Raw genomic sequence first — 279,807 nt, forward strand, 5'->3', positions numbered from 1 at the left:
TCATAGGCCAAAATGCACGGCTAGAGTGACATAGTTCTGCCAAAGCCTACATCTCTGAAGCTGAAATCAAATCCAAGGAACCAACAAGTCAAATGATGCGATTTCATACCACTCAACGAAATCCATCAACATTGGGTTTTGGACCATTCAACAAACTCGCGGAGTATAAGGGATTCTGAACCTCTCAACGGAATCCGAGTTGATACGATTCCAGACCATCACTCAACGAAATCGCAGAGTAGAAGGGATTCCGGAACATCACTCAACAAAATCAAAGTGGATACGATTTCGGACCATCACTCAACGGAATCACGGAGTAGAAGGGATTCCGGACCATCACTCAACAGAATCCAGGTGGATACGATTCTGGACCATTACTCAACAGAATCGCGGAGTATAAGGGATTCTGGACCATCACTCAACGGAATCCAAGTGGATACGATTCCAAACTATCACTCAACGGAATCGCAAAGTAAAAAGGATTCTGGACCTCTCAACGAAATCCGAGTGGATACGATTTCGGACCATGACTCAACAAAAACCGTGCAGTATAATGCATAACAAACCACTCAATGAAACCCAAGCTGAATACGATTTCGGACCATCACTTAACGGAATCGCGAATCACAAGGGATTCTGAACCACTCAACGAAAACCAGATGGAGCAGGGAACCAAACCACTCAACGGAACCCAGACGAAGCAGGGAACCAGACCACTCAACGGAACCCGAGCAGAACCCAGTTCCGGACCACTTAACGGAACTGAGCGGAAGTCCAAGAAATATAACAACGGCTCAAAGAAACAAGACATGAATCAAAGTACTCAATTTATAATGGCTCAACGAAACAAGAAATGAAACAATCAAGCAATATGTTAAACAAGTCTCGAAGCAACAAACCCTATAACAATGGGTTCGTTGTTCACTACTAGCCCTCACATTTCATCACATCATACCAATCGTGTAAATCAAATCACATTCCAAATATGCACATCAAATTACTTTCCATCAAACAATTCAACAAGCACTTCAAATCACATTTCAATGATATCATCAATACATGAATCAAAACACAATTAATAAACATAGATCAATGACTAATCACATTTCAATATATTCACATTATAAAATCAAATAATATCCACAAATGATACTAAATACGAAATTTGGGTAACAACCATATTCCATATCTTAAGTCACTCTTTATCCAATATAGGTCCACTTGACTTCATTGAGTCTCTAGTAGTACTAATTTTAGTATTTCAAACGTTTCGAGACATGTCAACCAAAAGTCAACTCTCAGTCAACGGTAGGGTCCACAACCCTACATAATTCAATCCAGAAAATCCACACATCGGATTTCGGATCTGTAACTTCTTAAAGTCCTCATTATGCTCATATAATGACATATTAAAATCTCATCGCGATCCGACGGTCGGATCTCCGCTAATTGCTAGAATTAGGTGGCGGTCAGCAATTAGTTTTACAAACTTAAAAATCCAATTTGGGAAGATCCGTATGTCGGATTCCTGATTCATAAGTTTCTAAAGTCCTTAAATATTACGTACCATCACATAGTAAAGTTTGGTAACAATCCAACTGTCAGATCGTCAATTCATCTAATGACGAAGTAGCGGTCTCTATCAAAACTATAGTCATATGACGAAATTTCTTCAATCAGGCATCACATATGGAACTAGGGCATCCAAATTAGTCTAGGAAGGGTAAGTGCGATCTCGGGAATGCGTCGCCGCCCCGACTCACCAGAAAATCCAACTAATTCAAAAAATTACCAAATTTTGTAGGAATGTAGAGCACAACAAGAGGAAGAACTTTAATACTTGGGCCGAAGTCCAATTTGGCCAGGAAGTGCCTAATTTTCCCACGAACTGCCGGAACCCTAGTTTTGGGTGTGCTTCGATTCGACCTCCATATGCGCTCCAACGCCTCCATCATTGCTTGGGCTTTGTTCTTGTCATTCAGATGAGTGTTTTTGTGGTGGTGATCGTAGGTAAGCGTTTCAGAAAAGGGTGGATTGCCACCGGTGTCCGTCGCATTCATCGGTACGGTTCTTCTGGAAACTAGGCTCAATCCCAATCGAGTTTGGATGAAATTGGTAGCAAGGATGGCGCTGAGATATTTGGTGGTGGTGGTTTGCTGATTTTCACCGAAGAGATCGATGAAAATCTCGTTGAAAACCATGAAACCTGTCAGGTTGCAGTCGGGTCACAAGGAGAAACGGGCGAGGATGGAGAATTTGGTGTTTCACACCTTTTCTCTTCCCCTTCTTTCCTTCTCTTCCCATTGAGCAACTTTTTTCCTCTCTTCTCTTCCTTCCTTTCTTTCTCTTCCCCCTATTGGTCACTCCTTCTTTCTTTTCTTCCCTTTTTCCTCTCCCTTCTCCGGTTGGTCTTTTTTTTTTATATATATTTTATTTTACTTTATTTTAATTCTTCTTTTTCCCAGCCACTCACATGGCTTCCTTTCACCAAGACAAAGCTCCCACAAACCTCCCTGATTCATAGAAAAATGATTATTTTGCCCTTACCTTCTTTCGTTTATAACTTTTTCGTTGTAACTCCAAATTCCATTCAATTTGCGCTTATGTGCTCATATCGATGAATACTATCCAAATATGTAAAGAAATCTAGAAAATTATGAAAGGATCAAATATGTGCTCGAAAATCCGCTTAATTCATTAAGGGTGTTTTCATCCTTTTACTTACTGAAAAATTTGTACGTTGCAATTATATAAGCGTTGAAATTACGAATACGAAATACAAGATACATAAATTTAAATAGTGAAATCCAGGGACGGGATTGCACATCCTTCTCCCTTATAAAAAATTTCGTCCTTGAAATTTCAGTATCAATTCCATAACCGCCAATGCCACCTAGCAAACAGATAATGATGCACAAATGGCATTCACACTTTAATTATACTCAAATTTAGCTAAAATCAATCTCGACAACATCGAACCATAACTCACAAATACAATTATCATCATCTCAACACGACCTCAATACCCATCTTTATACAAGCACAAGGAATGTCAATACGAACAAGAATTCATCAATACTTACCTGATTCAAATCACAATCCTCAATAACCAAGATTTGAGTGAAGAAAAACCATTAAATATATTTTTCAATTCCATGACACAATTTCCAGCATCTAAAGGTAAAGGTACTTGGACCTAATACCTAAGCTCAGATACCACAAAAAGTTGTCACGCCTCGATCCCAACATACGTCAAGGATCGACAAGTGACATCACCAAGTATCCGTATCTCTAACATACCCCGCCTCCGAAGTATGTACAAAGCATAATTCAAGAATCGAATCGCATATAAATTTTTCGTATACTTTATGGCTGCATCATTAGACTGCCTACGTACCCTAAATAGGGATCAAGCCATTCGTAGTTCGTCATTCATCAAACTCTAATCTTTTCGTAAAATACTTCTAACAAAATTCATAGAGTACCACACTACACATCAACCTTACGCCAAACAACGATTATCATCTTCTCATGCCCGCGAGTATGCCATTCTCACATATATGTTTTCCAATGCATCCATCATATAAATCACTATGTTTCACATAATATCACAATTCATAGTATGCAACATCTCAAAGAACAGTCGACGAAGCACAATGTTATTCTCTAGCCACATTGGTCAACAAGTCTAATCATAATGACAACAATCACAACCAACATCATTCTACAATCACATCAATCAATAACACATATCATAGGCCGAAATGCAGGGCTAAAGCCACATAGTTCAGTCGAAGCCTACATCTCTAAAGCTGAAATCAAATCCAAGGAACCAACAAGTCAAATGATGCGATTTTGGACCACTCTACGAAATCCATTAACATCGGGTTCCAGACCATTCAACGAACTCACGAAGTAAAAGGGATTTTGAATCGCTCAACGGAATCCGAGTAGATACGATTCTAGACCATTACTCAACGGAATCCAAGTGGATGTGATTTCGAACCATCACTTAACAGAATCCGAGTAGATACAATTCCAGACCATTACTCAGCAGAATTGTAGAGTATAATGCATAACGAACCACTTAATGAAACCCAAGATAGATACGATTTCGGACCATCACTCAACAGAATAGCGGATCACAATGGATTCTGGACCACTCAACGGAATCCAGATGAAATAGGGAACCGGGCCATTCAACGAAACCCAAACAGAGCAGGAAACCAGACCACTCAATGGAACCCTAGCAGAACCCAATTCTGGACCACTCCACGGAATTGAGTGGAAGTCCAAGAAACATAACAATGGCTCAAAGAAACAAGACATGAATCAAAGTACTCAATTAATAATGGCTTAGCGAAACGAGAAATGAAACAATCAAGCGATATGTGAAACAAGTCTCGAAGCAACAAACCCCATGACAATAGGTTCATGGTTTACTACTAGCCCTCACATTTCATCACATCATACCAATCATGTAAATCAAATCACATTCAAATATGCACTTTAAATTACTTTCCATCAAACAATTCAACAAGCACTTCAAATCACATTTCAATGATATTATCAATCCACGAGTCAAATCACAATTAATAAACATAGATCAATGACTAATCACATTTCAATAGATTCACATTATAAAATCAAATAATATCCACAAATGATACTAAATACAAAATTAGGGTAATCACCATATCCCATATCTTAAGTCACTCTTTATCCAATATAGGTCCACTTGACTTCACTGAGTCTCTAGTAGTACTAATTTTAGTATTTCAAACGTTTTGAGGCATGTCGACCAAAAGTCAACTTGTAGTCAACGATAGGGTCCACAACCCTATGTAATTCGATCCGGAAGATCCGCTCATCGGATTTTAGATCCGTAACTTCCTAAATTCTCATTATGCTCATATAATGACATACTAAAATCTCATCACGATCCAACGATCGGATCTCTGCCAATTGCTAGAATTAGATGGTGATCAACAATTAGTATTACAAACTTATCTAATTTGGGAAGATCTGTACATCGGATTCCTAATCCGTATGTTCCTAATGTCCTCAAATATTACGTACCATTATGTATTAAAGTTTGGTAACAATCCAATGATCAGATCATCAATTCATATAATGACCAAGTGGCGGTCTCCATCAAAACTATAGTCATACAACAAAATTTCATCAATCGGGCATCACATATGGGACCAAGGTATCCAAATTAGTCTAGGAATGGCAAATAGGGTCTCGACCCACCGCCGTCCTAGCTCGCTGGAAAATCCAACTAATTCAAAAAATTACCAAATTTTGCAGGAATGTAGAGCACAATAAAGGGAAGAACTTTAATACCTGGGCTGAAGTCCAATTCGTTCGGGAAGTGCCTGAATTTTCCCTTGAACTGCCAAAACCCTAGTTTTTGGTGTGCTTCGATTCGACCTCCATACTCGCTCCAACGTTTTCACCATTCCTTAGGCTTTGTTCCTATCCTCCATATGAGTGTTTTTGTGGTGGTGATCGAAGGTAGGCATTTCAGAAAATGATGGATTGCCGCCGGTGTCCGTCGCACTCATCGGTGCAGTTCTTCTCGAAACTAGGGTTAATCCCAATCGATTTTGGATGAAACTGGTAGCAAGGATGGCGCTGAGATATTTGGTGGTGGTGGCTTGTCGATTTTCACCGTAGAAATCGACGAAAATGTTGTCGGAAACCATGCAACCCGTCGGGTTGTAAGGAGAAACGAGCGAGGATAGAGAATTTGGTGCTTCTCACCCTCTCCCTTCCCCTTCTTTCCTTTTCTTCCCATTGGGCAGCCTTCTTCCTTCCTTTCCTTCTCTTGCCCTTATTGGTCACTCCCTCCTTTTTTTCTTCCTTTTTTTCTTTCCCTACTCTGATTAGTCTCTCCCCTCTTTCTTATTTTATTTTATTTTAATTCTTCTTCTTCGCAGCCACTCACATGGCTTCCTTTCACCAAGACAAAGCTCCCACAAATTTGGAGCCTCCCAATTCATAGAAAAATGACTATTTTGCCCTTACCTTCGTTCGTTTATAACTTTTTCGTTATAACTCCAAATTCCATTCTGTTTGTGCTTACACGCTCGTATCGATGAGTACTGTCCAAATATGTAAAGAATTATAGAAAATTATGAAAGGATCAAATACATGCTCGAAAATCCGGTTAGTTCATTAAGGACATTTTCGTCCCTTTACTTATCGAAAAATTTGTACGCCGCAATTATATAGTCGTTGAAATTACAAATATGAATATGAAATACGAGATACATTATTTTAAATAGTAAAATTCAGGGACGGGATTTCACATGCGGTGCGTGTTGAACATAATCCCACATTGGGAATTAAGAAAATAAAATACAATATATAAATGTGTTGTTCCACTCCTAATAACACTAAGGGCTTTTGTGATAAAACTCAATACTGAGTAAGAGGTGATTAAGTTGAGATGGTATGAATGTGGTTAGGAGTAGACCAGTGGTCCATCTCTCTGAATTTCTGACAGAAAGACGCTAAGAGGGGAGGATGAAGGCATAAAGAACAGCCAATAGGGGCAGGAGAAACAGAATCACAGAGAGAAGATAATGTTGAGGGAAGATGGGAAAGGAAGGAAGGAAGAGCTAGAAGAAAGAAAAGATGGGATGGTTGCTGTAGATCTAGTGTTCTTGGGCAATGAGGAAGGCAGTGGAAGGACAGCCATGAGAATTTAGGGGCCCTAGTCAAGCCTTCGAAGTGGGACCCTAAAGTTATCTGATCCTTGGTTCTTTGTACATTAATATGTAAAAAAAAAAAAATGTTCTAAATACATAAAAATTCTTCTTCCACTTCAAATATCATTAAAAATTAATATCAAAAGAAGATAAATATACAAACATTACTTAAACATTAGACGTCTCACGTTTTTAGATGCAAATGTACAAAATGTTTGCAATCAAGAGTCTAAGATTGAAAGTGAAGAACAATAAAACTTGATGATCAAGACAGTAAAGAACAATAAAACTTGATTGACGAGTATAATACACTAAGCAACGCCAAATGTTTCTCTTGTGTTTTTTTCTTTCTTTCTAAAATCAACATTATACTAATTGAATATTAAAATAATCCATTGAATAAAAAATCATTGAAAAGCAAAATATAAATTTAAAGTTTTGATTATCTTAACGTACAATCTTTAAGACCATGTGATAGTTGATTTAAACATTCGATAAAAATGGAGAGATTGGGAAGTTGAAAGAGAAAAAAAGATTGCAAAGGGACTTGAGTTTTATAACTTTATATGCTTTCGACAGATGGATTGGGAGTAAATTTGGAAGAAAGAAAAAATTAATGACTAAAAAGGCAACTCCATGTTTTGAACTCACACCCCAAAGAAAAAAGAAGCTGAACATTTTCACTACACCAACTTGGGCTACCCTCAGGATATTAACAAAAAAATTGGGGGCCCCTCAGGGCCGGCCCTCAAGCAATGCGTGGAAGGAGGGAGGCTATGTGTTAACACTATAAACTTAATTAATTGGCCAATAGCAGAGATTGTAGCTACAATATAGTAGAGCTTACCTCTACATGTACATAAGTCCCTTTCTCCAAGTATTAGGAAAGTTGGTAGTAACCCATTTACCCAAATTGGTCTCCACTTGATAAACAAGAGTGTGATTCCCTAATCTCCAACATGGTTTAAATAATTAGAAGAAGAAATCTCAATTAGCCGATCACCAAGCCAATAATTAGCAAATGGATAATACGCCACTTAACCAATCATATATACGAGTATATATATATACTTGAAAGTTGTTCTCATTTAAAGTAATGAACAAGTAATTTATATCTTAAAATAAGAGGAAAAAATGAATTAAAATGAAAGGATTTTATATATGGAAGTCATAACCTCAATTGTTTGATAAATCATAACTTCCGAGAAAGTGGGCAAAACCCACCTTCGATCGACTTGGAGTGATAAATATTTGACTCATTGATTCGTAGTTCAACTTCCAATGCGTTCATACCTTGTTTAATTCACACGCCAAACAAAGAATTAACAAATCTTTTAGTCAAACAGTTCGATTCTTGAATTGGCCATTCATCAACGAAATAGATAGTATTATTTGAGTTAAATATAAAATAAAATTCTGTGGCTGCTGCTGCTGCAGGAGGTAATGGGGCTTTGGGATGTGATATCCACACATCCCATTTTATTTCTCACACATCTTTTTAATTTTCAGTTGTCAGATCGGATGAATTGAATAAGATCTAACGGACATAAATTATCAAGGGGTGTGTGAGAAGTAAAATAGAGTGTGTGGATAGCACACCCCGGAGGTAATATATGAAAATAAATGCCGGCCTCGCAGCTTATGATTAGCCTGCACCACCTGCAGGCCTTGTATAATATAATCAAATAATAGAGGATATATAACAAAAATAATACTTGAAAAAAATTAATTAGCTTAACTCGGAAACTGCATGGCGACTTAATAATATCGATCGGTTTGGGAAGTTGCTGCAGATGGAACCTTGACAAGTATAATTAAGTACAATATATACGGTTTGAATTTTAGCAGCCGCAGTCATGTTCAAGATCGATCGTAAGTCATAGTCAAGTGGTACGTACTAATGATTGAGAAGATGAAGCACATGCATGTTTGATTAACCTGCATGTAATTATTTATAATTGTATAATATTATTATTATTATTTTCGAGTTAAGCCAAGGTATTCTGATGTGGGATTCAGAATTTTGATTAATATTATGGAATATGAGTGAACAAAATATTTTTAGAAACAATCACTTGATCATCGCATGCAAGCTGACATGCAGATATAGTGCAATTTTTGTATACTTAAATCACAGTTGTTTAATTATAATTAAAAGATGGCATCTCTATGATCCATAAAGGCTAAGGCTTTTCAATCTCTCAACAGAAGAACAAAAATCATTTGAATTTGCTAATAATGTCGATAATTTTGTTTTGTATATAGCTATATGGGAAGTGGTTGTGGCACATGGTACTAATTAAGGGAATTGGTTTTCCATATGCAGAGTGGAAAAGCCTTACTAACTATGCATGGCGGCATTAATCTATTGGATCCAGATTTTAGGGAATGAATATACGATCACATGTAGAACTGCTTAGGGTTGTGGCTCAAATATATAGTAATTAGAGTATTATTTATGCATCTGATATCTTGTATTTCATATTCTCTTCCCTTGAATAAAAAAAAAATAACGCGAGTATAGTAACAAAATTGAAAGAGAAATTAAAAATATTCCATTATCATAGGAAACAATACACATAATTTAGTATAAATAGTAGCTCTATGTAATAAAGAGTTCAAAGGTTTAGAAGGATTGAAGCACAACAAATCAAATACCATGGTAGGAACTTACCTGAACGAAAAGACTAAAACTATGAATTTTCCCAACGCTATAATTTTCAGTGTAAATTGAAAATAACCTCTAAGTTTTGTTTTGAGATATGAAAGCATGAGTTGAAACAAATAGGAGTTGGAAATAAAAAGACTTAGCTTCTAAACATGAGGTATCATTTTCTACAGCTTAGGGTTCCTTCTAACGAGGTACGTACTAGCTTTAAAAATAAAAAAAAATAAAAAAAAGGGACAATTGGTGGTAAAGTACGGTTATGCATCACCTTTGAGGGCCGAGAAGAGTCATAGAGGCATTCCAGCCTCCTTCTGACCACAAGTCTAGCTTCCACACAGGTACGTGTTAGCTTAAATATAAGCATATTTGTTGTGGTTAACTTCTGATATTGCAATTTGATCTTAATAGTCTTGCAAATTGTGCAAAATCCCCACTAATATTGCAAATAACTCTTAATACTTTTACTAAATATACAAATTAAAATTTTATTTAGACTCAGTTTTTTCTTGACTGTTCTCTCTCCTTCCGGTGGCTCCTCCATGTATTTGTCGGTGTCTATTTCCTACCCGACTATGTTTTTTTCCCTGATATTTTCAATGAGCTATGAACTAACTAAACCACCAAATAAACGTAGGTACCGGGGTGCTACATATAGAATCAAACCACCATCATATCTCTCTGTTCAATCTCCATCATTTCCAATTTGTAGTAAACATTAGGGTTGGGCAAACGGGTCCTGGACCCGCGGGTCGGAGCGGGTAATTGCAAATTGAGGCAGGTACATATATTGTAAATTCAAAACGGGGCAGGACGGGGCGGGTCCATTTAATTAGTGGGGCGGGGCGGGTACAAATTTCAGATAAAATGGGCCCTCGGCCCGAACCGTTTCCACTGGGAGATTAAATCTCCACCGTTCATTTCTTTAGGTTATGTAGAATTATCAAGACACTCTCAGAAGTCAGAACTCTCGACTTCTCCCTCACGATCTATCTCCTGAACTTAACATTTCGTCCCGTCTCCGTCGATCGAGGTCCATCCTACCCACCACTTGACCACCATCTCCGGCGTCAATCGAGGTCCTTCCCACCCGCCATCAGGACGAGTTCGTCGACGTTAAGCATTTGAAGTACAGTAATTGGGTATTGCTTGTTTCTCTCTCTTCTCTCTCTCATCTCTCTCCTCTCTGTCCTCTCTCTGGAATGGAAGAGAATATAATATAATAGAATAGAATGTTGTAATGATTGATAGGATTCCTCTTGCTTCTTTTCTCTTGTCCTGTGTTGGGTGGGTTAAAGAGGAAGAAGAGGGACTGCGGGTGTTATTGGTCTACAGGCATTTACAAAGGAAAATGAGGAGACACAGGAGATGAGAAACCCTTTGGGGTTGTTTGGTTTTTTGGGGGAATTTTCCGATATGGGTTTTTGTTTTGTTTTTTTTTTTTTTTTTTTTTTAATCAATCAGTAAGATATGGGTTTTGGTTTGGGGGTATTTATGATATGGGATTTGTTTGATTTTGACTTGATGTGGGATTTGCTTGATTTTCTGATAGGATTTATGTGATTGTACAGATCCCCCGCTTTCTTTCTCTGTTCTCGTTCTGGTCTTCCTCCCACCCATCAACTGCGTCAAAATCACAGCAGCGACCAGGCTCACCAAATGAGTCACGACTCGCGAAATCACCTCACCATTGGAGAAGACAAAGATTACAAAGTGGCAGATCGGAGAAGACGAAGGGCTCAACTCGATTGCTGCAGATCGGAGAAGACGAAGACTGCGAGGCTCCAGATTGGAGAAGAAAAAGATTGGACCCGTGGACCCGGCCTGAATCGGTCCGTTTCAAACGGACCGGGTTAGGTTCGGTTCCAAAATTTGAAATTCCATTACTCGCCCCGACACAGCCTGTTGCATTTTCATGCAGGTCCGGTCCGGTCCCTCCAAATTTGGGCCCGGCCCGGCCCGTGCACATCCCTAGTAAAAATGTTTAGTTTGATGTGTCATGAATCATGATATGGTTGGAAAAACAAAATTATGGATTAGGGCATTGCATATTGGGCCTAAAAGTTGGTTCGAGACCAGTTAAAATAGTCCAACATTTCTGTTATCCTGTTATTTTGCATGAAAAGTACATTGCTTTGTGGCCTTTTCCAACTTTTGCAGAGGTTTTTTGGGTGTCATTTCTTGTGTCTGCACAAGGTTGAGACAGACAGTTTTTTTTTCGTGCATTCACTCAATGGGTGGAGGTAAATATATCGTCTTAGTTCTTAAGAAAAACAGAGTATTGTCAATACATAATTTGGGGTAGTAACTCTTTGTATATCTTTTAATTTCTGCAAATAAATCCACTTACTGTAATCCACCTCCATAATTCTCAGAAAGTAATGAGTTCATAGAATGTTTTCAACAATTTTTACTTCTCAATACAAATCCAAACCTTGTGTCTCTAATTTCACAATAACTAGTTGAGATATATATAGCTTCAGTTTTTCCAACAAAAAAAAAAAGAACAGAACAAAAAAAAATGTTGAAATAATGAACAATGTAAAAGTTCTACTAAGCAACAGCTCCAACAGGCACTCGCTTGAGCCGGGATGATCCATACAAAGTTTCTTCAAAGCGGATAATCTCATTCTTTGATCCATAAGCAACTTGAGTTCGATCGTCAAGGTTAACGACTATTTTATCGAGTACAGACCGATGTCCGTCACTGCTGAACCCTCCAGCATTCTCAACCAACAACCCTAATGGAGCAACCTCAAACAACAGTCTTAGCTTAGCCTTGGTAGTTGGGGATATCACATTAGTGAAGATACCCTTCTCCTTTACAATAATCTGCAGACCAAAATTATGTTTTACATTTTAGATCGATGCAATAGTAGCTTAATAAGTATAAATTAATAGTAGATGCGTCCAACTCGGAAAAAAATAGATGTGTCACATTGGAGTGACTGTGCTCTCCTATGCACCCAAGTCCAAATCCTCCTCCTCAATTTAGATTGTAAAATAGAATAACGCATGTATGAAGAGAAAATTTTAACTAAACTCAAACATGGCAGTTGATGTAAGTAAAGACCTGGTTAACATCTGGAACCATTCCTCCAGTGTATCTCAACGTGTACTTTTCTTTCAAATAGTAGTCAATCAACTGGTAGATGAAAATTCAAGAAATTGCCCCATCAGTAAAACATTTTTAACAGTCCTCTGAAACAACTGTAAAATAAAATAAAAGAAATAGGAAATGACCTTGCCGTAGTCAGGGTTGTCAAATGTGGCTCTCAAGTTTCCAGGAGAGAAGAGCTTTCCTTCACCAATTTCTGTGGTCTCCTTAACATGTTGCCATTTTCCTGACCATTGCATTTATAGAGAAATGAGAAAAATTTAAGGCCCATTTGATAACTATTTCGTTTTAGTTTTTCATCTTTTGTATTATAGGTAGAGGAAAAGTATGTGGGAATCCATGCATTAAGTTCAAAGTTTATAACAGAAGTGAGCTATCAAATTATTGTTCGAGAACAACTTTACATGGAATTTAATTCTATAATCTGAAAACTAACCTTCATCAAGAAGAAGGAATTCGTGGGTGCCGGGGAAGCCTTTAATAGCAAGAACATATGTCGTTCGAGGCCCATAAATTCCCATGGCTGCAGCAACCTGATCTCTTCCAGTTATCCCAGTCAACTTATCTCCTGGCCACACCCCGAAAATTGTCCCGACTGTGAAGTTCGTGTCGACGATGCTGGATCCATCCAATGGATCAAAAGCAACGCTGAATCCACCTGTTGATGTTATGTTTAACTTGTAAGTAACCTTCTCAGACTCCCAATCATCCCTTTCAAAATCTACAATGTTCAAATATTGTGTGCTCAATATGAATATATAAGTCGAAATAAGAGTAGCAGACCTTCAACTGGGCCTCCCATGTCTTGGAGCTCAGGAACTTCTTCAGAACAAGCATATTTGCAGACATGTGAGTAAGTTAAGGCCTACATGTTCAAACACATAAATCAATTTTCACAATAGAAGAGAAGCGACTTCTTTTCTGCGAATTTCAAATCATCCTATATATTTGTCATTCTGATACCATGTCAAGATTTCAAAGAGAATTGCCTCGATGCAATTATAAGCTCGTAACATCATTCAATATAAGTTGTATTGAATTTCGTCATGCAACTTTCTAATGTGTGACTTGGCTTTATATTCTTCAACATTACAATATATACAAAGATTGATTCTGACCTCAAAAAGAAGCTTATCAGCAAGCATATCCACAGCAAGCTGCTCATCTCCAAAAGAATTCACACATGCTGTTCCTCCACAAGATGCTGTCCTCACTTTATATCCAATGGTCCTCAATGCTTCCCCCATTGATATCAACAATGTGATCAATTTCTTGTCTGGGGTTGCCTTGGTTAAGAATTCCTCCTACAACCACAAATAAGTTAATTAACAAATAATTCCTCTTAAAGCTCCAATTAAAAAACACCTTTTTGCCTAAACTGGTTGTTAAGCTCTTTTCTCTAAAGCCACTTTTAACTTTTAGGAAATAACAATAACAACTCACAAAGTTCTTTTTTTTTTTTAACTTTTAGGAAATAACAATAACAAATCACAAAGTTCTTTTTTGTCTTACCAAGCTATCACCAATTGCACATTTGGGAACAATTGAAGTGTTCTTTGTCTTCAAAACTTTTAGGGATGACTTTGGCACCATTTGCAATGATTCCCCAAATAGAGAGCTTGTTCTCAACACCTGCCATGCATACACAAAACAAACCCTTTAGTTAACTTCACTCACTATTTTCATTTGAGCGCCATTTGGGCACATGTCAAAAAACCAAATCTATTAAATAGAAGTCATATGCATCTATTTTTTTACAAGACAATATTCTAAAGAGGGATTCAAACTTGGGTGAAAGGCGACAGGTACACTATCCTAACCAACTGGCTTAACCCACGTCTGGATAGAAGTTACTTGCATTCACATGCCAAAATATGTGCATGCAGTTATGTACGTCTATTATATTAATGGCTGAAAACACCAAACAATTAATACCTTGGAATTGAAGGATGGAGAGATGGAAGCAGGAGAGAAAAGAGAGCTTGAATGCTGAGATGAGACATTATTCCGCACTGGAAAAGCTCCCCTGGCATAGCATGCAACACTGGTTTCCATGTTTGAATATTGAGCTTCGAATCAAGCAAGTCGACCACTGCCAGTATGCTTTCTTTGCTCAAGGGTTCTTCCCCGGGGCTTGGAAACTTGGAATAATGAGTTGGGATTGTGGATATATAACCAGCTAATAGTGTTTTGCCACGTGGCACGTGCTAAATTTGGTAAGCTGAGAAAGTGGCTATGCTATGCTATGGTCCCCATGAAGGGATATGGTTTTAGACTTGAGACCCCACTTACAAGAAATGTGTCAACTTTATGGGAGCTCCACTCTTCATTTTGTTTGTGTGCTTTACTAGTTGATGGGCATAAGTAAATTTGGAGTTCAACGACTCAATTAGTTGAGGGCATTCATTTTTGTACTCGAGGTCTCGAGTTAACACTATCGCTTGTATCAAAGAAAAAGTAGTTTAGACGTCTTCATTGAATCATTGGCGTTAGACAGTGAATGAAGGAATCATTGGAGCATTAATGAACACCAACATTAGTTAAGACCTAGAATTTAGGATAACAAGTTGGTCTAAATTCACATTAGTCTAAATATTCCAATAACATTTCAACCTTCTATATCATTTTTTCAGCAAGAGTAAATGATAAATAGTGAGATGGATAAATTTTGTTAACAAAAAAGCCGAAATATTAATTAGAATGAGAAGAATATTACACATGATTCCAAAATGGAAAGAACATATGGTGAACAATAAGCTCGTACATTTGCCCGAATACAAAATTTTCAAGACCGACAACGTCACTTGACAGTTAACGAAGTTTTCCTTATCTTGGTTTTCGGCTTTTTAGTCTTCTTCTGATGCTTATACTCTTCATATAGCTGTATGGATGATGTAGTACTATCTAGCTTAGCCCTCAAACTCTGATTCTCCTTAATGTCACGAAGAAGCGTAAAATGAGCAGAAAGTTTCTTTCTCACATCATCTTCATCAATTGGACTTGTATCTGCAGACGGTTCTATCCCAGCTAACAATGAAGACCCACTTCCTCTTTTTCTCTTGTTAGTTGATTTTTTTATGTCATTTGGTGGGTTGAAAGACTCCGGCCTCTCCAAGGAATAATCCATGAAAGCTTGTTGAGGAGAAATGGTAGAGAGATAAACCTGGTTATGAGCAGTGTTCATGGTTGATATACTGGAAGCCATATTTGAGATAGCTGGATGATAATGCTGGGCGAGAAGATTGAGTTCCCAAAGAACTGAAGCAAGAGCGCCACTTAAGTTGGGGTCTGAAGCATCTGGGTGATATTTCTGTGCATTGGGAGGGAGAGAGGGAGAGAGAGCAGAAGAGTTAGAACAATCAATATAACGAGATTATTAGCGTAATAATTCCAAATGTACCAAACCAAAAGCACATATAATTAAAAAAAATCATTTATAAATAAAAGGAAACCACGATATAAATCACTTTAATGAAGATTGCTTTTTGAATTAAAAACTTTAATGATAGTTTGTGCCTCTCTACCGTGGATCAGAATTTAGATAAAAGCTATGTTGAATAACAGACAAATCTTGGCTCCAATTTATTAAATATCATGAAGCATGATTAACGGACAAACAAGAGTAGCATGAGAGCTTACTGCGACGGAACCGGACACTGAGCCACCTCCAGCATCATTTTCTAACAGATTCCGGCACTTGACATTCTTCAGAAGAAGATGTTTTAAAGTAACCAAAGCTGCAAAAGATCAGAAGGGAACACGGATAAGCAATCCATGACAAGGCATTGATAGCTTCATTGCTTAACAATAACATACCAGCCATGGACTCAGCAGATCCCGAACATAATGAGAATGTAGCCAAACGCTTTACAAATGCAGCAGCCTTCTGCATGTCATGTTGTCTATCATCACACAGCATCATCTTCAAAGCTTCAGCTAATACTTCGCCCTGATCTCTGTTTCCATAAATACAAACAGTAGAAAAAATGTTTAGCTAAGTCATTACAATGATCATAAAACATAAACTACACAGAAACCCAGAAAAAGATGTGTGCGTGTGCCCGAGAGAGAGAGAGAGAGAGAGAGAGAGAGAGAGAGAGTGTAAATTTGACCTGGAAAGCATGCACTTATACTAGTCTCTAAGGTGAAAAATAAATAAACCATCACGGGAAACAAGCTTATCACAACAAATATTTCAATAGAAAGATGCAAACTAAGTTTCAGAACTCCAGCATACATGGGTCTAGGAATCTGGGGATGTTTATCTACTTCATCTAAAATGTGGTAGAGAAATGTTTTACCATAGCAAATTTTGGGATTTTAAGTTTGGTACATACCTTCCAGGCCTATATTCAAGTATAATATTGTAAAGCTGGACAAAGAAGTCCTGAAGATCAACATTTAAGGCATCAAGATTGCTCCTCATCACTTTAAATGCAACAATGCAGCAGCAGAGGCGTTCAGATACAGTCAAGCATTTTGATGTATTCTCAGAATCACCACCAGCAGAAGCTAGCTTTTTCAGATAGTTTATAAGATCCCCCATGAAATCCAAGTCAATTAGATGCGAGAACTTTCCTAGTCCTTTCAGACAGGGAGCAAGTAAAGGATGGGGCTCAGGTGTACTCGTAGATGAACCAACATTTGCTTCAGATCTGAGTGGATAAAAACAGGAAATTGATCAATTCATTTGAAATCCTAAATATACAACAACAACAACAACAACAAAGCCTTTTCCCACTAAGTGGGGTCGGCTATATGAATCCTAGAACGCCATTGCGCTCATTTGTGTCATGTCCAAAGTTTTCTTAGGGTCTCTTCCAAAGTTTTCCTAGGTCTTCCTCTACTCCTTCGGCCCCGAACCTCTGTCCCGTAGTCACATTTTCGAACCGGAGCGTCAGTAGGCCTTCTTTGCACATGTCCAAACCACCGGAACCGATTTTCTCTTATATTTCCTTCAATTTTGGCTACTCCTACTTTACCTCGGATATCCTAATTCCCAATCTTATCCTTTCTCGTGTGCCCATACATCCCACGAAGCATCCTCATCTCCGCTACACCCATTTTGTGTACGTTGATGCTTCACCGCCCAACATTCTGTGCCATACAACATCGCTGGCCTTATTGCCGTCCTATAAAATTTTCCCTTGAGCTTCAGTGGCCTATGACGGTCACACAACACGCCGGATGCACTCTTACACTTCATCCATCCAGCTTGTATTCTATGGTTGAGATCTCCATCTAATTCTCCGTTCTCTTGCAAGATAGATCCTAGGTAGCGAAAACGGTCGCTTTTTGTGATCTTCGCTAGATTGCTCCGGTCATTAGTGTGGATAAGTATATAAATGGATAGAGATAGGAAAGCAAACACAAGATGTACGTGGTTCACCCAGATTGGCTACGTCCACGGAATAGAGGAGTTCTCATTAATTGTGAAGGGTTTACACAAGTACATAGGTTCAAGCTCTCCTTTAGTGGGTACAAGTGAATGATTTAGTACAAATGACATTAGGAAATATTGTGGGAGAATGATCTCGTAGCCACGAAACTTCTAAGTACCGGAGTGTGGTATCGTCTTGACTTGCCTTATCTGTCTCATAGGTAGATGTGGCATCTTCTCTGGAGGTACTCTTCCTCCATCCAGGGGTGGTATCTGTAACTGGTGGAGATGCACAAGGTAATGTATCAATTTCACTTGAAGCTTACTTGTAGTTTCATGCTTGGTCAAGCGAGATACAAACCATGTAGTAGGAGTCCCCCAAGTCGCCGAGCTGGGGGATCTGCTGAAAGAGGTGACAGACAAGGTAAGCAATCAGAGCTCCGGCTGATTGTTCACATTCTCCCTATCTTGCAGGTAGCATGAAGGATAAAGAGAAGAAAAATGAGGAGAGATGATATGGGATACTTTTGCTTTTGAAGAAGTAACTTTCCACAGGCTTATTCTTGAACTGGGCTGGAGGGTTATCTGGTTTCCTCCAGAGTATAAGGCCGACTGAAGAATTTGAGGGTCAAAACAAGCCCATCAAATCTAGAGTACGTTCGACCCTGCTGATATGGGATACTTTTGCTTTTGATAGAGTAGTGGATGTATCGGCACGTGTGCTGTTACGCTTGTCTCCACATGCTTCCTTGTATCCTTCTCACTTGCCCTATCTGTTCCTCAGGCAGATGCGGTATCTTCCCTGGAAGCATAAGATGTTGAAGATGAGTACTCGAGAGCAATGCCAGGTAAGTAATCAGGTAAGGGGTTCCAGGCAGTCAGTTCCTGGCTGGAAGCTTGATTCCAAGTGCTGACTGATTGCTCTCTTTCTCCTTGTCTTGCAGGTAAGAACAAGGCCAAAGGAAAAGACAGGGAAAAAGCATGATATGGGATATTCTTGCTTTTAACCCTGATGATATGAGATAATCTTGCTCTAGTATAGCTTACAGAGGTATTATCGGGGGGAAAGAAAGCTGAATATTTCGAAAGGCTTTGTTGGGAGTGCCCTCTCAGATAAGAGAAAGGGTTGAGCATTTTTGCAGGTCTGCCTGTCCGTTAGGGATGGAAGTCGACATATATAGGAGTCTCCCTAACATCAAGTAATAATGCTATTCCTTTACCCTGCTTGGTTATAGCACGGTAGTGGGAGCTGCCAGCTTCACATGTTTTAACTCTGTCAGAGCACTTTGAAAAAGTGGTTTGTGGTATCTGGAAAGCTGATGTTGCGTGTGAAGATTACAGACCTGTCGGGGGTCTGGCTCTCGAGATTCGGAGAACGATGCCTCTTCGATTTTTGAGAAAGCAATCCTGCTGGGGGTCTGGCTCTCGAGATTCGGAGAGCGGTGTCTCTTCGATTTTTGAGAAAGTAATCATGTTGGGAGTCTGGCTCTCGAGATTCGGAGGGCCGTGCCTCTTCGATTTTGGAGCAAGCAATCTTGTTGGGAGTGTTTTCTCGAATGTGAGTAAAGGTTGGGCATGTTTGCTAGTCTACCTTGCCACGAAGCACAGAGGTTGACACACAGGGACTTTCCAATTATCCAGCAGTGGTACTGTTCCTTTACCCTCTCTTCGATTTTGAGAAAGTAATCATGTTGGGAGTCTGGCTCTCGAGATTCGGAGGGCGGTGCCTCTTCGATTTTGGAGCAAGCAATCTTGTTGGGAGTGTTTTCTCGAATGTGAGTAAAGGTTGGGCATGTTTGCTAGTCTACCTTGCCACGAAGCACAAAGGTTGACACACAAGGACTTTCCAATTATCCAGCAGTGGTACTGTTCCTTTACCCTCTCTTCGATTTTTGAGAAAGTAATCATGTTGGGAGTCTGGCTCTCGAGATTCAGAGGGCGGTGCCTCTTCGATTTTGGAGCAAGCAATCTTGTTAGGAGTGTTTTCTCGAATGTGAGTAAAGGTTGGGCATGTTTGCTAGTCTACCTTGCCACGAAGCACAGAGGTTGACACACCGGGACTTTCCAATTATCCAGCAGTGGTACTGTTCCTTTACCCTTGTGGGTAATAATATGGTAGCTAGACCTTCAAAATTTATGTGTCTAAACTTTGTTAGTGTTGTTTCTTTGCAATTCTTTTACCCTTCTTGGTCAGAGCGATGTAGTGGGAGCTGCAAGCTTCACGTGTCTCAACTTTGTCAGAGAACTTTGGCAAAGTTATCTGTGGTACCCATGAGCTACTGTTGCGTGTGGGAAGTGGGTGATTGAACAGTACGATTCATGTGCTTTCTACTTCGCCAGAAATCTTCGACAGAATGCACATAATTTCCGCAAAGCTGAGTGTGCGTGTGACAGGTGCTGACAAGGCTGGAAAAGTAGGTGCCTCTTCGATTTCTGAAATCGGCCCTCGTGGTCTCTGAGCAGCCCAGCTTTTGAGAAAGCAAGCCTCTTCGATTTCTGAGATCGGCCTTTGTGGTCTTTGAGCAGCCCAGCTTTTGAGAAAGCAAACACCTCTTCGATTTCTGAGATCGACCCTCGTGGTCTCTGAGCAGCCCAGCTTTTGAGAAAGCAAACGCCTCTTCGATTTCTGAGCAGGCGCCTCTTCGATTTCTGAAGCTTCGTCGAGTGCAGATTTTTATAGGGGCTGACATTAAGTTCCAAAGCACACTTGAATATCCACCAGTAGAAGCTCCATTCTTGCACTTCTAAGATCTTGATTTGTCCGACCTCCTCTCTTCAACACCTTTGAAAATGTCTGGCCCCTCCGACCGTCGTTTTGACTTGAACCTTGTTGAAGAGGCAGCCCCGCCTTCTCCAGACAACATATGGCGCCCATCCTTCGTCTCCCCTACTGGTCCTCTTACCGTTGGGGATTCCGTGATGAAGAATGATATGACCGCTGCGGTAGTGGCCAGGAACCTTCTCACTCCCAAAGATAACAGACTACTTTCCAAACGGTCTGATGAGTTGTCTGTTAAGGATTCTCTGGCTCTCAGTGTTCAGTGTGCAGGTTCTGTGTCTAATATGGCCCAACGCCTATTTGCTCGAACCCGCCAAGTTGAATCATTGGCGGCTGAAGTGATGAGTCTCAAACAGGAGATTAGAGGGCTCAAGCATGAGAATAAACAGTTGCACCGGCTCGCACATGACTATGCTACAAACATGAAGAGGAAGCTTGACCAGATGAAGGAATCTGATGGTCAGGTTTTACTTGATCATCAGAGATTTGTGGGTTTGTTCCAAAGGCATTTATTGCCTTCGTCTTCTGGGGCTGTACCGCGTAATGAAGCTCCAAATGATCAATCTCTGATGCCTCCTCCTTCTAGGGTTTTGTCCAGTACTGAGGCTCCGAATGATCCCCCTCCGGTGCCTTCTCTTTCTGGGGCTCTACCGACTGCTGAGACTTCTCCTAAGCAACCTTTGTGAAGGCTCCCTCTTGTTTGTTTATTTTGACTCAAGTATATGTACATATTTGTAACTTATCGGGGATATCAATAAATAAGCTTTCCTTCATTTCAACGTATTGTGTTAAATACACCAAAGCCTTCTTCGCTAAGTTCTTTGAATTTTCTTTTGTTGAAGCTTGTATGTTGAAGCTTTGTGAGTGGAGCATATAGGTTGAGGTAGTGTTCCCTTAATTTCCCGAGTGAGGAAAACTTCTCGGTTGGAGACTTGGAAAATCCAAGTCACTGAGTGGGATCGGCTATATGAATCTTAGAACGCCATTGTGTTCTGTCCTGTGTCATGTCCTCCGTTAGATCCAAGTACTCTAAGTCTTTTCTTAGGGTCTCTTCCAAAGTTTTCCTAGGTCTTCCTCTGCCCCTTCGGCCCTGAACCTCTGTCCCATAGTCGCATCTTCTAATCGGAGCGTCAGTAGGCCTTCTTTGCACATGTCCAAACCACCGTAACCGATTTTCTCTCATCTTTCCTTCAATTTCGGCTACTCCTACTTTACCCCGAATATCCTCATTCCTAATCTTATCCTTTCTCGTGTGCCCACACATCCAACGAAGCATCCTCATCTCCGCTACACCCATTTTGTGTACGTGTTGATGCTTCACCGCCCAACATTCTGTGCCATACAGCATCGCCGGCCTTATTGCCGTCCTATAAAATTTTCCCTTGAGCTTCAGTGGCATACGGCGGTCACACAACACGCCGGATGCACTCTTCCACTTCATCCATCCAGCTTGTATTCTATGGTTGAGATCTCCATCTAATTCTCCGTTCTTTTGCAAGATAGATCCTAGGTAACGAAAACGGTCGCTCTTTGGTATTTCTTGATCTCCGATCCTCACCCCTAACTCGTTTTGGCCTCCATTTGCACTGAACTTGCACTCCATATATTCTGTCTTTGATCGGCTTATGCGAAGACCTTTAGATTCCAACACTTCTCTCCAAAGGTTAAGCTTTGCATTTACCCCTTCCTGAGTTTCATCTATCAACACTATATCGTCTGCGAAAAGCATACACCAAGGAATATCACCTTGAATATGTCCTGTTAACTCATCCATTACCAACGCAAAAAGGTAAGGACTTAAGGATGAGCCTTGATGTAATCCTACAGTTATGGGAAAGCTTTCGGTTTGTCCTTCATGAGTTCTTACGGCAGTCTTTGCTCCTTCATACATATCCTGTATAGCTTGGATATATGCTACTCGTACTCCTTTCTTCTCTAAAATCCTCCAAAGAATGTCTCTTGGGACCCTATCATACGCTTTTTTCAAATCTATAAAGACCATGTGTAAATCCTTTTTCCCATCTCTATATCTTTCCATCAATCTTCGTAAGAGATAGATTGCCTCCATGGTTGAGCGCCCTGGCATGAACCCGAATTGGTTGTCCGAAACCCGTGTCTCTTGCCTCAATCTATGCTCAATGACTCTCTCCCAGAGCTTCATTGTATGACTCATTAGCTTAATTCCCCTATAGTTCATGCAATTTTGTACATTACCCTTATTCTTGTAGATAGGCACCAAAGTGCTCATTCGCCACTCATTCGGCATCTTCTTCGTTTTCAAAATCCTATTGAAAAGGTCAGTGAGCCATGTTATACCTGTCTCTCCCAAAACTTTCCACACTTCGATTGGTATATCGTCTGGGCCTACTGCTTTTCTATGCTTCATCTTCTTCAAAGCTACACCCACTTCTTCCTTCCGGATTCTACGATAAAAAGAGTAGTTTCTACACTCTTCTGAGTTACTCAACTCCCCTAAAGAAGCACTCATTTCATGTCCTTCATTGAAAAGATTATGAAAATAACCTTTCCATCTGTCTTTAACCGCGTTCTCTGTAGCAAGAACCTTTCCATCCTCATCCTTGATGCACCTCACTTGGTTTAGGTCCTTTGTCTTCTTTTCCCTTGCTCTAGCTAGTTTATAGATATCCAACTCTCCTTCTTTGGTATCTAGTCGCTTATACATATCGTCATAAGCCGCTAACTTAGCTTCTCTCACAGCTTTCTTCACCTCTTGCTTCGCTTTTCTATACCTTTCACCATTTTCATCGGTCCTATCCTTATATAAGGCTTTACAACATTCCTTCTTAGCCTTCACCTTTGCTTGTACCTCCTCATTCCACCACCAAGATTCCTTTTGGTGTGGGGCAAAGCCCTTGGACTCTCCTAATACCTCTTTTGCTACTTTTCGGATACAACTAGCCATGGAATCCCACATTTGGTTAGCTTCCCCCTCTCTATCCCACACACACTGGGTGATTACTTTCTCTTTGAAAATGGCTTGTTTTTCTTCTTTTAGATTCCACCATCTAGTCCTTGGGCACTTCCAAGTCTTGTTCTTTTTTCTCACTCTTTTGATATGTACATCCATCACCAACAAGCGATGTTGATTAGTCACGCTCTCTCCTGGTATAACTTTGCAATCCTTACAAGTTATACGATCACCTTTCCTCATTAGAAGAAAATCTATTTGTGTTTTTGACGACCCACTCTTGTAGGTGATCACATGTTCTTCTCTCTTCTTAAAGAAGGTGTTGGTTAAGAAGAGATCATATGCCATTGCAAAATCCAAGATAGCTTCCCCATCCTCGTTTCTCTCCCCAAAACCATGTCCACCATGAAAACCTCCATAGTTGCCTGTCTCCCTGCCCACGTGTCCATTTAAATCTCCTCCTATAAATAACTTCTCCGTCTGAGCAATTCCTTGCACCAAGTCTCCAAGGTCTTCCCAAAATTTCTCCTTCGAACTCGTATCCAACCCTACTTGAGGTGCGTACGCACTAATCACATTGATAAGTTCTTGTCCTATTACAATCTTGATTGCCATGATTCTATCTCCTACCCTCTTGACATCTACAACATCTTGTGTCAAGGTCTTGTCCACGATGATGCCAACACCGTTTCTCGTTCTATTTGTGCCCGAATACCATAGTTTAAACCCTGAGTTTTCTAGATCCTTTGCCTTACGACCAACCCACTTAGTTTCTTGTAGGCACATAATATTTATCCTTCTCCTCACCATAACTTCTATTACTTCCATAGATTTTCCCGTCAAGGTTCCTATATTCCACGTTCCTAAACGCATTTTGCTCTCTTGAACTCTACCCTTCTGTCCTAGCTTCTTCACCCTTCCCCGTCTAATAGGATCAAAGTACTTCTTTTGTGTGTCCCGTGTAAAGTTGATAGGAGCATATGCTCCCAAACAACTTTGAGTGGAGTCGTTCGAAAAGAAGTTTCTATAGCCCCCTTGCTCATTTAACACTGTATCCGGGTGCCGATGGAGATACAGCGACCCTTGCTCACTTATCACTGTGCTCAGGCCACACAGCGCGCCACTTACGGGTGACGCCCTAGCATGTCATCAACTACCCAAAACCAAATTATAAATGCATGCCACTTTCATATTTATGACAGACTCAAAAACTGAATACATCTCCATTTTCAAATATTACTCTCAAAGCAACCATTACTGCTTGTGAATATCTAGTTCGTCAAAGTAAAGCACATGTATTCAGCATATTCATAAAGAAGCTTGTTCATGCCATCTGCAAATTAACATAGAAGAACATTCGTGTTTACCAGAAGGTAGAAAAATTATGATACACGAATACGATCAACAATAACTAGATTACTTTAACAATAAATAGCTTCAAAATAACAGAATTATTAATGACAAGCAGAGGAGATGGATCTTATGAAAGACAGAATCAGATACCAAGCTCCCTTATGGGCTTGGCTAAGCACTTAAGGCATATACATTTCAAAATCATCCTCATTGGCTGGGACTTTTGCATTGAATGCAACTTATTTCTTGTCAAGGAAATGTTGTCAGTTATGCTAAGATATGTAAGGGGGAGATCCTATAGGATCCTATCCAAATTTTTCTTTTGCTAGGCCCATAGCTAAAAAACCTACTTTCTTACGATTACGAGGTTCATTCGAATATGAAATCCAATCCTGGAAATACAGCATCCCACTTTTTTTTACTACCCAGGGCTTCGATACATTTCGAAATAGAGAAATTTCTACTGGAGCAGGTGCTATCCGAGAACAATTAGCCGATTTGGATTTGCGAATTATTATAGATTATTCGTTGGTAGAATGGGAGCAGCCTCTCCATAAATGGGGGTAAGGCTAGCCGACATTCACCTCTCCCAGACCCTGCGTAAAGCGGGAGCCTTGTGCACTGGGTACGACCTTTTTATTCGTTGGTAGAATGGAAAGAATTAGGGGAGTACATAGGTTCCATACATTATGAGCAATCTGCTCTTTCTTGCTCTAGTTTGTTTTTTAAGCTAAATTAATCTCATATGATATTTCATATCGAAAGTATTAGAAAATCACGATGCATAACAAACCTGGCAGCTGATTGCATTGTATGTTTCAATATACGAAAATATATTTCAAATACAGCAGAAAGTGTCTCTGTCTGCATTCCTCTCCGCTCCATAACATCTGGGGCAAAAGCAACAGCCTTGTAATCGGCAACAACCTATGTATACATTACAAATGTCAACATGTTGAGGAGCAAAAACACTGAAACAAGCACAAAATCAAGAAGTCAATGAAACAAATAAAACACCTCCTCTCTTGTCTTCGCCAATAATTCTTGCCTACTCCGTTTCTTTTCATTTTCCTTCTGTTGACGAGCCTCCTCATAATGCTTCTTTTTCTTACTTTTCTTGCTTTGGGGTTTAAATTTCTCATCTCTTGCAGCCCTCCCAAGGTCCTCATCAAATGACAGAGACAAGAAAACCTGCACAAATGTTCAAAACAATCTTTCATAAGGATTCGACGTAATCATGGAGTGCCGGCTGTCGACTACCTGACGCCCTCCCCCTCCTCCTTTATCCGGGCTTGGGACCGGCAATGTAAGATAAACTTACACATGAAAATTGACAACATGGATCATGTAAAGAAAAATTACCCATGAAAGGCCCTCTACATTTGCTAACATAAAAAAGTAAAGCTCCGTTTAAACAAAATAAATAAATCTGCCATCTAGTTGTCTGAACATGGAGTCCAAGGGTAGATGACAGCCATAGCAATGGAACTAACACCCATATCTTAAATCCGTACAATTACAAATTCATAAACATCTTTATGGCTAAGTTCAAGGTTATTGTTATGAAACTACAGCATTGATCATATTTCTCTTTAGGAAAGGCAAAACAATCCAGAATTGAGTCAATCAGCCAAAAAAATTGGCATAAACAGAAACATAATTAACAATTAGAAAAGTTATCACATGCCTCCAATGAATCAGGGTGCATTTGGCAATTCTGAGCTTTCACATGATTTGCAATTAATCGAACAGCCTCCACAGTAGCTTCGCCATTATGTTTTCCCTCATTTGTAAAAAGTGATTTTACGGTTGAACAACATAGTTTCCTGTTATCAAGTAGTTCACGATTAGATGGATGAAAAAGTGAAAACGAAATTTGGGTATGACTGTTGACACACTTATCATGTGAGTAAATAAGCGACATGCATTAACCCAGACATGAGCAACATGTGTAGACTGGAATCAGCAACGAGGTATTCTCTCAACTTCATTATGAAAACTACAACACATCCATACATCTGAATCTTTTCTATGTCTACATATGTATATTTTTGCATTCAAATGTATCTGTCATTAATATAATTATGAAATAAGAATCATGTCTTTATATATATTGACAAAACTCATTAATACCCTTTACAATTATAAACTCTTATTACTAAGTGAATGAAGGTGTTTCAACACCCATGGTTTTTTCACAAGTCCTTAACCACAAGCTTACAAACCTTTATGGTTTTTTCAAATAAAAGTAAAATTTAAAATTTAAAACAAAGAACTCGTTTCCACTCAAAACCTTTTCTTAATCCTAAAATATAATAAATGCTTCTGATGCTCAATTCTAGAGCTCATAAGTGGATTCCAACTTTAAGACACTCATTTTCCAAATTCTTGTGTCATCCATCAAAGGCACCTTGTAAGTTCAATTACACAAAGGACAAATTAAGGATTAAAGAGTAAAGATAGAGCAAAACCTTACAACATCATCTGGGGAGCCTATGTTTCTGATTACAACACCTAACAAGCTCTCCCGGAAATTGAAGTGGGGTGCTGCCTCAAGCAATGTACAGATACAGCGAAATGCAACATGTTGAAAAGAGGGCTGTTTTTCTAATGCTGCCAACTTCTGCAGGTACGCCTGAGAATGTGCATTAAAGGAGAAGAAAAATAACATGATTCATAAGTATAACTTGTTTAGTTGCTACCATACACTATCACAGAATATTGAACCAGTACACTTAAGCGTACAATCAGGTTTCACTAGCTTAAACAAAGGGGTAGCATATCCACTAGAAAAACAGAATTAAGAAACAGAAATCATAACAACACTCAAATGCTAATTTGCCATCAAGACTCCATAGAAAATATTGCCAACCTTGTACACAGATAGCAGTGTTGATTCATAAAGCCGCATTTTCTTAACATCCTTTGAAACCTTCATTTCCATCTCCTTCTCAGTAGGAAGCCTAATCCGGTATCTGCAATACATGCAAAAATTAAAAAATCAAGTTCAAATCCAAAATTGGAATGCAGATAGAAAAGATGTTGATGATGAATAAGCACAATAGTTTGCAACCCGAGTTTCATGCTTCAACACAAACACGGAGTGTCCAAAAATAACACCCAGACATATAGTACAAGTATGTATTTTTAATTTTAAATATTAGTACATATTTATGTATATTCAATAAAACAATATTCTTCCAATGAAGAAAAATATGAAAAGAAAAGAAAACAATAAAAACCAACATAGTAAACAAAAACATCAACCCTATATAAGTTTCTCAAGAGAAATCAATAAAATAACAGTTGCTTTTCTCTGAAGGCATTTTTCCCCCAAGGACAAGGGAGTGTTAGAAATTGATCGGCAACAACTTTTATGCAAAGCAACATTTCATCATTGAACAGAACAGTGGTCCTACCCAGGAATAATGTCTTTAAACACAGCCAACAAAGATAGGAGTCCAAGTTTGACTATTGCATGATTATTATCTTTACACATTTGTAACACCTCCTTCAAAGATTTTATATTAGACTCTGGATCAGAAAGCAGCGCCATCCCCAGCTCTGCAAGTTTATTCTTCTTACTTTCAAATGCTTCTTCAGCTGTAAGATCTTGTTTAACCTCAGCCTGAACGAAGAAGAAAGGTTACTTTACGTGAAACACATAAAAGAAGCTGAAGAGAATTAAGTTATATCCTCCATACCACATTATCAGATGAACCTTATATTCAAAATAAACAGATATAATTAATAAACAAATAACTTCATTCACTATTACCAACTCTAGTCCTTCGAGGCTGACAATACACAACTCGTAACTTCTTTCTTTCATGCCTTATTATTTATTCAATGAATGAAACTTGAAATTTGAATACATATTTGATGAGCATGTAGAAATCTATATAGAAATTGGTAAATGGACAACCCCGGTAGATGTACATCATTACTTTGTCACACGTGATTATCTTGATTAATGTCACATATTGTAACATAAACTTACAGAGCATCACCATATCTTGAGATATATTGGATTATCTCCCCTTTTCTTTTGAAATATAAGTTCTACTATTTCAAGTTATTCATTGAACAAAGTATTATCAAGACAGTAGATGCTATACGCATATCCTTAAAAACATCAGGAACATAATAGAAGAATAGCTAGTCCAATCAGATGATACCAGCACTGCTTCTTGCAGAGTTTGTTCGACTTCAGGTTCAGCATTCTTCCCTTGTTTTTTCGCCTCTTTCTTACTTTTCTTGAGCTTTGCCCTCCTTTCAGCCTTCGTCAATTTAACTATGCCTTTATCTGCGGTGCCACTGGTTTCCTCTTCATTGGGATCATTCTCGGATAATTTTGGTGTCTTTGCTGCTGCACCACAAATTTAAACAAATCACACTCAGGGGTGGTTTGGGAGTGAGGTGCTTAAAAAAAAAACACCCATGAAAAAAAACTGTGAGGGTTTTAGGTGTTTGGTAAACAGAAACAAAAAAGGGCTTATTTTGGAAGCTGTTGTGAGAATAAGTTGAAATCAAAGGAAAAAGTTGAAGCTACTATTTGCAGTTTTGGAAAACTGACTTTTTTTTAAAGCACACGGAGCTATAGTGCTCCTTTGATGAAAAGACCCACTATCAGACTGTTTTTTTTCCAAAAGCACTTTTACAAAAAAGTTTACCAAAGACTATTGATTTATTTCGCAGCCGCTTATTCTCACAGTAGTTTTTTTTCAAAGCACAGCAATACCAATCCAGCTCAGTGTACATCCAAACACCATTCAAAGACAACTGCCCCACTTCACATTTTTCCAAACTAGAAAAAAGAAAATACTAATAACAAACCTGTTCGATAGTAGAGTTGTCCATCTAAGGTTTTAACAGGAAGGGCATCTACACGATCAACTTGAAGCTCAGTATCCTCCTCTTTTTCTTTCTGCAAGGATTTCCTTTTTAAGCGCTTTTCATAAAAAGCTTCCAAAGCATCCTCCTTCACATCGGCAACCCGGGTAACATGCCTTTGTACAAACACAAAGGTCAATCAGATGTTATAACGAACACAAAACTAGAAATCAAGAGAGAAGAATCAAAAGAATGTAACCACTAAACGCCTTCACTGCCAAGTATGAAAAGATTGACATAACTTGCAAGTTGCAACTGAAAAACAAAGTCCTTTCTCAATCATTCCAGTTTTAAGTTAAAACCCATTTTTGAATTGAAATATGCTACAATTGTAAAGCTCCACTTCGCAGAACCAATAGAAGAAACCCAATTCAACTGATTATTTACTAATTCAAAACTTAGTAACAGAACCAACATTATCACTCAGATAGCCAAATTTACAACGAAAAGAACACCTCTGTTGCTACGAACAAAAATGAAAATAAAAGTTTCAAAGTATAGACCCAGTCAATGAAATTCCATATAATATACCATCATAAATGTATATATAAAGAAAAGTAATCAAAGGAAATTAACCAGTTAATAAGATAAAAGGAACGAACTTGGTAATGGATTGGGTGTCCAAGGTGGAGAGGAAGCCAGCGTATTCTTTGTTCTTGTCGACGAAGTCCTTGTCCTCGTCGGAGATTTCAATTTCGTCCTCTGAGACCTCTGGTGGGAGATCAGGAGGTAGAATAATTTTCTGCTTTTGCCTCCTTTTCGCCCCCATTCTGTACCTAAAACCCTAACTGCCTGCTTCCTGGTCGATGATTTTGGGGATTAGGGTTTTGTGTTTAACAGTAGGGTTTTAGACAGTCTCAGAGATAGAGAAGGTGAAGATGAAATCTCAGCTGGTTACACTGTGGGCCCAATTTTGGTACTTGTCAGCCCATTTCTTATTAGCTTGAGCCCACTAAAAAGGGTCCATTGGAATTTTAGTACATTTGAAGATATGGGCTTTTAGGTTGTAGAGTATGTGATATGGCCAAATTTTTGGTGGTCATGTGTAGGGTGGGTGCGAGTCGAGCTAGGTTCATTTTTGGTAATAGTGGATTCGGACTCAACTTGTTTTTTGTAATCGAGTCCCAGTTGGTCCGACTTTATGTATTTTTATAAATGGAACCAGTTCATTGGATTTGTTTGATACGGTCTTGTTGCTATAGTCGAACAGATCTGTTTTCAATCATACGTGGAAAGAGAAACTCTCTCGATCTTTTCAACCAAGGGCACCGGATGAAGTGATCCGGGTCTTTCAAATTTTATTGAACGGCAAAAAATTATTACAGTTTTTAAAAGGTCAAAATAGATGGGCCGTTGGATGAAATTTAAAAGAGATCATGAGATCTCTTTCCATCATATGTAAGTATAAAAAAAACAACAATATAAAAATGAGACTAGAGAAATTAGCAATAGAATGGATCAGTGATCATGATATTTGATAGCAAAGTAGGAATCTAAATATTTAATGATAATGATACTAACACTACTAAATACAAATATTTTGAAAGGAAAAGGAAAATTGAATTTTGATGGTATCAGTAGCAGGCTACAGATCATGGTATTCCCAAAACCCCCAGTGGAAGCATTGTTATGGGAAAACTTAGTTTTAGTCTTTTGCTAATCTGAACAGTTTTTTTAGTGCTTATCTTTAAAAAGATCTGGGCCCGGTTACCTGCATATAAGAAATATAGACTCGGTTTACACAAGAAACCTTTTAGTTATTCCGTTAAAATTTCACTACCACACATCAATTTAGTTATTCCGTTAAAATTTCATTAATATTTTTCGTTTGTGTGCGGATGTGGTCCCACTAATCTAATCATATGGCTCCACGTGGACAACTATGAGAAACCTTTTTTTTTTTAAGAGTGAACCAACAGACGAGTATTCCGCGTTGACATTTTCTCGCATCCCACACCCCCAATTGGAAAGAAAAAAAATCAATCTAAATTCAATAAAATCAAATCCAAATTCAATTCAAATTTGATAAGATTATAATTTATAACCAACTAGAGAGAATGAAGAGTGAGTTCAGAATGTCAAGTACTTTAGTAGTGTCATGGTGCCTTCCTTTTCTTTTTAAGCATACCCTGATGAAGACGATGATGATTTTTTTTTTCTTTTAGTTTTGGTTTTTTAGTTTTTTATTTAACTTTTAGCTTTAAATCTTAAAAATAAAAATAAAAACTTCTTGTAACTAATCTACGTGGCGCCATATGATTGGATTAGTGGGACGAAAAATATAGACGATACTTTAACGGAAGGATTAAATTAACATGCGGTATTGAAAGTTATGGACCAAATTTATCAATTTTTGAAACTCATGCACCAAAATGAGGAGTTGGATCAATGTCAAGGACCATTTGCGATTAAAATCCTTATTTTGTGTAATCCACGTGTCACTATTTCATTGGATTTGTGGGTCCCACATACAAACTACAGAATTGTCGGAATGACCAAATTGATGTGCGTTACTGAATGTTAGGAACGACATTGATTGATTTTGAAAATGAATGACCAAAATAATGAGTTTGATCAATCTCATTGACCATTTATAATAAAAATCCTTTAAAAAATGAACCAGTTAATAATGAAATTACTACAATCTACTATTTCTAGAGCAGGAATGAATCAGACCCTATCTTTTTCCATTTGGGGATGTCACTATCCAAGTAGTTTTTTATTATTATTTGACTAAAGATATGAGGTTTATTATATATAGACACAACACAAGGAGTGAAGAACTCCAAAGAAGTTTTTGTTTATACTGTTTAACAGATATTATTCATGAGATTTGAATTTAGGACATAATCTCGACAAGTAAACTCCGATGTTGTTTGCAATTTCCGAGTAACACAAGTTTTCATTCCTGCAACTTAGTACTTAACCTTTGAGTTGTCCATTTCGTTGGCGCGCGCACCCACACGTGCATTTTCTCGAACAAAAAGTGTGTTTAAACACCACCACATATTGACATGAGAGAAGAAGGCTTTGGGTTGTGTTGTCTGTTGTGGTCCATTTCTTCATTCATTCAGATTTAATGTTGTGTTTTGACCTTTCAGCTCCTGCCCTCCCTCTTTTATTGATTGTAACCATAAATTCCAAGTCTCATTAATGTGGAAGGTTTTTTGGTTGAACTAACCCAATAATGTTGATGCTGACACACTAAAACTATATTCAAGTCTTCATGAATAGTTCTTTGTTCATGCGACCGGATCTAGTCAGTCAGATTAGAATCGGAGATATTGAACTCGAGTTTGTGAGAAACTCTCGCAGCCACCCTAGCTTTTTAATTTAAGCCCATGTGAATTTGGCAGGTCGTCTCCTTCATTTTTCTAAGATCATAGCGTACCCAGATCTTTTTCTTTGCCTTTTATCCCCATTGATGTTGTTAATTTCTGATGTGAATTCGGCAAGTCATCTCCTTCATTTTTTTTAAGATCATACAGTCTCCAGATCTTTTTCTTTGCCTTTTATCCCCTGAACAGAATATGCAAGGGCCCTTTTTTTGGGAACTTTAACAAAAATCTCTCGGTACTGTTCACTTTAACGAAAAACCACATTTTTATACTAAAAAGTCAATCATGGTACTATTTATTTTACCATTTATTTTGTCCTTATCATTAAAACTTAAAATTTTCAAATCATTTTCATTATTATCTCTTTTCTTTTTTTGGTGGTGGGGGGCTTGTCCGGAAGCCTGTTTGAAGTACACCCTATGCCTAATTCTTTAAAGTTTGATTTGATGATAACTTTGATGAGGGCTTATTAACTTTTTTTATTTGATGATAACTTTGATGAGATTTGATGATAACTTTGATGAGGGCTTATTAACCTTTTGATGCGCGCGCGCGCGTGTGAATACTTGAATTTTCTATGTGGGGAAAAAAAGAAAAAAAAACACTCATCTTTTCCCATTTGCAAGTAATCTATAAAATCAACGATTCATTTGAAAATCAATTCTACAAAAATTGTTCAAATTCGAAATTATTTAATCATCTAAATGTTTTAAATAAGTGGATGGTACTTATACTGTCAATTTGTTCTATACATTTGAATAATTAAATAATTTATCAATTGAAATAATTTTTTGTAGGATGATATTCAAATAAAAATTAATAAATTTGAACTGTTTTGATTATAAAATTTGTTTGGTAAAAATACAAAATGCATTACTCATAAGGGGGAATGAGCTTATCCCTTAACAGGGAATGCAAGTACTATCCACGAACTAATTCAATGTGTTTTTAAGTTGCATTCGATACAAGATTTTATGGATCACCAAATAATTGTTTAAGGGTAATGAGACTAATTTTTTTATAAACTAAATGATGTGGTTGTAGATGATTTGATAGTGTCGATTAAAGTATTTGTTTCTTATTAGTAACACATCATTTGGTTTACAAATTTGATCTCTCTGGCAATTCCTCGTCAAATTGTTTAGTCATTCGTATGCATAAAACAAATAGACGGTTCATCATGAGGATACTACCCACTCGTTTGAATGTGCTTTTAAAATGACTGAAAGTGTTTTTAGAGAAAATGTTTTTGGGTTCCAAAAGCACTTTGAAGTGCTTTCTACAAGAAACACCAGTTACGTGCTTATTAAAAAAAAAACACTTTAAGTGCTTTTCCAATATTTACTGACATTTTGCCTAAGGATTGTTTCCAAAATATATTTACCAAAAGTACTTTTAGTCATTTTAAAAATACATACAAACGAGCTCTACTTGTTACCAAAATTGTTGATTGGTTTGACACGTATGGATAACTAAATGGTTTTTCAATTGAATGATTTTGCATATATGATCTTTACATGATGATAAAGAGAATGAAAAATTGCAATTATAATGTTTATACAATAAAAATACGTTAATTATAAATAAGGGATAATTAGGTTTCCCATAGAGAGAATACAAGCATTATCTTCTTTTTAATTTCTAATAATTTTAGAAACTCTGCATGAGTTTTACGTTGTAGTTCGTATTTATGTAAGTTTTGTGGTCTCCTTCGAAACAATGGGCATTCACGCCATTCTCCAAGCATCCTATGTGAAACTAAAAAACAGAAGCTCAGTTGACCAATAATCAAGTGAGTCCATCAACTCATGAGTTTAATTAGTTTTATTTTTATTTATTAATAAATCCAATAGAAACTCTCCCATATCATATATTTTTCCAACTCTGACGTATATTATACTGCTATTTCACCACTTACCTATCCTATTTTCCTACCACACTGTAAAGAGAACAATGTAGACAAAACTACAAGCCATCGACGAATTAGGCGAGTCAAACTACATTAGTTTAAGAGTTGGATTACTACTATAGTCTTACTTTTCTCACTTATAATCTCAACAAGTTGAATATCAAAATATGCAACGAACTAACTGAATATAAAAAAACTTTATTAAACAAAGAAATATGAAATTGCCAAGAATGCTACATGAACAGTGATCCAAAAAAACCAAACAATAAGTAAACCTAAATAATAATATTTTTCAACACAATATGCATTATCGTGGTTATGTATTTGCACTTCCCCTTCCTCGAGCTAGAAGGGGTTTTTCAATTATCAAATATTACGCATGCCTTGTGATCAGATTTCATATGACGCACGCATTCAAACTTACAATTCTACTCTACAATAGCGTAGATAAACAATCTACGAACAACATTTTTAACAATCTAAAAGAACATCTTTAAAGGAGATCTCAAATTTTAAACATACTTAAACTTAAAATTTATGTGGCAGTTTCATCTTTGTTTTTTAATTTTATTCTCCACCGAATATGTTAAATTTAAATTATTATTTATTACATATTTTGACATACCCCGACTCGGAATGTCTACTAGGACTCCGAATCGAGCTGTGCTGGCAAATCCGAAGTTAAGCAAGTTCGGGTGAGATCATTCCTAGGATGGGTGATCCACTGGGAAGTTCTCGTCTGAGTTCCTAGAAACAAATCTGTGAGGGAATGGTAAGCCCAAGAGGACAATATCGTGCTACAACAGAGTCGAAATTGGGATGTGACGTATTTACTTTTCATAATTGTAATAAGTATTTTTAGAACAAAAAAATAATAAGAAAATGATAAAAATTATTTATTAATCACTACAAATAGATTTGAAGTTGTTGTCAATCCACATCATGCCACATAGGAATTCGCATTTCGGTTGGAATACACTAGTGTTGTATTTTTCGACTGTTATTGCTGATGTGAACTTTTTGACTTTTCCTTTGGAGACACTCTAATACATCAGTCTATCTGGAAAAAAAGAATTCCTTCTTAATGAATGAAAAAAGTCCTATTGTTTGAATAATTTTTTTTGCTTATGATCTTTTAATGATAATAAAGATAATAAGCAGTTCATGTTATAATGTTTGTATAGTGAAAATACATTAATCGTAAGTGAAGAGACAAGTAGGTTCCCATGAAAGAACACAAGCATTATAATTCTAAAAAAGATACAAATTATGTGAGGGTTATTTGGCGGTTTATATTAAGTGAACGATATTGTTGTTGTATCCAACTTTTAGGATATATTCTTAATATATTTCCATTTATATTATAACACGTGTTGTATCGTCTTATGTTCCGAGGATATTGAAAAATCTATATCCTCAAAGAGAACTAGGATTAGTTGGTTGGGTTAGGTACAACTAGAGAGCTATATATATCACTCAAAGTTGAAATGCACTCACGACAATATAAGGATTCACATGAATCCCAAATGAGTCCCACTTATTATAAATAGTCAATATATTTATGTAATCCTACCAACAAGATGTATTTGTATGGAAGATGTTTCAATTTTAACCTAGCCGGACCACATTCGAATTTTTGCACCTGGCCATAATTTAATTTCTTCCCCTAAGAAAGATGGATTAGGGTTTCAAGTTTCAACCCAACAAAAATGAGAAAATTTTCAATGTGCTGAGAATAAGACTCAAAATACCAAGTGTCATATTACAAGTGGCTGAATTTTTTTTTTAAGTTTTTAACCAATTGTTTTATTACACTTAATGTACGATACTCGACAGTGTTTCCGGCACACTATTTTCTCCACAAAAAGAACTAGTTATCTGGATGTGAAGTACAGATCTCAAATGGTTGCATCCATGTGTGTAATATGTATATATTATACTGTGATGATAACTTTGGAATTATCCATGCAAAACATGTAGCATGAGAAAATGAATAAATAAAATAATTAAAATAAATTGTGACAAGAAGGTTGGTAGGCAAACTTGAAGGAGTGTGATGAAATTAAATTCTCATTGAATGTCCGTTAGGTATATTAATGAATTGGTCTACTAAATGCCCATAATTAGCTCCACGCAGGAAGCCATTAAACGATATCACTTTGACAAATTGTAGTTGAATGCTATTTTCAAACATTTATGGGATACAACCATATTTTTTTGACATCACTATCCCTTATTTTAATAGCCGTTTGACCCCGAAACTCTCATCCTAGTTGAAAATTGACCCTTGGAATATTTTTTTTTTGGTAAATACCCTCTTGAACCATTTGAAATCAGCTAATTAACCCATAATCATTAGATTTGATGAAATTTCATCAACTTTGTTGGCAAATACTGGCACAATTTTACCTTTTAGAGTGAATCACGTGTGGTCATGTGCCAGTATTTGCTGGTAAAGTGGATGAATTCTCATCAAATTTGACAATGAGGAGTTAATTGACTGATTTTAAATAGATCATAAAGTTAATTTACCAAAAAAAAATAGTTCATAGAGTCAATTTCAACTAAAATAATAATTCAGGAAGTCAAACGACAGTTTATTCCTTACTTTAATTACATACACACCACCAGCATCAAATATCTCTCTATTATCTTTACAAAGAGCAATTTGTATTGTATGGATACACCATTACGGTGGTGTCTTGTGTTAATAATACAGAATAAATTAACACATCTTTATAACATTGACATAAAACTCCATTGTAGCAGTGTGCTCTCGATGTGATGATGGAGAGAGAAAAGAACACTAGTACATTCCCTATTCATGTGATTTAATGCAAGGGATGGCCGATGTGTTGAAACATTTAAATGTTCAAAATACATGGATACAAGTTCCAATCTGAGATTAATGAGTTTCCTAAATTAGGCAGGTCCTCGCTACATTTTCATAGGTGATATAACTACACAAAAGTATATACTTATCTATGTACACTTTATGTATGTGCTTGTATTATGATGACTTCATGTATACATACATGATACACACATACACATGTAGGCAACCGATTAACCCGGCATGTTGCCAGTCCCCCGTGGTGTGTGGATGGTCGACCGCTCGTCTCTCGTCTACAGACATGTAGATGAGTATTGATGAGGATTATTTGGATAAAATATACCAAGAGAGGACAGTCAGGAAGAGGAGGGTGTGTATTTAATAAGGCATGAATGCTAGCATGAGCATTTATAGGCCATACATGAATTTGGAGAAATTTTTTAATGTGCCGGGAACACGGTCCAATACACTAAATGTCATAGCAAAAGGGATTGGATACTTGAAAAAGAAATTTCCGACAATTTGTATTATAACACTTGATGTATCGGACCATACTCCCAACACACTAAAAAATTTCTCCTAAATTTGTAGCTCATGATCCTCTTACCCCTTGATTAATTTTGGGAAGAGTTTTTACTGGCATTATTTCCTTTCTGGATTATAATCAAATTAAGAAGGGGCGCCATAGTAGGTGAGAAACCGATGCTTTCAAAACAAGACCAAAAAACATGTGTAGATATTGTGGTGCAAACCCTTGACGTCAAATTTTGGTTGCGAATTTGGTGATACGTGTTTAATTAGTTGAAATGGCCCGCGGACTTATTGTGATGATGGCAAACTCAACAAGGAACCTTAAAACTCATTAGATTCATTACAATTAGATGGAAAAAAAATAAAACAAAAAACAAAATCATGGGTTTTATTTTGATGAAGAACACATATTTTGCCCCCACAAAGATAAGGTTATGGTGAGTAAAATTAGTCTGAGTGTAAGAGGCTTGTAGCTTAAGTTATTATGACCGTTTATTTATACATTCGAGTAGTGGTGGAGTCTGAATTTTATGGTAATGGGGTCATATAATTTAGCAAAAAATACCATTGGATCATTTCGTCGAGCTTCTAGTGAGTACCTGCCTAGTTATGCTGCATTATGTCAATTTTTTAGAGGCCTATCGAGTGAAGGTTTTCATCAACACGAGAAACATGAGAAGAAAGACAAAGGTAAGAAAGAAGAAAATCTACAAGTAACAATACATGGGGTTGCACAAAAGAAGAAGCGGTTTGTAATTCAGTGTTTTTGACTCATTCTTTCAGTTTGTCGTAGTTATGTATAGGGTTCATACACAAATATACATATAAATATACTTGAAGTTATGAAGCTATTGGAGTCATGAGCAACCAATGACCCCATGTTTACTCTGTCACCGCGTTTGAGGTTTTACATTCGAATCTCTCCTCCCCCAATATCGTTCAACCAAAAATAATCATCATGCTTGTTTTGCGATTCATATTCGTGATCTATTACATGGTTTGAAGAACCACCTGATTTCATTGCCGATGTTTTTGCCTGAGGACGGGTGTAATATTACTCAATATTTGATCTATCTATTTTAGTGTGGGGAACTATTTTTCATATATTGTGCTGAAATCTCCACAAAGTTTTAATGAGACAACATTATCATACCATATTCTCTTGTATCAAAGAAGGACTTATGTAAAACAAGTTTGTCACCACCGTGACATTCTTCCATTTCAGTTTAAAAATACAATCGCATGTGAAGTTTCTTTGCACAAAACCTTGCATTATTAGACCTGAAAACCACAATTGTGATAAACACGTTATAAGTTGTTCTCCTCGTACAAATACATTTTTCATCAAATGCATATCGCACTCACTTTCAAATAAAAAAGAAAAGAGTTTAAGGCTTTTGATTTGATCATATGGAAGTTGAAAACCACTACCAAATTTGGTAAATAGGAAATTTGAAAAAACAGGGTAGATGGAAGTGAATAGTATTTTTCTTGGGGCAGTGGCAACTGTAAAGCATCCTCACTTAAGGTTCATTAAATCAGATTTTAATTATTCAAAACTTAAAGTGCATTTACTGCAGCCGATTATGACATTATGTGTCATAATAGAAGGAAAAGGATCCTCTTTGGATCCACTTTGTTGAGATTCCTAGGATCCACACATTCTAACCGTTCATCGTACATCGTATAATCAGTTTTCGTCAGATTATATTTATGTTTAATTTTAAATAAAAAAAGTCAAATGATTTAAGACAGCAAAATACACGATGAATGACTAAGATTTGGGAATCCCTAAGATCCCCACAAAATGAATCCGGATGGGATCCAATTCTATAATAGAATAGGTGCTTGCAGACGTAGTTAAGTTGGCTAAAATATTGTACCCAACCCTCTGCACTCAATGTTAAATTTCTGTCTCAATTTAAATGAATTAGAATATCGCTCGAGAACATAACTTTGCTTTTCTTTGCCAACAGATATATGCTAAAATATATTCAAGTTCTGAAAAATATGCTAGCATAAAACACTTCTTTTTGGCATACCATTGTGGTCCAACAGCCATGCATATATAGCATGCTGCCAATAACTTGCCACAAAAGCAACAACATTAATACAGAAACCAAATTTCATAAAACTTTTTGTACCTTAACACGGATTTAATATTAGCTTTGTACCCAAGTTAGTGTGTTCTTCTCTATGCACCAGAATTCCAAATATTCTTTCTCGTTTTTATATGAATTTAATGTAAATTATTTGCCGTTTATCAAAAATAAAATCGATAATACACAAGCAAATCAAATTTGGGAAAAATAATGAAGGCATAAACTGATACGAGTCATGTAAATTATGCTAGAAAAAGCAACCAATCTTTTGAATGTACATATACTCTTCTATAGGGCTAACAGATCTAATTCTTCAAAGAAAAAAGACTAGTTGTAGAATATCATATACAAAAATCATATCAAGCACGATGAACAAGTCTTCTCTTCCTCTCAATTTGATCTGTTGAGATCGATCCGAGGTTTCTTCACCGTTGGCAGCGGAACAACCGAATTGCACCGAGGACATTTAGGGTTATTTCTCATGATCAGTACATAAGATAAGCAGCCAGGGCACCCTGCTGCAAATGGTGAAGCAAATTGCTTGTCCTCACTGTCCTCCTCCTGAGTTTCTTTGATGGGTGACGACGACGATGAGTAAGTTGGCGAAGATGACATCGATGACTTCAACATGGACGAAGACCGCCTCTTGATCGGCTCCTTCTCTGCTCTTTCGAGGGCGGATTTTACCTTGTCCAAAGTGCATAGGCTCTGGTAATTGCATGAGGGTGGTGGTGATGATGAAACTAACTTCAAATCAAGGTTAGTGCTGGTTTCATCAAAGAGATTTAGTGGGATTTTCGACGACGCCGACGGAGGGAAGTTCAAATCTTGCATCTTTGGAACTGTTCGATTGGTTTGGCTCTTTTGATCTGAGTTTGAATGTGAATTTTGGGCACTGCACCTTTGAAGATACACTTTCCCTGACTGCAAACAATCAATATACAAATATATTAAGTACACAAATAAATAACAATAAAAAGGTGAGTTGAATATGTACAATTAATCAATTTACTGATATAAAGACATAGCTTTTAAAGAATGTAAAATGGGATTAAAACTTGCAGAGCATTGAAGAACATCACCAAATTAATTGATTAAGTACAGAACTATATCCTCATCCTATTAATTACACACCCTTTTGAATTTTTTTTTTTGTTGAAACAATATCAATAAATAATTACAAAAGATTGTAACGACTTTCTCAGCAACCAAACAGACATTCCCAAATCCATGAATTAAGCAAAAGAAAACACATCACATACAGACAATATCAGTTAAATTCGTGAAAGAAACAGAATTGAAGGTCATGAAATCAGAATTCAAAGCAACCTAATCGAAAACAAGAACACAACAATACAAAACCACATCAAAATCAAGTTCCCAAGTTTTTCCCACCTAGAAATGTAAAAACACACTGTTTGATTGATTCTCGGTAAACAAACATGACCCAGATGAGAAAATCGACCAACCTTCAAGTCCAAGCGCTTTTCCCAGCCATTGGGGACCTGTAAGTCGAGGTCCAGTTCCTGGGAGTCGTTGGGAAGCTTGGAAGAAGACGACCCACTACCACCAAGCAAGTCTCTTGTAATCAGAGCCGTTGATTTCTCACCACTAGAATCACTCCCAACGCTCAGATGTTGGTCGTCGCTGTACCCACTAAGAACCCGAAACAGAGAGCTCACATCAGCAGCCATTACTGGGGCCTTACAGAGCTTCGTTTTGTGAGGGAGAGAGAGAGAGAGAAGGAGGGGGGTCTTCGGGATTTTATAGAGTCCAACTGTATATGGTAGTAAATAAATATAGCCCGTTATGTAATATTTAAAAAATAAATTAGAAAATACATTTATGTTATTTATTGATTGCTAATTTTATTTGCTATTATTAATATTTGTTTGAATTTGAATTAAGCTAATAATAAATCTAATTGAATTTGATTAATGGGTTCATTTATTGTTTGGGATATTAATTGATGGGGTTGTGGAAGGGGTGGGAGGAGAATTCAAGGAAAGGAGGCACCTAAAGTAATGGTAGCATTAAATGCTTTTGGAATAGGCTCTCTTTTTTTTTTTTTTTTTTTTTTGAGAAATATTGAAAAGATTCCCTTGAAATTCAGTTACTTTATAGATTGACATTAATTTCAGTTTCAACAGTATAAAATATTTTTTTTTAAATGTAAGATGTTAGAGAGTCCATGAAGAGTTCCACATTTGAGAAAATCCCCTTAACATTTTTCTATTTTTTAAAGCCGGTTTGAGATTGCTTTTATATGAAGTATTTCTACTCATAAGCATTTGCAAGGGCATCTCCTATGGTAGATGCAAATGACCATTTTAAGGCATTTTACATCTTTTCTTTGTTAAAAAATTCTCTAATGGCAGAACGTAAATTAACTATCTTCGTCGGAAAATGTAAATAATAAATTCTAAATTTGCATATTTTTTATGTATTCTAAAAATAAATAAAAAACCACTTGAAAATGCATCATGACGAAGCATCTGACAAGTGCTATTTCGAAAAGCATTCTATGACCTAAAGTTGCTAAAAAAACGGAGGAGAGGATCGACTCGTTCAGTATAATTCCCTACTTCTAAATTTTTCTGTCCAACACCGGCCATGTAATCATTGACAACCGAGACATCAAAATTGATTTTGAGAGCACTGAATTTTGGAGCATTCCATCTAATAGTTGGGATGATTTAATCAATAGAATAATAGGAGTTCGTAGGCCTCGCATTTTCGACAAAGAACTCTTGCTAACGCTATCTGCACATTTCAGGACATTCATTGGGTGGCAGAGATCCCATCAAAACCTTTGTTAGCTAACTGTGATTAGTTAGAGAGAAAGCTTTGGGAGGGTAAGAAATCTTCATGTGTTCAACTTTCTTTTCGTGTTCTAAACACATTGTTTTTAAATTCCCCTCCCCCCAGTCCCTTCTATTTGAATGATCACAGTTAAATCACGTCAAAATCTTGTATTAACTTATTTATAGTTTTTTTTTTTAGTACATCAATATTTTTAGGGGAGGGGGACTTCGGCTAAGCCACACAATAGACAACCTAATTTGGTATCGAATTCGTCATCCATGAAATTCGAACCTAAGATTTCTCACTTCCAAATGAAGAGGAATACCACGAGAGCTTAGTACTGAGTGGTGACTTATTTATAGTTAGTGAGGAGGAGAGGGAGGGGGAGAAGATCTAGAGGGGAGATATAATCCTATTCCCTATGCTTAGCTAGACCAAGTTTTTATGGATAATGATAGCTAGACCAAGTTTTTAGACCAAAATTACAAACCATATGATGCGTCACTAATAGAAAATAATCACGGTAATTAACAATTAAGTAATAATTCAATCACCAACAGTCACGCCATATAGTTTACAATATTTGATTTAAATAGATGGTTTCCCTACTATTATCCAATCTTTATAACTGAAACTTGTTATGATTTCATAATTTATATCTTATTAATTAACAAACTATGGCTCTAACCACATGAGTTAATCCACAACAATTGAAATTATATAAGATCAAAGTAAATGGTAGAATCTTTATAAGACTTTCATAATGCACTCATAGTGCCACGATAAGATTACAGGGTCACAATTTGACTTGGCACAATAAGATATCGAATTCACTATGTTATCCTCATCATTTGTGTAGGACAAAACTGAGCCCGTCTTAAACTAATAGAGCTTTTACTTACTTTCAATTACCCAAAATCAATGTGAGACTTAATTTGTTAGCATTGGTTGTTAGTAAACGTATGAGATATGACATGAATGAGAATGATAATTGTTCCTTGAAATCTGTTCTTTAGAAATAAAATGTTTAAGTAAAGAGACATACTATTAGATCAAAAGTAAGTTTGTCTTTTGCAATCATGTCAAGATTTGTGGTTGTGCGTGTCTTTGATATATTGTTGATTTTTTTAGTGAAATGATAACGGTTTTATTGGAACGTTAGTAAAAAGTAAAAATTTCAAAAAAGAAATACTGAATTAAATTTGAGGGTCACTCAAACAAACAAAAAAAAGCCAAAGCAAAAAAAATTGGTGAATTAGCCAATCTAATAGCCCAATATTGGCGAATATGTGGGTGTAACAAGCAACAAAACAACTCACCTCACACTTTAGAGCCAAAAGAACATTAATTAAAAAATAATAATCCGTATTCTAGAAATTAGAAAATATTTAAAAGAGTAAAAGTAGTAAAAAGTAGCACATAGATTGATATGAAAGAGGTTGTTATGTGCTATAATTGTTACAAATTTACAACGAAACAGAAAGAATTATTTGACCACTTAAACTTAGATGATGATAAAGAAATTAAATGAGTTTTAGCTTTTTTTCTTAAAAAGGGATCAATTGGTTGCCAACACACGAACGACAATCCACTTTTTCGAAGGTTGGAAAAACTCACATATACATTTCAGCCTTCATTGACCATCATCGTGTGAAATATGGGTCTGAAACGCGTCCTAACCACTAGGCCATTCCGTAGGGTATAGTGGTTAAATGAATTTTAGTTGGTGTGCATGAATATACATAAGGGGAAATATTTGTGCTCACCGTATTTGGTATTCATCACCCAATTGATTTGTCGTTAGATGAGTTTAACTATCAAACTCATATAGCAGTAGTTAATGATACAATGAGTATTACCATTACTTAAGGGTTGTAAGCAAAAATACACTCTATATAATTAAAAAATTGCTTAGCAGCAAAGTAGCTGGCATCAAAGACTAAGGTTCATTTCATAGTGTATTATTCTTTTAATTTTTGGTCTAATTGTATTCAATGATTAATAAGTTACATACCAGAATATGTCGTATGCAGCATTGCATTTTGACATTTGTGTTTATAGTACGAGAAGTTGACTCTTTTAAAGTGAGACACTTCACAAATTCTTTGCAACCTCATGTTTTTTCACAATATTTTATAATATTGACACGAAAATTGACGTTAAATTGTAATGTGACAGAGTTTATAAAGAATTTCACTTTTGAAAGAGTCTCCTTAACATTTCTCTAATATTATTATTGTTCTTTTGGGCATAGAAGTCGCACAAGTAAAGCATGTAGTTTTCGATGTCAACATTTAATAGGGGGGAAGCCTCTTTAGATGACCAAACCATGACAAACTTAACAGCAATGGGATGGCAATTTTATCCGCGACATTCAATAGTCAAATTCGATGCCTTCTCTGAAAATATATTTGCTATTTTCAGAAACTCTGGCTCCCCCTTTGTTTTCATAGTTAGTTCAATTGGGAGTTTGATCAATAATCTATCTTAACATCAATGGGATGGCAATTTTATCCGCGACATTCGATCTACGCATTTGCTTGTCTGTTTGAGAAAATTTGGATATGGGGATGGATATGGAAAAACTGAAATTTTTCAAAGCAGTTTTGAAAAAAGATTGAGTATTTATCATAAAATTAATTGACAATATAAAGAGCTCAATTACTTATAATCACATGTAAGGTTCATTTTTTCTCAGATGCAGGAATAATACTCTAAACATGTTCCCTTACGTGTGACAAATTTTTAAGCATAGCACGTGAACAACATGTTTGGTGAAATGGAGCACAGGTGGTACTTGATCTTCACACATGGGACAATCTACTTTGATACCATTAAAAAGTTAAAGTTTAACCATAAAACCAATTGGTAAAATGAAAAGTACTCTAACACAGTTATTTATAAACACATGTAAAAGTGTCTTATTTCCCGACGTAGAATTCATTACTCTAAACAAGTTTTGAATATGTTTATAGGATCCCGCTCGATACTTTCTGATCCAACTTTTTTATTTTGTATGTGGACATTTTATGGTTAGATATTTTTTTTTATAATACTTTTTCTTCTAATCCCTAGTTTTTTTATGTTGCTTGACATGATTTGATCAAACCAAATTTCATTCATTTTTGTTTTCCGAATTTTTACAATAATATGATTTTTGTATTTATTGGTGAAATAGACACGTTATCCAATGGAGAGACCATTACACGGCATATATGATTAGAGAAATGCTAATGAGACTCCTTCAATGTCAAACTCTTTATGAACTCTTTGTTACCTCAAAGTTTAATATTAGCTTTTGTGCTAACATTATAAAATATTATACGAAATATGATTATTTGCAGTACGCGATGGTTAAAGTCTTTTACCACAAGAAAAATTTGTGCTTAATGTTGTGGACAATTTTTGGCTATGAAATGGATATGACACATTCGAGATCCCAATTTGAACTGTTGCCATTCCAACATGAACGCGACTAGACCTGTAAACGGGTCAGGTTTATTAGATTTGGGTTGGGTTCAACCCGACCCGTTAAGTTAACGGGTCACCCGAACCCAACCCGTTAAGCTAATAGGTCACCCGTTTCACCAGTTAACAATTATTATTATTATTTTTTTTTGCATAAAGTTTATTTTTTGTTATTAAGACTTTACTAAAATATCCTTAACTAACGGGTGCTAACGGGTCTAACGGGTTGACCCAAAGTGACCCGTTATTTAACGGGTTCACCCGTTAACGACCTGACCCGTTAAGTATCCACCCAAATACAAATATTAACGGGTTGGGTCGAGTCGGGTTAACGGGTTGGGTCCAAAATGCCAGGCCTAAACGCGACTTCAATAGTTGATAAACTATCGCGCTTGAAGCAATTAATAACTTGGTCCAATGTCTCTCAGTTTTCGCTTACGAAAGGAGCTCAAGAATTCAAATTCTATAGACAACAATTGTTGGTAGTGGGGAGTTGTGGTCTTAAGATCGACTCACTCGAATGCAATGATGATATCTATTCTATATATAAAGCCAATGAAAATTGAAATAGTGATTTTGGTGTCATCATGCTTCAACAAAAATGCCTCCAAGTCAAAAATACTTCAAAGGCATCCCAAAATAATGCATCAAATGAGGTAGGGGCATTTTCGTCATTTTAATGCCAGTTATAAAAAAAGGTATTTCGCAAGCAGATAATAATGTGATTAAATTAATTGTCAAATTTTTTTTTTTTAACAAACGATATTATCTACATTAAGGAGGAGGGGAGGTGGGCTTAGCCTCACAATGGGCTAATAATAATATGATTCAATCAGTTGTGTATTAAATATTGTTTTCTCTATTTTTAAACACGTACAAAACATCTTAAGAGGCGTGTAATGCCGGTTATAAAAAAAGTATTTCGCATGTGGATAATAATGTGATTAAATAGTTGTCAAATGATTTTTTTTTTTAACAAACGATATTATCCACACTAAAGGGAAGGGGGTGAGCTTAGCCTTACAATGGACTAGCAATAATGTGATTCAATCAATTGTTTATTAAATATTATTTTCTCTATTCTTAATGTAAATTCTATAGAGACTGATTTTATTATGTGAATTCAGCTGCTTTAATTGGTTTATGAGGGGTTTCTTCTAGCATGATCTAAGATTACTCATTTACTTCAAATATTTGACTTTCCTTTTGTCAATTTACGCATATAAATACATTTAAAATGTGTAGCACGCCGTGATTCAAAAAATGTATTCTGCACACCTGTGAGCGCGTGCATGAAGGCTAGTAAATTTACAGTGAGTTTGACACAAAAGCATGACTTATTATAGATTGTTCTAAATGAATTAACAGCTTACTGCATCAGTAGTTTTTGTAAATATCTTAATTACTTGGGAAAAAGGAAAACGAAATTCGTGAAGAGCACGAATTAATAGTGCTTCATTACTCATATTCATGTGTGTTCCTCCGTAGACACGTCATCGACTTTAGTTTAGTTTACGTTTGCTGTTTGCACAGCCTAGAGCAAGCTTTGGATCACTTCAGTGATATATGGTGGCCTCGTTTTTTGCGGTGGTTTTATGTGGGGGTCACGGTGTTAAAGAATTTGTCACGTTTATGTCTTTTTCGACAAATATGGTCCGAGATCATCTTGGTTCTAATGGTCATTTGGGGTCCGCGCAAGGGTGTAAATTTATTTGTATTTTGTGCGAATTATCTTTAGATCAAGAAATTGATCAATGATGAATATATACACCTCTGGCACCTGTTATACTTGTTGTTTGTGGTAATGAAGTTGAAAATTAGAGTATGCATAACGAACAAACTAACAAACCGAAGAACAAATAGATTATAAATGAATATATGTTTATTAACGGAAATCTTAATGTTAGGGAGACTAAATTTTGTAAACTAAATGATGACATGGAAGTTGATAATTGGATTATCACTTAAATGTTGATTAACTCGCTTATTTCTTATTGGTGACATATTATTTAGTTTGCAATATAGTGTACAAATTAAATCTTCCACTATCCTAATGAAAAAACAAAAGGTTTATCATGACGGTTACAAACTAGAGAACTACAGTGTATTGAATTGTATTATACGAGTTACAAGGCATCTTATCTGAATTATAGAGAAAATGAAAGCAAACAATGCAAGAAATAATTAACTTAACCGACAAAAGAAAATCAATAAAATAACAATAATACTAGAACTAATTTTCCAACAAAAGAAACACTTTATCGCTTCTGTTAAGAAATACGATTCGTGTGTATTTGCACAGAGAGTCTATTTGTTTTGTCAGGCACTGATTATGCTATGAGATTTGACTTTTCTTTTATATATCGATGGAAAAATAAAAGGAAAACTAATGAAAAGGATTTGAAAATTTTGAGTTTTAATGATAAGGACAAAATAAAGGGTAAAGTGAATAGTACCAGGATTGACTTTTTAGTGTAAAAATGTAGTTTTTCGTTAAAGTGAACAGTACCGGATGCTTTTCGTTAAAGTTCCCAAAAATAAAATCTATTTGTTTTTGTTGGGCACTGAAATGAATAATTAGGAATTTAGGTGCGGTTATTGAAGGCAAATGGAATCAAATCATTTTCCTTAGGTAATTATAATTCCAGTTTCTTTTGACCTCACAATCTTTATCTCGTAATCAGTTTTGAAGGTGCATGACATGTGAGCATCAACACAAGAAAACAAGAATTATGACAAATAATATTTATAAATAAAAATAACAGAAATTGAGAAAGTCTAACTAGTGTTGTCACTCATGCAAACAAATGACAACCGTTTATTAATGGGTAAGTGACGTATTGAATCTTAATTGTTCGTTTATGTGTACGATTGATGTTTATTTCACTACGTACGTTGATAATTAATTGAGGTTTACGTGAAGACGGTGATTACCAAAACCCTAAACAAGATTGTCCAAGAATAGGTAAAATGAAAAAAAAATTATTTCTTCTCGCACAAGAAAAAGTAAATTTATTATTCCTTGTGGCCGTACGAGTGCTCGATCACGAAGCTTCTGAGTTAGGGCTTCGCGGTGGTTGATCACGACGTTAATTAAAGTTGTAAAGATTAGTTGGTTGATAATTTAGAGGCTTGTGATATAATTAGGAGTTAAGTGTGATTAGCTACAAGATTGATTGTTCCGTTAAATGCATTTTGGTTTATTTAATGAGTTAGGAGAGAGATTCAAAGAATAGAGAGACAGGGAGCATGCAAACGATGATAACATTGAATGCCATGAAATATTGGTAGATATATATTCGTGAGTTAAAATCATCTGCACCCATAATTTTTTATGGCTTTTCTATGTTCTAATTATTTGAGTGACACGTGTGTCATTTTAACTTAATTTAGTTTATAATTTTTCTTATTGAGGAAATAAGTTAGAGAGTTAACTATTAAGTGAGGTTTAAATCAATGGTCAGATATCAACAAATAAGTGAGGTCTTAGGTTCAATTTTTGAATTTGAACCACATTGTTACCAGCCTATTGTGAGGCTTAGCCAAATCCCTTTCCCTTAGTGTAGATAGTATTGTTTGTTAAAATATTTGGGGTGTAGATGTCAACGAAAACCTCCTAATAGCTAGTTGCTAGGTAGGTGCTTGTGGAGGTAATTTTGCATGAAGTTTGTTTTAAGTTATCGGAAGAGATCCTCTCCGGATCGCTCCCACCAAATCCACAAAATCCATTAATCCGGACTATTGAAATTTGATCCAACAGTTACAAACAGGGGGTTCCTTTAAAAATTATAAAAATTGGAGCCGTTAGATCAAATTTCAATGATCCGGATTAATGGATTGGGTGGCTTTGGTGGGAGAGATCCGGAGAGGATCTCTTCATATATTCTAAATACATGATACTTTTGGTAATTTTAGAAAATTTTATATTAATTTGATAAGTTAAGCATCATTCCAAGTAAGTATTTGGCGTATGAGAAGTGATTTTGCACACTCTTTTTATTTTCTCACACCCTCCTCTTATTTATGGCTATTGAATTGAATAAATCAAACGAAATCAACGACAATGATTGAACATGAGTATGTAAAAGGTTAAAAAAAACGTCTGAAAATTACTTTCCTTGGCGTATTAGACTTTACATTCTTCCCACCAAGTTTAAGATGGCTAGATTAACGGATATTATGCGTGTGATGAGTTCGATACCTAGGATTTCGACCATCACCACACTCATCATCTTGTATCCATTTAAAGCTAAAACCTATGGTTTCTTTATATAGATTGTCAAGCTTTGAATGGACATGATATATGGTAACAAACAAAGAAACCACACTGCAGTAATGAGCATTGCGTGGACAAGTGCACGACTGAATTGAATGCTTGAGCTTCGTATTTTCATAACCTAAAAGAAAAGGAAAAATACAAGGGAGCGCATTTATCGTTGTCTATGTATTTAAGCAAAGGAAGGTACAAGTATTAAATATGAATTGAGAATTGTTAAAGAGACTATCTCAAAAGTAGGGGCTATCTATGGATTACTTACCACCTTACAGTTTAACGTCAATTTCTGTAACAATATTAAAATATTGTGCAAAAAACATGAGATGACTGAGAGTACACCAAAAGTTTCACTTTTGAGAAAGTCTGTTTAACCTTTCTTATATGAATTTCAATGCTATAAAAAAAAAAAAAAAAAAAAAGTGAAATGCCAAATTGCTGAGTTTGTTTATAGAATGGTAAAATAGGAATAGGAGGACTTTTGGTTTGACAACTAATCCAGCCTAAAAACTTGGGCCTCTTTTGGCTAGAAAATTTGGGCTAGTGTACACCAAAATTGGGTATTTACACCCACGCATTTGATAAGTACACCCAACACCAAAAGAAGTTCTAAAAGTTTCAATTTAGGATGGTAATGAATACGTACTTCTCTTATTCACTAGAAAAAATGCATGTGGTAGTGAAATTTTCAATTTTGTCAATCTTAATTAGCTTTTGCGACATTTTTCTAAAACTTAATATTTCAAAAATTATGATTTAAGACATAAATAACACATGAGATAGTGATGTCGTAAGAGAAAGAGAGTCTTGTGGTCGGACACTTATAGAGCAACAAACACAATCAAACATTAGGATGAGATAAGTTTCTGATGGATAAAGCTTTTCACGTCAACCCGCTGCGCCGCGGATTCAGACTATCTCCCACTCTTATAGTGTAGTTCAAATTAGTAATATCGTTTGGAGAACCACGTTGATTTTCCTATACAATAATTCAGGCACTAAAATGATGGAATGGAAAGTTGGGGAACCAAATTGATAATCGAGAAATACTTCGGGGGCATCGGTGGAGAAAAAGGAAGAATTTTTTATCAAGTAAATACAAAATCTTCTCTCTCAGAGGAGACCCAAAACCAGAGAGAGAAAAAATGCAGATTTTCGTGAAGACCCTAACCGGAAAGACCATCACTTTGGAGGTCGAGAGCAGCGACACCGTCGACAATGTCAAAGCCAAGATCCAGGTACTCTTTCTCTCTCTCGCTCTTTAGTTTAATTGTAGATTTTCAGCTTATTTATTTGTTTTATTAGTACGAAAATCTGTAATTTATGGAAAATTTGTGTAAAGTATAATTATGGCTGTATTTTCTATAAAAATTAGGTATCTGTTGAATTGATGGGTTTTGTGATAATCTTTAATTCGTGTTTTATGTTAGAGTTATTTGGCTTAGTTAGTTGGTATAAGTTTATACAGCATAAGAGCACCAATTTGATTGGGAGATGATGGTCTGTTTAGTGTTTAAATACTTTTGGTTGCAGAGAGAAAAAGGAAATTTTGATTCTGAATGTTGTGATTTTGGTTTTTGATCAACACTTTTGGTGCGTTTGGACGGGGGACTTTAAAGTTCCATGGAATTTAGGACAATCTGTCAGGAATTAGTGTCCATTTGTTGTGTTTTAGTAATAGCTTTGTAGTTTTGCAGTGCTTGATTTTCATTGGCAGTGTTCTTGTAGTGCATTTTGATACTCGAGTCTAAAGTTTCTTAGTACTTTATAGTCAACAACAACAACAACAACAAAGCCTTTTCCCATTAAGTGGGGTCGGCTATATGAATCCTAGAACGCCATTGCGCTCGGTCCTGTGTCATGTCCTCCGTTAAATCCAAGTACTCTAAGTCTTTTCTTAGAGTCTCTTCTAAAGTTTTCCTAGGTCTTCCTCTACCCCTTCGGCCTTGAACCTCTGTCGCATAGTTGCATCTTCTAACCGGAGCGTCAGTAGGCCTTCTTTGCCAAGGAAGAAAAAATCGATAATATCGGCGATATTTCGCCGATATTATCGTTTTTTTAGGGGTCCGATACTTTTTTAACTATCCAAATGATTTTCGTCAAAATATCGCGATATTTTCGATAATATCGATAATATCGCGATATTTTCGAAACTATCGCGATATTTGGCACTGTAGTAACCGGAGAAGAACGCCGGAGCAAATTAACCGAATCCCTAAATCCCCAAATTCGAATTCAAAAGCAAATTAACTGAATCCCTAAATCCCCAAATTCGAATTCAAAGCAAATTAACTGAATCCCTAATTCCTAAATCCCTAAATTCGAATTCAGTACAAAAATGAAATTACATGCAGAAAATTCGAATTCTGTACAAAAATGAAATTACATGCCGAGAAGAAGAGAAGTAGGAGCCTAGGAACGTCGTCTTCCTCACGAATCCAAGACGGCTGGGACAACGTCGTCCTCCTCACCGACGACTACGATGAGTTTCGATCCATCGTCCGGTGTCCGCTGCCTCCGCTTCTCTCCGGATCCCAAAACCCGCTCAGGTTTGATGCACTATCCTAGAGGAATCAGACATGCATGTTTCGCTCTACCATGGATGGGGTCTGAGAGGAAAAAGAGAGAGAGTAAAGAGAAATGAAAGACTTCTTTCCGTCTCTATTGAAATGCGAGAGACTGGGGTTTACAAAGCTTTCAGAAAAGTAAGGTTGATCTTAACCGTTCCTTTGGAATCTTAAGGAGCTCCATGCCGTGATGCATGCCACGTGTTCAAAGCTGGAGTATTCCTATGTCTGCTCAATTTACTCGGTTTGAATTAAAGAGGGGAGAGAGCCGTTTGGGCTCTGACAGAGACAGAAACAAATCTGCACGCCACTTTTTTTTTTTTTTTTTTTTTTTTTTACGGGGAATCCAATGTTTATTTCAAAAGGGCGTGCAGCAAGTGGCCCGTCACGTCCTGATCTTTTCCATACATCCCAGGTGGTTTGAAGTCCTTTCTTTACATTTTGTTTTCTAGTTTCTTTCATTTTCTTTTCTTTTTATAGTCTTGTCCATTTTATTTTTCTAGTGTCACAGTTTTTGTGTTGTGTTTTTTTTATTTTTTTTAGTTTTCTTTTTATTTTCCACACCTTGAGGACAAAGTGCGAAATAAGTTTGGGGGTGGGAAATAACATTTTAGGTTTTTAATTTTTGTGTCAGGATAAAATTTTCATTTTTCTTAAGTTAATATCCATAGATTATTTTAAACGTTAAAACAAATGGACATGGTAAAGATTAATCCCACAGTAGAGTCTTTTCTATTTATCGTTGCTTAGACACTAATTCATGAATTATACTCTAAAGTTTGCACATCACACTACCATGGTTTGTGGGGAGTGAGATTGAAACACTCGCTTTTAGTCTAAGTTTATTTTTAAATTTTGTTTTAAGTAAAGTCAGTTATTATTGTGAAAAAGAGTAATAATTGTCTCACCCGAGGTTTTGCCTAGTAACCGGGCCAGTCCTGCCTAATCAGCAGTGATTCTCGCGTCAAACGGTAGAGTTTTGGCATGGGGCAGGGTGGTTAGTTGGTTTCGTAGCCTTTTCAGCTCGGGTTAATAAGTCCTTAGGGGTGTTCTACACCTAGTGCCCTAAAGCCCTAGTGGTTTGGGAGTCATTGACCTAAAGCTCGCTACATGGGTTGGATCGAAAGTTTAAGTGAACCGACATTGCACGACCACTACTGTTACTTTATCTTCTTCTCCACGTGAAGACCAAATTCTGTCAGAGAAGAACCAAAAATGCAATGTATAAAGTGTAAAATATTGTACTAATTTATTATATATAAATGATTATGGTGTGTTTAGACTTCTTTCATTAATTACTACATATTTTCTACACTCACAATGTTTGTCAGCTCGCTATATAATCAACTTGATAATGTTAAATCCATCATGCAATGCATTTCCTTCAAATATTTTGTGATAAACTAATAGATAATTGACTAAATAAACATCGTGCAAAGTTTCAATAAAAATTTCCAAGTTTTTTTTACAATTTCCGTGGTTTCCATGTAATTTTTATCGATATCGATATTATCCCGATATTTCCATCGATATTTCCGTGTTTTCGGACTACCGATATTTCCGATATTACCGATATTTTCTTCCTTGTTCTTTGCACATGCCCAAACCACCGTAACCGATTTTCTCTCAGTTTTCCTTCAATTTCGGCTACTCCTACTTTACCTCGGATATCCTCATTCCTAATCTTATCATTTCTCGTGTGCCCACACACCCAACGAAGCATCCTCATCTCCGCTACACCAATTTTATGTATATGTTGATGCTTCACCGCCCAACATTCTGTGCCATACAGTATCGCCGGCCTTATTGTCGTCCTATAAAATTTTGCCTTGAGCTTCAGTGGCATACGGCGGTCACACAACACGCCGGATGCACTCTTCCACTTCATCCATCCAGCTTGTATTCTATGGTTGAGATCTTCATCTAATTCTCCGTTCTTTTGCAAGATAGATCCTAGGTAGTGAAAGTAGTCGTTCTTTGGTATTTCCTAATCTCCGATCCTCACCCCTAACTCATTTTGGCCTCCATTTGCACTGAACTTGCACTCCATATATTCTGTCTTTGATCGGCTTAGGCGAAAACCTTTAGATTCCAACACTTCTCATTTTGGTACTTTATAGTCCCTCATCCAAATTAGCATTAGCATGTAATGATTTTCCTTGGTGTATGTTATTACCAGGTGGTATATTTTTTATTGATGCCATTAGAGCAGTTTAGTGATATATATAGTTGTGGATAGAAAATATGCAATACGAAAGGATCAAGATAAGCAGATCTAGGACTCGATATGTGGAATGTAATCATAGAAAAGAAGAGATACAATCATACAAGCATGGAGGCGGTGAAAATCAATGGTTAACAGAGCTCAAGAAATTTAAAAGTTTTCTTATCCAGGCTTGTGTAGTAAACCGGTGAGGTGTCTCAACAAAATCAGCTTTTGATAAAGCAATTGAGACTATGGCGTCTGTGTTATTGCCTAGAATTTCTTCTGATTGGAGAACTGACTAGTATACATAATATTAAGGAAAAACTTATAAGTGGTACACGATTAATTTTTTATTTTTTTTATTTATCGAAAAAAAAACTACACATCATGAAAAGCTCCACAAAGTTTACATGTAGGCTTTTGTTTGCAATTATTTTTACCTTCCATGCTTTGAGGGGAGTATTTGTTGCAGTTGCTGTTATGGGATGTCATGGTTACTCATACATAATTGTTTTCAGGATAAAGAAGGCATCCCTCCTGATCAACAGAGATTGATTTTTGCTGGTAAGCAATTGGAAGATGGCCGAACTCTTGCGGATTATAACATCCAAAAGGAGTCAACACTTCACCTGGTTTTGAGGCTGAGGGGAGGAACCATGATTAAGGTGAAGACTCTGACTGGAAAAGAAATTGAGATCGATATTGAACCAACTGATACCATTGACCGGATCAAGGAAAGGGTTGAGGAGAAAGAGGGAATTCCCCCTGTGCAACAAAGGTACTTTTTATTTTTCCGGGCTGTGCTAACTTTTAACTGCTAATAAGTTGAACACTTCACTCAAAGTAATTTCTAATGGTTAACCGGTATTCTAGCTCCGGGGTCCTGGCCAATTTCGAGTAATTATTGTGTGTTGCCGTTTCATTTACGTGCGTGGATTTACAATTGATTGCAGGCTTATTTATGCTGGCAAGCAGCTTGGAGATGACAGAACAGCTAAAGACTACAACATTGAGGGTGGCTCTGTGCTTCACCTGGTGCTTGCACTTAGGGGTGGCAGTCATTGACAGGAGGCACAAAAGGCGCTATGGTTTCGAATCGGAGGCCCTAAAAATTTATATGTGAAAAATGAAGCCAAACCTATGTGAAGCCTCCAAACAGTCAATTTCATGTTCCATTTGTAAAAAATAAGCATTTTTCATCAATGTGTTTGTGCCTCTAGGAGGGTTTTGTTCTACAATAGAGAGCGAGAGTAGGCTTGATAACTTGAATAAAACAATCTTAATGTAGGTTATCTAACGTTACAAATGACTTGGGGTGTATTCAGAATATAAAATTTAATTTAAACCTTTTAGGACCTAAATAGTCATTTCATACTAGAGTAAAAGTAAATTAGAAGCCAATAATCACAATTTTTTAGAGCAGGATTAATGCCCCGTTTGTTTGATATTGGTTTTTTTCGTCAAAAAACAGCTCTACTTTAAAGTTAAGCAATAAATAAGTGTTTGGTAAAAATAAAATATTCTGTTTATTTTAAAAGTAATAGCGACAACAACTTTATAAAAAACGGAGTTTAATTTTTAATGAATATTTTCATTTCATGTAATACTCTCATTAGTTTTAAAAAATAACATTACTGATCTTCCTACACACATTTTATTCCTTAGAGAACAAACTGACCACCATCACCTAGCACTACAAACACCAACTTTACACTACTATTGCCATTACCACTATCATTGTTGCCACCACCACCACCACCACCGTCGTTGTTGTTGCTCCTACCATCATTGTCACCTCTGCACCCCAACCATCACAACCCACTATTGGCATCACCACCATACGCCCACCACTATCATTGCTCGTACCACCACCGCCACCATCGTCGCGGTCAACGCTCCAATTACCATGTCTATTCTTGTGATCATATACAATTTTATTACTTTTACATTAAAATTTACCAAGCGCATTTACACTACTTTTCATACTCAAAACGTTTTAAAAATATAATTAATTAAATGTTAAACTGCTTTATTTTATAATTGATTATTCTTAAAGTACAATAAAAACAATTAAAAAAACACAACAATTCAAAGCTGACTCTATTTCAACTAAATTTCGGGAACCCATGCTCTCAATAAAATAGTGAGGAATTACATTAGGCCATGCGGCACATTCTGCGCACAGAGAATAAAGAGGCCCACGTACCATGCTGCCCCATTTGAACTTATATTTTTCAACAATAATGTATTATTTCGGGTGAAAACAAGTAATTGTTCTCATATTCTTTAACATATATTGGCAAGTGGTCAATTACCAATAGTCTTTAAAAGGTATTGAGTTTTTACATGAATGTGTAAGTTTAAATTTTGTCGATAAAAATCTATCGTTTGACAAAAAGTTTTTTTTTTAACATATATATAGTATTAGTTTTTTTTTCTTTGACACAAGAAATAAAACAATGCGCTTTGAAAGAAAATATAATACAAAATTAAGTAAAAGTCTTGGCGGAATAAGAATAACCCAATGTCATAGATTTGATAAATATTTGTAGGAGCATTACCAAAGGCTCAAACCTGGTACTCAATTACTAATCAATACAATGTACCTACTTTATAGTTTTTTTAATTTTTAATTTTTTTTATATGTCAATGTACCTACTTTATTGTTTGGCCAAATTGGATTATTCATCCCCGTGGTCATAGGAAACTTGCATGATGATCCCCGTGGTGAAAAAAACTAGGAATTAAACCCCTGTGGTCAAGAATATTAGCAAATTTAGTCCAAAAGTAAGATTTCTGTTAAATGATTGTTAAAAGTATGGGTAAAACTGTATTTTCAGTTCCAATTGACATTTAAAATAAATAATTTTTTTTATAACAATTAACAAAAAAAATAATGCTTAATTTTTTAAATAAAAAAAAGCCCCAATTCAATGTTAATTGGAACTGAAAATACAGTTTTACCCCAACTTTTAACAGTCATTTAACATAAATCTTACTTTTGGACTAAATTTGCTAACATTATAGACCACAGAGGTTTAATTCCTAGTTTTTTCACCACGGGGTCATGATGTAAGTGTCCTATGACCACGGGGATGAACAATCCAATTTAGCCTTATTGTTTTTATAAGTCAACTCCTACTTTGTACCAAACATTCATGCGGTACGGATTACTCAGACCTTTTAACAGTTAAATATTTTTATATTTTAAAATAAGAAAAATTTAACAAAAAGTTTTTCATATTGTTCATTTTAACGAAAAATCATATTTTTTACACTAAAAAAATCAATCATAGTACTATTCACTTTACCCTTTATTTTGTCCTTATCGTTAAAACTCAAAGTTTTCAAATTCTTTTTTATTAGTTTTCCTTTAAATTAAAGATTTAATGATTAAAAAATTTAGAATACCGATTCCCGGAATATTAAAAAAGAGTCCCTACTTTATACTTCACAACTTATCAAAAAAGCAGTTCACAATAAAAAAAGGAGTATGATATCCACACACCCTATTTTACTTCTCACACACCTTTTTAATTTTCGACCGTCGGATCGAATGAATTGAAGAAGATCAACGGACAGAAATGATCAAGAGGTGTGAGAAAAGTAAAATGGGGTGTGTGGATAGCACACCCCTAAAAAAATATGGGTAATGCTAGAGATAAAATTTGGAGATTTAGTTTTAAAAACTAAAGAACATGGAAGTTGATAATTAGTTTATTACTTAAACGTTGATAAACATGTTTATTCCTATTGATGACACATTATTTAGTTTACAAATTTAGCCTCCAAATTTAATCTCTTTAATATTATTAAAAATATATACCTACAGTATAAAATTCATTTTTTAAATGATTAAATTAAGCATCTGGGCACATTAGAGTGAGGAGTGTGCATTTCTTTTCGTTTCTTCCCGTTTTTTGGGCTATGAAATGCATTAACATGTTGCTCAAAACATTATTTTTATTGATAATATGGGATGACGCATCCATTTTTAATATACAATTGTCAATAGACATCCCGTACAAAAAAAAAAAAAAAAAAAAAATTCATACTTGTAAGAATATGAGTATGTAAGTGATTGTTATAGCTGGTTGTTTCAAATTGATGCAGAAAAGTCTTATGAAAATAAGATTACTTTATCCTAATTTACATGAAATTAGGAATCGTAATTTGATAAAGAGACTATTTTGTTAAAGAGACTATTTTGTTAAAGAGACTATTTTGTTGTTATAGCTGGTTATTTCTTTTCGTTTCTTCACTGGTTTTTACCACTTATAATTTGATAAAGAGACTATTTTGTTGTTCTATGTGAATTCTATAGGAGAATCGTAAAGATTGTTTGCCATTATAAATAGTGGTCACTGCTTTCAAAGAAAAATAGCTCATTATTGGACTTCAACTTGTTATAAATCGAACATATTATATCTGCAAGAGACGAGAAGCTTGTTTATACCATACTTAGGGTCTCCGTATTTAGACCTCGTATAAATACTCGGGGGATTTAAATGTAATTATGTAATAAAGGAAGGGGCAAATATGTAATAAGTGAGGATCCCTTATTCTATAAAAGGACCCCTCACCCTCATAATTAAGGAGAGCCTCACATCCCCTCTTATATTCAGAGAAGCTCATCCTCACATAAGGAAGCTTTCTCTCCCTCTCAATCCTTTCAGAGAAATACAATATCAGTGTGGACGTAGCCCAAACATTGAGGTGAACCACGATACATCTTGTGTTATTTACATTTCTTGCAGATTCACGGTCGGATTTACGTTGTTCCAAGACCTCCAGTTTTGTGCATCAACATTTGACGCCATCTGTGGGAATCGACACAAAAAACTATGTCGGTTCTCTTTCATTTTTTCATCAAATCTCACACTATCCACCGTGAATCAGCAGAAACACCAAACCAAAATCCCAGTCCCATCTCTCTCTCTCTAGAAACCCAGAAATGGCTCTCCAATGGAGCAAAGATTAGCGAACACATCGCATCTCACGCTGAACCATAAGAAGTTCATCGAGACCGCTCTACTCGCCGACCTCCGAGCCGACGACCGCCGACCCTTTGACTGCAGTAACCTCACTATCAAATTCGGCAAAGAAGAGGGCTCGACAGAGGTCCAGTTGGGCCAAACTCACGTAATGGCCATCATCACTGCCCAGCTTGTCCAGCCCTACAGCGACAGGCCCAATGATGGCATTCTCTCCATCTTCATTGAGTTCTCCCCAATGGCCGACCCTTCATTTAAGCCAGGTCGCCCCGGCGAGTCTGCAATCAAGCTCGGATACGATTTTGAGAGTCGATTTGTCGATCACGAGTATGCAATTCTCTATGCGGGGGCAATCAAACGACGCGAAGACAGAGCTCAACTAGTCGACAATGGCGGTGACTCGCGCCTTCTGGGATCTTCCGAGTCGGTCCAGTGAATCGACCCCAGGTTTAGCACGCCTGAGAAATCGTAGAAGTGGAGTCCTGCGTCGGATTTGGATCCTACAACGGCGACATCACTGACTTGAGCTATGACTCGATGTCGTAGTAGAGGGTTTCATTAGTGAGCTCTTGCTTAGAGAATCGGTGAGCCGTGGAAGGGAGGCTGTCCGATCGGAGAAGCGAGAGGATGACGGAGAATATCTCCAGATCCTGGTCTATGAAAACCAAGTTCGGGTTGTCGGTGGAGCGGTTCGATAAGGCCGCTAAGAGAGAGTCGGGTCCATTTGCCTGGATCGTTTTTAACGTCATTTCGAAGTACTTGTCGTCGACATTGAGCTTGATACGGTCGTCGGTGTGGGGCCTAGAGGATCTTCAAGTACGCCGACTGCAGAGGGCTGTGACGGAGAATGATAGAGTTTATCTCATGAGGGTTCCTTCCCCTGGTTCCTTACCACCTCTTCTGGCATTTTCCATGGTGAAGCCTTTGGCAATGAGCAAGGTCCTGGATGTGAGCAAGGAGAAGACGTTTGCCAATCTTGTTCCAGACAGTAGCGTGATATGCTCTTTCCAAGTGCACTGATGTATCTTCTCAATGACCAAAATATTGACGATGACAGCTAGTAGCTACCGGCCTTCGTGGCCCATCATCTCAAGATGGGGTAAAGCAAAAGCAAAGCAGAAAACGAAAGCAAAAGCAACGCAGAAAATGAAAGCAAAAGTAAAAAAAATAAAAGAGGGACTCCCATTATTCCCTTGTCTGTCATTTTCCAAAAGAAAGAAAAATAAAGAGAAAGAAAAAGGTAAAACATTCAGTAGGCACAATACACACATGGAAAAAGATCTGCAACAACCCAGTATGTAGTAAGTGCAGTATGCACTAACGATCTGCAACTGTCGAACCTTTTGTGTCAAAACCTTTATTTTGAATGATGTAATATATTTTTCTTATCTTTCGCAGATATCTGTATAAACCCCCCCATTAGAGGGTAAAAAAAAAAAAAAACACTGTAAGCCCAAAATAATGGGCTGCAATACTATAAGGAGGTTGAATGCCCATATGCCCAAAAGAGCCAGGCCCTCTATTATAACCAACTAGGTGATCAAAAGTACGTCCAGTACTCCAAAATTATTCGGCAACCTGCCGCTATTATCACCAACCAGGTGATCAAAAGTACGCCCAAGTACTCCAAAATTATTCGGCAGCCTGCCGCTATTATCACCAACCAGATGATTAAAAGTACGTCTAATACTTCAAAATTATACATGAGCATCACTCATGTCAATCATACATAAATATTCATGAGCATCACTCATGTCAATCATACATAAACATTCATGACTATCATTCATGTCAACATTCATGAGCATCACTCATGTCAACATTCATGAGCATCACTCATGTCAACATCCATGAGCATCACTTATGTCAATCAACATAAACATTCATGAGCATCACTCATGTCAATTAGCTTCGAAAGATTCATTTACAGAGCTCCAGCTACGAGAGCTTCAGCTTCAAAAGCTTCATTCACAAAGCTCCAGCTTTAAAAGCTTCACTTGCAAAGCTTCACTTGCAAAGCTTCACCTACAAAGCTTCAGTGCAGGGTATACAAATACCACATTCGGACAACCGCCACTTCGGCCCATACATGGATCAAATTTGAAGTCTCTAGCCAACAGACTCTATTGACTGAAGACTTGGGGGACTACATTATGTACCATATATTGGGCCTCAATTGGGCCTCATGAAAAATACTTGGGGGACTCTAGCCCATTATTCATGTATTGAGGAGCGACCCCTTATTCTATAAAAGGGACTCCCTCACCATCATTAGAGAGCATCAACTCTAGCTCGTTATTCATATATTGAGGAGCGAGCCATTTTTCTATAAAAGGGACTCCCTCACCATCATTAGAGAGCATTGCTACCTACTGAGCAACCACCTCGCCGTGAGCATCAACTCTATCCCATATTATGTATTGAAGAGCGATCCTTTATTCTATAAAAGGGACTCCCTCACCTTCAAATGCCACAAGCCGAGCCAACCAAGGCAACATAAGCCACAAGTAGAGCAGCCTCGCAACATATGCTACTTCTAGTTGAACATCATTTTAGATTGGGCACCGCCTCATATCGAGTATCAGTTCTAGACAACATCTAGTTACTTCGGCCCACACATGGATTGAATTTCAAGTCTCCAGCCAAAAGACTCTCTTGACTAAAGACTTAGGGGACTACTGTTTATACTATACTTAGGGCCTCCGTATTTAGACCTCGTATAAATACTCGGGGGACTTAAATGTAATTATGTAATAAAGGAAGGGGCAAATATGTAATAAGTGAGGAACCCTTATTCTATAAAAGGACCCCTCACCCTCACAATTAGGGAGAGTCTCACATCCCCTCTTATATTCAGAGAAGCTCATCCTCACATAAGGAAGCTCTCTCTCCCTCTCAATCATCTCAGAGAAATACAATATCAGTGTGGACGTAGCCCAAACATTGGGGTGAACCACGATATATCTTGTGTTATTTACATTTCTTGCAGATTCATAGTCGGATTTACGTTGTTCCAAGACCTCCAGTTTTGTGCATCAACAAAGCTTACGACTAGAGTTGACTATGACTTCATCTTCATCGTTTTTAAAGGTAATATTTATTTTTACAAGGCCTGAGATAAGGATTTATTGAAATGAAAATCATTTGTCCATATACCTTCTGTCCAAGTTAAAAATTCCTGAGATGATCACGTCTTCTCATCAAGGCATTAAAGTACGTATTTGAATAGATTTTGTGTGCAAAGGTAATATATAGTCTCTATAGAGCAGTTATATATATTATGAATGCAAATTGTCGATATATTATTGATAATTTAATCGCTTACAACAAATCGTATTGACATATTGTTGATGTATTTTTAATAATATTAATGCATGTCCATTCTTTATTTTGCAAAAAAAAAAATTGATAGTTTATTTGCCTACAATTCAAAACATATCCGTTGCCATTTAGTATTTACAATAAATTAATAATCAGTAACTACATTAGGCCATGCACCATGCTGCCCCTTTTGAACCATGAACATATAAACAAACTTCCGAGTTTAGTCACTCCATTTGAAAAATAGACGGCATGCATGATATACTAGTCTCCCAAATGACCAAAGTGAATGTGTATTAGTTAGTTTCATTTTGTAAGAATCGGTAGCTACCTATCGAACTCTTTTGAAACTTAAACTTTTAAATAAAAAATTGATCCAAGCCCTAGTCAATATAACCCCATCCTGTTCACGATTGAAAAGCTCACATACGGTTGAAAATTAATACTTAAAACCCATATACATAGTTAGGGGCATGCCGCATAGCTCTGATGTGTCCATATTTTATTTTTAACGAATATTTTCATAAAAATTGTATTTCGAATGGGTTACATGATAGGGTGCTCAGAGTTACACGAAAACGAAGAGAAAAACAAGCTTTTGGGGTGCTTAGAGTAATTTTTCCATGCAAAAGGATTTGATGATCCGAGTCGAAGCGATAACAATATTGAAGTTGTGTTGAAGCAAGCAAAGGAAAGTAGTGGCTCGGTTATAGAGAATTTGAAATAGCTGTCCAAGTTATTTGAGGGGAGATCTAATACTAGTTTGACCTAAGTCGATTAGGTTAAGAAATAAATTGCCCTTACCTTGCCGTGAGTTTTATATAAGGAGTTTCTTTCTTCTTGAGAGAAAAAGAGACAGAACAAAACATAGGGCTGCGGCACAAAATGGAAGATACTTTAGAGAATTTTTTTTAGAGCTACGATGTAGTCTAATTATGAATACTTAATTTTTTTTTTTTTTTGCATTGTTATTATCAAGCTTTGCATCAATTTTGAGTATCTTATGCTATTCGTAATGCGCTTGGATTTTATTTAGATGCTTGATCACCATCTAGGTTTTGTTAAGTTGATTACATGCAAGTTGCAGTCGATACCATGAATTTCTTGTAGATGCCATACAATTAGGGTTTGTGTGATTTTTCAACGATTTTCATAAAGCTAATGGGTTCTTACTTGTTTAAATTCGTCTAGATGTCATAGGTGGTTAACAATATGTAAGGATACCTTTGATGCAACCAGATGCCTTAGGTGTTACTTGTGCATAACATATTAAGGGGTTGAGTAGAATTGGTTACGATGAATTCGGATGCCATAGGTCTTGTTTTCTTATGTTTTTAATCTCTTATTTCCATGCGTTTTAATTTCATCCTTAATTTATATTTCAGTTTAATTCATAATCTCATATCTTTTCCATTAAAAGTTTTCAATTATAATTTGTTTCAATTTAAGATTTTTAGAATCAATTTGATATTTGTGGGACGATATCTGTGTCATTCGTTATACTAGCTATCATCTGATTCATATACTAGCTATCATCTGATTCAGATACTTGCGAGCACTATAATTCGAGACTTAATAAGGTTAATTTTGGATATCTAATTTTCTGAATCAAATAAATTTTATAAAAGTGATCTTTAAAATGATTAAAAAAAGGAACTGTTTCAATTATGATGAATATCCTCTTTTTTCATAATACTTTTTCAGTTTCAGGGATGATCTTTGTTTTACTCTCTCCTCTTGGATTTTGTCTATTGGATATTCATAAAAAGTCTTAGTGGTTAGTAGAACTCTACTAACCAAACGGAAAGATGTCAATATTAGGTACCAAATGGCCCTAAAAGCCTTATAATATTAGTTTCCCTAACCAAGGGACTTAAAGAGTTAACAATTAATACTATTTTTGGGTCTTTCTCACATAGACTTTTGCTCGGCTCATCCCGAAAAAAGACTTTGCCAAACTACTCACTCAATGTTAGACATGCATGGGGTAGCTGGTTTTGGCATAAGGATTATACTAACTATCAACTAACAATTATATATACATCTGATACCATTTTCAGAGGCACGAACTAGGGCGGGTGACCTAATCTATATACACGACAAGGATTTGTCACCATGGCGTTTATAACTATCATATCCACACAGTACACTTGATTCCACTTGCTATTTCATGTGAAAAAACTCGGGAACGATTAAAAAACAAAGGGGAAATTATGATTTTTTTTAATACTCGATCTCATATTGTACTTAAGCCGGCGAAATATGTACGAATGTCCCTTTGGTCGCGATGAGAGATTATTCACCTTCATATAAAATAATAACAACATTGCTAAATATTCCCATCGTGCCCAACTGCTGTTGACAAACCCATTTTTTTTATTTCTACTAAGCTTCTCATAGGAGGACTCTTTTATTTAGAGCAACTGGAAAAAGGTACGTAAGTAAGTCCCTATTCAACCTCTTGGGAAACTTCAAACCTTTTTTATTTCTAGCACCAATGTGCTTAAGAAGCTTAACCCTCTCTGGATGTTGTAAGATAACGTAATTTACAACTCTTTCTTAAGTTGGTTAAATGATGGTTGGATTACCTTAGTACGGGTAAAATTTGGCGAGTTAATTAGTATAAAGTTGTAGACTTTCATGCAAAAGTTATTTGATTCATTATCTACACTACATTTAAAGAAAAAAAAAGAGAGCAAAGGATGATATGGTACTGGAGCTTATGCAATATACAGAACGAACAAGTCAAATATCAGAGAAATTTGGGCTGGTCTTATACCTACACTTGAGGTTGAATATCCAATCATGCGGCCGCATCCCGCATGCGACGATCATCTTCTATTCTTGATTAACTATTTTAAGTCGGTAGTGGGGAACGATCAAACATTAACATGAAAGGGACCAACTCACCATGCATGCATGCATGATAAAAGTTGATTTACTGCTGGATTCCAACCCCTGTGCTACATCGTACCTTCCATACCACAGATTATATATTGAAAGTTGTTAAACCTTCATAGTCCTTAGTAGTTTAAAACTAAGGAAAACTAATGAAAAATGACTTGAAAACTTTGAGTTTAACGATAAAGACAAAATAAAGGGTAAAATGAATAGTACCAGGATTGACTTTTTAGTGTAAAAATGTGATTTTTCGTTAAAGTAAACAATACCGGGAGCTTTTCGTTAAAGTTCTCTTAAAACTATAGTTAATCTTACTTTTACTATTGGCCATATAATTTTTTTTTTTCTGTCAACGCAAGTGTGTCAGTTCATGGACATGCCAATGAAATCTCATTTCATGGTGGGATGTTAGGATATAAAGGGTAAAATTGTGAAACTTGTCACTATATATAAGCTTGTGTGATTAATTAAGCAGTTAGAGGAATTGTTGCAGACTGTTGCCGTTGTTAATAAAAAAAACTGTTATGCCTTCATGTAAATGGATATAAGGAAGCTTTAGCATAGAAGAGGCAATCGCAATACAAGAAGTCATTCTTTTTATGCTTCTTTCTTGTTTCTCTAATTTATCTAATATTTTAATTTTTAATAATATCTGATATTACTAATTCACTCATGTTATAAGTTATGTATCTATTTATTAATAACCTACACAAGTCCATGAAATACTATTATTCACCTGTATAGCATGTGAATTAATAACTGCATGAAAAGTCAAAAATCTTCCCTATCGACCACCGTAACATATTTAATATCCGAACAATTTATGACATTTAAAATATTTTGATATTCCTCTATATATCTTTGTTTAGATTAATCAATGCAATATTACTCACTTATTAATTTAATGAGATTTCTTGTTCAACTTAAAGGTAAAAAGAATAACAAACCAAAATTTTAAAATTCTAGCCGCATAACAAAGGGAAAACAAGAGAGAGCCGTAAGAAACTAGAGATCTCCTAGAACCTCTCTACAGATAATCTTATTCTATCGTTCTGTGTAAATTTGTGTTTCCCTACTATTTTGTAAGGTTTGTTTTGATTGTTTTTGCCTTATATGGTTTGTCTCTCCATAGTAGCTATCTATGTCTTCTTTGACCAGATCTATAGTTTGCCTTTCTTGCCTTGTCAGATCTTTTTTCTTTTTTTGGGGGGGGGGGGGGGGCATCTACTATGTCTTCTTTGACTAGATCTATAGTTTGCCTTTCTTGCCTTGTCAGATCTATGGGTGGGGTGGGGGTTGCCTTGATTAGCATAAGGTTGATGTAGATATCTTTAGGAGTGATCGACGGTGTTGGCTAATTTTACTCTGTAAAGGTGGAGCTAAATGGTGATCTTGTAAGATTTAGTTTATGTTTGTAATAATCAAAACAAGAGTTGCTTGTGTTTTGCAGACTCTCTTCAAGCGAACTTTGTACGTAGTCTCTGTTGTGTTTGACTCATAAATTTGTGAGTAATTATGAGTCATGTGTTGAAAAAAATTGAAGACATGGTGACTACCACAAACAAAGTTATACTTTATAGACTAGGTATAGACTTTGGTGCATGCTAGGTAGGCTAGGTGATGATTAGATCATGTGAACTTAAGACTTTTTGGTCTTGGTTGTTGGCATAGTTGCTAGTGTATGCCTATAACTAGATGCAATATTTGTGCATTTAGTAATGTTTAGAAAGTGGGAAGGTAAGCATCATAGAAGCATCCAAGGGGAGAGCATCCGGCTTTCCCATGGGAAAGGTTGAACATGGGTTGAGAGAAAATCAAGAGAGCTAGAGTGAAAAGTATTCTAGTGAAAGAACTCTTGGGGTAGAGTGAGGCTCTTGGGAAAATTCTATGAGTGGGTGTGCAAGGGATTCAAGATTGAGTTATGTTGATTTAACTCATGTGTACTTGTACTGTTATTCATAGTGAAGAGCAATATCTCTCCGGGGACGTAGGCATGTTTTTGCCGAACCTCATAAATTTCTCGATGTCTTTATTTCTTGTATTTTATTATGTTCAACTGAGTGTGATTTGGTGAGGTTGTAATCTGAATCTCGTTTCTGCACTAACGAACGGGCCAAGGCACAACAATTGGTATCAGAGCATTGTTGGAGGCTTTGGTTCGTTGGAGGTCTAGATTTATTCACCATGGAATTTTCAGTTGAGCAGTTTAATGGGAGTGGTTGTTTTGCTCTTGGCAGATGAGAGTAATGAAGCCCGAAGAAATGAAAGACATGTTCAGGGATGCTTGGATCAACTGCGAAAGTTGATGTTGAGGAAGAAGACAAATGCCTCTTTCTTCTTACCTCACTTTCATATTTGTACGAGAACCTTGTGAAACTTTACTGCATGGAAAGATACAATAAGTTTGGAGCAGGTGCAAGCTTCTTTGGTGTGGAATGATACACAAAAGAAGATGACCATGGATGATGGTGGGCACAAGACTGCTTTAGCTGTTCAAGGTTGGAATCGTGGAAGCAAATTGGAAAGAGGATCTGAGAGAGACAGCAGGTTCAGATCCGGTTTTGGAGGCAAGGGTCCACAGTGCTACGGTGCAAGGCCGGGTTGTAGCAAGTTTGTGGCATAAGGCTTCGAGTATGCCCTCTAAGTACTCGAAGCAACACTTTTCCTAGTGATGTTTAGCCTCAAGTGTTGCAGGGATTTTGCAGCAGGTGGAGCTATGGGATTCACAGGTGATGAGATGGTCATGAGGAAGAAGGAAGTGTGGGAATTTTGTCTGGCTCGATGGGTTGTTGCTGGAAACGGGCGCGCTGACGAGTTTCCAGGTTACAGACAATAAAGAGGAGGAAAACCTGTTGGAGGAGACGAAGGTGTGTCGAGATCCTGTCTGAAGCTAAATGGTGAATTTTAGCTTGCAGCAGCTGCACATGCATTGGCAGTGACTGAATCGGAACAGGACCAACGAGGTTGATTCAGGGTGTGTATGTTGGTACGTAAGGCCAATGGGCTTTGGTGATGGGTGCAAGGATTTTTGCATGGTGTATTCGCCAAGGTGGAGATTATTGTGTTTGGCTCGTACATTTGTGAGTAATTATGAGTCATGTGTTGACAACAATTGAAGACATGGTGACTACCACAAGCAAAGTTATACTTTATAGACTAGGTATAGACTTTGGTGCATACTAGGTAGGCTAGGTGATGATTATGTCATGTGAACTTAAGACTTTTTGGTCTTGGTTGTTGGCATAGTTGCTAGTGTATGCCTATAACTAGATGCAATATTTGTGCATTTAGTAATGTTTAGAAAGTGGGAAGGTAAGCATCATAGAAGCATCCAAGGGGAGAGCATCCGGCTCTCCCATGGGAAAGGTTGAAATGGGTTGAGAGAAAATCAAGAGAGCTAGAGTGAAAAGTATTCTAGTGAAAGAACTCTTGGGGTAGAGTGAGGCTCTTGGGAAAATTCTATGAGTGGGTGTGCAAGGGATTCGAGATTGAGTTATGTTGATTTAACTCATGTGTACTTGTACTGTTATTCATAGTGAAGAGCAATATCTCTCCGGGGACGTAGGCATGTTTTTGCCGAACCTCATAAATTTCTCGATGTCTTTATTTCTTGTATTTTATTATGTTCAACTGAGTGTGATTTGGTGAGGTTGTAATCTGAATCTCGTTTCCGCACTAACGAACGGGCCAAGGCACAACAGTCTCTTTATATGGTATAGGCAAGTATGATGACTCTCACTATATGCGAGTTTGTTCGTTGTGAGGTCAATTTGGTAGTTTCTACACCAAAGTACCAGATGTACGCTTGGGGGGGGGGGGGAAATGCATCTACTATGTCTTCTTTGACTAGATCTATAGTTTGCCTTTCTTGCCTTGTTCAGCTCTATGGGTGGGGGTGGCGGGGTTTGCCTTGATTAGCACGAGGTTGATGTAGATATCTTTAGGAGTGGTTGATGGTGTTGCCTAATTTTACTCTATAGAGGTGGTGCTGATTGGTGATCTTGTCAGATTTAGTTTATGTTTGTAATAATCAAAATAAGAGTTGCTTGTGTTTTGCAGACTCTCTTCAAGCGAACTTTGTACGTAGTCTCTTTATATGGTACAAGTAAGTATGATGATTCTCACTATATGCGAGTTTGTTTGTTGTGAGGTCAATTTGGTAGTTTCCACACCAAAGTACCAGAGGTGCGCTGTTTGAGTTTGTTGATTTTACTATTAAACGATGCTTTAAAATCATGAGGTAATTTGGAGCTGTAATATTTTTTTTTGCAATGTTCAGATAAAAACCTGACGTTTTTCCCATCTCACTATTAATTGTTTTAAGAGTATTCATCTTTCAAATCTTGCCACATTTTGTGATTATGTGTCAAGGAGGGTACAATCCTCAAGGAAAAATCCCTTCATTTTGGGTGCGGGTCTCACATCATTTCTGCAAATAATTAAACATTTGCTCTTGTGTATTGGTTGAATTTACACAAAAGAAATAAAAATACAACTTAAGGATAAATTTTGGGACGTATTAGGTTATTTTCCATGTAAATATTGCCGGATATGCTATTTAATTGTAATTACTGGAAATGGAAAGATATCCAACTGTTGACAATTTACATAATAACAAAAGTGACAATATAATAAATATCAATCTACGCACAAAGGAGTAAAATGACAGCACAAGTACTATTGCTTTAACATTCAATAAAATATCATCAGTTCAGTCCCATACTTTGTAAGCTATGAATTTGTTTGATCGTGACCATAGATAAGGTGCCCCGAACAAGATGGATAATTGTAATTCGCCACCAGTTGTCCTCATTTTTTTATAAAAAGAAAGATTCAATAAAATAATTTGTACTATCGTAACTGACCACATTATTTTTCATATACAAAGGAATGATATACTAGATAGTCCTCAATTTTTTTTTTCTGGGATAGCATAAACTATAAACATGCAGCATGAAGAAATGAAAGGTTGAACCCAAAGTCTTGGACATTTGATAGTACTCGTGGCAAATGATGTCATTTTTCTAGTTGACGTGGGTCGTTGTGATTGCAGTAAATTATTTAACATTTATATTATCATTGTTTGAGATATCATTCTCATGAGTGAGGATATTGTTAGAATTTCAGGTCAAGCATATCAATACAGTTACAGTGAAGGAGAAATCAGCAATAAGTAAATTAGGAAGAATTGTAGATATTTAGAAATCGTCCTGGATCTCCTATTTATTACAGCATAGAGTGACCCCACCTTGAGGCATGAACCTTGAGGGCCTTTGCTCTGTAGACATTCCTCCTGCATATCTCCATCACCACCTCTTCCCTATATATATAAAGAGGGTGATGCATAAATGAATTTCTCATATATACAAGAAAGAAAGACATCGTAAATATAGATATCTGGAGAGTGAGGTGATTCGGGTGACGTGTGCGTAGGAAAAACACAGGATCAATCTCTATTGTCGTTAGACTATTGATTGGATCGAAAGAGAGAGAGATGGGGGAAAAGGGAAAGTCACTATGTTGTGATAAGGAGCAAGTGAGGAGGGGTCCGTGGAGCCCTGCTGAGGACTTGAAGCTCGTTACTTTCATTCAGAAAAATGGCCATCATAACTGGAGGGCTCTCCCTAGGCGAGCAGGTAATCTTAATCTTGATCCTCTCTCTCTCTCTCTCTCTCTGTGTCATTGGTGACATGTTGATTTTTCATATATTTGGCATGTATGCGAAAATGAAATGGTGTTCAAGGATATAAGTTTACAAATTCTTGATCAAATTCCCCAAAAAATCGAAGTTCTATCTTTTATTTAGACAAAGTAATTTCTTTTCTCTGGGTTACAATATTTTGGATCAATCTTGCATTGAACATCCCTTCGAATTCTTCAAATTCTATTATGTTTTTGGTGACAACAAAAGATGTCATTGCCTTCAAATTCCTCTTCTTGGTAAACACCTTCAGTTATCTTTCAATGAATTGCATTTTTGTTTCTTGCTTTCTTTTTCGCGGGGTTTTATGTGGAAGAAGGCCGTTACAAGTTTTAGTGATAGAGTAATGTTTTTTATTTTTACGTGCGAAGTTTAATTCTCAAGTCCTCGTAAATGTTGAATTTTTTTCGTGGATTTTATGTGAAATAAGGCCGTTACAAGATTTAGAGATAGAGTACTTATTTTATGCGCGAAAGTTTAAATTGGTACTCTACATCTCAAGTCCTCCTAAATGTTTTTTTTTTTTAATGAATCCAAATGTTGAAATAAAAAATAAAAAATAGTTTCCTTAACTTCATTTGGAATCTGTTTTTATTCCTAAACTGGCATGAAATTTGGCTTCAATTGTTTACGACAGTGTGTTAACAAGAATTTTGTTAATTAGCTACCTTAAACAATAAAAAGCAAACCAAGTTTGAAACGTTTTTAATTTGATTTTAAATTTTTATTCAACCTCTAAAAATTACTTTTTGGAAGGCTATATAACATTTAATACCTAATCCTTGTTATTGCATATCTGCCTAACTGTAATGACCATTGTGTGCATCCTTGTATGAAAATAATCACAAGCAATGGCAAACCAATACTTGCTTTCTGAAACATGCATATCCTGTTCGAACGTGTCAAATTTTCGTGAATATCAATACCCCTTACCTTCTATACTACAAATTATGAATTTTATTTTTCCCATGACAAATTATTATGATAATGCGCTTTCTACAAACGAACTAAATGTTATTGACTTAGTTTTATAAATTCAATGTTATTTTTCATTACTTATACCACGTGTTTGTGTTACAGTCACAAACAATTTTTTCTTGTATTCTTTGTGGTATGGACACACGAGGGCCTTGTTGTTGTCTATCTTTGGCTTCATCATTTAGCTAGACTAGATTGTGGAATGTTGGTCCAAGTTTGAAGAGTGATAGGGAGAGGTTTCCTAACTTTTGTATCTTTCATGTGACTCTATATATATATATATATATGTATGTATATATATATATGTATGTATATATATATGTATATATATATGTATATATATAATGTATGTATATATATATGTATGTATGTATGTATATGTATGTATGTATATGTGGTTGGAAAATCTCATCAATTACCTCTAGAAAGACCAAGTGTTTTGTGTCAACATAGTTAGGAATTATTATCAATCACATCAAGTTTCCTTTAAGTCTTTGCATGGCTGCGAGATGAAATGTCCCTTTCTCCACTTTTTATTTCCCACCAACATTAATATATACTTCGAATTTGAATAAAGGCTTTTTAGCTAAAATGTTTTTGAAATTTGCATAATTTCTCACTTTGATTCCTGAGATTTGAAATCAATAGAAGTGGTCACTGAGATTATCCACCACCAATTATTTTGATCATTCCGTGAAAAATTATATTAAATAAGAATCAAAATGACAAAAATACCTTCAATTATTTTGTCATTTTATTATTATTTGATGGAGATTTTTCACGGAATGACTAAAATTATTGATGGTGGACAATCTTGGGACCACTTCTATTGATTTCAAATCCAGAGACCAAAGTGAGAAGTTATGCAAATCTCATAGACCATTTTAATTTGTTTCAGAATATATGCTAGTAACATTAATATTAATTTGTTTTGAAGGTTTGATGAGATGTGGTAAAAGTTGCCGTTTGAGATGGATTAACTACCTTAGCCCTGATGTGAAGCGAGGGAATTTCACAAGAGAGGAAGAGGAGTCCATAATGAAGCTACATGAAGCCTTGGGAAACAAGTAAGATCCAACATAAATCTCATCAAATATAATTAGTGGATTAATTGAGCTATATTTTATTACTAACTTATTCTCGGCATAGTGGTATATAATTCTATTTTGGATATGAAAAATATTTCAGGTTTGAAGCCATTCCATTACTCATTATTGATACACAATAAAACTATATTTTATTACTACCTTATTTTCAATCTGGTATTTATTCATTTTTTTTAATATTAAAGATGCCTCAAGTTCGAATCCCCTAATTACCAGAAACTTGTGCAGGTGGTCGACAATTGCAGCACATTTCCCAGGACGAACGGACAATGAGATTAAGAATGTGTGGAACACTCATCTAAAGAAAAGATTGGCTTGCCGAAACCTATCTTCCTTAACATCCTCTTCCTCATCATCTTCTTCTACTACTACTACATTATTGTCTAGTGGAAAACCAACTGTAGGAGGAGGGGATGAACTAATTGAGCATCAATCTGCTGACCAAGAAACTAGCATGGCCACCAACAACAAGCCACATGAGCCATGCAGTTTGACAATTCAAGAAAACCCCAATCATCAGGATTTTCCCATGGAATTAACAAATGATCCCAAGGGGTTGAAAGAGTTGACAACTTCTTCTAATGTTTCATCTAATGAATCCAACGGCTCAAGTAATTCCAGCCAAGTTGTTGGTATGTCAAGGCCAGGAGCAGAAGAGCAGCAAATGGATGATGATTCGATTGACCTTTCAGGAATTTTTGATAATCCATTTGAGTATGACTCTGACTTTTGGAACCTGTTGGATGACTTTCAGCCACTCCAATCAAATGAAGTCCAAGTACTTCATGAGGCTGATGAGGCTAATTACCAGAGCTCAGGCTTGGGACAAGTGGAAAATGGGAATTGTCTTAGTTACTTGCAAAGTGAGCTTGGATTTGAAGCCGCAGCAACAGAGAGTGAGATCAACAACCAGGAGATATTACCAAAGGATGCGACTGAACAACCAGTCATCCCAGAGACCTTTGACAAAATGCCAAACCCTGCAGGATATGACGAGAGCATGGATTACTTTCAAACGTGGCTTTCTTCGCCACAAAACAATTCCACCATTTAAGTTAGTGAAATTAATGCTGATATTAGTTGAGTCATCCTGACTACAGTTTTAAAATTACAAATAGGGGAATTGCTTATGTTATGATGATGGAATCTTTGATGTAGTTTTTCATAGTTTATGTCAAAACACAGTGTAGGTTGAACAATTAAACATCATCAAATATTTTTATAAAAGAGTATTTGTCTTCCAGTTATTATAATATTTTTCTGAAAGTTTTGTTTATGTGTTACGTATCTATTCTAAAAAGAAAGATATATAACATATATGATAAGTGCAAACAAATTCTCCTCCTTTCATGTGATGATGTTCAAACATCTTCAAGTGGTTGGGTGAGATAGTTCCCCTCTTGATGAAAAATATAATAAGCTGAGATGAAAAATACGTTTGAAAATTGTAGCAGCAATTCACATGTTTTAGTAACAAGGCAATTCGACCACTTTGATTTCACCATACCCACAGTGACTATATATATATATATATATATATGAAATTTGAGTGAAAAGGCACCCTACCCACAGTGAGTAGGTAATAAACATTTTTTTTTTAACATTTGATAATGAATAAAAATAAAAATTGAGGGAAAATGTATATGGTAAAGACATGCAACCAATCATCTCAATTGAGCCTAAATATAGGGTGCAAAGCAAAAGTGTGAGTGTACGAAACTACAATATATAGAAGAGAATAGGAATCAACCAACTTCAAACTTAATCAATTCGGCTAGAATGTACAATATCCTCTTTCACTTGTGGGCTAGGTAAAGTTAGTAGTTAGGAAGATGGGAATTTACATGGATTAAACTCGTATGAAGGTGCATATATATAGCTATTTTTTGACATTGCAGAAAAGCGTTATCTGCATAATATTATAAAAATTTGGTATGTGTTTAAAAAGTGAAAAGAATACACACACACACATACACACATATATATTATGAGTAACTAGCTAGCACAATTAAATGCCAACACTTGTGCCAATCAACATCATATGACATGTACAATCTGGTACAAAGTTTTTCTCAACATTCCAACAGTCCCATTCTTATCTGAATTTCAGCCACACCGGGAGTCAAATTATTTGTGATCATCAGTTAACCTAAAATTGACCCAGAAATCAACTTTAACTGGAGAACCAAGCGTTGAGTAAAGAGAGAAGAATTATTATTTTTTTATTTCTAATAATTAGCTGTTGTTAATTGTGAGCAAGTGGATAATTAAGGTCCTCGAGGGGTTGGTGCATTGGTCCAATTAAATTCAAAACCAGTATTTTCTAACTGTATGATTAATTATCGTAGTGGGTAGTTGATAATTTCCACTTACACCAACCAGCTTGACATATTTCCTTCGTTTCCAGCTCCTCGGAGGAATTTAGGACAATACAAGTAGGAAATAGAGTCAAAGTCTATGAGCTGAATCAGTAGCTACAACTGATCTAGCAAAACCCCTTTTTGTCTCTGAAGAAAAGTACACACAGGATTATCAATCCATTCGTGCGGGATTGTAAACAATTTGAAAGAATTTTGGGACAGCTAGAATATCTCAAAGTTGAAATTTATGAAACATGAAATAATCAACATTAGAAGTTTATTGGTTTGTGTTGTGTCAGTTCCGCGAGTATTGTGGCCCTGCTGTTTTAGTAGTAGTGTGATGCAGTCTCGCTGTTTAATTTAGTGGTGGCTTTGATGCTTGATTTCTCGGGTCTCTATAGTCGTTGGAGCAAGTTATACCGTCTGCACCTAGTTCTTCTGTGTGGTAGTCATGTAAGGGTTTTACCTTATTTGTTAGCTGTGCGAATTATATCCAAATCAAGACATCGATCACTGGAGAATATATACTCATTTGGCACCTCTTGTAAATTTATTGTGTTAATGAAATATCTCTATTGTTGCTTGTCAAAGAAAAAAACTAGTTTATCTTTATGAAATGATTTACGCACACACTCACCCTATACCCCCTTGTTTTAGCTATGAGATTGAACAAATAAAAAAAGAATCAATGATTATAATTAAGAGAAGTATGCAGGAGGTGAAAAACAAGCGTATAGAAATCACTTTCCTAAATTTTTTGTTAATATTACGTATTCGCTATTCATTCTTGCAGCAATCCAACCTAATGGTTCATGATGGTGTTGGATGAATTGTAGACCTAGCAAATCCTATTTTTAATCTCATTCTATGCAAAACAAACTTAACATTGTTATATTATAGAAAAGTTATGCTCGTTTGGTACACATGATTGGATAAAATAGAAATGGAGGCCTCTTAAATTTCAACTAGAATTGTAACGAATAAGTTTTCTTCGTAAGTAATTCATCTTCTATTATTTAGATGGTCATAATTTTATAATTTCTCCCATCAACATACCTTAGATTTTGAAGGTAATCCATTCCAATCAAACTATGCGTTCCAAACGAGTCATTCATTAAATTCTTAAGAAATTGAAATAAGTTTAAACGAGCCATTGTTTTCCTCAAGACCGAAGAAATAAAGAGAACCTTTGTTACGAAAGAGTCAACCCAGCTTAAGGCCCAACAAAAACGGGTCAATTATATTCAAACCGGTCGGCAACCCGTTTTGGGTTAAACACCTCCCCCTGGAATCGTCTTTCAATTTGGGGGTTCTAAACTCCCGCCTCCCTCTCGCCGCCGTCTGCAATGGTGGAAATCAACGAGCTCGCGTTCCCAGAGGACGAAGAAGGAAGCAGAGTGTTTAGGCAGCTGAAAGCATACTGCTTTGAGCTTCTAGCTTCTCCAAAACCCCAAGAAGCACTCCTCTGCTCTCTCGTCTCTGCACCATTTTCTTCGCCAGTCTCCGCCTCATGCTCTCCAGCCATCCTTCGAGTAAGCACTTGAACCTCTCTGTAAATTTTGCTTCTTTGCCTTAAATTGCATTATTTATATGTGTGTATACTTGTACTTGTGTATATGAATATATATGTATATAGGTGTCGTTATATATGCTTGCATGTATAGGTATATTACACTAGGGGTGAGCTTTGAGGGTTGGAATTGGACGAAGCATTCGTAACTTGATCGAGTTGTTGCCTTAATAATTTTTAATTAAAGAGTGAATCCTTGTGTCTTTAAGTTTTAGTGATCGGTGCAATGTTCGAAGGTCGGGGGAATTGGTAGAGTGGAAGGTATTGGGTTGAATTATGTTAAAAAGAAACCAAAGTCCTCACCCCGATTGCACAGAACTTCGTGTTGGTGTGGTTGAGCTATACTTGTTGGGTTAGTGTACACAAAGTCAAATTGTTTTTGAGTTTCTGGTATTGAAATTTGTTAAGTACTATATTGTGATATGATCCGAGGTGGCGGAGGAGCAAATTTTTCACTTTTCCATTAGTGGACTCAGTGTCCCATTGTTCAAAGTCACAGTGAATGGTGGGTTCAACATTAAAGTTCCTAGTGATCCACACCCAAGGAAACATAGTTTCATCACTTATGCTTGTCGTACAAATTTGTAAAAGAATTTTGAAATGTGAGTGTGTAAGTACGTATACATCAGCAAGCATTATTTCCTTGACATCGTTTTTTCTCTTTCTGCTACACGCTGTTTCTGTTGCTGCGTCTATTGGATGCAGCTGTTGACTTGACTGTAGAACCTCAAAGAAGCTTGGTTCTGAAGAAAAACTTGTGACTCATAAGGTCCTAAAAATGCCTCACAAAGTGAGCGATAGTGTTGCTGAATGTTGCTTCAGTGCCTGGAAGAACTGCTCAAGAAGTGTCGTTTTGGATCTATAGATCAGGTAAGTTCAAAGTTGGCTGCCAAAGAAATGGCATGGTTTTTCCATTAGTTCAAAATTGTTTTGTATGTTGTATTAGTTAGTTTGTTCCTGTGAATTGTTGTCCCAGAAGGCAGTCTTCACATTTGAAGCACAATAATATCCTTTGCGGTTGGTTGTAGTACTGAAGAAGTTGACTTATGGGGCTTTGGTTTCTCCATCTGACGCATCAGAAGAGTTTCGTGAAGGAATTTTTAAGTGTTTTGGGGGAACTGCTTCTGAATTTACTTCCATGCTTTGATGATTCTTGTGCATGTAAACAAATATTTGGTGTGCTTATGCTTTTAGAATACAGAGACATGAAAGCTCCACTCAGTAGAACTTGAAAAGTATGATTCAGAACCAGATGAATGTTTGCTTGCATTTCTATAGTCAAAGATTGCTTCTGCAAGTGTTGGACACTGGCTATCACTTCTTTTCAAAGTATGTTAAGTTGTGACAGTTGATTATTCTATAACATTAATTTTTCTTATGTTACTCCTTTGTGGTTTTATGAATAGGGTGCAGATAATGAGGCTGCACAAGGACATCTAGGTAATGTAAAGCTTCGCATTGAAACCTTTACGACGCTACGTGTGCTTGTTGGTAAGGTAATCTTGTGAAATCATGTAGGTTCTAACTTTTATGGCAATGATTCATTAAATTTGACTTTGGGTTTCTTTGTTTCTTCCCCTCCTTCATTTCACAAAGTTCTGATCATGAGAAAAGCTTAAATACTATCTTTGACACTTTATGAATCAATTGGTGTACTGAATAAGAATCAAATTATGCCAGTGGTGCGTGATCATTCTTTCCCTAACCTATTTTCCTTAGTCGGGCATAGGCGTGTTTTACTTACTCTATTCCTTTTGTGACTTGGATGACTCTGTTGTTGGCGGCTTGATGTGCTTTAAGCTCTTAACCAAGAATTTGTTAACGGATGAGAGTGATCTGATTTTGTGGATCCTTTTAATGCACTACTATTGTTGCATGTCGGTTTGCAGGCTGTTGGAAGATGTTTATGCTTGGTGAGCAATGTAGTGCAAATTTGTGGGGGAGGTTTCTTTTCACAACGCTTCCGCACTGACGGCTCCCACTTCTGGAAACTTCTACCCACTGCCCCATTCCACAGAAACCCCAAATTGAAAGAGGAAAGAATCCCTCTGCAACTTCCTTACAGAAGCAGAGTCCATGGCTGAAACTTCTAATCTGAAAGTCCAGGTTGCGGTGCTCAACATGGCATCACCCCCCACGGCCGGCATGCCTGAAATCTCCGAAATTCTTCTCCCTTCCTCTTCTCCGAAAGAGCACCTTTACGTACAGTATGGAGGGCAGAGTTATGGTTTCGATATTAACTTAGATTCTGTAGAAATCTAATTGTGTGAAATATTAATTAGTGGATAAACAGATGTGTTATAATTGTGTGAGATATTAATTACACTAAAATTAAGACCCTTTTCAGGTGTGCAAGTTGAATTCTATCAATTGGTGGATAAACATTTCTACACATGCGTCGAAATGGTTGAAGGAAATACAAATATTACAGACAAACCAACTACATATCAGAAATAAAAGAAACTAAAAAGTTTAGAAATAAAAAGCGGCCAGCAAAAACCCGAACTCAAAACAAAATTAAAAAACTCGAACCCAAGAATAAAATCATCATGCAACAGAATTTTGGAAAGAAAACAAGAACTGAAAATCCACACTAATCGCACCCACGAATAAAACCTACCATCAAAATACAAATTAAAAGAACTCAATCCCTAATGAAAGTTTAAATAAACAAAAGATAAAAGATGAAAAGAAAAAGAAAACAAACAAACAAATGCACGTTAATTAATTAATCTTTGAGCATCACACAAACGCAGATTAATTAATTAATCTTTCGGGCCTGAGGACATTATAAAAACAAAAAAGAACAATTTCAACCAAATCCAAAACGATTTTATAGCATCAACTGTATGATGGACACACAAATATAAAATAACATCCCTGTTATATTCTCTGCGATTAATTAATGACAAGGAAGGGTTTGCATAAACATATAAAGTCGCGTTAAAGCACAGAATTTACAAAGAGAGAAAAATAATGAAACATCTCAAGAGGGAAAAAAATATTACAAGAAACAAATATACTAACAAGAACAAACCTATCGAGAAATCAGAAAACACATACCTGCAAATATGCATGGCTTCTAATCTTTGGTATATATCCATGCTTTTTCCTACGACAATGTCACCCTATAAAGCAGCTGCATTCAAGGTTTCGTGGAGCTTCTTAATTTCTGAACTTAATCAAACAAAGAAGCTCCAGGAAACCTTGAATGTTGCTGCTCCGGTGGTTCCGTATGGTTGCTGCTCGATTCTGTGATTGCATACGATGGCTAGGGTATTTTGACTTAGGCTTATAGGGTTTTAGTGTTGTAGGCCAAAAGTTGAGAGAGAGCGAGAGAGAGGCTGAGAGAGAGGGACCGGCATGAGAATTCCTCATGCCTTGTCCCTCATTTATACTAAAAAGGGAAAGAGAAATACTTTGCTCCCCAAGCAACTCTAGATCCTTTAGGATTCCTATATTTTTGGAACCGATTGATATCTTCTTGATTGGATAGGGTTCCTGTATTTTAGGATTCCTATTATATCAACATTTATATATTTATACCGGTGCATGGAAGCGATTGATGGCCACGTTTTCCCTGTTAAAAAAGATTCGATATCTTCTTAACTTGCTAGGGTTTTTGTTTAGCCTAAATATATAATTAAATCATCAATTAACCAACTTTATAGTCGTAATATTTTCCACAAGATAGATACCAATCAACTTCCTTACATTTGATTTTCGATTTGTGATTGTAATTACAAGTTAAAAATCGTGACATATTCCACAAGAATCTCAATCTGTTTCAAATATCGGATTCAATCGTTTGTTCTATGAATTTTCCAATTTAATTGTCTTGTAGGTTGTACTAGATGCAGACTAATATGATTGATTCAGTTGAATATCAGAGTGCGCAACGAACGAGACTAACAAAATAATAGGAATATTATTAAATAAACGAGAATGCCGAAACAGCTACAAAACCCTAAGAGGCTACATTGTGACTAGCTTCTTATTTTCTAATGAATAACAAAGCACCCTATTTATAATAAACTAACCCTAATTTCTAACAAAACCTAATTCTAATGGGCTAAGCCCAAAAAACCAAACATTCAAGTAAACCAAAATACTAAATTTTCCAACACCTCCTGTCAAACTCATGGCAGTATACGACATAGGTTTGCAAACAAGCAGATGCGGACTGGCTCCGTTAGGCGGACAAACAGGCAGGCAGGCATGCAAATTTGACTTGATTCTTGATTCTTGATGGCAAACTGGTTATTGATTCTTGACTAGCTAGTGTTGAAAGTATGGAAAGAATCCATCACTAAACGGATAATTTCCATATCTCAATATTAGCAATGAACGAACAAACACAACTATCACTTGAGTGGTCACAGATCCAAACACTCCACAGCAAAACTCATCTGCGTGGGCTTGCAACACAAAAATGAGCAAACGAGCCATTTTCTTTTCCTTGCCCATGTGGGCCTCAAAACCTCCAAACAAATTTTTTCCTTTTTCCTTCTTTTTTTTCTTGTTTTCTCCAAACAAGTGCAGCAATCCTCAAATTTGATTGCAAGGCAGGGTGACGACAGCGTGCTATGGCAATGGGATGGGATTCTGGTGGTGGTTCAAAGCAAACAGATTCAATTTTTTCTTTTCTTTTCAAAACTAACACTGAAAACTAATATCAAACAAACAACATGAATACCTATCAAGAACATATTAAATCCCGAAAGATCAAACCTGCTATGATACCAAGTTGAATATTAGAGTGCGCAACGAACAATATTACAACAAAATAATAGGAATATTATTAAATAAACGAGAATGCCGAAACGGCTACAAAACCCTAAGGGTGCATTTGTTGCACCGGACTATCTCGGACTGGATTAGCTTCAGGGATTAAGCTGGACTGGCTTAGACTAGACTAAGCTAGACTGAGTTAGTGAAGCGTTTGGTGCAGTTTCGGATTAAGAAACAAAATAATTAATAAATTTTAATATTAAATTTGTTTAATTCATAAATATTATATTATATTATTAATTTATCATTTTCCTTCCTATCTCGAAACTTCTACCATTTTTTTCTTCCTTCCCACTCTCTCACTCTCCTCTCCCTCATTTTCTGCCCTTTTTTTTCCTTCGACCCACTGTTTTCTTCTTCCTTCCCACTCTCTCACTCCCCTCTCCCTCATTTTCTTCCCCTTTTTTTCTCCGATCGACCATCTCCCTCCTCTCTCTCTTTTTCTCCCTCATTTCTCCCAGTTTTCTTCCTCAAAGGAGGATCTGTGTATTAAAAAGGAGTATCTGTGCATTTTCTTCCTCAAAAGGAGGTCTTTTTTCTTGTTCCTCAAAGCAAAGAAAGCATGGAAAATTGGAAATCACATATCAAATTTCTACTATAATTTATGTTTTACAACTCCAAATTTGATTTCGTTTTTTCCTACAAATTTTTGGAGTAGTGCACTGCAACCCAAGGTAATAGATTTATGGGTTTATCACAGATTTTGATATTTTCTGTAATTGGGATTTATAAGCTTTAATCTATGAATTGAATTGTTGTTCATGGTGGATTAAACTTATTGCAAGCTTAACTGGACAAATTCATCACTGAAGCAAAAAGGGGGTTGGGTTCGTGGGACAGAGATTGGTGAGTTTCTGATTTGATGACTGGAGAAAGGGCTGTAGCTCATGTACAAAGGAGAAGGCAAGATTTTTTGACTGGGTTCACGGATGATGGAGATCGGCATCGCATGCTTGCAGACGACGCACGCACTAGAGACCGGACTAGCAATCCTCCAGTTTTTGGGGGGTCTCACTAAGAACAGCTAGTGAAGCTGTTAGTCGGTGCGAGTTCGACTTAGTATCATTAAACTTAACCCTAGTGCAGACCAAACAAGGGACTATAGTCTAGTTCAGTCCTTCCTAATCCAATCAAACAAACGGGCCCTAAGAGGCTACATTGTGACTAGCTTCTTATTTTCTAATGAATAACAAAACACCCTATTCATAATAAATTAACCCTAATTTCTAACAAAACCTAATTCTAACGGGTTAAGCCCAGAAAACCAAACATTCAAACAAACCAAAATACTAATATTTTCCAACAGATTCTATATGTCTTCAACTACGCCATTTGGAGATTAACGCTCATGTGCCAAATGTGCTCGCTGCCATGCTTTCCTATATTGGTCCTGGAGTAACTTATAAGGTACTGCCTCTCTTTGAGGAGCCGGTACGCCTACGATAGCTTGATGTTGATAGATCTTGGAGATCATATTTCCCTTCTGATTATCTGGAAAACATAATATTGGAATGCTCAGTTCAGATTCTTTGTTACTTTGTAGATACTGTCAGTCTGTCACTCCTCTATTGCTTCACCTGGAGGTTGGGTTCAGTTTGTGAAATTGTACTGCTAATGATGAGTTCCGGTAATGCCGATGCGCTTTGTTTCTCTGGAGCTCGAGATTCTTGGCAATTCCTTTTTAAAAGGTCATCTTTTGTACAATTTATAACATTGATTGCCTATATAAACACATAAATGTAAAATAAACCTAGTAATAATATTCTAGGCTATTTATGAGAAGGAAGTGTTTGTATAGAACAAATAAAGTCGCGTTAAAGTACAAAATTTATAAAGAAAGAATAACAAGGAAACATTTCAAGAAAAAAATATTACAAGAAGAAAACACATTAACAAGAAAAAATATTCTTGATCTCTTTGGTTGATTAATGTGATTGAATAATAATTGGCTAATTGCTTCAGTTAAGTGTTTACTTGTTCTTGGTTATGGAATTATTGCTGGAATGCTATTCGTTAAGAATATACTGTGATACATGTGAAAGATAAAATGACATTATTTGTGCATCATTCATATTGATGTGGTTTGAATTTTAGTATTCAGATTGGAAGTATGGAAATGAGGGTAGTTGGAAATGATCTTTTGTGTAGTTGAATCTATTCATTGTGAAACCAGTTCCAGGCGAGTCCGGTGTGCACATTAGAATAGGATCGACAGGAATTGTCGATGTGGGTGATTTGGGTTGGAGATCAATAAATTAGATAAGATGACTAGCAAAAAGGGGTTTATGAACTTGGGATATCATATGGGGGTTAGTTTCTATAATAGAACATTTGAACCACCTCTGCAAGGGTAAAATGCATGGTATGGGACTTGCAAGTTCGCGTGTTTTATTATATAAATTAACAGGGGTAGTTGAAGAGGTTGCATTGCATTCATGCAGTATCATCAATAATGGTTTGATATTTGGCTATATGATTTCATGACATTTAATTTAATATTGTCAATTTATTGTGATAAGGTTATGTCCCTACTGAGTTGTTGAAGCTCATCCCTCTATTGTTATGCAGGTTTACGAACTTGACATTCAAGAGGGTAGGCAAGATGATATCGGATTAGATTGGAGTAGAGAAAGTTTATTCATCTATTTACTGTAGGTTGTAAAGAATTCTTGATTTGTTTTACGAATCATGAATTATTTATAATAAGAGGAATTTATTTTCCAACCCATTCCAATTTTCCTTTTAATTATTTAGCTTTTAACTCACATTTCAAATTCGAGTTTGAGTTTTTATTGCCGACCCAGGTCCGGGACGTGGCATCTCGTGAAGAAGGTTGAGATCCCCAAATATCTACCGTCCAACATAGCTAAAACTGTACATACAAAGACAAATTACTTTGGCATGCAAGGTTCTAAAAAACGTTAAGCACTAGTCGAGCGTCGAGCTAGGGCCTAACACCTAGTCGAGTAGGCTCATTTAATTAACTTTATTATATATCATAAAAATAAGTGCCTATTTATATTTCAAAAAAATACATAATTGTGTTGAAATATATAAAATACAGTTACAATTTACATATAGATTATAAAATATTAGAACATATTGGTAACATGGAGAACAAGCATATAATGAGTGTTCATCCAAGTATTCAACAAGTCTCTTACATTTTATTGAGAAACATAAAATCAAAATGAAAGGTATCGATTTTTCTGTCTAAGTGAGAGTTGCGACCTAAGCGGGTGCCTAGGCTGGTCTAGTCGGGGCAGCTAGGTGGGCTAGGTGAACGCCTAAGCAGTTCTAGGCGTCCTTTCTTAATTTTCAAATACTTAGAGAGTAATCGGGCCGGTGATCAACCACCAAGTGCCTAGGCAAGGTCTAGGAGGGGTGTTGCGGAGATTTTTAGAACAATGTTGGCATGTGCATGTTTGCAACATTATTTTTACATGAAACCATTAATTGATATTCGATTTCGAACCCTAAGACTAACCCTAATTTACAATATGAAAAAGAAAATAAAAACTGGCCTTAGAAGAAATATATTTGCAATTCTCAAAAGTTGGAGGGTCAAATTGAAATATGCTAAGCTAGCTAACTCTTTTTATCCTTTAAAAGGTCTCAGCAGTAGCCCAAACTGAAAGCTCATTCAGTCATTCATTTCCCGCTTCTATTTCTCTCAAAACTCACTTTTCCACAGAGAGAGAGTCCAGAGAGAGAGGGAGAGATGATGGCGAGTACAATGAAAGGGTTGGTCTTTGCGATGGGGGTGATCTTCTCTGTGCTGCTGTCCCTGAACAACTCAAGAGGCGAATCTGAGAGAGCCTTTCTCTCTGTCTCCTCACCCTCCCCCTCCCAAGAATCACCGGTCAATATGGTTTCTCTGGCGTCTACTCATGATTTCTTCATGGAGATGACAGATGGTGAAGCTCCAGGAACCCTTGAATACGATTTCTACCGGGACACGTGCCCAGAAGCTGAGACCATTGTGAGGGCTACGATGGCGCATATTTACTCACAGCAGAAGAACGTCTCTGCGCAGCTGCTGCGCCTCTTCTTCCATGACTGCTTCATTAAGGTATCCCCAACCCCAAGATTCTTGTTTTCTTCATATTTCTGGCTATTTCTCATATTGGTTTTCTTCTGATTGCTGTGCTTTTAATCTTGATGCTACCTTTCTTCATCTTTGTGGCTTTTTCTCAAACGGGTTTTCTTTCAAATTCCAATTTTGCTCTGTGTTCTCTGATTTTCTTCATCTGTGTAAATGGGTTTTTCTCAACTGGGTCTTGTTTCGCTTGTTCTGGGTTTTCTGGTTTTTAGTCTAGATTTCCTCTTCCCTGTGGGTTTTGATTGCTGTGCTGTGGGATTTCTTTTTTTAATCTTCATCCGGGTGGGTTTATCTCAAGGGGGATTTGTTTTGAAGTGGAACTTGTGAATCTTGAAACTTTGGGGGATTCTCAATTTGGACTAGTATATTTTTTATTATCTGATTTTGATGTGTTTTCGGTATTTAATCTAGTCATTCAGGTGCAGGATCCTTCTTTTTACATGATATTTATGTGTGTTTCTTTTATTTGGTTGTTGGATTCTTCTTGCATGAATAGAATCTTGAAAGAGGTTTTCAATTGGATGTCATTGTTTTCTCTAATGGATTTTTGATTTCTTTTCCCAGTCTTTTAGTTCTAACCATGGCCTTAATTGGGGTATGTATCATATCCCCATTCATCTCTTCTTGTGCTTGATACAAATCACACGATTGATGCTGGTTTAAATCGGTTTCTGCTTGACTATTGTGAACTTAAAAACTGCTATTTCATGCTTGGCTCTTTCTGGTTTGGTGAACGTAAACCTATTATTGTACTATGCTTCGAAAACCATGCCCGTGAACATAAACCTGTTATTGTATTATGCTTCCGAAACCATTCCTGTGACTTTTGTTCTGAATACTGAGGATTTTCTAACTCCATGTATATATGTGTGTGTGACTCTTAATGTTGTGGGGGATTTTGAATCAGGGCTGTGATGCTTCAGTCCTCTTGGATGACAGCAATGGGAATAAAAACCGTTCCATTGAGAAGCAGGCTGTGCCAAATAAGTCCTTGAAGGGATTCGATAAAATTGACCAGATCAAGGAGGTGCTCGAAAATGTCTGTCTAGGGGTGGTATCTTGTGCTGACATACTTGCTCTTGCCACCAGAGATGGCATTGTCCTGGTATGTTTTACTGCTTCATCTTCTCAGTCGTCTTGACCTGTTCTTTCTGTTTAGATTTAATCTTTGGTGCTTTTCAATTGTTGTATATAATATTTTATTGCTCGTCTCAGTACTTGCTTGTGCTTTTAGCTGTTTCGATTTTCATTGTTTGATCAGTACTTGACCAAGTATATGTCTCTCTAAGGCAAAACTTCCCAGTTTCTCTCTCTTTGCTTCCTGTTACTAGTTAGAGCACCAAACTACAAGAGAGATATCAGAAACCAAAACTATCACAACCTCAGTTATTGATTCGATCTTTGGTACTTTCAGTTGTTAGAAAAAATCAACATACTAGTACTGTGCATGAGGTTTAAAAAAATTTCCTTCATTTTGCCGGTAAATCCTCAGTATTTAAGTGAAAAATCTACATAGGGCGTCCAAAATGATTTGATTGCTTTGCTTGTTTCTGTATTCCACTGCTGCACTTTTAGCTGTCTTCTTCTTCGACGCTAATGTGTTTGTCATATCTGAAATGATAGGCCGATGGCCCCTTTTATCCGGTTTTCACTGGTAGAAGAGATAGCACCAGGTCCTACCCTGATGAAGCAATGGCTGAGATTCCTAAACCGGATGATAACATCACCCAGACACTTCGTCTGTTCTCACTAAGAGGATTTAGTGACCGAGAAACTGTAAGTCTTCTAGGTACGTACTCACAAAACCCGACCTGTTCTTTAGTAGTTATTGGTGGAGTTCAAATAGATTAGAAATCTAATCTTTAATTTGTTTTTGTTTCACATCTAAAGGAGGGCACAACATTGGGAAGATTGGATGTGAGTTCATTCAGGCCCGGCTTAACAACTTTAAGGGGACCGGCAAACCAGACCCAACTGTTTCTCCTGGTTTCCAGAACGAGATGAGAATTTTCTGTGATGACAATGGAACCAGGAGCAGCCAGAATTCCCCTGCACCGGCGCCATCAAGGGGTGTGTTGAAGGAGAGGTCGTCAGGACGAAGGGGGATGCCATACTTCCAGCAGCTGTCTTCATCTATATCATCTGGAAGAGGCTTTGACACTCATTATTACCAGAGCTTGTTGAAGGGCAGAGGACTCCTCTTTGCTGATCAGCAACTGATGGCGAATGACAGGACTGCAAGGTTGGTCAGAGCTTATGCATCCGATGACGGTTCAACCTTCCGGATGGATTTTTCCAGGGCTATGATGAAGATGTCAGAGCGAAGGGGGCTCACCGGATCTGAAGGTCAGGTCAGGGTACACTGCTCTTTGCCACTGCAGACTTCTTAAACGGCATGTGCTGTGGAGAACCAGGCAAGATGGCATGGAATCTGCCTTGTTTTGAAGAGAAGTGAACTGATTTTTGCCCCTTCTGGTTCTGGTTGTACAGTTTTAATTAGCCTGCCATATTAGACTTAGACCATTGACTCAGTCGTTTCGATCCCCTTGCTAATTAGATTGTCGGATGCACTCGATAGACCATTCATTCATTCATTCATTCATTCATTTCATTGTAATTACAATTACAGATTGAAAATCAAAGATAATGTGATCGACTAGCAGTTGCAAGTGAAGTTGGTTGGTATCATGTGCTTCTGTTTGTACTCATTTGGTCATTTTTAACAACTAATATATATATCTGAACTCATTTTTAACTTGTAATTACAATCACAAATCGAAAATCAAATTTAATGAAGTCGATTGGTATCTATCCTTGTGGAAAATATTACAATTATGAAGTTGGTTAATTGGTGATTTAATTATATATTAGCCTCTTTGCATGCGCTCACGTGCATGTGAGAAGCATTTTTTTTTTTTATCACAGGCGCGTTTAATTATATATTTAGGCTCAACAAAAACACTAGCTCTTGAAAAAAAAAAAAAAAAACCCTAGCTAATTAGGGAGATATCAAATCCTTTTTTTAACAAGGAAAACGTGGCCATCAATTGCTTCCATGCACCGTTATAAATATATAAATGTAGAAATAATATAGGAATTTTTCAAATATAGGAATCCTAAAGGATCTAGAGTTACTGGGGAAGCAAGTATTTCTCTTTTCGTTTTAGCATGGGCAAGGCATGAGGATTTGTCATGCCGATCCCGTTGTCTCAGTCTCTCTCTCTCTCTCAGCTTTCGGCCTACAACAATAAAACCCTATAAGCTAAGTCAAAATATCCTAGCCATCGTACAATCACCGGATCGAGCAGCAACCATGAAGAATCACCAAAGCAGCAACATTCGAGGTTTTCTGAAGCTTCTTTGGTTGATTAAGTTCATAAATTAAGAAGCTCCACAAAACCTCGAGTGCAGCTGCTCTATGTGACATTGACATACGCAAAAGCATGGATATAAGCCAATGGGCTTTCTATGGAATGGGGAAGTACGTAGATAGAAGTTTTCAGAAGTGGGAGCCGTCAGTGTGGAGCGTCGTGAAAAGAAATCTCCTCCACAAATTTGCACTCATTGCTCACCACACATAAACATCTTCTAACAGCCTGCAAACCGACGTGAAACATAAAGTGCATAAAAGGATCCACAAAATCAGTTCACTCTCGTGCGTTAACAAATTGTTGATGAAGAGCTTAAAGTACATCAGGCCGCCAACAACAGAGTCATCAAAATTACAAAAGGAGTAGAGCAAGTGAAAATGTCGATACGGCTATGCAAGTCTAAGGCAAATTGGTAAGGGGAAAGAATGGTCACGCACCACTGGGTTTTTATTTCGAATGCAAACAAGCAGAAAAGGCCAGATTTTATTCACTGCTGGAAGCAACCTGTTCTCATCAGCAGCATCCAATGCATCTTGGAGATGATATAACGAATATGACTGAATCGCTTCTTCAATTGTTTCCTTAGTAACTCTCTCGTGGCGATAAGCCTCTTCTACTTTTGCCAATGACATAATCCCGTCCTTCATATACAGAGCAAAAAAGTGGACAAGAAAATTTTCATTCATCAGTGGATCTACAAGAAAAAGGTATTTCTGAACTGAGCATGCCTTAATGATCTTCAAGATTTGCCTTAATGATCTATTAACATCAAGCTGTCGTAGGCGTACTGGCTCCTCAAATAGAGTCAATATTGTGGAATTTTTCAGGTCGACGGGCCGAGGGCTCACTTCAACAACACCGATACTATCCCCACTTAACCACCTACACAATCCTCAGGTATGGGGTTTTATCACAAAAGGCCTTGGTATTAGTTAGAGTGGGGTAATTCTATTTAAAGGGCTTGTTACCACCTACACAATCCTCAGGTATGGGGTTTTATCACAAAAGGCCTTGGTATTAGTTAGAGTGGGGTAATTCTATTTAAAGGGCTTGTTCTCAAGCCTTCTGGCTGATGTGGGACAGAGGAATTCTAACACTCCCCCGCACGTGAGACCCTATTTTTTGGGTCACACGTGAAGTTCCACACATTGGCAACCACGTGGAGCCAAGTCGGGGCTCACCCATTCACGCGGGGCCAATAGGGACCCACCCATTCGTGTGGCATCTCTTGTCCTATGTGGAGCCAAGTCGAGGCTCACTCATTCACGCGGGGTCAAAGAGGACCCACCCGTTCACGTGACAGTACGGGCCCGTCTCCTGGCTCTGATACCATGTGGAATTTTTCAGGTGGATGGGCCATGGGCCAACTCCAACAACACCGATATTGTCCCCACTTGGCCACCTGCTTAATTTGTCATGTGTGGGACTTGCCACCTGCTCAATTCGTCATGTGTGGGGTTTTAATACAAAAGGCCTCGGTGATAGTTAAAGTGAGGTAATTCTATTTAAGGGGCTTGTTCTCAAGCCTTCTCGCCAATGTGGGACAGAAGAATTCTAGCACTCCCCTGCACGCGAGATCCCATTTTATGGGTCACAAGTGGAGTTCCACACATCAGCAACCACGTGGAGCCAAGTTGGGGCTCACCTGTTCGTGCGGGGCCAATGGGGACCCACCCATTCACGTGGTATCTCTTGGCAACCACGTGGAGCCAAGTTGGGGCTCACCCGTTCACGTGGGGCCAATGGGGACCCACTCATTCACATGGCATCTCTTGACCTACGTGGAGCCAAGTCGGGGCTCACTCGTTCGTGCGGGGTCAAAGGGGACCCACCCGTTCACATGGATGTAATAGCCCGTCCTCTGGCTTGGATACCATATTAAATTTCAGGTGGATGGGCCATGGGCCAACTCCAACAACACCGATACTATCCCCACTTGACCACCTGCTCAATTCGTCATGTGTGGGGTTTTAATACAAAAGGCCTTGGTGATAGTTAGAGTGAGGTAATTCTATTTAAGAGGCTTGTTCTTAAGCCTTCTGGCCGATGTGGGACAGATGAATTCTAACAAATATCTTATAAGCTACTCCAATATAGGAAAGCATGGCAGCTAGCACATTTGGCACATGAGGGTTAATCTCCGAATGGCGTAGTTGACGACATATAGAATCAATCACATAGTCTGCATTCGCTAGTACAACCTACAAGACAATTAAAATGAAAAAATTCATAGAACAAACGATTGAATCCGAAATTGAAAAGGATTGAGATTCTTGTAGAAAATGTCACACGTTTTTTTAAGTTGTAATTAAAATCACAAATCGAAAATCAAATTTAAAGAAGTCCATTGGTATCTATCTTGTGTGGGAAATGTTATGAAGTTGGTTAATTGGTGATTTAATTATATATATATATTTAGGGTAAACAAAAACCCTATCTAATTAAGAAGATATCAAATCCTTTTTAACAAGGAAAACGTGGCCATCAATCGCTTCCTAAAATAAAGGAATTCTAAAAGGATCTAGAGTTATTTGGGGAGCAAGTATTTATGTTTCCCTTTTTATTATAAATAAGGGACAGGGCATGAGGAATTCTCATGCCGATCTCTCTCTCTCTCTCTCTCTCTCTCTCTCTCTCTCTCTCTCAAAATATCATAGCCATCGTATACAATCACCACCAGATCGAGCGCAAGCATACGGAATCACCAGAGCAGCAACATTCGAGGTTTTTTTGAGCTTCTTTGCTCGATTAAGTTCAGAAATTAAGAAGCTCCACAAAACCTCGAATGCAGCTGCTCTATACGGTGACATTGACGTACGCAAAAGGATGGATATCAAAGATTAGAAGCCATGCATATTTGCAGGTATGCGTCTTCTGATTTCTCGATAGTTTCTTTCTTGTTAATGTATCTGCTTCTTGTAATATTTTTTTTCCTCTTGAAATGTTTCATTATTTTTCTTTCATTATAAATGCTTTAACGCGACTTTATATGTTTATGCAAACCCTTCCTTGTCATAAATTAATAGCAGAGAATATAACTGGGATGTTATTTTATATTTATGTGTTCATCATACAGTTGATGTTATAGATCGTTTTGGATTTGGTCGACATTATTCTTTTTTGTTTTTATAATCTCATCAGGCCAAAGTGGGTCTTTCTTCTTTTGTGTGATACCCGAAGATTAATCTGCGTCTGTTTTCTTTTCCTTTTCATCTCGATCTTTTGTTTGATTAAACTTCATTAGGGTTGGAGTTTTTTCAATTTTGTATTTTGATTGTAGGTTTCATTTTTGGGTGCGATTTGTATGGATTTTCAGCTTTTTTTCCCAATCTGTTGCATGGTGCGGATTTTATTCTTGGGTTTGAGTTTTTTAATTTTGTTTTGAGTTTAGGTTTTTGCTTGGCCGCTTTTTACTTCTAATATGTAGTTTTCTTTTTGTGGTCAAAATTTCTGATACGTACTTTTTTATATTTTTTTTTTGTCAAAATTTCTTTTCATCTCTATCTTTTGATCATTTAGACTTTGTTAGGGTTTGAGTTTTTTCATGCGTATTTTTGCTGTAATATTTGCATTTCATTCAACTTGCTCAGATGTACAAATTTTTTGATGTAATGCTTCTTTTTTCTTTTCATCTTCTGTCCAAATCCGAATCCCTCAAAAGCAACGTTATTCTTACCATTTAAATATTCCACAAATTCGTATGTCTTATACGGCATTTGAGGTATGCAACTTAGGTGTAATTTTGGTTTATTTTAGTATTATTTTTCTTCTTAAATTGCAGCAACTTTAATCCTTTCAAACCTTCACCGTTACCTACCCCTGATCCCTCCCATTGTTCTGGCGTTTAGGTCAAAATATATTATTATTCCGGTGAAAGTTCAAGCCAAATGTCCATGAAGATGAAAAGAGAGAAACTTTATTCGAACTCATGTATTGTATCTCTCAACAAACTTATGGTTTTAATGTAAATTGCGATTTTCACCATAATATATAATTACCATTAAAAACAAGATGCAATTAAAAATTAGAATTAAAATTTATAAACAACAACCAAACCACCATGAATTCCCTTCAATCCAAGTTTCATTACAAAATCTCTACTAATTAATAAAACACTCATTGTCAACCAAAATCCTATGAAATTACAAGTTTAACTCTCTAATTAAAACAGAACATGAATAAGAAATATGGGGCAGAAATGTAATTTCACACAATCAAATTTTACAGTTTTTTTTTTCAAGGCCTCACTACATGTAATCCTAACATATCTCTAATTAAAAAAAATAAAAAATAAAAACTTCCCACTCCCACATTCTCTATCACTTTCTTCCTCTCTCTCCTTCTATCTCAAAAAAAAAAAATAAATAAATAAATAAAAAAAATTCACACACCCTTTGTGTGTGCCCATATGCTAGTAAAAAATAAATAAAACCTTCACCACTCTATCCCAAACCCTAAAATGCTTTTGTAGAGATAAAACAAAAAAAAACTCTTACTGACTAATGGATGGTGATTTCAAATATTTAATCTGGGTTGCTTGGGGATCTGTCATGCCCTATCCTATGGCATGGTTTTTACCCAGTGGATCTTGTGGCTGCTATTGCTCCAACATTTAATCAACGGATGATTTTAATTACCAATTTACAATGGCTTTTTTTTTTTTCTTTCTGTTTTTTGGTCAATTGTGAGTATTTTTGTTAACACAAACTAAAATTAACACAGAAGAAGTTGTCACAAACAAATAAATTTACAAAAAAAGTGATTGAACACAAATAAATTACAAGGAGGGCAGAGTTGTCAAATAACACTACGAAAAGGCTAGATGAGATTTGTGGTTAGAAGGATACTCAATTTCCCAAAATATTATATATATAAATTCCCGGGGTCGGTCGATGTTCTTGGTCTCGGGCTTTCCCTGGTTCCTCTCTCCTTCTGTAATTTTCTGCAATTCAAATGGGAAGCGACCGGAAATCCGAGGAGAAGAAGAAGAGTAGGAAAAGGAGCACCTCTTCATCTTCCGAAGGTACTCAATTCTCTCTTTCCTTTCTCTCTCTCTCTCTCTCTCTCTCTGATTTGTCCAATTTCATAGCTTTTGTTGTTCTTGCTTAATTTCAACCGAGCCAAATAGCTATGTTGTTTTCCAGTTGAGAATGCATGGGACTTTTGATTTTCTCTCTTTCTCCAACATTTTCTCAGCAACCAAACAAGTTTTATTTCTCCTGGGTTTGCTTGAAAGTGTGTGCAATTTGTTCCTCAGAATATATATATATATATTGAATTCTATGTTTTCTTTTAACAGATGAGGGAAAGGGCAAGAGGCAGAGAACAGTAGAGGATGAGGACAGGAAGAGCAGAAGGAGTGACAAGAAGGACAAGAAAGGGTCTCATAAGCACTCAAAACACCGTTCCGCTAAAGGTATATCGATACGAGTCCGAGTCTCACACTAGTTTGAGATGGATTTTACTTCGTTAAATTGAACTGTGCAATACTTGTTAAAATCGAACTTTTTGGGATTCGGATATGGCTATGAGTATATTCACTTTGTTTTGACCTCAATCTGCTGTTGTATACAGGCCTAATAGTTAAATTGCGAAAAAAAATTATGACTCAGTTAGCTTTAGCAGTCCAATTAGCGTAATGGTATATTGGAATTGGTATGTTTTTACCAGACATGTACGGGCTTACTAGTTGAATAATCATGTAAATTGTGCTACAAGTTGCAGTCGAATTAGAGTAATGGCATTGTTAGTGGTTTATCGGGCACATTCGGTGTTTGTAGAGTATGGGAAAACGTTGTTTCATCGAGTTGTTTTGACCTTGAAAACATAAACACAAACCTAGGAGATTAACTACATGAAAGTGCATTATTTGACTAACCATTGTAGTTTTTTTAGCCTATTGAGGATGACGTTCTTTATGGGAAATTACTTATCACATTGACATATTTTGCCTCAGAAAAGAAGACAAAGGATAAGCACAAAATTAAACATCACAAAGGCGATCGCCTCTCAGTAAGCTTTCTTATCTCCAATCATGAATAAATATTTGGTGTTTGAAGTACTCTCATCTGTGAACTATTGCAGAAAATGGATTTTATATGTACCTATAATCAGTAAGCTTTCTTATCTCCAATCATGAATAAATATTTGGTGTTTGAAGTACTCTCATCTGTGAACTATATATAATATGGATTTTATATGTACCTATAAATCCTTACAGAAATAAAAAGACAAAGGGTCAAACTTCTTGCAACAATTCTTTACAAAAAAAAAAAATGTCAACCTGTCATTACATTTAATGTTATAAGTGCTTGAATATGTTACTGAAGAAGTGAGGCAATCACATAATGTTAGGCTAAAGTTTGCAGAGATTCTCTAAAGTCGGCAAAAATTGGATTTCTATTATTTACACCTCTTTGTTATTATTGGTAATCTGTTTTAACTTCAGATGAAAGAGCATCAAAAGTTTATATTGTTTAATGGAATATACAGAAAATATTGGAACTGAGAGAGCGGCAACGGATGGTTTCCATGGATACCTACTTGTGATGTTCTAATGTAGAAACCAGAAAACAAGGGATCTAGTTTCAATATGCAGTTTTCAGTATCACTTGTCTTTTCTTGCAAGTTGTATTTCGTAGGAAGTAGTGTCTTTAGTATTGTTTGGAAAAGTTTTTGATTGCACGCAAGAGTTTGCGGTGCTCAACCTATGGCATAAGGGATTGTCTGCTTTTTGATATTGATTACTTGATGGTCCTACTTATTATGGTGTTCAGTGTATCCGGTTCTTGAACATTGATTTTCTGATGGTTAGGATATTGTTTTTCTTGCAGAAAATTGACTTCCAGGAACTGTCCACCGATGACTATTTCTTAAAGAACAATGAGTTCTCTACGTGGCTGAAGGAAGAGAAAGATGTGTTCTTCTCCGATCTTTCATCAGAGTCCGCACGCCAACTATTTGCAGACTTTGTGAAAGTTTGGAACAAACAAAAACTTGAATCCAAGTACTACGAGGGGATCGCAAGCGGGCCCCGGTGTGCCCATGCGTGGAAAATTAAAGGGTGAAATGCAAGAGCAGTAGATGATCCGACTTTACCTGTTTTGTGCTGGTTTTCGGTTAGGTTTTGGGTTAGGTTTTCCGTCTACAGAGGGATGGTTTTGGTGTGACTAAACATCACAAATATATAGCTTAATTTCATATGTGATTTCTCATTTGTAGCATGGTAAAAGAAAGGGTGTATCAAGATGAAGTAGTTGACACGGCATATGCAGTTTTAATCTTCATTTCCCTACATGGCATCTGTAGATTGAGCTCGAGCTTGTTGCACTAATGAGCCAAGTCCGGCCGTGCTTGGCTCGAGCTCAATCTAGAAGCACCGAGTTGAACCAATTTCAAGCTCCGGAGAATGTATCCAAGCTTGATCCATTTTGAAAATCAATTTAATTAACAATCAAACAATCAATTCGACCAAAGTTATAAATTGACGCAATGTTTATAAAGTCTTAAAATTGAGACTTCATGGTCTATTTTGAAATCATGTGAAATGTAGTTAGCCCAAATAAATTCGTGTCAAGAGCGGCCGGCCTTAGTTTTAGTAGGACCTCTTTTTAAACTATTTTGATACATATCCGTCTTTGTAATATCGTTTGACAACGAAAACTTGTCAACGAAGTTGAGTTATCCATCCATTCGTGTGCACATGTTCTTTTTTAAAAGGGAATTTTAATGAAACACTCATGATATTGTTCATTTTAAACTAAAATCACATTTTTACCTTTCCTTAATATTATTCATTAAATCTTTATTAGTCATTTTTCATTAACTAAATTTTTTTTTTGAACTTTCCGTTAGTTTTTCTTTTTTAAAAAACCCAACGTTGAAAAGAAATTTCCCTCATTTGACAGAACTAACGGTTGTAACACAACGAAGTTACAAGGATGAAAATGCAACAGAAAAAACTACAGGGTCAGTGTCGAAAATTAAAAAACTAGGGGGTCAAAAGTAAAAACCCAAGTAAGTAAACAAGAGGTAAACATGACACGCCAGTCCATACGCCGTCGTTTCATCCATCTTCTTCTTTGAAACACTGAAGAGTGAATCTTCAAGGAGCCTTCTTCTCTCGCAGGCGATTCTGAACTTCCGAGTTTGATCCTCCGAGTCAGGTACGCCTCAAAAGACCCGAAATTTAGCTTGCCGTTAGGGTTCTAAAGAAACCCAATTTCCTAATTTTAACTAGAAATCGAAAACTTTACTTCTCAAGCAACAATTAATTGTCTTTTTTAATTGAAAATTGATGGGTTAGTTCTGATTTCTCTGTTTCTGCAGGATTTTTTGGGTTGGAAAGCACAATGGGTGATAGCCAGTACTCGTTTTCTCTTACCACTTTCAGGTATTTGACCTTTGAACTCAAATTTGTACTAGAAGTTTGATTGGAATCGTGTTTTTTTTATTATTTATTTTGGGGCATAATTTTTATGTTTATTTGGGATTCAGTCCTTCTGGGAAGCTTGTTCAGATTGAGCATGCGCTGACGGCAGTTGGGTCTGGCCAGACATCGTTAGGGATTAAGGGTACGCAAACTGTTATGCCTTCTCTAAGTTTTTATTTTTGGATACATTTGAATTTACACTTTCTGGTGTTCGTCTCGAATAAGAAAGTAGACGGATTCAATTGGTCAGGAAAAAAGATGAACAATCTGTTCATTGTTGTTTGAAACTGGTGTGAAAGAGTTAAAGGGTATTACATGTTAACTATATTAGTTCGGTGGTTGCCTCAAATGTTTAGAATTGTTGTCCTTGTTGGTAAGAATGAAAATATTTCCTGTTAAGGAATGAGTTTCCAACACCTCATATGGAACCGAGTTCTTAGTGATCCACGATAAATGAAATTGGATGGAAGCTGAGTTTAGTTTCCATGGGTAGGGGAAGAAAATGGGTGTAGTTGAAACCAGTGCATTCAGGAGAGAGAAATAAAAAAAGCTAAGAGTTAGACATGGTAGAGTTTAATGCTTAGGTTTTTTAATTTATAGTTTTGTTACTGATGGGAAGGGGCTTTGTCTTTCTGGCCGTTTGGTGTGGCGGGCTATGTGTCACGAATTTGGGGACAAGGGTTTTTGCAGCTGAAGGTTTTAAATATCGATTTTACTAAAACATAGATAGTTCAATTATATTGCAATTTTTCTTCAATGGTGTATTGAGTAGTACAAAAAATGAATGATTGAGATTGAAAGTAGAAAATTTAAAATGTAACATTTTTTTGGTTCAAATTATTGCGATCACCCTCGTGATATACCAGCTATGATAGCAACATGCCTATCGTATGCAAGATTGGGGCTCATGCTTCCGTTGGTAATTTTAATGGACATCAAATGAAAGATCTTACGACAGCATTGGAGTCATTAGTCATATAAAAGGATCATTGTTCTTACTGCTATAGTGCTAAATATAAATACCATCTGTTGCTTAAATATGTATATCTTTAACTTTCTGAAAAGTTTCCGTATCTTTTTTCGTTTTGATTCAGCTTATTGATTTGGTTTTTACGCCAGCTAAGTTCAGAAATCTATCATATAGTTAGTGTTAATGATTTTGTTATTTAGAAAAATCTATCTGGTTGTTGTAGCTGCTAATGGAGTTGTCATAGCAACAGAGAAGAAACTGCCATCTATCTTAGTTGATGAAGCATCTGTGAGTGATTATGCTACTCTTTTTTATAGAATGCTGTTCATCAGTGTTGTACTAGTTCCATGCTGGTGCTGGATTTCCAAACTTTTTGCACTGATGTATAGCTTGTGTATCTCATCAACTATCTTATTTAAGAAATTGAGTTTGTTTTCTTTCCACCTCTATGGCATGTTCTCTCAGATAATCACGTAGTATACTTCCGACTTCTTGTAACCTTTCTAGTTTTTGGGTTGCAGGTTCAGAAAATTCAGTTATTGACGCCAAACATTGGAGTTGTTTACAGGTTTGTCTGTGCTATATGCTTGAATTTTTCAAGTTGAGGTTTAACATTACTAGTTTGATATTACTGTCGTGTTGTTGCTGCTATAATGCTTCAATAATCTCTGATCCATGGAAAGTCTTAGCCATGATAAAAATAACTGCAATTTACTGTTCCTTCATGCAGTGGCATGGGTCCAGATTTCAGAGTTCTGGTTCGGAAAAGTAGGAAACAGGCAGAGCAATATCATCAGTTGTATAAAGTATAACTCAAATTCTGTTTTTTTCATCTCTTATAACCTTTATTTTTACCCGTAGTATTGATATTGTTCCTTGAGCATATGCTAAGTATTGGAATTTCAGTTTACATTCCTTAGAAGAATCCATTTGAATCTATATTCTCTTCAATGTGCACCACACCATTGAAGCGTTTGTTTTGTTTGGTTTGTTTTTTGAGCTTCTAAACATAGTGTATGAATTTGTTTTGGTCATGGGATGGGGCTTCAAATGGATTGAAGTCTTAATATTTCGGGACTACATCTAACTAGTATCTTTTTCTTAAGTGATATCTCCCTTCTACCCCAATTTGTGATAATGAGTCTCAACTTGAAACAAGTTGATTTATTACTTTCCTTAGTCACTCAGTCAATTACTGTAATTTATCTATTTTGAACGTAACTTACAATGTGATTTGGTGGGTATTTACAGGAACCCATCCCTGTCACACAACTAGTGAGGGAAGTTGCTGCTGTTATGCAGGAGTTCACACAGTCGGGGTAATCATCTTTCTTCTCACAACCTAATTTACTATCTTAAGATTCTCAACTATGTTCTTGCTCATATTTAATCATCTGTATTGGTCCGAACTTCGAAGAAATTGAAAGGTTTTAATGCTTGAGTTGCTTATATATTAAAATGTGTTAAGGGAAGTTTAGTATCATTTAATCATTTGAAAATTTTTAGTATTTTAAATGATTTATCGTTGAAAATATGCCTGGGGAACTTAAAATTTGAAAGATTTTGATCTTGATAACTTAAGCTTGAGTATTGTAATTTTATGCTTAGACTTCGTACACAAGCAAATGCATGTTTTGTGTTTTCAACTCGAGTCTGCCACTAACTTTAGGTCCTTTCCAACCTTAGAAACTATGATTTGACTTTGTCATGTTTCTAGTGGTGTAAGGCCTTTTGGAGTTTCACTGCTGGTTGCCGGCTTTGATGACAAAGGTCCACAACTATTTCAGGTATGTGTATTCTGTCCTCTCTTAGTGTAAACGTATGGTGCACAAGTGTGCTTGAGTCTTTGAGTACAAACTATAGAGGTCCAAGGAGCGCAATCCTTTTTTCTTTTGGTGTTCCCTTTTCTTCTAAAAATTAGCATGCTCTCGTATTTCAATATTTCTCTTAGCCATCAGTTTTTATGCTCTTGTGTGTCAATATTTCTCTTAGCCATCGGTTTTTTCTTTCTTGATTTCTCATCTTGTGACATTTGAATGTACTCAATCATAATTCCTTTACCAAAATTGTCTGTTTCCAGTACTAAAGTTGCAGTTGAAACATTTTTGCTTTTAAAACATTGCACTGCGACCTCCTCTCATCATGTAAGTGAGATATGGCAACATCATTTGATTTACAACGAAATATGTGAACTTTAAATTTATGGTAGTATATGTAACATGCACATTTCCTCCTTTGTATATGAAATGCCCCTTTTATGCTGGCAGGCTATGTCGTAGAATCTCTTCAACCTAGCTAAGTAGCAATTAATGTCGCAATCTAGTTGTCTGAAAAAGTCATAATTTAGTTGGCAAAACATACACACGCATACCGGGCAAAACATACACACACATACCACAACCTTTTAAAGATTTGGTAGGTATTTATTTTTCCGATATCTATTTTCCATTGGATTTCTGCATGACTGATTTTTGTTATGCTGTAGGTGGACCCATCAGGTTCTTACTTTTCTTGGAAAGCTTCTGCCATGGGGAAAAATGTTTCTAATGCAAAAACATTCCTTGAGAAAAGGCACGTTACAATCAACAATTATAGAAACTGTTTTCTAATTTATGTTCCTTCTGGCTAAATTTGTAAACTAAAGCAATAACCACACGGTGCTTAACATCTCATAATTGCATTGTACACTTAATTATGAATCAAGTTGGAGGCTGAACGAAATTTTGGAACTCAATGGTCATTGATTTGCAATGGTAGTCTTCATTCTATTTTATTTGTCTCAGTAATTATTGACAGCCTAGAGGTCGCACTTGGTGTGATGGCAAGTGCCTTCGCCCATGAGCGGTAGGTCTCGGGTTCGAGACTTGGGAGCAGCCTCTCCATAAATGGGGGTAAGGCTAGCCGACATTCACCTCTCCCAGACCCTGCGTAAAGCGGGAGCCTTGTGCACTGGGTACGACCTTTTTTTAGTAATTATTGACAGCCTGTATTGGATGTCGAATCGGGAGCATGCCCTCGTCACTTCTTTTAACCCTTTAATTGCATTTTTTTTCTTTATCCTGGCCTTGAGTTTTATGTTTGCTTTGAATTTAGCTTACGATTCATGTGACTATTTCTTGTAGGTACACTGAGGACATGGAACTTGATGATGCTGTCCACACAGCAATATTGACCCTGAAAGAAGGGTATGCACTTTATCCTTCAATTTTTTATTTTTATTTTAATCCTCCTAAATGAAACAAATTCAGACCTGAATTTATGCATATATACAGCTGTACACTGTTCTACTATACAAATATAAGTTAGCTCTTTCGTGACGTTTCTTTCTGCGTTTGGTTTTAGGTTTGAAGGACAAATCTGTGGGAAAAACATTGAGATTGGCATAATTGGTGCTGACAAAAAATTCAGGCAAGTTTCCGTGTGTTATAAATTGCCGTTACTTTGCTCATTATTTATATTCTAGTTTGTTGTAGTTCTTTCCCTTTCGTTTTTGGCTAAAATATGGCAGATTGAAAATTTTACTTTGAACTTAAGCAAATCTGGGCTTATTTTCACCAGCTTTATTTGAATAGTAGTTTAGCTTTAGTTTCAGCCTGGACGAAATTTTAATCTGGCTCACTTAGCAACCAACATGCAAGCAGTAATCCAACCATGACCACGGCTATGTAGACTTACATGAGTTATAACATAAGATGCAAAGTTGTTTTCATGTAAATGCACGATTGTAAACCGCATAACATAGGTTAATGCATTTCTAACCGGCAGGTTTGATTAAAATGGAAAACCAAAGAAAAACAAAAGCTAAAGTATATAGTACTAGTTTCTTAGTTTTAATTTTTGTTGGTTCCTTTCTTATTCGACATGAAATACTAGAATGTGTAAATTGATTCACCCTTTAGTTGTGATGCATTTGCTTATGAATATTACTTGGCTCTGTTTTTGCAGAGTACTTACACCAGCTGAAATAGAAGATTACTTGGCGGAAGTGGAGTAGATTGGGACCAAGAGAAATGGAAAGCTCAGAGCAACCAGACTATAGAGTACTCACGCCTTCGGGAGTTTTGTAGTCCCCCCGCTTTGTTGTTCTAGCAAAACATGGTTTCGGGTTTTCTTTCTCCAACTATTGTGCTTATTTTGTAAAATGCTGTTAAACCTAATCGTTACTCACTTCTAACGATGATACATGCTTGTGCCTCTGGCTTTTTCTTCAATAATTAGCTCACTTATTTGATAAATTCGCCAATCCCTTACAATTTTTGCAAGTTCCACAGACATCATTTCGAATTGTAATTCGGATCATGTCAACTTCAGGGTACAAAACTATTCGCATTCGCATTAGGTACACAAATTAGTATTTCAACTTCTGTTCCCATAAAATGAATTGAGATTTTAGATAAGAGTACAGAGATATGGTACAAAAGAATTCAAGTCCCAATACATGTTGGAAGAATTGGGATTTCAAACCTATCTGTTGCTTGGTGCCGAAGTAACGATGCTCTCTTTAATCAGTACCGTGTTATTGAGGTTCTTATTTAGCTTCCTCACCAATAGTCAGAACAAGAACACCTGCCGTCGCTGAAATGGTGAAACCGGTAAGGATCTCTCAACATGATTTTCTGCCCGACTACTGCACTAACATGCTTGTAGACAGAATGGCAATCGCCACAGACACGAAGGTTCTTGAAAACCTTAACTGGTGAACCTTCTGGAGTATTGATCAATGCGAAAGCAAGGGCGATCCTCTCACTGTGGTTCCAAAGATTTTGTTCCTTCTGTTCTTCATCTGTATCCTGCAGTGCGTAGCTGGTATCCGGGACATAACCTGCTTCTCTAATCATCTTCATGAGCTCTCTCAACTTGGCATAAATTTGCTCTGTCCGTGGATGGGACTGCTCTCCCATCCCAAATTTACTCACCTCGGCTTTCAACTTGACCCAACTGCACGCAGGCTTCTTCGTTATGTTTCTCGATCCCATCTGCCTCCTTACGTTCTCTACTTCCTCCCATCTACCAGTAGTTGCACATACATTTGAGAAAAGAACATAAGCTGAATCGTCTGATGGATCTAGCTCTAGGAGACGTTCTGCAGCTTTCCTCGCCAACTCCACATTACGATGGATTTTACATGCAGCCAGCAAGCTCCGCCACACAAGGTCATTTGGCGGGACAACCATTCCTTTAATGAAATTTTCAGCTTCAGCAAGCCTTCCCGATCGTCCAAGAAGATCAATTATGCACACACAATGCTCTATTCCTGGTTGGACACCAAACTCTGTAGTCATTGCATTGTAGTATGCAAGACCATCATCCACCAGACCCCCATGACTGCAAGCAGAGAGAAGTGAAACAAAGGTAACATGATCGGGTTTCATGCCAAGATTTAGCATTTCATGAAAAGCTTCCCTAGCCTTACGGAAACACCCGTGTTTGGCATAAGACGATATCAAAATGTTCCATGATAATCGTGACCTGCTGGTTGGCAAGGGAAGTAATTTCAAAACATCTTCCATCTCCCCGCATTTTCCATACATATCCATGGCAGCATTTGTAATGTAATCGTCTGAGTCAAAACCAAGCTTAACCACCAAGGCATGAAGTTGTTGGCCTTCCTCCAACATAGCCAGGTCCGCACTAACAGAAAGTGCCACAGAAAGGCTGAACTGATCCAAGTCCACTCCAGCTTTTCTCATCATCACTACAAGTTTCAAAGCTTCCTCTAAGCCATGATTAGCATTTGCAGAAATGAGTGCATTCCATGAGATAGAGTTCTTGAAAGCTAATCCATTGAATAACGAATTACTTGAATTTAAATCACCACACTTTGCATACATTGTTATGAGGGTACTCTGCACATGCTTGTCCGAATCAAATCCTGTTAGAACTATATGCGCATGGATGGGCATTCCATGTTTGAGAAGATTGCTAGGAGTCAGAAAAGCACCAAGGACATTGATTATTGTAATGTAGTTTGCTGGAGTTCCTTCTTCTCTCATGAACTTGAAAGCTTTTATTGCCTCATTTGGTTCTTTGCTCTCAGCGTAACCACCGATGAGGGCGTTCCAAGTAACTTGATCTCGGTTGGGCATTATTTGCAGCACCTTTTCTGCTTCAACCATCATACCAAACTTGCCGTACATTGTAACCAGTGCATTGCCAATTATCAGATTGTCTTGTAGGCCTGCAAAAACTGCAAGAGCATGAAGAATCTTGCCTTCAATGAGAAATTCAGGGTTCGGACAAGCAGATAGTGCACTTGTTAGAGTCACATAATTTACTGGTTTTCTCATCCGAAGCATTTCAGAGAAAATTTCCAAGGCATTTTGATACTCATCATTCTGAACATAGCATGCTAACATCGAGTTCCATGAGATTATATCCTTCTCTATCATTCTTTGGAAAACTAACTCAGCATCTTTGGACCTTCCAGCCTCCGAATACATACTTAAAAGAGTATTGCCAACACAGACATTTGACTCCAACCCAAGTTTTACAACTAAGCCATGGATTCCACTGCCCCACTTCAGTTTCTCCGAGGAACCACAGACTGTCAACAATGTCGAAAGTGTAGTGGAATTCACCTCTTTATTAACACTCCGCATACACTGAAAGTGCCTCAATGATTCTTCGCAAAGCCCATTTTGTGCATTTGCAGAAATAATCGAATTCCATGAGATTATATCACGCTCATCCATCTGATCAAAGACATAGCAGGCCTCGTCTACATTACCACAGCTACCATACATGGATATGAGAGAGTTTGCTACAGAAACACTAGTCTCTAGTCCGAGTTTCATGACATGTCCAAGAACTTGATGACCTATTAGTTCATTCCCCAGCATCCCACAAGTACTAATAACTATAGCAAATGTGTTATCATTGCAGCACACTCCTTCATATATCATACGCTTATATATGTTTATAACTTCTTCTGATTCTCCATTATTTGAATGCCCAACAATCAAAGAAGTCCAAGTAACCACATTCTTCTCCGGCATCTTCTCAAAAATCTTTTGAGCAGAAGACACAAAACCATAGGTGCCATAGAAGTGCAAAAGCGAAGTCCCAACAAAGACATCACAAAACAAGCCAACTTTAACCACAAAGCCATGGACCTGCAACCCTTCACTAAACCTACAAGCAGACTTATCACACGCAGTTATCAAACTAGCAATGACAAACCCACTTGGCTTAGCACCGCAGCCAAGCATTTCACAGAAGAATCCAATCGATTCGGAATAGAACCCCACTCGTACATAACCCGATATCATCGTGTTCCAAGAAGCTTCATTTCTTTCAGGAATATTATCAAACACATACCTTGCATAACCAATACGACCAAACTTGGAGTACATATTCACCAAAGTATTCAAACTGAACACACCAATAGGCACAAAACCCTTCACGCAAAATCCATGTAGCGCTCTTCCATTGATGTCTCTGGTGATCTCAGAGAAACCCTTTTGAGAAAAGCATGAGATTTCGGGGTTGGGGTGGTTCGAAAGGTGGGGATACTGAATGCCGCCATAGCTTGTGGGTTCTTCTGGGCATGGTGGGAGAGAGATGGGTTTTGGGTTTAGATAGCTTCTGCGTGTAACAATGGCGGAATAGGTGGGTAGAAGTGGAAGAAGCTCAAGTTTCAGAGCTGAGAGTTTTCTGCAGCAAATAGCCAGCTCTGCTTCTTTTGCTTCTTCAGTTCTCCTTCCCCTGAGCATACAAATTCTTCAATAATTTCTGGGTTAAGGTAGTTTCATGATTTAACAACTGTAACTATTGGGCCTCAGGATGAAATTGGTTAAGCCCAATGATGGACTTTGGCCCAGTTTTTGTCCAGCCCAATTTTACTTTTTCACAAATTTTACTTTTTGTAACACATATCTTTCTTTGGGTGGTTTTATTACCAATTTGCCATCCAAAGAAAACTACAGATCTAATGAAAAAAATTGGAAAAGACTTTTTGTCCTAATAAGAAATTACTATTGGGGGGAGGGTAGGGTAGTACTATTCACACACCTCTTCTATCCATCTTCAGTTCATTCGGATCGGACGATCGAAAATTAAGAGGATTATGTGAAAAGTACAAATAAGTGTGTATAACAACACCAGCACCCTTGTGGGTTTTGTTAAGTATCGATTACCGAAGCTCAAGATGAATTTCTAAACTTTACATAAATCAGTGGACTATTTTACAAATTATTGTTATTTCTGATTATTGAATTGTTACACAATTTTTAATTGGTCACTAAAAATTGCTAAAAAGCATAATTATGTCTAATCTATTCAAATTTTATTTTGTCTAGTTGTTAATGTGTTTAATTTATTTGATTCGAAAATAATAAATAATAAACGTATGAAAATCACTTCTTTTTTAATACAACTGATTAATTTGAAAGAAAAAAAATAGAAAGTAAAAAATAAGGGTAACTTAATAAATTATTAGGGGCAAAATCGTAAGTAGATATAATATAATCTCCACGTTATTTCTTCTCGGCTTAAACCCTCACACACCAGAGACTGGCGCAAGAAAAACGAAAAACCCTAACGGCCGAATCCCGTAAGACTCCAACTTCTCGCGCCACACACCTCCCGCTTCAGCCGAGATTAATACGCCACCGTTTCTGCTTCTAAGCAAAAATCCGGCACCGAGACAGCATGGCGGCTACCGACGAAGAGAAGGAGGCGGCGACGACGACGACGACAGCGACGACGACGTTTAAGAATTTGGGGATATGCGACGAATTGGTGGATGCTTGTGAGAAATTGGGGTGGACAATCCCTACCCCAATTCAAGTCGAATCCATGCCTGCCGCCCTCGAAGGTTCGTTCGCTCTCTCATTGCATTTGCTTCAATTTTTTTTATCAATTTTCAAAATCTCAACTTTCTTTGCATTTACATATAGATTTTGTATGTATTTGTCAACTGATTCTATGTATGGATTTTTTGGGTATAAAGGAAAGGACTTGATCGCACTTGCACAAACGGGTTCGGGTAAAACCGGCGCATTCGCGCTTCCGATACTGCAAGAACTAATAAAGACTCCACAATCATTTTTCGCTTGCGTTCTGTCTCCAACGAGGTCAGTGAGGCGGCTTGAATGATATGTTTATAGGAAGATATATGTCACAAAAAACAAAATTTTTGGTTGTTTTGTTTGTCGAAATTCATTTGTGTGTGCTGCAGAGAGCTTGCAATTCAGATCTCCGAGCAGTTTGAAGCTTTGGGGTCCGAGATTGGCGTGAAGTGTGCAGTGGTGAGCAATTGATGTTTTTAGTTTACTAGCTTGTCATAGTGCATGTTATACATTGTATGAGCTTTGTTCTTTTGTGTATGTAGTGTCGTGGTAATTTGATGAAAATGTAAATTGTTATGTAGTTTTTAAAAGGTGAAAACTAATGAAAATATACCAGTAGCTTCTTTTTTTGTTTATTACAGTTTTGTTTCATATTTACGACGACTGTTTTTGAACAATTTATAGTCTCGATGTGTTGATGCTTTATGTAGACCTGTAAAGTAAAGAGACGTTATCTTTTCTAATGCGCTGGAAGCTAACAATCTGAAGTTGTTAATTGAAGCTTTTTATTGATTTAACTATTCTAAACATTTTGAATGCTACTTAGTGCTTTACCTAATTGTTTTAGCTTGTTGGAGGAGTGGACATGGTGCAACAATCTATCAATCTTGCAAAGCGGCCACATGTTGTTGTAAGTTGTTATTTTACTTAACTGATAGCTTATAACAATTTTGTAGAAATGCCTTTGGGTTTCATGTCAACTTTTCTAAAAGAACAGGTATTCTCTTGCAGGTTGCAACACCTGGACGCCTCATGGATCATCTATCCAACACGAAAGGATTTTCTCTTCGCACGTTGAAATTTTTGGTAGGAACTGATTATTTTTGTTATGTCATCTATTCAGTTGTTTCTTTGAATATCAACTTAGAAATGGGTTAGAGTGGTTCGGGCATATAAAATGTAGACCACTAGATGTAGTTGTTGGCAGAGCCAAGATTTATAAAAGGAAAAACAAAAAGATCAAGAGGTCAGCCAAGATGAACATGGGATTACGTAATGAAAATCTCATTGAAAAAAATAATTTAGATTTAATAAGAAACATGAAATATATATTGTTTTGGTCTATCATTAATTTGTAGTTAGTTAAATTTGTTCAACATAGAACAATGCTGGCGATCATACATTTTTTGACAATATTTCTTGCATCTTCTTTCCCATCCATTAGACTAGCAACATTATCTTATATGATTATCTAGAACATTTTGTAATTGTGTGTGATATAACCTCGACTGCCCCATGACTGAGACCTGGTTAGAAATGCTAAGAGTCTCTTATATCCAATGGAGCAGGTTTTAGATGAGGCTGACAGGTTGCTTAATGAGGACTTTGAAAAGTCAATTGATGAAATTCTGAATGAAATCCCTCGTGATCGGAGGACATACTTATTCTCTGCTACTATGACTAAAAAGGTACATGTCTAACTATTTCAAAGCATCTATAGAAGTATTTGTATTGCTGCAATTGTTTTAGTTTTGTATCATGGCTTCTCTGCACATCTAGTACCATAAATCAATTTTTTAATTGGACTTTTGCTACCAGAAAATAAAAGGAATATATGTAATTTCACTACTTTTTTGGAAAAAAACAGGAATGTTAAGAAGCCTGCATATGAAGAGAAATTCTTTTACGCTGCTGTTACTGTTATATGAGGTTGCATTTTATACTTCAAATGTTCTTGTACTTCCTTCCTGCTTCTTAGCAGAGACGATCTGTGCTTCTCGTAATTTATATAGAGTACAGATTATGGAAGTAGATTCCTAATGCATGTAATATTAGGGCTCGTTTGGCAAGTGCTTTTAAACGATTGAAACCGCTTTTAGATAAAATGTTTTGGAACCAAACCTTAGTAAAAATGCATGTTAATTCTGCAAAAGCACTTAAAGTGCTTCCCGCAAGAAGCACATAACTGGTGCTTTTAGCAGGAAGCACTCTCAGTCATTTAAAAGCACTTGCCAGACGAGCCCTTAGGTTTTTGGGTTGAGCTGGCCTTAGTTTAGTAGTTGACAATGTATCTAGTTTTGTCCTTGAAAGGCACCAATTAGATTGTGCTGGTGTCTTGGTGTTGGGATTGCCACATTGGAGTGCAACACGTAGGAAACAGATGAGTCGAATATGACGGAGGCTTTCCTTCTGAACCTTATATATTCCAAAAGTTATTCATCAGCTAACAGAATTGTGCTTGTAACGTTGCAGGTTCGGAAGCTGCAAAGGGCTTGCCTAAGGAACCCTGTGAAGGTTTGATGAAAGTGTTTGCTGGACCATGTTCATTATGCACAAATTTTTTTTTTCTTCCCAGTATTAAAACATTTGCATTTCTTGACTTATCTCAGATTGAAGTAGCTTCTAAGTATTCGACAGTTGACACGCTAAAGCAGCAGTATCGTTTTCTGCCTGCCAAGTACAAGGTTTTCCCTGTCTTGCTATTTTTCTCCTCATGATTTTTAATCCAGTGTTATTCGTCTACTCAGTTAGATAATCAGGACATTTCATGTTGCTCATGAATCATATACAAATTATATTGTGGGGCAGACTGCTGCTATTAGTTTCCAATAAAAGTACATATGTGAATTATCACGGAGATATTTTGGTCACCAGTTTGATTAGGAAAGAAGATCCTTCTATTATAGTTGTCATTCAGCAGTTTGGGAAAGCATTTTTTTAATTGCTTTGAGCTTTTATTTCCTGGTTATTTGTGAAGCCAGATCCAGTAACTTGTGTTTTCTCTTGTGCAACTGCAAATTAGTTTCTTTTTAAATGAAAAGAAGTAAAATGCCTGATGTTATGCCTTTCTCTTAAAACATTGATCTGTATTAGTATATAGGGGTACAGATAAATAAAGAAATGTCAAAGACCAGTGGGTTTACCTTTGGCGATAATAGCTTCCGAATTGGTTGATGTATCTGGTGACATCCTGGAGTGTATGATTTTAAGAGACCAGTGGGTTTACCTTGGGCATGTGTGTCTGGGGTGCGGAAATGCATCAATGACAATATTATAATTATGGATGAATTGTTGGATTCGTTGGTGAATTTATTAGATACCATCATACATGGTATGCACCATAAGTGAGGAACATCAAATATTTTGGTGCAAGATCCGGACACAGTTTGAAGACGTAATCATGACATGCATTCTTTCTTTCACGAAGTTCCTGGCATTTTATGCCTTTTTTTTGTTACTGTCTCTCTTGCTTATAAGTTCAACTTTTTGTGATTACAGGATTGCTATCTTGTATATATTCTGACTGAGAAGTCTCAGTGTACAACTATGGTATTCACCCGCACATGCGATGCAACACAAGTTTTGGCTTTGATGCTTCGAAATCTTGGCATAAGGGCCATCCCAATTAGTGGTCACATGAGCCAGGTATATAACATCAAATTAAGTACTCTTGAATTCACTAATTTCATTTGAAGCACAGTGTTTGGCTTATAGTTCATGGTTTTCTCTAACCTTGTTCATGTATTATTTCTGGCAGTCAAAAAGGCTTGGAGCCTTAAATATGTTCAAAGCTGGTGAATGTAATGTACTTATCTGCACTGATGTGGCTAGTAGAGGATTGGATATTCCATCAGTGGATATGGTTATTAATTATGACATTCCCACAAATTCTAAGGTTAGGCTTACTATTTGCTATTCGGGTCTTAATATATTTGTTGCGTTTTTGTTCCATCTAAACCTAATATTGTTATGGTTGCATTGCACAGTTTTTACCAGTACGACTCCGAAAAGTTTGTCTTAAAGCTAATTAGTGGTAGTGGACGACAATTAATACGTGAAAACTTCATTATTAGTCAGTGATACAAAATGGCTTCCCTTGCCTTCCCCCACGCCCCTCGTCTCTTTCTATATAATACTTGTAATGTTCTGTAACCTGTAGGCACACCAATTCAAGGGAATAAATAGATAAAAAGAGGAAGAAGAAAGTTAATACAGTTAGTTCTGTTTAGGTGATACATTATTGAAGAACTGTGCTATTGTTTTTTTTTTTAATTTTTTTTAATTTTTAAATTTATTTTATTTTTTAATGCCATTGTTTGCTAACTATGATGAGTCACAGGATTATATCCATAGAGTTGGAAGGACTGCTCGTGCTGGACGATCTGGGCTTGCAATCTCTCTAGTGAACCAGTATGAGTTGGAGTGGTATATACAGATAGAGAAGCTTATCGGTAAGCTATAGTTTACCATGCCTGTATAGTGGGATATTGAAACGAGTGTTTTTTACGCTTACAATTTGTTACTGTTCAGGCAAAAAGTTACCCGAATTTTCTGCTCAAGAAGAGGAAGTCCTGCTACTGTTAGAACGTGTTGGACAGGCGAAAAGACTAGCCCAGATGGTAATGTTCTTCCCAAGTTGGTGTTTTTGATTTTTGTTTACATATCAATCTCAAGGATTTTGTTTCATTTACTGGGTATGTATCCCATTGAATAGATATAGTGCTCAATGTGTTCTACATTTGACATCTCCAGAAAATTAAAGAGAGCGGAGGCAAGAAGAGGAAGGGGGGAAACAATGGTGAGGAGGAGGATATTGACAAGTACTTAGGTCACAAAGGAGGAGGAAAGTCCGGTGGAAAGTCGAAGAAGTTCAAAAAATCAAGAGATTGATTTCACTCCAATGCCAAGTTTTGTTCTGGAGAGAATTTTTTGCTTTTCGGTAACTATGTACCTTACGCCGATTCAACAAGGTGCCACCGAAGACTTGCTTACCTTGTGTTGTTTCACAAAGGCAACAAGTTACTAGAGGACCGGCAATGAAATTTTAATCTTTTTTATGTAATATATCCTGCTCAACATTTTCTTGACTGAGGGAAGATGTTGGAGCATTTGTCCCCCAATCTTTTTGGACGTTTGATAAACATTGTTGATTTAGGTTTTTTTCTTCTTCTATAGTTTCATTTATTTAATATCATCATTTTCTATTATTTCTCTTATCTCAGTTTGATTTCTTGGAATCCAAATTTCCAGTTGCAATGCGACGTAGTATTGAAAAGATCAGAGACAAACAATGTGGTGAGGTCCTAAGTTCTTGTCTTGATAACGGACAAAATAATTCGAACTTGAGGCATCTTCTACGTCATAAAAAGAAAATTACTGAAACAACAATTTCTGGGTTCCTTTACCGCCTGGGAGCTACAACTGCAACAACTCCGTGGTTGACGTCTTATTTTAGCACTTCCCATCGACCACACTTATTGATTGATTAGGAAGAAGAAATCGAGCCAAATATGGTCAGAAATATAATTTAGCCAAAAGAAAAGTCATTACACACTTAAATTCTTTATCATCCACCTCCCCAAGTATCATGCTACACTCTAGGAGTAAAACATATGATTTGATTATTTTTGTTACGTCTAATTCAACTCCTTGAACAAAGGAAGTGTACGACTTAACTGATTGCCTACTCTGACCTCTAGATCACCGTCCACCACGAGAGAGAGAGAGAGAGAGAGAGAGAGGAGTAATTTCATTTGCTACTTCTAATGGAGTAAATATGCCCATACAGACGTCTCAATAGAAGCCCTAAACAAATTCAAACATCTGCCAGTGATAAGTTCAACTACAAAAATTGTGTGTCACAATTTGTTTCCTCTGATCCTGACTTCCATTCTTCGAGCAGAATGATCGATTTCTGCATATGACAGCAAGACGTGCCAAAACACTCCCTCTGCATCTCAAAAGGGTAAAAGTCCTAGCTCCCCAAATGTCATTTGCTTTATAGTCCACCGCGTCTGATGAGAGGGAGCAAAAAATCTATAATCCCAAATCCAATGGCCGGTATCCATCAACGTCTTTCAATACCAAAACTTATGGCTCCAGCTCTCAGAGCTTACCCAATGTCTGTATATTCTGGCAATTGTTCATCATCGAGGCCTCCAATCAAGCCAGGAACGTATTCATGTGGGAGAACTCCAAAGGTTTCCATTTCCAGCAAAGACTCGTCAAGGCAAGAAAAGGAATCGCTTTCCAATTCATAAATTCCAGCATCCTCATCGATGGGGGTGTTCAGGTCAAACCTCGGATTTGGATTCAGGGGTGCAGCCATTGGGAAAGGTGGGAGTACCTGCTCAGAAACAAAGTTACGCATCTCACCATGCTCCACTGAACTTTTTCTGATCTTCGATTTGGAAGGTCTAACGGAATCAGAGAAGACAAGTTTGTGCTTTCCCGTGGTCGTTAACTTTGACATTGACCGAGACCTGAGATCATTTGTTGGGAATACCGATGAAGCCCATCCCATGGCATCTTCATTGCAAGTTCTTGTTGCGGTCCTGAAAGGAGACATGCCTCTTATTAGCAACCTCCCAAAACCCACAACTCCCCACACTTAAGTAATTGTGACATCAGATACACATTTATTTTTCATTTAGCAATCGTTTTGGAATCATGTTGCAAGAGACCTTACCTGAAACGGTTCTCAGCCAAATTTACATTGCTTGATTTCCTTAGATGATGATCTTCAGTAGCTTTATTTAGCGATGGAAAACGGTCAGAAGCAGATATTGATAAATTTAAAACAGATGGCAATTCATCTATTGTGTCATCTTTTGCTCCCTGAAATTCCAGAGTTATATCCAACCGTTCTGATTCAATTGAAGAATCTTTCCCCAGGTTTGGACGAAACACTGTGTCATTGTCACACCTGCTGCTGGCATCATTAAGTGCAGCTGGTACCAACTTGGTACCCTGTCTGTTGCTGGCATCATTCAGTGCAGCCGCTACCAACTTGGTACCATGTCCGAAATTGGTCAATTTCATTCTTTCTGTACGTTCCATCATGGGAGTCTGAGACTTTTGGTTGGAAGGGCTGAAAATGCTTCCCCCAAAATATAAACCATTCTGGGAAGATGGGAGATTTTTTCGGCGGTCTTTGTGGGATGTCACCTTCCAGACAGCTGAAAGCAAGGCAGTGAAGTGTTTCTGAATGAGGAACTCTGTATTGGGCTGGTCGGCGGCAACGTTTAGTAACATTCGAATATTATCCTGGCACATAAGAAAGATAATTAGATGATTACTGGTTTTTCCTTGCGCAATGCTTTAGTAAATGCTAACCGTACCAATTTTAATTCACAATAGTTCACTTAGTCCAGTGATATAAGTGATTATGAGGTCGACAAAACATATGCAGTTCAGTATATATAAAAAAGTAAAATAAAAACCATTTGTACCTCTGTCACTTTTAGAAGAGCCTTTCCAGATCCTATATTGTTAACTTTTTCATAGTTAGGATTGTCCGGTGTAGACAAAACATATCTTTGGATGAGTTCCCTAAATCTCTCACAGCAATGGATGGGATGGCGATATCTTCCCCTATAAAACCCACCAGCGGTCATTCCATAAAGCACGTCACTAACCAAGCTCCAATGAGGACCATACTCATGTACAACAGCACATAACATAGCATCCTCCTGTGACAACCAAAAATCTGGTGATGGAATACAGTCTCTAGACCAAATATTCCCCTTCTTTAGCTTCTCTGGTTTAATCAGTAGAATTCGCTTTACAGGCATGGAAGTGATAGAAATTTTCCCTCCCATTTTGCTTCTGCTAGCTGGCTTATGATCAAACTCAACCATACTCTCACATGGTTTTGACTCTGTAACTTCATCATGATCCATAGTAGAGAGGTTAGTATCAAACTCCGTAGGACATATTTCAAGAGTAGACTTCTTGAGCTTCTTAGACTTCTTTGAACTCTTCTCTTCGCCAACTGGTATGACTTCAGCCTTCTTACGTTTTCTCTGCACACTTGAACGTGGTGATTCCGTATCGGAATACGTAACCATCTCATGAGAGAGAGAGTCTTCATCTATGGACATAGGTTCAGCTTGTAGCTCTCCTTTCAAAGGTTTCAGTTCAGAAGCTAGAGACTGCTTCTTCAGAGATTTAAATTTGGCTTTCTTCGATTTCTTCTTAGTCTTTGGTTTAGGATCAATTGGCATCTCATTCCTGGAATATTATACAACTAATTAATTAGAGAAGCTTCAACTTAAAAAGAAAAAGGTTTCAATAGCTACATTCAGAGATTCCCAAATTTAATATTTTCTTCAGTTGACAGTTTGGATATTCGTAAAACTTGTATATCTTAAATGCTATTCTAGACACCAGTACAGATGCTTCTGTGCAGGAGGGGATCTTGTAACATATACATATTGGGTGCCAGCTACAGGACTTTTTTTTCTGAGAAAGGGGGATGGGGGCGGGAGAGAAAAACATCAATTCATTTTTTCTCAACCTATTGCACCTGATACGATTCTTTTTACTATATCTGAATGAGTTGATGGGAAAAGAGGATTAATTTGAACCAACTACTATCAGGAAAAATGTTGAGTCTGTCAGCTTACTTCATAGAATCACAATTTTCCTCTGCTTCATCTTCCTTCAGTTTAGCTTCGTATTCCAGTTCCTCCAACTGAAAAAAGTTTGCACATAAATTATTACATAGACACTAAAATATGCAGCACAATAAGTATCCCACTGACCTGAATTTGAGCTAAAGCCTCAACCTGCTGCCGATATGCCTCAGTTGCAAAATCAGCATCCCATGCTAAGTACAAAATACACGAGTTTAGTCTAAAGTTGCAACACGCATACATGGCAATATAACATATTAATAGTTTGAATTTCTCAAACTACGTCAATGACTAGCATGTCCCAAATAATTGCAGAATTGATTTGCAGATACCAGATACCATATCATGACAATATGTGATACGGTTAAGGGACAAATTGAAAAACAAGAGCCATGTGGGCAAAAGATGATGTCAGGTGGAAGCAATTTTATTGTAAGAGCCAGGGGGAAATCATTATAGCTTAAAGAAAATAAAAACTCTTTCATGTTCCAACTCAGTTTGATGTCTAACGCAAACTTAATTTTGCAAATTGAGGTAAGATGTGGAGTGAAGGTCACACGATTTTATCATGAAGTAACACCACATGACAAGCCCATAGAGTTGGATATATTTAAGGTTACGATATGCCTCAAGGTAACTTAACAAACAATGCAAAGAATACAAAGGTACGTACTTTCATATACAAGAGGTTCCTCATCTTCATCAATCTCAGCTTCCATTTCTTCCTTGTATTTTTCAATGCGGTCCAGTTCCCATTCTGTCTCCTCAAACCTAGCCTGAGATTCCACTGCTTTCTTGTCTATAATTGGGTCCCACAATTCTAGAAAACGAATTGCATACCTATCTATCGGACGTAATTGATCGCCAAATGATGAGATTTCTTGTCCTGCAGCTGCAGCAGCCGCAGCCATCTGTTTGACATCAGCCATCATGTCCACATCATCTTCTCTACAAGCAACAGTATGAGCTCTTCCTTCATTAGGATCAACCCCATTTTCTTTGCTTGAAGACGCCACGACTCCACCCCGATCTGCAGGTTCATCAATCTTCACATCGTCCTCATTTACTAATTCATCATCTTCCAATCTCACAATGGCTTCTTCTGTAAATTCTTGGTTGTCCACAGCTTCTTCCTGCTCAACTTTCTTTAATGCCATGTAATCGGCTTCATCTTCTGCATGCTTTAGAGCAGCTTCAAGATCAGCATTAGACAGAGAAACCTCAGTTGTGTTGTGGTTTTTCTCCTTTTGCATATTCTTCACGGGAAGTGCCCTAAGACCAGAGAAAAGCTCCATAGGGTCAAGCTTTTTGAAGAATTCAGTGTTGTAGCCCCCACTCTGTATAACTAGATCATCAAGTGCACGCTTCTGATTTGCCTTCTTCAGGATATTTTCTTCAATGGTACTCTGACTGATCAACCGATAAATATTTACTTCACGTGTCTGTCCAATACGGTGGCATCGATCTTGAGCTTGTTGGTCCATAGCAGGATTCCAGTCACTATCATAAAAGATTACAGTGTCTGCCCCAACAAGGTTAATACCCACACCCCCACTACGGGTTGACAATATGAAAAGAAAAATTTTTGGATTCGTGTTAAACCGCTGCATTAAAGTCTGCCTCTCCTCGGGCGGAGTGGATCCATCTAAACGCATATATGTGTAACCATACAGATTGATGAAAGCCTCCAAGGTATCAAGCATCTTGGTCATCTGAGTGAATATTAGTGCTCTGTGACCTTCTGACTTTAGTTTTCTAAGTAAAACTGCAAGTTCTTGCAATTTACCACAGTCAAATTGTATAAGTCGCCTGTCAGGAAAATATACTTGCCTTCGAACAATAGCAGGTCTGAATGGTGATAAAAGTGGAGACAAGTATTCAGAGCATTTCTGCTTATAAGCTGGATGCAGAAACACAGAACTTACAGACTTATTGCACCAGCATACAGGTGGTGGCGCTCGCGCAGCAGGGATTGCAAACAAGAAGCTTTCAACCAGGTCAATCGTTTTCTGGAAGCGTTCCACTGGTGAAAGGACTATATCAGCAAGCTTTGAGGAGTGCATGTAGGATATAGGATTAGCCTTGTGACAATGAATATCAAAAACAGGATGTCTTACTGTAACAAGCTCCCTTAGGCTTGTTGAATATATGGGTTTCCTATTGCACCTCAAGGAATTCCACCATGCAACAGCTGCAGCATGTTCCTTTGCTTGTCTTAGTCTCTCCTCCATAATTGCTTTATGAATCTCTTCAAAAATATTGGTACCATGCAACTTCTTGCGATGTTTAAGTCCACCAATATCTTCAAGATTAATCAGTTCAACATGCTCCTTGATTGAATTTGATGGCGTAGCAAGAGCTTTAACTTCATCACTCTCCCAAGAATTCATTGAAAAATCTAAATGAGTAAATAAAAACCCCAAACCCTTAAGGTCTACCGCAGAAAAGGGTCCAGGTAAAAGAATTGAACATACTGAAGAACTCAATTGTGTGTAAATACCCCCCATATCATAGGAACTGACAATTGGACGACCTTCAAATAAGTCAGGATGATTGCATACTTTACGAAGTTGCATTATAATACTTATCATTCCAAAAAAATTGGCACTTGCAAGAGTTGCTTGTGTTTCGGAGCTAGCAATGAAGTCTTCATACAAGTTACGCTGCCTCTTGGAGAGTCTACAGTATATGACATGCTCATGTTTCATAGGGAGCTGCTTCTCCACATCTCGTTTTAAACGACGGAGAATGAATGGACGAAGAACATTATGCAGACGATCAAGAACTTCTTTATTTACTCTTTCTTGCCCCTCAACCATCCCTGATATTGGATTAGAGAACCAATCCTTGAATTCCTGATGAGACTGAAATACATGGGGCATCAAGAAATGCATTAGAGACCAAAGTTCCATGAGATCATTTTGCAGAGGAGTACCAGTTAACAAAATGCGCCGTTTGGAATTGAAGTTCAAAAGAGTCTGCCACCTCTGAGACTTCCAATTTTTAATCAGATGGGCTTCATCTAAAATCAAGTACTTCCACTTCTTCCGCTTGAAAACTTTTGAATCTTGAATAACCAGTCTGTATGTTGTTATGCATATATGAAATGAGTTGGGTTTCAACCAGCCTTGCCTTTTCAACTTGCGCTCTTTAGCACTTCCAAAATAAGTTAGGATTTTGAAAGCTGGACACCATTTAAGAAACTCAGTCTCCCAATTAAGCATTACACTAGTTGGGACCACAATAAGATGAGGACCCCATATTCCCTTTTCACATGCTAGGTGTGCAAGCAAAGCAATTGTCATGATTGTCTTCCCAAGCCCCATCTCGTCGGCTAGAATCCCATTCAGTCTTTTCTCATACATCGTTACAAGCCAATCCAAGCCAATATGCTGATACTCACGTAGAGGGAACTTAAGAAGAAAGGGGAACTTTGTGCGGACATTGGTTGTGGAGAAGGTGTTTCCAGTTGGCTGTGCAGATCTAGCAGCAGCAGCCGCATCCTCAAGTCTGTTTTCACTGTCTTTTCCCCCTTCTGAAATCTTAGTTATACTTGCACTGTGTTCTTCAGTAGGAGAATCAAGAGCTGGCTGGTGTTCACCAGAGTCAATATCTTCATCCATATAATCATCTTGCTTTGGTTCAACGTCTTCAAGAGATGAAGAATCCACAAAATCCTCTGATAGAGCAGAGCCATATTCAGATTCACCATCTGCAACTTCATCACTGTTTAAATCCTGAAAACAGGTTGATAATAGAACAAAAATCATATATGATGTGAATCACTCAACCTATGAGCAGAAGGATACAATAAAGCATACCTTTTTATACCTTGCAAGCAGTTCCTGTAAAGGAACTTCACTCTCCTTCTGCAGTAAGGCAATCTGGGCAAAAAACCATTCAAACAATCAACAACTTGGACCAAACCATTTAGTGTTTCTACCAACATGCCTAAAGTATAAGGGTAGACATGAAAGGTACATAGACTAGCTCCTCACCTCATCCATGCGATCATTGGTATCTGCTTTTTCCAGTTCCTCCTCCTCTGATAAGGTTGTCTCATCATCCTGGGCATCAAACTCAGATCAATAAAACAAAGGCTATTGGCAATAAAATTCAACCACTTTGAAACCTATTTCCAACTACTGAACTAACACAGATTAGCACAATTACGCTATAATAATAATCAACCAGAATATACCTAGAGGTTGCAAAAAACTCAAGTTTATAAAAACAGTATAAAAAGGCCTCTAAGATGGTTGAGTGGGCAAGTAACAAACAATAGCTACTTAAATCGACCAGGACTTTAAATTAGTGAGAACATAAAGTAATTCCCACCTGTTCTTCTCCAGCAGCAAGAATGAAGTCACCATCTTCCTACATAATTTAGAAAGAAGAGTGAGCAATAACCCTCTAATTTTTTTTATTTTTTTTGCAGAAAGAAAAAAAATATAAAGATCCAAAATTTTAAATGAAAGGAAGGGAACTAAATCTGAATTTGGAGAATCTGAAAGTTGGAACATATAAATTCAAGATATATGTATATATAGATACATACATACATACATACATAACACACACAAATAGCTTTATATTAACACATATATATCCACAATTTAATCTAACAAGTCTGAAATAAAATAATTGGTTTTAAAAACTACCATGCTAGGACAAACCAGAGCTAAATGAGTTCACCAGACATAAAGGTCCAATAGATAAACATCATGATGCAAAAGCAATATTGCTGAACATATGCTATCATTGTAAAAGGAAGAAGAACAAAATTAAAACCTAAAAATAGCACTCTCACATGTTCATCATTAAAATCATATCGCATCTGTCCTTTGGCAAGCTGTACAGGCGCTTCTGAATGATTTTTATCTTCATTTATCTCAATCTCTGATAAATGGCCTTTTGAAATGGACAAACCGCCATTACTTTGCACCTGCAAATAGCAAACAGCTATCATGCCAACCATTCATAAACTGCACAATTCAGCATCGCAACCACAAACACATACAACTTACACAACGACGACCAGTGACAACATCTGAGTTGATTTTCTCGGTTATATCGGACACAAAAAGATCGCTTTTTTCACCTGCAGTATAATTGAACACTCACCTCTTCAGACATGATCATAAGTTTCACTTGATAACAAAATACATTAACTGCTACACCTACCAGGTTCCTCCCCCACTGAGGTTATTTCTGCGGCATCTTCAACCTTTTCTGAACACATACCCTTCTCTTCTCCAACTGAGGTCATTTTTGTGCCATCTTCATCCTGTTTAACACGCTCTTCCTCCACCGAAGTCATTTCTTTGCGATCTTCATCCTTCCCTGGAGACATATCATCCTTTTTCCCCAACAAGATCAGTTCTGCATCGTCCCCATTCTTACCGGGAGACATACCATGCTCTTCCTCTACTGAGGTCATTTCTGCTCCATCGTCTCCTGATGTCATTTCTGTAGCATCTTCACCCTTTTCTGTACTACTTTCTGGGCTAACTGAAAGTCCATCTGTCAGATAAGATTTATAAAAATACCATTAATTCAAAGGTGCTCATTTAGCATACAAGAGACAGGGGAATAGATCCCACCAATGATATACCAAATCTACCATATACTGAGCACAACTCTGTGACTTAACACACGACACGAATAAAATTCATAGTGCTAGAGAAGAAAAACTACTGGAAAAGCCATCCCAACTGGCTCATAGCTCTTCCAGGACCAAAATATTTGGCTAATTGGAGAGGAATCTGAACAATGTGGAAATAATTACACTTAGATAAATGCCTAAAGCGGGTAAGAAGACAAGCATAACCCGCATCTTCCAACTGTGAATTTTTGAAACCTAGCTATCATCTTGTAGAAAATAATGCGAAAAGTTCCAGACCCATATTTAGAACATACAAACTGCCTCTCATAATTAAATAAAGTATAGTTGAGCAAAAAGTTATAACCATTCACCTTTCTCCATAGGATATTGTTTGAGTAGCTCCCCAAGTGGAAGATCTACTTCATTCTGTAAAGCAGCCAACTCTTCCTTCCTTTCTTGTTCAGTAAAAAGAGCCTCATCTTCCTCAATAGTGTTCTCATCATCCTCCTAAAACAGCATCATCATGCAGGAAAACATCTGTTAAGAATAGAAATTATACATAAAAAGCAGTATCAAAACATCCTTCAAATCCACAAGGGGTATCAGTCTAACTCTCCAAATGCAAAGCAGTTTTTGCAAACATGATAATGAACAAATTTTTCCAGTCGACATACAGGCAATATAACACTTTACAGATAGACATATACTCCAAATAGCATGTTTAGAGTATAAAACTCACAATAACAGAACATGAGGCTTCATATAAAAGTTGCAAATACAGAAAACTAAGTATTGGAGTCAGAACTCTATTCCAAAATTCCATGGAAGTTTTTTTCCATGTGATTATCCAGGCTTCATTTGATATTACAGAACTTCCCCGGACAGCAAACAGTTGCACTGTTAGCAGACAAATTGGTCAGTTCAACTACAGACTTTATCTATGCATTACCTTATACTCATGGTCAACTACATTACCAACTACGCTTCTTTCACCTTTGCCTGACATCCCAAATCCTAGGGCGGCATAGACTTAGATGAAAATACTATAGTATTGGAGAATGTTGACTGACATACTTTTCCTTAACATCATCAAGTATCATGGAAAGAATTATTGTAATCCACTGCATATGCACATAGTTCCTTGCATAATTGGCCTTACTATCATGTAAATGCATACCCACCAAATTGAGTTAAAAAGAAATATCATATATTTACAGAATAGAAAAGGAAAGGAAAGACTCACAGTTCTATCTTCAGACTGTACGTCATAATCATCATCATCAACGTCAATGTCTGCTCTTTCTGTGTCAGGTTCTGTTTAAAACGTGTGAGAGTGTTTTAGTTCAAGATAAAAGTAGGTAAGAGAAGAACGTCAATGAAATAACAACCTTCAACTTACCGGCATTCAATTCGGTTGATTTGTTAGTATCATTTTTGTCCATCTCTTTGAATTGGATACTTGGTTGACCTTGTGTAGGATATTGCTGAACAGGCTTGTAGCTGTCCCCAAGATTTTCTGCCAACATTGTTGAGTACCTGGAAATTCCATGCAGAAGTGTCATTCAGTTCACCAGGACAATAGCAAGAAATCAAATGCAGCACACAGAAAACAACAACAACTAAGATCATATCAATTAACCACGAAAAAAAAAATTCACCTCTCAGTTTGACCTAGAAGGAACTCAAGCTGCTTATCAAGTGCCTTTTTCTTTTTCTCATCAAGTTCCATCTGATGCTTGTAAAGCACCTAGAATACAATATTAGGCATATACAGTCAAGGCCCTATCTATAAGGACAATAAATTAGTGAAAATAAATTTTTTGTTAAAGTTGGTAACTTAGCAAAGATAAGCTTACCAGCTTTTCTATTTTCAGCCAGAATTTCTTCACATCCTTCGATATATTGACTGCAATCTTCTTTAGCCGTTGCTCTTCCTCCTAAATTAAAATTCATAATGTTGCAAGGAAAATAAACGTGAGAGCAATTATATGAACCAATTTTGTGTAACATGAGAACTGAGATAAACTTTAGTGTATGCATAATGCATTGCACTTCAGTTAGGAAAAAACAGAACCTTCAATTTCCTTTCTCCCCTTGTAGCCTGATCTAGCATGCCCTTGCTGGCTCTTAAAGCAACTTTCTTCGCCTGAGCTAATTTCCATTTTCTCTCTGACTCGAAATCCTGCTAATAACAAGTTTCATAAGCAAGGAATACCAAAAGCATTTATCTCATATTCTCAACATAATTCAGAAGATTTCACACTTTCCAACATAATTCTTGTTCTAAAGATAATAAAGCACAATCATACCAAAATTTAAAGGCGCATAACTGTAAATTACCTTTGAAAGCCATATCATCTCTTCTAAAACATGATCCCAGTGAGCTTTTGGCCGACGAGGTTCACTTGCAGTTTCAAGGGCCTATCACAGTCAAGTTAGTATAAACGAGTCAAGGATTAACAGTAGGATTGCAGCAATACATTCAAATTACTGACTGCTTTCAATATGTGGAATGTTTATCATCACCAAGGAACATGAAGACAGAAGACCATTACATGTAGGTGCATGTTATGCATGTACAACAAAATACTTGGATTTTAACAAAATTTTGTCAGCTCTAATATTTTTATTGAAACTTGAACACAAAATTCACAACCTTATATTCAAGATCCCTTGTTGCAATAATTCAACACAAGAAGCATTCTTTAATCTCAAGTCCTAATAACAAACCAATTATCACACTTTGTATTAGTAATAATACTTCAATATATTCCCATTGAGGAGCGGAACCATAACTCAAACATGAAGACTTTGTCCTAGCACTACTTATCCCCTGGAAAATTCTTTCACTTTGCTGCAATATTAATCTGAAAATTTTCCAGAACAACAATCATAAGCATTGTAATGCACAATGATAACTGGAAGGGTTTCCTCTCAATGTCAAAACATCCAACAACCCATTTCTTGACGTTATTGATCCAAATTATCGGTCTCAAAATTCTCAATAAAATTTCTATAGAAAATAGAAACCATTACATGCTCTAAACCATGTGACAAAACTGAAATTTGACTTATTTCAAGATGCACCATACACCGAGACTTTTAAGAATCCACCCCACACAGTGGAAGCCAATGCATTTTGTTAGGGAGAATATGCACCCTTAAATGCTACTGACGAGCCATAAGCCATTTTTCAAGACACATAGAACATTGCCTGCTTGCAATATTGTTCCATTAGTTCTTAGTTAAGGAAACATTTAAATGTAGAAAATGACTAAATAGATGCATGCTTCAGCTAATAGAGTAGCAGCTGGCCAGTCTTCCTAATGTTTAATCTTCATCTCCTAGCATGACTCTCCAGAGTCTAAATAGAAGCTTGCTGCATCTAATAAGCAGTAAATCCTCACGAGAACCCAAAATTCTCAAATTGGTTTAGCACATTCTACACTAGGGAAAGGTACCTTTCGCAGAACTAACGCTAACAAAAATTATTTCTTCTCATCTCTACACTTCTTATGAGTCATAAAAAAAATTTATTTTATTTTAAACAAGGGTTATGTCATAACTTTTCAAGGCCAAATCCATTAAAGAAAGTGCTTTCTACTTCAATTTATTCATCCACTGTAACTTTTCACTCCATGGACTTCCATAATCTCAAAATTGCAAGACAAAATGAGAGTTCATAAAATAGTGGGGGTTCGGGCCACTTCCCCTCTAGGTGCACACATTTTTATATATCACTAAGACATGATTGCATAAGAACGAAATGCACATATCGAAAAATTCTTGAACTTCAGCAGCGTTTTTGCATACGTTCAGCTCATTGGTTCCTGAGATAGCGTTCTGAACGTTGTTTACTCAAAACGAAACAAACAAAACAAAAGCTCAAACTTCCTCCGGCCATACTTTTAGCCTCGACCCAAGCATACACTCAACTAACACATCTCCAAAAAAGAATTCTCCTAAGATATGCCCAACGCAAGCAAAATTCTCACGAAATACAAGTTTCGTGTCAAAATCTCCATAAGTTACCAGAAAAGTGAATAATTTATGAATTAAAATTACTCAAAACCACAATTTCAAGCCAGACACTGCTACAAAAAACAAGAAAATAAGGAAAATAAAAAACAAAAAATATTTCTGACCAAAACAATCACAAGTTTCAAACTTCAACAACGCTAAGCTACAGTAGGATTACAAAACTACAAAAAAATAAAAAAATAAAAAAATCATAAAAACAAAATAAAAAAAAACTACTATTTATTCATTCCAAGCTCAATACAAATTACAATATCGGAAAAATGCAGAAGTATAATATCGGAAAGCTAACCTTTTGGCGCTTAGGTCTGGGTTCATGATCAAGCTTGGACCTTGGACCTTTGGAAGCCATGGCTTCGGGTCGTCGGATCCAGAAAACCAGTGGATCTGGACCGTACGATCAACGCCAGTGTGCTCTCCTTCTCCGATTGCTCTCTCCTCTTCCTTCCGGTATCTCTCTCTCGCTATTTTCCCTTCTTTCTGTGTTTTGTGTGTTTGTTTATCTGTGTGGGAGCTGCTTCTTTCTTTTCTGAGAGGACACCCACCAGCCCCTGATGATGTTACGGCGCTGCGTTTTGGGTTTTTGTTTTGTTTACGGAGTTGGGTTCTGCTTTGGGCTTTCTTGTTATAGGTTGGGTTATGGGCCAAATTAAATATCTACAACGGCCCAACATGTTTCTTAAAAGAGCTCCAACACCAGTATAAAATCGCATTTTTTAATTGGAAAATAATATCTCCAATCCAAAAATGTCATCACAATCCTTTTTTTCTTATAAAAACATAAGTGAAAAAATATAGACGAAGAAGTTTATGATGACTTTCCAGAACGTCGATAACAACACTCTTTTCTATCTTGTGATAATGGGCAAAAAATTGGCTCAACAACAGTATTACTTACTGTTTACCTCGAATTGTTTTATTGTGGCCTAAAATACGTAAGAAAATCCTCCAAAATTCTCGGTGTTTAAAATGTGAGACTTTTATGAAAAGTTAGAAGAATTATAGAACAACATGATTGTACGGGAAAATCGGTCAAAATTAATTAAAATGTAGGAAAATTAACTACAAAGTACAAGCTTAAGGAAGAAATAGACGAAATACTTTACGAGAGATGCATAGAAAGAGAAAATATTTTAGAGAGATAAGCAAACACCTAGAGTACAAAACCTCGATCCACACAAGGCATACACACACACACACACACACATATGTATAAATATATATGTACTCTTTTATGTTATAATGAAGTGATAGTCTACACTAATCTACGCAAATGACAGAGAAATTGTTTGAACTCAAAAAGCAATGTGTTGTAGAAAAAGGCTCTCACCGCTAAACAATCCACAACTTGCTACTAGACCTTTTATTATAGGTGACAGCATACAAGCAAACACACCTGAACATCAAACTTTGATACTTTTATATCATCACTAATAGCTTGAAGAGACGGAAGTCTCACGCCAAGCATGAATAACACCCTCTAACGTGCACCAAAATCGGAATTGGACATGTCATTTACTGATGCAATTTCAAGTTGCTGATTCCCACTTGTACCAGCCCCCGCCATTTTCCTTCCAACAAAAAATGCTGGCTTTGTAGGGAACGCTAATGGTGAGCTTTCATTTGTCAGCATAGATATAACATCCGACATGGTCGGCCGATCCGCTGCATCTTCCTCGACGCAAAGTAGGCCGACATGGATGCATCTCAATACTTGATCCGCTATGCATGAATCGCCTATAAGTATCGGATCAATTAACTCCAGCGCTGCACCATCTTTCCATGACTCCCATGCCTAAAACAACATTTTAATGTAATGATTACGGTTTTAGGAAAAAAAAAAATATGATCATAACTACGTACATATAGATTTGATTGAAATACAGACATGTCCTACTAAATTGAGCACGTGATCATCGTTGTAGAAGCTGCTGTTCTTCCTACCACTTATGATTTCAAGCATTAGCACCCCGAAACTGTAGACATCCGATTTTATGGAAACAATTCCCTCAATGGATTCAGGAGGCATGTAACCACTAGATCAAATGAAAAACAAAAACAAAAGCTCTTTAGTTAGCACATCTGCAAAAATGCATGAGAAGAATGTATACATGCATTTATATATGTACTTACCGTGTCCCAACAACTCTACTAGTATTTCCTTCCAATTCATTTTCGGTGAAAATCCTTGCCATACCGAAATCAGAAATTTTGGGATTCATATTTTCATCAAGTAGTATGTTACTAGCTTTTAAATCTCGATGAATTACTTTTGTTCTCGAGTATTTATGCAGGTAAAGCAATCCTTGAGTGATTCCTTCGATTATACCATAACGATTCTTCCAATCCAGTAACAAACCTCTTGTTGAGTCTGTCAAATATAGAGCGTTTCAGAATATTGTTATAATATATTTGGACAAAGAGCGAAAAATAAGAGAAAATTTAACAAGTGAAATCAAGTACTAATTATATAGGAGTAGTAAATTCCCAACCAAATAAAAAGTAGTCCAAACTTTTGTTAGGCATGTACTCATATATCAACATCCTCTCCTCTTCATGAATGCAAAACCCAAAAAGCCGAACAAGGTTTGTATGTTGGAGTTCATATATGAGGATCAATTCATTCTTAAACTCCGATGTTCCTTGCCCTGAACATTTTGATAGCCTCTTCACCACTAGTAAAAAAAACACTTTGCGCGACGTACGTACATTCGTCACGCAAAGTCAAAAATCGTTGCGCAAGGGTTTGCGCGACGCAACCTTCGTCACGCGTTAACCGTCACGCCAAGGCAGTGACGCTAGGGTTTGCGCGACGAAGAAATAATGTGCGTCGCTCAAAGCCACTTTACGTGACGCACGGCCTACATCGTGCAAAGTACTTTGCACGACGCACCCTACGTCGTGCAAAGTCACTTTGCGCGACGCACTTCCTACGTCGTGCAAAGATACTTTGCGCGACGTGCATCCTACGTCGTGCAAAGATACATTGCGCAACGCACATCCTAGGGCATGCGTCGCACAAACCTTTTTTTTATTTAGTGAAAAATATTTTTTTTTTTTTTAGTGAAAAATATATTTTTTTAAATTTTTGATAAATATTGTAATTAAATTCTAAAGAATAATTAATTAACCAAGCAAAAGTACTTAATTATAAAATATATGAAAATGTACATACAAGATGTCCGAACAAAAAAGAAAAAACTACAAGTGAACTAAGTTTAATACATCAGGCTACTGGGTATCGGCAGAGTGAGGTGGCTCTGAGGTCAAAGGTGAAACAAGATGAGGTGCAGGTAACAAGATTTTGAGGCCGGACATCTGTATGGCTTGTACAAGGTCTCTCACCATCCCGGCATAGGTCCTCATCTCCTCGCCCTGGGCCCTCAGCTGCGCCCTCATCTGCGCCCTCATCTGCTCTTCCTGGATCACAAGCTGACCCTTTAGGGAACAAAGAGAACAAAGAAGGTTTTACCTCATTCAAAAGAGAATCTGAATCATACTGGCTAATTGAGCACAAATGGTTCGTATGTCTTGATTTTGAACTAAGGGACAGAGCAACATCAGGATGAAGCAGAGTTTCAATGAACAGAAGCATTAAGATAAGTGTCTGCAAAAAAAACAAAAAACATTGACATCGTAAATGCATATATGAAAAGGTAAATGGAGAAAATTCATTTTATGATTACAAATAGTTGCTTTCATATGCAGATGTATGCATGCCAACTATCCATGGGATGCCGATTCCTAAAGGAAATAGTAGTTCTGATAGATAGCCACTATTGGGCATTTGGATGGAAAACAAATAAAATGCTGAAGCACATCGTTGAAAGGTGAACGTTTCAAACAGATTATATGTGATTTTCTGGATAGAGAATCAGCAGCAATCTTAAGAACTCATGACTGCTATATGATATGGTTTATATGTTGACCTAAGAACTAGACATTCATAGCTAGTTTGATTACATACATCAAACAACGGTGAACATGAATAACAGTATGATACCTATAATTGAAGTTCTTCACAACAAAGTATAGCTTATTGGCTAAAATAGTCCACCTGCATCCGTGCTCGCATTACGTTCCTAGTAATGAGATGACTGTGATTCCCTAATCATAGAACAATAAACCCCATTGCATATATATTCTGAACTCAATCATGTTTTCAATAATGATTCTTTTGAGTCACCATTTAGTTAAATTACACAAATCATTCATTTCTGTTTCTAAATGAAGCCTTACGTTCACAACAATTAGGAACATCTGACAACTTATTGGATCAATAACTCTAACACTAAAGTTGCAGGGAAGAAAGCTTTCTCCTTTTTTTAATTTGTTTTTATATTTCAAAACGACAACTCTCTTTCTAGATTATGCAAATACTAAAAGCATAAAACATGGCCAGAAGAAGTTGCTGCAGTTCCAACAAGGTAGTATTCAAAGTGTGAAACTGTGTGTGTATGGGAAAGAGGGCGGGTGTTCGTGTTCAAGCTTGAGATAGAGAGACACAGAGCAAAAAAAAGTCCAAACTTAAGACAACCAATCAAACTTAAAAGAAACCAACTTCTACAAATGAAATATTAATGAATTTCCATGAGTCATGCTTTCAGGGAAAGGGTAAAAACATTAAGCTGTCTAGATGAAAGCTTGATTAGTTAAAGTGACCAGAAATTCATAACTGATTTAGTGAGTACCACCAATTAGTGATAACAACATATACACCGTAAACCATTAGAAGAAGATGCACCTCTAACCAAAGGAAGAGCAGTTATATGAGAAAACAAAGACCAAGAAGCTGACCAAGAATAACAACATCCATCGTTTCAGCAGCGACAATAGTAAAAGTATCGTCCATTTTCCCTTTTCGTCTACAATATGGGATTAACTAATGAAATTTAATTAAAAAAAAACGCTTAAATTACATAGTATTTACCTGCTGGTAAAGCGATGTGAAGTGCTTTGCAAGTCGAACTGCAAATTCCTCCACTGAAAGTGCCTTTACATATACATGTGTTGCAACTAGGTTAAATCCCAAAGGCGAATAGCAATCAAAATGATGGAAACATAGCAGATTTCTAGTACTGGGAAAGCTAACAAACATAGATGTCTAATTGTCTACATACATTTTTTTCTTTTGTGACAGTAGGACATTGTATTTCGTATCATCGTGTTAACTGGAACTTGAGTCCATAAGCAGTCACGTTAGTTGCTAAGTTCTTTAATCACTCCTGCATTCTTTTCCTTTATGCATCTTTTATTTTTATCGATTGAACTGAGGAACCAATTTCTTCGCCCGCAGTTTCAACCGATATTTTTGCCATTTGGTGCAAAAATATGAACTTGTAAGAATACGAAATTTGTGAAGAAGCAGAGAAAAAAACAAGAAAACTAACAGCATAGCAGACCAACCCACCACCCTAAAATTCGATTTAACACTAAAACCCCCAATTTGTAATTTAATTTCCCAAATTGAATCTAATTACAATACCAAAATCTTCAAATTAAGGCATTAAAGCTTGATTCTGAACTTAGAAAGAAGAAAATTAAAGAATTAAGCTTGATTCTGACCTGGGTCTATACCTGTTGTGCAGTCGGGAGAGGATGAGGAGAGGATGAGGATGAAGGATGAGGAGGAAGTCGATATAAGTGAGAGGGAAGAGAGATACCGAGTGAGCGAGAAGGAGAGAGAGGGCGATACGAGCGAGAGGGAGAGAGAGGGTGATTCACCTGCGTGAGAGGATGAGGGAGACCGAGTGAGAAGAGAGTTCAATGAGAAGAGAGAGTTCGGGAGACCGAGTGAGAAGAGAGAGTTCGGGTTTATCTCAGATAGCGAAAATTTAAACAAAGCGCATATTTTTAACAAGGGTACCGCCAAAATTATCACACATAGCGAAACGCATGTTTACCTTTCCGCCTCGCGCAAAGGGTGTTTGCGCGACGACTACACAGTGGCGTCGCGCAAGGTAATTTAAAAAAACAATTATTATAAAATGTACTGAAAATGTGATTTTACTCCTTTCAAATTCAATTTTTTTTACATAAAATCCACAATAATATATTTTTATAACAATTACAATAAATATAAAGCTACTTAATAAATATACATATTTTTCAATTTCTTAAATGTTATACGTACAAAATAAATAAATTTAAATATACGTAATATATACACATACCATTGAAATTGATGGGATACGCATTGTGCGAAAATAGTTTGAACGATCCAACCGTCAAACTTATTTGTATATACTTCGAGATCGCATATGCCAAAAGTTGCAAAAAACAAACATTCAAAGATCGAGTAACAAGACAAAACTTTCCGACGGTTATAAACAAAAATCATGATTTAGCAGTAGTTTTAACTCCGATTTTAATGATTTTTTACAGCTACACTTCTTGATCCTATATGAATACAATGAACTAATTCGATCGTCAATTTAAAATATTTACACAAGTGGATACCACAAAATCTTTATGTTATACTGAATGAAAGTATAAATAAACTCTAAGTGTTAGTGAATCTATTGTTTTGATGGGATACGCATTCTACGAAGCTAATTTCAAGGATCCAACCGTCAAACTTGTTTGCATATGCTTCGAGATCACATACACCAAAAATCGTGAAAACTAAACATGCAAAGATCAAGAAAGGGATAAAACTTTTGGACGGTTATAAACGAAAAAGCACGATTTAACGGTAGTTTTAACTCCGATTTTGATGATTTTTTATAGATACACTCCTAGATCCTATATGAATACAATGAACTAATTCGATCGTCAATTTAAAATATTTACACAAGTGGATACCACAAAATCTTATGTTATACTTAATGAAAGTATAAATAAACTCCAAGTGTTAGTTAATCTATTGTTTTGATGGAATACGCATTGTACAAAACTAGTTTCAACGATCCAACTGTCAAACTTGTTTGTATATGTTTCGAGATTGCATAGGCAAAAAATCGCAAAAAACAAACATTCAGAGATTATGTAACGAGACAAACCTTTTTTACGGCTATAAACGAAAAATCACGATTTAACGGTTATTTTAACTTTGATTTTGATGATTTTTTACAGCTACACTCTTTAAATCTATATGAATACAATGAACTAATTCGATCGTCAATTTAAAACATTTACACAAGTGAATACCACAAAAGAAAAGGGTAATGCAAGAACCCCAAAAGAAAAGCAAAAGGAAAAAAAAAAAAACTTTGCACGACGTAGGTACAACTGCGTCGCGCAAAGTTGGGAAAAAGCGGTTAATCTTTTTTGGTTTGGCGCCAAAACTTTGCGCGTCAGCCTTCGTTGCGCAAAGTGCAGTCTCGCAAAGGTCGTTTGCGCGACGTTTTGTTTTTGGCGTCGCGCAAACAAACTTTCCGCGACGAAATTTGATGCGTCGCGCAAGTTTCCGTCGCGCAAACATGTTTTTCAACTAGTGCTGCTATTTCTTGTCCGGTCACCAATTTACCCTGAATCGGTAATTCACAAAATTATTTTTCAGTCGTTTCCTAGAGAAAAGAAAAATTAGAACATCTTTTTGGCAATTTAATGGTATATAGAAGATATAGAGAAAACACGCTTTTTGTTAGTTAAGACCTTACCTTATAAACAGGTCCATATCCCCCTTGCCCGAGCTTGTTTTCTTCGGAGAAGTTGCATGTCGCAGCTAGGGATGGGCAATGGTTATGCGGGCGGGTAACCGTGGTTAATTTACCCATAACCGTTTATGCTCATACCCGCATAACTGTTTACCCGTTGGGTAATTGCCTAAACGGTTATACCCATACCCATAACCATTTATAAACGGTTAACCATACCCATAACCACATACCCATTTAACCGTAACCGTTTAATACCCGTTTACCTATTTACCCTTTTTAACCCATTTATCCTTTTTTTTTTACCATAACCTATTTTTCACCCGTCTAAATGTTTTTTAACAACTTAAAAATTAAAAAAAAAATCATAATATTAATCCCTGCAAGGATTTTCTAGCTTCTGCTTGTTGTTTGCCTTGTGTTGGATTTCTGTTTGGTTGGCTTCTTAGCCAAGGTTCTGTTGTTCCAGTTTTCAAAAAAAAAAAAAAAAAAAAATAGAAAGATGCTGTATTCAAATTGAAGAGAGGTGATTGTTGGGTTAATAACCCAACTTTCCATCCCCTGTCAAACAGCCCCGTATGTGTTTGTGTGTGTGTGTATATATATATATATATTCTCATCCCCTGTCAAACAGCCCCGTATGTGAATATAAAAGATTTATTACTGCATATAGTCTCGTACTTTTAAGAAGAAAGCTACCCATAAAATTACAGTTGTGTTTTCTTGCCATCCAAAAACAAGCTTTGTTGCAGTATTGGTGAGGCACAATAGATACAATCAATACCTTCAACGTCCAACGAATTCGGAAATGGACGACCCGTTTATATCCAGTGGTGGTCCCCTTCTATCTATATTAGCATTGCCCACATTTCTCTCTGCGTAATAAAATGCCGGTTTTTTTGGTTCTGGTAACTGCATGCTTTCGTTTGTTAACATGGATATCAGCTCTGACATGGTTGGCCGATCAGCTGCTTTTTCCTCCACACATAGTAGACCGACTTGGACGCATCTTAAAACTTGATGACGAGTACATGTTTCAACTAGTGTTGGATCCATTAGTTCTGTCCCTCGATCCTCTTTCCATAACTCCCAGGCCTGGAGAAAAAAATTAAAAACATTGAATATCACACCTTAAAAAATGAAAAAATAACTTACATAAAGATTTCTGCACACTATTTTTCCCCTATTGCAGACCCCAGTTTTGTTTACTTTTTGTCCGTTCATTTTCTTTTGAATTGTTCAATCTGATGTTGAGAGTTGAAATGTGAGGAAGAGTTATCCCACATTGGTGAGGGGCAAAATTTGCTATGTGCTTATATGGTCTTGGGTTACTCCTCATATTGCCAATTGGTTTTATAGTATAACCCTAATTTCATCATGGTATCAGAGCAGATTGTCCCTCGTGTGAAAGCCCAAGGGCCACACGTGCTCATGCGTCACTCACTTGTCGTCCACATGTAGGCTTGAAAATAGGCCACATGTGCGGGGACGTGTTGAGAGTTGAAATGTGAGGAAGAGTTATCTCACATCGGTGAGGGACAAGATTTGCTATGTGCTTATATGGTATTGAGTAACTCAATTCCCTATATTGCCAATTGGTTTTATGGTGGAACTCTAATTTCATCATCTGAAGGCTAGAAATAAATAAGGGTGTGACGGGAAGAAAAGGGGTGTGCAGAAAAAAAAAAGAAAAAAAAAAGCAAAACTTAATGGTAACTCCAGTGATTTGTTTGGCATACATGTCCTACTAAGTTGAGCACACGATCTTCATTGTAGAAGCTGTTGTTTTTCCTACCACTGATAATTTCAAGCATTAGCACTCCATAGCTGTAGACATCAGATTTTACAGAAAAGTGTCCTCCCATGACATATTCCGGAGGCATATAACCACTGTACCAAATGAGAAAAGAAAAACTTAGGTACATTATCTGTATATACGTACATTAATGCATGCTTCTCAACCAAAAGAAAAACACGTGATGATACGAATGCATTCATATATGTTATTGTTTACTTACTGTGTCCCGACAATTCTCATCGTATTTGCTTGAAGCTCCTGAGTGAAAATCCTTGCCATACCAAAATCTGCAATTTTGGGGTTCATATTTTTGTCAAGTAGTATGTTACCCGCCTTCAAATCTCTATGAATCACTTTTGTTCTCGAGTATTTGTGCAAGTAAAGCATTCCTTGAGTGATTCCTTCAATTATATTGAAACGGCTTTTCCAATCTAGTTGCCGACGTCTGATGGAATCTGTCCAAGATAGGATTAAAGTTAAGAGAGAATGTTATGAACTCCCAATGAAACCGAATAAATGAAATGAAGATCTAATATTAAACTAGCTAGTGTAATTCCCAACCAAATAAAAAGTAGTCCAAGCTTTTGTTTGGCATGTACTCGTATATTAACATCCTCTCGTCTTCATGAATGCAAAATCCAAACAGTCGAACAAGGTTGGTGTGTTGGAGTTCATAGATGAGTATCAATTCATTCTTAAACTCCTCTGTGCCTTGACCTGAACATCTTGAAAGCCTCTTCACAGCTACTTCTTGTCCCGTCGTCAATTTTCCCTAAATTCATAATCCATAAATATTTCTCAGTAATTCCAAATACAAATATGATATTTTCTTAAGATTATTTGAAGCCTTACCCAATAAACAGGTCCAAAGCCCCCTTGTCCAAGCTTGTTTTCTTCAGAGAAGTTTCTTGTGGCTTCCAAGACCGATCCATGGGTAAATACGCTTAAATTAGGGTATTTCATGTTTTCCTGATCATTTTGATTCCCAACAGCATGACCTATAGGTCTCTTCGATTCCATGAAGTTAAGCAATTTTCTTCGAATCGTTGTCCAGTTCTTCCCTAGTTGGATTAGCATGGGAGTTAAAATTTCAATATAGGGACAACAATTGTGAAAGAAGTGAAATTATGTACATCTAACAAGTTTACGGAAAGTTTAAAAAGTTTACCTGCTGAAACCATATATATTCTTCTCAGGCGATAGCCCAAGAAGCAGAACACCATTACTAGTAATGCAGCGGCAATAGAAATGCCAATCCAGAGCCATTTGTGTGCTGCATCCAGTGATAGTATCAATTAATTTATTATATATACGGGAAAGAACTGATAAAGAATATATACTTTAATATTGGCATATTAACCTGTTACGTAAAAAAGTCTAGATATACAATCAAAATTGCTCGTGATGATATATTTTCAGCATAAAAACTTAAAAAACACTTTTACCACCCATAAGCGCTTTATGGAGAAACACTTAATATGTGCTTCTATAGGAAAAGCACTTTTTAAGAAAGCACTTGAATTGTCTAGCGACTTAAATAACTAAATTCATGATGAATATATTTGCGTTTGTATCGTTCAATATAACCCAAATTCATTTTTTTGATATTCATCTTTTTGATATACATAAAGCTCATTTGATTTCTAGTAAATTGATTTTTGTTATTTGTGTGCAGATTAATTGTCTCATAATTACTGTGAAGTAGGAGGTATGACATGTAGTCCAAGTTCAATATTTAGTAAGATTAGTACATAGCTAGCTAGGCTTACCAATCTTTCCCGCACGTGGTGAATCCGCTGGTTGTGGTAGTTGCGTTGCTGACGGCAAAACAAAACTAGTATTTGCAGTAAAGTCTTCAATGAATGCACAGTCCACGCTCCAAAATCGGCATCCTGCACCAGTACTCGGATTACCAGATGGAAAGTCGAATCCAAGGCAGTCACAATCTCGCCAACAAGTAACCTTACAATCTTCACTACCACTACCAATCCAGCTGGGGGGTCTTGAAGTACTAGAGTTGATTACCTTGAAGTAACCTTTTTTCAGCTGAAAATCATCACCAGCTTCCCCAATACAACCAATTGGCCGGTCCCTCCTCACGCACCCTCCGATGACATTATAGCCATCACAGGTCTGCGCTTCTATGATGGCAACTGATGCGCCAAACTCAAAAAGTGCCCCCCTGGTGAATAGCACCCATTCTGGCTCAGAATCACTAGGATCATTTAGACTAGTATAAGTGAGGTAGTCTTCATCTTGATTTGAAACAATACTAAAATTGTACCTTTGCTTGGAAACATCAGGGAAGATAAATTCAAATCTCCCATCTGCAAACACCCCGCTAGTCCAATAAACAACCCCATTTCGCTTTATATTCAGTTGGTGTCCATTGGTGTCCCAAAAAAGGCTGTAAGGCCCTGGCGGCATGGGGTTGTTCTTAGATCCCCATGATGAAAGAGACCAATAGAGGCCATTTCTACGATCAACACCCAATTTCATGCCCGGTAAAAATGTGTCCAATGGATAATCAAAACTTTGCCACCAAATACGGATTGTTGATCCGCTGGCGGAGTTCACTTCTTGTAGTACAAAATTGCCGGAATCCAAAAGGGTAGCCACAACACTAATACTAGTGTCATTAATAGATGGAGCGGCTGAGAGGACAACAGGATCTCCATCTTGGCGGGTAATTTTCAATACGTTATTGAAGTCCAACGTAAGAAGTGGGGATGAAGTGGATGAAAAAGGTGTGTCTCGGTTGGCAATCCATGCCCTGTTTACCTTACTTCTAACGCGCAGGATAGCAAGAAGAATGTTATCGGAACCACCAAGTTCATCGAACTTCAGAGTGAACGATCCAGATGCCGAAAGTAGGAAGCCTGTGGAGTTGAGAGTGTCCCCTGGTTTCAGTGTGTCTATTGCATCATTACAAGTCCACAAGGATGCAAAACAAACCGAGATAATTGCGTACTTGATCACTGAACGTGTAGCCATGAACAGTGACCACAAGGCTACTTTAATTTGTTTGGATGATCTTGAAAAGTTGTAGTTCTCCCTCCATGGCTGCCTATCTTTTTAGTAATTTTCTGTTGACAGAAACATACAAATTAACAATAAGAGGCCGGCAATACTTTAGAAATCAATAAGGGCCTAGTATCCTATTTGAAAATTTTATCATTTCTCAAAACATTTCTTAAGAACATTTCTTGAAAACAATTTTCTTTAAGATTCAAAAAGGTGATTGGTTTGCGATTTAAAATTTTTAAATTTTACGACTTAAACTAGACAAAGAGATCTAAAAAGAGGGGGTCGCAAGAGAGGGAGAAGAAGGAGAGAGGAGGAAAGAAAGTAAGAGATGATTCAAGGAAAGAGAAAGAAGGAAGATGATCGGACGAGATAGAGAGGAAGATGAGTGAGAGAAAGAACTAAGAGAATGAAGATAGCGGATTGAAGGAGAGACGAAAAAGTTAAAAAAAAAGAGGAAAGAGAAAGAAGAAAAGAAAGAGAGATAAATTTGGAGTGGGAGGGAGAAGGGAGAGAAAAGAAATGAGTGAGTTTAAGTTTAAAAACTCTAAAAACTCACTTTTTATGTTTTTAGAGAATATATTATATTTTTGAGTTAGTTTTGAGTTCAGTTTTTTAAAATAGTCCTACCAAACAAGTTTTTAAGACCTAAAACTTGAAAATTGTTTTAAGTTTAAAAAGTTGGATTCAAGTAAATACCAAACAGGCCCTAAAGTTCTCACATGGAGACTTCTCTCTTTTGTTTCAATATTACAGAAAGAGAAAGACTTTGGCTCATTCACTCATTTATATTTGTCTTTCAATTCATTCCTCGTCAATTGGTTTCTTTCTTCATATGCGCTCGCGCTCATCCGCTTCTTAGAAAGAAATTGATAGTTTCCGCGCAATGTTCATTGTTTTATTGTGCAATACTAAAGTTATCCAATAAAGATGATGATGTCAAAGATGGCAACCTGAAAATGAAATTGAATCACATTTCCACATCAATTAGTATTTTGTTGCAATGTGCCACTTTTTTATTGGTATTTTGACGTCTGAAAATTCCTCAAAATATTATAAGAAGGTCAAAAAAATGCAACTTTTTTTTACGAGAAAGTGGATGATTATATGAGGCATGCATAAAATAACATTATTTAGTTGATTTTTTTTTCTTCTTGTGCCGAATTGTGACAAGGCCTGTAACTAATGTTTTCAGATATGTGTATTTGGGTTGGTAATCCAGCCATCAAGTGTGCAGCTTTTCTGAAACCAAAACTGAACTTCCTGTTCGCAGACCGTTAATTAATAACTCTAGTAATATGCAGATTTACCTGGTTTGAGTTGTCCCAGCCGTTTTGCAGCATGATGAGTACACAAGTCCAAATCTGCTGGCATGAATTAAGTTGCGGCTGCAGCAATCAATGAAAAATGTGAAATACAAAGAAAATCGAGGTGGGCCGGGAAGAAGAAGCTTATCGTTTTGACATGTAGATTAAAAATATGAAGTTTTACAAAGAATTCTCAAGCTGGAACCTGTATCTTCTTAAAAAAAAAATATTGGTGACAAATTATCTCCGAGGAAAAATTGGATACTATATAACATCGATCCAAATTGAAAAATGATGTAGGAGTGGAAATCGAGGAAAATACATCTCAGCTAACTTGAAGGTGAGGAATTTTTGGCATTACTATTCTGCAAAATCAGCTTGTATATATGCAGTTTACTCAAATACCGAGGAAAACCAAGAGCCAGCTGAGACGAGGCCAAGTTGCAGGATTTTTGTCGCCTCGCCTAACATGAAAAAATAGAATAAAGCAGCGGCAATGGAAGTGTGTCAATCTCTATGTTCTGCTTGTTTTATATTTACATTGTTAACTTTGCATTGAGCAACAAACAACTATAGCTTTAGGGGGTGTGATATCCACACACCCCATTTTACTTCTCACACACCTTTTTAACTTTCGGCCGTCGGATCGGATGAATTGAAGAAGATCAACGGACATAAATTATCAAGGGTGTGTGAGAAGTAAAATGGGATAATTCAATAAAAATATAAAGGTACAGTTCGTTTGATGGTAGAAGTGCATGGTGAATTCTAAGAACGACTAATTACAAGAGGTGCCATATAGGTACATATTGTTCAGTAACCAATTTCTTGATCTGGAGATAACTTGCACAAAACACAAATGATTTTAAACCCTAATACGGCCACCACACACCACACCAATGGAACTAGAAGTCCCAATGCAGAATTGTCACAAAGACAATAGACACAACATACTTAGCACCGGAATTCGCACATAAAGCCATTGCAAACAGCGAGGCCGCATAAGTACTAAGGTGAACTTAGATGAAATGTGGTGTTTAAATAGAAGAACTCTAATTAGTCAAAGGCTACGCTGGAAAAGGGCCATCTACTGGTAACTATAAATCAAGATTAATGCCCATAAATCGTCAATTACAAGAGCATTCAGTTTCCATGTCATCCAGGTATAGAAGATATTGAATCGCATTACCATGTCAATTAAAATTTTATTGCAATGTGCCACCTATAGTGTATAATTCCATCCGTTTTCGGATCAAAAATTTAAACGTTACCTTTTGAATGGTATTTTGACGTCTGAAAAATAATCTTTATATCGTAGTTTTCGAAAGTCAGGGACTATCAACTTTTTCCCCTTCTTTTTTTTTTTTTAAATTTTTTGTAGAAACGGATTAGGCGAGATTAGCTCTTCGTCAACAGTTGCGTGTGAGACACGAACCCTCTCCCAAAGAATAAAGGACCGTTGCACCCAGAAACCCCCACCCCCCTCTACAAGATTTTATTAATAATAAGAAGAAAAAAGGAAAAGTACAACAAACGGGGGGACTAGGCCAAAACTCGCTGTTTGCAATAACTTTTTCCCCCTTCTAGTGCCGAATTTCACAAGGCTTGTTTTTGAAACTTCTCAGGATATGTGTATTTGGGTGGGCAATGCATCAAGTGCAGCTTTTTAGGAAACCAATTGAATTTCCCTTTTAGATAAATTAGTATTTGTCCGTGGCTTGAGTAACCGAGATTCACCTGGTTTGAGTGCGTCCCGGCCTGCTTTCAGCATAATTACACAGGTTCAAAACTTCAGGCATGAAAATTGAGCAGCAGAATTAAGTTGAGACTTGAGGCTGCAGCTAGCCATGATAAATGTGAAACACAAAGAAAATCAAAACGTCAAGGAGAAACTTATCCATTTGACACGTAAATTAAATATCTGGAATTTACCCATCAAATTGTGAAGGTGTGCAAATAAAGAAAGAGGTGCACATATGGAGAAAAAACGTGTGCGGATATTGTTTGGCCACTAAAAGAATGGCAAAAAAAAAAAAAAAAATTTGAGCTATGTAGAAGCTGAGGAAATACCTTTCGCTTAACCTGAAACTGCAATGAGCTCACTGATACGGCTGAAAGAAAAAGATAGAAGAGAAGGGTTGGAGGAAACCAATTCAGGAGGTTGAAACTTGAAAGTTGATTACATACAATTGGGTAGGCAGTGACCAGACCAATGATTTATAAACTTCAAAACCGAGGAGATTAATCCAAGAGCCGGCTGGAGAGGACGACAATGGCAATGAGCAGTCAACTACTCTTGGTCTTGGGTACCACCCCAGTGAAGAGAGTAAAGCATCAGCGATGAAAGTGTGTCAATCTTTATGTTCTGCTTGTTTGTATCTACATTGTTAATTGCCCTTGTCTTCAAATGAGCAACAAATAACTAGCTTTAGCCGTATTTATATTCCATTAAGTAATTCATTGAGTTTTTGGGAAATATTGTTACCTTTTTATACAACGATATTAGCAGAGTGGTGAATTGAATTCGAGACTTCAGGTACAAGAGGAAACGTTGTTACCCGAACATCTTTTGCTAATGACACAATGTTATTTGGACAAAAATTTATATATGTCTTTATATCATTGACAAGATACGACATAATGACGATGTGGCTATACCATAAAAGTTGTTCTTCTATGGAGGAGTACCGTGAGAAACACGCTTAACATTGTGGACAGTAAAAGAAAAAAAAAGACAATATTATGGCTATCAATTGATATCACATTTACAAAACAATTTTAGGAAAGTTGCACAGACCACAGGGGACGAAAAACAACAGCTAGCCAAACGAAGGGTTTAATTTCACTAAACATAAGCCTCAAAATTTATTGTGTTTTAACAAAATATCGGGTTAATATATTGGGTTGCGTTCTCCTAAAAAAATACTAGCAATTGTACACATTCTTGCAAGTGCTTATCAAAATTTTGAAAATAAAATTTACAAAGAGAGAAAAATAAAATTTACTGTTTCTGTACAACTATTTCTCACTAAAAGTTTATTTATTTGGGAGAAAAATGTGGAAGAGAAAATATGAGCAACTGATATGGTTATGGTTTACCTTGATGTAAGGCTTTAAAAACAAAAACTGTAAAATTATTTTATGTTTAATTTACTATATAGTGCCCATAATTTTTATTTTGGTTATTTTTCTTTAGTTTTGTTCACATGGTTAATTTGGTATGAGATGTGTGATTTTTAGTAGACATGATCATTGATGGGTGACCTAAAAAATAGATGGCTCAGATCGTTAAAATACATTATGGATTGAGCCTCATAAAACGTGTATAAAAAATTGTATAAAAAAGTGATGCTACGGATTGCCTCTTGTATATATAATATATACCGAATATCGACTTTTCTTAAAAAACAAAATTGCAGAAATTTGAAAAAGCACCACTTGAATATGAAACATCGAAATTACATGCCATATAAGATTTATCACAGTATTTGGTCTCTTTTGAGAAAAAAAGATAACCACCCATAGAATTACAGTTAATTTTTTCCTCAAAACAAGCTTTGTTGCAGTATTCATGAGGCACAAAATACATGACCAGTACCTTCAACATCCAACGAATTCGGAATTGGACAACCCGTTTATTGATGCCAGTGGCGGTCACCTTCTACCTATGTCAGCAGTGGCCGCATTTGTCTATGAGTAATAAAATGCTGGTTTTTTTGGCTTAGGTAACTGCATGCTTTCGTTTGTTAACATGGATACAACCTTCGACATGTCTGGCCGGTCGGCTGCATTTTCCTCCACGCACAGTAGACCGACTTGGATACATCTTAACAATTGACCTCTAATGGATGTTTCGACTAGTGTTGGATCCCTTAGTTCTTCCCCTCTACCTGCTTTCCATAACTCCCATGCCTGATGAAGCAAATATTAAAAATCCTTGATCAATATCGATCAAACTGTAAAAGATGATAAAAAAACTTAAAAAATAATTCTATTTAGACACAAAATAGACACACTTGGACAAACCCTAAAAGAGGTTGACCTTACTCTTGTATATAAGACCCACATGTATTAGAAAGTGTTAATTTTGTGTACTAAATAACATTACTCAAATAACTGTAACGGCAGTGATCTGTTTGACATACATGTCCTACTAAGTTGATCACTCGATCTTCATTGGAGGAGCTATTGTATTTCCTACCGCTTATAATTTCAAGCAGTACCACTCCGTAGCTGTAGACATCAGACTTAACGGAGAAGTTTCCTCCCATGGCGTATTCGGGGGGCATATAACCACTGTAACGAATGTGGAAAGAGAATATGGTTAGTAAATCTCTGTATATGTAAATGCATGTTTCTCAATTGAAAGAAAAATGTGTGAAACGAATGCATGTGTGCATTGTTTAAATTCTCACTGTGTCCCGACAATCCTCCTAGTATTAGCTCCCAGTTCCTGAGTGAAAATCCTTGCCATACCAAAATCTGAAATTTTGGGGTTCATATGATCGTCAAGTAGTATATTACTGGCTTTCAAATCTCTATGAATCACTTTCTTCCTCGAGTATTTGTGCAAGTAAAGCATTCCTTGAGCGATTCCTTCAATTATTGTGAAGCGCTTTGTCCAATCTAGTTGCTGACCTCTGGTGGAATCTGTCCAACATAGGGAGTCAAGTGAGAATGTTTTAAACTTTATGCTGAACAAATGATGAAAGAAATCATCAAGAGCTATCATTATGCATAAAATAGTGTTAATTCCCCACCAAATAAAAAGGAGTCCAAGCCTTTGTTTGGCATGTACTCGTATATCAGCATCCTTTCCTCTTCATGAATGCAAAATCCAACGAGCTGAACAAGGTTTATATGTTGGAGTTGATAGATCAATATTAATTCATTCTTAAAATCCTCTTTGCCTTGTTCAGAACACTTTGAAAGCTTCTTCACAGCTACTTCTTGTCCCGTTGCCAAATTTCCCTGAAATCATAAGCCACAATATTTTTCACTTAGTCCAAAAAGAAAAAAGAAACTGCGATATTTGTGTGACGGCTACTGAGGTTAATAGAAAACATGCACACTTTATATTGGGAAATGATTTCCAGACTCTTTCTCCCTCTCTTGGGTTGAATAAATCAAAATATTAAGAGACAAAACAATGGAATGAGTGTAGAAGGAGAAAACAGATTATGAAAACTACTCCCCTATATTATTATTAAAATCTCACCTTAATTATAAACTGTTCCAAAGCCCCCTTGTCCGACCTTGTTTGCTTCAGAGAAGTCGCTTGTGGCAGCCTTCATAGGTAAATGCGCGTAACTCAGGGTTTAGCATAATTGCCTGATCTGTAGGTATCGTAGCTTTGATGAAGCTAGGAAATTTTCTTAGAATCTTTTTCCCCTTCTTGCCTATTTAAATCAGTAAAAGTAAAAATTTCAAACTAGGCAGAAAAAGTGTGAAATCCTGTCCAACAAATGCACATTATACTTAAAACTTTTTACCTACTAAAACCATAAATTCTGTTCTTCTCAGGCGATAGCCTAAGATGCAAAACCCCATTACGAGTAAAGCAGCAGCAATAGAAGTGCCAATCCAGAACCACCTCTGTGTTGCATCTAGTGATAGTAACAATTAATTTAAGGATTAGCTAGTATTTAGTTATGAGTTAGTAGTTACAATAGATGTTCTAATTAACACAAGCGAACAGTTAAAGAATATATACTTCAATTGTCTAGCTACTTTACTAACTAAATTTATGGTGTATATATTTCCGTTTGTATATCGTTCTATATAACCCAAATTCATTTTTTCGATATTTATTCTTTTGATATAGATAAAGCTCATTTGATTTCTAGCCAGTTGATGTTTGTTATTTGTGTGCAGATTAATTGTCTCATATTTACTGTGAAGTACTCGTAGGAGATATAACATGTGGTCAAAGTTAAATATTTAGCAAGATTAGTACATAGAGCTAGACTTACGAATCTTTTCCGGAGGTGGTGAATCTTGTGACAGCAAAACGAAACTGGTATTTGCAGTGAAGTCTTCAATGAATGCACAGTCCACGCTCCAAAATCGGCATCCTGCACCAGTAGTCGGATTACCAGATGGAAAGTCGAATCCAAGGCAGTCACAATCTTGCCAGCAAGTAAGCTTACAATCCTCACTGCCAGTACCAATCCAGTTGGGAGGTCTTGAAGTACTAGAGTTGATTACCTTGAAGTAACCGCTTTTGAGCTGAAAATCATCACCAGCTTCCCCAATACAATGTCGGTCCCTCCTCACACATCCTCCGATGACATTATAGCCATCACAGGTCTGTGCTTCTACGATGGCAACTGATGCACCATATTCAAAAAGCCCCCCCTTGGTGAATAGCACCCATTCTGGCTCAGAATCGCTAGGATCATTTAAACTAGTATATGTGAGGTAGTCTTCATCTTGATTTGAAACAATGTCAAAATTGTACCTTTGCTTGGACACATCAGGGAAAATAAATTCAAATCTCCCATCTGCAAACACCCCGCTTTTCCAATACACAATCCCATTTCGCTTGATATTCAGTTGGTGACCATTGGTGTCCCAAAAAAGGCTGTAAGGCCCTTGTGGCATGGGGTTGTTCGTAGATCCCCATGATGAAAGAGACCAATAGAGGCCATTTCTACGATCAACACCCAATTTCATGCCTGGTAAAAATGTGTCGAATGGATAATCAAAACTTTGCCACAAAATACGGATCGTTGATCCACTGATAGAGTTCACTTCTTGTAGTACAAAATTGCCGGAATCCAAAAGGGTAGCCGGAACACTAGTTCTAGTGTCATTAATATATGGAGCGGCGGAAAGGACAACAGGATCTCCATCTTGGCGAGTAATCTTCAGTACGTTATTCAAGTCCAACGTAAGAATTGGGGATGAAGAGGATGAAAAAGGTGTGTCTCGGTTGGCAATCCATGCTCTGTTTGCTTCACTTTTAACACGCAGGATTGCAAGAAAACTGTTATCGGGACTACCAAGTTCAACGAAATTCAGAGTGAACAATCCAGATGCCGAAAGTAGGGAGCTTGTGGAGTTGAGAGTGTCCCCTGGTTTCAACGTGTCCATTGCATCATGACAAGTCCACAAGGATGCAAAACAAAACAAGATAATTGCGTACTTGATCACTGAACCTATAGCCATGAATAATCACCACAAGGCTACTTTAATTTCTTCCGATAATCTTGAAAACTTGTATTTCTCCCTCTGTGGCTCCCTCTCATTTTATTAGTTTTCTGTTGACAAAAATAAACAAATTAACAATAAGAGGCCGGCAATACTTCAGAAATAAATAAAGTTCTTGCATTTACAAGGAGACTTCTTTCTTTTGTTTAAATATTACAGAAAGAGAAAGACTTTGGCTCACTCATTTATATTTATCGATATACACTATAGCCGTCCATGCCATGGGTCTTTGTCTTTCAATTGGTTTCTTCCTTCATACGCACGGGCGCTCATCGGCTTCTTAGAAAGAAATGGATAGTTTCCGCGCAATTTTCATTGTTTTATTGTGCTAAATGTTATCCAATATGGATGATGTCAAAGATGGCAACCTGAAAAGAAAATTGAATCACATTCCCACATCAATTAGTATTTTGTCGCAATGTACCACCTTTTGATTGGTCTAGTGACCTCTGAAAAATCCTTACATAATACTTTAAGAATGTCAAGAAAATGCAACTTTTTTTACGAGAAAGTGAATGATTATATGTGGCACGCATAAAATAACATTATTTAGTTGATGTTTTTTCTTCTTTGCCGAATTGCAACAAGGCCTGTAAGTGTAATGTTTTAAGATAGGTGTACTTGGGTTGGTAATCCAGCCATCAAGTGTGCAGCTTTTCTGAAACCGAAACTGAACTTCCTGTTCACAGACTGTTAATTAATAACTTGAGTAACATGCAGAGTTACCTGGTTTGAGTTGTCACTGCCGTCTTGCAGCTGGATGAGTACATAAGTCCAAAGCTGCTGGCATGAACAAAGTTGCGGCTGCAGCAATCAATGAAAAATGTGAAATACAAAGAAAATCGAAACGGGCCGGGAAGAAGAAACTTATTGTTTTGACATGCAACTAAAATACGAAGTTCTACAAATAATTCTCAAGCTGGAACCTGTATTTTCTTGAAAAAAAAAATTGGAGACAAATAATCTCCGGAAAAATTCGATATTCGATAACATTGATCCAAATTGAAAATGTCCTGGAAGTAGAAACCAAGGAAAATGTTGGGGCTTAAAAAGACTTCACTACTTTGGAGATGTTTATCTCACAAAGGAGAATGTAATGCAACGGAATTGATAGGCAAGAGAAAGAAAAAATACTCAAAGTATTACACAAGATTTTTATTCACACACAAACTTAGTACAAGAGGAAACACTCTTACACTTCTTCACTCTTTTCTCACTTCTTGCTTTTGTTTCATCACAACACACACACATACCTATATTTATAGGCATACTTTGCCGACTTACTACTGCCCACCACCTTTGGACTTTGCATTTCAACCACACAAGTTTACAATCAGCTAGACCTTTCTAGAATGCACATCGACATTGGCTTGCATAATGTCCTCACAATTTTTCTAGAACTTTCTAGTGCATGATATGCACACACTCCCACCGACTTACATAGCTGGAATTTTCAGCTACTATTATTGACATAGATTGCTAGAATTTTCTAGCATTTGCACATTGGCTTTGGGTTGGATCACTTGTCTTGGGCCGAAGACAAGATTACCTTTTAACATCCCCCCTTAATCTTGTCTTGTGACGCCGATTGAGTTCCTCAGTCTGATAAAGTCTTCTAGTTTGAGTGGCTTGGTGAATATGTCGGCGACTTGGTCTTGAGACTTCACGTATTCCACTTGCACATCCTTTCTTGCAATGCACTCTCTTATGCAGTGATAACGGGTATCTATGTGCTTGCTCCTGTCATGAAATACTGGATTCTTTGCTAGAGCTATTGCAGACTTGTTGTCAACATAGATCTATGTTGGCTCTTCTTATGGCATGCTTAATTCTTTTAGCAAGTTTCTCAACTAAATTGCATGGCAGACGCATGCAGTAGCAACTACGTATCCAGTTTCACATGTAGATAGTGTGACGATCGGTTGCTTCTTTGACATCCATGTGAATGCAGTGTCTCCTATAAAGAACACAAATACAGTAGTGCTTTTTCTATCATCGGAATCTCTTGCCCAATCATTGTCACTATATCCAGCAAGTTTGTAGTTATCAGAACTTGAATAGAACAAGCCAAAGTTAACGGTATCTTTAAGGTATCGAAGAATTCTTTTGGCTGTCTTCAATTGTGGGGATTCTCTATGTAGCGACTGACTAATCCGACAGAATAGAGAATATCTGGTCTTGTGCAAGTCAAGTAATGCAAGCTTCCAACTAGACTTTTGAAAAATGTTGGATCAACGCTTTCTCCTTTGTCATGCTTGGTTAGTTTGACTCCACACTCCACTGGCGTGCTTATGGGCTTGCAGTCGTCCATTTTGAACTTTTTCAGTATCTCATTTGTGTAGCTTTCTTGGGAGATGAAAATGCCTTCTTCGTTCTACTTGACCTCAATGCCTAGGTAGTATGCCATCAATCCGATGTCGGTCATCTCGAATTCTTTGGTCATCATTCTCTTGAACTCTTCATACATGCTTGGATTACTTCCGATGAAGATTAAATCATCCACATATAAACACACAATTAGAATATCTCCATCTTTGACTTTGACGTAGAGAGCATGTTTATAAGGGCACTTGATGAAGTTGTTCTCTTGAAAGTACTTATCGATGCGACTATTCCATGCTCATGGCGTTTGTTTTAACCCATAGAAGGCTTTCTTCAACTTCAGAACTTTATCTTCATGCCCTTTGATTTCATAGCCTGATGGTTGCTAAATGTAGACTTCTTCTTCAAGGACTCCATTTAGGAAAGCGGACTTCACATCCATTTGTTGAATCTTCCATTTGTTTTGAGCTGCCAAAGAAATTAGTGATCGTATAGTTTCCAACCGAGCAATGGGTGCAAATACCTCATCATAGTCGATTCCGACTCTTTGACTATAGCCCTTCGCCACTAATCTCGCTTTGTATCTTTCGACTTCTTCGTTGGCATTCTTCTTTGTCTTATACACCCACTTGACTCCGATGGCTTTGTGTCCTTTCGGAAAAATAGCGAGTTCCCATGTACCATTCTTTTGGATTGCTTCAATTTCTTCATCCATTGCTTTCCTTCATTTAGTATCCTGCACTGCTTCTTGGAAGTCGACTGGTTCACAATCAACAAAGAGACAAAAAAACGTAGGATAATTAAGTCTTTCAACTGCCTCATAGCGATCTCGTATACTTCTTGTGCGTGGTACTTCTCTTTCATTTAGACTCTTACTTGACGATGCTGATGCTGGTGAATTAACATGATTGATTGATGTTGGTGAAGCAAGTGGAGTAGTGGATTCTTGTTGAACCTCTCTTGCTTGCTCCACCATCCCTTGTTCATTCTCTTCTTCAAACTGAGGAAAGAAATGAAGATCACCTGCTTGAGAGCCAAAATCACATTCTTCTTCTTCTTCGAACGTCACGTCTCGACTGATCATCGTCTTCCCATTGTTTGGATTATACAGCTTATATCCTTTTGAATTTAAGTCATAGCCGATGAAGATGAACTTCTCACTTCTGTTGTCAAGTTTGGTTCTCCTTTCGTCTGGTACATGTACATGGGCTATGCTTCCAAAAACTCTTAAATGAGAGATACATGGCTTTCTTCCACTCCATGTTTCTTGCGGAGTCTTTCCCACACACACTTCTTGTTGGTGACCTATTGGATAGGTAGACATCACATGCTACAGCTTCTGCCCATAACTCTTTAGGCAATCTCTTGCTTTTAAGCATGTTTCGAGCCATGTCGAGGATAGTTCGATTTTTTTCTTTCCGCTACACCATTTTGTTGAGGGGATCTTGGAATTGTCAAAGGTCGACGAATTCCATTGGCTTCACAGAATTCTTGAAATTCCTTCGAAGTGAATTATCCTCGATTAGATCTCATGGCTTTGATCTTGCAACCACTCTCCTTTTCTACAGTGGCTTTGAACTTCTTGAATGCTCCAAAGACTTCTTTTCCTTGAAAAATCATCAATGAAGAGAATGAAATAATTATTTTTACCCAAAGAGCTTGGTTTTATTGAACCACACACATCGGTATGAATGAGCTCGAGTGGCTTCTAGGCTCTTGTGGTCGACTCCTTTGGAAAGCTTTTCCTAAACCGTTTCCCAAGTAAACATCCTTCGCAAGCTTAATCAAGACGACTGATGCACAGTAAGCCTATCACCATTTCCTTCTCAAGTAATAACTCTAGTCCCCCAAAGTTAAGATGCCTAAAACGGAGATGCCAAAGCAGGATGTGTCTTTGTAACATGTTTTGAGGCACTTTGCAACATCATTTTGAATATTCATAGGAAACATCCTATTCTTTGACATTTCACCTTGGTAATTAATCTTCCTTTGTCATCTCTAAGAAAAAGGCTATAATTTTTCATATGAATAGCATAACCTTTTTCTAAGAGTTGACCCAAGTTCAAAATGTTGCTTTTCATATTGGGCACGTGGTAGACATTTGAAATTAATTGGTAACCGCCATTTTTCAGGGGAATAAGGATGTTTCCTTTTCCTTTTACGGGTATTTTGGATTCGTCTCCAAAAGAAACGTTGCCACTCACAGATTCATTGAGCTTTACGAACATGCTTCTTCTTCCGCACATGTGGTTGCTAGCGCCGGTGTCAATGTACCATGTATAATCTTGGTCTCCATCATTGTTCTTGCATGCTAGTAGCACAACGCCATTATCTTATCTCTCTTCTTTCACATAATTGACCTTCTCATCAAGCCTGTTGCTTGAAGCTCTACATTCCCAAGCATAATGCCCAAACTTTTGACAATTGTAGCATTGAACTTGAGATTTTTCATACCTCAAGTTTGAGCGTCCTCTTCCACGACCTTTTGTTAAGGTTTCTCCTCTTTCGTAGTTACTATAGTTGTTGAAGTTCCAACCACGTCCACGTCCATGTCCACATCCGCGACCTCGACCACGACTTCTTCTGTACTGGCTTCTCTCGTTGTCGAAGCTTTCTTCTTTCTTCTTTCTTCTTTGGCTGGACATGCATCTTGAGGAGCTGCTCATCATTCCCTTGCCTTTTCTTATGTTTCTCTTCATATGCTTGTAGCGAACTTATTAATTGCTTTATACTAATTTCTTCCAAGTTTTTAGTTTCTTCAATCATCACGACAATGTGCTCGAACTTGGGGTCCAACGAGCATAGTATCTTCTCCATAATTCTAACAACTTCTGACTTTTCTCCGTTTCTTTTTAATTGATTGGAAACAGCTAAGACTCTTGAGAAATAATCAGAGATTGATTCAAACCCTTTCATTTGTAGAGATTCAAACTCACCTCTTATTACTTGAAGATGAACCTTTTCACTTGTTTGGCTCCTTTGTAAGAGGTTTGAAGCTTCTCCCATGCTTGCTTGGCAGAGATTGCACTCCAGACCTTCTCAAAGCCATTGTCATCTAATGCTTGGTAGATGAGGTCGAGAGCCTTCTTTTCTCTCTTTCTTGAATCTTTCAAACTCTCCTTCTGGGGTTGGGATAGAGTAGCTTCATCTTCTAGCTCAGTGTAGCCTTTCTCCACAACTTCTCATACATCGTGTGCTCCCAAAAGGGCCTTCATTTTGATACTCCAATTATCGAAGTTGTTGTTGTCGAGCACTGGAAATTGGAAGGCTGCCATAGCGTTGCTAGCCATAGCTCTAGTACCACTTTGTTGGGGGTTAAAAAGACATCACTACTTTGGAGATGTTTATCTCACAAAGAAGAATGTAATGCAGCGGAATTGATAGGCAAGAGAAAGAAAGAATACTCAAAGTATTACACAAGTTTTTTATTCACTCATAAACTTAGTACAAGAGGAAACACTCAAACACTCTTACACTTCTTCACTCTTTTCTTACTTCTTGCTCTCTTGGTTGTTTCATCACAACACACACACACATACCTATATTTATAGGCATACTTTGCCGACTTACTACTGGCCACCGCCTTTGGCCTTTGCATTTCAACCACACAAGTTTACAATCAGCTAGACCTTTCTAGCATGCACACCGACATTGGCTTGCATAATGTCCTCACAATTTTTCTAAAACTTTCCAGTGCATGATCATGCACACACCCCCACCGACTTACATAGCTGGAATTTTCCAGCTACTATGATCGACATAGATTGCTAGAATTTTCTAGCATTTGCACATTGGCTTTAGGTTGGATCACTTGTCTTGGACCAAAGACAAGATTACCTTTTAACAGAAAATACATCTTGGCTAACTTAAAGGTGAGGAATATACCGTTCAGCTCACAGAAGGGCTGAGAGAAACATATGAAGAAAGGGGTTGAAGGTAGGGATGGGCAAATACCCATTGGTTATGGGTAACCGCAGTTACCCACCCATTTAAATTAAACGGTTACGGTTATGGGTAACTGTTTAGATAAATAAACGGTTATGGGTATAACCGTTTACCCGCGAAATTTAAATGGGCGGTTGTGGGTATTAAACATGGTTATAAACGGGTAACCGTTTACCCATTTATTTTATATATGTAAAATTAACACAAACCATGTTCACTATCGAACAAAACTTAGATCAATGCTATTGACTATAGTGCATGATTTGTGTAGCATAAAACCTATATGATGTGCTCAATAACTTATATTTCTATTACTCCAATTTTTAATACAAGCCTACAAAGCATAAACCTTTTTGGCAAGCCACACACTGTTTGGCCCTCGCCAACATGCATCGTTTTATTTTTTACACTATGCTAATTACAAGTGCATATTGATTATGTCTGTAACATATATATGCTTATATGCCGAGACATAGCCATCACGGTTTTACATGAAATATCGTCCGTAAATTATTATTTCAATTATTGGAAAGGTATAAGGATTTAAAAAAGTAAAATACGGAAATGTATGATGAATGACCTATAACGGTGTTTAATTGTCAAAAAGAAAACAATTTTTTTTTTAAAATTTTCAAGTTCTTAAAAAAACATGTAGACGGGTGAAAAGTGGAAATGGTAAAAAAAAAAAAGGAAAAAAAAAAAGATAAACGGGTTAAAAAAGGTAAATGGGTATTAAACGGTTACGGTTAAATGGGTATGCGGTTATGGGTATGTTAACCGTTTATAAACGGTTATGGGTATGGGTATAACCGTTTAGGCAATTACCCAACGGGTAAATAAACGCGGTTACCCGCCCGCCATAACCGTTGCCCATCCCTAGTTGAGGGAATTAATATGGTTGATGTTTTGGCATTACTATGCTGCAAAATCAGCTTGTATATATGCAGTTTACTCCGATACCAAGGAAAACCAAGAGCCAGTTGGTACGAGGCCAAGTTTACGTCCCATCCATGGATGCAAGAGCATATGCAACTGCAGTAAATGCTATGACATATAACAAGTTGCAGGATTTTCGTCGCCTAACATGAGAAAAGAGTGTTGGAATTTTAATTGGGTATTTCAAAAAACAACTCTTCATTAGTAATTTTAATATTATTCAATTTGTTTTTATGTCCTAATTTCAGTTTTATTTGTAAAACCAAAACTGATGCATTAAAGGGGGTGTATAATGTTATTAATTGACTATGGAATAATGCTACTTGAATTCCCATTATTTGGCCAAACGTTTTTCTATGTGACTAGCGTTATAAATTTCAATGCATAAATCAAAACGAGAATGGTAGTTCCAGTGAAGTCTTCTTCACTTCTCCACGTCGTCAATCCTTCTACTTCATTGTTCACTTCTATACCAAAGGAAAGAATTGAGTTGTTCACTCAATCTAAGTATTGTGAGTGTATGCTTACAAGGATCATAGGTTGTTGTATCCTGAAGGGTAGAGTACCATAACCTGCTACACCGAGACATTATCTTTGAAGGGCGAAATCTACTCTTAAGGACAATGAACTTACATGCGTCAACCTAAAATCTTGTCCTAATCAAGGATCGACAAAGAGCGTTCTCTACCTACCAAAGATAAGTATGTTATCTTATTTTGTTTATTTTATTTAATTAATTGTGGTAATGAAAATTATCATATTACTGATATTTATCTTATGTGATTTGTTGTAGGAGAAATAGCATCCGTATCGTCAAATATTTCCAACAAAGAGAATAAAGCAGCGGCAATGGAAGTGTGTCAATCTCTATGCTCTGCTTGTTTGTATCTGCATTGTTAACTGCCCTTGTCTTGCATTGAGCAACAAACAACTAGCTTTAGCCATATTAATATGTTAATGAGTAATAATTCAATAAAAATATAAAGGCTACAATTCGTTTGATGGTAGAAGTACATGGTGAATTCTACTTTTGTATATTTCATGTGTTTTGGCTGTTGTTTGGTTTTTACAAAAAAAAACCTGAAGCAATAGTGTTTCATTACCAAGAACGACTAATTACAAGAGGTGCCTCATATTCTTGAGTGACCAATTCCTTGACCTGGAGATAATTTGCACAAAGCACAAATAATTTTAAACCCTAATATGGCTACCACACACCGCACCAATGGAAGTAGAAGTCCGGAAGCAGAATTATCACAAAGACGATGGATGCAACATACTCACCGGAATTCTCACATAAAGCCATAGCAAACAGCGAGACCGCGTTAAGTACTGAGGTGAACTTAGATGAAATGTGGTGTTGAAATAGAAGAACTCTAATTAGTCAAAGGCTACGCTGGAAAAGGGCCATCTACTGGTAACTATAAATCAAGATTAATGCCCATAAATCATCAATTACAAGAGCAATCAGTTTCCATGTCATCCAGGTAAAAACTTGGAAATATTTCAGGCACCAAAAAACAGTTTCCGTCACGACAAAAGATTCATAAAAACTGTGATAGAAAAGATTCAAATCCTCCACGATTCCATAACCAACCACTTAATTATTAGATTGTCATCGATCAAATCTTCTACCAGCTATACATTCAGGGAAAATCACTACTTAACTCGAATAAGAAAAACAGTTTTCCCGGGATGTAAGCTCTCCGACCACTCTAATCGAAGAGACTCAAGCCCATGTCCTGCAACGCAGAAAAAGGGGAAGTATAAGAGACGATAATCAAAGGATGCAAAAATGTTTGATGTCTGTTAGTGTGTTTGGTTTTGCAATCTCAGTATATGGCCTCAACATGCACACAGACTGATCTTAATGTGATGATCCAAATAACTTACCTCATCGGATTCCTCTTTCTCCTCGACCTTCTCCTCTTTCTTGGCCTCAGCTGCAGCAGGAGCAGCGGCACCACCACCAACAGCAGTGGCAGCCACTGCAACAGCAGCACCACCACCAGCCGGTACGGAGGCCAACTTTTCCCGCCCAGACGCAATTAGCTCTGTGATGTCCTTACCCTCGATTTCAGAAAACAGAAGTTGAATCCTGTCATCATCGGCCTCGGCTCCAACTGTGAACAAGGTCAAAAAAATTTCAATAATAAAAACGATCCTTCACAGACAGACCTATGAAATCGAATGTTGGAAATAATGTAAATTTTAGAGTCGAACAACCCAAAGTCGCATAATATTAGGGAAAAGGGAGCCAATATCTTAACGATTCAAGCCCCACAAAAACATATCCCTGAGAACCAACTCCTTGTCATTTTCAAACATTAATGTTCAACACCGAAAAATAGCATATATCCATGTGACCCTATTACTTGTCATTCCCAATTACCGAGATGACAATTAGTTTTTGTATCGACGACATTTACTATCAAATATTGAACTGTTGAAATGATTATTTCTCAAATATCAACTTTTTGTAAATGATCAGTATCGTTGATATATGATAGCTATGTCATCAATATTTGATTGATCTTTTTACCATTAGGATGTCGATTTTTAATTAATTTAACAATTAAGGTTTGATTTCAGATCATTTTAGCCAATTTCTGAGACTCAAAGCCCGCATAAATAATACAACAAATGGGTTTATAAACAAATTATAGATAGGGAAAAGCAAAGATTACCGGAGGCAAGGATGTCCTTCAGATCATTGGCAGAAGGGGTGTTCTTGCCCCCCAAAACAGACAACAAGTATGCAGCTATCACCTTCATTTCTGCCTGACAACCTCAAAATTTATCAATAACAATACCTATGAATCTCTACTACTTATATATACAAGACTTGGCTGGTTTTATGAATTTAGTTTTTTTTTTATTTTATTTACTTTTGTTTTTGTTAAACTACTCTCTCAAAATCTGGTGCCGCATATTTGAAACCGCAAAAAGACCAATGACCAATGAAAATCCCAATAATTTAGCATCAAATATCTGATGTGTTACAGATTCACAAATTATTTTGGGAACGTAATAAACAATTTTTTTTTTAGTAAAATATATTATCTACACTAAGCCTCATAATGAACTAGTAATAATGGTTTTGTTTGGATGTGCTTTTAAAATAGTTGAAAGCGCTTTTAGAGAAACTGTTTTTGGGTTCTAAAAGCACTTTAAGTGCTTTATACAAGAAACACCAGTTATCTACTTCTTCCAGGAAGCACTTTAAGTGCTTTTTGAGGATTTATTTGCATTTTTACTAAGAATTGGTTCCAAAAATATTTTCACCAAAAGTGTTTTTAATTATTTTAAAAACATATCCAAACGAGCCCAATGTGGTTTAAATTTTCATTTGGCAATAATCAAACCTAAAACCTCTTACTTACAATACTACTAGACCATAGTACTAAGTGACACGTAATAAATAATTTTATTCATTGGTGAAAAGAATAATGAATTATTATTGGTACTCCAACTCCTCCAGTAATTTATTTCTAAATACAGGAAAGTTGGGATGCACAATTAAAATTTGAAATACCGACAACAATTATCAAAGAATATACCCAAAAGTGGTGGAATTAGAACACACAATAATTGAGACCTATTTCATGCAAGAAAATGAATTTCACACTGCTGGTTTCTTCTAATGCACCTTTACCTCCAACTTGTATAATATTGAGAAAATCAAAGCAGAATTAATCAATGAGCAAAAACAGGCTAGGGAGTGCCGGGAAGAAAAAATGAGTGTAAAGATCATTTAAACTCCCTTTCAGACATTGTGGAAAAGAATATGACTGGACCAATTGTTTGTTCCATTCTTCAAAATAGGGACAATTAGTGGCAAATCACGGTTATATATTCATCCTTTTTTGGCTCGGAGAGGCCATATACGAGGAATTTTATCATGCCCGTGGTCACAGTCAAGCAAACTCACCAGCTTACCAGCTTGAGGTAGAACCAATTGCTTGTTACCTCAATAGTTTTTATGATTATGAAAGATTGGAAGATTAATTGTGATAATATTGTAATATATAAGAGAGCTACTTGACAATAGCCATTAATATTAGTTGTAGATATATATATATATATATATATATATATATATATATATATATTATGTGTGATAGCAAATGATAACACCGATCTCAACAAAAGAGAATTTATTTTTTTTCAAATATATTATAACACGTAAAATACTATTTGAATACCCAATACTTGAAAAAATATCTCCATAAAAACAATGTCCAATGAGAGAACACCACAAAGAGCACGTATTTCATGGTAGGCAGTTATCATATTCATCCGAAACTCCAAAAGCTCCATTAAATTAATGTAAAATGCAATCATAACTCATATAAATTGTATGAAAGGTAAATTCCATTATGTATTCATAACTATAAAAATTCATCTATCTCCATACAACCCCTTATAGGCACCATCACATACAATGAAATGGTGAATACCGTTCATATTTGTTAGTCACAATGTTTACAATTTCTTCAATACGATCGATATTTTCATAAAAATATCCAAAAAATTAAAAAAAAGACATGAAAATAAGGGGTGAAGACTAAACTTCACCTCATATATATACATGTTAGGATTTGGGCCTACACGATTTTACCACAAATCTAAACACATTTTTGTGGGGCCCTCTATGATGATCTTTGTCACATAGGCTCCACCACACTTCGGGCTCGACTCCGTCGTAGTACGATATTGTTCGTTTTGGGCCCCACACTACTACAAAATTATTTATAGCTGGCGGTCCAAAAACCGACAAGGAACGTATATTACTGTCGGATTTTAAGCAAAATCCGACAAAAAATGGATGCAGTGACGGTTATAATAAGCGACAAATTTGCCAGCGTCAGAAAATACTCTAAAACCGACAGACATTGTGTCGGATATAACCGACAAGATATATATTTATAATAAATAAATAGAAGAATTTATGTCGGCTAAAACCGACAGTAAATACTAAAACCGCCAGAAACTTTGTCGGTTATAACAGACAGAAAATTTACTAATAACAATAAATAAAAGAATTCTTGTCGGCTAAAACCGACAGAACATATATTAATAATAAAAAAAATATAAATCACTTTCTGCATTTTCCATATCCCCTGAATTTTCTACATTCACCATCCAAGACCTCGCCAGATGCGCAAGTGCATATAGGTATAATCCCAAACTCGCATTTGGGGAACTTTGTGGTATGTGAAACTTTAGCCTTGTGCTAGCGGATCTGAGCCTTATACCTTGCAAACAAAAGAAGCATAGGAACTCATAGAACACAATGCATGCATCCAAAAATAAAGATTATTGACAAATGAAAGCTTAAGTTTTTAAAGAGTTGCTGAAACATATCTGCAGAAAAGCATAAAAGCTTACCTTCTTCAGCAGAAACTGCAAACCCCGCCAATAGGAAGAAGAATAGCAGAGCAGCCATGGAATCCTTCCTTTTTGCCCACCAAACCCATAAACCCCCCCCCCCGGGCAGAAGAAAAAAAACCCCAGAAAGAAAATTTAATTTGAATAAAACCCCAAGAAACCAAAAGGCCAAGAAAAAAAGAAAAAGGGAGCTCCTTTTGAGGTTTGTGGAAGCAACTGATGCGACAAAAAGATGAGAGAGAAAGAGGGGTGAAGTTGTAGATCTATACCTTTGCTTTCGGATCGGCGAGCTCCAGCTGTAGTTCGCGTGCGTTCATGGATCCATGACTTCATTGCTTCCACATGCATATTCCTCGGATCTGCAAGCATGCGGTGTTCTTCGTACATTCATCTTCCGTGTCTTTGCGGATCCATGGTGACTCTCCACAGCAAACACACATGCATGCATGGTTAGGAAATTTTCAAGATTGATTGCGATACACAAGCCAGAGTAGATGAATGAAAGATCTTTACCCTTGCGTGTACGAATGGAGTTCTAATTTCTGATTTCTGAGCATCTCTTTGCTCAGGGATTAATAGTGCTGATGATAGAAGAAATGAAGAAGAGAGAGACGGCAGAGAGGGATGGGCCTAAATGAAAGCACTGTGACATGTCTTTTTGTTTTCTACAGAGAGCGGGTTTTGTGTTGTTTTTTTTTTCAACAAACCACAAAGTTGTTCATAAATGGGAGTAGGTGTAGGTGTCCTTGGGAATCCTAAAATACTATTTTGAAAATTTTCATTTTGTCGGTTATAACCGACAGAAACAAAATGGCGGCAGAACTCCCCCCAAAATTCCCTCTGAAAATTTTAAATTTTCCCCCAAAATTTTGTTACGATTTAAAAAAATAAAATAATAATTGTTTGGTTTAATAAATAAATAAATAATATGTATTTAAGTAGAATATGTTTTTAAAAATTAAATAAATAATTGTTTGGTTATATAGATAATTTTTACACTTTTGGTTTAATAGATAATAATCCATGTAAAATATGCGATAAAGAAACAAAAAGAGAATTGTAGAATGAAAATGTCATCACACAAACTAAATATTGTCTAATTAATACTTGAAAACAATAAATAAAAATTTAGCACAAATTACTTTTCCCACTTCAAAATTTAGGCAAATTTAACGGAAATATGCATTCTACGAAACTAGTTTCCATGATCTAACCGTCAAACTTGTTTGTAGATACTACAAGATCACATACGTAAAAAATCGTAAAAAAACAAACATTTAGAGATTATGTAACGGAACAAAAGTTTTCAATGGTTATGAACGAAAATTCACAATTTAACGGTTATTTTAGCTTCGATTTTAATGATTTTTTACAGCTACACTCCTCGACCCTATAAGAATGCATTGAACGAATTCGATCTTCAATTTAAAATATTTACACTAGTGGATACCACAAAATCTTATTTTATACTTAATGGAAGTATAACATTAACTCTAAGTGTTTGTTTAATCTACCGTTTTGATGCGATACGCATTCTTGAAGCGTTTATCAACGATCCAACCGTCAAACTTATTTGTACATACTCTGAGATCGCATACCTAAAAAATCACAAAAAACAAACATTAAGAGATTAGGTAACAAAACAAAAGTTTTCGATGGTTATAAACGAAAAATCACAATTTAATGGTTACTTTAGCTCTGATTTTGATAATTTTTTACAACTACACTCGTTGACCCTATAAGAATGCATTGAACAAATTTGATCTTCAATTTAAAATATTTACACTAGTGGATACCACAAAATCTTATTTTATACTTAATGGAAGTATAATATTAACTCTAAGTGTTTGTTTAATCTACTGTTTTGACGCGATATGCATTCTACGAAACTTTTTTCAACGATCCAACCGTCCAACTTATTTGTACACACTCTGAGATCGCATACTTAAAAAATCACAAAAAACAAACATTCAGTGATTAGGTAACATAACAAAAGTTTTTTACGGTTATAAACGAAAAATCACAATTTAACGGTTGTTTTAGCACCGATTTTGATTATTTTTTACAGCTACACTCCTCGACCCTATAAGAATGCATTGAATGAATTTGATCTTCAATTTAAAATATTTACACTAGTGGATACCACAAATCTTATTTTATACTTAATAGAAGTATAATATTAACTCTAAGTGTTTGTTTAATCTACTGTTTTGACGCGATATGCATTCTACGAAACTTTTTTCAACGATCCAACCGTCCAACTTATTTGTACACACTCTGAGATCGCATACGTAAAAAATCAAAAAAAACAAACATTCAGAGACTAGGTAACATAACAAAAGTTTTCGACGGTTATAAACGAAAATTCACAATTTAACGGTTATTTTAGCTCCGATTTTGATAATTTTTTACAACTACACTCGTTGACCCTATACGAATGCATTGAACGAATTTGATCTTCAATTTAAAATATTTACACTAGTGGATACCACAAAATCTTATTTTATACTTAATGGAAGTATAATATTAACTCTAAGTGTTTGTTTAATCTACCGTTTTGACGCGATATGCATCCTACGAAACTTTTGATCAAACCGTCAAACTTATTTGTACACACTCTGAGATCGCATATGTAAAAATCACAAAAAAACAAACATTCAGAGATTAGGTAACATAACAAAAGTTTTTTACGGTTATAAACGAAAAATCACAATTTAACGGTTATTTTAGCTCCGATTTTGATAATTTTTTACAACTACACTCGTTGACCCTATACGAATGCATTGAACGAATTTGATCTTCAATTTAAAATATTTACACTAGTGGATACCACAAAATCTTATTTTATACTTAATGGAAGTATAATATTAACTCTAAGTGTTTGTTTAATCTATCGTTTTGACGCGATATGCATCCTACGAACCTTTTTTTCAACGATCCAACCGTCAAATTTATGCTTATATTCAAATTCAACATTATTATATTGAATATGTATCTTCGAATTTAAATTTCGCTAAAAAAATTTCAAACTTATTTTTTTCTCCATGACCATCATATTGCAAAATCGTAAAAAATGAACATTATATTGCTCTGAATGCAATTTTGATTTCATTGGCTACATTCTCTTCTCTTGTTCCTTAATCCATGTACATAACTTTTATTCTATACTACCATTGTAACTTTCTCTTCGAAATTTTTTTGAACCCATATATGTATAACATTTTCCTATAAGATTTATATAATATGTAGCCTTAAGTAATTTGGTCTTATGGTTTGCTTCCATTTTTCTATCGTTTAATCATTTTTTACATTAAGAATTTATATGGGTACATTGTTTTTCTTGTTGTTGTCACATATGGGTTTTAATGTTGAAATTGTATATGAATACATTCTTGTGAATTACTATAAGTGTACATGGGTACGTTCTTATGGAAACATTTATCTTTTATCATGACATTCAATAAAAAAAACAATTCTTTTCTAAGGGTGCAGGTTGTTGTTTAATCCCATAAATGTTAAAGTTAAAATCTTATGGGATTTTATATCCCATAAAACTTATTTTATTTAATCACTTTAAATGTTCGGACAAATTTTTTTTTTTTTTTAAAGGATGTCTATATTACAATATTTAATATATGTTTAATTTAAAATAGAAGGTTCCTTCTTCTCATGTCCCCATGTGGGATTTTGTACTCGATGGGAGGGAAAGAAGTGTGGTTGGAATCTGGGGGATGGACCTGGACGTGTCCTCCATGCATGCGTGGCATGTTCTGATCGGTGTTCTGCATGTTGTAATAGTTTAGGTTATAACCGCCATCATTAACCTAAAAACCGCCACCAGTAACTTAAAAATTGCCAGAATCTGTCAAAAATATTTTAAAAAAAACAATTAAAAAATACTGTCGGTTTTAACCGAAATGAGTTTTATAATATCCACCAATAATTATCCGCCAGGAATGTATGTCGGATATAACCGACAGTATTTTTCTAATATCTGCCAGTAATTATCCGCCAGGAATTTATGTCGGATATAACCGACAAAATTTTTACAATATCCGACACTAATTAAATGATGTGTCAGATATAATTTATCCGACAATATTTTTCTAAATCCGCCACCATCATTTGCCACCTAAAGCTAATATTGTAGTAGTGTCAACCATGCCCTCACGGTTTTGTTTCTGGGAACTCATAAGAGAACTTCCCAGTGGGTCACCCATCTTGGGATTGCTCTCGCACGAACTCGTTTAACTTCGAAACCAGTGCGCTCCCCAAAGACCTCGTGCTAAAGGAGGTGAGCATGTACATATAAGGCATAGAGGTTCCTCACCCCTGGGCAATGTGGGATCTAACAATCCACCCCCCTTAGGAGCCTGATGTCCTCGTCAGCACACTTCCGATCATGAATTGCCTCTAATACCAAATTGTCACATCTCGGCCCCGCCTTCGTCATAACCTGATATTGTTCGCTTTGGGCCCCGACCATGCCCTCATGGTTTTTTTTTAAAAAAACTCATACGAGAACTTTCCAGTGGGTCACCTATCCTAGGATTGCTCTTGCGCGAACTCGCTTAACTTCGGAGTTCCGATGAACTCCGAAGCCAGTGAACTCCTAAAAGGCCTTGTGCTAAAAGGGATGAGTATATACATATAAGGCATAGAGGATCCTCACCCTTGGACGATGTGAGATCTAACAATCTCAAGGATCCAACTGATGATTGTTGGATTAAATTTAGTGTTTCTTTGTGGAACGGTATTCATCAATTTTCTTAACAACAAATGAATATCTTAATGATTTTGAATTTGTCTAATTTTTTAGAAGAATGACCTATGGATAATGTAGTAAAAATATTGACGGTTCGAATCGTTGAAAAATATCACATTTTGTTTCTTTCTTTTCTCGTCATTTGATTTGTTATCATATACATATAGAATTTCAGAATGAACTTCCTCTCTGCAGAAACAATAAGAAACCATAAAAATCTAACCTGCAGAATGACAAAAAAAACAAATCTATAAGCATATTAGAATTTTTTTTTATTAATAGTTATAACGAGAACTTGCTGAACTTTTGTATGATACATTGATAAATGAGCATATTACATTACTTTTCATTAATTAATGCATTACTCAGTATAGCAACAGATTGATAAATTAGGGTCATTGTCCAAAATATCGATATTATCGGCGAAATATCGCCAATAATATCGTCATTTTGAGATAGTGATATTTTCACACTTAACCCCTTAAGTATCGTCAATATATCGATATTTTCATCGATATTATCGTGATAATATCGAAAACGATATTTTCGACGTTTTAATGCATTATTTGGGCAATATATCGCGATATTATCGTTTATATCGCGAAACGAAACCCAAAAATACTTTAAAATGCTCAAAAATATTAAACTAACAAGAACATACACTACACCTGATCTTAGTCAAAAGGCCGAGAAGGGTATGCCCTCGTCAGCTTTGGAATGTGGCTTTTATAGACCTGTTTGCTTGCTCACTTCTATTGCACGACCGATGTGGGATGCAAACTACTAGAAGCAATGTTCTTTTTTCCTCCTCTACCGTGCACCAGCTTATGCAGAATCTTCTGTTCCTTCCCTTCCTCTGCCTCCAAAAACTTTACTTTCCTTGCTACATCTTTGTTTTCAGCTACCATCCTTTGTTGCACAATTTCTACATTAATATTGTTGTCTTCCATTATAAGCGTATGTATACTAGTTGTGAATCCCCCGATGGCTTCAACAACTTCCTCATCCGAGAGTCTATCCATAGCTTGTGACCACTCATTACATAACACAAAAACGGGCGGTGCTCCAATAACTATCAACGGAAAAATTGTTTAGGATGATACAAGTCCTTGCGCTAGATATAATTTCCAATGTGTCGATTTTCGGGTTGTTAATTGCTATATGCTATAATATGGAACTTGAACGTCTACAATGCACCCTAATGCATTAAAAGTTGGAAGTGCAAAATTCGGTACAATATTCTGTCATTTTTATTCACTTTCTATTTTCTAATACCCTAAGTAATTTGATCATATCTTGCTTAGTTCATTTAGACATCTCACATTTGACTTGAAATATAGTATGGTACCCCAAATATAGTATTACTATTAGAGATGCTGAATGTGCATTTATCCTTGAAATTGTATTAATCATAAAATAGTGAAAATTCCTCTCTTAGATCTTAAGTGCCCCTCTTTTTTCTGTTTCTCACTCACTCATGTCTAAATCTTGTTGAGTTGCATATATTTAGTTGTACGAATGAGCATTAAATTGTTAATACCATGTAATGTATAAAGTGTAAAATATTGTACTAATTCATTATATATAAATGATTATAGTGTGTTTAAACCTCTTTCATTAATTACTACATATTTTCTACACTCACAATGTTTGCCAACTCGCTATATAATCAACTTAAATCAGTTAAATCCATCATGCAATGCATTTTCTTCTAACTTTTTGTGATAAACTAATAGATAATTGACTAAATAAACATCCTGCAAAGTTTCAATAAAAATTTCCAAGTTTTTCTTACAATTTCCGTGGTTTCCATATTATTTTTATCGATATCGATAATATCCCGATATTTCCATCGATATTTCCATGTTCTTTGACTACCGATATTTCCGATATCATCGATATTTAATACCTTGATTAGGGTAAGGAAGAAAGCTGGCACATTACAAAAATATAATCTACAGAAGATGTGTTACTAACTGAATATCTTTTCTTCAGGAGCAGAGCTCACAGAGGCCATTAGCTAATTTGTAGTCAGAGCACCTTTGCCACGACAGGTCGATCCATCTTCAGCAGGAAACTACCAAGTCCAAGCTCAAGTGATATTTCTTAACTAGTTGATCGGAAATGACAATCTTCCAAATAAGTTTAATTGAGGTTGAGCCACCCGACCGTATCTAACTAATTAAGTACTTTCATCGTGCTTCAAAACTGGAAAAGGACAAGCCATTTGGTGATACAATTTCTATTTCCTTTCCTCTAATACAAGCATCAACCGCTTTACTTGTTAAAAATGCTAGCCTTTTAGGAAAGGCCAATGACACGTTTTCATTTGTCAACAAAGATATCATGACTTCGGACATGGTTGGCCGTCAGTTGCATTTTTCTTCCACGCGTAGCAGATCAACATGGATGCATCTTAACAACTGCTCTTCAATACATGAACCTTCTAATGTTGGATCCATTTTTCTAAGCCTTGCACCTTCTTTCCATAACCCCCAAGCCTGAAATAAGCTCATATTCATTTAGGATATCAGATTCTCTAAGTCTCACTTCAAAGAGGAAACATTTTAATCATAGAAAGATTTTATCTGACATACATATCCTACTCTATATATTTTGAGCTCGCGATCGGCATTGTAGAAGCTATTATTTGTCCTTCCAGTATAATCTCAACGTCAGATCTTGTAGAAAAGTTTCCCCCCATGGCCATACTCAGAAGACAAGTAACCGCTGAAGGCACAATTTAGCTTATACATACATAAATGCATGATTAGTAACCAAAAGTGAATGATGTGATAATAATGCACTTCTTATTTATAACTTATTATGTCCCAACAATCCTATTCGTGATGCGTGAAAATCCTTGCCATACCAAAGTGAGAAATTTTGGGGTTTTTAACTTTAATTCTTCAAGAAGATTGAAATTTAAAATAAACCTGGTGTTAGATTACATATTGATTATAGTTCCTTGATTTGTCCTTAATTCAAAATAATTAATGTGCATTTTATTTAATGTCTCCCATTAAATATTTAAATTTATTAATATACAAATTTTAATTTATTTTTTGACCAAAAAAAGTTTTTTTTTTTTTTTTTGAAATCTATTAATTTTATTTAACATTCTTCAAACTTGAAGACTCAATTAATGTACATAAATGTATGTATCAAAATGTATTATATTGAACTAATGTATTTAAATGTTAGTATCGAAATGTATGTACTGAAATATATGCACCGAAATGTATTATATTAAATTAATGTACTTAAATGTGTGTATTGAAATGTATGCACCGGTACCGAACTGTATGTACATAAATGTAGTATATTGAATTAATGTACCTAAATCTATGTACCGAAATGTATGTACCTAAATGTATGCACCGAAATGTGTTATAATGAATTTAATGTACCTAAATGAAGAAAACAAAGTACATCGAAATATAGTGTATAACAAAAATTAGTTTATCTAAATGTTTACAACAAAATATATTATGATAAATGAAATGAAAATTATAACTATAATGAAATAATATTAATACATTAAAATTAGGAAGAAAAAGAGAAATAATTAAAAAATGCAAATGTAATTAATAAATGAGGTTATTAATGTATCAAGGGACTAAAATTATATTTTGATCTTACTCACGGTTTTAGTCTAAAAGTCATATTTGCTAAGGATTAAAATGAAGTTTTCTATTTTTATTTTCATCAAGTCGTAGGTTACTAGCTTTGAAACCTTACCTTATAAACATAACCAAACCCCAAAAGTTGAACAAGGTTCGTATGTTGAAGTTCAAATATGAGTATCAATTCATTCTTAAACTCCAACGTTCCTTGCAAAGAACATCTTTGTTGTCCACCACTTTATTAGTGATTTGTTTTAAGCGAATTGGTTGTGACTTTGTCATTTACTGTTGAATTTGTGGCTCATGTAGTAGGCCTTTGTGTGAGCCCAACAGCCCAAATTGTTTAGGCCTCAACTGTCCATGTGAAAGAGTGGATAGGGTTGCTGATGGTTTAATTGGCAGCAGCCTTATGTAAGGCTTGATGCCTTTTGTTTTCAACGGAGAGCAGCCAACAGCTCTATTGGAAAAAAAGAACGAGCGCCGATCCCCCTATGTTGGTAATCACTCATTCAAAGTTACTGATGTTACCTTCGTGGTTTTTGGCAGATAAGGAGTTTAGTACGTATTTTTATCTTCTCCATTTATTTTTGGTTTGAGTGAGAGCTATAGGATGTATGTGAGATTTAGGACTTAAGAGTTTAAAACTCTATTTGTAACTTTCATTTTGATTATTAGTGAAATATTATGGCCGTCTCCAAATGGACGAAGGCTTATACCTATTCATATTTGACGCTTCAACACAACATCCACCACTTTGTTAGTAATTTTGCTGTAAGTGAATTATGGGTAGTTTTGTCATCCACCACTAGTTTCTTCTTCAACTTTTAATATGTGTGCAACCATATATTATTACAATAATTGAGAGTTTGTTTTTACTTTTCCCCCAACAAATTAATCTCGTCAAACATATTTTTCTATTGATATAAGTAGCTTTATGTTTCCTCTTTTTTTTTCACGTCCTCTTCTTTTCCACTTATTTACTATACCAAGAAAATAACAAAAATTCTCGTCGATGTTATCCTTTTTTGAGTAGAGTCTACATTAAAGAGAGAGAGAGAGCATCCTCCTTAGGATGCTCTCTAAGGCCATCTCCAACCGAATCAGGGTCAGATGACTCTTTTTAACCCTATAGTTCTTCAAGAAATTAATATGTTAATGAACAGTGCCGAGCCATATTTCTTACAATCTCCAACCGATGAGCCAAAGGGTCATAGACCAAACATAACCCTGTGACAAAAAACTATCTCCAACCGAGGGGGTCAAAAGGCCATAAGCCAAACATAATTTATTATTTTAATTGAATTAATATGGTTACTTAAATTAAACTACCTCAATAATTTTTCAAGATGAAATCTCAATAATTTAATGTCTCGGATTTCGAGTGTTACGTGTCGATATGTGAGTAACTTTGCAGATTTCTTGTCAATATGGAATCTCAATAATTTTACGTCTCAGATTTCGAGTGTCATGTGTTAATATATGAGTAACTTTGCATATTTCTTGTCGATATGGAATCTCAATAATTTTATGTCTCGGATTTCGAGTACTACGTGTCGATATGTGAGTAATTATCCAGATTTCTTGTCGATATGGAATCTCAATAATTTTACGTCTCGAATTTCAAGTGCCACGTGTCTATATGTGAGTAACTCTCCAGATTTCTTGTCGATATGGAATCTCAATAATTTTACATCTTGGATTTCAAGTGCCACGTGGCAATATGTGAGTAACTCTCCAGATTTCTTGTCAATATGTAATCTCAATAATTTTTCGGATAGGATTTTGAGTGCCACTTGTCGAGATGTAATTGGTTGTGGGAATTTTAGATAGGATTTTTATCTACGTGGCACTTCTTATCTTCAGTTTTCAATGTCCATAAATAGAGTGGATATTGGGCTATAATTCACACACCTTCAGCTTTGCCCTCTCCAATATCTCTTTCAATTCAAGTTTGCAATGAATTCCAACCTTGGATCCTCTTCGGATTCCAACTGGGGCTCTTTATCCAATTCTGAATTGGAAGATAAATGAGCGCAGATGAGATGAGAAGATGAAGAGTTCGATGAAGAAGATGAAGCATGACGCAACACATCATATATGGCAACCATAGGATGATACGTTCACATGCCACAAACAAGTACTTACAACATAATCTTGTTGCACATATTTGGGCCAAAAGAAGCATGGAGTATGCATTCAAGTTTTATGTTGTTAATTAATTTTTTTAATGTTATTTAAGTTTCTTGTTGTTTAAGTTTGAATAACTTTCCCAAGTATGGTGGAGATTGTGTTCTTTAATGTTGTTTAATTTTAATGTTATTTAAGGTTGTTTAGTATTGTTTAATGTTGTTTAATGTTATTTAATGGCCTAGGTGGTTATAGAAAAAAATTAGTTTTTTTTTAATTTTGTCCAAAAAAAAAAAAAAATTCAAATCCAACGGCTACCTAGCGTCCCATTGGATTTGAATGGTTTGGGCCGACCCGGGCTGGCTGGCTGGATTGGGTCAATCGGTTAGCTTGATTCGGTATTTTTGGCCTGGTAGGGCCCATGAGCCATTTGGCTTAGCCCTCGGTTGGAGACGGTTTTCATATTATTTCGAGCTATTTTTAGCCCTATAGCCCTCTGGCCCTCTGGCCGGATCGATTGGAGATGGCCTAAGGGGAAATGAGAGGACAACCAAAAGAAAAAAAGGAACACAGAAGGGTGAAAAATGATAATGCTAGGGAGACTAAATTTGTAAATCAAATTTGCAAACTAAATGATGTGATTGGATCTAGTGATATTCCTCTTCACTTATAAGTAAGCGGTCTTAGATTTGATTCTCGCCAAAGGGTCAAAGGCAAATTTGAACCACATTATTGCTAATCCATTGTGAGGCTAAGCCCCTCTTAGTGTAAATAATATTGTTTGTTACAACAACAACAACAACAACAAAGCCTTTTCCCACTAAGTGGGGTCGGCTATATGAATCCTAGAACGCCATTGCGCTCGGTTTTGTGTCATGTCCTCCGTTAGATCCAAGTACTCTAAGTCTTTTCTTAGAGTCTCTTCCAAAGTTTTCCTAGGTCTTCCTCTACCCCTTCGGCCCTGAACCTCTGTCCAGTAGTGACATCTTCGAATCGGAGCGTCAGTAGGCCTTCTTTGCACATGTCCAAATCACCGGAACCGATTTTCTCTCATCTTTCCTTCAATTTCGGCTACTCCTACTTTACCTCGGATATCCTCATTCCCAATCTTATCCTTTCTCGTGTGCCCACACATCCCACGAAGCATCCTCATCTCTGCCACACCCATTTTTTGTACGTGTTGATGCTTCACCGCCCAACATTCTGTGTCATACAACATCGCTGGCCTTATTGCCGTCCTATAAAATTTTCCCTTGAGCTTTAGTGACCTATGACGGTCACACAACATGCCGGATGCACTCTTACACTTCATCCATCCAGCTTGTATTCTATGGTTGAGATCTCCATCTAATTCTCCGTTCTCTTGCACGATAGATCTTAGGTAGCGAAAACGGTCGCTTTTTGTGATCTTCGCTAGATTGCTCCGGTCATTAGTATGGATAAGTATATAAATGGATAGAGATAGGAAAGCGAACACAAGATGTACGTGGTTCACCCAGATTGGCTACGTCCACGGAATAGAGGAGTTCTCATTAATTGTGAAGGGTTTACACAAGTACATAGGTTCAAGCTCTCCTTTAGTGAGTACAAGTGAATGATTTAGTACAAAAGACATTAGGAAATATTGTGGGAGAATGATCTCGTAATCACGAAACTTCTAAGTATCGGAGTGTGGTATTGTCTTGACGTGCCTTATCTGTCTCATAGGTAGATGGGGCATCTTCTCTGGAAGTACTCTTCCTCCATCCCGGGGTGGTATCTTTAATTGGTGGAGATGCACAAGGTAATGTATCAATTTCACTTGAAGCTTACTTGTAGTTTCAGGCTTGGTCAAGCGCGATACAAACCATGTAGTAGGAGTCCCCCAAGTCGCCGAGCTAGGGGATCTGCTGAAAGAGGTGACAGACAAGGTAAGCAATCATAGCTCCGGCTGATGGTTCACAGTCTCCCTATCTTGCAGGCAGCATGAAGGATAAAGAGAAGAAAATGAGAAGAGATGATATGGGATACTTTTGCTTTTGAAGAAGTAACTTTCCACAGGCTTATTCTTGAACTAAGCTGGAGGGTTTTCTGGTTTCCTCCAGAGTATAAGGCCGACTGAAGAATTTGAGGGTCAAAACAAGTCCATCAAATCTAGAGTACGTTCGACCCTGCTAATATAGGATACTTTTGCTTTGACAGAGTAATGGATGTATCGGCACGTGTGCTGTTACGCTTGTCTCCACATGCTTCCTTGTATCCTTCTCCCTTGCCCTATCTGTTCCTCAGGCAGATGCGGTATCTTCCCTGGAAGCATAAGATGTTGAAGATGAGTACTCGAGAGCAATGTCAGGTAAGTAATCAGGTAAGGGGTTCCAGGCAGTCAGTTCCTGGCTGGAAGCTTGATTCCAAGTACTGACTGATTGCTCTCTTTCTCCTTGTCTTGCAGGTAAGAACAAGGTCCAAGGAAAAGACAGGGAAAAAGCATGATATGGGATACTCTTGCTTTTAACCCTGATGATATGAGATATTCTTGCTCTAGTATAGCTTGTTTGCAGAGGGATTATCGGGGGGAAAGAAAGCTGAATATTTCGAAAGGCTTCGTTGGGAGTGCCCTCTCAGATATGAGGAAGGGTTGAGCATTTTTGCAGGTCTGCCTGTCCGTTGGGGATGGAGGTCGACATATATAGGAGTCTCCTTAACAACAAGTAGTAATGCTATTCCTTTACCCTACTTGGTCATAGAACGGTAGTGGGAGCTGTCAGCTTCACATGTTTTAACGCTGTCAGAGCACTTTGAAAAAGTGGTTTGTGGTATCTGGAAAGCTGATGTTGCGTGTGAAGATTACAGACATCTTTATCCAAGGAGATCCGGCTCTTGAAGTTGGGAAAGTGTTGCCTCTTCGGTTTTCGAACAAGCAATCTTATCGGGGATCTGACTCTCGAGATTCGGAGAACGATGCCTCTTCGATTTTTGAGAAAGCAATCATGCTGGGGGTCTGGCTCTCGAGATTCGGAGAGCGGTGTCTCTTCGATTTTTGAGAAAGTAATCATGTTGGGAGTCTGGCTCTCGAGATTCGGAGGGCGGTGCCTCTTCGATTTTGGAGCAAGCAATCTTGTTGGGAGTGTTTTCTCGAATGTGAGTAAAGGTTGGGCATGTTTGCTAGTCTACCTTGCCACGAAGCACAGAGGTTGACACACAGAGACTTTCCAATTATCCAGCAATGGTACTGTTCCTTTACCCTCTTCGATTTTTGAGAAAGTAGTCATGTTGGGAGTCTGGCTCTCGAGATTCGGAGGACGGTGCCTCTTCGATTTTGGAGCAAGCAATCTTGTTGGGAGTGTTTTCTCGAATGTGATTAAAGGTTGGGCATGTTTGCTAGTCTACCTTGCCATGAAGCACAGAGGTTGACACACAGAGACTTTCCAATTATCCAGCAGTGGTACTGTTCCTTTACCCTTGTGGGTAATAATATGGTAGCTAGACCTTCAAAATTTATATGTCTAAACTTTGTTAGTGTTGTTTCTTTGCTATTCTTTTACCCTTCTTGGTCAGAGCGATGTAGTGGGAGCTGCAAGCTTCACGTGTTCAACTTTGGCAGAGAGCTTTGGCAAAGTTATCTGTGGTACCCATGAGCTACTGTTGCGTGTGGGAAGTGGGTGATTGAACAGTAAAACTCATGTGCTTTCTACTTCACCAGAAGTCTTCGACCGAATGCCCATAATTTCCGCAAAGCTGAGTGTGCGTGTGACAGGTGCTGACAAGGCTGGAAAAGTAGGTGCCTCTTCGATTTCTGAGATCGGCCCTCGTGGTCTCTGAGCAGCCCAGCTTTTGAGAAAGCAAGCGCCTCTTCGATTTCTGAGATCGGCCTTCGTGGTCTTTGCGCAGCCCAGCTTTTGAGAAAGCAAACGCCTCTTCGATTTCTGAGATCGACCCTCGTGGTATCTGAGCAGCCTTGCTTTTGAGAAAGCAAACGCCTCTTCGATTTCTGAGCAGGCGCCTCTTCGATTTCTAAAGCTCCGTCGAGTGCAGATTTTTATAGGGGCTAGCATTAAGTTCCAAAGCACACTTGAATCTCCACCAGTAGAAGCTCCATTCTTGCACTTCTAAGATCTTGATTTGTCCGACCTCTTCTCTCTTCAACACCTTTGAAAATGTCTGGCCCCTCCGACCATCGTTTTGACTTGAACCTTGTTGAAGAGGCAGCCCCGCCTTCTCCTGACAACATATGGCGTACATCCTTCGTCTCCCCTACTGGTCCTCTTACCATTGGGGATTCCGTGATGAAGAATGATATGACCGCTGCGGTGGTGGCCGGGAACCTTCTCACTCCCAAAGATAACAGACTACTTTCCAAACGGTCTGATGAGTTAGCTGTTAAGGATTCTCTGGCTCTCAGTGTTCAGTGTGCAGGTTCTGTGTCTAATATGGCCCAACGCCTATTTGCTCGAACCCGCCAAGTTGAATCATTGGCGGCTGAAGTGATGAGTCTCAAACAGGAGATTAGAGGGCTCAAGCATGAGAATAAACAGTTGCACCGGCTCGCACATGACTATGCTACAAACATGAAGAGGAAGCTTGACCAGATGAAGGAATCTGATGGTCAGGTTTTACTTGATCATCAGAGATTTGTGGGTTTATTCCAAAGGCATTTATTGCCTTCGTCTTCTGGGGCTGTACCGCGTAATGAAGCTCCAAATGATCAACCTCTGATGCCTCCTCCTTCTAGGGTTCTGTCCAGTACTGAGGCTCCGAATGATCCCCCTCCGGTGCCTTCTCTTTCTGGGGCTCTACCGACTGCTGAGACTTCTCCTAAGCAACCTTTGTGAAGGCTCCCTCTTGTTTGTTTATTTTGACTTATGTATATGTACATATTTGTAGCTTATCGGGGATATCAATAAATAAGCTTTCCTTCATTTCAACGTATTGTGTTAAATACACCAAAGCCTTCTTCGCTAAGTTCTTTGAATTTTCTTTTGTTGAAGCTTTGTGAGTGGAACATGTAGGTTGAGGTAGTGTTCCCTTAATTTCCTGAGTGAGGAAAACTTCTCGGTTTGAGACTTGGAAAATCCAAGTCACTGAGTGGGATCGGCTATATGGATCTTAGAACGCCATTGTGCTCGGTCATGTGTCATGTCCTTCGTTAGATCCAAGTACTCTAAGTCTTTTCTTAGAGTCTCTTCCAAAGTTTTCCTAGGTCTTCCTCTACCCCTTCGGCCCTGAACCTCTGTCCCATAGTCGCATCTTCTAATCGGAGCGTCAGTAGGCCTTCTTTGCACATGTCCAAACCACCGTAACCGATTTTCTCTCATCTTTCCTTCAATTTCGGCTACTCCTACTTTACCCCGGATATCCTCATTCCTAATCTTATCCTTTCTCGTGTGCCCACACATCCAACGAAGCATCCTCATCTCCGCTACACCCATTTTGTGTACGTGTTGATGTTTCACCGCCCAACATTCTGTGCCATACAGCATCGCCGGCCTTATTGCCGTCCTATAAAATTTTCCCTTGAGCTTCAGTGGCATATTGCCGTCCTAAATAATATTGTTTGTTAAAAAAAAAAAAAAAAGTTGACCAAAAACTTGAAATGTCCAGATCTCATTTCCATGTCTTTTTTTTAACAAACGATATTATCTACACTAAGGGAGAGGGGATGGGCTAAGCCTCACAATGGACGCTAATGTGGTTCGAATTCGCCTTTGGCGAGAATCGAACCTAAGACCTCTCACTTTTCTATGTCTCTTAAACGATCTGGATCTCCAAATCTTGGGCTTCTCAACTCCTTTTTGTTAAAAATGAGACTCCACCTAAGCAAAAAAAGTACCAAGTTATAGTACTGATTACAAAATCAAGAATATCAATGCATTTGAAAGATTAATTAAACATGTATATGTGCATATCCAAATTGACTAGAGCAGTGTGCTCTCTATGCACTTAAGTTCAAATCTCTTTTGATGAAAATTTATCAAACAACAATATATATTGTTGGTATTCAATTTATGAACTAATACCAAATAAATGTGGATGGTAAGTTTACAAATTATATCACACCTCTCCCTAAAACTCTTAAAAATTGGACCAGATAAATAATAGTAAATATTTTATGAAACAAACACTCTGAGACATTGATGAGTTATTGCTGAACCTGCTCAGCTTGGAATGAGATGATTAAAAACGTACACACATTCTTTTTAGGGAAAACTAATAAAAATAGCTTGAAAACTTTGAGTTTTAACAAAAACGACAAAATAAAGGGTAAAGGGTAAAGTGAATAGTACCATGATTGATTTTTTAGTGTAAAAATGTGGTTTTTCGTTAAAATTCCTTTCTTTTTATTAGAGATTTTACAACACACTATATATCATACCTTTAAATGCTATTAATGTAAAAACTCAAATATAGCTGCTGTTGAAAATCAAACAAAACAGTTGCACATTCGAAGGATAAAAGCCATGCTAGTTGAAAAAAGGAATGATTGGGCAGACAACTATTGGAAGGACAAAACACTTCCCACACAATAATTTGGACCAACAAAGAACAAAGGTCAGGCAGATAATACGTTTGTGAAGTCATTTATGGCTAGCTGCATAACTTGCTTGCTCATATTTTCAAGCTTAGTGTGGACTTCTTATTATATTGCTGCAAGTGCAAGGGACACACTCAAACCAGGTGAGTCTCTCAACTCCACAACTTTTTATGTTCTGCAAATGGGGCCTTCTGCTTGGGTTTCTTTACATATGACAAATCGAATTCCAGCCAGTTGTTCATAGTGGGCAGTGAAAGTTATAACAAAGGATGTGGATTGCCAGCCGAGACAAACATATTTTATACCCTTCAGGAGTTCTTACCTAGGACAAGAACAAAACGTTGAAAATTATGGACCAAGGCTGGACGCAGTTGGAGCTTTACTCTGCCAGTAGAGAAACTGCAAATACTAACACTAGTACTGTGGTGGCTACTCTACTGGATTCTGGCAATTTTATCCTACAACAAGTGAACTCTATGGATGGATCGAGGAGCCAGATTTTGTGGCAATTATATATTAATTATCAATTAATTAGTACACCCCAAAGCCCAACACCAAGGTTGAACCGAATTTCCTCTATGGTCCATCACTCCAATCACTATCTATAAAGGACAAAGCTTTATAAACTGAGGGAACTTTTTGGTAGTGACCAATGTGGGACAATAAAATTTCTACTCAAAATTTCCAACACTTTTTTTCTATTTGGTAACACTGGATATATGTCTCCTGAGTACGCCATGGAGGGCCTCTTTTCAATAAAATCTGATGTTTATAGTTTTGGAGTGTTAATGCTTGAAATTGTAAGCGGCAGGAGAAACAATAGCTTCTACAGTGCTGTTCACCCGCTTAATATAGTAGGATATGTATGTCATTCCAATCTTAATTGTGACGAAATTTTTTTGTTCGTGGTTTTAGGTGTGTGATTCTAATTAAATACAGTCCTGCATGTTTCAGGCATGGATATTATGGAAGGAAGGTACAGTTCTAGAATTAATGGATCCAGCATTAGGTGATTAATGTATCAAAGATCAATTGTTAAGATACGTTCATGTTGGTCTACTATGCGTGGGAGAAAATGCAGCTGATCGGCCTACCATGTCAGATGTCGTATCTATGTTGACAAATCAAAGCACACCGTTGCCATTACCTGCAAAGGCAGCATTTTTCACAGGAAGAAATGTGGTTGAAGGTGGTTCGAGTGGAAAAAAATCAGAAATTCTTTAATCAAATGAGTTATCCAATTCCATTGCTGTACCGCGATGAAGTTGCATACTATTACGTTTATGGTTTGCCTGATTTTTTACTCGCTTTTGTATGTATGGTGGAACTAATTAAGTTCGAGAATTACTTTTTCCAAACAAACTAATGTACCTGTGGAAAGATCAACTATAATAGCTGTTGGCATTGTGTGCTTTCTGTTATCTTCTGTAAAACGTTCAGTTATATATAATTCAACAGGTGAAATATCGAGACGAGCAGTACTTCATTCAACACGAGCAATACCTTTATGTGTTTAAACAATCTAACTGATCAAGATGAGCAATACTTTTATGTGTTTAAAGAATCCAACTGATCAAGACGAGCAATACTTCATTCAAGACGAGCAATACCTTTTGGAAAGTATATAGATTTACCAAAAATACTGACATCAGTTGAAATATCAGGTGAAATATCGATGATGTCACAGAAAAAATAAATTTACATCAAGGAATTATTGAGTGCATAAACTGAACTGAGAACTTCTATTACAAAAACGTAACAAACTTTTTACAGGGAACACAAAGTTACGTTGAACATCAGATAATTGTAGTTGATGTGCCCCTGAGAAAACAGCTTAGTGACTAGTGAGTTAGCTAGCTACCTTCTTCCCAGGCACAAGGTCTTAAATCAAAATTTATTTTCCAGATCAAGCATCTTTACACCTATGGAAGCAAGTATATTGAGGACACCAGACATGTTAGAACTATACTTTCATCTTCCACTTACTTCAACCTCTTTTCTTCCTGTAAAAACTGCTGGCCTTGTTGGTAAGGGTAATGGCGTGCTTTCATTTGTCAACATAGATATGACATCGGACATGGTGGGCCGATCAGCTGCATCTTCTTCCACGCATAGCAGATCAACATTGATGCATCTTATCAACTTATTTTCAGTACATGAATCGCCTACCACTGGATCCATTAATTGTAGCCATGCACCATCTTTCCATAACCCCCAAGCCTGAAATAAGCTTATATTCATTTAGGATATCAGATTCTCTAAGTCTCACTTCAAAGAGGAAACATTTTAATCATAGAAAGATTTTATTTGACAAACATATCCTACTACACTAGTTAAAAAAAACCATTGCGGGACAAAACACACACTATCGCGCAAAGTGACTTTACGTGACGAAATTTTAAATTTCATCGCGCAAAGTCTTGCGCAATGCAATTTTGTTCGACAATACACATATCATCACGCAAAGTCACATTGTGTGACAAAACTTTAAACTTCATCGCGCAAAGTCTTTACAAAAATAATTTTTTTTTTTTAAATCTTTGCATGACGTAATCCAAATATTTTGTCGCCTAAACCAATTTATTTTTGTTTTTTATTTAATTTTATATTATAAAATTTAAAATATAGTTATTTTCATAAGTTTTTATTATTTTTTAAGAACTTTGCGCGCCTAAACCTTGTTCACTTATTTTCTATTTATTTTTATATTTTATATTGTTAAACTAAATTATTTTTTTATTTTTTATTATTTTCTTTGTGCGACGAATACACATTTGGTCGCCTAAACCTTATTTATATTTTAAATTGTAAAATAAAATTATTTTCTTTTTTATTATTTATAAAAATTATTTTTATAAATTTTGCGTGACGAACCAATATTTCGTTGCACAAAATCCTTAAATTTGGGCCGGGAGGCAAAAATGGGATGCGGGATTTTTTTGACTTTGCGCAACCAATCCTTCGTCATGCAAAACTCTAAAAATTTGGGCGGGCGCCAAAAATGGGATGCGGGAAATTTTTTTTCAGACTTTACGTGATCAATATTTCATCGTGCAAACTTGTATCCTTCGTTGCACAAAGTGATACGATTTTTAAAACCAAAATAACTCCTCCCAATTTCTTAATGTCTTTCTCTATTCTCTTACCTCTCCTTTCTCTTTCCATCTCCCAAAATCCGACCATCTCTCTCACGCTCACTCCTCTCACTCCTCTCACTTAATCTCTCTTCTCTCTCTCTTCACTATCTCTCACTCTCACTCATTCTCTCATCTCTCTCTCACTATCTCCTCTAATTCCTCACACTCACTCCTCCCTCTCGTTCTCACTCACTCTCAATCTTGCCAAAAGGTATATTCTCCCCAAATTTTAATTTTTTTTCATTAATATGTGTTTTTGTAGTTAATTTTGAGTTTGGTGAAGGGTTTGGGGTCGAGTATTGGGTGAGGGGTGGAGTTTGGGGTCAGATATATTTGGGGTATACCAATTTTAGGGGAGATTATGCAATTTTTTTGGGTATTATTTTATGTTGTTTTTTTTGGTTATTTGACATTTTTTTTTTGTAGGGAATCGTCGAGACTTTGACGGCTAAAGTTGAGGATTAAGACGCTATCAAACCATATCCCCCTCCACTACCACCACAATAGACTTGTATTAGGATTTTATTATTGGACTTTGTTAATTTATGTGTACATTTTGAATATATATAGGATAAGTTGATGACTATTTTTCATGTGTAATTTTATTTTGAATATGTCAATTTAAATTAAAGTAATTAAAAAAATAAAATCATACAATAAAATTAAATTAAAAAAGTAAAAATTCGAAAAATCTTGCGCTACCAAATATTTTGTCTCACAAACAATTAATATAATTAAATTAATATAAGATAAATAATACAACAAAATGTCAAAAACCTTGGGTGACAAAATATTTCATCGTGCAAAATATTAAATTAAATTAAATTAATTAAAAATGTAAAAAACAAAAATCTTTGTGCGACAAAGATTAAGTTTCGTCACGCAAACCCTATTTTCACGAGCTTTGCGCGATGGACCATGCGCGACCAAAATTTTGTCGCACAAGGTTTTGCGCGATGCAATTGTACTTTGCGCAACAAATTTATTTCGTCGCGCAAAATGTTTTTTGTAGTAGTGTATGTTGAGCATGCGATCGGCATTGTAGAAACTATTATTTTTCATTTGAGTTATAATCCCAAGCATTAAAATTCCAAGGCTATAGAAGTCAGATTTTGTAGGAAGGTTTCCCCTATGGCATACTCATGAAATATGTAACCACTGCAAGTATAAAAAAAACACGATTTAATTTGTAAATACATAAATGCATGATTAGTAATAAGAATGCACTTCTTATTTATAACTAATTATTATGTTCCAAAAATCCTATTTGTGTTTCCTTCGAGTTAGTGAAATCATTGCCACACCAAAGTCAGAAATTTTGGGGTTAATATTTTCAGCAAGTAGTATGTTACTAGCTTTGAAACCTTACCTTATAAACGGGTCCAAACCACAAAAGTTGAACAAGGTTTGTATGTCAAATTTTAGATATGAGTATCAATTTAGTTTTAAACGATCCAACATTCTTTGCACCAAACATCTTTGTCATCCACCACTTGTTAGTGAATTATTGTAGGCGAATTATTAATGGTTTTGTAATTCACTAATCACCACTTTGTTAGTGATTTGTTGTAAGTAAATTGTTGGTGGTTTTGTCATCTACCACTTGTTACTTCTTCTCTTATCAATGTGCGGGCATCCATATGATTGCTATTGCATCAAGATTTTTTTAGTCAAAATTATCTATGAGATTGGCATGATTCTTCACTTAGGCCTCTAAAATTTGAAATCAATAGAAGTGGTCCCTGAATTTGTTCACCATCAATCATTTTGGTAACATTTTTGTTAAATAAGAACCAAAATGACAAAAATATTGTCATTTAACAAATAATGAGGCAAAATAATTTGACAAAAATTGATGATATTTTTGTCATTTTATCCTTATTTAATGGACATTTTTCATGGAATGACCAAAATAATTGAGGGTGGACAAACTTAGGACCACTTTTATTAGTTTCAAATCTTAGGGACCAAAGTCATGAGTTATGCCAATTTTAGAGACCATTTTAATTAGTTAAAAAGCCTTACAATAATTAAGGCTTTTTTTATTAGCACCCCACGTACTGTTGAATACACCACACATTTAAATTAGATATTAAATGACTTATACACTTTACTATGCAATGCCAATTTTGACCTTATTAGGTTTTTTTTTTTTAAAAAATTCTAAATAAACCCCAAATCACTTTTAACGTATTATTTATCTATTTTTTTTGTCTTCCCAACAAATGCAAGCAAAATGATGAAACTGCCAGATTAGAACTTGAATGGAGTGCGCAGAAATTAACGATATTTCCTTATGTATGTCGTCTCACGGCATAACCCCAATTTAAAGAAATGATAATAGTAATAAAATGGCTAAACACAATCTCTGTTCTGTAATTCAACACCAATAAATAAATATGTTTTTTTTTTCATACATCTGAAAATGCAATGAAACTACATTAACATTCAGCTACGTTTTTGCCAATTTGGGTAAAGTCCTAGTGCCATTCACATTACAAGAGACCCTCTGACTGTTCTCCTTTCCCTTGCTGCTTTTACCCTAAAATTTTTGTCATTAAACCTCAGCGTATTACCTCGTTTGCCACCTTTAACAGAGTCTCAGCAGCCACATCTTCCTCCAATCTTGATTGTGACTAAGTATTATAAGACGTGAAGAATGTGGGGTGTATAAAAAATATGGAGTGTACATGGAAAATGTAAGGTGTATGTTGAGAATGGGGTGGAAGGGTAATATGGGAAAGTAAATATGGTGTATTACGATAAATTTTAATTGAAAAAGTAAATGTGGGGTTCATTAAGTATGTATGTGGGATTTATTCAACAATATGTGAGGTGTAAATATAATAAGCCATAATTAAGGTTTTTCATTTTATTTTCCCTCAATGATTTAATTTTGTCAAACATATTTTTTATTGATATCATGAATCACGTGTACCTCGTTGTCCTTTTCTTTTTCACTTATTCACTTTACCCAGAAGAGAACGAAAATTCTCGTCGACATCATCTTTTTTGAGCTAAGAAACTTGATCTGTCTGCATTAAAAGAGAGAGAGAGAGAGAGAGAGAGAGAGAGAGAGAGAGAAAAAAAAAGAAGAAGAGAGAGCTAGGATGGAAAACGGGAGAAAACGGGAGCAAAAAGGAGAAAATAACAGAAAAGAGAAAAAAGAGGTGGATAGAAAGAAAAAGGGGAGGACAGCCAAAAGAGAAAAAGAAGGGGGAAAGAAATAAAAGGGGAGGACGGCCAATAGAGAAAAGGGGAAGAGAGACGGGACACTTGCACAGCCCCATATCGAAAGAAGGGGAGAAAACTAGGATTGGCACTGTCCTGCTCCTTCCCAACGTCCCCAAATCGAATTCGAATCGCGTCGAAGAAGACCCATAGACCCAGCCATCACCGGCCATGGCTGCGATTTTTGCTCGAAATTTTCTAAATGAGCTGAGTTGAGCTCTACCATTATACATGGAATTGAGGTTGCGTCCAATAACTTTATTAGTGTGTGGCTATATTGCTTTTAGAAGGATTGAAATCCACTTCAGATTTGTGTTCGAGTTTGCAAATTACTCAATTTTATTTTTATTTTTCTCATTAGCTCAATCTACTGGTCCACTTCACAAAAATAAAAAAAAATTGAACGATCTGGATCTTTTTCACTGCACTACAAACCACTTTTTGTAGCATTCAATAAATGCTATAAAAAGTGTTCTATATCATTTTCTTAAATGCTATAGTAGGCCTATAGTAGGCCATGCTATAGAAAGCTTTACTGGTAAATTGATGTTTGATCTCTTGAACTATAATTTTAGTTGAAATTGATTCCTTAAACTATTTTTTTGGTAAATTAACCCCTTAAACTATTTAAAATCGGCCAATTAATCCCTTGCCATTAGATTGTGGAATCAATTCCGTCAAATTCAAGGGCAAATTAGTCATTTCATCATCAATTATTACTTGTCAATTATAACCACCAATAAAATTTTGACATATGGACACAGAATAATTCAAAAACATATAGCATAATGAGAAAACATAAAAATAAAAAAAATAAAAAAAATAAAAAAAATAAAAACCGAATAGTTACATAACGGACCATCTCACATTGTCATTACACATTATTTTGTCTTCACATGTCATAATTTCATTAGTGATTATAATTGAGAAGTAAGAATTGATGAAGAAAAGACTAAATTTCCTTTGAATTTAACGAAATAGTGGGAAATCTACTGATAAGGTGTCAATTGGCTAATTTTTGATAGTTCAAGGGGTTAATTTACTGAAAAAAATAGTTCAGGAGGCCAATTTCAAGGGGTCAAATAGCATTTTATTCAAGTTTTCCACCTGCAATAGCATTTTTCAACTGCCATAAAGAAATTGCTATGAAATGTTTTTCATAGCATTTGGCGACATATATAGGAAACGTCTATTACATTTATGACATACATTGTTATACGATCAAATATCACTTTGAAAACACTAACTAGACCAAGAACTTTTTCTTTTATTACAAATCACCAATGTCATAACATCATTCAAGCAATTACAACCATACGATATCTCAAATTTTTATACAAAGAGAATTGAACTAAACGAATATAACCATATACTCAAATATTCATATCAGCCCTTTTAACCATTGCAACAGCTCCATTTTCATCTTGCGTAATAATATAAATCAAAAGTTATCCAATGATGAAAATACCTCAAATAGACCACACATAATCAACATAAACAGACATGTTCCGCTCAACGAAAGTTGAATTAAAAGGGAAACAACCAGAACAAAACTCCAAGAGTTATTTAAACAAGAAGCAGAGATTGTAAATAGACATGCCACTAAGGTCACTCAACATAAAAATACCAACTACGTAAAACCCTAATACATTATGACTTGTAACCAGAGATTGAAAATAGATATGCCAACATATATATGAATTTAGAACAAGAATCAAGTTTTGGTGATTGCATACCTCTGAAAATATGTTATTCGAATCTAGTTCGATCATCCAGTTAGAAAGACCTAGCAAATCGGAGAGCAAAGAAAGGTAAACATGTGACCATTAATAATGATAATAAACGCCACTCACTAATATATATTCATCTCCAAGACTACCAGTTTCTCTTGCACAACAGTGGCTCTGCAAAAGAATCGAGTTTCTGCACAGTACAAACGCAACAGTTTATTTCCTTTAAAGTTGATGCGGTCTTGTTTACTAACCAATTTAATTCACATAAGCAAGACAATACATATAGCTAAAATTAGCTAGTTTGTCAAACAACATATTTACGTGCGTGAAACATGCGTACCTCCAATCTTAAGAAACCTTACCCAAAGTTGTGTGCGTGTATGTTTCAGTGGTACAAGTGGTCCTTCTGTCTTGTTCTACATCTATTTTGTTGATTGGTTATCTTCTTAAAAGTTTTGTCGGCCACTTGAACTTTAAAGTTTAAATCACTTCAGACCTAATAATTTGCTTTAGATTTATGGCTTCTCACTCAGTTACAACCAACAAAGAACAAAGGTTAGGCAGATAATACTTTTCTATAGTCATTCATGGGTAGCTGCAGAACTTGCTTGCTCATATTTTCAAGCTTAGTGGTGTGGACTTATTATTATACTGCTGCAAGTGCACAGGTGACACACAAACCAGGTGACACACTCAAACCAGGTGACACACTCAAACCAGGTGAGTCTCTCAACTCCACAACTTGGTTATGTTCCGCAATGGGGACCTTCTGCTTAGGTTTCTGTGTATATGACAAATCGAATTCCAGCCAGTTGTGCATATGGGGACGTGATACTAGTAACACAGGGTGGATTGCTAGCCGAGACAAACCTGTTTTATACCCAACAGGAGTTCTTACCTTGGACAAGAACAAAACATTGAAAATTATGGACCAAGGCAGGACACGGTTGGAGCTTTACTCTGCTAGTAGAGAAACTGCAAATACTAACACTAGTACTGTGGTGGCTACTCTACTGGATTCTGGCAATTTTATCCTACAAGAAGTGAACACTATCCATGGATCGAAAAATCGGATTTTGTGGCAAAGTTTTGATCATCCAACAGATACCCTTTATCCAGGCATGATGTTAGGTGTTAACCATAGAAACGGGCACATGTTGTCACTTACTTCATGGTCAAGCGACTACAACCCAAAGCCGGAGCCTTTCACTCTTGAATGGGACTACAAAACGCAAGAATTGCAGATTAAGCGACGCGGAGTGGTTTACTGGACTAGTGGAGCCCTCACAAGTAAGAGATTTAAGCTGCTGAGGAAGAGGTATAATTTTAGCATTGTTTCGAACAAAAACGAAGACTACTTCTCTTACTACTCTCTAAGCCAGACTTCTGCATCAGAATGGTATTTAACCTCAACTGGACTGCTATTTGACTATGGAGGAGTTGATATTGCAAGAGCAGATAACTGTTATGGCTATAACACAGATGGAGGGTGCCAGAGATGGGCGGAGAAGCCAACTTGCAGACATGTTGGTGACATATTCGAGCTAAAAACTGGTTTCTTTAAACCAACCACCACAAATTCCACCCCAGATTCAACCTTCCCTAGTGATTCTAATGAAAGTCTAAGTATTAGTGATTGTAAAGATTCTTGTTGGAAAAATTGCGAGTGCCTCGGATACACCTTTCTAAATGCAGATGATGAGTCTGGATGTCAATATTATACCGGAATAAACTGGGAGTTCATACAAGACTTCACCGGTGATAGTACACAAAATTTCAATATGTTGAAAACAAAGTCACCTCACAGTAATGGTAAATTTCTATATGTCTCTATATCATACCTTCCTCACGCACACAAACGCACACTAGTATATGCAATTAAATGGAAAGTACATTTACTAATCAATGCAGGAACAAAAAAGCGGATATTTATTGGCACTGGTATCACAGTTGCTACTCTACTACTAATGGTCCCCTGCATCGCCTGCTATGTACTACGAAGAAGAAAATTTGCACTTCCAGGTACACAAACTTATTCACGTCAATGAAATTTTTTGTCATGAATGTAAAATTCATTTTCTATCTTAATTTAAATAGGCGAGAAAGAGACAAATATCATTGAGGATGAATTGCTTGACTTAATGAGATTTGATCGGCCTACTGATGCCAATGCACGTCAAAATGATGGAAATATGAGACATGATTTAAGTGTCTTTAGTTATGCATCTGTAATGGCTGCCACATGCAATTTCTCACAAGAAAACAAGCTCGGACAAGGGGGATTTGGTCCGGTTTATAAGGTAAGGTTTTAAATCATAAAGTGTTATTTCGTCCACTGATGCACAAACTTAAAGCTGATCAGGTGAGTTGTTGTGCATCATTAATTCAGGGAAAATTGGTGACGGGACAAGAAGTAGCAGTTAAGAGGCTTTCAAAGTGTTCAGGGCAAGGAACGTTGGAGTTTAAGAATGAATTGATACTCATATATGAACTCCAACATAAAAACCTTGTCAAACTTTTTGGATTTTGCATTCATGGTGAAGAGAGGATGCTTATATACGAGTATATGCCAAACAAAAGTTTGGACTACTTTTTATTCGGTTGGTAACACTCCCTTTAATCCTACTGCTTGATTTAATTTTGTTTTGGGTTTATGTGATATGTCAAAAATACACAGATAATTATCAATCTACTAATTCTTCAATATACTGAACAGATTCAACAAGAGTCATGCTACTTGATTGGAAGAAGCGTTTCAGTATAATTGAAGGAATTGCTCAAGGATTGCTTTACTTGCACAAGTACTCAAGAGTTACTGTAATTCACAGAGATTTAAAAGCAAGTAACATACTACTTGATGAAAATATGAACCCCAAAATATCTGATTTTGGTATGGCAAGGATTTTCAAGCATAATGAACTAGAAGCAAATACTAATAGGGTTGTCGGAACATAGTAAGTAAACAATAAATTGGTCTTTCATCTCTTTCAGTTTGCTATATTATATAACATGGATTATTTGTGTATGCAGAAGTACTAAAACAAATTTTTTTTTTTCTATTTGGTAACAGTGGTTACATGTCTCCCGAGTATGCCATGGATGGCCTCTTTTCCATAAAATCTGATGTTTATAGTTTTGGAGTGTTAATGCTTGAAATTGTAAGCGGCAGGAGAAACAATAGCTTCTATAATGCTGATCGCCTGCTTAATATAGTAGGATATGTATGTCATTCCAATCTTAATTGTGGCGAAAAATTTTTGTTCGTGGTTTTAGGTGTGTTTCTAATTAAATACAATCCTGCATGTTTCAGGCATGGGAATTATGGAAGGAAGGCACAGTTCTAGAATTAATGGATCCAGCATTAGGCGATTCATGTATCAAAGATCAATTGTTAAGATGCGTTCATGTTGGTCTACTATGCGTGGAAGAAAATGCAGCTGATCGGCCTACCATGTCAGATGTCGTATCTATGTTGACAAATCAAAGCACACCGTTGCCATTGCCTGCAAAGGCAGCATTTTTTACAGGAAGAAATGTGGTTGAAAATGGTTCGAGTGGAAAAAAATCAGAATTTTTTTCATCAAATGAGATATCCAATTCCACTGCTGTGCCGCGATGAATTTACATCCTACTATGTTTACGGTTTGCCTGAATTTTTGCTTGCTTTTATATGTATGATGGAAGTACTCTAGTTGGAAAATTACTTTTTCCTCACAAACTAATGTACCTGTGGAAATATCAACTATAATAGCTGTTGGCATTATGTGCTCTCTGTTCTCTGCTGTAAAACGTTCAGTTATATATAAGAGCAAATGGATGAAGCAAGATGAACGATACTTTCATGTGTTAGAATCTACCTGATCAAGTTATGCAGCAGCGGTAGCAGTTCCAGTTCATATAATTACTGTTGATGTGCCTCTGAGGAAACAGCTTAGTGAGTTAGCCGCCTTCTTCCTCAGGCACAAGGTCTTAAATCAAAACGTATTTTCCAGATCATGTAGTACACCTATGGAAGCAAGTGTACTGAGGAACACCAGGCATGTTAGTACTATACCTTCATCTTCCTACTATATCGGAGTCGGACATGCCATTTGGCTGAAAGACGGGAGGGTTTTCTCTTTCTCCCTACTAATATTATGACTCTTACTTCTAGGTCTCTCCTTCCTCCTACAGTTTGTCTCTTGATAAAACTTCTGTTTCTTTTCCACTTATTATATTCAATTTATGTATATATTTTATTTTTTGAGAAACTTCGATGGTACGAGAGATTTTATTGATAACGAGAAAATAAGTTACACCTAGTTGGGGGATATAAACTTTATCTCTCATAAAACAGAGACAACAAAAAAGAATATACGAAAAAGAAGGGGGACATAAACCTTTCCCTTCCCTTCTAGAAAAAAAAAAAAAAAAAAAACAAGAATGATACAAAGAAAAGGGCCGGATCCTTTTCCTATGGATCTCGTGATCTCACCCGTTCATCGTATACCGTACAGTTAGTTTTGGTTAGGTATTATTCATATTTAATTTTAAATTTTAAATTTTGAAATGATTTTTTACCGCATGATATACGATGAATGGATGAGATCACGGGATCCCTAGGAAAAGGATCCTCGCCAGATCCTTTTCCAGAAAAGGGGAGAACATGAAACCTAACCCTTCTAGAACCAAACCTAAAGGTCTAAACCTACGAAACAAGTTGAACAACACCATAAAGTTAGGGGAAAAAAAGCAAGTGAAACAAACTTGGATGCCGAGATGCACATTAATTTGTGAAGCGGTAGTCAGGCAAGCCAACATAGTCTGAAAACAAAACAGCACGAGCCGCTGGCAGAGGAAAATCATGTCATATTAAAGATGGAGAAAACTAGCCCAAATTAGCAAAATTGTCGGCAACAAGAGAGTCGAAGAGCAGAAATAACACTAAAACTGTCACTTTCCAACCAAAGACAATGTCAACCCCGTTGATATGCAAACTCTACATCAATAATAATTACTGATAATTCTACAAAAATAAAATAAAAAATTGCGATGACTAATCCATTCACAGAAACCTCCAAGAAAATGCTGATAATTGCCGATAATTCTGATATTCGATTCAACCACTTATCTTCTTGTAAAAAATGTTGGCCTTGTTGGTACAGGTAATGGCATACTTTCAATTGGCAACATAGATATGACATCGGACGTGGTGGGCCGATCAGTTGCATCTTCTTCCATGCATAGCAGACCAACATTGATGCATCTTATGAACTGATCTGAAGTACATGAATTGTCTAGCATTGGATCATTTAATTTTAAAGAGGAAACATTTTAATCATTTAGGATATCAGATTCTCTAAATCTCACTTCAAAGAGGAAACATTTTAATCATACAAAGATTTTATTTGACATACGTATCCTACTATATTGAGCATGCGGTCGGACTTGTGGAATCTATTATTTTTCCTTCCAGATATAATCTCAAGCATTAAACTCCGAAGCTACATATATCAGATTTTGTAGATCTGTTTCCCCCACAGGGGACATGTAGTCTCTGCAAATATAGAAGAAGGCACAATTTAGTTTATACATACATAAATGCATGATTAGTGACCAAAAGTGAATGATGAGATAAGAATGCACTTCTTATTTATAACTTACTATGTCCCATCTATCCTATTTGTGCTTCCTTCGAGTTCATTATGCGTGAAAATCCTTACCATACCAAAGTCAGAAATTTTGAGGTTCATATTTCCATCTTACTAGTTTTAAGATCTCTATGAATAACCTTCAATCTTTAATATTTGTGTAAAGCAATACCAGAGCATTTCCGGCAATTATATTGAAACGCTTCTTCCAATCTAGTATACTGCTTCTCTCTGAATCTGAACAATACATAGAGAGAGTAAGATAATGCATTTTTCAATATCAGATTACAGTGATAGCATCAATTCCCAAACAAATAAACGCAGTTTAGACTTCTGTTTGGCATACTAGCTTCTAATGTACACCATGAATGCAAAGCACCAAAAGTTGAACAAGGTTCGTATGTTGAAGTTCAGATATGAGTTTCACTTCATTCTTAAACTCCAATGTTCCTTGCACCAAACATTTTTGTCATCCACCACTTTGTTAGTGAATTGTTGTAGGTGAATAGTTGGTGACCTTGTAATCCACCACTTTGCTAGTGATTTGTTGTAAGTGAATTATTGGTGGTTTTGTCATCAACCGCTTGTTTCTTCTTCTCCTTTCAACGTGTGGGCATCCATATTATTACAACAATTGGAGAAATTTTTCATTGTGACTAGGTGTTTTTATGTAAGTGGTGAGAAATTTTATTTTTTAAATTGTTAACTTTTTAACACACATATCCTACCAATTATATAGTGATACGTGGTATAGTGATACGTGGTGTATCACCCCGTGTTGCGATCACATTGAATAATCTCTCCAACAATTGACGATTTTTTTTTTCCCAATGGTTTCATTTTGTCAAACATATTTTTCTATTGATCTCGGTAGTCGCGTGCAGAGTTTTCTCTTGTTTTTTTTCTATCCTTTTCTTTTCCATTTATTTACTTTACCAAGAAATGAATGAAAATTCTCGTCAACGTTATCCTTTTTTGAGCTAAGAAACTTGATCTGTCTACATTAAAAAACAGAGAAAGAGAGGGCTAGGATGCTCTAGAAGGAACGGATAAAAACTGGAGGAATAAGGAAACAAGAACAGAAAAGAAAAAAAAGAGGGGGAAAGAAAGAAGAAGGGAGAACAGCCAAAAGAGAAATAGGGGGAGAGAGACGGGTCACCTGTACAGAGCCCTATATTGACAGACAGCTCGTGAGTTAATCCTGTGCCCCTAACTCCCCTTTCTTATCCTCCATTTGAGTTGCGAGAAAATCCGGGAAAATTGAACACCATGTTTGAATTTGGTTGCTACTGGTGAATATATTCCTCATGATCACATTTGTGTATCTTTTTCTACTTTTAAGGTTAAACTAATATAAACTGCAGAGTTGTTTTTGAATCAGCTAGCTCACGCTGCATGGCAACAAATTAGGACCACAGCGTTTCCTTTTTCTTAATGTGTAGGAATTGGAATTGGCACTTTGTGTTGAAATATGTAAGTTGTTTCACCCTTCGAGTTTCGAAGGCAGGACTCGATGGAATTCAAAACGGCAACGGCCAGCTTTTAGTTTAATTTGTAACGGCTACTTTTTTTTTTTTTTTTTTCCTGTAACGGCTACTCTCTGATAAGGCTAGCAGGTAAAGGCTTAGTCATGTAGGGTACGTGTAAGGCTTAGATTAGAACAGATAAAAGGCTAGGATTGCTTAATGCAACTGTAGCCTTGACTACCCTTGTACTTCTGCTTATATGCAGAGAAGAATGTTGGAGAATGATGATGAATGAAATGCAGTAGAGCAGCAACGTTTCGCTTACTGAAATTCCTGACTAAAAATCCATTTTCCTTTATTTTGTTTTTCATCACAAATCACCACAAACATCATAATCAAAACTCTAACAATTTGTTTGTTGCAGGCATGGGAATTATGGAAGGAAGGCACAGTTCTAGAATTAATGGATCCAACATTAGGCGATTCATGTATCAAAGATCAATTGTTAAGATGCGTTCACGTTGCTCTGCTATGCGTGGAAGAAACTGCAGCTGATCGGCCTACCATGTCAGATGTTGTATCTATGTTGACAAATCAAAGCACACCATTGCCATTACCTAGAAAGCCAGCATTTTTTACAGGAAGAAATGTGCTTGAAGCTGGTCTGAGTGGAAAAAAATCAGAAATTTTTTCCACAAATGAGTTGTCAAATTCCACTGATGTCCCATGATGAATTAACATAGTATTATGTTTACGGTTTTGAAAGGAATCAGATATTGAACCTTTGGCGAGATTCTTCCCCACACCCGTTCAGTAGTCTACTTCAGTTGCCTGAATTTTTACTTGCTTTTATATGTATGGTGGAACTTATTTAGTTGGAAATTTACTTTTTCCAGACAAACTAATGTACCTGTGGTAAGATCAATTATAATAGCTGTTGGCATTGTGTGCTCTCTGTTCTCTGCTGTAAGCCTGTAAAACGTTCAGTTATATATAATAACACATAGATTAAGCAAGACGAACGATACTAATGTTATGTGTTTAAAGAATCTACCTGATCAGGGTACGCAGCAGCGGTAGTAGTGCCAATTCATATGATCCTCTTACAATCTTATAAAAATAATTTCATGTCCACACAACTCAAACCCTTTAACCATACAAGGTCATACATTCCTTTTTCCTAAAGCCAGCAAGGGACAGTAGTTAATTAAGGACCTTTTGGCATATATATAGATTTACCATAAATACTGACATCGGTTGAAATATCAAGTGAAATATCGATGATATGACAGAAAAAAGAAATTATACGAGTGCATAAACTGAAATGAGAAATTATATTATAAAAGCGTAACAAACTTTTACAAGGAACACAAAGTTACATTGAAAATAAAAACATCAGATAATTACGGTTGAGGTGCCTCTGAGGAAACAGCTTAGTGAGTTAGCCACCTTCTTCCTCAGGCCCAAGGTCTTAAATCAAAATTTATTTTCCAGATCAATTATCTTTACACCTATGGAAGCGAGTATATTGAGGAACACCAGACATGTTAGTACTATACCTTCATCTTCCTACTATGTCAGAATAGGACAAGCCATTTCTTGATAAAACTTCTGATTTGTTTCCACTTGTTGTATTCGATTCAACCTCTTTTCTTCCTGTAAAAAATGCTGGCCTTGTTGGTACAGGTAACGGCGTGCTTTCATTTGACATACATATGACATCGGACATGGTGAGCTGATCAGCTGCATCTTCTTCCACGCATAGCAGACCAACATTGATGCATCTTATCAACTGATCTTCGTACATGAATCGCCTAGCATTGGATCCATTAATTTTAGCCGTGCACCTTCTTTCCATAACCGCAAGCCTGAAATAACCTTATATTCATTTAGGATATCAGACTCTCTAAGTCTCACCTCAAAGAGGAAACATTTTTAATCATAGAAAGATTTTATTTGACATACCTATCTTACTATATTGAGCACGCGATCATTGTAGAAGCTATTATTTTTCCTTCCAAATAATCTCAAGCGTTCATACTCCAAAGCTATAATGTCAGATTTTGTAGAAAAATTTTCCCCTATGGCATACTCAGGAAACATGTAACCACTAAAGACACGATTTAGCTTATACATACATAAATGCATGATTAGTAACCAAAAGTGAACGATGTGATAAGAATGCACTTCTTATTTATAACTTATTATGTCCCAACAATCCTATTCGTGATGCGTGAAAATCCTTACCATACCAAAGTGAGAAATTTTGGAGGTTTTTATTTTCAACAAGTAGTATGTTACTAGCGTTGAATCTTTACCTTATAAACAGGTCCAAACCCCAAAAGTCGAACAAGGTTCGTAAGTTGAAGTTCATAAATGAGTATCAATTCATTCTTAAACTCCAACGTTCCTTGCACCGAACATCTTTGTTGTCCACCACTTTGTTATTGATTTGTTTTAAGGGAATTAGTGGTGGTTTTGTCATTTACTGTTGGATTTGTGGCTTATGTGGTAGGCCTTTGTATTTTGTGAGCCCAACAGCCCAAATTGTTTCGGCCTCAATTGTCCATGTGAAAGAGTGGGTAGGGTTGCTGATGCTGCTGGTTTAATTGGCAGCAGTCTTATAAAAGGCTTGATGCCTTTTGTTTTAAGGGAGTTTTAAGGAAAATTCCGCAGTACTGTTTCCTTTAACGAAAAATGACATTTTTACACTAAAAAGTCAAACCTGGTACTATTCACTTTACCCTTTATTTTGTCCTTATCGTTAAAAATCAAAGTTTTCAAACCCTTTTCATTAGTTTTCCTTTGTTTTAAATGGAGAGCAGCCAACAACTCTATTGGAGGAAGAGAATGAGAGCGATCCCCCTATGTTGGTAATTACTCATTCAAAGGTACTAATGTTGCTTTTGTGGTTTTTGGGACAGAAGGAGTTTAGTATGTATTTTCATCATCTCCATTTGTTTTTTGTTTGAGTGAGAGCTTCGGAGTGTATGCGGGAGAGTTTAAAACTCTATTTGTAATCTTCATTTTGATTATTAGTGAAATATTATGGTCGTCTCCAAATTAGACGTAGGCTTACGCCAAGTCAGTACAAACCCTTATGTCACTTTAGGTTGTTTGTCTTGTCATATATTTCTGTATTAGTTATTGGTTTCATATTTGACACTTCACCACAACATCCTCCACCACTTTGTTAATGATTTGATATAAGTGAATTATTGGTGGTTTTGTCATCCACCACTTGGTTCTTCTTCACCTTTCAATATGTGGCCATCCATATTATTAGAATAATTGAGTCTATTTTTATTTTTCCCTAATAATTTAATTTTGTCAAAAATATTTTTCTATTCCTATCAGTAGTCGTTTTCCCTTATTTTCATTTCCACTTATTTACTTCATCAAGAAAAGAATGAAAATTCTCATCAAATTTTAGCAAAGTCTACATTAAAAAAAGAGAGCGAGAGAGATGGCCTTAGAACCCTCAATCGTAATAATATCCTTTGCAAGACTTGGCTGCTGAACAATTGAGCAACCACTCCTGCTTATACTCAATCTCATGTGGACACGTGTCCACACGGGATTGGGTAAGCAGGAGTGGTTGCTGAATTGTTCAGCAACCAAGTTAATTCCCTCTATAAAAGGGGAAAAGATGGAGGACAAAAGAAGAAAGATAAAAAGAAAAAAAAGGGGGGGGGGCCTTGCACAGAGCCCCTTATCAAAGAAACGGGAGAAAAATGATAAGGTAACGGAGAACAAATTTTTAAATTAAATTTGTAAATTGAAAAATGTGAATCAATAGGAAATAAGCACTAATCAACATTTAAATTAATAATCTAATTATTAATATTCACATCATTTGATTTACAAATTTTAGTTTAAGTATTTAATCTCCCTAGCATTACCCTGAGAAAAAACTAGGATTGGAGTTGGCCTGCGAGTTTTGATCGATAATGGTAAAAAATTAACACTCAATTTCATAAATGTCATTTTTTCTAAAATCTTTCAAAAATAATAGAAAATTCACTAAAATAGACTTAAATACCTTCAAAATTAAACCTAATAAACATAAAAGGATGTAGTTGGTAATGTAATGGAAAACATCCTCATTGCGGCCTCTTTATAACTATGTAGTTTTTCAATGAGGAAAAAAAATCAGTTGGAAGGAGGTCAGTGAGATTTCGCTAGTGTTTGTCTTGAGATTGATCAATGCCCAGCTTTATAAAAACACAAATAAATCAGAAAAAAAAAAATTTATCTGCTAGGATTTGATATGTGAGTTGCTGATTGGGAATGATATTGTCGATTGTGAGACAATATTATCCATCTACTATTTACTTTGGTTCCTCCTCATTCAATCAACCAAAAGAGCAAATGTATGGACACATATGGGCACGAGATAGAGTCCAAAATTTTGAATAATTGATGAATAATTGAATCTCCGACTTTCTTGAATTTCTTCCTATATATGGATGGATGGCCGCTGACATTCGGACAAGTCGATTATGGACACATATATGCTTTATGACCTCTTCTGCAATTCTATTCTTCTTGAAGTAAGAAGAGCTCAAAGTTTGGAGCGGTTGAGTTGCTCCCTTACAACTCCCACCAGAATTCCATTAACCCATTTCGGAGAAAGAGAAAGAAAGGGAAAATGCAGAGAAATTAAGAAAAGTAAATAACAATATTCTTCATTCATACCTTCTTTACATCAGAAAAAGGGTTTAAATACATATAAAGATAATAGGGTTTGAAGTGTAATAGGCCTAATGGAAATACATGTAATGGGCCTAATTAGTCATAATAGAAATCCAATAGCTTAGAGTCGCATCAAAACTGGTATGCACAAGTTTGATATAACCAACTCCCCTAGCGACCTCACACTTTGTGCATCTTTTTCCAAACAAACACTCTGATACGTTGAAGAGTTATTTCTGAACCAGCTCAGCTTGGAATGGGATGATTAAAAACGTACAAGACAAGGAATTTTTCATTGTGATAGGAATACAAGTAGTACACCACGTGTTTTAATTGAAGTGGGAAATTTTATTTTTTAAGTTTTTAACTTTTTAGCACACATATCTCACCATTTATATAATAACACATGATGTACCACCTGATGCAATTGAACGCTATTAATGTAAAAACTCAATTACAGCTGTTGAAAATCAAACAAAACAGTTGCACATTTGAAAGATAAAAGCCATGGTAGTTGAAAAAAGGAAAGGGAAATTTTGAAATAGGTCTAATTTTATAGGCTTACTTTTGAAATAGGTCCAATTTTTAGTGACTTTTAACTTTTGAAATAGATCAAATTTTTAGTTACTCCCATATCAAAATACCTCAAAAGGAATGATTGGGCAGACAACTATTTCATATACGTGCATGAAACATGTGTAGCTCCAATCTTATGAAACCTTTTCCAAAGTTGTGTTCATTCATGTTTCAATGGTACAAATGGGCCTTCCGTCTTGTTCTACATCTATTTGTTGATTGGTTATCTTTTTGAAAGTTTTGTCGGCCACATGAACTATGAAGTTTAAATCACTTCACACATAAAAATTTGCTTTAGATTTCCAGTTGAGAGGGTGAGATGTAGAGCAGAAAGTTGACAGAGAAAGACGAGAGAGTGAGGAGAAAATTTTCAATGTGATTGGTGCATCATATGTCATTATACAAATTGTGGGATATGTATGCTAAAAAGTTAAAAACTTAAAAAATAAAATTCTATACCACTTCTATTAAAACACGTGATATACTACTTTATTGAGAAATGATTTCATTTCATTGATTGAATAATAATTAGTTACACTGAGGTATATATATAACCTAGATTTACACAGGTAAAGAAAATAGTTAAAGTGGTAACTATTCTAACAACTAACCAACTTTTACTAAAACTAGCTTTTACTAGATTCTTTTACAATAGTAACTTGCTCGTCACACCCCCTCAAGCTGAACGGAGAAGGTTGAAGTTAAAGCTTGGATCGAAGCTGGAGAAATCTTGGTCTTGGCAGAGATTTAGTGTGAATATTTGCTAGTTGATCCGCACTACATACAAATTGAACAGTAAGAAGCTTAGCCAAAACGAGCTCTCAGATGTAATGATAATTGATTTCAACATGCTTTGTTCGAGCATGAACACCATATTTGTGGCGAAGATGACAATTTGAATCCAATATTAGTAAAAAGTTGACAGATCCAAGTAATTTCAGCAGCGGTATGTGCGAGTGATCGGTACTCAGCTTCTGTGGAGGATCTTGCAATTGTGTGTTGTTTCTTTGCACTCCAACTAACAATGCAAAGACCAAGAAAAATGCAAAAACCATATGTGGATCTTCTATCCCAAAAGCAGCTTGCCCAATCGGCATCTGAAAAGGCTTTGAGAAGTAGGGGAGATTTAGTTTTGGGAAACCATAATCCATAACCAAGTGTCCCTTTTAGATACTTGAGTATTCGTTTCACTGCTTGAAGGTGAGGTTCTCTAGGAGAGTGCATGAATTGGCACACCAAGTTAACAGCAAAAGACAAATCAAGCCGAGTCCATGTAAGGTATTGGAGGGCTCCAACAATGGATCTATATTCCTCTGGATTTGATAATAAGGAACTTGTGTGATCAAGCTTGCTGAACTAAGTAGAGTGGCACATGGCTTTGCCCCATCCATTTTGGTTCTCTTGAGAAGGTCTAGTATGTATTTGGATTGATGAATGAAAGCTACTGAGGTTGATTTCTGAACTTCTACACCAAGAAAATAATGAAGATCTCCGAGATCCTTGATTGGAAGTTGAGAGCTCAACTGAGAAATGATGTTGTTGCAAACAATAGAAGAGGGTCCTATCACTATGATATCATCCACATAAACAAGAACCAAAACCAAAGTAGGTTTGTGCAGCACAAAAAGACTATGATTAGAGTGTGAAGCTTTAAATCCCATGGAGAAAAGTGCATATTGAAGTTTTTCATACCAAGCACAAGGTGCTTGCTTTAAGCAATATAAGGATTTCTTCAAGTGACAGACTTGAGTGGGATTATCTTGATCAATGAACCCGGGTGGCTGATGTAGAAACTAGTTTGATTGTACTGCATGAGTGAGAATAATTCTTATAGTCACATGTTTAGCAACTGGGCTAAAAGTATCACTATAATCAATGCCCTCTTGTTGATTGTAACCTTTAGCAACTAGCCGAGCCTTGTATCGATCCATAGAACAATCTGGTTTCCTCTTAATCCGGAAAACCCATTTACATCCAACCAAATTATGAGTGGAGGTAGAGGGAACAAGCTGCCAAGTTCTCGTGTTTTGTAAAGCATTGAATTCATCTTGCATTGCAGCCCTCCACTAGGGATGTTTTGAAGCTTGGATATATGTAGTGGGAATAAACTCACTATCTAAATGAGATGGCACATGATGTTTTGTGGCAGTAAATGCCTTAGGTTTGTATATCCCTGACTTGGATCGTGTTTGCATCGGGTGAACAAATGAAACAAAAGGTACAAGATGTGGTTCAGGGTTTAGAGAATGACGGACTTGTATAGGAGAAGAGTGAGGTGAGGAAGGTTGAGTAGGTGCAGTAAAAGATGCAGGAGAAGAAACTGGCTCATGTTGAGTAAGTAAGGAATGTATGGGTATTGTAACAGGGGAATGGGTAGGATTAAGAGAATAAAGATTGGAGAATGTGAGTGAAAAGGGTGAGTAAATTTTTGTGGTATTTGGAGTGGAGGATTTAAGAAGATGTGGATCATGAAAGGGAAAAGTTTGTTCATCAAAATGGACATGTCTAGAGAGATAAACTCGATTAGTGAAGGGATCTAGACATCTATTACCCCTGTGAGCTAAACTGTCGCCAATGAAAACACACATCTTGCTCTTAGGTTCTAGCTTGGATTTGGTGTATGGTTTCAGCCAGGGAAAACATTGACATCTAAAGACCTGAAGGGAATTGTAATCTGGAACTTTTCTGAAAAAAATTTCCCAAGGAGAAGACTTGTTGACTGGAGGTAGGCGATTAATAAGATACACTGCAATAAGAAAAGCTTCAACCCATAATTTATGAGGAACCTGTGATGCAATGGGAAGAGTTCGAGCAGTCTTAACAATATGCCTGTGCTTTCTTTCAGCACAACCGTTTTGCTGAAGAGTATAAGGACAAATTAATTGCTGTTGAAAGCCATGTAAAGACAGATGATGCTTGAACTCAGAACTAATAAACTCACCCCTTAAGTCTAATCTTAAAGTGCCAATCTTGTGTCCAGAAAGATTCTCAACAAAAGCTTGAAATTGCACAAAAATGTGAAGCACATCTGATTTATGTTTGAGAGGATACAACCAAGTATATTTGGTAAAATTATCTACAAATATGACATAAAAGCGATAGCCACTAATAGAGCATACTGGAGCTGGCCCCTAAACATCTGCATGAACTAATTCTAGAGACCTAGAAGTAGTACAAAGAGATTCGTGAAATGGTAACTTGGCACATTTGCCTAAAACACAATTTGAGCAGAAAAATCGTTGAACATTATTAGATATAAGCAGTGTAGACTTTGATAGCAGTGACCGAAAAGTCTTGAACGTTGGATGTCCCAAACGTTGATGCCAAACATGAGAAGAGGTCCTTATTGCAGAATGAGCATGAACCTTCGTTGCAGCTGAAAAAGAAGCATAAAATGGATAGAAACCACAGCTGACAGGAGCTCTAAAAAGCATCATCCCCGTAGTAAGATCCTTGACATTGAAGTCAAAGGGATTGAGTGTTAATGAACACCAATTATCACGCAAAAACATATTGGAAGAAAGAAGATCATGCTTCAATTGTGGAACATGTAACACATTCTTTAATTGAAAATTTGCAGAGGGTGTTTTAAGTAAAGTAGAACCAGTATGGAGAATTGGCAAACCTTGGCCATCTCCAATGTAAACTTTATCTGGACCAGTATAGGGCTGCGAATTCTGAAGATTTTGAATATTGTTGGTCATATGAGAGCTTGATCTGGAATCAAGTAGCCATGGTGGAGGAGAAGAAGTGTTGGAAGATGCATACATCGCAAGTTTAGCTAGCAGAACACGACCTTGAAAATTTGGATTCATGCGGTTGGAACAATCAATAGCAAAATGTCCAGTGTCCTCACATATTTGACATGGAGTTACTGCAGAGTTGAAAGATATGAAGCCACGATTTCCACCTCGATTTCCACCACGGTTGGTTGAGGTATTATTGTACCGATTGTATCGATTACGGTTGTTGTAGCTCCTCTGAGAGTTGTTCCTTTGAAAATTACCTCGATTATTGCTATTGTAAGAATTCAGAGAAGCAATAGACTGAGCATTGTATACTTGAGGCTGTTGAGGTGTAGGAAGCAAAGGAGGAGCATTTGAAGCTGCTGGAATAGAGGTAAAGGCCTGATACAGTTCAGAGGAACCTTGAGTTTGCTTTCGGCGAGCAAGAGCCATTTCTTTGCTGAGAAGAAATCAATGTAAATAATCAATAGTACTATCAACAAGACGAAATTGAATTGAATCCATGAAGGAATCATATTCATCAGGCAATCCATTAAGAATGAGGTGAATGAGATCTGAATCATCAACTGGTACATCGGCAGCAGCGAGAGCATCTGTAATTTCTTTGATGCATTGCAAATATTCAGAGATTGTGGAAGTTCCTTTTGACATTGATTGCAAATTCGATCTCAACTGATGAATGTGAGAACGAGAGACTCCACCAAATCGCTTTTCAAGATTTTGCCAAAGTTCACGCACTGATTGAACACCAATAGTAAAGGGAATCAAATCCTCAGAGATAGTGGAATTAATCCAAATGATGATGTTTTAATCCTTTTCGTACCAAATCTCAAAGGCTGGATTTGGAATCGAGGACAAATTTCCAGAAATATCAGCAAGAAATTGAGGCGGTGGCGGTTCAGATCCATCAACGATGCCAGTGAGCTTGTAACGGCGGAAGATCGGCTTGAAAAGAGAACGCCAAACAAGGTAATTATGACGCTTAAGTTTTGTTTGAATCATACTCCCGATGTTTTGGATCGTGATGGAGTTAATTGAAGCTTGAAATGAGGAGTTAGGGTTTGTGTTCATCGGAGAAGAATTGAGATTAGGAGGCAGTGAAGAAGAAGGATTTGCTGCCATTGATGAACAAGATTGAAGGTTTGCAGACGAAAGCTATGGTGTTTGGTAGGTAGGAAAATAAGCAAGAAAATAGCCAAAGAGGATCGGAGTCGGTGGACTTAGGCGAGAGATACCATATTGAGAAATGATTTCATTTCATTTATTGAATAATAATTAGTTACACTGAGGTATATATATAACCTAGATTTACACAGGTAAACAAAATAGTTACAATGGTAACTATTCTAACAACTAACCAACTTTTACTAAAGCTAGCTTTTACTAGATTCTTTTACAATAGTAACTTGCTCTTCATACTTGTGTTCCCGTCATAATTAAAAATTTCTCAAGAGTGAGACACGAGCATGGAACACGAGGGAGAAAAAGGAGGATGGAAATGAAGAAAGGAGACGGGTCATAAATGACCCCGTTCCACCGTGAGTCAGTTTGGACTCATTTGTTGTGAACCGTCAAGATCAAATCCATGGGCTTAAAACCGTCTGCATATTTGGTCCGCATAGTACAATTTGCCATTTAGGGTGTTGATCGGTTATCATTTTAAAAGTTTTGTCGGCCAATTGAACTTTAAAGTTCAAATCACTTGACACAAAATAATTTGCTTTAGATTTATCACTCAGTTGCAACCAACAAAGAAGAAGGGTTAGGCAGATAATACTTTTTTGTAGTCATTCATGGCTAGCTGCATAACTTGCTTGCTCATATTTTCAAGCTTAATCTGGACTTACTATTACACTGCTGCAAGTGCAAGGGACACACTCAAACCAGGTGAGTCTCTCAACTCCACAACGTCCTTATGTTCTGCAAAGGGGACCTTCTGGTTGGGTTTCTACACATATGGCAAATCCAATTACAGCCAGTTGAGCATAGGGCGGAGTGACGGTAATAACATAGGATGGATTGCCAGCCGAGACAAACCTATTTTATACCCTTCAGGAGTTCTTACCTTGGACAACAACAAAACGTTGAAAATTTTGGACCAAGGCGGGACGCGGTTGGTGCTTTACTCTGCCAGTAGAGAAACTGCAAATACTAACACTAGTACTGTGGTGGCTATTCTACTGGATTCTGGCAATTTTATCCTACAAGAAGTGAACTCTACCCATGAATTGAAAATTCGGGTTTTGTGGCAAAGTTTTGATCATCCAACAGATACCCTTTATCCAGGCATGAAATTAGGTGTTAACCATAGAAACGGGCACATTTTGTCACTCACATCAGCCTCAAGTGCCTCCAACCCAAAGCCGGGGCCTTTCACCCTTGAATGGGAGTACAAAACGCAAGAATTGCAGATTAAGCGACGCGGAGTGGTTTACTGGACTAGTGGAGCCTCTACAAGTATGAGATTTAAGCTGCTGATGAGGAGGTATAATTTTAGCATTGTTTCGAATAAAAACGAAGACTACTTCTCTTACTACTCTCTAAACCAGACTTCTGCATCAGAATGGTTGTTAGCCTCAACTGGACTGCTATTTGACTTTAAAGGAGTTGATATTGCAAGAGCAGATAACTGTTATGGCTATAACACAGATGGAGGGTGCCAGAGATGGGCGGAGAAGCCAACTTGCAGACATATTGGTGACATATTCGAGCTAAAAAGTGGTTTCTTTAGACAAACCACCACAAATTCAACCTTCCCTAGTGATTCTAATGAAAGTCTAAGTATTAGTGATTGTAAAGATTCTTGTTGGAAAAATTGCGAGTGCCTCGGATACAGCTTTCTAAATGCAGATGATCAGTCTGGATGTCAATATTATACCGGAATAAACTGGGAGTTCATACAAGACTTCACTGGTGATAGTACACAAAATTTCTATATGTTGAAAACAAAGTCACCTCGCAGTAATGGTAAATTTCTATATGTTTCTAAATCATACCTTCCTCACACACACACACACAAACACACACTAGTATATATGCAATGAAATGGCAAGTACATTTACTAATGAATGCAGATACAAAAAAGCGGATATTTATCGGCACTGGTATCACAGTTGCTACTCTACTACTAATGGTCCCCTGCATTGCCTCCTATGTACTACGAAGAAGAAAATTTGCACTTTCAGGTACACAAAGTTGTTCACGTCAACGAAATTTTTTGGTCATGAATGTAAAATTCATTTTGTAACTTAATTTAAATAGGCGAGAAAGAGATAAATATCATTGAGGATGAATTGCTTGACTTAATGAAATCTGATCGACCAACTGACGCCAATGCACGGCAAAATGATGGAAATATGAGACATGATTTAAGTGTCTTTAGTTATGCATGTGTAATGGCTGCCACATGTAATTTCTCACAAGAAAACAAGCTCGGGCAAGGGGGATTTGGTCCGGTTTATAAGGTAAGGTTTTAAATCATACAGTGTTATTTCGTCCACTGATGAAAAAACTTAAAGGTGAGTTATTGTGCATCATTAATTCAGGGAAAATTGGTGACGGGACAAGAAGTAGCTGTTAAGAGGCTTTCAAAGTGTTCAGGGCAAGGAACGTTGGAGTTTAAGAATGAATTGGTACTCATATATGAACTCCAACATAAAAACCTGGTCAAACTTTTTGGATTTTGCATTCATGGTGAAGAAAGGATGCTTATATACGAGTATATGCCAAATAAAAGTTTGGACTACTTTTTATTCGGTTGGTAACATTCGCTTTAATCCTACTGCTTGATTTATTTTTGTTTCGGATTTGTGTGATATGTCAAAAATACACAGATCATTGTCAATCTAATAGTTCTTCTATATACTGAGCAGATTCAACAAGAGTCACGCTACTTGATTGGAAGAAGCGTTTTAGTATAATTGAAGGAATTGCTCAAGGATTGCTTTACTTGCACAAGTACTCAAGAGTTACTGTAATTCATAGAGATTTAAAAGCAAGTAACATACTACTTGACGAAAATATGAACCCCAAAATATCTGATTTTGGTATGGCAAGGATTTTCAAGCATAATGAACTAGAAGCAATTACTAATAGGGTTGTCGGAACATAGTAAGTAAACAATAAATTGGTCTTTCATCTCTTTCAGTTTGCTATATTATATAACATGGATTATTTATGTATGCAGAAGTACTAAAACAAGTGTCTTTTTCTATTTGTTAACAGTGGTTACATGTCTCCTGAATATGCCATGGAGGGCATCTTTTCCATAAAAACTGATGTTTATAGTTTTGGAGTGTTAATGCTTGAAATTGTAAGCGGCAGGAGAAACAATAGCTTCTACAATGCTGATCGCCTGCTTAATATAGTAGGATATGTATGTCATTCCAATCTTAACTGTGACGACAAATTTTTGTTCGTGGTTTTAGGTGTGTGATTCTAATTAAATACAATCCTGCATGTTTCAGGCATGGGAATTATGGAAGGAAGGCACAGTTCTAGAATTAATGGATCCAACATTAGGCGATTCATGTATCAAAGATCAATTGTTAAGATGCGTTCATGTTGGTCTACTATGCGTGGAACAAAATGCAGCTGATCGGCCTACCATGTCAGGTGTCGTATCTATGTTGACAAATCAAAGCACACCGTTGCCATTGCCTGCAAAGGCAGCATTTTTTACAGGAAGAAATGTGGTTGAAGATGGTCCGAGTGGGAAAAAATCAGAAAATTTTTCATCAAATGAGATATCCAATTCCACTGCTGTACCGCGATGAGTTTACATCCTACTATGTTTACGGTTTTGAAGGGAGTCAGAAATTGAACCTTTGGCGAGATTCTTCCCCACACCCATTCAGTAGTCTACTTCAGTTGCCTGAATTTTTACTTGCTTTTATATGTATGGTGGAACTTGTTTTGTTGGAAAATTACTTTTTCCAGACAAACTAAAGTACCTGTGGTAAGATGAACTATAATAGCTGTTGGCATTGTGAGCTCTCTGTTCTCTGCTGTAAGCCTGTAAAACGTTCATTTATATATAATAACACATGGATTAAGCAAGACGAACGATACTAATGTTATGTGTTTAAAGAATCTACCTGATCAGGGTATGCAGCAGCGGTAGTAGTGCCAATTCATATGATCCTCTTACATTCTTATAAAAATAATTTCATGCCCACACAACTCAAACCCTTTAACCATACAAGGTCGTACATTCCTTTTTCCTAAAGCCAGCGAGGGACGGTTGTTAATTAAGGACCTTTTGGCATATATATAGATTTACCATAAATACAGACATCGGTTGAAATATCAGGTGAAATATCGATGATCTGACAGAAGAAAAAAAATTATACGAGTGCATAAACTGAGATGAGAAATTATATTATAAAAACATAACAAACTTTTACAAGGAACACAAAGTTACATTGAAAATAAAAACATATCAGATAATTACAGTTGATGTGCCACTGAGGAAACAGCTTAGTGAGTTAGCCACCTTCTTCCTCAAGCCCAAGGTCTTAAATCAAAATTTATTTTCCAGATCAAGTATCTATACACCTAACTCCGCCTATGTAAGTTTATCTTACATTGTTGGTCCCAAGCCCAGATAAAGGAGGAGGGGGAGGGCGTCAGGTAGTCGACAGCCGGCACTGCATGATTACGTTGAATCCTTATGAAAATGAATCCAGAACGAAATCACGCTAACGCTAGGGCGTCACCCGTAAGTGGCGCGCTGTATGGCCCGAGCACAGTGATAAGTGAGTAAGGGTCGCTGTATCTCCATCGGCATCCGGATGCAGTGTTAAATGAGCAAGGGGGCCATATAAACTTCTTTTTGAACGACTCCACTCAAAGTTGTTTGGGAGCATATGCTCCTATCAACTTTACACGGGACACACAAAAGAAGTACTTTGATCTTATTAGACGGGGGAGGGTGAAGAAGCTAGGACAGAAGGGTAGAGTTCAAGAGAGCAAAATGCGTTTAGGAACATGGAATATAGGAACCTTAACGGGAAAATCTATGGAAGTAGTGGAAGTTATGGTGAGGAGAAGGATAAATATTATGTGCCTACAAGAAACTAAGTGGGTTGGTCGTAAGGCAAAGGATCTAGAAAACTCAGGGTTTAAACTTTGGTATTCGGGCACAAATAGAACGAGAAACGGTGTTGACATCATCGTGGACAAGACCTTGACACAAGATGTTGTAGATGTCAAGAGGGTAGGAGATAGAATCATGGCAATCAAGATTGTAATAGGACAAGAACTTATCAATGTGATTAGTGTGTACGCACCTCAAGTAGGGTTGGATACGAGTTCGAAGGAGAAATTTCGGGAAGACCTTGGAGACTTGGTGCAAGGAATTGCTCAGACGGAGAAGTTATTTATAGGAGGAAATTTAAATGGACACGTGGGCAGGGAGACAGGCAACTATGGAGGTTTTCATGGTGGCCATGGTTTTGGGGAGAGAAACGAGGATGGGGAAGCTATCTTGGATTTTGCAATGGCATATGATCTCTTCTTAGCCAACACCTTCTTTAAGAAGAGAGAAGAACATGTGATCACCTACAAGAGTGGGTCGTCAAAAACACAAATAGATTTTCTTCTAATAAGGAAAGGGGATCGTATAACTTGTAAGGATTGCAAAGTTATACCAGGAGAGAGCGTGGCTAATCAACATCGCTTGTTGGTGATGGATGTACATATCAAAAAAGTGAGAAAAAAAACAAGACTTGGAAGTGCCCAAGGACTAGATAGTGGAATTTAAAAGAAGAAAAACAAGTCATTTTCAAAGAGAAAGTAATCACCCAGTGTGGGTGAGATAGAGAGGGGGAAGCTAGCCAAATGTGGGATTCCATGGCTAGTTGTATCCGAAAAGTAGCAAAAGAGATATTAGGAGAGTCCAAGGGCTTTGCCCCACACCAAAAGGAATCTTGGTGGTGGAATGAGGAGGTACAAACAAAGGTGAAGGCTAAGAAGGAATGTTGTAAAGCCTTATACAAGGATAGGACCGATGAAAATGGTGAAAGGTATAGAAAAGCGAAGCAAGAGGCGAAGAAAGCTGTGAGAGAAGCTAAGTTAGCGGCTTAGGACGATATGTATAAGCGACTAGATACCAAAGAAGGAGAGTTGGATATCTATAAACTAGCTAGAGCAAGGGAAAAGAAGACAAGAGACCTAAACCAAGTGAGGTGCATCAAGGATGAGGATGGAAAGGTTCTTACTACAGAGAACGCGGTTAAAGACAGATGGAGAGGTTATTTTCATAATCTTTTCAATGAAGGACATGAAAGGAGTGCTTCTTTAGGGGAGTTGAGTAACTCAGAAGAGTGTAGAAACTACTCCTTTTATCGTCGAATCCGGAAGGAAGAAGTGGTTGTAGCTTTGAAGAAGATGAAGCATAGAAAAGCAGTAGGCCCAGACGATATACCAATTGAAGTGTGGAAAGTTTTGGGAGAGACAGGTATAACATGGCTCACTGACCTTTTCAATAGGATTTTGAAAACGAAAAAGATGCCAAATGAGTGGCGAACGAGCACTTTGGTGCCTATCTACAAGAATAAGGGCGACATACAAAATTGCATGAACTATAGGGGTATTAAGCTAATGAGTCATACAATGAAGCTCTGGGAGAGAGTCATTGAGCATAGATTGAGGCAAGAGACACGGGTTTCGGACAACCAATTCGGGTTCATGCCAGGGCGCTCAACCATGGAGGCAATCTATCTCTTACGAAGATTGATGGAAAGATATAGAGATGGGAAAAAGGATTTACACATGGTCTTTATAGATTTGGAAAAAGCGTATGATAGGGTCCCAAGAAACATTCTTTGGAGGATTTTAGAGAAGAAAGGAGTACGAGTAGCATATATCCAAGCTATAAAGGATATGTATGAAGGAGCAAAGACTGCCGTAAGAACTCATGAAGGACAAACCGAAAGCTTTCCCATAACTGTAGGATTACATCAAGGCTCATCCTTAAGTCCTTACCTTTTTGCGTTGGTAATGGATGAGTTAACATGACATATTCAAGATGATATTCCTTGGTGTATGCTTTTCGCATACGATATAGTGTTGATAGATGAAACTCAGGAAGGGGTAAATGCAAAGCTTAACCTTTGGAGAGAAGTGTTGGAATCTAAAGGTCTTTGCCTAAGCCGATCAAAGACTGAATATATGGAATGCAAGTTCAGTGCAAATGGAGGCCAAAACGAGTTAGGGGTGAGGATCGGAGATCAAGAAATACCAAAGAGCGACCGTTTTCGTTACCTAGGATCTATCTTGCAAAAGAACGGAGAATTAGACGGAGATCTCAACCATAGAATACAAGCTGGATGGATGAAGTGGAAGAGTGCATCCGGCGTGTTGTGTGACCGCCGTATGCCACTGAAGCTCAAGGGAAAATTTTATAGGACGGCAATAAGGTCGGCGATGCTGTATGGCACAGAATGTTGGGCGGTGAAGCATCAACACGTACACAAAATGGGTGTAGCAGATGGAGGCCAAAACGAGTTAGGGGTGAGGATCGGAGATCAAGAAATACCAAAGAGCGACCGTTTTCATTACCTAGGATCTATCTTGCAAAAGAACGGAGAATTAGACGGATATCTCAACCATAGAATACAAGCTGGATGGATGAAGTGGAAGAGTGCATCCGGCGTGTTGTGTGACCGCCGTATGCCACTGAAGCTCAAGGGAAAATTTTATAGGATGGTAATAAGGCCGGCGATGCTGTATGGCACAGAATGTTGGGCGGTAAAGCATCAACACGTACACAAAATAGGTGTAGCGGAGATGAGGATGCTTCGTTGGATGTGTGGGCACACGAGAAAGGATAAGATTAGGAATGAGGATATTCGGGGTAAAGTAGGAGTAGCCGAAATTGAAGGAAAGATGAGAGAAAATCGGTTACGGTGGTTTGGACATGTGCAAAGAATGCCTACTGACGCTCCGATTAGTAGATGCGACTATGGGACAGAGGTTCAGGGCTGAAGGGGTAGAGGAAGACCTAGGAAAACTTTGGAAGATACTCTAAGAAAAGACTTAGAGTACTTGGATCTAACGGAGGAAAACTTTGGAAGAGACTCTAAGATTCATATAGCCGATCCCACTCAGTGACTTGGATTTTCCAAGTCTTCAACCGAGAAGTTTTCCTCACTCGGGAAATTAAGGGAATACTACCTCAACCTACATGCTCCACTCACAAAGCTTCAACATACAAGCTTCAATAAAAGAAAATTCAAAGAACTTAGCGAAGAGGGCTTTGGTGTATTTAACACAATACGTTGAAATGAAGGAAATCTTATTTATTGATATCCCCGATAAGTTACAAATATGTACATATACATGAGTCAAAATAAACAAACAAGAGGGAGCCTTCACAATGGTTGCTTTGGAGAAGTCTCAGCAGTCGGTAGAGCCCCAAAAAGAGAAGGCACCGGAGGGGGATCTTTCGGAGCCTCAGTACTGGACAGAACCCTAGAAGGAGGAGGCATCAGAGGTTGATCATTTGGAGCTTCAGTACGCGGTACAACCCCAGAAGACGAAGGCAATAAATGCCTTTGGAACAAACCCACATATCTCTGATGATCAAGTAAAACCTGACCATCAGATTCCTTCATATGGTCAAGCTTCATTTTCATGTTTGTAACATAGTCATGTGCGAGCCGGTGCAACTGTTTATTCTCATGCTTGAGCCCTCTAATCTCTTGTTTGAGACTCATCATTTCAGCCGCCAATGATTCAACTTGGCGGGTTCGAGCGAATAGGCATTGGGCCATATTAGACACAGAACCTGCACACTGAACACTGAGAGCCAGAGAATCCTTAACAGCCAACTCATCAGACCGTTTGGAAATTAGTCTGTTATCTTTAGGAGTGAGAAGGTTCCTGGCCACCACCGCAGCGGTCATATCATTCTTCATCACGGAATCCCCAACGGTAAGAGGACCAGTAGGGGAGACGAAGGATGGGCATCATATGTTGTCTGGAGAAGGCGGGGCTGCCTCTTCAACAAGGTTTAAGTCAAAACGACGGTTGGAGGGGCTAGACATTTTCAAAGGTGTTGAAGATAGGAGGTCGGACAAATCAAGATCTTAGAAGTGCAAAAATGAAGCTTCTACTGGTGGAGATTCAAGTGTGCTTTGGAACTTAATGCCAGCCCTTATAAAAATCTGCACTCGACGGAGATTCAAAAATCGAAGAGGCGCCTGCTCAGAAATCGAAGAGGTGTTTGCTTTCTCAAAAACTGGGCTGCTCAGAGACCACGAGGGTCGATCTCAGAAATCGAAGAGGCGCTTGCTTTCTAAAAAACTGGGCTGCTAAAAGACCACGAGGGCCGATCTCAGATATCGAAGAGGCACCTACTTTTCCAGCCTTTTCAGCACCTGTCACACGCACACTCAACTTTGCGGAAATTATGGGCATTTTGTCGAAGATTTCTGGTGAAGTAGAAAGCACATGAATTTTACTGTTCAATCACCCACTTCCCACACGCAACAGTAGCTCATGGGTACCACAGATAACTTTGCCAAAGTTCTCTGACAAAGTTGAGACACGTGAAGCTTGCAACTCCCATTACATCGCTCTGACCAAGAAGGGTAAAAGAATAGCAAAGAAACAGCACTAACAAAGTTTAGACACATAAAATTTTGAAGGTCTAGCTACCATATTATTACCCACAAGGGTAAAGGAACAATACCACTGCTGGATAATTGGAAAGTCCCTGTGTGTCAACCTCTGTGCTTCGTGGTAAGGTAGACTAGCAAACATGCCCAACCTTTACTCACATTCGAGAAAACACTCCCAACAAGATTGCTTGCTCCAAAATCGAAGAGGCACCGCCCTTCGAATCTCGAGAGCCAGACTCCCAACATGATTACTTTCTCAAAAATCAAAGAGAGGGTAAAGGAACAGTACCACTGTTGAATAATTGGAAAGTCCCTGTGTGTCAACCTCTGTGCTTCGTGGCAAGGTAGACTAGCAAACATGCCCAACCTTTACTCACATTCGAGAAAACACTCCCAATAAGATTGCTTGCTCCAAAATCGAAGAGGCACCGCCCTCCGAATCTCGAGAGCTAGACTCCCAACATGATTACTTTCTAAAAAATCGAAGAGACACCGCTCTCCGAATCTCGAGAGCCAGACCCCCAGCATGATTGCTTTCTCAAAAATCGAAGAGGCATCGTTCTCCGAATCTCGAGGGCCAGATCCCCGACAGGATTACTTGTTCGAAAACCGAAGAGGCACCACTTTCCCAACTTCAAGAGCCGGATCTCCTTGGATAAAGCTTGTCTGTAATCTTCACACGTAACATCAGCTTTCTAGATACCACAGACCACTTTTTCAAAGTGCTCTGACAGAGTTAAAACATGTGAAGCTGGCAGCTCCCACTACCGTGCTATGACTAAGCAGGGTAAAGGAATAGCATTACTACTTGTTGTTAGGGAGACTCCTATATATGTCGACCTCCATCCCCAACGGACAGGCAGACCTGCAAAAATGCTCAACCCTTCCTCATATTTAAGAGGGCACTCCCAACGAAGCCTTTCGAAATATTCAGCTTTCTTTCCCCCCGATAATACCTTTGCAAAAAGCTATACTAGAGCAAGAATATCTCATATCATCAGGGTTAAAAGCAAGAGTATCCCATATCATGCTTTTTCCCTATCTTTTCCTTTGGCCTTGTTCTTACCTGAAAGACAAGGAGAAAGAGAGCAATCAGTCAGCACTTGGAATCAAGCTTCCAGCCAGGAACTGACTGTCTGGAACCCCTTATCTGATTACTTACCTGGCATTGCTCTCGAGTACTCATCTTCAACATCTTATGCTTCCAGGGAAGATACCGCATTTGCCTGAGGAACAGATAGGGCAAGTGAGAAGGATACAAGGAAGCATGTGGAGACAAGCGGAACAGCACACGTGCCGATACATCCACTACTATGTCAAAAGCAAAAGTATCCCATATCAGCAAGGTGGAACGTACTTTAGATTTGATGGACTTGTTTTGACCCTCAAATTCTTCAATCGGCCTTATACTCTGGAGGAAACCAGAAAACCCTCCAGCCCAGTTCAAGAATAAGCTTGTGGAAAATTACTTCTTCAAAAGCAAAAGTATCCCATATCATCTCTTCTCATTTTTCTTCTCTTTATCCTTCATGTTGCCTGCAAGATAGGGAGAATGTGAACAATCAGCCGGAGCTCTGATTGCTTACCTTGTCTGTCACCTCTTTCAGCAGATCCCCTAGCTCGGCGATTTGGAGGACTCCTACTACATGGTTTGTATCGCGCTTGACCAAGCCTGAAACTACAAGCTTCAAGTGAAATTGATACATTACCTTGTGCATCCCCACCAGTTAAAGATACCACCCCTGGATGGAGGAATAGTACTTCCAGAGAAGATGCCACATCTACCTATGAGACAGATAAGGCAAGTCAAGACGATACCACACTCCAGTACTTAGAAGTTTCGTGATTACGAGATCATTCTCCCACAATATTTCCTAATGTCATTTGTACTACTAAATCATTCACTTGTACTCACTAAAGGAGAGCTTGAACCTATGTACTTGTGTAAACCCTTCACAATTAATGAGAACTCCTCTATTCCGTGGACGTAGCCAATCTGGGTGAACCACGTACATCTTGTGTTTGCTTTCCTATCTCTATCCATTTATATACTTATCCACACTAATGACCGGAGCAATCTAGCGAAGATCACAAAAAGCGACCGTTTTCGCTACCTATGATCTATCTTGCAAAAGAACGGAGAATTAGATGGAGATCTCAACCATAGAATACAAGCTGGATGGATGAAGTGTAAGAGTGCATCCGGCGTGTTGTGTGACCGTCGTAGGCCACTGAAGCTCAAGGAAAATTTTTATAGGACGGCAATAAGGCCAGCGATGTTGTATGGCACAGAATGTTGGGCGGTGAAGTATCAACACGTACACAAAATGGGTGTAGCGGAGATGAGGATGCTCCGTGGGATGTGTGGGCACACGAGAAAGGATAACATTGGGAATGAGGATATCCGAGGTAAAGTAGGAGTAGCCGAAATTGAAGGAAAGATGAGAGAAAATCGGTTCCGGTGGTTTGGACATGTGCAAAGAAGGCCTACTGACGCTCCGGTTCGAAGATGTGACTACGGGACAGAGGTTCAGGGCCGAAGGGGTAGAGGAAGACCTAGGAAAACTTTGGAAGAGACCCTAAGAAAAGACTTAGAGTACTTGGATCTAACGGATGACATGACACAAAACTGAGCGCAATGGCATTCTAGGATTCATAGGCCGACCCCACTTAGTGGGAAAAGGCTTTGTTGTTGTTGTTGTTGTTATCAAGTATCTATACACCTATGGAAGCGAGTATATTGAGGAACACCAGACATGTTAGTACTATACCTTCATCGTCCTACTATGTCAGAATAGGACAAGCCATTTCTTGATAAAACTTCTGATTTGTTTCCACATATTGTATTCGATTCAACCTCTTTTCTTCCTGTAAAAAATGCTGGCCTTGTTGGTATTCATTTGTCAACATACATATGACATCGGACATGATGAGCTGATCAGCTGCATCTTCTTCCACGCATAGCAGACCAACATTGATGCATCTTATCAACTGATCTTCGTACATGAATCGCCTAGCATTGGATCCATTAATTTTAGCCGTGCACCTTCTTTCCATAATCGCAAGCCTGAAATAACCTTATATTCATTTAGGATATCAGACTCTCTAAGTCTCACCTCAAAGAGGAAACATTTTTATCATAGAAAGATTGTATTTGACATAGCTATCTTACTATATTGAGCACGCAATCATTGTAGAAGCTATTATTTTTCCTTCCAGATAATCTCAAGCGTTAATACTCCAAAGCTATATGTCAGATTTTGTAGAAAAGTTTCCCCCCATGGCATACTCAAGAGACAGAAGGCACAATTTAGCTTATACATACATAAATGCATGATTAGTAACCAAAAGTGAATGATGTGATAAGAATGCACTTCTTATTTATAACTTATTATGTCCCAACAATCCTATTTGTGATGCGTGAAAATCCTTGCCATACCAAAGTGAGAAATTTTGGGGGTTTTATTTTCATCAAGTAGTATGTTACTAGTTTTGAAACCTTACCTTATAAACAGGTCCAAACCCCAAAAATCGAACAAGGTTCGTATGTTGAAGTTCATATATACGTATCAATTCATTCTTAAACTCCAACGTTCCTTGCACCGAACATCTTTGTTGTTCACCACTTTGTTAGTGATTTATTTTAAGAGAATTGGTGGTGGCTTTGTTATTTACTGTTGGATTTGTGGCTCATGTAATAGGCATTTGTATTTTGTGAGCCCAACAGCCCAAATTGTTTCGGCCTCAATTGTCCATGTGAAAGAGTGGGTAGGGTTGCTGATGCCTGATGGTTTAATTGGCAGCAGCCATATATAAGGCTTGATGCCTTTTGTTTTAAATGGAGAGCAGCCAACAGCTCTATTGGAAGAAAAGAATGAGAGCGATCCCCCTATGTTGGTAATCACTCATTCGGTACAGATGTTACTTTTGTGGTTTTTGGGACAGGAGTTTAGTATGTATTTTCATCATCTCCATTTGTTTTTGGTTTGAGTGAGAGCTTCAGATTGTACGCGGGAGAGTTTAAAACTCTATTTGTAATCTTTATTTTGATTATTAGTGAAATATTATGGTCCAAATTAGACGTAGGCTTACACTGAGCCAGTACAAACCCTTGTGTCACTTTAGGTTGTTTGTCTTGTCATATATTTCTGTATTAGTTTATTGATTTCATATTTAACGCTTCAACACAACATCCTCAACCACTTAGTTAATGATTTGATATAAGTGAATTATTGGTGGTCTTATCATCCACCACTTGTTTCTTCGTTCACCTCTCAATATGTGGGCATCCATATTATTAGAATAATTGAGTCTGTTTTTACTTTTCCCTAATAATTTAATTTTGTCAAAAATATTTTTCTATTCCTCTCAGTAGTCGTTTTCCCTTTTTTCATTTCTTTTTCTTTTCCACCTATTTACTTTATCAAGAAAAGAATGAAAATTCTCATCAATAATATCTCTTTTTGATCAGGAGGATCATTTCCTTAAGCTCAGGAGATGATCCAAATTTAGAAAAACTCGAGGACAAAATAAAAAGAAAAAAAAGGGGGAGAGAGAATAGAGGGGTGAACAGCTAGAAGAGAAAAAGGGGGGAGAGAGACGGGTCACTTACACAGAGCCCCTTATCAACAGAAAGAAGAGAAAAATGATAAGGTTACAGAAAATAAAATTTTAAACTAAATTCATAAACTAAAAAATGTGAACCAATAGGAAATGAGTACGTTAATCACTACTTAAATTAAAAATCTAATCATCAAAATTTACATAATTTGGTTTACAAATTTTAGTTTAAATATATAGTCTCCTTAGCATTGCCCAGAGAAAAAACTAGGATTGGCGTTGGCCTATGAGTTTTGATCGATAATAGTAAAAAATTAACACTCAATTTCATAAATGTCACTTTTTATAAAATCTTTCAAAAATAACAGAAAAATCACTAAAATAAATTTAAATACCTTCAAAATTAAACCTAATAAACATAAGAATGTAGTTGGTAATGTAATGGAAAACATTCTCATTGCGGCCTCTTTATAACTATGTAGTTTTTCAACGAGGAAAAAAAAATTCAATTGAAAGGAGGTCAGTGAGATTTCGCAAGTGTTTGTCTGAGATTGATCAATGCCCAGCTTTATAAAAACACAAATAAATCAGAAAGAAAAAAAAATTATCTGGTAGGCTTTGACATGTGAGTTGCTGATTGGGAATAATATTGTCGATTGTGAGACAATATTATCCATCTACTATTTACTTTGGTTCCTCCGCATTCAATCAACCAAAAGAGCAAATGTATGGACACATTTGGGCACGAGATAGAGTCCAAAATTACAAGCTAGCTAGTCAGTCAGCACAGGGGACAAATTGATGAATAATTGAAAGAACTATATACAAAAATGAAACAGAAAACGGTTTAGTCTCAGTTACTGCAGCAAATGGAGAAAGATACGAACGACCGCAATCTTGAATCTCCGACTTTCTTGAATTTCTTCTATATATGGATAGATGACCGCCCATATTCGGACAAGTCGATTATGTTCAAGAATTTCACAGGATTTTTCATATGCTTTATGACCTCTTCTGCAATTCTATTCTTCTTGGAGTAAGAAGAGCTCAAAGTTTGGAGCGGCTGAGTTGCTCCCTTACAACTCCCACCAGAATTCCATTAACCCATTTCGGAGAAAGAGAAAGAAAGGGAAAATGCAAAGAAATTAAGAAAAGTAAATAACAATATTCTTCATTCGTACCTTCTTTACATCATAAAAGAGTTTAAATACATATAAAAATAGTAGGGTTTGAAGTGTAATGGGGCTAATTAGTCACAACATAAGTCTAATAGCTTTGAGTCGCATCAAAACTGACATGCACAAGTTCGATATAACCAACTCCCCTAGCGGCCTCACACTTTAAACAATGATGTAGTGGAGATCTATTCAAGTTTTTTTGCTTTTCTGTGTAAATGAGTTTTGGAATTTGAGAGTCCCTTCACATCAGTTTCCTACTATATTTGAATTTTTTTTTTATTTATAAAAAGTGACATTTATGAAATTAAGTGTTAAGTTTTGGCTATTAATGATAAATAGTCTTAGATTGCTCCTTCCCAACATCCCCAAACCAAACCCGAGTCGCGTCAAAGAAGTGTTAGAATACACAAGCCAACAATCATGATCAATGTAGCAATAGGATTACATCTATCACCAACCCCATGCACTTAACTCTACGTGCAATCTGTAGAAACGACTTACCTGATGCTGCTGCCATTGAATGAACAAGTGAATCAGTCTTCTACTTCCAGCACACAGTGATGATCTCTACCAGTAAATAGGGTTTAGTTCTCGAGAGTCTTATTGTGTGGAAGCAGGGACTTCTTCAATATGTATATATACCAAATTATCCTATTAGAGTACCACACATACCAGCCTATAATCAGTAGTGAAGATAAACTCTATCCTTAAGGAAGTTCAAGTCCCATCGTGACTCTTATCTCTTAGTAAATACTAGATGAGAACTTCTGCTAAATCAGCTGCACAATAATTAAACTCCACAACTCCTATTATATCAAGGAACTCAGATTCCTTCAACCACACAACTCGCATAATGAGTTTACGTGTAATTCAAGAAACCTAGTTGTTATCTCATTGTCATTCACACGTAGTCTAACAAGAAGACCCATGGACTCCGCCATCACCGGCCATGGCTGCGATTATAGCTCAGACAGTAAATTTATCATTATTAGCCTCCGTTTGGATTCCGAGAAAATCCGAGAAATTTGAACACCATGTTTGAATTTGGGTGCTACTGGTGAATATTCCCAATTATCAGATTTTGTGCATCTTTTTCCAAACAAACACTCTGACACATTGAAGAGTTATTGGTGAACCAGCTCAGCTTGGAATGGGATGATTAAAAACGTACAAGACACACTATAGCATAGCATTGAACGCGATTAATGTAAAAACTCAAGTACAGCTGCTGTTGAAAAACAAACAAAACAGTTGCACATTCGAAAGATAAAAGCCTTGGTAGTAGAAAAAAGGAAATGATTGGGCGGACAACTATATCATATACGTGCATGAAACATGTGTAGCTCCAATCTTATGAAACCTTTTCCAAAGTTGTGTGCATTTATGTTTCAATGCTACAAATGGGCCTTCCGTCTTGTTCTACATCTATTTGTTGATTGGTTATCTTTTTCAAAGTTTTGTCCGCCACATGGACTGTGAAGTTTAAATCACTTCACACATAAAAATTTTCTTTAGATTTCCAGTTGAGAGGGTGCGATATAGAGCAGAGAGTTGAGAGAGAGATGATAAACCTACATTTCCTCCAGGTCAGCACACCACTCCATGTCAGCAATCCATGCAGTTCTAACTACCTGAGTCATGTGCTGCTAAGCCATGTGCTGCTGACTTGAAATGATTATTCTAAATGGAAGCCATGAAACCTTGTCGACGATGCTGATGAAGATGGACAGAAGAATATTGTATAAACTCACACAGCTAGACAAACACTTTCTGGTAGTTGTTTATTGCATGCGTGGCTTTTATTATTGCATGCGTGTATGTAAATCTTGTATAAAGAACATGCTGCTGTTGAAGAGCAGCAATGACTGAATTCAATTGAGTTGAGTTTATGAAATCAGTCTCTATAAACCTAGTTTAAATTCTATCATGGTATCAAAGAGCTGAAAGTCTCACGACACAACCATTTCTTTTTCCCATGGCTTCTCAATCTACTTCTCTTACCCTCCCAAATGCCTCCTATTTTCTCACCATCAAACTTGATCGTACCAACTACCCCGTTTGGCAAGCTCAAATGCTTCCACTTCTTCGTAGCCGAAACCTTGTTTCCTTTATCGATGGAACCAGTCCATGTCCTTCTGCATTCTTGAAAGATGCGGATGGTAACCTCACTGACGCAGTCAATCCTGCGTTTGACATCTGGGTTCAACAAGATGCCACAGTCCTGTCGTGGATTAACTCCTCCGTTCACCCCACTATTCTTGCTACCTTAATTGGGAAAACTAGCTCCCATTCTGCCTGGACGACCTTACGTGACCGCTATGCTTCGCAGTTCACCGGTCGTCTCCTTCAGCTTCGTAGTGAGTTGATGAATACTCATCGAGGTGACTCTTCCATTTCTGAATTCTTGGATAAGATTAATTGTCTTGCAGATACTCTCTCTCTCTCTGGTGCTCCCGTTTCATATTCGGACATCGTTGCCATCATTCTTAATAATGTTGGTCCTGCTTATGAAAGCACGGTTGCCTCCGCCCAAGCCCGTGACGAGGCGATTACGTACAGTGCTTTGGAAGCACTCCTTCTTAGTGCTGAACGCCGCCAGAAAATGCATTATGCTTTCACTGCAGATACCGGCCCTACTGCATTTGCAGCCACCCGTAATGGTGGTCGTCCATCTCCTCCCTTTAGAGGCCGTGGCTCCTCCTCCGGGTTTCGAGGTCGTGGCAATGGCGGTCGTAGCTCTTTTTCTCGTCACGGATCATCCCATGGCTCTCCATCTCGCCAACCTGTTGACCTCCTTGGTCCTGCTCCCTCTCAGACCTCCTTTCCTAATGGCAGGCTTCAATGCCAAATTTGTACTCGCTATGGCCATTCCGCAATTGACTGCTACAACCGTCTTAACATGTCCTATGAAGGGCGCGTTCCAGCACCAAAGCTTCAGGCTTATGCTGCCAGTGCTCCCACCATCCAGAATTGGCTTTTCGATTCTGGAGCCAATGCCCACATAACCAATGATCCTGCTCAGGTGACGAATGCTCGACCATATCATGGTACTGATCAAGTGAATGGCGTCGTTGGAGGAACAGGTTTGAAAATCTCTCATGTTGGTAACATTTGCATTCGTACACCCCAAGCCCTTTTTCATCTCCCAAACACATTACTTTGCCCTAATGCATCCACTAATATCATTTCCATTCATCGCTTCACCACTTATAATAATTGTTCTCTAACTTTATTCCCACACGCCTATCGTGTTCAGGACCTTCACATGGGGAAGATGATTTTCCACGGCCGGAGTAACAATGGATTCTACCCCTTCTCAACAGTTTCATCATGCACTAAAGGAGTCTCTGCATTCATAGGTGCTAGGGTGTCCAATTCCATTTGGCACTCTAGATTAGGTCATCCATCTTCTCATGTTTTGAAAAGTTTAATTTCTAGCAATAAGTTGCCTATCAATGGCGTTGTAACAAGAGCATTTTGTCAGTCCTGCCCTCTGGGCAAAAGTCACAAGTTACCTTTTAGTTTATCTAATTCAAAATCATCATTTCCTTTGCAATTGGTCCATTCAGATGTATGGACTTCTCCTACTGTTTCAATTAATGGATTTAAATACTATGTGGTTTTTATCGATGATTTCTCTCGATATTCTTGGTTGTATCCATTAAAATTCAAATCTGATGTCTTTTCTACATTGTTGCTTTCAAGAAATTAGTTGAAAATATGTTTAATACCACCATTAAATCTTTTCAAACTGACGGGGGAGGTGAGTATCTTAGTAACAATTTCAAAGCTTTCTTGACTCATCATGGTATTCATCATCGCTTATCTTGCCCACATCATCCCGAACAAAATGGAATTTCAGAGCGTAAACATCGCCATCTTGTTTAAACTGGCCTCACTCTTCTTGCCCATTCCTCATTGCCCACATCCTTTTGGGATGATGCATTTCATACCGCCAATTATTTGATAAATCGTTTACCCACTAAGGTTTTACATAATGACTCTCCCTTTCAAAAACTCTTTCACAAATCTCCTCAATATGATTTCCTAAAGGTTTTTGGGTGTGCATGTTTTCCATATTTTCGACCATATAATAGTAATAAACTTCAGTTTCGTTCCAAACGTTGTGTTTTTCTTGGCTACTCTTTAAATCACCAAGGTTATAGATGTCTTGACATGTCTACAGGAAAAATTTTTGTGTCTCGTCATGTTGTATTTGATGAAACTTGTTTCCCATATAAAGAATCCATTACTCCCGTGTCTCCATCACCAACCATTTCCACCGACACTATGACATTAGACATAGGTCCATCCCTCCCATACCGCCCACAGTCACCTCCCATCCCTCCTAACCCTACTCCACCACCTTTACCCTCAACCGTCACTCCCACGCCTACCCCTCCTTTAATATTACCTATCCTTACTCCTCCTATATCCACTCCTCTAGGACCCACGAATGCAAGTCACATTCCTTCTACATCCTCTTCTTCTCAGAGGATCTTTCCACCTACTCATTCTATGACCACACGTGCCAAGGATGGGATTCACAAACCTAATCCCAAATATGCATTTACTTCTACTGTCACTAATCCTGTGCTTGAGCCTACTTGTTTTACCCAGGCTAACAAATCTCCAGAATGGCGCCAGGCCATGGCAGAAGAGTTTAATGCCCTCTTACGCACTGGAACATGGTCATTGGTTCCCTTTGTTCCCTCCATGAATGTGCTTCCCAATAAATGGGTATATCGGATCAAACGACATTCTGATGGTTCAATACAGCGGTATAAGGCTCGATTAGTCGCCAATGGCTATCACCAACAAGATGGTATTGATTATGACGAGACGTTCAGTCCGGTAGTTACTCATGCAACCATTCGCCTCGTCCTCTCAGTTGTTCTTCACTTCAACTGGCCTCTCAGATAACTTGATGTTCAGAATGCTTTCTTACATGGTTCTTTAGCAGAGGTTGTTTATATGCGGCAGCCTGTAGGATTTGTGGACTCTCAGTTTCCAAATCATGTCTGTCGCTTGCACAAATCACTATATGGTCTCAAACAGGCACCCCGTGCCTGGTTTCAATGTTTTTCCCACCATCTTGAAGATCTAGGGTTTCAGGCATCCCTCGCAGATTCGTCGTTGTTCACATATTTTAATAGGTCCACTGTCATTTACTTATTGATCTACGTTGATGACATCCTTGTTACGGGTAATAACCCTTCTCATATCTCTCAGCTTATTCAACAACTTAGTCAAAAGTTCTCCATGAAGGACTTAGGTCCTTTGCATTATTTTCTGGGCATGGAAATTCAGCGGACACCCACTGCCATGTATCTTACTCAATCCAAGTACATCCTGGACCTTCTCAAAAAGACAAATATGTGTGATGCAAAACCTCTCACCACTCCCGCTACCACTGGACGCAAGTTAAGTCTCTATGAAGGTGAACCTTTATCTGATGGCACACTTTTTCGGAGTATCGTTGGCGCTCTCCAATACCTTCTCTTCATGAGACCGGATATTGCTTTTGCCGTCAATCAGGTCTGTCAATATATGCATTCTCCCACCACTACTCACTGGGCTGCTGTAAAACGCATACTTCGATACTTGAAAGCCACTCCTGATCACGGCATTGTTTATAAACCTAGCTCTCTCACCCTCACTGCCTTTGCTGATGCCGATTATGCCGGGGATCCTGACGATCGGCGCTCAACTGAGGGCTATTGCATTTTTCTGGGTGATAATCTCGTCTCTTGGAGCTCCAAGAAACAGCGCGGGGTGTCTCGATCCAGCACTGAGGCCGAGTACAGATAGCTGGCTTATACGGCAGCCACTTTATCTTGGTTCCGCCATATCTTTCGTGACCTACACCTTTCTCTTTCTCCACCACGGTTGTGGTGCGACAATATCAGTGCCCTTGCTGTTGCCTCTAATCCTGTATATCAGGCGCGAATGCGACACGTTGAAGTTGACTACCACTACGTTCGCGAAAAGGTCGTCCGCAAAGAACTACAAGTTGGCTATGTTGCCACTGCTGATCAAATTGCAGACTTTCTCACCAAAGGTCTGTCCTCTCCTCGTTTCCGTTATCTACTCTCCAAGCTTCCCATGCGTCCACGCCCGCTTCGCTTGCGGGGGCGTGATAAACCTACATTTCCTCCAGGTCAGCACACCACTCCATGTCAGCAATCCATGCAGTTCGAACTACCTGAGTCATGTGCTGCTAAGCCATGTGCTGCTGACTTGAAATGATTATTCTAAATGGAAGCCATGAAATCTTGTCGAAGATGCTGATGAAGATGGACAGAAGAATATTGTATAAACTCACACAGCTAGACAAACACTTTCTGGTAGTTGTTTATTGCATGCGTGGCTTTTATTATTGCATGCGTGTATATAAATCTTGTATAAAGAACATGCTGCTGTTGAAGAGCAGCAATGACTGAATTCAATTGAGTTGAGTTTATGAAATCAGTCTCTATAAACCTAGTTTAAATTCTATCAAGAGAGACGAGAGAGTGAGACGCCAGCGAGGCACACGAGGGATAAAAAGGAGGAAGGAAATGAAGAAAGGAGATCCCGTTCCATCGTGAGATCACTTTGGGCTCATTTGTTATCATTTTGAAAGTTTTGTCGGCCAATTGAACTTTAAAGTTCAAATCAGTTGCAACCAACAAAGAAGAAAGGTTAGGCAGATAATACTTTTACTCTGCCAGTAAGAAACTGCAAATACTAACACTAGTACTGTGGTGGCTACTCTACTGGATTCTGGCAATTTTATCCTACAACAAGTGAACTCTATGGATGGATCGAGGAACCAGATTTTGTGGCAAAGTTTTGATCATCCAATAGACACCCTTTATCCAGGCATGAAATTAGGTGTGAACCATAGAAACGGGCACATTTTGTCACTTACTTCATGGTCAAGTGAGTACGATCCAAAGCCGGGGCCTTTCACCCTTGAATGGGACTACAGAACGCAAGAATTGCAGATTAAGCGACGCGGAGTGGTTCAGTGGACTAGTGGAGCCTCTACAAGTAAGAGATTTAAGCTGCTGATGGGGTGGTATAATTTTAACATTGTTTCAAACAAAAATGAAGACTACTTCTCTCTAAACCAGACTTCTACATCACAATGGTTCTTAACAACAGCTGGAGTACTGGATGACTTGGAAGGAGATGTTATTGCAAGAGCAGATAACTGTTATGGCTATAACAGAGATGGGAGGTGCAAGAGATGGGCGGAGAAGCCAACTTGCAGACATGTTGGTGACACATTCGAGATAAAAAATGGTTTCAACTCAAATTCAACCTTCCCGACTGATTCTAATAGAAGTCTAAGTCTTAGTGATTGTAAATATTCTTGTTGGAAAAATTGCGACTGTTTTGGATTCAACTTTCTATTTGAATATTATACAGGAATAAACTGGGAGTTCATTCCAGGCTTCACTAGTGATACTACACTTTGTTTTTATATGTTGAAAACAAAGTCACCTCGCAATAATGGTAGGTCAATCATTAACCTTTTCAACTAAGAACTTACCCACTAGCTACTATATCATACCTGTTCGTCGCAGGAATCTCCTGGCAGACGAGCACACAGCTCCCCTGGGAGAATGGCGTCGGTTGAGGGTATCTGTCGTACTTCTGCTTTCTTCTTGGGCTCGCTCGGGCAAGCCTTTGTCGGGCAGATCTTGGTCGGGCAAGACACACTTCGGGCAAGGCTCGTCGGGCAGTTCTGAAAGAGAAAGACAGAGTTAATTTGAAAGGGTGCCTTCGTGGGGCCTTAGATGTAGGCCTTAAGGCTCACAATCAAGATTAACTTTGTAATGCTCAGGCGTGCCACTGCCATCTTCAGTATGGCAGATGTTGAATGGGTGTTAAGCTTTAATTGAATATGTATACGCCCGAGAAACCAAGTTAGATATAACAGGTGCCTTTGTGAGGCCTTAGGTATAGGCCTTGAGGCTTCCTGTCAAACTAAACCAGCGCTTGGATGTATCATATTTGGCCTTTTATGGTTGCCAGAGTTTTATCACTATTATACCTTTGATTATCTGAATCCAAGAGGTAGGACGAACCCAAATGAGTGCCTTTGTAGGGCCTTAGGTATAGGCCTTGAGGCTTCCCATCAGAGTTAATCCCTATACTCGGACCAACTAGACCGCAACATGAAATGAAGCTAAATAGATGCCTTCGTGGGGCCTTAGGTGTAGGCCTTGAGGCTTTCTATCAGAATTCACTCCCTGCTTAAGCCTTTTCTATGAATCAAAATATAATAGCAACGAAACGGAGAAATAGATCGATTACTTGCGCCCCAAGTAACTTCGGACTTCTCGCTTATCAAGGATTGTCGTGGATGGGTTGAGTCCACATAGAGTTCTTTTTTATGCCTTGAGGCCAAGGACTTTTAAACTGATCTTTAAATTACATGCCCGCCGGGCTTAAGACTTAGATCTGATTTGAACTCTGACGCGATTCAGATCGAATCCAAGTGCTGAAGACTCATTTTCACTATGACTTTGCTAGAAATAACTTGTATATAACTGGGAATATATAACATGTTATTGTGCTTTTTAAGAAAAAGAAAAGACAAAGACAGAGCAAAGATAGTCGGGTAAGTTTGAACCTTATCGGCCAAGGCTGAACTTCTTACAAAATCTATCTATGTAGCTCTGTCAGAGGTCTGAAAGCTTTTAGAGGGGTTGACGGGGGAGAAGAGGATACAAAATGAATCGATACCACCATGAACGAGGTAGCAGAGCTATTACAGGGGTTTGGGAAGGGTTATCCCGAATGGGATGAAGGCTTGTGCTGACTACAGCTTCGTTGAAGGCAAATCTGGCTTGAGCAGAGTTTTGGCTTTTGTTTGTTTGTTTGAGTGTCCTTAATTCTGTCTTCTCTTCCTCCTTTTATAGACGGCTTCAGCTTGGGTTCCTGTAGCAATGGCGGTTGCCCGAATGCGGTTTGGTGATGACTCACTATCTTTTTTACATGAATGCCACCAATAAAGTAATTTATTGGGCTGTGCAGTGACTGAATAACCTACCCCCTGTGGTCTTTGAGCAGGTAAGCAGGTGGCCTTTGTAATTTGTGCCCAGCCGAAAGCCTCTTTCCTGCCTCCTAAGTTTTCCTCTGGGCCTTGGGTTTGGGCCGACTCTCTCTCTGGCCCAAAGTTCAGATTTTATCCCAAACAATGCCCCCTTCAATTGTTGTTAAGGTTGGGATCCCAAGCGCCAACATTAAATGAATAACAGCATGCGTGTCCTTTGAGCTTCTTACGACCTTTAAACTGCCTTCCGGTTTTCTATAAAATCTGGCTTTGGAAACCCTTCATCCACCTTGAATCCCTCCGTCTTTCCACTGAGAAATGGGTTCCTCAGGTTTTGAGTGGAGTTTCCTGAAACTCCCCTTTCGTGAGAAAAGAAAGTTTTCATCTGATGATTGCTACCTCCAACACCTTTGGTCGATCACCCCTCTACCTCCAACACCCTTGGTCAGGCGGTCTCCTCTTGATGACTGATCTTCCCACCACTTGTGGTGATAAGTTGGGCTTCATCATCATACATGGTGAAGATCTTGTAGGAGGGTCCCCTACCAAGCTCATGTTGGCCGCACAACCCGATCACCTGATTGGGTTTCAACCAAGAAGATAGCGGGAAACCAGTTGAAGACACCAACACTTTCAGAGGGGATCAAATGTAATACATAAGATTTGGTATCTTGTAATCTCATCAATTTGTCGACATGAAATAAGTATTTTTATCTATTTCTGCATCTCTGCCCTCTTTAAATGTTTGGATGAACAAAATACCGTATGCGAATTTCTACGGTCTGTCTTATTCTGCTCCCTCTTCGATATAGCAATCCCTAACATCCCATAATGTAGGACAATATTTCTTCAAGAATTTTGCATTAATAGGGTGTTTCTGCTCACTGCCTTCGAGGTCTGCCAGATAATATCCTCCTTTGTTCAAAACCCGACTAATAATAAAAGGACCTTCCCATGTCGGGCTCCATTTCCCAAAGCCACACAGCTGAGCGCCTAGCGGGAGGACCGTTTTCCACACTAAATCTCCTTCCTTGAAAGACTTTAACTTCACCCTTTTGTTATAAGCTCGGGCAACAGCAATCTTTCCTTCTTGAATCTGGTTCAAGGCTTCAATTCGGGCTGCATCCAGATCTTCAATACCTTGACACATGGCTTCGATATATTCTGAACTATGCAACCCAAATTGGTTTTGAATTCTTACGGAACTGACGTTGATTTCCATAGGAAGCACTGCATCTTGCCCGAAAGTCAAGGCATAAGGAGTCGTGCCTGTCCCCGCTCTTTTAGAAGTCCGGTATGCCCACAATGTGTTCCCTAACATCTCATGCCACCTTTCTGGACTATCAATCACCATCCTTTTAATAATGTTGACCAAGATCTTGTTGCTGGCCTCTGCTTGCCCATTTGACTGAGGGTTGTATGGACTGGATTGGATCATCTTTATTTTATACTTGCTTGCAAATTCTTCAACCTCCTTTGAAATAAAAGATGGCCCACGATCCGTTACTATAGTTTCAGGCACCCCATACCTGTGCAGGATCTTAGTCTCAATAAAATTCTTGACCACGGCTGAAGTTATAGATTTTACTGCCGATGCTTCTACCCATTTGGTGAAGTAATCCGTTGCCACAATTATGAAAGTATGCCCCTTACTAGAGGCCGGATAAATCTGCCCGATGAAGTCCATTGCCCATCCTCGGAACGGCCAGGGCTTGACCACCGGATTGAGAGGTACTGATGGTACGTGCTGGAGAGGTCCATGTCTCTGACATTCTTCACATCCGCGGGCATAGGACTTACAATCTTTTTCCATGTCGGGCCAGAAATAACCATACCTTCTGAGTAGCCATCTCATCTTTGTTCCTGCTTGATGTGCTCCACATATTCCCTCATGTACTTCGGCCATTACTCTCATGGATTCTTCTAGGCCTAAGCATTTTAATAGCAACCCGTCTGGGGTCTTTCTCAACAGATTTTTTGTCCACAATACATACTTGGTTGCTTGCTGCCTGTTCTTCTTACTTGTGGATGAAGAAGGATCTTTCAGATACTGGGTAATAGGTGTCCTCCAATCTTCCACCTCGGTCTCTAGAACCATTACATCCAGACTGAACTTCCGATCTAAGATAGAGGGAAGGTTTCTTGTTTGGATCTCAACATCAACACCATACCTCCTTTCTTGCATTGGTACTCCTGAAGCTAGTTGCGCCATTTCATTGGCTGCTAAGTTAGATCCTCTAGGAATATGATTGACTGATATCTCAGACTCCCACAAACCTAGCAGTTGTGTTGCTGCCATATAGTATCCTGCCATAGTGATATGTCTGCATTTGAACTCGCCATTTAGTTGATTTATCACTAACTCTGAATCACCAAAGATCTCTACTTCAGTTGCCCCCAAGTCCATCAGGATTTCCAAGCCGATAATCAATGCCTCATATTCCGCCCGATTATTGGTATTTTCTTGATAATCAAGTAGGAAGGAATAGTAATGATAAACCCCTTGAGGGTTTATAATCACAATTCCAGCTCCTGCTGCCTTCTGAGTGTAGGATCCATCGAAATATAGCTTCCAAGGTGTAATCCAAAGACCTGCTACTCTCCTTATCTCTTGCTGGATCCAATCTTCTTTGCCCGAAACATCACTTCTTGGTGGGATCCAAACATTAGCAACTTCTAAACTTCCCGGGATATTGATTTCCTCGCTTTGAGACTCCTGATGTTCGGTCAGGAAGTCAGCAATTGCCTGGCCTTTAACTGCCCTCTAGGGTATGTACTGAAAACTGAATTCTGATAATGCTAGAATCCACTTCCCAATCCTCCCTGCTAGCATAGGTCTTGACAACATATACTTTATCACATCTGTTTTGGCGATAATGTGCACATGACAAGGTAGCATGTAATGCCTTAGCTTGCTGGCAGTAAAATATAGAGCCAAACACAGTTTTTCCACCGGAGAATATCTTGTTTCTACCTCGGTCAGAATTCTGCTGAGGTAATACACAGCCTGCTCTTTTCCTCCTTCATTATTCTGGGCTAGTAGACTCCCAATTGACCTTTCCGATGCAGAAATATATATTTTCAATGGCTTTCCCCTTTGAGGTGGCACCAGCACTGGTGGGGAAGTTAAATAAGCCTTGATGCTATCAAATGCCTGCTGGTGGGTTGGCCCCCACTCAAAATTCTCCCTATCCTTCAATCTCAGTAGTGGAGTTAGCGGCTGGATTTTGCCCGCCAAATTGGCAATGAATCTCCTTAAGAAGTTGATTTTCCCTAGCAATCTCTGAAGCTGTACTTTGTTGGTAGGTGGAAGTGACTCTAATATTGCCCGAGATTTATTTTTGTCCACCTCCACACCTATCTGATGCACCAAGAATCCCAAAAAATTGCCCGCTCTTACTCCAAAAGCGCATTTCTTTGGATTCATCTTCAACTTGTGGATCCGCATCCTCATCAATGCTTGCTTGAGGTCCACGAGATGCTGCTCTTCTGTCTTAGATTTCACCACAATGTCATCTATATACACCTCCATGCTTTGGCCAATTAAATCATGAAAAATGGCATTCATTGCCCTTTGATACGTGGCGCCTGCATTCTTGAGCCCGAATGGCATGACCAAATATTCATATGCCCCCACATGACCAGGACATCTAAAAGCTGTCTTATGAATATCCTCTGGCGCCATCTTTATTTGATTGTAACCGGCATTTCCATCCATAAACGATAAAACTTTATGCTTTGCTACAGCATCTATGGATAAGTCAGCCATGGGCATGGGATATTCATCCTTTGGTGTGGCGCTATTAATATTCCTATAATCAACACAACACCGTACTGCTTTTGTTATAGCTTTCAAAACGGGTACAATGTTGGCTAGCCACTCTACATATTTGGCTGGTCTAATAAAGCCAGCTTTCACCAGCCTTTCAATTTCTTCTTTGACTTTTTCTTCTATCTCCTTTGACATCCTTCGTGGTGCCTGCTTGACAGGTTTATATCCTTCCTTGATGGGCATTCTATGTTCCACCAAGGCTGGGTCTAATCCTGGCATCTCGGTGTAATGCCAAGCAAAACAATCTTTGAATTCTTGCAAAAGAGAGATAATCTTGGCCCGATCCTCAATCCTTAATAAACCGCTGATTTGAATTGGTCTCGGATCCTTTTCTGTGCCTAGATCAATAACTTCCAATGGATCCTGGACTTCTGGAGGTGGCTTATCGGGTTCTGCACACAAAAATTCAACTAACTCCGGATTCTCGGGCAGACCATCTGGCTCGTCTATGTCGTAAACGCATTCGGCCATTTGAATGGCCTTATCTAACTCCTCTGCGCAAGATTCTTCCTCATTTTCCTGCTGGCTGGTAGAAACTCTCCCCTGCCACTCCTGCTCTTCTTTATCCAAAAGCTTTTCTTCCTGTCTTCTTCCCTTTCCATACACCAACAGTCTTTTAATCAGGGATCTGACTGCCATGACCTGATCTTTCTTCTTTTGTTTAATCATTGATGGTATAGAGAGTTTGGTATAAGACAGGGTCTCTCCCACTCTTCCTTGGTAAGGAGCATCCCTTGTTCTAGAAGCTTTCGGGCCGTCACCTTGGTAGGGCGGCCGTTCTCATCAGCTCCTAAACATTTCAAAATTCCCACGTTGGGATTGTAGAAATTTGCTTCTGCAACATTAGCTGAGGGGAGGAACGGCCGTGATTCGGCCTCTACCAACTCCCAAAAGCTTGATCCTTCAGTACTTGGCTCGTGGTATACAGCCACTTGTTGATGAAGAGTAGAAGGTATGGCTAAACTTTGATGAATCCAATCTCTTCCAAGTAGGGCCCCGTAAGTAGAAGTGCAGTCTACTACAAAGAACGCCAACATTATTTTCTTGGACCCCAGATCTACCTCCAAAGGTAATATCCCATGAGTCCTGGTGATGGCACCTGAAAAGCTCGAGACTGTAAGGTTTGTGGGAATAAGATTTTCAGTGCTTCTCCCCATCCTCTTCATCTGCTTGGTTGGCAATATGTTAACAGCCGCCCCTCCATCAATCAAAATTCTTTTGACAGGTACACCTTCCAGATGAGCTGAAACGTATATAGGTTTCAGGTGGTTGGCCAACGAAATACTTGGGCGGCTGAACACCATTTTATCTGTGTAAATTCGTAGGGGACCACCTTTAGGTACTTTTGAGGATTCAACCTTGTCTGAATCTTCCTCTGTAACTACCTCCACATTGACGTGAGCCATCATCGGCTCAGTTGTTAAATAATCACCTTCCATGGTAGCGGGCTGGTCAGGCCTGGCGCCAAATATGGCGGATAATACATACGTCATGTTGATGTGAAAGTTGATGGGTTCGAGCAAGTCCTCCTTCTTGCTCCCAATGTGATCCATGAACTCGTCTAACCAGGCCATTGCATCGGCTGGTAGTAAGGGCTCTGGTATCCCTTCCTGTTGTGGTTGATTCATGTCTTCGTACAACGCTTGCTTTGGAACTTCACCAAACGGATCCAAAGGCAAAAAGGGTGGTCTCTTCTCATATGCAACAGTTTCCTCATGGGTGGGCCCTGGCCTCCAACCAGATGTTGGCATCATAGTCAGATCTTCCTGAGCCCTTCTTAAGATCCTATACTTGCCAGGGTGATGGCTTTGTGGCACATGATTCCCCATACCCTCCGTCTTGCCGTTGGCCCTTTCTACTTCCTTCTTACTTCGCCAACGAAGCTGACTACTACTTCCAGATGTTGCCCTCTCTGGCTTTTGATTTTTTGAGGCTTCAGAGGTGATGGGGGTCATCAGGGAATTCATGTAGGCTTTGTGCTGCCTTTGAACCCTTCTGACCATGGATGCTCCCATTGGTCTGGTGGGCTGCCCATCTTTTCCAACTACGTACCATTTCCGTCCACGATATGCAGGAGTTGCTTTCTTAACAGGATTAGCTATCCCATCAGTTCTTTTGACTTCCTTCCCCTTTTGGCCCTTTTGAAGCTGCTCTGTACTTCTTTGGAGTTTGGCTTCTATGTCCTCTGCCCCGTCAGAAACTTCATAGTTCCGAAATACTTCTGACAACGCCTTGGGTTGGGAATCACCTCCTAAACGTTGAAAAATGCTTCGGGAAGTATTTTTTCTTGTTGCCTGCTTAAGCCTTTCGCGGGCTTCTCTTTTAATCAACTCGTGATCAATAAGGACTCCAGCTGGGGGAATCTCGAGTTCACATTCACACTGGCATTTACTACACATAACCAGCCCTTTGATTATGGCAGCCTTTGGGTACTCGGATGGTTTGCCTATCTCTTCCGTAGGTCGTGTGGCTAGTTTCCCTTCTTCTTCTTCCCTTATAATTTTCCCTTTTCCTTTCTCTACCCAGGTCATGTTGAGCATGTTTACCGGGGCTTCAGAAAAGGGCAACACAGGGTTGACTATGACTACCTCATCTGGTTGGGTAGCCCTGTGTCTTTCTCCTTTGGGAGGAGCCAAACCTGTCTCATTTCTAGAGCCTAGGGAGGCTTCATTCAGTCTCTGTAGCATTTGAAACAATGTATTCTGTAAATCTTCTGGCATGGTTATCTTTATCTTCAGATCAGAGGATCCCACCGGGCGTGCCAAAACTATGTTCGTCGCAGGAATCTCCTGGCAGACGAGCACACAGCTCCCCTGGGAGAATGGCGTCGGTTGAGGGTATCTGTCGTACTTCTGCTTTCTTCTTGGGCTCGCTCGGGCAAGCCTTTGTCGGGCAGATCTTGGTCGGGCAAGACACACTTCGGGCAAGGCTCGTCGGGCAGTTCTGAAAGAGAAAGACAGAGTTAATTTGAAAGGGTGCCTTCGTGGGGCCTTAGATGTAGGCCTTAAGGCTCACAATCAAGATTAACTTTGTAATGCTCAGGCGTGCCACTGCCATCTTCAGTATGGCAGATGTTGAATGGGTGTTAAGCTTTAATTGAATATGTATACGCCCGAGAAACCAAGTTAGATATAACAGGTGCCTTTGTGAGGCCTTAGGTATAGGCCTTGAGGCTTCCTGTCAAACTAAACCAGCGCTTGGATGTATCATATTTGGCCTTTTATGGTTGCCAGAGTTTTATCACTATTATACCTTTGATTATCTGAATCCAAGAGGTAGGACGAACCCAAATGAGTGCCTTTGTAGGGCCTTAGGTATAGGCCTTGAGGCTTCCCATCAGAGTTAATCCCTATACTCGGACCAACTAGACCGCAACATGAAATGAAGCTAAATAGATGCCTTCGTGGGGCCTTAGGTGTAGGCCTTGAGGCTTTCTATCAGAATTCACTCCCTGCTTAAGCCTTTTCTATGAATCAAAATATAATAGCAACGAAACGGAGAAATAGATCGATTACTTGCGCCCCAAGTAACTTCGGACTTCTCGCTTATCAAGGATTGTCGTGGATGGGTTGAGTCCACATAGAGTTCTTTTTTATGCCTTGAGGCCAAGGACTTTTAAACTGATCTTTAAATTACATGCCCGCCGGGCTTAAGACTTAGATCTGATTTGAACTCTGACGCGATTCAGATCGAATCCAAGTGCTGAAGACTCATTTTCACTATGACTTTGCTAGAAATAACTTGTATATAACTGGGAATATATAACATGTTATTGTGCTTTTTAAGAAAAAGAAAAGACAAAGACAGAGCAAAGATAGTCGGGTAAGTTTGAACCTTATCGGCCAAGGCTGAACTTCTTACAAAATCTATCTATGTAGCTCTGTCAGAGGTCTGAAAGCTTTTAGAGGGGTTGACGGGGGAGAAGAGGATACAAAATGAATCGATACCACCATGAACGAGGTAGCAGAGCTATTACAGGGGTTTGGGAAGGGTTATCCCGAATGGGATGAAGGCTTGTGCTGACTACAGCTTCGTTGAAGGCAAATCTGGCTTGAGCAGAGTTTTGGCTTTTGTTTGTTTGTTTGAGTGTCCTTAATTCTGTCTTCTCTTCCTCCTTTTATAGACGGCTTCAGCTTGGGTTCCTGTAGCAATGGCGGTTGCCCGAATGCGGTTTGGTGATGACTCACTATCTTTTTTACATGAATGCCACCAATAAAGTAATTTATTGGGCTGTGCAGTGACTGAATAACCTACCCCCTGTGGTCTTTGAGCAGGTAAGCAGGTGGCCTTTGTAATTTGTGCCCAGCCGAAAGCCTCTTTCCTGCCTCCTAAGTTTTCCTCTGGGCCTTGGGTTTGGGCCGACTCTCTCTCTGGCCCAAAGTTCAGATTTTATCCCAAACAATACCGGTTCAGATCGTCCCGCAACAGGAGACGCATAAAACAACGAAGGAAATTTGGCCGCGCTCACACACACACTAGTATATATGCAATTGAATGACAAGTACATTTACTAATGAATGCATATAGAAAAAAGCGGATATTTATTGGCACTGGTATAACAGCTGCTACTAGTCCCATGCATCGCTTACTATGTACTATGAAGACGAAAATTTGCACTTTCAGGTACACAAAGTTATTCACGTCAATGAAAGTTTTTGTCATGAATGTAAAATATATTTTGTACCTTAATTTACATAGGCGAGAATGAGGCAAGGATCATTGAGGATGAATTGCGTGACTTAATGAAATCTGATCGACCTACTGATGCTACTGCACTTCAAAATGATGGAAATATGAGACCTGATTTAAGTATCTTTAGTTATGCATCTCTAATGGCTGCCACATGTAATTTCTCACCAGAAAACAAGCTCGGACAAGGGGGATTTGGTCCGGTTTATAAGGTAAGGTTTTAAATCATATAATGTTATATTTCGTCTATTGATGCTAAAAACTTATAGCTGATCAGGTGAGATATTGTGCATCACTAATTCAGGGAAAATTGGTGACGGGACAAGAAGTAGCTGTTAAGAGGCTTTCAAAATGTTCAGGGCAAGGATCATTGGAGTTTAAGAATGAATTGATACTCATATATGAACTCCAACATAAATGTCAAACTTTTTGGATTTTGCATTCATGGTGAAGAAAGGATGCTCATATAAGAGTATATGCCAAACAAAAGTTTGGACTACTTTTTATTCGGTTGGTAACACTCCCTTTAATCCTACTGCTTGATTTATTTTTGTTTCGGATTTGCGTGATATGTCAAAAATACACAGATCATTGTCAATCTAATAATTCTTCTATATACTAAGCAGATTCAACAAGAGTCACGCTACTTGGTTGGAAGAATCGTTTTAGTATAATTGAAGGAATTGCTCAAGGATTGCTTTGGTTGGAAGAAGCGTTTTAGTATAATCTTCATTTTTGTAATTTTTGGTAATTTTTAAAAATAGTTGAATTTTCCGACAAGTCGGGGCGGCCAACTGCCACCCGCGGCGGCGCGTGCGGTGGCGGCCTGGCCGGTGGGTCGACGATGTCCTTTTAAGTTTAATTATATGCCCTGGTTTCATAATTGATATCCTTGTGATATGGTTTGATTGTTTGAACCTAGTTTTATTACAATACGTGGTTAGGTCAAAAATATGATTCGACGATCCGACCGTTAGATCGTCACCAAACCTTAATGTGTGATAGAACATAATATTTTTGGATCATAGAAACTTACGGATCAAGAATCTGATGTACGGATCTTGCCTAATTGGATTTCTAAGTTTGTAAAATTAAATGTCGATCGTCACTTGAATTTTGAAATTGGCGGAGATCCAATCGTCGGATCGTGTTGAGATTTTAGTATGTTGTTATTTGAGCATAATGTAGACTTTGAAAAGTTACGGATCGGAAATCCAAGGTACATATCTTCTGAATCAAATTACGTAAGTTTGTGGACCATATTGTTGATCGAGAATTGACTTTTGGTCAACATGTCATGAAGCGTCCTAATTACTAAAATTAGTACTATGGGAGACTTAAGTGAGATCTAGTGGGACTACATTGGTTGGAGAGTGACTTGAATACTTGTGATATTGTTATTATCTTAATTTCTTATATTGGTATTAATTATGAATATGAATTGGTCTTATAAATAGGATTTCTATTGACATATGATATATATATATATATATATATATATATATATATATATATATATATATTTAGCCATAGACTTATGTTTATTAAACATGAATTGGCTTGTGTACGGGTGATGATTGTGATATATGTGCGTTTAATTATCTTTTAGTAATGTGAAAGGTAAGTCCGATAAATGTGGTGATAATGTGATCGTATATTCCTATTAGAAGTATTATGTAAAACTTATATGCTTGTGTGACATATTAGTTGGTGGTCACGAGAAGTGAATGTGTAAGTCACTACGTTGTAATTATGTAGATGATGAGGTTTAGATACACCTGGTACATTTGGTAGGAATCATATGCTTGCTTGGATTCCGTTGAGTGATGGTCCGGAATCCTTTCTATTATGTGATTCTGTTGAGTGATGGTCCGGAATCATATGCTTGGTTGGATTCCGTTGAGTGATGGTCCAAAATTTCTTTCTACTTCGCGATTCTGTTGAGTGATGGTCCGGAATCGTATCTTGGTTTGGATTCCGTTGAGTGATTTGGATTTCGTTAAGTGATGGTCCGGAATCCTCTTTGGTGTCCTGGTTCCGTTGAAAGGTCCGGAACCCGATGATGAAGAATTTCATTGAGTGAAGGTCCGAAATCCTCTTTGGTGTCCTGGTTCCATTGAGAGGTTCGGAACCCGATGATGATGGATTTCGTTGAGTGGTTCGAAATCGCATCATTTGAGATAGCTTCAGAGATGTAGGCTTTGGCCAAACTATGTCGTTCTAACCCTGCAGTTCGATGAATTGTATGTGTTATTGATGATATGATGATTGTCATTATTGATTGATGTGACAATTGGATGGTGTTGGAATGCATATGTGTGGATGAGTGATATATGAATAGAAATTAATATTGTCCTTGTTAAATGCTCCTTGAGGTGCTACATAATTGAATTGTAGTATTATGTTGAGATACAGTGGTTTATGTGATGAATGTTCGAGTGTAGCGAAAGGACGAACTACGAATGGCTTGATCCATAATAAGGGTACGTTAGCAGTCTAACGAGGAGGTTAGATGCAGCCATAAAGTATATGGAAAAATGACTATGCGATTCGATTCTTGAGTTGTGATTTGCCCTATTCTGGAGACAGGGTCCGTTGAGATACGAGTATTTGGTAACGTCACGTGTCAATCCTGGATGTATGTCAGGATCGGAGCGTGACATGCCGATTATAAAAAAAGTCATTCGTATGCTGATAATAATGTGATTAAATTAGTTGTCAAATGATTGCTTTTTTTTTTTACAAACGATATTATCTACACTAAGGGAGAGGAGGGTGAGCTTAGCCTCACAATGGGCTAGCAATAATGTGATTCAATTAGTTGTTCATTCAATATTATTTTCTCTATTTTTAAACACGTTCAAAACATCTTAAGAGGCGTGTAATGCCGGTTATAAAAAAGATCTTTCGCACGTGGATAATAATGTGATTAAATTAGTTGTCAAATTATTGTTTGTTTTTTTAACAAACAATATTCTCTACACTAAGCGGGAGGGGATGTGGTTAGCCTCATAATGGGTTAGTAATAATGTGACTCAATCAATTGTTTATTAAATATTATTTTCTCTATTCTTAATATAAATTCTATAGATACCGATTTTATTATGTGAATTTAACTGCTTTAATTAGTTTATGAGGGGTTTCTTCTAGCATGATCTAAGATTATTCATTTACTTCAAATATTTGACTTTCTTTTTATCAATTTATGCATATAAATACATTTAAAACGTGTAAGCCGTGTATAGCATGCCGTGATTTAAAAAATGTCTCACGCTAGTGCATGAAGGCTAGTCTGTATATAAAGAGAACACACAAGATGAATAGTATTTTTGGTGTCACCAAGCTTCAACAAAAATATTTGGACCAAAATGCTGTCACAGCCCGTCCCAAAGTTTTACACTCGTGATGGTGAATTGATGGAAATGTCCCTAATACGTGACTAAGGTATAATTTTCACGTTCGTTATATCTAAGCCCCTAAAATTTGGTAATTAGAGTGGAGACTTAGACTTAAATTTTATGATGGAATTTTGTGATTTGGGGTGGGTAGGACCACACACCTCAAATCCCTCCCTCTTTCCCGTACCCTGTCTCTCTCTCTCCTCCCTCACAATCTCTCATTCTCTGTCTCTCTCTTTCGAACTCACACGGACAAGCTCCAAAACCACCCTAAACTTCTACCAACGACGGAGTTAAGACCACCATTGAACTCCTGGAATCTCCACGATCACGTAGGTATCAATTTCAGGTGAGTTTTATTTCGGAAAACATAGTTTTCAATGTCCCCGTGAATGTGCACTGTTCATGCACACGTAAATCCTTATGTTTTTGGGATTTTGAAGCTTGTAGGAAGCTTAGTGAGGTCCTAAGGAAGCTCGGAGTGCTTCGTTTGAAGGAATTGGACGTCGGGATCACCTAGTTCGAAGGTAGGTCGAATTTTCATATTTTTGAAAAGTTTGATCTCGTTGTTTTTGAAGCTTAAAATTAGTCCAACGTGATAGGAAATGATTAGGGCTTCAATTTGGTATAAATTACGTGAAAAATGGACGAAAAACGAAGGAGAATAGTGAGTTTGAAATATTTTCCAGTTTTCCGATGACCGGAGTCCGGCGAGAGTGAATCGGAGAAGACGACGGCATATTCCGTTATTTTTAACAGAATATGCTAACGTCGTTAGTTAACCTTAACGGAAACCGTTAGCTTTTAACGGAATATTCCTAACTGCCGTTACTGTGCCGTCAGCATGCAATGCACGTGGCCGCGCGTGGGGGCGCGTAGACCGCCTATTTCGGCGCGTGGGGGCGCGTGAGGCCTCGAAAAATTATTTTAAAAATATGGTGATGATCCTGAGGTTGTGTAGGTCACCGTGGTATATTCATATACCCAATTTGAGAAAAATATGAGAAGTTATTAGCTAGAGTTGGTTTATGCGTTAAATAACGTTATTTCGGTTACTTCTCGTATAGGCGAGGCTTATGCAGACGTTGGGCATGGCTAAGGGAGGCTCAGGGACCTACGAGACGTCGACGTATCTGTGAGTGGGCAGTTTTGTTTTCCGTATATATATATATATATATACTTGACGTTTTCCCAGAAATCGAAATTTAATGAAAGTATGCTTTGAATGCAATGCATAGAGTTATATGAAAAGTATGTTTTCAAATGCCATGCGTAGATTCATATGAAAAATGTGATTTGAAATGCCATGCATGAAAGTATATGAAAAGTATATTGAAATGTGAATCGAATGGCCATGCATGAAATTATATGAAAAGTATGAATTGATATATGATGCATATGTATGAATTGGTGCGGTGGACGCACAGGTGAGTATCAGGTGAGTATTATTACTGTTATGATGATGTTGAGATATGTTGAGCTCATAAACTGCACCTTGGTATTAGTGCTTATATTATTCACCCTGCATCGCACGCTCGCCTTGGATCCAAGTAGATGCTAGTCGTACAGACCATTAGAGGTGGTTCTGACATGCCAGTCGTACAGACCATTAGAGGGGTTCCGACTGGTAGGTGACCTTAGATTATGTGCACAGATGATTGATGAGAGAAGCACTAGAGCGTAATATTAACCATTAAGTCGTATAGACTACATTAGGTAGTTCCGACTTATGTGCAGTGTAGTGCCGTACAGGTCATACTAGGTGACTCCGGCTAGATGAGATTTTGAGCTCTAGATTCAACCGTACAGGACCATTGTAGGGTCTCCGGTTGATTATTTTCTTTCATCTGATTTATGTTGATGCATCCATATTATACTGTTGAATTTAGACATGGCATGGCATAATTGTAATGAAAAATGTTGAGATAGTGATTTGAAGTTTTGAGAATATATATATATATATATATATATTGATATTTTACATTTCTGGGAAAGTATACAAGTTTTACGGAGAGGGGTTACAACGTTTTGAGAAGTGTTTGGATTTGGAAAAGATTTGTTTTACTGACCCACTCAATTTGGTTTTGCGCCCCTCTAGGTTCAAGATTGCTGAGGTGTGGTGACCACGAGGAATTCAACGGTGTTTTGATAGAATGGATAAAATTAGGACTCACCTTCGGGTGTATCATCTTAGAAGTTGTAAATTTAAGGCTTCCGTACTGTGTAAATGGTTACGTCACTCCCACGTGACGGCCAGCATGCCCTCCTTCGGGACGGGGTGTGTCAGTTGGTATCAGAGCCTAGTTGCAATCCTGGACATCTTGAGAATTTCCGAGTGAATTCTATCAGAACTACACCGCCTCGTAGCAAGCCAGGTAGTTCAGATGAACCTAGTTCCCTGAGATAGCGGTTTAGGGAAAACTACCACTATGGTGATTCAGTTTATTATTAAAAGGGACATTTTAAGACGGGTTATAAGTTGAATTTGAATCACTTAATGGAAATGATGAACCTGAGGGAGAGGAGTGACAGTTTAACCAAATGGAAAAGATGTTTTAGATTATGCAAGTCAAAGGAATCTTCCTTCTGACCGGTGGGTCGAGACAACTACCTGGTTTTGAGTTATGAACTTGTATCCTGGTGGAAACAGGAGTATTATTTGTTGTCACCGGAGGAAACAGCCGATTGAGAATTGTTTAAGGACTTGTTAAAGAAAAGAATTATTCCTCCGGCATATTATGATGGTAGTAAGCAAGAGTTTGCAAATGTGAATCAAGGAAGATGACCGCAAGTGAGTATTATAGAAAGTTTTCATACTAGCTTCGTTTCCATTCAGATATTGCCGCTATTTTGGTTGAAGTGTTATGTTGTTTTAGGCTGGGTGACAAATGGAAGTGGTATTTTTGGGTGACCACTATCCATTGTATTTCTTACCAGGAGTATACGAGATGTTGTTGAGCCTTGAGGACTTTGAGAATATGATCAGCTAGAGTAAACAGAAATAAGAAAAGAATGGGAATTAGATGAAAGACAATAAAGTTAATGATCTGTCATATCAAGGATATTGAAAGACTCAAAGTTTCAAAAGAAGTGAAGTTAGAACTAATTTTCCAGCTGAGGTTTTAATGCCACTGGTCAGAGTCAAAGTGATAGATTTACCGGTAATCCCAGATTTCAGAGACAAGGTGATTTGAATAAAGAAAAGGTACATTTGTGCCGTAGGTACAATATTAGACACTTTGGAAAGTGTGGGAATCAGAGAATGTGTATTCTAATGAAGAACAAAATGATAGTATTACACCTTTGGGAATTGTTGCTTACTTATCGAGACAACGATGATTTATTAGTATTGCGGGCTGCAGACCGTAATATTTATAACTTATTCGTTGGATCTGTTAAGCAAGTAAACAGGCAGGTTACTTACATGAGTTGGTGTTATTCAAGGTGTTTAGTAATGGTGAAAGATAAAGTTATGCTAGTGAGTTTTATTTGGTGGGACATCGAGGAACTGAAAGTGATTTTAGGCATAGTTAATTGCGTTAAATCATGACAAGATGGATTGCTACGGGAAATTAGTTGCTTGCATCGATTTGATTGATCAGAGGTTACTCTGGTGGGCATGCAAAGTGGATTGAGTTAAGCCGTTATTATGCTGTGAGAGCAAAGAGATTGTTATCAAAAGGTTACAAGGGTACTTAGCTTATGCGGTACTACATAATGTTGCTCCTAGTAGTTTGGAAAATGTAAAGGTGATTGAACACTTTCTTAATGTTTTCCCTGAGAGTTTACCTGGATTGCCTTCAGGCAGAGATGTGGGGTTCACTATTGATTTGTTGCCAGGTATAAATTTTATGTTAGAAATTAGTTCATGATGAGTTAAGGGAATTGGAAATTCAGTTGAGAGAATTGGTTGATAAAAGTTTCATTCAACCTAGTACAACACTTTTGAGGAGCCCCAATTCGTTGGTGAGAAAGAAAATGGACTTTAAAATTATCCATTGATTATAGGCAATTAAATCGGGTAACGATTGAGGACCGTTATCCATTGTTGTGTACCGATGTTTATTTGATCAGCTCAAAGGTATTTGTGTTTTTTCAAAGATTGACTGGAGGTCTGTTTATTAGCAATTGAAAATTATGAGTGACGTTGTTCCTAAGATGGTTTTCTGGACTTGTTATGGTCTTTATGAATTTTGGTGATGCTATACGGATACTCATGCTGTTTTATGAGTTGATGGATGAAGTATTCCAGGAATGCCATGATAGATTGTTATCGTTTTCGTTGATGATATTCTGGTATACTCTAAGCCAGAGCAGAGCATGTAAAACATATTAAATTGGTGAAGCAAAGATTGAGAGAATGTTGGTTGTATGCTAAGTTTAGCAAATGCTAGTGTTGGGTGAATCAAGTAGCATTTCTGGGATATGTTATATATTCTTAAGGTATTCAAGTGAATTCTTAAAAGGTAGCAGAAATTGAGATTTCGGAATTTCTTAGCTTACCAGGCTATCTTGGATGGTTATGAAAGATTTTTCAGTCATTGCTTGTCATTGACGAGATTATTGAGAAAAGAGGTTATGTATGAGTGGGAAGGAAATTGTGAGCAAAGGATTCAACAACTAAAATATTTCCTCACTCATGCACGTATTTTAGTATTCCCAGAAGATAGTGGTAATTATCGGTTTATGGTGATGTTACATTAAATGTTCTTGGATATGTATTAATGCAATTGTTAGGGTGATTGCATATGTTTCACGACAAATGGAACTTCATGAGATGAATTACCCTACTTGTGATTTGGAAATTACGATTTCCATCCTTGCTGTGAAGTACATTATATTTTGGTGAGAATGCAAGATTTTATGAATCAAAAGAGTCTCCAATATTTGTTTACTCGGAAGGATTTTAATCTGAAGCAACAAAGGTGGATTGAATAGTTTAATGAACATGATTGCACGACCAGGGTGATCGTGGGATTGATATAGTTGATGCACTTGGTGAGAAGACTGTAGTAAGAATTAATGTCTGGCACGCTTGCCATGATTATCTTCTTGTGGATTGAAAACCAACTGAAGTAAAGTTAAGAATGGAAGATCGAGAAGAAGTTGTACTTGCTAATTTTCAAGTTAGGCATTTTTGGTAAGGTCGTACTCGAGACTCAAATGTTTGACGAAGAAATTTAAGAATTAATTGAGGTAAAAAAAAATGATGATTATAGGGTTCGTGAATCGGATGGTAGGTGAATACAAGCAAACAAAACGTATGTGCCTAATGTTGGGGGTTTAAAGCAAGCAATTTTGGACGAAGTACACTGTTTAGCTTCTGCAATATTCCAAAAATAATAAGATTTATCATGCCATTCGACATTTTTATTGGTTAGCAGATTGAGGCAGAACGAAACAAACCTTTGGATTGAGACAACTATTTTCTGTTTCGCAGCGGAAATGGAAAAATATTACTTTGGATTATGTGTACAAGTTTCTTTGTACACAAGATGGTTATGATCAAATTTGAGTTGATGGTTGGTCAACGTAACAAGTTAGTACATTTACTCCAGTGTTGAGTAACAACCTTTCCCAGACAGTGCAACATCACTTAATTGTTTTATGGATAGGAGAATTGGTTTACGGAACTGCTGAGTTTCTTAAGTATGTTGGTTGCGCAGTTTCCGAAGTAACGCCATAAGGTCCATGAAATGTGTCATGTGTGTCGATTTTTGCGGATTTGTGGATGGAATGCTTCTGGGTAAAGAAAGATTCGATCACAAAAGAGTTTTAGTAGGCCCTGAGACTATGGATGAGTCTTCTCAGAATATTCAGGTGATTAAGTTTAACCTGAAAGTAGCCAAGCATGGCAAAAGAGATTAAGAGATGGATATGCCGCTAATCGGGTGTAACGTAGATAATTTTATATTTTTGAAGTTTTCACCATAGAAAAGTACAATTCGGTTTGGAAAGGAAAGCAAGTTAAATCCTAAGCGCATCGGACTTTATGTGATCATCGAAAAGTTGGTGAAGTTGTTTACAGATTGAATTACTTCCAGAGTTGTTGTAAAAGCATGATGTGTTTCATGATTCGATATTTTTGGAAATTTCACCACGAAAAGAAATAGTAAGATTTGAAAAGGAAGACAAGATAAGTCTTGAACATATCAGACCGTTTTGATCACTAAAGGAATCGATGAAGTTGCATACAAGTTTGTGATGCCTTCAGAATTGGCCAAGGCACCTAACGTATTCTATATGTTTCGATGCACCGCCCCTATGTTGCAGATTCATAGCATATGATTCCGGTTCAACCTTTGGAGATTAATCCGGATTCGACTTGATAAGCAACCAATGACGACTTTGGATTGGAAAAAGAAAGTCTTGAGAATTAAGACAGAGTAAGTGGTAAAAGTTTTGTGAAGAAAATCATTCAGTAGAAAATTATGTTAGAGAAAGAGAATCGGATGAGAGAGATTTACCCGAGGACATTTTATGAGTATTGGTGGATTATGATTATATGAAATTTCGGGGACGAAATTTTTAAGGTGGGTAGATTGTCACAGCCCGTCCCAAAGTTTTACACTCGTGATGGTGAATTGACGGAAATGTCCCTAATACGTGACTAAGGTATAATTTTCACGTTCGTTATATCTAAGCCCCTAAAATTTGGTAATTAGAGTGGAGACTTAGACTTAAATTTTATGATGGAATTTTGTGATTTGGGGTGGGTAGGACCACACACCTCAAATCCCTCCCTCTTTCCCGTACCCTGTCTCTCTCTCTCCTCCCTCACAATCTCTCATTCTCTGTCTCTCTCTTTCGAACTCACACGGACAAGCTCCAAAACCACCCTAAACTTCTACCAACGACGGAGTTAAGACCACCATTGAACTCCTGGAATCTCCACGATCACGTAGGTATCAATTTCAGGTGAGTTTTATTTCGGAAAACATAGTTTTCAATGTCCCCGTGAATGTGCACTGTTCATGCACACGTAAATCCTTATGTTTTTGGGATTTTGAAGCTTGTAGAAAGCTTAGTGAGGTCCTAAGGAAGCTCGGAGTGCTTCGTTTGAAGGAATTGGACGTCGGGATCACCTAGTTCGAAGGTAGGTCGAATTTTCATATTTTTGAAAAGTTTGATCTCGTTGTTTTTGAAGCTTAAAATTAGTCCAACGTGATAGGAAATGATTAGGGCTTCAATTTGGTATAAGTTACGTGAAAAATGGACAAAAAACGAAGGAGAATAGTGGGTTTGAAATATTTTCCAGTTTTCCGGTGACCGGAGTCCGCCGAGAGTGAATCGGAGAAGACGACGGCATATTCCGTTATTTTTAACGGAATATGCTAACGTCGTTAGTTAACCTTAACGGAAACCGTTAGCTTTTAACGGAATATTCCTAACTGCCGTTACTGTGCCGTCAGCATGCAATGCACGTGGCCGCGCGTGGGAGGGCGCGTAGACCCGTGCCTATTTCGGCGCGTGGGGGCGCTTGAGGCCTCGAAAAATTATTTTAAAAATATGGTGATGATCCTGAGGTTGTGTAGGTCACCGTGGTATATTCATATACCCAATTTGAGCAAAATATGAGAAGTTATTAGCTAGAGTTGGTTTATGCGTTAAATAACGTTATTTCGGTTACTTCTCGTATAGGCGAGGCTTATGCAGACGTTGGGCATGGCTAAGGGAGGCTCAGGGACCTACGAGACGTCGACGTATCTGTGAGTGGGCAGTTTTGTTTTCCGTATATATATATATATATATATACTTGACGTTTTCCCAGAAATCGAAATTTAATGAAAGTATGCTTTGAATGCAATGCATAGAGTTATATGAAAAGTATGTTTTCAAATGCCATGCGTAGATTCATATGAAAAATGTGATTTGAAATGCCATGCATGAAAGTATATGAAAAGTATATTGAAATGTGAATCGAATGGTCATGCATGAAATTATATGAAAAGTATGAATTGATATATGATGCATATGTATGAATTGGTGCGGTGGACGCACAGGTGAGTATCAGGTGAGTATTATTACTGTTATGATGATGTTGAGATATGTTGAGCTCATAAACTGCACCTTGGTATTAGTGCTTATATTATTCACCCTGCATCGCACGCTCGCCTTGGATCCAAGTAGATGCTAGTCGTACAGACCATTAGAGGTGGTTCCGACATGCCAGTCGTACAGACCATTAGAGGGGTTCCGATTGGTAGGTGACCTTAGATTATGTGCACAGATGATTGATGAGAGAAGCACTAGAGCGTAATATTAACCATTAAGTCGTATAGACTACATTAGGTAGTTCCGACTTATGTGCAGTGTAGTGTCGTACAGGTCATACTAGGTGACTCCGGCTAGATGAGATTTTGAGCTTTAGATTCAACCATACAGGACCATTGTAGGGTCTCCGGTTGATTATTTTCTTTCATCTGATTTATGTTGATGCATCCATATTATACTGTTGAATTTAGACATGGCATGGCATAATTGTAATGAAAAATGTTGAGATAGTGATTTGAAGTTTTGAGAATATATATATATATATATATATATATATATATATATATATTGATATTTTACATTTCTGGGAAAGTATACAAGTTTTACGAAGAGGGGTTACAACGTTTTGAGAAGTGTTTGGATTTGGAAAAGATTTGTTTTACTGACCCACTCAATTTGGTTTTGCGCCCCTCCAGGTTCAAGATTGCTGAGGTGTGGTGACCACGAGGAATTCAACGGTGTTCTGAAAGAATGGATAAAATTAGGACTCACCTTCGGGTGTATCATTTTAGGAGTTGTAAATTTAAGGCTTCCGTACTGTGTAAATGGTTACGTCACTCCCACGTGACGGCCAGCATGCCCTCCTTCGGGACGGGGGTGTGTCAAATGCCCCCAAGACAAAACACTTCAAAGACATCCCAAAATAATGCATCAAATAAGGCTGGGGCATTTTCATCATTTTAACAGTGTTTTTGTAATAATTAATTTTTTTGTGCTGTTTTTTTTTATATATATTTTAAATTAGTACCTCAAAATATGCTAGCAATAATGTGATTCAATTTTTCTATTTTTAAACACATTCAAAACATCTTAAGAGGTGTGTAACGCTAGTTATGAAAAAAAGTATTTCGCATATGGATAATAATGTGATTAAATTTCTCTATTTTAAACACTTTCAAAACATTTTAAGATGCATGTAATGTCGGTTAAAAAAAAGTCTTTCACATATGGATAATAATGTGATTAAATTAGTTGTCAAATGATTGTTTTTTTTTTAACAAACAATATTATCTAGGCTAAGGGGGAGGGGGTGGTCTTAGCCTCACAATGGGTTAACAATAATGTGATTCAATCAGCTATTCAGTCAATATTATTTTCTCTATTTTTAAACACGTTCAAAACATCTTAAGAGGCGTGTAATGCTGGTTATAAAAAAGGTCTTTCGCACGCGGATAATAATGTGATTAAATTAGTTGTCAAATGATTGTTTTTTTTTAACAAACAATATTATCTAGGCTAAGGGGGAGGGGGTGGGCTTAGCCTCACAATGGGTTAACAATAATGTGATTCAATCAGCTGTTCAGTCAATATTATTTTCTCTATTTTTAAACACGTTCAAAACATCTTAAGAGGCGTGTAATGCTGGTTATAAAAAAGGTCTTTCGCACGCGGATAATAATGTGATTAAATTAGTTGTTAAATGATTTTTTTTTAACAAACGATATTATCTACATTAAGAGGAGGGGGATGGGTTTAGCTTTACAATGGGCTAGCAATAATGTGATTCAATGAATTATTTATTAAATTTTTTTTTCTATTCTTAATGTAAATTTTATAGAGACCGATTTTATTATGTAAATTCAGTTGTTTTAATTGATTTATGAAGGATTTCTTCGAGCATCATCTAACATTAATTATCTCGCATTAGTGCTCTCGTACCCTCTGCCTTTTGTTCTATCCTTTTTGTTTCTTTTTCAAAATGAAACTCCGCCTGAGTAAAAAAAAAATGTACCAAATTATATGACTGATTACAGAATCATGAATATCAATGCATTTGAAAGAGTAACCATATATGTAGGCTGACTAGAGCAGTTTGTCAAACAACATATGTACGTGCGTGAAACATGCGTACATAAAGGAATTGCTATGAAATGTTTTTCATAGCATTTTTCAAATGCTACTATAGCATTTTCATACAATTCATAGCATTTGGCAATATATATAGGAAACGTCTATTATATTTAGGGTGCGTTTGTTGCACCGGACTATCTCGGATTGGACTAGCTTCAGGGACTAAGCTGGACTGGCTTAGACTAAACTAAGCTAGACTAGTTTAGTGAAGCGTTTGGTGCAGTGTCAGACTAAGAAGCAGGATTACAATATTATATTATTTTATATTAATTTAATATATATTGATTAATATTTTATTATTACTTTATCTTGTTTTTTCCTTCTTCTATAATCATCATCCTCTCCAATCTTCCTTTCCCTTTTTCCCCTTATCTGATCTCTGTTAACTTGTCCCTACACCTCTCCATCCCCCTTTCCCTTTTACTACACCTCTCCATCCCCCTTTCCCTTTTACCCCATTTTTGTCCCTCCGCCTCTCCCTCCTATTTCCCTTTTCTCCATCCCCTTTCCCTTTTTCCCCTTCTCCAATCTCTCTGTAACCTTATTTCTCCACCCGCCTCTCCATCCTCCTTTCCCTTTTTTCCCCATGTCCCTCGGCCTCTCCCTCCTATTTCCCTTTTCTCCAATCTCTGTAAACTTACTTGTACCTACGCCTCTCCAACTTCCAGCTTTCATTGAATCCCATGCCGTAGAAAATCGAGGTCGGTGAACCTAGGGCAGCGAAGCAGACGAAGGAGATAAAGATGCAGCGAGAGTGGACGAAGGCAAGAGAGGACGATGGAAGGTCTTAGCTAGTCCTATGGGTGTCGGGGTCTCTCGCTAAGACCGGCTAGTGAAGGAGTTTGTGAAAGTGAGTCCCACCTAGTGCCATTAATGTTAGTCCCGCCAGCCACCAAACACAGGATTATAGTCCTATTTAAGCTAGTCCAAGCCAGTCCCTTAGGTGTAACAAACGCCCCCTTATGACATACATTGTTATACAATCAAATATCACTTCGAAAACACTAATTAAATCAAGAACTTTTTCTTTTATTACAAATCACCAATATCATATCATAATTCAAGCAATTACAACCATGCGATATCTCAAATTTTTATACAAGAAGAATTGAACTAAACGAATATATCCATATACTCAAATATTCATTTGAGCCCTTTTAACCATTGCAACAGCTCCATTTTCATCTCGCGTAATAATATAAATCAAAAGTAATTCAATGATGAAAATACCTCAACTGGACCACACATAATCAACATAAACAGACATGTTCCGCTGATCAACGAAAGTTGAATTAAAAGGGAAACAACCAGAGCAAAACTCCAAGAGTTATTTACAACAAGAAGCAGAGATTGGAAATAGACATGCCAGTAAGGTCACTCAACAAAAACATACCAACTACGTAAAATCCTAATACATTAAGACTTGTAACCAGAGATTGAAAATAGATATGCCAACATATGTATGAATTTAGAACAAGAATCAAGTTTTGGTGATTACATACCTCTGAAAATATGTTATTCGAATCTAGTTCGATCATCCAGTTAGAAAGACCTAGCAAATCGGAGAGCAAAGAAAGGTAAACATGTGACTATTAATAATGATAATAAACGCCACTCACTAATATTCATCTCCAAGACCACCAGTTTCTCTTAAAGGGACACCTCACTCTTAGATATTTTCTGTTTTGTAACAGCTGGAAAATCAGTTATATGTGTTTAGTTGTTAATCACACTGTTAGTGATTAATCTGAGGTCATTAGTAACTAAGCTTATTTAGTGCAGTGTATATAAACCCTTATGTATTACTTCCTGATTAAGAAATGAAATATACAGAAAGTTTTCTTTCTATCTTGGTATCACTCGCCTCTCAGCTTCACCGCCTCTCGATCCTCTCATCTTCTTTCTGTGCGATTCACGTTCTCTCTCTCGCTCATCAAGCTCTCTCTTGATTCTGCACTCATGGCGTCATCCACTTCTTCTCCTGATCTTGTTCCTCCGAATCCTGCATCGACTGAGTTCGTCGCCCCCAATTTCTCTGCGATGAACCCTAATTTCTCAAATTCGTCAATTTCTTCGATCACGATCCAGAATATCAGCTGTATGGTACCGACGAAGCTGAAATGTGACAATTACCTCGTCTGGAAAGCTCTCTTTGCTCCGATCTTCCGACGCTATAAACTCACTGGCTTCGTTGATGGCTCCGAGCCTTGTCCACCGCCTTATCTTCTTGATGCGATTGGTCGTTCTACTGGCACTCCTAATCCTGCCTATGAAGCCTGGTATGAGAAAGATCAGAACATACTGATTTGGCTTAACTCTACTCTCTCTGAAGAAATTATTCCCTTTACGGTTGGTGTGACTTCCTCCCGCGATCTCTGGCTAAATCTTGAAAATCGATTTGGTGGAGTTTCTGCGGCTCATATTCATCAACTCAGATCTCGTTTACACACTGTTGCTCAAGGTGATCTCTCGATCTCTGAATATCTGCAGCGCATCAAAGGTATTTCTGATGCTTTAATGGCGGCTGGTTCACCAGTTTCAGATCATGATCTTGTTGATGTCACTCTAAATGGCTTATCTGATGCATATGAATCTTTCATTGATTCTATTATGTTACGCATTTCCTCCACTACTTTGGATGAGCTTCATGGTCTATTGATTAACAAGGAATTATTCATGAATCGCAAAAAGAAATGACCGATTTCTTCCGCTCAAGAACCTTTTCAGGCCTTTGCTGCTCAAGCTCAGGGTCCTCTTCTTCCAACACCACAAGCTTATGTTGTGCAGTTTCACAATCCTCCCAGATTTCAGAATAATTGTGGCAAAGGATCCTTTCAGCGTAACTATCGTGGTAACTCTTCCAAGTCTTTCAATAACTTTCGTGGACATTCTAATCATCTTAGCAATGGATCTGGCTCTTTTCGCAATAATTCTGGTAATCGCTCTAATCCTGGTGGCTTTTCTCGTTCTCCTACCTATGCTGGTGGTAAAAATCCTTGCCAAATTTGTCATTCCTTTGAGCATGAAGCCCTTGATTGCTATGAACGGATGAATCATGCTTTTGCTGGCAAAATACCCCCTGCCAAGTTGGCTGCTATGTCTGTGCACACTACATCTAAATCTATCCCTCCTACTTGGCTTATTGACTCTGGCGCTACATCCCATATCACCAATGATATCTCTGCTCTTCATTCTCCTATTCCCTATTCTGGAAAAGAGAAAGTGTATATTGGTGATGGGCAAGGTATGTCTATTCATCATTCTGGACATTCTGTGCTTAAAACTCCTTCAGCTACATTTCGTTTGCATAATGTCCTCCATGTTCCCATGATGAAGTTCAATCTTCTCTCTGCTTATCAGTTTTTCAAAGATAACAAGTGTGCTTTAACTCTTGATTCTGATGGCTCTGTAATCAAGGATCGCTCTACGGGGAGGATGCTTTTTCAAGGTCCAGCTATAGATGGTTTCTACCCTCTCCAAGGCATTCCTTCCACCTCTCCACATTCAGCCTTTTTCAGTACTCCGACTACACTCCAGACATGGCATAGGAGGCTTGGGCATCCTTCTACAGCAATGTTTCGAAAGATTTTAACTAAAGCTTCTCTTCCTTCCAGTGGTGCCAAATCTGTCAATTTCTTTTGTACAGATTGTGCTATAGGCAAAAATCACAAGTTACCATTTTCTTCGAGTACCAGTGTTGTATCTGCTAGTCTTGAGTTGATTCACTGTGATGTTTGGGGGCCAGCTCCAGTGCAATCTGTTAGTGGTTACAAGTACTATGTGCTCTTTGTAGATGAGTTCACTAAATACACTTGGTTATTTCCTCTGAAAGTTAAATCTGAGGTTTTCTCTGTATTTGTCAGCTTCAAGGCATATGTTGAAAATTTGGTTGGAAATAAAATCAAGACTTCCGTTCAGATTCTGGTGGTGAATTCACATGTTCTGCTTTTAATTATTTTCTTGTTCAGCATGGTATTTCCCATCAATACAGCTGTCCTCACACCCCTGAGCAAAATGGGTGTGTTGAGCGTAAACACTGCCATATCACAGAAATTGCACGAACTCTTTTAGTAGCTTCCAGTGTGCCTCACCAATACTGGGTTGACGCTTTCTCTACGGCTTTGTATCTCATTAATCGATTGCCCTTATCCAATTTAGACAAATCTCCTTGGGAGTTGCTCTTCAACACAGTCCCTGATTATTCCAAGCTTAAAACTTTTGGATGCAGCTGCTATCCCTGGCTCAAACCTTATGTATCATCTAAGCTTGCTGGGAAAAGTTCTCCCTGTGTTTTTCTTGGTTATAGTTTGCAGCACAAGGGCTACAGGTGCTTAGATGTTCAAACACATCGTTTGTACATCTCCCGACATGTTCTCTTCAATGAAGATCATTTCCCTTTTCAGCATTCTCCACCATCTCAGGGACCTGCCCCATTGGAATCTGCATCCTCCGCTGCTTCTTCCACCTTTACTCTACCTTTTCCCATTTCCCCAACAAGTTCTTCTCTGCAAGCTTCTTCATCCCTGGATAGCCCTGTTCACTCTGTCCCTATTTCCCCTTCCTCCTCAGCATCTTCATCACCTACTTCTCAAGTCCCTCCTGCTTCTCCCTCACCTGTTCCTTCTCCCCTACCTATTTGTCTCTACTAATACTCATCCAATGGTGACACGGTCAAAGGCTGGTATTTTTAAACCCAAGGTCTTGGCTGCAACCAAGCATCCACTTGATTCCAGCAGTTTTGTCCCTACCACTTACCTACAGGCTTCCAAACATGATCATTGGCTCCAAGCAATGTCTGAAGAGTTTCATGCCTTACAAACTACTGGGACTTGGTCTCTTGTACCTCCCTCTCCTCATCAGAATATTGTCGGGTGTAAATGGGTTTTTCGTATCAAGCGAAAACCTGATGGTTCCATTGATCGCTACAAAGCTCGTCTTGTAGCTAAGGGATTTCATCAGCAAGCAGGGGTTGACTTTCAGGAAACATTCAGTCCTGTTGCAAAGCCAGTCACCATTCGCATTTTACTCTCTCTTGCCGTCCAACACAACTGGTTTCTTAACCAACTGGATATCAGTAACGCTTTTCTTCACGGCACTCTTCAGGAATAGGTTTTCATGCAGCAACCTCCTGGCTTTATTGATTCCACCAACCCCTCCTATGTCTGCAAGCTTCACAAGTCTCTTTATGGCTTGAAACGGGCTCCTCGGGCCTGGTATGATAAATTGTTTCAGTCTCTGATCTCTCTTGGATTTGAAAACTCTCCTTCTGATTGTTCTCTCTTTGTTCAACACCAACCCTCTTTGATAATTGTTCTCGTGTATGTTGATGATATCCTCGTGACTGGTCCACATTCCTCTGCTTGTCAGGAGTTCATTCATCGGCTCAGCACTCAATTTCCTGTTAAGGATTTAGGTCCCCTTCACTTTTTCCTTGGTCTCGAGATTCAACGAACTACTGATGGTCTTTTTCTCTCTCAAGGGAAATATGCTCATGATCTGCTTGTTAAAACTCATATGGATGGTTGCAAACCTTGTTCCACTCCACTTGGCACGACCAAGTTGGATCACACTGGTCCCTTGCTTGATAATCCTTCCGAGTACATATCTATTGTGGGAGCTTTACAGTACCTCACTTGGACCCACCCCGATATCTCTTTTGCTGTCAACCAAGTCTGTCAATTCCTTCAGTGTCCCCGGGAATCCCACTTTCAAGCAGTCAAATGCATTCTCCGTTTCCTCAAAGGTTCGGCTCATCAAGGTATGTGGTTCAGGAAAGGTTCCTTACATCTTACTGCCTTTTCTGATGTTGATTGGGCCGGCTGCATCTTTGACAGACGCTCAACCAGTGGTTATTGTGTGTATTTTGGTCCTAACTTGATCAACTGGAGTGCAAAGAAGCAACATACAGTTGCTCGCTCGTCCACCGAGGCTGAATATCGTTCTCTTGCTCACACAGCTGCCGAATTGACATGGATCTGCAAAGTTCTTCATGATATTCGTTTCCCTCTTCGCCAGGTGCCCCTCCTTTGGTGTGACAATGTCTCTGCCATTTCCTTGGCATCCAATCCCGTGTTTCATGCTCGAACGAAACATGTCGAGATTGATTACCACTATATCCGCGAACTTGTTTTAGCAAATCTGGTTAAAGTTCAGCATGTCGGTACTCATCACCAAATTGCTGATATTCATACCAAGGCTCTTCCCAAATCCAGATTCCAGTTGTTACAGTCCAAGCTTTCTCTCGGCTCTCCTCCGTTTAGCTTGAGGGAGGATAAAGGGACACCTTACTCTTAGATATTTTCTGTTTTGTAACAGCTGGAAAATCAGTTATATGTGTTTAGTTGTTAATCACACTGTTAGTGATTAATCTGAGGTCATTAGTAACTAAGCTTATTTAGTGCAGTGTATATAAACCCTCATGTATTACTTCCTGATTAAGAAATGAAATATACAGAAAGTTTTCTTTCTATCTTCTCTTGCACAACAATGCCTCTGCAAAAGAATCGAGTTTCTGCACAGTACAAGCGCAACAGTTTATTTCCTTTAAAGTTGATGCAGCCTTGTTTACTAACCAATTTAATTCACATAAGCAAGACAAAACATATAGCTAAAATTAGCTAGTTTGTCAAACAACATATGTACGTGCGTGAGACATGCGTACCTCCAATCTGAAGAAACCTTACCCAAAGTTGTATGCGTGTATGTTTCAGTGGTACAAGGGGTCCTTCTGTCTTTTTTCGACATCTATTTTGTTGATTGGTTATCTTCTTAAAAGTTTTGTCGGCCACTTGAACTTTAAAGTTTAAATCACTTGAGACCTAATAATTTGCTTTAGATTTAGGGCTTATCACTCAGTTACAACCAACAAAGAACAAAGGTTAGGCAGATAATACTTTTCTATAGTCATTCATGGCTAGCTGCAGAACTTGCTTGCTCATATTTTCAAGCTTAGTGTGGATTTGTTATTATACAGCTGCAAGTGCACAGGACACACTCAAACCAGGTGACACTCTCAAACCAGGTGACACACTCAACTCTACAACTTATTTATGTTCTGCAATGGGGACCTTCTGCTTGGGTTTCTTTGTATATGACAAATCGAATTCCAGTCAGTTGTGCATACAGCGCGAAGGCAGTGGTAACCAGGGATGGATTGCCAGCCGAGACACACCTATTTTATACCCTTCAGGAGTTCTTACCTTCGACAAGAACAAAACGTTGAAAATTGTGGACCGAGGCGGGACGCGGTTGGAGCTTTACTCTGCCAGTATAGAAATAGCAAATTCAAACACTAGTACTGTGGTGGCTACTCTACTGGATTCTGGCAATTTTGTCGTACAAGAAGTGAACTCTATCCATGGATCGAAAAATCGGGTCTTGTGGCAAAGTTTTGATCATCCAATAGATACCCTTTATCCAGGCATGAAATTAGGGGTTAACCACAGAAACGGGCACATTTTGTCACTTACTTCATGGTCAAGTCAGTCCAATCCAGAGCCGGGGCCTTTCACCCTTGAATGGGACCACAAAACGCAAGAATTGCAGATTAAGCGACGCGGAGTGGTTTACTGGACTAGTGGAGCCTCTACAAGTAAGAGATTTAAGCAGCTGATGAGTAGGTATAATATTAGTATTGTTTCGGATGAAACTGAAGCCTCCTTCACTTACCACCCTCTAAACCAGACTTCAACAGAATGGGTGCTATCCTTAGCTGGACAACTAGACAACGGTGGAGAATTTGTGATTGCAAGAACAGAAAACTGTTATGGCTATAACACAGATGGAGGATGCCAGAGATGGGCGGAGAAGCCAACTTGCAGACATGTTGGTGACATATTCGAGCTAAGACGTGGTTACTTTACTCCAACCATCTCAAATAAAACCTACCCGATTGATCCTAATACAAGTCTAAGTCTTAGCGATTGTAAAGATTCTTGTTGGAAAAATTGCGAGTGCCTTGGATTTAATGTTCTAGATGAAGATGATCAGTCTGGATGTCAATATTATACCAGAAAAAACTCAGAGTTCCTTGAAGGCTCCACTGGTGATACTACTTTCAATATTTTGAAAACAAAGTCACCTCGCCATAATGGTAAATCTACTTAATGTTTTCAAGTAAGAACTTGTCCACTAGTCTCTATATCATACAAGTGCACTCCTTCCTCAGCAGGATGCGTAAAAGGAACAAAGGAAACTTTGGGTCGCTCTCTCTCTCTCTCTCTCTCTCTCTCTCTCTCTCTCTCTCTCTCTCACACACACACACACACACACACACTAGTATATACGCAATTAAATGCCAAATACATTTACTAATCAATGCAGATACAAAAACGCGGATATTTATTGGCACTAGTATCACAGCTGCTACTTTACTGCTAATGGTCCCCTGCATCGCCTGCTATGTGCTACGAAGAAGAAAATTTGCACTTTCAGGTACACAATGTAATTCATGTCAATGAAATTTTTTTTGTCATGAACATAAAATTCATATTATACCTTATAATAAATAGGCGAGAAAGAGACAAAGATCATTGAAGATGAATTGCTTGACTTAATGACATCTGATCGACCTACTGATGCCAATGCACATCAAAATCATGGATATATGAGACCGGATTTAAGTGTCTTTAGTTATGCATCTGTAATGGCTGCCACATGTAATTTCTCTCCAGAAAACAAGCTCGGACAAGGGGGATTTGGTCCTGTTTATAAGGTAAGGTTTTTAATCATAGAACGTTACTTCGTCTATTGATGCTAAAAACAAATAGTTGATCAGGTGAGATATTGTGCATCATTAATTCAGGGAAAATTGGTGACGGGACAAGAAGTAGCTGTTAAGAGGCTTTCAAAATGTTCGGGGCAAGGAACACTGGAGTTTAAGAATGAATTGGTACTCATATATGAACTCCAACATAAAAACCTTGTCAAACTTTTTGGATTTTGCATTCATGGTGAAGAGAGGATGCTGATATACGAGTACATGCCAAACAAAAGTTTGGACTACTTTTTATTCGGTTGGTAACAGTCACTTTAATCCTACTGCTTGATTTATTTTTGTTTCTGATTTGTGTGATATGACAAAAATACACAGAAAATTGTCAATCTTATAATTTTCCTATATACTGAGCAGATTCAACAAGAGTCACGCCACTTGATTGGAAGAAGCGTTTTATTATAATTGAAGGAATTGCTCAAGGATTGCTTTACTTGCACAAGTACTCAAGAGTAACAGTAATACATAGAGATTTAAAAGCAAGTAACATACTACTTGACAAAAATATGAACCCCAAAATATCTGATTTTGGTATGGCAAGGATTTTCAAGCATAATGAACTTGAAGCAAATACTAATAGGGTTGTCGGAACATAGTAAGTAAACAATAAATTGATCTTTCATCTCTTTCAGTTTGCTATATAATATAACATGGATTATTTATATATGCAGAAGTACTAAAACAAGTATCTTTTTCTATTTGATAACAGTGGTTACATGTCTCCCGAGTACGCCATGCAGGGCATCTTTTCCATAAAATCTGATGTTTATAGTTTTGGAGTGTTAATGCTTGAAATTGTAAGCGGCAGGAGAAACAATAGCTTCTACAATGCTGATCGTCTGCTTAATATAGTAGGATATGTATGTCATTCCAATTCTTAATTGTGACGACAATTTTTTTTTTTTTTTTTTTTTGTAGTTTTAGGTGTGTGATTCTAATTAAATGCAATCATGCATGTTTCAGGCATGGGAATTATGGAAGGAAGGCACAGTTCTAGAATTAATGGATCCAACATTAGGCGATTCATGCGTCAAAGATCAATTGTTAAGATGTGTTCATGTTGGTCTGCTATGCGTCGAAGAAAATGCATCTGATCGGCCTACCATGCCAGATGTTGTATCTATGTTGACAAATCAAAGCACACCGTTGCCATTACCTGCAAAGCCAGCATTTTTTACAGAAAGAAATGTGGTTGAAGCTAGTCTAAGTGGAAAAAAACCAGAAATTTTTTCCGCAAATGAGATATCCAATTCAACTGATGTACCGCGATGAATTTACATACTATTATGTTTACGGTTGCCTGAATTTTGACTTGCTTTTATATGGTGGAACTAATTTAGTTGGAAAATTACTTATTCCAGACAAACTGATGTACCTATGGAAAGATCAAATATAATAGCTGTTGGCATTGAGTGCTGTCTGTTCTCTGCTGTAAAACGTTCAGTTATTACACATAGATTAAGCAAGACGAGCAATACTTTTATGTGTATAATTTACCTGATCAAGTTACGCAGCAGCGGTAGCAGTGCCAATGCATATGATCCTCTTACGTTCTTATAAAAAGATTTCATGTCCACACAACTCAAACCTGTTAATCAGACAAGCTCAACTAAACCTTTCTGGGAAATTAAAACTGTGCCCCAAAATCCTTTTGGTTGATCCATCAGACCTCAGTTCTTGCACAATGAAATTCACAGAATCTAAAAGGGTAGCAGCAAAATTGACGATGCTAGCTCCTGAAGCAGAATACAGTACAACAGGCTCACCATCTCTATATGTAATTTTCAGCGTTTGGTTTTGGTCAGGTGTGAAATTCCAAAGGGTGGAAAACCAGTTTGTTTCGATTTGCAATCCATGCATAGTTAGGACTTGCAGGCAACTTTACAACAAGGTAGCTATAGTTTGAATTATGATCAAAGACATGGAACCCAATGTTGAATTTCCCATTTGCAGAAACTAAGAAGTTGAGGAGTTTTAGAGTGTCACCTAGTATGAGTGCTCTTGCAGTTGCACCATGGGAATCCCTCCACAAAAAGCTTGAAAAAATGAGCAAGCAAATTACATTGATCAGCATACTGCTACTGCTAGCCAAGTAGCCATGAATATGCATGAGTGATCACCATAAAGGTTTCCAGACAAAAATGATGTTTGGCTGAAAATTCTTCTGCTGTGGCTCTAATTATAAAGCCATTTATTGTGGGATTCTTTAATTGTATCTTCTGACTGGATTATCGTCCGAGTTTTTTTTTTTTTTTTACAAATAATATTCTACACTAACAATCTCTACTAAAGAAAAACTTGTCAATATGAACTGATTTCGAGAATGTTCAGCCAAAATGAATATGAAGACTCATTACTATATCGACAATATCTTGATAGAATAAAATATCTAAACTAACTTCTCTATATGGTACATATAACATCACAATATTGTCCAAAAGGTAATATTCTTACAATATCAATAACATTGAGAATTTGAGATAGTGTAAATTTTGTCTTGAGATGACGTAGATATTGCCATGAATATTGTCATTTGTCAACTATGATTCCGTTAAAAGTAGCGGCAAAAATTTTGTTCATATTTCCGTACATAAACGATAAACGAACTTTCAAATAGTGACGCACCCCATTCCATAGTACTTCACAAACTCACACATTAAGCAGGCCTTGTGCAAAAGGGGCCAACTTCAAGAAGCTCTGAGATTCCTTCTCTCCAGACCAACCCAATTGAACTCTTATTACTCTCTGTACATGAATATCTTGCAGATCTGCATCGACGAACGAGCAGAAAGGCCCGGTCTTTTGGTTCACAACCATGTAATTACAAATGGGTTTGGTTCAAATTTGAATTTAGATACGAAGCTGGTGATCTTTTATTCGAAATTCGGCCGCATGGTTAGTTGATGCAGTTCACGTAGAAGCTGCAGAGAATAGGAAGGGAGCAACAATATGCAAGCTAAATAAAAGAGAAGCTATAATAAAAGGAACTTAATTAGACTAGTACATGAAACAAATAAGGAAGCTCAATAGGTATTGCCGTTCCCAACGTTATTAATCTCCTTGGTCATGGAATCTCATGGGTTTACTGATCATTCCCCTAGGACAACAACAACAACAACAAAGCCTTTTCCCACTAAGTGGGGTCGGCTATATGAATCCTAGAACGTCATTGCACTCGGTTCTGTGTTATGTCCTCTGTTAGATCCAAGTACTCTAAGTCTTTTCTTAGGGTCTCTTCCAAAGTTTTTCTAGGTCTTCCTCTACCATTTCGGCTTTGAACCTCTGTTCCGTAGTCACATCTTCGAACTAGAGCGTCAGTAGGCCTTCTTTGCACATGTCCAAACCATCGCAACCGATTTTCTCTCATTTTTCCTTCAATTTCGGCTACGCCTACTTTACCTCGGATATCCTCATTCCTAATCTTATCCTTTCTCGTGTGCCCACACATCCAACGAAGCATCCTCATCTCCGCTACACCCATTTTATGTACGTATTGATGCTTCATTGCCCAACATTCTGTGCCATACAGCATCGCCAGCCTTATTGCCATCTTATAAAATTTTCCCTTGAGCTTCAGTGGCATACGGCGGTCACACAACACACCAGATGCACTCTTCCACTTCATCCATCCAGCTTGTATTCTATGGTTGAGGTCTCTATCTAACTCTCCGTTCTTTTGCAAGATAGATCCTAGGTAGTGAAAGCGATCGCTCTTTGGTATTTCCTGATCTCTGATCCTCACCCATAACTCATTTTGGCCTCCATTTGCACTGAACTTGCACTCCATACTGTCTTTGATCGGCTTAGGCGAAGACCTTTAGATTCCAACACTTATCTCCAAAGATTAAGCTTCGCATATCTCCCTTCCTGAGTTTCATCTATCAACACTATATCGTCTACAAAAAGTATACACCAAGGAATATCATCTTGAATATGTCCTATTAACTCATCCATTACCAATGCAAAAATGTAAGGACTTAAGGATGAGCCTTGATGTAACCCTACAATTATGGGGAAGCTTTCGGTTTGTCCTTCATGAGTTCTTATAGCAGTCTTTGCTCCATCATACATATCATTTATAGCTTGGATATATGTTACTCGTACTCCTTTATTCTCTAAAATCCCCCAAAGAATGTCTCTTGGTACCCTATCATATGCTTTTTTCAAATCTATAAAGACCATGTGTAAATCCTTTTTCCCATCTCTATATCTTTCCATCAATCTTCGTAAGAGATAGATTGTCTCCATGGTTGAGCGCCCTGGCATGAACCCAAATTGGTTGTCTGAAACCCATGTCTCTTGCCTCAATCTATGCTCAATGACTCTCTCCCAGAGCTTCATTGTATAACTCATTAGCTTAATACCCCTATAGTTATGCAATTTTGTACGTCACCCTTATTCTTGTAGATAGGCACCAAAGTGCTCTATCGCCACTCATTCGGCATCTTCTTCGTTTTCAAAATCCTATTGAAAAGGTTAGTGAGCCATGCTATACCCGTCTCTCATAAGACCTTCCACACTTTGATCGGTATATCATCTGGGCCCACTGCTTTTCTATGCTTCATCTTTTTCAAAGCTACAACCACTTCTTCCTTCCTGATTCGACGGTAAAATGAGTAGTTTCTACACTCTTCTGAGTTACTTAACTCCCCCAAAGAAATACTCATTCCATGTCCTTCATTGAAAAGATTATGAAAATAACCTCTCCATCTGTCTTTGACCGCGTTCTTTGTAGCAAAAACCTTTCCATCCTCATCTTTGATGCACCTCACTTGGTTTAGGTCCCTTGTCTTATTTTCTCTTGTTTTAGCTAGTTTATAGATATCCAACTCTCCTTCTTTGGTATCTAGTCGATTACACATATCGTCATAAGCCGCTAGCTTAGCTTCTCTCACAGCTTTCTTTGCCTCTTGTTTCGTTCTTCTATAACTTTCATCATTTTCATCGGTCTTATCCTTGTATAAGGCTTTACAACATTCCTTCTTAGCCTTCACCTTTGTTTATACCTCCTCATTCCACCACTAAGATTCCTTTTGGTATGGAGCAAAGCCATTGGACTCTCCTAATACCTCTTTTGCTACTTTTCGGATACAACTAGCCATGGAATCCTACCTTTGGCTAGCTTCCCCCTCTCTATCCCACACGCATTGGGTGATTACTTTCTTTTTGAAAATGACTTATTTTTCTCCTTTTAGATTCCACAATCTAATCCTTGGGCACTTCCAAGTCTTGTTCTTTTTTCTCTCTCTTTTGATATGTACATCCATCACCAACAAGCGATGTTGATTAGCCAAGCTCTCTCCCGGTATAACTTTGCAATCCTTACAAGTTGTACAATCCCCTTCCTTATTAGAAGAAAATCTATTTTTGTTTTTGACGACCCACTCTTGTAGGTAATCACATGTTCTTCACTCTTCTTAAAGAAGGTGTTGGCTAAGAAGAGATCATATGCCATTGCAAAATCTAAGATAGCTTCCCCATCCTAGTTTCTCTCCCTAAAACCATGGCCACCATGAAAACCTCCATAGTTGCCTGTCTCCTTGCCCACCTGTCCATTTAAATTTCCTCCTATAAATACCTTCTTCGTCTAAGCAATTCCTTGCATAACGTCTCCAAGGTCTTCCTAAAATTTCTCCTTCAAACTCGTATCCATCCCTACTTGAGGTGCGTACGCACTAATCACATTGATGAGTTTTTGTCCTATTACAATCTTTATTGCCATGATTCTATCTCCTACCCTCTTGACATCTACAACATCTTGTGTCAAGGTCTTGTCCACGATGATGCCAACACCGTTTCTCGTTCTATTTGTGCCTGAATACCAAAGTTTAAAACCTAAGTTTTCTAGATCATTTGCCTTAAGACCAACCCATTTAGTTTCTTGTAGGCACATAATATTTATCCTTCTCCTCACCATAACTTCCACTACTTCTATAGATTTTCCCATTAAGGTTCCTATATTTCACGTTCCTAAACGCATTCTACTCTCTTGAACTTTAACCTTATGTCCTAGCTTCTTCACCCTCACCCGTTTAATAGGATCAAAGTACTTCTTTTGTGTGTCCTATGTAAAGTTGATAGAAGCATATACTCCCAAACAACTTTGAATGGAGTCGTTCAAAAAGAAGTTTCTATAACTATCTTACTCATTTAACATTGCATCCGGGTGTTGATGGAGATACAACGACCCTTGCTCACTTATCACTATGCTCGGGCCACACAACGCGCCACTTACGGGTGACGCCTTAGCTTTAGCGCAAATTCGTTCTGAATTCATTTTTATAAGGATTCGACGTAACCTAGAAGTGCCAGCTGTCAACTACATGACGTCTTCACCCTCCACCTTTATCCGGGCTTAGGACCGGCAATGTAAGATAAACTTACGCAGGCGGAGTTGATCATCCCCCTAGGACATTCCTTGAAAATAGAATATCGTACCTCGGACTTCTCAGCAACTCTTCAGATGGTCCCCCATTAGTGCCTGTAACGTGTTTGATAAAATGCATAACAGAAATGTCGTGTCTTGGACTGGTATGATTTCTGGGTATGTTAAAAGTGGGTGTTATGAGGATGGTTTGGTGGTGTTTCTGGGTATGCGTCAGGCGGGTCTTAGGGCTAATCAGTTTGGGAATAGGAGTGCGTTGAGGCGTGTATAGGGTTGAGATGTTTTGAAGTAGGGAAGCAGATACAAGGGTGTATTGCGGAAGTTAGGTTTGCTGAGAACTTGTTTGCGCAGAACGCGTTGGTTGATTTTCATTCTAAGTGTGGGAAGATAGAGGATGCCTGTTGTTTGTTTGAGGAAATGTCAGTGAGGGACTTGGTTTCGTGGAATGCTATGATTGGCGGCTATGCTGTTCAGGGTTTTGCTGATGACTCATTGCGTATGTTCCATTCAATGATGAAGGAAGGTGAATGTTTATATTTGTGGCTAAAATTGTAGTGTTTTAAAAAAATTTCCCGTGTTCTTTTCTTTTCGTGTGTTTCATATATTAACCATAGTCATTAGTGATGACATGGTTACTTAGTAATGAAGAATATAGTTAGTTGAAATGTGTTGGTAGGTTGTCATAAGGATAAGATTGGTTAGTATAGTTAGAAGGGTATTATTGTAATTAGGTTATATGGCTATATAAGGGATTGTATAGCTATCATTTCCTTAAGTTCTTTTGTATACATTTTCTCCATTTTAATCAATACAATCTTTCTAGTTTTTCTCTCTATCATCTTCATCTTTCTTTGTACCAATTCTTCATCTTTTACAATGTAGTTAATATGGTATCAAAGCCACCAGGCTCATGCCATGGATTCTGGTGGTTCCACTTCTCATTAGTCTATTTCTAGTTTTACTTCTTTTCTCATTAGTTTCTTCAGATTTTCTTGAATTTTCCGTCAAGCCCTTCGGTGCTTCCGCTCTCCAGCAGATAAGCAATGCGACTGTAATCGACAAGAAGGTCCTGAACGAGTGCCTCAATGAGATCACTTGACGATGGGTTCTTCATCATTTTCGGAATCGACGACGGGTTCTTCGACACCGACTCGGATTCCCATTCCAGATCCGTTTTGTGGGTCTTCATCCCCACTGCCCTCCGCCAACGGCACAGCCACAACTGGGTTTCCCGGAGCTTCCTGGTTTGAAGAAGCGAGTTTTCGTACAGCTGGGTTTTCAAGATTCAAGTTCTCGGAAGACGAAAAAGCTGAAGAGCAAGAATCGGATTCACATTTCGCACACCAAGCGTCCATTCTTCTTCTACTGCAATCTTGCCAAGAGGTACATCAAGCAGTACAATGCAGTTGAGCTCTCTGCATTGGGAATGGCTATTCTTACTATGATCACAATTGCTGAGAGTCTCAAGAGCAATGGAGTTGCTGTCAAGAAGAACATAAGCACCTCTACTGTTGTCTCGAAGCTGGATGGCGAAGATGGACGGATTGTGTTTAAAGCTCAGTTGGCGATTTTGCTGGGAAAGGCTGAAGAACTCGAAGAGACCGCAGTTCATGTGGCTGCAGCGTGATGGCATATATGATTCAGCAGAGTTTGCTTTCTTTGCACTATTGATTATCTACTTCTTCATTCATCTTGGTGGTGTTTTCAGAGCAGTTTTCTGAATTCGATTTTCTGTGATTTTGATATGTGCTCTGTTTTCTGGTATGGCAGAACGTTTAGACTATGTGCAGCCTAAGTGTTTGACAAATTGTCCATATTTTCTTCATCTGGATTCTTTTCTCGAATTTGATTTGGGATTTTGGTTATGTGTTCTTCTGAATTGGTAAATGAATTCTAGTATATGGGTTGTGCGATAGATCATCGAAGTGTTGATAGCAGTCATTTGGAATTGTTTGGTGATCTGCAACGCTTATTTCTTGAAGCTGTGGTCTTTGATGTACTTTCGAGGTTTAATTGAAGTGAAGTTGTGGTCTTGATGTGTTGATCTCTACAAGTATTAGTTTTCTTGTCGATTTAAAGAATCCTAAGTTGCAGTATGATTTGTGTTCATGGAGTGTCAGTCTCCTTATTTGATATTTTTAGTAGAAATGTGAGATTTGTGTTGTGCTTTGGAGTGTCATTCTCCTTGGCTGATTTGGTTTCTTGGAGTGTCATTCTCCTTGGTAGATTTAGTTTCTTGGAGTGTCATTCTCCGTGGTAGTTTAGTTTCTTGGGAGTGTCATTCTCCTTGGTAGATTTAGTTTCTTGGCAGTGTCAACTATGGCTTCTCAGTTCACAGTCGAAAATTTATTGGGTATTTTCAGACCAAGACCACGAAGTACAGCTCTTTCTCCCGCAACCATCATGTACTTTGGAACATCTTGTGCCATCACAGAACCACCACCAATAAATGAGAAATAGCCAACATGGCAGAATTGATGAACGACAACAGCCCCTGCAGACATCTTGGTCTTGCAGTTCCAGATCAGTTTCAGTGTTCTAGCTCGTTCAACCTTCACTTGGCTACACCAAGTTCAGTTTGAGGGGGGAGTATTAACCATAGTCATTAGTGATGACATAGTTACTTAGTAATGAAGAATATAGTTAGTTGAAATGTGTTGGTAGGTTGTCATAAGGATAAGATTGGTTAGTATAGTTAGAAGGGTATTATTGTAATTAGGTTATATGGCTATATAAAGGATTGTATAGCTATCATTTCCTTAAGTTCTTTTGTATACATTTTCTCCATTTTAATCAATACAATCTTTCTAGTTTTTCTCTCTATCATCTTCATCTTTCTTTGTACCAATTCTTCATCTTTTACAATGTAGTTAATATCATATTCCTTGAGTAGTGTTTACTTGCCACATTGCCGCTTCACCTTCTGTATATCAATGGCATTGCCTTTTCTTTCTGCAGCATGACCACTGATACATTCAATATAAGAGAAATTATGGTCCAATATTATTTACACCAGTTTTGTGTGTGTGCGCGCGAGCGCGCGTGCACGAGTGTGTTTTTCCTTTTTTTGATGTGCTAACTCGCAAGAAAATAGTCAAAAATTGGTTTCCCGCTGGAGGTTCCTGCTTGAGAAGCATGGTTACAGTAAAGTCTCAATAATCTTGTCATCATGCCTTGAGATTTTTATACCATTCGTATGAATACCTTTACTTTTCCTGTTATTACTCTAATTATTGTCTGTGACCATTTCACTTAGGCATGATCCCTGATTGCTTCAGCTTGGGTGGTGTGTTGAGAACTTTAGTCGGAGGTAGTGGTCTTATGAAGGTGAGTCAAATACATGGATTCATCATGCAACTGGGTTTTGGTTCACACAAATCTTTAAGTGGATCCCTAATCGATGCATATGCAAAGTGTGGAAGGGTAGAGAGAGCTCATAAGATATACAGGAGCATGATAAAAAAGGACATTATATCTTGCATGGCACTGATATATGGATATGCACGAGAAGGTAACTACAGCGGCGATGTGCTAGACCTCTTTAAAGAAATAACTCTTATGTGCGTGGCACTTGACAGTGTCATATTATGTTCCATGCTTAACGTATGTGCGAATGTTGCTTCACTGATCTTGGGAAGACAAATCCATGCCCTTACTTTTAAACACCAACCTTGTCATGATGTGGTTATGGGAAATGCTCTCGTTGATATGTATGCAAAATGCGGAGAAATTGAAGATGCTAACCATGCTTTTGATGAGATGGAGGAAAAGAATGTTATTTCATGGACATCGATGATTTCTGGATATGGAAGGAATGGCTTGGGACATAAGGCAATTGCTTTATATAAAACGATGGAATATGAGGGGTTGCAACCTAATGATATCACATTCTTGTCTCTTCTCTTTGCTTGTAGCCATGCTGGACTGACAGTTGAAGGATGGGAATGCTTCAATATTATGCTTAGAAAATACAACATCTCGCCTCGATCTGAGCATTTTTCTTGCATGGTAGACCTTTATGCACGTGCAGGTTTGTTAGACGAAGCTTACAAACTTATGTGTGATATGAACATAAAGCATAATTCAGCAGTTTGGGGAGCCATTCTTGGGGCATGTAGCATCCATGGTAATAGCTGTTGGGATTTAAAAAACTTCTCTACTTTGGAGATGTCTATCTCACAAATAAGAATGTAACACAGCGGAAATTGATAGGCAAGAGAAAAAGAATATTCAAGGTAACACTCAAAACTTTTCTTATTCTCACACAAACTAATACAAGAGAAATCACTCAAACACTCTTGGAAGCTATGAATGCTTCTTCTACTTATTCTCACTTTAGAGAGCCTTCTTGTCTCTCTTACTTCTTCTTCTTCTTTCTCACTTCTCTTTTCTTCTTCTTATATATCTTACATTACAACACACTCACCTATATTTATAGGCAAGCATAACCAATCATACCAAGTGTGAATACCAAGTGTGAAATCATCCTAGCCATTATTCTTGATTCTCTTAAAGTAGCCCACCAACATAGACTTTGCTTATGAACATAATGAACACATGCCATATTCATGCTAGAATTGTCTAGCATTTTCAATGCATGCACCGACCATTCTAGAAGCAAGATTACCTTTCAACATCCCCCCTTAATCTTGCTTGTGACGCCGATTGAGTATCTCAATCTGATAAAGTCTTCTTGTTTGAGTGGCTTGGTGAATATGTCTGCAACTTGGTCTTGAGACTTCACGTACTCAACTTGCACATCCATTTGTTGAATCTTCCATTTGTTTTAAGCTGCCAAAGAAATTAGTAATCTTATAGTTTCCAAACGAGCAACAGGTGCAAATACCTCATCATAGTCGATTCCAGCTCTTTGACTATAGCCTTTCGCCACTAGTCTCGCTTTGTATCTTTCGACCTTTCCATTGGCATTTTTCTTTGTCTTGTACACCCACTTGACTCCGATGGCTTTGTGTCCTTTCGGAAGAATGGCGAGTTCCCATGTATCATTTTTCTGGATTGCTTCGATTTCGTCATCCATTGTTTTCCTCCACTTAGTATCTTGTACTGCTTCTTGGAAGTCGACTGGTTCACAATCAGCAAAGAGACAGAAAAGTGTAGGATTATCAAGTCTTTCAGCTACCTTATAGAGATCTCGTATACTTCTTGTGCGTGGTACTTCTCTTTCATTTAGGCTCCCACTTGATGATGTTGATGCTGGTGAATTGCCATGATTGGTTGATATTGGTGAAGCAGGTGGAGTAGTGGATTCTTGTTGAACCTCTCTTGCTTGCTCCATCGTCCCTTGTTCATTCTCTTCTTCAAATTGAGGAAAGAAATGAAGATCTCCTGCATGCGGGCCAAAATCCCATTCTTCTTCTTCGTCGAACGTCACGTCTTGACTGATCACCGTCTTTCCATTGTTTGGATTATACAACGTGTAGCCTTTTGAATTTGAGTCATAGCCGATAAAGATGAACTTTTCACTTTTGTCGTCGAGTTTGACTCTCCTCTCGTCTGGTACATGTACATGGGCTATGCTTCCAAAAACTCTTAGATGAGAGATACCTGGTTTTCTTCCACTCCATGTTTCTTGCGGAGTCTTTCCCCACACACTTCTTGTTGGAGATCTATTGGATAGGTAGACAGCACATGCTACAGCTTCTGCCCATAACTCCTTAGGCAATCTCTTGCTTTTGAGCATACTTCGAGCCATGTCGAGGATAGTTCGATTTTTTCTTTCCGCCACACCATTTTGTTGAGGGGATCTTGGAACTGTCAAAGGTCGACGAATTCCTTTGGCTTCACAAAATTCTTGAAATTCCTTTGAAGTGAATTCTCCTCCTCGATCAGATCTCATGGCTTTGATCTTGCAACCACTCTCTTTTTCTACGGCGGCTTTGAACTTCTTGAATGCTCCAAAGACTTCTGATTTCTGCTTCAAGAAATAAACCCAGGTTTTTCTTGAAAAATCATCAATGAAGAGAAGGAAATAATTATTTTTACCCAAAGAGCTTGGTTTTATAGGACCGCACACATCGGTGTGAATGAGCTCAAGTGGCTTCTGGGCTCTTGTGGTCGACTCCTTTGGAAAGCTTTTCCTGAATTGTTTTCCAAGTAAACATCCTTCACAAACTTGATCAGGGTGGATGATGCACGGTAATCCTCTCACCATCTCCTTCTTAGATAATAACTCCAATCCCCCGAAGTTAAGATGCCCAAAACGAAGATGCCAAAGCCAAGATATGTCTTTGTAACATATCTTGAGACACTTTGCAACATCGTTTTGAATGTTCATGGGAAACATCTTATTCTTTGACATTTTCGCCTTGGCAATTAATCTTCCTTTGTCATCTCTAAGAAAAAGGATATAATTTTTTGTATGAAAATCATAACCTTTTTCAAAGAGTTGACCCAAACTCAAAATGTTGCTTTTCATATTGGGCACGTAGTAGACATTTGAAATTAATTGGTGACCGCCATTTTCAAGGGGAATAAGGATGTTACCTTTTCCTTTTACGGGTATTTTGGATTCGTCTCCAAAAGAAACGTTGCCACTCACTGATTCATTGAGCTCTACGAACACGCTTCTTTTTCCACACATGTGGTTGCTGGCGCCGGTGTCAAGATACCATGTATAGTCTTGGTCTCCATCATTGTTCTTGCATGCTAGTAGCACAATGCCATTCTCTTCTTTATCTTCTTTCACATAATTGACCTTCTCATCAAGTCTGTTGTTTGGAGCTCTACATTCCCAAGCATAATGCCCGAACTTTTGACAATTATAGCATTGAACTTGAGATTTTTCATACCTCAAGTTTGAGCGTCCTCTCCCACGACCTTTTGTTGAGCTTTCTCCTCTTTCGTAGTTACTATGGTTGTTGAAGTTCCAACTGCGTCCACGCCCATGTCCACGTCCGCGACCTCGGCCACGACTTCTTCCGTACTGGCTTATCTCGTTGTCGAAGCTTTCTTCTTTCTTCTTTGGCTGAATATGTATCTTGAGAAGCTGCTCATCATTCCCTTGCCTCTTCTTATGTTTCTCTTCATATGCTTGTAGCGAACCCATTAATTGCTCTATACTAATTTCTTCCAAGTCTTTAGTTTCTTCAATTGTCACGACAATGTGCTTGAACTTGGGGTCCAACGAGCGTAGTATCTTCTCCATAATTCTAACATCTTCTAATTTTTCACCGTTTCTTTTTAATTGATTGGAAACGGCTAAAACTCTTGAGAAGTAATCAGAGATTGATTCAGACCCTTTCATTTGTAAAGATTCGAACTCACCTCTTAATACTTGAAGACGAACCTTTTTCACTTGTTCGGCTCCTTTGTAAGAGGTTTGAAGCTTTTCCCATGCTTGCTTGGCGGAGGTTGCACTCGAGACCTTCTCAAAGCCATTGTCATCTAATGCTTGGTAGATGAGGTAGAGAGCCTTCTTGTCTCTCTTTCTTGAATCTTTCAAACTCTCCTTCTGGGGTTGGGGCAGAGTAGCTTCATCTTCTGGCTCAGTGTAGCCTTTCTCCACGACTTCCCATACATCATGTGCTCCCAAAAAGGGCCTTCATTTTGATACTCCAATTATCGAAGTTGTTGTTGTTGAGCACTGGAACTTGGAAAGCTACCATAGCGTTGTTAGCCATGGCTCTGATACCACTTTGTTGGGATTTAAAAAACTTCTCTACTTTGGAGATGTCTATCTCACAAATAAGAATGTAACACAGCGGAAATTGATAGGCAAGAGAAAAAGAATATTCAAGGTAACACTCAAAACTTTTCTTATTCTCACACAAACTAATACAAGAGAAATCACTCAAACACTCTTGGAAGCTATGAATGCTTCTTCTACTTATTCTCACTTTAGAGAGCCTTATTGTCTCTCTTACTTCTTCTTTCTCACTTCTCTTTTCTTCTTCTTATATATCTTACATTACAACACACTCACCTATATTTATAGGCAATCATAACCAACCATACCAAGTGTGAATACCAAGTGTGAAATCATCCTAGCCATTATTCTTGATTCTCTTAAAGTAGCCCACCAACATAGACTTTGCTTATGAACATAATGAACACATGCCATATTCATGCTAGAATTGTCTAGCATTTTCAATGCATGCACCGACCATTCTAGAAGCAAGATTACCTGTCAACAATAGCTTACTTGGAGAAGTGGTATCAATGCATCTTTGTGATATGGATCCAAAGAATTCAGTTAACTATGTTGTTCTAGGAAGCCTATATGCTGCATTTGGTGCATGGGACAATGCTTTGGAAACTCGAAATTTGATAGAGAATAGAAGTCTGAAAAAAGAACCAGCGCAGAGCCTTTTAGTATCCACATCAAGTAAAAGTTAAAACTGTGCTTTTGCATGCAACTTAAGACAGTAAAACTAGCTTAACGGGTCGGGTTCGGATGACCCATTAACTTAACGGGTCGGATTGAACTCAACCCAAACCCGATAAACCCGACCCATTTACAGGTCTAGATCTGAGAGGTCTGTGTTGTTTTTTTTTTTCCTGAGTTAAAGAACCTAAATGTACGTTCATAAGGTTTAATCATATGAAACTGCACCTGAGCAGGAAGGTGCACAAGAGAGTTTGGCACTCGGTACGAATATATGATGCTTTCTTTTTTTTTTTTTGCTTAACATTTTTCGCAATTGAATCTTTATCGTATGAAAGATGAGTTTGGCTATGAAAAATAAGGGGATCTTGATTTGAATATCTAGCCTAGTCCTGGATCCATGTGGAATTGACAAACATCGGTTGGGAGTCTTCCACTAATCCATGCAAACATGAACGACTGTTCTTAGCGTCTCTCTTATGAAAAAGTAAACTCATCATTTCATTCAAAAGAAATACAACCAGGCCAAACATGACTAGATTGTTGTTTTGATTAAAGTATATAGTCAAAATAAATCTCTTTTGTTAACGTGATGAGTGATGTAAACACAAGAGATATATTCCGTAAAAGATGAGAGATTCTTGCATGCGGACAACCGCATAAGGCATGTGACTCAAATGTAGGTTTGGGTGGGACTAAATACTTGAGAATATAACATACATGCAACTAAAACGTCAAGACAACGATGTCTCAAACCAATCAATCAATATTACGTAGGCTATTTAAAACATATGATGATATTGTCATTGTGTCCCAATTAAATATATGTTTTGTTATGTTTCGTTTTTTTATGAGATGATCGGATGACTAACGTGGTACAGTTTCCAAAACCCAATTATATGAATAGTTGAATATCCATATTGCTTTTACCATTCCATTTTCCTTCCATTCAGCTGCAAACCCAATATAAAGGTAAATCTACGAAAAATCTCCATTAAGTTTTGCACGTAGAACTTTTAACAAAATTGATAACACCCCTTTGGCGTTCTTCCTGCGTTGAATCACAATCCATATCTGACATGAAATTCAGAGTTGGATCGTTACTGAAGCTCCGCATCTTCCTACCCACATCGCCAAATTTCCAATCTTTCCCCAAAACTTTGATACTGGCAACGTGGTTTATTTTCACACCCGCCACCTATTCGACGATTTGCCTGACTGAGGAAGAAAGTGCGGGAGAAGACATTGGAGACCAACCAAAGAACTCTCTACAAGTTCTGAAGCAATTGGGCTGTAGTGACACTGAAATTTCGATGATCTCCACGCGGGGGCCTTCTCTACTGAATGCCGACGCGAACCAGCTTGAGTGCAAACTCAAGCTTCTAACTGGCTTGGGCATCACGGCGCCTGAGCTCGTGAAGATTATCATTGGCCGTCCCCGATTGCTCACTTCTCGGGTTAACCATTGCTTGGATGAGCGGCTCGAGTTCTTTATGACATTGTTTGGATCAAGGGAAGTGCTTGTCAAAGCCATTGTGAGGAACCCTTCTCTCCTGACCTATGACTTTCAGAAGAAAATCAAGCCCGCCATTGCGCTGTACCAAGGAGTCGGTCTTAGTATGCAGGACTTGATCCAAATGGTTCTGTTGCGGCCTACGTTGATCCCAAGAACTTCATTTGATGAAGAAAAGATGGAATATATACGAAAAACCGGGCTTTCAAATGGTTCCAAGATGTATAAGCATGTTGTCACAATCATTGGCGTTTCACGACTTGAAACTATACGTAAGAAAGTTGCAAATTTGGAGAAGTTTGGTTTCTCAGAAGATGAGATTTTTTCCCTTTTCGCGAAGTTCCCCCTTGTGCTGACACTATCGGTCGATAAGGTTCAGAGGAACATGACTTTCATTTTAGGACAAATGAAGCTTCCTGCTACGACGGTTCTTGAGCACCCATGCTTGGTGTTCATGAATTTGGAGGATGTGTTGAAGCCACGAGTACTTCTTGCGCGGAAGGTGCAGGAGATGGGTCTTGATAAAAAGATTGAAGGTCCTATGATGATGAGGGCAATGAGAATGACGGAGAAGCGGTTTTTGAAGGCATTTGTTCGTTGTCACCCAAAGGATGTTGCTGATGAACTGATGGAGTACTACAAAAATGTGAAGGGTGTTAAGCGGTTGGCTGAAGCCTCAAGGACGTTACATCAAGGATTTCCTTTCTGAATGTTTTTGGCTCAGGTTTTCATCTTCGTGTCTAAAACGCATCTTACTGTACAGGTCTCTATACATTTTGTTACGTGAACTTGGAGCAGTTTGCATACATTTGCGTTGTTTTTTCTTTATTTGGGGTTCAACCGTTCAAGTAATCCATTATTTGGGGTTCAATGTGTCTTCTTTCACTACAATGCGCTACTCAATAATGTTCGACATTTCATCTGCTGTGAAGGCTGCTGATTTGTTCCGATTGTATAGGGTCATTTGTTGACGTTTACATTCTTGGGACTGGTAGTGAACTTGACTGCCACAGTGAAGAGTAACAGTAATGGACTCGATAACAAAGAAGGGTAGTTCTTGGTTATACCGTTGAGAAGGTTGATTCAACGCCCCCAATGTGTTTAGGAAGCATTAGTTGCTCAAACTAACAAACACAGTAGAGGCTCCAAGAGGGGATGGTCTAAGCAAAAAGCACAAGGCGTTTTGCTATCCATGTTACTCACCAAAGCGTGGCAGGTAAGGAGATACTGCAGCTTTCTTCGTTGTTGCATATAAGCGTGACTAGTCTTGTAGCATCGTTGCTTTTTCGATCTTCATTTCTTTTCCGTGGCGAGAAGACGAGACGGGAAGGAGACTTTGATCATTTAGATTTTGAATCGTACTGTAAATATTGATGAACCTGTTGTACAATTTTGTGCTAGGATGCATGAAATTCATCCTTAGCATTGCTTTTGATGGTGTAGTTATATCATACTTCTTCCCACGAATTACCGAAAGGTCGTATTCACTACATATAGTTTGAGGCAATTTCAGGGTATTTGAGTACTGTGGACAACATCAAGAAAGGTTTCCTTTCATCTAATCTTAATAGAATGTGAAGATAAATTATCTCAATCTCTTGATCGTGGAAATTCCTTCGCCGTCCGTGGAGGGAGGGACGGTTTTGAATTTTGCATCATATGGTAAAATGAAACCCGCACACCACTTCAGCTAGTTGCGTCATATGGTATTAAATTATATATTATTATTGTCATGAGATATTTTGTCAAGCATCTTGCTCGTACAACAATAGTAGTTAAAGAAGCATTAAACAGTATCGTGTGTAACAATAGTAAGTCTAGTAGGGCCGATTGCATACACTGGCCCCTATGTGGTCGGACAGTGTTGGGGAAAAATGAAAGGGATCCTCTCTAGATCCCTTCCACTAAGTCCACCAAGCCCGCCAATCCGGACTTTTGAAATTTAATCTAACGGCTAAAGTTATTATAATTTTTAAAGAGCCTCATGTTTGTAGCCGTTAGATCAAATTTAAAGGATTTTGATTGATGAACTTGGTGGAAGGAATCCGAAAAATATTCCTTTCCGGGAAAATTTTCAAAATTGTTTCCCATATAAAATAGGAAATAAATAATTGTTGGTGGGATTAGCAAAATCTTGGGTGCATTACTACCTGGCCTCAATGCCCTCGTGCCTTGTTCCTTAAACCCTCTCAAAGGCTATCCATGGCTGCCCAGGTCTTCCTCTTTCCCTCTCTGAACATTCACCTCTGAATATCTATTAATTTGCTAATAAATATCTTCTTTCTGTGGATTAGATGGAAAGCTCAAAACTTGGCGCGCCACTCTGAAGAGATGATGAGTATACAGAAACAGTGGCGGTGGTAAATCCTGCAGAAAACGCTTTTCGCCATTTCGTTTCGATTACATCAGTTCAGAGAGTATCAGGAATCAAGTTTATTGCTGTTGTGGGTATGTAAGAAGATTTGAGTTTCGAATTTTCGGATAAAGCTTACCATTCTTCCTTCTGATTCTTTTACTGCATTGCGATTTCCAAACGTTCCTCAGCTAATAACTTGAATTTAATCAATGCCCATTTCTCCATATTGGTCCTTCTGCAAATACAATTTGTTAGTTTTTGCCTGGAGTACATTAATTCCAATATTGTGGCACTACTGACATGCAATCTATATTTGGTTCTTTGGTTAAGCAACTTAAGCCCCGACTTTTATTGCCACCCTCTCAAAATTTCGTCACTTTTCCGAAAGTTCTGTACCCAACAAGTGGTTTACTTTTCCCACCCACCACCTATTCGACGGTTTGCCAAGCCCAGGAAGAAAGTGTTGAAGTAGATATCAGAGACCAACCCAAGAATTCTGCAGAAGTTCTGAGGAGCTGGGGTTGTAGTGATACAGACATATCCAAGATGTTCATGCGGCGGCCTGCTTTGCGGAGTACTGACCTTAACCAGCTTCGGTCCAAACTAAACGTTCTAAGTGGCTTGGGCATTACTGCACCTCAGCTTGTGAAGATCATAAATTGTCGTCCCCGGTTTCTTAGTTGTCGATTTAATCATTGTATTGATGAGCGGCTTGAGTTCTTTATGAGATTGTTTGAGTCAAGGGAAGTGCTTGTCAAAGCCATTGTAAGGAACCCGTCTCTCTTGATTTATGACCTTCACAATAAAATCAAGCCTGTCATTAAGCTGTATGAAGGAATTGGTCTTAGCATGGAGGACTTGATTCAAATGCTTCTACAACGCGCTACATTGATTCCAAGAACTTCATTTAATGATGAAAAGATGGAATATATTCAAAAAACCAGGCTCTCAACTGATTCCAGGATGTATAAGTACGTTGTCACGATTATTGGCGTTTCACGCCTTGAAACTCTCCGTCGGAAGATATCTAACTTTGAGAAGTTTGGTTTCTCGGAAGATGAAATCTTTGGTCTTTTGGGAAGCTCTCCCCTTGTGTTTACACTGTCAGTTGACAAGGTTCAGAGGAACATGACTTTCATTATAGGAAAAATGAAGTTCCCCGCTAAAGTGATTCTTGAGAATCCATTTTTGCTGTACGCAAATCTGGAAGCTGTGTTGAAGCCACGGGTATTTCTTGCAGGGAAGATTCACGAACTGGGTCTTGACTTGCAGATTAAAGGCCCTAGGATGCTGACAGCATTGAGGATGACAGAGAAGAGGTTTCTGAAGGCGTTTATTAATTGTCACCCAAAGGATGTTGCTGATGAATTGATGGAATTCTATACAAATGCAAAGAGTGTGAAGCGATTGGCAGAAAACTACTCCAAGAAGAACTTCCATCAAGGATTTCCTTTCTAAATTTCTTTTGCTATCAGGTTTTAATCTTTGGTCCTGAAAGATATCTCGTTATACTTGCCTATATCCATTATGTTACATTATGGAGCATTTTGCATATAGCAGCATTGTCTTTCTTTCATTCTGTATAATATTTGGGACTCGATTTATTCTTTATGATTCATGGTCTCGCTCTATCTATCTCTCTTGTTGGCACTACATAGTTACAGAACACCCTTTTTTGGGCAATAGGGAAAGCATAGTAGAAAATGTTCATAGTAAAAACAAAACGCTGAGAAGTACGGGTTTTATTCTTTTGGCTTGGGAAGTACTAGTCACATAATCAATCAAGTAAATTTGAAGTATTACCCTTGTAAGTTTTGCTGATAGATGGACGAGCTGTGTCTTACATGATATAGTTTGTGCAGCAATCACGTTTTCAGAAATATCGATTGGTTTGGCTGCTAATTCTATTGTATATGTTTTGTTCTCTTTGCAATTTTCTAGTTTTTTTCTCTCCTGGCTTCCTGTTGGTCTGATGGAGAGCTCTTATGCTGTGCTTTAAAGTTCAGCAGGTACATGGGTTTTTGGAACCCTTATCTGTAATGCATCCTTGTAGATTGATTCCAGGCATTGATATACCTTTTATTTCAGTAGTTCATCAGACGAGTCTCAGATTCCCACGTTTCTTAATTAGAAGCGGGTTTTGATTAAAACAAAATTCTCTTTTATTATATATGGTTGTGTTTACATATGTTGTAACGGTGCGCGTGAATTTCATCCCCAGCATCTATTTCGATATTGTGGTTGTGTTGTTGTTGTTGGTATTCGTATTGTGTCGTTGACATTTGCACGAAATAACAGAAAAGTCGGATTCATAGTTCGTTGGGTACTTGTAGTCTCAGTGCTGATTAAGATGAACTGCATAACTATTAGCAAGGTTTCTTCTCTTATTTCTTACCTAAACAAAATCTGGTGCTTGTTTCTTGTGTCATGTTTTGAAGCAGCAGTTCCGACTATCATTTGTTTTGTTGGGATCGTTTTTCCAACTAAAAGGTCGTACCCAGTGCACAACGCTCCCGCTTTACGCAGGGTCTGGGAGAGGTGAATGTCGGCTAGCCTTACCCCCATTTATGGAGACTGATAACACAAAATTAAGAATTTCAACTATCCTTTTTTGTTTAGGCCAGAAGAATTCTCACTGGATTGCTCAAATAAATACTTAGCTCCTCAAAGGAAGA

General features: G+C 37.7%; 24 protein-coding genes, 2 long non-coding RNA genes and 2 pseudogenes across 63 annotated transcripts; 15 read left to right on the plus strand and 13 right to left on the minus strand.

Annotated features, from left to right (window-relative positions):
- Nucleotides 1–11,730: 11,730 nt before the first annotated feature.
- Nucleotides 11,731–14,654, minus strand: LOC126586287 (sedoheptulose-1,7-bisphosphatase, chloroplastic-like). Its single transcript, XM_050251099.1, has 8 exons — nucleotides 14,438–14,654; nucleotides 14,015–14,134; nucleotides 13,621–13,806; nucleotides 13,286–13,367; nucleotides 12,939–13,160; nucleotides 12,628–12,728; nucleotides 12,458–12,529; nucleotides 11,731–12,216 (listed from the first exon to the last, which is right to left on the minus strand). The coding sequence occupies exons 1-8, from the start codon at nucleotides 14,555–14,557 to the stop codon at nucleotides 11,938–11,940; spliced, it is 1,182 nt and encodes a 393-aa protein (XP_050107056.1). The 5' UTR covers nucleotides 14,558–14,654; the 3' UTR covers nucleotides 11,731–11,937.
- Nucleotides 14,655–15,168: 514 nt separating this feature from the next.
- Nucleotides 15,169–30,694, minus strand: LOC126586280 (nucleolar complex-associated protein 3-like). 2 transcript variants are annotated; one of them, XM_050251087.1, is made up of 13 exons: nucleotides 30,439–30,694; nucleotides 29,780–29,952; nucleotides 29,122–29,309; nucleotides 28,363–28,571; nucleotides 27,816–27,918; nucleotides 27,415–27,578; nucleotides 26,631–26,769; nucleotides 25,961–26,134; nucleotides 25,737–25,870; nucleotides 16,840–17,157; nucleotides 16,319–16,458; nucleotides 16,142–16,239; nucleotides 15,169–15,812 (listed from the first exon to the last, which is right to left on the minus strand). In XM_050251087.1, exons 1-13 carry the CDS (start codon nucleotides 30,603–30,605, stop codon nucleotides 15,303–15,305), a joined length of 2,517 nt encoding a protein of 838 aa, XP_050107044.1. In that variant the 5' UTR covers nucleotides 30,606–30,694; the 3' UTR covers nucleotides 15,169–15,302. The 2 variants fall into 2 exon arrangements, with proteins under 2 accessions (XP_050107044.1, XP_050107043.1); XM_050251086.1 differs by having other exon boundaries at nucleotides 29,122–29,312.
- Nucleotides 30,695–40,760: 10,066 nt separating this feature from the next.
- Nucleotides 40,761–42,311, minus strand: LOC126586296 (uncharacterized). Its single transcript, XM_050251106.1, has 2 exons — nucleotides 42,019–42,311; nucleotides 40,761–41,473 (listed from the first exon to the last, which is right to left on the minus strand). Exons 1-2 carry the CDS (start codon nucleotides 42,241–42,243, stop codon nucleotides 40,940–40,942), a joined length of 759 nt encoding a protein of 252 aa, XP_050107063.1. The 5' UTR covers nucleotides 42,244–42,311; the 3' UTR covers nucleotides 40,761–40,939.
- Nucleotides 42,312–51,991: 9,680 nt separating this feature from the next.
- Nucleotides 51,992–57,229, plus strand: LOC126586301 (ubiquitin-NEDD8-like protein RUB2). The gene is made up of 3 exons (XM_050251111.1): nucleotides 51,992–52,333; nucleotides 56,387–56,646; nucleotides 56,822–57,229. The coding sequence occupies exons 1-3, from the start codon at nucleotides 52,241–52,243 to the stop codon at nucleotides 56,931–56,933; spliced, it is 465 nt and encodes a 154-aa protein (XP_050107068.1). The 5' UTR covers nucleotides 51,992–52,240; the 3' UTR covers nucleotides 56,934–57,229.
- A 3,604-nt stretch (nucleotides 57,230–60,833) lies between these two features.
- Nucleotides 60,834–61,298, plus strand: LOC126584472 (exosome complex component RRP45B-like). The gene has a single exon (XM_050248837.1). The coding sequence runs from the start codon at nucleotides 60,834–60,836 to the stop codon at nucleotides 61,296–61,298; it is 465 nt and encodes a 154-aa protein (XP_050104794.1).
- Nucleotides 61,299–72,279: 10,981 nt separating this feature from the next.
- LOC126586291 (transcription factor MYB58-like) lies at nucleotides 72,280–76,116 on the plus strand. The gene is made up of 3 exons (XM_050251100.1): nucleotides 72,280–72,720; nucleotides 74,701–74,830; nucleotides 75,098–76,116. The coding sequence occupies exons 1-3, from the start codon at nucleotides 72,579–72,581 to the stop codon at nucleotides 75,921–75,923; spliced, it is 1,098 nt and encodes a 365-aa protein (XP_050107057.1). The 5' UTR covers nucleotides 72,280–72,578; the 3' UTR covers nucleotides 75,924–76,116.
- A 2,274-nt stretch (nucleotides 76,117–78,390) lies between these two features.
- Nucleotides 78,391–81,136, plus strand: LOC126584872 (uncharacterized). 10 transcript variants are annotated; one of them, XM_050249245.1, is made up of 4 exons: nucleotides 78,393–78,761; nucleotides 79,232–79,669; nucleotides 80,206–80,295; nucleotides 80,689–81,136. In XM_050249245.1, exons 2-4 carry the CDS (start codon nucleotides 79,610–79,612, stop codon nucleotides 80,881–80,883), a joined length of 345 nt encoding a protein of 114 aa, XP_050105202.1. In that variant the 5' UTR covers nucleotides 78,393–78,761; nucleotides 79,232–79,609; the 3' UTR covers nucleotides 80,884–81,136. The 10 variants fall into 10 exon arrangements, 3 of the variants coding, with proteins under 3 accessions (XP_050105202.1, XP_050105201.1, XP_050105200.1); XM_050249243.1 differs by having other exon boundaries at nucleotides 78,396–78,761; nucleotides 79,505–79,669; XR_007610153.1 differs by having other exon boundaries at nucleotides 78,391–80,128; nucleotides 80,206–80,239.
- A 6,116-nt stretch (nucleotides 81,137–87,252) lies between these two features.
- On the plus strand, nucleotides 87,253–90,366 carry LOC126587118 (putative Peroxidase 48). Its single transcript, XM_050252091.1, has 4 exons — nucleotides 87,253–87,662; nucleotides 88,600–88,797; nucleotides 89,316–89,481; nucleotides 89,583–90,366. Exons 1-4 carry the CDS (start codon nucleotides 87,312–87,314, stop codon nucleotides 90,080–90,082), a joined length of 1,215 nt encoding a protein of 404 aa, XP_050108048.1. The 5' UTR covers nucleotides 87,253–87,311; the 3' UTR covers nucleotides 90,083–90,366.
- A 5,550-nt stretch (nucleotides 90,367–95,916) lies between these two features.
- Nucleotides 95,917–98,330, plus strand: LOC126584132 (style cell-cycle inhibitor 1-A-like). Its single transcript, XM_050248597.1, has 4 exons — nucleotides 95,917–96,086; nucleotides 96,363–96,479; nucleotides 97,020–97,075; nucleotides 97,897–98,330. Exons 1-4 carry the CDS (start codon nucleotides 96,017–96,019, stop codon nucleotides 98,128–98,130), a joined length of 477 nt encoding a protein of 158 aa, XP_050104554.1. The 5' UTR covers nucleotides 95,917–96,016; the 3' UTR covers nucleotides 98,131–98,330.
- Nucleotides 98,331–99,076: 746 nt separating this feature from the next.
- LOC126586641 (proteasome subunit alpha type-2-A-like) lies at nucleotides 99,077–104,699 on the plus strand. Its single transcript, XM_050251553.1, has 12 exons — nucleotides 99,077–99,228; nucleotides 99,392–99,455; nucleotides 99,560–99,636; nucleotides 100,688–100,752; nucleotides 100,986–101,032; nucleotides 101,195–101,270; nucleotides 101,716–101,783; nucleotides 102,182–102,251; nucleotides 102,950–103,035; nucleotides 103,587–103,649; nucleotides 103,807–103,872; nucleotides 104,410–104,699. The coding sequence occupies exons 2-12, from the start codon at nucleotides 99,415–99,417 to the stop codon at nucleotides 104,456–104,458; spliced, it is 708 nt and encodes a 235-aa protein (XP_050107510.1). The 5' UTR covers nucleotides 99,077–99,228; nucleotides 99,392–99,414; the 3' UTR covers nucleotides 104,459–104,699.
- Nucleotides 104,700–104,812: 113 nt separating this feature from the next.
- LOC126586640 (pentatricopeptide repeat-containing protein At3g24000, mitochondrial) lies at nucleotides 104,813–108,197 on the minus strand. The gene has a single exon (XM_050251551.1). The coding sequence runs from the start codon at nucleotides 108,174–108,176 to the stop codon at nucleotides 105,006–105,008; it is 3,171 nt and encodes a 1,056-aa protein (XP_050107508.1). The 5' UTR covers nucleotides 108,177–108,197; the 3' UTR covers nucleotides 104,813–105,005.
- A 755-nt stretch (nucleotides 108,198–108,952) lies between these two features.
- Nucleotides 108,953–114,460, plus strand: LOC126585386 (DEAD-box ATP-dependent RNA helicase 10). The gene is made up of 13 exons (XM_050249797.1): nucleotides 108,953–109,279; nucleotides 109,415–109,538; nucleotides 109,643–109,712; nucleotides 110,101–110,163; nucleotides 110,265–110,339; nucleotides 110,822–110,941; nucleotides 111,726–111,767; nucleotides 111,863–111,937; nucleotides 112,752–112,898; nucleotides 113,011–113,148; nucleotides 113,593–113,704; nucleotides 113,784–113,872; nucleotides 114,006–114,460. The coding sequence occupies exons 1-13, from the start codon at nucleotides 109,114–109,116 to the stop codon at nucleotides 114,141–114,143; spliced, it is 1,359 nt and encodes a 452-aa protein (XP_050105754.1). The 5' UTR covers nucleotides 108,953–109,113; the 3' UTR covers nucleotides 114,144–114,460.
- Nucleotides 114,461–114,994: 534 nt separating this feature from the next.
- On the minus strand, nucleotides 114,995–128,075 carry LOC126585384 (protein PHOTOPERIOD-INDEPENDENT EARLY FLOWERING 1). 3 transcript variants are annotated; one of them, XM_050249795.1, is made up of 20 exons: nucleotides 127,825–128,075; nucleotides 125,835–125,915; nucleotides 125,569–125,676; nucleotides 125,351–125,431; nucleotides 125,153–125,241; nucleotides 124,894–125,030; nucleotides 124,738–124,808; nucleotides 123,866–124,001; nucleotides 123,074–123,400; nucleotides 122,917–122,990; nucleotides 122,700–122,834; nucleotides 122,228–122,266; nucleotides 121,888–121,956; nucleotides 121,711–121,773; nucleotides 118,563–121,626; nucleotides 118,019–118,083; nucleotides 117,881–117,948; nucleotides 116,705–117,485; nucleotides 115,942–116,519; nucleotides 114,995–115,807 (listed from the first exon to the last, which is right to left on the minus strand). In XM_050249795.1, the coding sequence occupies exons 1-20, from the start codon at nucleotides 127,882–127,884 to the stop codon at nucleotides 115,366–115,368; spliced, it is 6,468 nt and encodes a 2,155-aa protein (XP_050105752.1). In that variant the 5' UTR covers nucleotides 127,885–128,075; the 3' UTR covers nucleotides 114,995–115,365. The 3 variants fall into 3 exon arrangements, with proteins under 3 accessions (XP_050105752.1, XP_050105751.1, XP_050105753.1); XM_050249794.1 differs by having other exon boundaries at nucleotides 123,074–123,412; nucleotides 127,825–128,074; XM_050249796.1 differs by lacking the exons at nucleotides 123,074–123,400; nucleotides 123,866–124,001; nucleotides 124,738–124,808; ... (4 more) ...; nucleotides 125,835–125,915; nucleotides 127,825–128,075 and having other exon boundaries at nucleotides 122,910–122,990.
- Nucleotides 128,076–128,793: 718 nt separating this feature from the next.
- LOC126584474 (G-type lectin S-receptor-like serine/threonine-protein kinase At1g67520) lies at nucleotides 128,794–139,922 on the minus strand. The gene is made up of 8 exons (XM_050248838.1): nucleotides 138,954–139,922; nucleotides 138,698–138,820; nucleotides 138,097–138,220; nucleotides 137,781–137,989; nucleotides 137,490–137,700; nucleotides 137,149–137,383; nucleotides 136,870–137,020; nucleotides 128,794–129,327 (listed from the first exon to the last, which is right to left on the minus strand). The coding sequence occupies exons 1-8, from the start codon at nucleotides 139,920–139,922 to the stop codon at nucleotides 129,013–129,015; spliced, it is 2,337 nt and encodes a 778-aa protein (XP_050104795.1). The 3' UTR covers nucleotides 128,794–129,012.
- LOC126585774 (G-type lectin S-receptor-like serine/threonine-protein kinase At1g67520) lies at nucleotides 129,662–135,315 on the minus strand. The gene is made up of 4 exons (XM_050250299.1): nucleotides 135,134–135,315; nucleotides 134,966–135,001; nucleotides 130,025–130,199; nucleotides 129,662–129,903 (listed from the first exon to the last, which is right to left on the minus strand). Exons 1-4 carry the CDS (start codon nucleotides 135,248–135,250, stop codon nucleotides 129,662–129,664), a joined length of 570 nt encoding a protein of 189 aa, XP_050106256.1. The 5' UTR covers nucleotides 135,251–135,315.
- LOC126585775 (uncharacterized) lies at nucleotides 130,659–133,327 on the minus strand. Of its 8 annotated transcripts, XR_007610649.1 has the most exons (5): nucleotides 133,098–133,327; nucleotides 132,463–132,525; nucleotides 131,536–131,639; nucleotides 131,033–131,139; nucleotides 130,808–130,952 (listed from the first exon to the last, which is right to left on the minus strand). XR_007610649.1 is itself a non-coding variant. In XM_050250302.1 (3 exons), exon 3 carries the CDS (start codon nucleotides 131,125–131,127, stop codon nucleotides 130,759–130,761), a length of 369 nt encoding a protein of 122 aa, XP_050106259.1. In that variant the 5' UTR covers nucleotides 131,128–131,139; nucleotides 132,463–132,548; nucleotides 133,110–133,327; the 3' UTR covers nucleotides 130,659–130,758. The 8 variants fall into 8 exon arrangements, 4 of the variants coding, with proteins under 4 accessions (XP_050106259.1, XP_050106260.1, XP_050106258.1 ...); XR_007610650.1 differs by lacking the exons at nucleotides 130,808–130,952; nucleotides 131,033–131,139 and adding an exon at nucleotides 131,146–131,394; XM_050250302.1 differs by lacking the exon at nucleotides 131,536–131,639 and having other exon boundaries at nucleotides 130,659–131,139; nucleotides 132,463–132,548; nucleotides 133,110–133,327.
- Nucleotides 139,923–144,949: 5,027 nt separating the features above from the next.
- LOC126584475 (G-type lectin S-receptor-like serine/threonine-protein kinase At1g67520) lies at nucleotides 144,950–148,429 on the minus strand. The gene is made up of 8 exons (XM_050248839.1): nucleotides 147,216–148,429; nucleotides 146,762–146,865; nucleotides 146,591–146,658; nucleotides 146,484–146,547; nucleotides 146,020–146,232; nucleotides 145,675–145,909; nucleotides 145,405–145,555; nucleotides 144,950–145,171 (listed from the first exon to the last, which is right to left on the minus strand). Exons 1-8 carry the CDS (start codon nucleotides 148,427–148,429, stop codon nucleotides 144,950–144,952), a joined length of 2,271 nt encoding a protein of 756 aa, XP_050104796.1.
- Nucleotides 148,430–157,086: 8,657 nt separating this feature from the next.
- On the minus strand, nucleotides 157,087–158,505 carry LOC126585778 (60S acidic ribosomal protein P2B-like). Its single transcript, XM_050250306.1, has 3 exons — nucleotides 158,362–158,505; nucleotides 157,568–157,797; nucleotides 157,087–157,416 (listed from the first exon to the last, which is right to left on the minus strand). Exons 1-3 carry the CDS (start codon nucleotides 158,447–158,449, stop codon nucleotides 157,390–157,392), a joined length of 345 nt encoding a protein of 114 aa, XP_050106263.1. The 5' UTR covers nucleotides 158,450–158,505; the 3' UTR covers nucleotides 157,087–157,389.
- A 2,056-nt stretch (nucleotides 158,506–160,561) lies between these two features.
- Nucleotides 160,562–161,157, minus strand: LOC126585779 (uncharacterized). Its single transcript, XR_007610651.1, has 2 exons — nucleotides 161,066–161,157; nucleotides 160,562–160,932 (listed from the first exon to the last, which is right to left on the minus strand). It is a non-coding gene; the product is annotated as an uncharacterized LOC126585779 (long non-coding RNA).
- A 5,206-nt stretch (nucleotides 161,158–166,363) lies between these two features.
- On the minus strand, nucleotides 166,364–166,529 carry LOC126588077 (U2 spliceosomal RNA; annotated as a pseudogene).
- Nucleotides 166,530–186,691: 20,162 nt separating this feature from the next.
- On the plus strand, nucleotides 186,692–207,363 carry LOC126585770 (cysteine-rich receptor-like protein kinase 10). 14 transcript variants are annotated; one of them, XM_050250283.1, is made up of 7 exons: nucleotides 186,692–188,004; nucleotides 205,380–205,490; nucleotides 205,567–205,769; nucleotides 205,851–206,061; nucleotides 206,178–206,415; nucleotides 206,530–206,680; nucleotides 206,772–207,363. In XM_050250283.1, the coding sequence occupies exons 1-7, from the start codon at nucleotides 186,780–186,782 to the stop codon at nucleotides 207,078–207,080; spliced, it is 2,448 nt and encodes an 815-aa protein (XP_050106240.1). In that variant the 5' UTR covers nucleotides 186,692–186,779; the 3' UTR covers nucleotides 207,081–207,363. The 14 variants fall into 14 exon arrangements, with proteins under 14 accessions (XP_050106240.1, XP_050106237.1, XP_050106236.1 ...); XM_050250280.1 differs by lacking the exons at nucleotides 205,380–205,490; nucleotides 205,567–205,769; nucleotides 205,851–206,061 and adding exons at nucleotides 188,083–188,214; nucleotides 188,290–188,492; nucleotides 188,582–188,792 and having other exon boundaries at nucleotides 186,698–188,004; XM_050250279.1 differs by lacking the exons at nucleotides 205,380–205,490; nucleotides 205,567–205,769; nucleotides 205,851–206,061; nucleotides 206,178–206,415 and adding exons at nucleotides 188,083–188,214; nucleotides 188,290–188,492; nucleotides 188,582–188,792; nucleotides 188,909–189,146 and having other exon boundaries at nucleotides 186,699–188,004.
- On the minus strand, nucleotides 191,267–193,241 carry LOC126585780 (uncharacterized). 2 transcript variants are annotated; one of them, XR_007610653.1, is made up of 3 exons: nucleotides 192,982–193,241; nucleotides 191,836–192,059; nucleotides 191,267–191,728 (listed from the first exon to the last, which is right to left on the minus strand). It is a non-coding gene; the product is annotated as an uncharacterized LOC126585780 (long non-coding RNA). The 2 variants fall into 2 exon arrangements; XR_007610652.1 differs by having other exon boundaries at nucleotides 191,267–192,059.
- A 2,850-nt stretch (nucleotides 207,364–210,213) lies between the features above and the next one.
- On the plus strand, nucleotides 210,214–215,635 carry LOC126585773 (uncharacterized). 2 transcript variants are annotated; one of them, XM_050250297.1, is made up of 2 exons: nucleotides 210,214–210,725; nucleotides 215,200–215,635. In XM_050250297.1, exons 1-2 carry the CDS (start codon nucleotides 210,352–210,354, stop codon nucleotides 215,561–215,563), a joined length of 738 nt encoding a protein of 245 aa, XP_050106254.1. In that variant the 5' UTR covers nucleotides 210,214–210,351; the 3' UTR covers nucleotides 215,564–215,635. The 2 variants fall into 2 exon arrangements, with proteins under 2 accessions (XP_050106254.1, XP_050106255.1); XM_050250298.1 differs by lacking the exon at nucleotides 215,200–215,635 and adding an exon at nucleotides 211,085–211,365 and having other exon boundaries at nucleotides 210,214–210,787.
- A 2,614-nt stretch (nucleotides 215,636–218,249) lies between these two features.
- Nucleotides 218,250–236,925, plus strand: LOC126585777 (G-type lectin S-receptor-like serine/threonine-protein kinase At1g61420). Its single transcript, XM_050250305.1, has 4 exons — nucleotides 218,250–218,644; nucleotides 236,248–236,450; nucleotides 236,543–236,748; nucleotides 236,865–236,925. The coding sequence occupies exons 1-3, from the start codon at nucleotides 218,488–218,490 to the stop codon at nucleotides 236,687–236,689; spliced, it is 507 nt and encodes a 168-aa protein (XP_050106262.1). The 5' UTR covers nucleotides 218,250–218,487; the 3' UTR covers nucleotides 236,690–236,748; nucleotides 236,865–236,925.
- A 19,647-nt stretch (nucleotides 236,926–256,572) lies between these two features.
- On the plus strand, nucleotides 256,573–259,954 carry LOC126585772 (G-type lectin S-receptor-like serine/threonine-protein kinase CES101). Of its 4 annotated transcripts, none has more exons than XM_050250294.1 (8): nucleotides 256,594–256,638; nucleotides 256,735–257,853; nucleotides 258,084–258,194; nucleotides 258,272–258,474; nucleotides 258,565–258,775; nucleotides 258,892–259,129; nucleotides 259,244–259,394; nucleotides 259,498–259,954. In XM_050250294.1, the coding sequence occupies exons 2-8, from the start codon at nucleotides 256,821–256,823 to the stop codon at nucleotides 259,804–259,806; spliced, it is 2,256 nt and encodes a 751-aa protein (XP_050106251.1). In that variant the 5' UTR covers nucleotides 256,594–256,638; nucleotides 256,735–256,820; the 3' UTR covers nucleotides 259,807–259,954. The 4 variants fall into 4 exon arrangements, with proteins under 4 accessions (XP_050106252.1, XP_050106250.1, XP_050106251.1 ...); XM_050250296.1 differs by lacking the exon at nucleotides 256,594–256,638 and having other exon boundaries at nucleotides 256,643–256,782; nucleotides 256,871–257,853; XM_050250295.1 differs by having other exon boundaries at nucleotides 256,573–257,853; nucleotides 258,434–258,474.
- A 1,331-nt stretch (nucleotides 259,955–261,285) lies between these two features.
- Nucleotides 261,286–273,274, plus strand: LOC126584476 (pentatricopeptide repeat-containing protein At3g20730-like; annotated as a pseudogene).
- An 856-nt stretch (nucleotides 273,275–274,130) lies between these two features.
- Nucleotides 274,131–276,243, plus strand: LOC126586373 (transcription termination factor MTERF6, chloroplastic/mitochondrial-like). The gene is made up of 2 exons (XM_050251211.1): nucleotides 274,131–275,500; nucleotides 275,735–276,243. The coding sequence occupies exon 1, from the start codon at nucleotides 274,343–274,345 to the stop codon at nucleotides 275,483–275,485; it is 1,143 nt and encodes a 380-aa protein (XP_050107168.1). The 5' UTR covers nucleotides 274,131–274,342; the 3' UTR covers nucleotides 275,486–275,500; nucleotides 275,735–276,243.
- A 587-nt stretch (nucleotides 276,244–276,830) lies between these two features.
- LOC126586372 (uncharacterized) lies at nucleotides 276,831–278,767 on the plus strand. Its single transcript, XM_050251210.1, has 2 exons — nucleotides 276,831–276,990; nucleotides 277,071–278,767. The coding sequence occupies exon 2, from the start codon at nucleotides 277,433–277,435 to the stop codon at nucleotides 278,588–278,590; it is 1,158 nt and encodes a 385-aa protein (XP_050107167.1). The 5' UTR covers nucleotides 276,831–276,990; nucleotides 277,071–277,432; the 3' UTR covers nucleotides 278,591–278,767.
- Nucleotides 278,768–279,807: the final 1,040 nt, after the last annotated feature.

This window comes from Malus sylvestris, chromosome 10, assembly GCF_916048215.2.
Source record: "Malus sylvestris chromosome 10, drMalSylv7.2, whole genome shotgun sequence".
Classification (NCBI taxonomy): Eukaryota; Viridiplantae; Streptophyta; class Magnoliopsida; order Rosales; family Rosaceae; genus Malus; species Malus sylvestris.

Excerpts from the sequence above, each read along its gene's own strand:
- LOC126584474 (XM_050248838.1), bottom strand. The coding sequence starts at position 139,922 with ATGGCTACACGTTCAGTGATCAAGTACGCAATTATCTCGGTTTGTTTT. Across the intron at positions 138,221-138,697 it reads ACCACGTGCGGGAAAGATTG|ATACTATCACTGGATGCAGC; the intron begins GTAAGCCTAGCT and ends ATAAATTAATTG. Across the intron at positions 137,021-137,148 it reads ATGAGAATTGTCGGGACACA|TGGTTATATGCCTCCGGAAT; the intron begins GTAAGTAAACAA and ends CATTTGGTACAG.
- LOC126584872 (XM_050249244.1), top strand. The coding sequence starts at position 79,610 with ATGTTGCTTCAGTGCCTGGAAGAACTGCTCAAGAAGTGTCGTTTTGGA. Across the intron at positions 79,670-80,205 it reads GTTTTGGATCTATAGATCAG|GGTGCAGATAATGAGGCTGC; the intron begins GTAAGTTCAAAG and ends TTTTATGAATAG. Across the intron at positions 80,296-80,688 it reads TACGTGTGCTTGTTGGTAAG|GCTGTTGGAAGATGTTTATG; the intron begins GTAATCTTGTGA and ends GTCGGTTTGCAG.
- LOC126585386 (XM_050249797.1), top strand. The coding sequence starts at position 109,114 with ATGGCGGCTACCGACGAAGAGAAGGAGGCGGCGACGACGACGACGACA. Across the intron at positions 109,280-109,414 it reads CATGCCTGCCGCCCTCGAAG|GAAAGGACTTGATCGCACTT; the intron begins GTTCGTTCGCTC and ends TTGGGTATAAAG. Across the intron at positions 109,713-110,100 it reads TTGGCGTGAAGTGTGCAGTG|CTTGTTGGAGGAGTGGACAT; the intron begins GTGAGCAATTGA and ends TAATTGTTTTAG.
- LOC126585773 (XM_050250297.1), top strand. The coding sequence starts at position 210,352 with ATGCTTTTCGCATACGATATAGTGTTGATAGATGAAACTCAGGAAGGG. Across the intron at positions 210,726-215,199 it reads TTTTATAGGACGGCAATAAG|GCCAGCGATGTTGTATGGCA; the intron begins GTCGGCGATGCT and ends GACGGCAATAAG.
- LOC126585775 (XM_050250300.1), bottom strand. The coding sequence starts at position 132,630 with ATGTTTGTTAGCTTTCCCAGTACTAGAAATCTGCTATGTTTCCATCAT. Across the intron at positions 131,140-132,462 it reads TCACATCGCTTTACCAGCAG|ACACTTATCTTAATGCTTCT; the intron begins GTAAATACTATG and ends TTTTTTTTGCAG.
- LOC126587118 (XM_050252091.1), top strand. The coding sequence starts at position 87,312 with ATGATGGCGAGTACAATGAAAGGGTTGGTCTTTGCGATGGGGGTGATC. Across the intron at positions 87,663-88,599 it reads TCCATGACTGCTTCATTAAG|GGCTGTGATGCTTCAGTCCT; the intron begins GTATCCCCAACC and ends ATTTTGAATCAG. Across the intron at positions 89,482-89,582 it reads AGAAACTGTAAGTCTTCTAG|GAGGGCACAACATTGGGAAG; the intron begins GTACGTACTCAC and ends TCACATCTAAAG.
- LOC126585384 (XM_050249794.1), bottom strand. The coding sequence starts at position 127,884 with ATGGCTTCCAAAGGTCCAAGGTCCAAGCTTGATCATGAACCCAGACCT. Across the intron at positions 122,835-122,916 it reads TTGTCACTGGTCGTCGTTGT|GTGCAAAGTAATGGCGGTTT; the intron begins GTAAGTTGTATG and ends TGCTATTTGCAG. Across the intron at positions 121,957-122,227 it reads TTGCTGCTGGAGAAGAACAG|GATGATGAGACAACCTTATC; the intron begins GTGGGAATTACT and ends TTTGATGCCCAG.
- LOC126585774 (XM_050250299.1), bottom strand. The coding sequence starts at position 135,250 with ATGGGTAAATTAACCACGGTTACCCGCCCGCATAACCATTGCCCATCC. Across the intron at positions 130,200-134,965 it reads GACAAGAAATAGCAGCACTA|AGGCTATCAAAATGTTCAGG; the intron begins GTTGAAAAACAT and ends CTAGTGGTGAAG. Across the intron at positions 129,904-130,024 it reads TTTGGACTACTTTTTATTTG|ACTCAACAAGAGGTTTGTTA; the intron begins GTTGGGAATTTA and ends TATATTTGACAG.
- LOC126584475 (XM_050248839.1), bottom strand. The coding sequence starts at position 148,429 with ATGGCTATAGGTTCAGTGATCAAGTACGCAATTATCTTGTTTTGTTTT. Across the intron at positions 146,659-146,761 it reads TGAGAAGAACAGAATTTATG|GCAAGAAGGGGAAAAAGATT; the intron begins GTTTTAGTAGGT and ends TGATTTAAATAG. Across the intron at positions 146,233-146,483 it reads GGGCTTTGGAACAGTTTATA|AGGGAAATTTGGCAACGGGA; the intron begins ATTAAGGTGAGA and ends GCTTATGATTTC.
- LOC126586640 (XM_050251551.1), bottom strand. The coding sequence starts at position 108,176 with ATGCTCAGGGGAAGGAGAACTGAAGAAGCAAAAGAAGCAGAGCTGGCT.
- LOC126586291 (XM_050251100.1), top strand. The coding sequence starts at position 72,579 with ATGGGGGAAAAGGGAAAGTCACTATGTTGTGATAAGGAGCAAGTGAGG. Across the intron at positions 72,721-74,700 it reads GGCTCTCCCTAGGCGAGCAG|GTTTGATGAGATGTGGTAAA; the intron begins GTAATCTTAATC and ends TTTGTTTTGAAG. Across the intron at positions 74,831-75,097 it reads CATGAAGCCTTGGGAAACAA|GTGGTCGACAATTGCAGCAC; the intron begins GTAAGATCCAAC and ends AAACTTGTGCAG.
- LOC126586373 (XM_050251211.1), top strand. The coding sequence starts at position 274,343 with ATGAAATTCAGAGTTGGATCGTTACTGAAGCTCCGCATCTTCCTACCC.
- LOC126585777 (XM_050250305.1), top strand. The coding sequence starts at position 218,488 with ATGCTTTATGACCTCTTCTGCAATTCTATTCTTCTTGGAGTAAGAAGA. Across the intron at positions 218,645-236,247 it reads ATGCAAAGAAATTAAGAAAA|GCGAGAATGAGGCAAGGATC; the intron begins GTAAATAACAAT and ends TAATTTACATAG. Across the intron at positions 236,451-236,542 it reads GATTTGGTCCGGTTTATAAG|GGAAAATTGGTGACGGGACA; the intron begins GTAAGGTTTTAA and ends TCACTAATTCAG.
- LOC126586287 (XM_050251099.1), bottom strand. The coding sequence starts at position 14,557 with ATGGAAACCAGTGTTGCATGCTATGCCAGGGGAGCTTTTCCAGTGCGG. Across the intron at positions 14,135-14,437 it reads CTCCATCCTTCAATTCCAAG|GTGTTGAGAACAAGCTCTCT; the intron begins GTATTAATTGTT and ends TATGCATGGCAG. Across the intron at positions 13,161-13,285 it reads CATGGGAGGCCCAGTTGAAG|GTGGATTCAGCGTTGCTTTT; the intron begins GTCTGCTACTCT and ends TAACATCAACAG.
- LOC126586301 (XM_050251111.1), top strand. The coding sequence starts at position 52,241 with ATGCAGATTTTCGTGAAGACCCTAACCGGAAAGACCATCACTTTGGAG. Across the intron at positions 52,334-56,386 it reads ATGTCAAAGCCAAGATCCAG|GATAAAGAAGGCATCCCTCC; the intron begins GTACTCTTTCTC and ends AATTGTTTTCAG. Across the intron at positions 56,647-56,821 it reads ATTCCCCCTGTGCAACAAAG|GCTTATTTATGCTGGCAAGC; the intron begins GTACTTTTTATT and ends AATTGATTGCAG.
- LOC126586280 (XM_050251086.1), bottom strand. The coding sequence starts at position 30,605 with ATGGGGGCGAAAAGGAGGCAAAAGCAGAAAATTATTCTACCTCCTGAT. Across the intron at positions 29,313-29,779 it reads ACAACTCTACTATCGAACAG|CAGCAAAGACACCAAAATTA; the intron begins GTTTGTTATTAG and ends TTTGTGGTGCAG. Across the intron at positions 25,871-25,960 it reads TGGCGAAGACAAGAGAGGAG|GTTGTTGCCGATTACAAGGC; the intron begins GTGTTTTATTTG and ends ATGTATACATAG.
- LOC126584472 (XM_050248837.1), top strand. The coding sequence starts at position 60,834 with ATGGAGCAAAGATTAGCGAACACATCGCATCTCACGCTGAACCATAAG.
- LOC126585770 (XM_050250280.1), top strand. The coding sequence starts at position 186,780 with ATGGGTAGCTGCAGAACTTGCTTGCTCATATTTTCAAGCTTAGTGGTG. Across the intron at positions 188,215-188,289 it reads AAGAAAATTTGCACTTCCAG|GCGAGAAAGAGACAAATATC; the intron begins GTACACAAACTT and ends TAATTTAAATAG. Across the intron at positions 188,793-206,177 it reads TTTGGACTACTTTTTATTCG|ATTCAACAAGAGTCACGCTA; the intron begins GTTGGTAACACT and ends TATACTGAGCAG.
- LOC126584132 (XM_050248597.1), top strand. The coding sequence starts at position 96,017 with ATGGGAAGCGACCGGAAATCCGAGGAGAAGAAGAAGAGTAGGAAAAGG. Across the intron at positions 96,087-96,362 it reads CACCTCTTCATCTTCCGAAG|ATGAGGGAAAGGGCAAGAGG; the intron begins GTACTCAATTCT and ends TTCTTTTAACAG. Across the intron at positions 97,076-97,896 it reads ACAAAGGCGATCGCCTCTCA|AAAATTGACTTCCAGGAACT; the intron begins GTAAGCTTTCTT and ends TTTTTCTTGCAG.
- LOC126585772 (XM_050250293.1), top strand. The coding sequence starts at position 256,671 with ATGGCTAGCTGCAGAACTTGCTTGCTCATATTTTCAAGCTTAGTGTGG. Across the intron at positions 257,854-258,083 it reads AAAGTCACCTCGCCATAATG|ATACAAAAACGCGGATATTT; the intron begins GTAAATCTACTT and ends TAATCAATGCAG. Across the intron at positions 258,475-258,564 it reads GATTTGGTCCTGTTTATAAG|GGAAAATTGGTGACGGGACA; the intron begins GTAAGGTTTTTA and ends TCATTAATTCAG.
- LOC126585778 (XM_050250306.1), bottom strand. The coding sequence starts at position 158,449 with ATGAAGGTGATAGCTGCATACTTGTTGTCTGTTTTGGGGGGCAAGAAC. Across the intron at positions 157,798-158,361 it reads GAAGGACATCCTTGCCTCCG|TTGGAGCCGAGGCCGATGAT; the intron begins GTAATCTTTGCT and ends CCTTGTTCACAG. Across the intron at positions 157,417-157,567 it reads AGAAAGAGGAATCCGATGAG|GACATGGGCTTGAGTCTCTT; the intron begins GTAAGTTATTTG and ends TCTGCGTTGCAG.
- LOC126586296 (XM_050251106.1), bottom strand. The coding sequence starts at position 42,243 with ATGGCTGCTGATGTGAGCTCTCTGTTTCGGGTTCTTAGTGGGTACAGC. Across the intron at positions 41,474-42,018 it reads AAAAGCGCTTGGACTTGAAG|TCAGGGAAAGTGTATCTTCA; the intron begins GTTGGTCGATTT and ends GATTGTTTGCAG.
- LOC126586372 (XM_050251210.1), top strand. The coding sequence starts at position 277,433 with ATGCAATCTATATTTGGTTCTTTGGTTAAGCAACTTAAGCCCCGACTT.
- LOC126586641 (XM_050251553.1), top strand. The coding sequence starts at position 99,415 with ATGGGTGATAGCCAGTACTCGTTTTCTCTTACCACTTTCAG. Across the intron at positions 101,784-102,181 it reads CAGGAGTTCACACAGTCGGG|TGGTGTAAGGCCTTTTGGAG; the intron begins GTAATCATCTTT and ends TCATGTTTCTAG. Across the intron at positions 102,252-102,949 it reads AAGGTCCACAACTATTTCAG|GTGGACCCATCAGGTTCTTA; the intron begins GTATGTGTATTC and ends GTTATGCTGTAG.